The 276,718-nt window shown below is 51.3% G+C and overlaps 13 protein-coding genes across 31 annotated transcripts in view; 4 read left to right on the top strand and 9 right to left on the bottom strand.

Moving 5' to 3' along the window:
* EML2 (EMAP like 2) overlaps positions 1-32,645 on the bottom strand; it is a 37,317-nt gene extending 4,672 nt beyond the window's left edge. The window contains exons 1-19 of one of the 5 annotated variants that reach the window (XM_007532201.3): positions 32,295-32,645; positions 29,547-29,765; positions 29,309-29,432; positions 28,668-28,772; positions 25,484-25,512; positions 24,069-24,198; positions 21,531-21,680; positions 18,410-18,479; positions 18,200-18,310; positions 16,409-16,504; positions 13,002-13,136; positions 10,666-10,765; positions 8,569-8,723; positions 8,360-8,485; positions 7,013-7,144; positions 1,163-1,230; positions 915-1,003; positions 601-698; positions 1-53 (exon numbers count right to left, since the gene is read on the bottom strand). The exon at positions 1-53 is cut by the window's left edge and continues 35 nt beyond it. In XM_007532201.3, the coding sequence (XP_007532263.3) occupies positions 1-53; positions 601-698; positions 915-1,003; positions 1,163-1,230; positions 7,013-7,144; positions 8,360-8,485; positions 8,569-8,723; positions 10,666-10,765; positions 13,002-13,136; positions 16,409-16,504; positions 18,200-18,310; positions 18,410-18,479; positions 21,531-21,680; positions 24,069-24,198; positions 25,484-25,512; positions 28,668-28,772; positions 29,309-29,432; positions 29,547-29,765; positions 32,295-32,442 (2,138 nt within the window). In that variant the 5' untranslated portion in view covers positions 32,443-32,645. Of the gene's footprint in view, positions 54-600; positions 699-914; positions 1,004-1,162; positions 1,231-7,012; positions 7,145-8,359; positions 8,486-8,568; positions 8,724-10,665; positions 10,766-13,001; positions 13,137-16,408; positions 16,505-18,199; positions 18,311-18,409; positions 18,480-21,530; positions 21,681-24,068; positions 24,202-25,483; positions 25,513-25,603; positions 25,765-25,985; positions 26,084-28,667; positions 28,773-29,308; positions 29,433-29,546; positions 29,781-32,294 lie in introns of those variants that run through there. The other 4 variants (XM_060186148.1, XM_060186151.1, XM_060186149.1 and 1 more) reach the window with 4 other exon arrangements.
* A 15,262-nt stretch (positions 32,646-47,907) lies between these two features.
* Positions 47,908-57,718, top strand: GIPR (gastric inhibitory polypeptide receptor). Of its 2 annotated transcripts, XM_007532223.3 has the most exons (13): positions 47,908-48,039; positions 49,439-49,538; positions 49,962-50,069; positions 50,470-50,573; positions 51,701-51,804; positions 51,978-52,122; positions 53,269-53,428; positions 53,650-53,710; positions 53,949-54,018; positions 54,125-54,213; positions 54,600-54,738; positions 55,962-56,003; positions 56,074-57,718. In XM_007532223.3, exons 1-13 carry the CDS (start codon positions 47,962-47,964, stop codon positions 56,278-56,280), a joined length of 1,407 nt encoding a protein of 468 aa, XP_007532285.2. In that variant the 5' UTR covers positions 47,908-47,961; the 3' UTR covers positions 56,281-57,718. The 2 variants fall into 2 exon arrangements, with proteins under 2 accessions (XP_007532285.2, XP_060042129.1); XM_060186146.1 differs by lacking the exon at positions 55,962-56,003.
* Positions 57,719-60,316: 2,598 nt separating this feature from the next.
* Positions 60,317-65,030, bottom strand: SNRPD2 (small nuclear ribonucleoprotein D2 polypeptide). Its single transcript, XM_007532200.3, has 3 exons — positions 64,879-65,030; positions 62,235-62,414; positions 60,317-60,570 (listed from the first exon to the last, which is right to left on the bottom strand). Coding segments are annotated over exons 1-3 (357 nt in total). The 5' UTR covers positions 64,881-65,030; the 3' UTR covers positions 60,317-60,395.
* Positions 65,031-65,590: 560 nt separating this feature from the next.
* On the top strand, positions 65,591-76,331 carry QPCTL (glutaminyl-peptide cyclotransferase like). The gene is made up of 7 exons (XM_016192157.2): positions 65,591-65,852; positions 66,590-66,733; positions 68,170-68,451; positions 70,705-70,857; positions 70,954-71,053; positions 72,700-72,816; positions 75,116-76,331. The coding sequence occupies exons 1-7, from the start codon at positions 65,655-65,657 to the stop codon at positions 75,259-75,261; spliced, it is 1,140 nt and encodes a 379-aa protein (XP_016047643.2). The 5' UTR covers positions 65,591-65,654; the 3' UTR covers positions 75,262-76,331.
* A 4,020-nt stretch (positions 76,332-80,351) lies between these two features.
* FBXO46 (F-box protein 46) lies at positions 80,352-99,949 on the bottom strand. 3 transcript variants are annotated; one of them, XM_060186142.1, is made up of 2 exons: positions 99,857-99,949; positions 80,352-82,640 (listed from the first exon to the last, which is right to left on the bottom strand). In XM_060186142.1, the coding sequence occupies exon 2, from the start codon at positions 82,555-82,557 to the stop codon at positions 80,710-80,712; it is 1,848 nt and encodes a 615-aa protein (XP_060042125.1). In that variant the 5' UTR covers positions 82,558-82,640; positions 99,857-99,949; the 3' UTR covers positions 80,352-80,709. The 3 variants fall into 3 exon arrangements, with proteins under 3 accessions (XP_060042125.1, XP_060042128.1, XP_060042126.1); XM_060186145.1 differs by lacking the exon at positions 99,857-99,949 and adding an exon at positions 89,934-89,955; XM_060186143.1 differs by lacking the exon at positions 99,857-99,949 and adding an exon at positions 88,051-88,230.
* A 2,854-nt stretch (positions 99,950-102,803) lies between these two features.
* On the top strand, positions 102,804-139,995 carry MEIOSIN (meiosis initiator). The gene is made up of 15 exons (XM_060172339.1): positions 102,804-102,889; positions 102,982-103,183; positions 105,305-105,375; positions 115,089-115,179; positions 118,460-118,571; positions 121,939-122,073; positions 124,182-124,421; positions 127,309-127,417; positions 128,593-128,687; positions 131,857-132,012; positions 133,183-133,253; positions 135,464-135,637; positions 135,731-135,957; positions 138,261-138,350; positions 139,632-139,995. Exons 1-15 carry the CDS (start codon positions 102,804-102,806, stop codon positions 139,993-139,995), a joined length of 2,223 nt encoding a protein of 740 aa, XP_060028322.1.
* A 719-nt stretch (positions 139,996-140,714) lies between these two features.
* On the bottom strand, positions 140,715-146,569 carry SIX5 (SIX homeobox 5). 2 transcript variants are annotated; one of them, XM_060186135.1, is made up of 4 exons: positions 146,361-146,569; positions 145,381-145,629; positions 143,975-144,801; positions 140,715-141,944 (listed from the first exon to the last, which is right to left on the bottom strand). In XM_060186135.1, the coding sequence occupies exons 1-4, from the start codon at positions 146,552-146,554 to the stop codon at positions 141,337-141,339; spliced, it is 1,878 nt and encodes a 625-aa protein (XP_060042118.1). In that variant the 5' UTR covers positions 146,555-146,569; the 3' UTR covers positions 140,715-141,336. The 2 variants fall into 2 exon arrangements, with proteins under 2 accessions (XP_060042118.1, XP_007532284.2); XM_007532222.3 differs by lacking the exon at positions 146,361-146,569 and having other exon boundaries at positions 145,313-146,258.
* A 371-nt stretch (positions 146,570-146,940) lies between these two features.
* DMPK (DM1 protein kinase) lies at positions 146,941-161,166 on the bottom strand. 4 transcript variants are annotated; one of them, XM_060186136.1, is made up of 14 exons: positions 160,847-161,166; positions 159,053-159,144; positions 158,835-158,918; positions 158,662-158,757; positions 157,801-157,949; positions 154,878-154,971; positions 152,724-152,930; positions 152,380-152,643; positions 151,839-151,924; positions 149,167-149,290; positions 148,847-148,992; positions 148,485-148,770; positions 148,093-148,178; positions 146,941-147,799 (listed from the first exon to the last, which is right to left on the bottom strand). In XM_060186136.1, the coding sequence occupies exons 1-14, from the start codon at positions 161,004-161,006 to the stop codon at positions 147,640-147,642; spliced, it is 2,034 nt and encodes a 677-aa protein (XP_060042119.1). In that variant the 5' UTR covers positions 161,007-161,166; the 3' UTR covers positions 146,941-147,639. The 4 variants fall into 4 exon arrangements, with proteins under 4 accessions (XP_060042119.1, XP_060042122.1, XP_060042121.1 ...); XM_060186139.1 differs by having other exon boundaries at positions 148,093-148,182; positions 152,395-152,643; XM_060186138.1 differs by having other exon boundaries at positions 152,395-152,643.
* A 1,132-nt stretch (positions 161,167-162,298) lies between these two features.
* Positions 162,299-171,975, bottom strand: DMWD (DM1 locus, WD repeat containing). 2 transcript variants are annotated; one of them, XM_060186140.1, is made up of 5 exons: positions 171,446-171,975; positions 170,378-170,560; positions 164,353-165,621; positions 163,078-163,149; positions 162,299-162,832 (listed from the first exon to the last, which is right to left on the bottom strand). In XM_060186140.1, the coding sequence occupies exons 1-5, from the start codon at positions 171,884-171,886 to the stop codon at positions 162,785-162,787; spliced, it is 2,013 nt and encodes a 670-aa protein (XP_060042123.1). In that variant the 5' UTR covers positions 171,887-171,975; the 3' UTR covers positions 162,299-162,784. The 2 variants fall into 2 exon arrangements, with proteins under 2 accessions (XP_060042123.1, XP_060042124.1); XM_060186141.1 differs by lacking the exon at positions 163,078-163,149.
* Positions 171,976-174,235: 2,260 nt separating this feature from the next.
* RSPH6A (radial spoke head 6 homolog A) lies at positions 174,236-196,697 on the bottom strand. 3 transcript variants are annotated; one of them, XM_060186114.1, is made up of 7 exons: positions 196,457-196,697; positions 196,080-196,336; positions 188,869-189,103; positions 181,440-182,204; positions 178,346-178,490; positions 176,557-176,674; positions 174,236-174,660 (listed from the first exon to the last, which is right to left on the bottom strand). In XM_060186114.1, exons 1-7 carry the CDS (start codon positions 196,631-196,633, stop codon positions 174,423-174,425), a joined length of 1,935 nt encoding a protein of 644 aa, XP_060042097.1. In that variant the 5' UTR covers positions 196,634-196,697; the 3' UTR covers positions 174,236-174,422. The 3 variants fall into 3 exon arrangements, with proteins under 3 accessions (XP_060042097.1, XP_007532256.2, XP_060042096.1); XM_007532194.3 differs by having other exon boundaries at positions 196,080-196,697; XM_060186113.1 differs by having other exon boundaries at positions 181,440-182,153; positions 196,080-196,697.
* A 140-nt stretch (positions 196,698-196,837) lies between these two features.
* Positions 196,838-242,928, bottom strand: SYMPK (symplekin scaffold protein). Of its 4 annotated transcripts, none has more exons than XM_016192163.2 (27): positions 242,788-242,928; positions 237,149-237,272; positions 236,953-237,018; positions 235,033-235,086; positions 234,872-234,945; positions 228,693-228,819; positions 226,170-226,419; positions 224,933-225,103; positions 223,796-224,035; positions 220,544-220,698; positions 218,591-218,741; positions 216,891-217,095; positions 213,819-213,969; positions 209,743-209,978; positions 208,490-208,571; positions 208,238-208,351; positions 206,779-206,926; positions 206,067-206,227; positions 204,795-204,903; positions 204,289-204,389; positions 203,631-203,721; positions 202,216-202,317; positions 199,313-199,500; positions 197,960-198,136; positions 197,743-197,838; positions 197,199-197,540; positions 196,838-197,057 (listed from the first exon to the last, which is right to left on the bottom strand). In XM_016192163.2, the coding sequence occupies exons 2-27, from the start codon at positions 237,251-237,253 to the stop codon at positions 196,920-196,922; spliced, it is 3,834 nt and encodes a 1,277-aa protein (XP_016047649.2). In that variant the 5' UTR covers positions 237,254-237,272; positions 242,788-242,928; the 3' UTR covers positions 196,838-196,919. The 4 variants fall into 4 exon arrangements, with proteins under 4 accessions (XP_016047649.2, XP_060042085.1, XP_060042087.1 ...); XM_060186102.1 differs by lacking the exon at positions 242,788-242,928 and adding an exon at positions 242,287-242,638; XM_060186103.1 differs by lacking the exon at positions 196,838-197,057 and having other exon boundaries at positions 197,284-197,593.
* A 691-nt stretch (positions 242,929-243,619) lies between these two features.
* On the top strand, positions 243,620-257,488 carry FOXA3 (forkhead box A3). 2 transcript variants are annotated; one of them, XM_060186134.1, is made up of 3 exons: positions 243,620-243,885; positions 250,770-250,844; positions 255,696-257,488. In XM_060186134.1, exon 3 carries the CDS (start codon positions 255,726-255,728, stop codon positions 256,683-256,685), a length of 960 nt encoding a protein of 319 aa, XP_060042117.1. In that variant the 5' UTR covers positions 243,620-243,885; positions 250,770-250,844; positions 255,696-255,725; the 3' UTR covers positions 256,686-257,488. The 2 variants fall into 2 exon arrangements, with proteins under 2 accessions (XP_060042117.1, XP_060042116.1); XM_060186133.1 differs by lacking the exon at positions 250,770-250,844.
* An 11,025-nt stretch (positions 257,489-268,513) lies between these two features.
* Positions 268,514-271,006, bottom strand: IRF2BP1 (interferon regulatory factor 2 binding protein 1). Its single transcript, XM_060186101.1, has one exon. The coding sequence runs from the start codon at positions 270,661-270,663 to the stop codon at positions 268,912-268,914; it is 1,752 nt and encodes a 583-aa protein (XP_060042084.1). The 5' UTR covers positions 270,664-271,006; the 3' UTR covers positions 268,514-268,911.
* Positions 271,007-276,718: the final 5,712 nt, after the last annotated feature.

Below are 276,718 nucleotides of genomic sequence, written 5' to 3'. Positions count from 1 at the left end.
AAGCAGCTGCTGTCCTGGGCCCAATCCAGGTGAGTGATAAAACTAGAATGGCCCTGATGGTGGGGGGAAAATGAAGGGATGGAGTTAGAGCTGGAGGGGGTGGGATCAGGCCAAGTGATAGGAGGGGGGGCGCGAGGGAAGGTGTGGTGAGAACACAGAGGAGCTAAACCGAGAGGTACACGGGCCTCTGGAGGGTGGGGCGGGGCCAGACTGCTGGGGGCGGGGCCATACAGCGGTAGGCGGGGCTAGACAAAGGGATTCCAACAAGAGGGAGTTTAGAACATGTGGGCGGGGTCTGACGCATAGGGACTACGAGGGGCGGGGCCACACGGAAGGAGCACTAAGGCGCGAGGGGCGGAGCTAGACGAGGGGCGGGGCTACATGAGAGGTGGGTGTAGGCTGCAATGGGCGGGGCTAGACGAGGGGGCGGGCTCGGACCACAGGGTGGGGTCAAAGTGGGGGCGGGGCTAAGGCTCCTAGACGCATTCAGGGCAGAGTCGCCAGTAGAAGCTGTGCTCCCTTGAGGTAGAAAACCAGTTAATTCTGCACCCCCTGGATGGGGTGACGGCGCGGACTGACTGGGGGCCACTGCCCACTCACCGTGCACTTGCCCAGGCGGCTGACCTTGCGGCCACCCTGGTCCACCGTGTACACGTACACCAAGTTGTCGTGGGAGCCCACGGCCAGGTACGCCCCGTCTGGGGGAGGGGAGGGGGCTATGAGGAGGCACCCAGGCTCCTCCCCCTCCTCACTCGGATTCTGACCCCCACTCTCCCAGTCTCTTCTGCAGGCCCAGCCTCCATCCCTGCCATCCGCCCCTAGACCCACCCTCATGCTCGCACCCCTTCACCCCTGCCACTAATTCTGAGCCTGGGTTCCCAGGCCTGGCTGCAGCAGGCTTCCCGGCTGCTTACCTGGGGAGAAGCTGACCACTGAGATCTGTTCGTTGCCATCAGTGTGGATAGCCACCAGGTCGTGGGTCTCTGTGTCCAGCAGCAGCCATCTGTGAGGAGAAGGCACGGTGCAGGGAGAGAGGTGAGTTGCTAAGATTTGGCAGTGAGGCTGACTCAAAACTTGTGGGCTTCAGGGGAATAGGAATAGGTCAAGGGACAGGACCCCCTACCCCCAGCCCTCCCAGCAGAGAAACACTCCCCAGATTTACCTGCCTGTCACTGTGCCTACAGCCAGGACCCCACCACTGGGATGGAAGCCAGCAGAGCGGGCCGGGTCCTGAGGGTGAAAGGAGGCAGAGAGGAAGCCGGCTGAGAGGTGGGGGGCTTCCCTCCATCTGGCCATTCCCCTGCCTCAGAGCCAACTCCCAGCCTGGCATGAGGGCTCTCCACCGCCCTCTACTGAGACCACTCGGTCCCAGAAACATGGATACCATTGTCCTTAAACAGCACAGTGGGGGTCGGGCGGTAGCACAGAGGGCTAAGCACACGTGGCGCAAAGCTCAAGGACTGGAGTAAGGATCGTGGTTCGAGCCCCCGGCTCCCCACCTGCAGGGGAGTCGATTCACAGGCGGTGCAGCAGGTCTGCAGGTGACTATCTTTCTCTCCCCCTCTCTGTCTTCTCCTTCTCTCTCCATTTCTCTCTGTCCTATCCAACAACGAACAACAATAACAATAATTACAACAAGGGCAATAAAAGGGGAAAAAAATAGCCTCCAGGTGCAGTGGATTCATGGTGCAGGCACTGGGCCCCAGCAATAACCCTGGAGGCAAAACAAACAGACAAACAAAAAACATAGCACACTGGTTTATTCAAGACTCTCATGGCCAAGGCAGCAGACATCCCAGGTTCAACCTTAAGCTGGTGACATGGCCCATAGCAAGGAGTCTGTAAATGTTCGCTATGAAGGCTGGGGAGATAATCGAGCAATTTATACAGCAGACTTTTGAGCCTGAGACTCCGAGGTCCCAGGTTCAATGTCTAGCACCATCATCTGCCAGAACTGAGAAGGGGTCTGGATGATAATGGCACTATGATGATGGGCAAGTGGCTTTGCTTTTCAAAACCTGTTTCTTTTTCTTTTCTTTTCTCCAGAGTTATTGCTGGGGCTCAGTGCCTGCACTACAAATCCACTGCTCCTGGAGGCCATTTTTTCCCTATTTTTGTTGCCTTTGCTATTGTCATTATTGTTATTGCTGTTGTCATTGTTGGATAGGACAGAGAAATGGAGAGGGGAGGAGAAGACAGAGAGGAGGAGAGAAAGAGACACCTGCAGGCAGACTTGCTTGTGAAGCGACCCCCCCACACACACACACAGGTGGGGAGCTGGGGGCTCGAACCAGGATCCTTATGCAGGGCCTTGCACTTCACACAATGTGTGCTTAACCCGGTATGCTACTGCCCAGCCCCCTCAGAGCCTATTTCTAAGCAGATATCTGGGGATCCACCATCCCTGCTGCCTCCTGAAGATGGGAACAGCAGTGAAAAAATATGACACAGAAAAAGGGAAGAAATGAAAGGATATCCAGATATCCTGAGGGAAGTGCTGGGGTTAAGCAAATGCCTTGCCACATATTTGTTTGTCATCATAGGAGTTTTACCACTCTAGACTGACAATTTTTTTTTTTTTAACCAGAGCACTGCTCAGCTCTGGCTTATAGTGGTGAGGGGAATTGAACCTGGGACTTTGGAGCCTCAGGCATGACCACTATGCTATCTACCCCTGCCTGACAATTTTTTTTTTTCTGATAGAAAGAGATGAAGAAAAAAAAAAAAAAGAAAAAGAAAGAGATGAAGAGGCAAAGAGGGACCGTGAAAGAGACCACAGCAACAAAGCTTCACCAACACAGTGGAGGCTGGGCTCGAACCTGAGTTGCATATGACAAAGTAGTGCACTATCCCAGTGAGCTACTCTGCCAGCCCAATGCACTGCAGATGTGACAGTACTGGGGATGAGTTCCTACACTACACACACACACACACACACACACACACACACCACACACACAAACACTTCCAACACTACACTACACACACACACACACCCTTCCAGATGGAGACAATTTTTGGTTCCAAACTGAGACCTCTTGAGTCAGATTCTATGCATGGGGCTTAAGACTCTTGTATTTCTTTCCTTTTTATTTTTTTTAAGTTTTTATTTTATTGTATTGTATTTATTTTCCCCTTTTTTGCCCTTGTTGTTTTTATTGTTGCTGTTGTTATTGATGTTATTGTTGTTGGATGGGACAGAGAGAAATGGAGAGAGGAGGGGAAGACAGAGAGGGGGAGAGAAAGACAGACCTGCAGACCTGCTTCACTGCCTGTGAAGTGACTCTCCTGCAGGTAGGGAGCCGGGGGCTCGAACCAGGATCCTTATGCGGGTCCTTGTGCTGGGCACCATGTGCGCTTAACCTGCTGTGCTACCGCCTGACTCCTTTTTTTTTTTTTTTTTTTTAATATTTTTATTTATTTATGAGAAAGATAGGAGAGAGAGAACCAGACATCACTTTGGCACATGTGCTGCTGGGGATCAAACTCGGGACCTCATGCTTGAGAGTCCAAAGTCTTATCACTGTGCCACTTCCCGAACCATGACTCTTGTATTGCTAACAATTCCTGGACGACACTCATGCCCTGGTAAACTGAGGGACTGCTGTGCAGATATAGCCTATAGCAGGTGCTCAATTAAATTAAGAGAGTTTTATTACATTATGAGCATTATTACGCATGGCACTAATGATTTCCTGGGCATGGCAGAGCTCTGGATTTATACACATGAAATTCTGAGTTTGATTCCCAGCATTACATGAGTCAAAATGATGCTCTGGCTCTGGCTTTCTCTCCCTTCTTCTTCTTTTTTTTTTTTAATTAAAAAAATTATTATCTTTATTTACTAGATAGAGACAGCCAGAAATTGAGAGGGAAGGGGGTGATAGAAAGAGAGAGAGAAAGAGAGACATCTGCAGCACTGCTTCACCACTCGTGAAGCGTTTCCCCTGCAGGTGGGGACCGGGGGCTTAAACCCGGGTCCTTGCGCACTGTAACACATGCGCTTAACCAGGTGCGCCACCACCCGCCCCACCCTTTTAAAATATTTTATTTACTTGCGATGAAAAAGATAGGAGGAAAGAACCAGACATCACCCTGGCACATGTGCTGCCGAGGGCTGAAACCTCATGCTTGAGAGTCCAACACTTTATCTACTGCGCCACCTCCCAGACCACCCGTATCTTTTTTCTTTGCCAGCCAGAGTTATCAATGAGGCTTAGTGCCTCCACCATTCATGATGGTCATTTTTTCTTTATTTTTTTTTTCTTGACATAGAGTAAGAGATAGAAAAAAAAAAAAAAAAAAAGGAGAGACACCTGCAGCACTGCTCCATTGCTCGTGAAACTTCTCCCCTGCAGGTGAGGACTGGGGGCTTGAATCCAGGTCCTTGTGTGCAATAATGTGTACATACTATTGGGTGCACTACCACTTGCTCCCTCTCCTCTCTCATCAATAATCAGTCCATGAATATTTCCTTAAACAATATTTTAAATGCTGACTGGGGAGAAAGCATAATGTTTCTGCAAAAGACTTTCATGCCTAAGGCTCTCTGAGGCCCCAGGTTCATTTCCCAGCACCACTGTTATTCAGAGCTCAGCAGTGCTTTGGTCTTGGTGTCTCTCTTTCTCTTGTTAAATAATTAAATATGAGAAAACTAGTAAATACTTGTTTTTCCAGGGCAAATTCTCTCTAATTTGTGGGAGTTCAAAGTACAAGGCATATAACTGTCTGACCTGCAGAGACAGGGGAGTGTCAGAAACGACAATGCCCAGAATCCAATGTAGGGTCTGCTTCTGCCACTTCCTCAGACCAGAGGAAAGCAAAGGGTGGGGGGAGCTATGCCAGTCTGTCCCCACCTCCCTGACACACACTCCTGGGCAGTCAGAGCAGTGACTACTCTTGGTCAGTGCACACACAGGCAGCCTTGAGTTGCTAGAGTGAAACAGTCCAACAGAACCTTCCGTGATGCTGTTCTATTGCTGGGCATTCTAGTGTGGCAGCCAGTGGCCACTGAGCCCTTGAGATGTGGCCAATGTAACTGAAGATCTGAACATAAAATTCTGCCTAAGGACCAGGAGATAGCTCACCTGCTAGAGCACAGACTCTACTGTGTGCAGCAAGCCAGGTTCTAGCTCAGCACCACACAGTTCTTGATCTCTGGATCCTGACCTGGGCAGAGGCAGCAGCTCCCCTGGAAGCCTAGTTCTGTGATGTTCTTGGCTTCTTTCTGGTTGAGCACTTACTCTTCCAGCACCTCCCCACCCGAGGGAAAATTTTTATTTTTTTGTTTGTTTGTATACCAGGGCACTGCTCAGCTCTGCCTTATGGTGGTGCGGAGGGATAGCACCTGGGATGTTGCGGCCTCAGGCATGAGAGTCTCTCTGCATAACCATTATGCTATCTATCCCTGCCCTTCCCCACCACCGGCTCAGGGAATCTGTAGCCACTCAGTTCTCTCTTTTAAAAAGATTGGGGGGGGGGGCGGTCGGGTTAAGTGCATCTGGCGTGAAGCACAAAGAAGGGTATAAGGATCCTGGTTCAAGCCCCCGGCTCCCCACCTGCAGGGGAGTCGCTTCCCAGGTGGTGAAGCAGGTCTGTGGGTGTCTCTCTCTCTCCCCCTCTCTGCCTCCTCTCCTCTCTCTATTTCTCTGTCCTATCCAACAACAACTCCAACAACAACAAAAAAAAACCAAGGGCAACAAAAGGGAATATAAATAATTTTTTTTAATTAAAAAAAAAGGGAGCTGGGCGGTAGCGCAGTGGGTTAAGCAAATTTGGTGCAAAGCACAATGACCAGTCTTAAGGATCCTGGTTCGAGCTCCTGGCTCCCCACCTGCAGGAGGTCGCTTTGCAAGCGGTGAAGCAGGTCTGCAGGTGTCTGTCTTTCTCTCCTTCTCTCTGTCTTCCCCATCTCTCAATTTCTCTCTGTCCTATCCAACAACAACAATAGCTATGACAGCAATAACAACTACAACAAGCACAACAACAAGGGCAACAAAATGGGAAAAATGGCTTCCAGGAGCAGTGGGTTTGTAGTGCAGGCACCAAGCCCCAGCGATAACCCTGGAACCAAAAGACAAAAAAGGATTGGGTATGGGGGGGAAGCAGGTGGTTATGTACCCGGTTAAGCACACATATTACCATGTGCAAGGATCCAGGTTTGATTCCCCACTCCCCACCTGCAGGAGGAAGCTTCACAAGTAGTGAAGCCAGTACTGCAGTTGTCTTTCTCTCTATATCCTCCTTCTCCCTTCTCAGTTTCTGTCTTATCAAATAAAGAGAAAAAACGGGGAGGGGGAATGGCCATAGAGAGCAGTACATTCGTCATGCAGGCACCAAAAACCAGTGATAACCCTGGTGGGGGGAAAAAATGTGTATGATTTCCATTTAATCAGGTCAGCTGGTTCTATTAGAAGGGTGTGTCAAGTGGCTCATGAAGTAGTTTAATGGCTAGAATGCCAGACTTTAAAGCATGAGGTCCTGAGTTCAATCCCCAGCATCACATATGCCAGAGTGATGCTCTGGTTCTCTGTCATAAATAAATACATAAAGCAGAGGTAGATAGCATAATGGTTATGCAAATAGACTCTCATGCCTGAGGCTCCGAAATCCCATGTTCAATCCCCCACACCACCATAAATCAGAGCTGAGCAGTGCTCTGGTAAATAAGTAAATAAATATTTGTAAGAGGGAGTTGGGTGGTAGCGCAGCGGGTTAAGCGGATGTGGCACAAAGCACAAGGACCAGAGTAAGGATCCCAGTTTGAGCCCCCAACTCCCCACCTGCAGGGGAGTCACTTCACAAGCAGCGAAGCAGGTCTGCAGGTGTCTATCTTTCTCTCCCCCTCTCTGTCTTCCCCTCCTTTCTCCATTTCTCTCTGTCCTATCCAACAACAACGACATCAATAATAACTATAACAATAAAACAACAAGGGCAACAAAAGGGAATAAATAAATAAAAAAAAAATTGTAAGAGGGATGTCTGCTGTCCCCCGACCCTGACCAACCTTTACCTCAATACTCCTGCTCCACAGGGGCTGATGGGACTCTGCGCTCCACAGATGCACCTGCTTATCCTGCCCGCATGTCACAAACTGTGCCTGGCTGGGGTGCGTGGCCAGCCCCCACAGCTCTTCCATGTGGCCCTGGCAAAAGGGGGAGACAGCATCATGAGGTTCCCCCTCCCCAGTCCTGGTCACTTCCCTAACAAGCTGATGCCACAAAGCAGTCTTGGACTGGCTGCAGTGAGGCATCCTGCCCCACAGAGTGCCCAAGGGAAGACCCTTTACCTAATAAGTGATCAAGCAGATCCTTGCCCCAGGGTGTGGCTCCAGGCAGGGCTGGAGAGATAGCATAGCAGTTCTGCACAAGTCTTACACGGGACAGGTTCTGAGTTCAGTCTCCCCAGCAGTGTCAATAGCCAGAGCTTAGCAGTGACCCTGGAGTCCGATGGCTCCCAGAAGGCTGAAGAACCTGGGTAGGTGACTCTCCTTAGCCCCTCAGTTTAGTCTTGTTATTCTTTAACCACCGGGCTTATTGCCAGGCTCAGTGCTTGCATGGCTCCACTGTTGCTGGTGGGTGGTGATTGATTGATTGATTTATGTTTTACCAGAGTGTTGTTCAACTCTGGATTAAGGGTGGTACCGGGGATTGAACCTAGAACCTTAGAGTCTTTGGCATGAAAGTCTGTTGTGTTGTTGATGTCACTAACTCCCCAGCCCTGTTGCTCATGTTTAAAAAAAAATTCATTCTAGTGGCCTGGGAGGTAGAATAGTGGATAAGGAGTCAGACTCTTACACATGAGGTCCTTAGTTCAATCTCCGACGTCTTGTGTGTCAGAATGAGGCTTTGGTTCTCTCTCTTCTCTGTCATAACTACATAAATACATAGTTGCTAGAAGGGATGGTGCAGGGGAGATAGTATACTGAATGCCCGAGGCTCCAAAGTCCCAGGTTCATTCCCCCACACCAATAAAAAAAGGAGAAGAAGAATAGAAAAGAAAAAAGAACCGGTAGACTTAAGATGGGGTCGGGCCTTCCCAAAACCATGGATCTGGAAATCGCTTAGCTGTGCAGGCCAAGGTGTATCGCAAGATAGCTGCCAAAGTGCTCGCCAGAAGCAGAGCTGAAAGGCAGGTGCAGTACAGCCCGGGCAGAGACTGCTGCTGGCCCTTGGGGAGATTCTGGGGTGGATGAAGTTTCAGGCCTGCGGTGGGTCTACAGCCCAGGGGCTAGTAAGGGAAAGTAAGTGGTAAATGCCTGGCCCAAGAAGTGTGGGGCAGGACACAAGGAGAAACAGTGTTGCTCTTGGCCTAAAGCGAACAAGCCGGTAGGGATGGCAGGTGCAGAAGAACTGCTCACCTGGACAAGCAGTGAGAAGCCCATGTGCACTGAGCCCTGCAGGATGGAGTTGCGGGTGGTCCCCACATACAGCGTGTCTCCCCGGCCCTCTGCCACGGTACGCACGGGGCCAAAGTCCTCAGGGACCTGGGCGGGCAGAAGACAGATAGATGAGTTAGGGACACAAACGGGTGGGTTAAGTGGGATGGGGCAGGGTGGGGCCTCCTCACCTCTACTTCCTGCAGCTTGCTGTAGTCCGAACCCCAGAGGACCACCCTTCGGTCTCGGCCACCTCCGGACACCAGCGTCCCGTCCCGCAGGGCGCAGAGCCCGAACACGCCACCGTCATGGGCGCCTACCACGGCCTGTGTGATGCGGTTCCCACCTGCAAGGCGGCCAGAGGCAGGGGTCCTCAATCTTCCATCGACTCACCCACCTTGCCCCACCCACCCTTGCACTCACCCAGCTACTGACTCAAATGTTCACTCACCACATGCTAGACAGTCTCCCAGACGCCTAGGTACCCTAGCCACTCACCTACTTGTTAATCTGTCCATCCGTCCACCCAGTCATCTACTCACTCATCCATCACCCACCACTCACTCTTTCATCCAACTACTCTGCTTATTTACTTGTCCTATTTCTCTCTTTCTCTCTCTCTCTCTCTCTCTCTCCCAGAGCAATGCTCAGTTCTGGTTTATGGTGGTGTGGGGGATTGAACCTGGGAGTTTGGAGCCTCAGGCATGAGAGTCTCTTCGCATAAACATTATGCTATCTTCTCCACTCTCTCTCTATTTCATAGAGACAGGAAAATTGAGAGGGAAGGTAGAGAGAAAGTGAAACACTTACTACTACAGAGAGAAAGATAAAAAGAACCAGAGCCCCACTCAGGATCAGCTCTGGCTTATGCTGATGCTGGGGAATGAACCTGAGACTGCAGAACTTCAGGCATGAAAGCCTTCTTCATGGCCATTATGCTGTCTTCCCTAGCTCTTAAAATATTTATTTTAGGGGGTCGGGTGGTAGCTCAAAGGGTTAAGCGCACATGGCTCAAAGCGCAAGGACCAGAGCAAGGATCCCGGTTTGAGCCCCCGGCTCTCCACCTGCAGGTCTGCAGGTGTCTTTCTTTCTCTCCCCCTCTCTGTCTTCCCCTCCTCTCTCCATTTCTCTGTCTTATCCAACAATGACGACATTAACAACAACAACAATAATAACTACATTAAAAAAAAAAACCAACAAGCGCAACAAAAGGGAATAAATAAATAAATAAATAAATATTTTTTTAAAAGAAGTGAATTATGGGGCCAGGAGGTGGTACACCAAGGTGAAAACTCACTATGGGCAAGGACCCAGGCTCAAGCCCCTGGTTCACACCTATAGGGGAAAGCTTCATGAGTGGTGAAGAATGCTACAGGTCTCTCTGTCTCTCTCCATCTCTATCTCTCCTCCCCTCATAGTTTCTCTCAGTCTCTATCCACTAATAAATAAAAATCAGAAAATAAAAAAGAAAATTTTAATTTATTTAAAAGCTCTTTAACATTTAAAAAATTTTAATTATTTTTATTTATTTATTGAATAGAGACAGCCAGAAATTGAGAGGGAAAGGGTGATAGAGAGGGAGAGAAACAGAGAGACACCTGCAGCCTGGCTTCACTACTTGCAAAGCTTTCCCTGGCAGGTGGGGGCTGGGGGCTTGAACCTAGGTCCTTGCTGTAACATGTGCACTGTAACATGTGTGCTTATCCAAGTGCGCCATACCTAGCTCCAATAAAAAAAGAATTAAAAACAATAAAAAGTGAATCAACAAGCAGACAAATGAATTCATTCAATGAGTCATTTGCTGCTTTTTTTTTTTTTTTTTAACTTGATTACCATCTGCTGCCTGGGAAAAAGTCCTATTAATTAGTGACAGTTATCCCTTCTGGGGTGGACAATCATTCATTTATTTCACTGTCCATTCACCTAACTACCCACCCATCAGGGAGGACAGTACTCCTACCCACTCATCCTTTTGTCCACCGAGTTGGACGTCCCTTCCACTCATTCACTGGCTTATTCACACTGTCAGTACTCTGAGACAGACCCTTTCTCCATCCATCCACACAACTGAGTTCACCCAATTCTTTAGAGTTCAAGCTTAATCCTCACAAGGAGACTTGAAGGAGAGGGAATGAGGTGTTAGGATTTTGGGGGTTACTGGGACTGAGCTTCAGTGGGTAGGTGAGGGGATGGCACCAGCCTGTGTTGATATGTGTCCCATACAAGCAGGTGCCAGGGAGGGAAACGCAGTCAAAGGGGGGAGGGTAAGCAAGTGGGGTGACACTGACCTTTGCCCCAGACATAGAGGTTCCCCCCAGAGTCCCCAGTGACCACATCGCCACCCTCCAGGAAGGCCACACACAGCACGTACTTCGGCTTCTCATGTTTCTAAAGGGAAGGGAAAGAAGCGGGGGGGGGGTTTAGTGTCAGCCAGTCGCTGAAACAGGGTTCTACCCCACTGCCCCAGTGTACCCAGACTGTGGCTGGAAGATCAGATTCATGCATTGGGGTGACTTCTATATGAAGCATCCCAAGCTCCAGCCAGCCTCTGCAGAGTCACAGTGTCAGCAGCCTGTGGTCACCCTATCTGTCTCCCACACCAGGCTCTGCTTCCTGCTTCCTCTTCTCTGCACCCTGACATCCAGCCCCCCTCTGTTCTCAATTTTACTCTGCTCTCTTCTCTTGGGCTTATCTTCCCTCTGCCCTAAGCTTCCCTCTTCTCTGCCTCTTCCCCTCAGTATGATTCATCTCTGTGACTGGAATGCTCTGGGCTTCTTCCCCTTGTGGGGCAGGAACCCCACCTGACACCAGAAGTCAGAAGAGCCCTGCATCACCTCTGTGAGACTCTCGTTTTCTGCTCTCTCTCTCTCTCTCTCTCTCTCTCTCTGTGTGCCTCTTGCAGCTAGCTGGTCTCTGAGTGCTGTTTGTCCAAAGAACGACAGCTTTGGCTCCATTTATGAGACATCTACTCTCCTCTAGGAGCTGCTGCCTCCTTCTCAGTGTTAAAAAGTGTCTCTCAGTGCCTGGGAGCTAGCTCAGCCTGATAAAACACAGGACTTGCATGCCTTAAGCCCCAAAGGCTGCAGGTTCAATTTCTAGTACCACCTTATACTAGAGCCGAGCTGTGCTCCTCTCTCTCTCTCTCTTTACCTCCTTTCCTTCTCTCATAATAAAAATAAGTATTTTGGGGACCGGGTGGTGGCGCACCTGGTTGAGCGCACATGTTACAATGCACAAGGACCTGGGTTCGAGCTCCCAGTCCCCACCTGCCGGGGGAAAGCTTCACAAGTGGTGAAGCAGTGCTGCAGGTATGTCTCTGTCTCTCACCTTCTCTATTCCTCCCTTCCCTCTCGATTTCTGACTGTCTCTCTCCAATAAAGATAATAAAAATTTTTTTTAAAAAATAATAAGTATTTTGGGCTGGGGAAACAGCATGATGGTTATGCAAAAGGACTTTCATGCCTGAGGCTCCAAGATCCCAGGTTCAGTCCCTAGCACCACCATAAGCTGGAGCTGAGCAGTAGTCTGTTCTAAAAAATAAAAAGAAAGAAAAGGAAGTATTTTTAAATTTATTTTTTTATTTTAAAATTATTATTATTTTGCCACCAAAGTTATCACTGAGACTTGGTATTTACAAATGAACCAGCCATTCCTAGTGGCCATTTCCCCCTTTTTCTTTGATAGGAGAGAGAGAAACTGAAGCAGGAGGAGAGAGAGAGAGAGAAAGAGAGAGACCTGCATCACTGCTTATGAAGCTTCCCTCCTGCAGCTGGGTACTGGGGGCTTGTACTCTGGTCCTCAGAAATGGTGATGTATGTGCTCAGCCAGATGCACCACCACCCAGTCCTCGATTGTTTTTTTTTAATTTAATTTATTTATTCCCTTTTGTTGCCCTTGTTGTTTAACAGTGTTGTAGTTATTATTGTTGTCGTCATTGTTGGATAGGACAGAGAGAAATAGAGAGAGGAGGGGGAAGACAGAAAAGGGGAGAGAAAGACAGACACCTGCAGACCTGCTTCACCGCCTGTGAAGCGACGCCTCTGCAGGTGGGGAGCCAGGGGCTCGAACCGGAATCCTTACATCGGTCCCTGTGCTTTGCGCCACCTGCGCTTAACCGCTGCCTTGACAGTTTTTTTTTTAAAGGATTTCATGTCTATTTTTTTTTAAATTATCTTTATTTATTTATTGGATAGAGACAGGTAGAAATCAAGAGGGAACGGGATGATAGGGAGGGTGAGAGACAGAGAGACACCTGCAGCCCTGCTTCACCACTTGTGAAGCTTTCCCCCTGCAGGTGGGAACCAGGGGATCGAACCTGGGTCCTTGAGACTGTAACATGTGCGCTCAACCAGGTGCGCCTCCACCTGGCCCCGCCTTGATTGTTTTTTAACCAGAACACTGCTCAGTTCTGGCTAGTTTTGAACCTGGGATCTTGGAGCCTCAGGCATGAAAGCCTGTTACAGAACCACTGTGATATCTCCCTGACCCACAAATAATTTTCCAAATAAAGATATAGCATCACTCCCATGGTGGCTGAGGAATGAAACTCCACAGGCAGCACCTCAGCACTGCACACTGCACCCTTGTCCTTGTCTTCCAGGGGCCCCACCCTCTTGGTACTCACCTCAAAGAGGCCCTGCCTCTTACTCAAGCTGCCTCCCTCCAGGATCCAGAAGTAGATATGGGATTTGCCACACGTGATGAGCACAGAGGGGTCTGTGGGGTGGAAGGTGGCTACCAGCACAGCCTCGTTGGAGCACTTAGGGAGAAGAGGAGATTCTGGATGAAGAACTGCGCCACCACACCCACCCCGTGTAGGATCCCCCTAGGCTGTTGCATGGATTATATATTGCATATCCTGTCTGCCTGTATCTTTCCCGTGAGGCAAATTCAAAGTATTAGTGGCTTCTTCATCAGCATAACACTGAACCTGTTCCCACCGTGCTAAGCACTGTACACAATACTTTAGATTATTTATTTACTTATTTATTTATTTATTTATCCCCAGCACTGCTCAGTTCTGATTCATGGTAGTGCAGGGGTGGGTGGGGGAATTGAACCTGGGATTTTGGAGCCTCAGACATGAGAGTCTCTTTGCATAACCATTAATGCTGTTCCTCCCCCTGCCCCATTTTAGATCATTTAATCCTCACAATACACACATTGTAAATGAAGATGTGAAACTGGGAACTACGACACCTGGTAGAGCACACCCCTTGCCCCACATGATACCCCAGCACCACATGGGAGCATCAGGAAGAGCTCATGGATGGTGTCCCAGTTCTGGTATCTCTCCTCCCACTGTCTTCCTCTCTCTCTCTCAAAGAAAAGTGAAAAAGTTGGGGTGATGCACCTGATAAAGCATACACTTTGTCATGATTGAAGACCAGTTCAAGCCTCCAGTTCCTACCTACAGAGCAGTGAAGCAGGCTGCAGATGTCTCTCTTTCTATCTCCCCCCTTCCCTCTCAACTTCTGTCTCTATCAAAAAGTGAACGTCTATCTTTCTCTCCCCCTCTCCATCTTCCCCTCCTCTCTCCATTTCTCTCTGTCCTATCCAACAATGACGACATCAATAATAACAACAATAATAACTACAACAACAGTAAAAAGCCACAAGGGAAACCAAAAAAAGGGAATAAATAAATATTTTAAAAAGTGAAAAGGAAGTGTGGTCACTGGAAGCAGTAAGTCCATCATGCAGGGGGCAGGGGGTGGTACCCCTGGTGGATCGCACATGTTGCAAAGTGCGAGGACCTCAGTTTGAGTCCCTGGTCCCCACTTGCAAGGGGGAAGCTTTACAAGTGGTGAAGCAGTGTGGCAGGTGTCTCTCTATTTTTCTTCTCTCTCTCTTTTAAAATTTTTTTAATTATCATTGTTTTGTTTGATAGAGACAGCCAGAAATCAAGAGGGAAGGGGGTTATAGAAAAGGAGAGAGAGGGAACCCGGCGGTGGCGCAGCGGGTTAAGCGCAGGTGGTGCAGAGCGCAAGGACCGGCCTAAGGATCCCGGTTCAAGCCCCCGGCTCTCCACCTGCAGGGGAGTCGCTTCACAAGTGGGGAAGCAGGTCTGCAGGTGTCTGTCTTTCTCTCCCCCCTCTGTCTTCCCGTCTTCTCTCCATTTCTCTCTGTCCTATCTAACAAATACAACAATAAAACAAGGGCAACAAAAGGGAATAAATAAATAAATAGAAATAGAAAAAAGAAAAAGAAAAGGAGAGACAGACACCTGCCACACTGCTTCACCACTTGGAAAGCTTTCCCCCTGCAGGTGGGGGCCAGGGGCTTGAACCCAGATCCTTGCACACTGTAAAGTGTGTGCTTAACCAGGTGCGCCACCACCCAGCCCCTCTCTGTCTCTTCTCTCTGTCTCTTTTAAAACAGACTTTTATTTACTTAGTATTCTTTTTTTTGCTTCCAGGGTTATGTTGGGACTCAGTGCCTGCACTAAGAATCCACTGCTCCTAGAGGCCATTTCCTCCCCATTTTTGTTGCCCTGGTAGTTGTTACTATTGTTATTGTTGTTGTTGGATAGGACAGAGAGAAATCAAGAGAGGAGGGGAAGACAGAGAGAGGGAGAGCTGGGGGTTCCAACCGGGTCTTTTTCATGTCGGGCCATGTGTGTTTAACCCGCGCACTACAGCACGACCCTCCTCTCTTTCCCTTCACTATCACCTCATTCCCTATCGATGTCTTGCTATCTCTATCCAATAAATAAAGATTTTTAAAAAATCTATCATGAAGGCACTGAGCCTCATTGGAGAGATAGCACAGTAGTTACACAGAAAGACTCCCATGCCAGGCTTTAAAGGCTCAGGCTCAATCCCCAGCACCATCACAAACTAGAGCTGAGCAGTGAATTGATGAGGAATACAAAAAAAACAAAAAAAAAGCTGTGGTGCACCCTGGTTGAATGTACGTATGCTAGTTCAAGCCCCGGGTCCCCACCTGCAGGGGGAAAGCTTCATGAGTAGTGAAGCAGTGATGTAGGTGTCTCTCTGTCTCTCTCCTTCTCTACATCTCCACTCTCCTCTTGGTTTCTGTCTCAAGCCTACAAAATAAATAAATTTTAAAAATTGGGGCACCAGATAGTAGCGCAGCAGGTTGAGTGCACATGACACTAAGCACAAGGACTGGCATAAGGATCCTTGTTTGAGCCCCCAGTTCGAGCCTGCATCTGCAGGGGGGTCACGTCACAGGCAATGAAACAGGTAGGTCTGCAGGTATCTTTCTCTCCCCCTCTGTCTTCCCCATCTCTCTCCATTTCTCTCTGTCCTATCCAACAATGACAACATCAATAACAACAACAGTAGTAACTACAACAATAAGACAACAAGGGCAACAGAAGGGAATAAATATTTTAAAATTTTTTAAAAATAATAACAAGGGCAACAAAAAATGGCCTCCAGGAGCAGTGGATTCATAGTGCAGGCACTGAGCTCCAGCGATAACCTTGGAGGCAAAATAATAATAATAATTTTTTAAAAACTTAAGTGAAGAAAAAGTATGAGACTCAGAGAGGGGAAGCCATTTGCCTTGGACCACACAGCCAAGTAAGAACCCAAAATCAGCTCACCCAGGCCTGCCCCCAGAGCTCAGCCTTCCTCTACTTCTCCTTCCCCAAATGGTGGACCTCCATCCAGCCTCCAGCCTAGTGTGACCTTGGGTAAGTATCTCTTCCATTTTGTCAAGCCTCAGTTTCCTCATTTGTAAAACAGGCCCCTGCTCAGAGATACCCATTAAGGTGGGTTTCTGACATCATAGGACTATAGAAACAGTATCCACTTCTCACCAACCCTTCTGCAGGGCCTGAAGGCAAGGCCCAACTGGAAAGATGCTGCCATGATTCTTTGTTAACAGAGGAATTAATCAAGGCTCAGAGAGGGCAGGCCACTTGCCCAAAGTCACACAGCCACCAAATGGTAAAGCCAGGACTTGAACATGGGTGTATCTGATTTCAGACTCCTGGTTACTGAGATCTGGCCCGTCCCATGGGCCACCCTAATGAAAAGGGGGTGAGAAGAGTCACCCTACCTTGCTGTCCACCAGCTTGGACTCCTTGGCCCAGTCCCACACGGAGAGCATGTGGTCATTGGAGTCATCCACCGCACAGAGCAGGTTGCCCCCATTCTAAGCAGAGAGAAGAGGGGGAGGGTCAAAGGTCAGGATCATACCCCTTACCCATGCACACACCTCACTCACAGGGACATCCGCCACTCAGGCCGTGTTAGTGCTTTCAAAGGGCATAGCTCTGGAGGTGGTGCAGTGGTGGAGCTCTGGACTCTCAAGCATGAGGTCCTAAGTTCTATCCCTGGCATCACATGTGCCAGAGTGATGCTCTGTTTCTCTTTCTCTTGCTCTCTACCTGTCACTTATGAAATAATTGTGTTTGGGGGAAAAAAAGGCTTTCAGAAGGCCTTGGATCACATCATATGAAGCATATGAAAATAGATTCCTCCATGTAGGGGAGCATATAGACGTTTAGAAGGGTGTTTTATAATTGCATCTTAAAGTGACCTGCCCCCTAGAAATCCATCCAATTTACCCTCAACCACACTTTCTCTGGAAGTGACCAGAGTCAAGAAATCTTGCCACTAGGCTGATGGCTCAGCTGCTTGAGTGCAGGACTTGCATGCACTTGGCTCCAGGTTCAACTCCACACTGGCATATGCCCTTCCCCTGAATGCCCTGGAGCAAAGTTCTAGCTTCTCTCTTGCTTATGGAGCTCTCTCTGTATACCATATTAAATAAATAAGGCTTCTAAGAAAAAAGGGAATTCTTGCCAAGGCCACCTAATCTGCATTGATAAATGGAGTGACTTTTATGTACATGATTAGACAGAGTAAAGTTGATAAAATTTTCTACCTTTAGTTAAACACAAGCTAATTTTGATTTTGCAGCCTCTCTCTCTCCATCTCTCTCTCTCTCTCTCTCACACACACACACACACACACACACACACATACACACATACACACACACACACACACACCCTTGGTAGCAACAAAGTTTCTTGCCTTCCAAATTCTCAGATGTCTGTTTAGGCTTTCTGAAGGCAGTGAACTCTTATCCTGTACTTGATTTTTTTTTTTTTTATCAGAACACTGGTCAGCTCTGGCATATGGTGTTGCCAGAGATTGAACCTGGGACCTCAGAGTTGCAGGCATGATAGTCTGCTACTCTTTTACCCTCACCTTTCATTCAGTGCTTTTTCAACTATCTGTGGGACAACTACTTGTTTTATACTCTCCAATCCATTGTAGGTGAGTACTTAGGTAAAGTACGATAAAAATGTAAACTATGATTAGAAAAAAAAAAAAAAACAGAGAAGTCCACCAATCAAATGGGAAGTTATAGGGGGAATGCCAAGTCTCTTTAGAGATTCCAAAAGGTTTAAGGTGGATTTCTATATTTATCTGCCTCAGACCTGCCAACTCCCATGCAGGGTGGTACCAGGGTCTACAGGCGCCCAGATTCTGAGAATCTTTTCTAAAGCCTTAGGAATAAGGATGCTTAGTGGGAAATGGTGAGAAAAATAAATGCGTCAGGCGCAAATGGGTCTACGGGACAAGGGGATATTGAGGAATTTGGGGGCAAATCAGGACATGTATTCCCACTCCAGATGGCTAACAAAGCAGGTCTGTGACATCCCAAGGACTCTCTGGAATCCCAGCCCCAGGGCCTGGAATTCAGCAGGGAGGAGGCGGGACCTCCCATGTGACGTAACTGCAAGGGCGTGGTCCCCAGCCCAGGGGCTAGAGGGAGGAGGTGCAGGCTCCCTCCAACTTTGGGGAGAGGGTAGGTGAGGGCAGCATGAGGACTTACAGATTTGGAAAAGCCCACACAGCACACGGCTCTGTCAAACACCCCCAGGCCTAGCACGTGTAAGGTCGAGAGGGAAACTGAGTCCCAGACGCGCACGTGGGGTGGCAGAAGCTGTGGGAAAGAGAAGCTTGTTAACTGGGCGGCCCCCCACCTGTCCCCCCATTGTCCCATTTTAGCTTTCTGGCCCCGCCCTTCCTCCCGCCAAGTTACCTTCCCCTCCTTGGTGGTGCCGGCCACCTGTCCCGTGGCGATGGTGACCATATCTGGGTGGACCGCCAGGCTGAGGAGGGGGACAGATGGCTGGGCTCAGTGGGAGGGCGGGGGCTCCTACAGGCCCAGGGCCCTGGGCCCCGGGCCCCGAACTCAGCACACCCCAGTCACTATGCCTGCAAAGAGGTGACTCAAGCAAGACACACTTACTTCCTCCTTGAGTAGCAATGAGTGGGTGGTCCCCTCTGGGTACCCCAACTCAGAAGCAAGACTCAGGCCTGGGGGCTCTAATGCAAATGCCTGCAGGGCTCAGGCCTGCACCTGAAAAAGGTGGGACTGCCTGGCCTGTGAGCTCAGGGCTTGCAGAAAGAGAGTGTCTCCATTGGGAGAGCATTAAGCTTTCTGCTTGAGGTTCCCAATCGGAGCCTTGGAAGCACATTTGCTGCAGTGGCGCTCTGGCATATATATTTGTTTGTTTATGAATGAGAGGGGTAGAAAGAGAGAAAGAACCAGGCCTCACTCTGGTACATGTGCTGCTGGGGATTGAACTTAGGACCTTATGCTTAGAGTCCAATGTTTTATCCACTGTGCCACCTCCCGGACCGATGGCTTGTCTTTTTTTTTTTTTCCACCAGAGCACTGCTCTGGCTTACAGTGGTGCAGGGGATTGAACATGGGACTTCAGTGCCTCAGGCATCAGAGTCTGTTTGCATAACCATTATGCTATTTATCCCTGCCCTTGTCTTTCTCCTCGCTGCCTCATGTAAAACTGTCTATAATACTTTTTTTAATCCCAACACAGTATTTTTCAAAAAGTTAAAGAACCTAGTAGTCATGGATGCAACTCAGCACTATCTGAATGCTTGAGTCCCTGGGTTCAAGCTGCAGCACCACAGGAAAAAATTAACTGGGTGGTAGGGGAGGTGGTCTCAGCAACAGAGCTCAGGTCTAATAAAATGCAGGATCCCTACTTTCATTTTTGGTGCAAAGTTCCAGGTTCAGTTACCTACAGCACTGTAAGCCAGAGCTGAGCCCTGCTCTGATAAATAATAATAAGGGGGCTGCACTGTTATTATTGTAAATAATAATAAGGGAACTGCACTGTTAAATGCATACATTACCATGCACAAGGACCCAGGTTCAAGCTCTCACTCCCCACCTGGAGGGGGATGTTTCATAAGCAGTGAAGCAAATCTGAAGTTATCTATCTTTCTCTCTCTCTATCTCCCCTCCCCCTCTCAATTTCTCTCTGTCCTATCTAATAAAATGAAAGGAAAAAATGGCTCCTAGGAGCGGTGGATTTGTAGTGCTGGCACTGAACCTCACTGATAACCCTGGAGGCAACAAATAAATATATAAAAGTAACTGATTAAGACTAAGCAAATGGAAGTCAAGTGGTGGCGCAGCGGGTTAAGCGCACGTGGCACAAAGCACCGGTGTAAGAATCCTGGTTCGAGTTGTGGGCTCCCCACCTGCAGGGGCGTCCCTTCACAGGCGGTGAAGCAGGTCTGCTGGTGTCTATCTTTCTCTCCCCCTCTCTGTCTTCCCCTCCTCTATTTCTCTCTGTCCTGTCCAACAATGATGACATCAATAACAACAATAATAACTATAACAATAAGAAAAAAAAGCTAACAAAAGGGAAAATGAAAAAAAGAATAAGTAAATAAGTACATATATAAATAAATGTAATTTTTAAGTGACAAATCCAGGGAGCATGCCATGGCTCACTTGGAAGGGTACCTACATTACCATGCATGAGGACTTGGGTTCAAGTCCCTGGTGAAGTGGTGAAGCAGTGCTGCAGGTATCTCTTTCTCTCACTCTCTATCTCCCCCTTCCCTCTCAATTTCTCTCCATCCTATTGTTAGATGCAGTAGTTTTAAAGTTTTAAGTATAGTTGCTTTTCTGCTTAGTGTGAGATGGAAAATTCCTTGCCCTTTCCTCTAGAAATGGGACCTAATCTTTAAGCCACCAGTTGTTTACCAAGACCCTGCAAACAGGCAAGGCTTATCAGGACCTTTGCACAAGGAAATTATTTTCTAGGAAGGGGCAGCTGATGGTGGGAGGATGTGGCGACCCTACCTGGCTAGATTCTATTGGTTGTGTGATTTTGCAATGTTTGAAACTAGTCCGCGCTTTGCTTTGAATGGATCATGGTTTTGCTAAGTTTGAAATGATTGGATTTTGCTTTTTCTATACCCTGTTATTGGATATAGGTTGATAAGGTGATGTGTTCCCCCTCCCTGAGTGTATTCAGAAATCCTATAAATTGTGTGGTTTGAGCCCTGTTCAGGGTCAAGCTGGTGGACTGCTGTCAGTCACCACTCGGCCCGGATTCGAATTCGTGAATAAACATCTTTTGCTTCCTTGCAGTGGATGGTGGTTTGATTTTGCTCGCTAACACCTATCAAATGAAAAAGAGAAAAATATTTTTTAAAATATTTGTTCCCTTTTGTTGCCCTTTTTTTTCTTATTGTTATAGTTATTATTGTTGTTATTGATGTCATCATTGTTGGATAGGACAGAGAGAAATGGAGAGAGGAGGGGAGACAGAGAGAGGGGAGAGAAAGACAGACACCTGCAGACCTGCTTCACCGCCTGTGAAGTGACTACCCTGCAGGTGGGGAACCCGGGGCTCGAACCTGGATCCTTACGCTGGTCCTTGTGCTTTGCGCCACCTGCGCTTAACCCGCTGCGCTACCGCCTGACTCACAAGAGAAAAATAATTTTAAAGGAAGAAAATGGCTGCTAGGAGTGATAGATTTGTTATGCAGGCATCAAGCCCTCAAATAAGCCTGATGGCATTAAGGAAAAAAGTGATCAAAAGAGAGACACTTAGTGTCCTGCCTCACTGCTCCTGAAGCTTCCCTCTCTGCAGCTGGGAACCAGGGGCTTGAACCCAGATTCTCACGCATGGTAACGTGTGTATTCAACCAGGTGCACCACTACCTGGCCCTTCTCTCCCCACCCCCCATCTATCTGTCTTGCTCTTTCATTAAAATAAAACAAAGTGTTTTTTTTTTAAGTGACAAAACCATGCCTTTGAGTGAATTAACTGACAGTGGAAATATGCTCAGTCTCCATTTTCCCCTGAATTCAGGCTGCAGTTCTGACCCCTCACCATTTGATGTCATCGTTGTGTCCCAGGTAGTGGCGCTGCCTCTGCTCCTCGACGCTGTACAGCACGGCCACGGAGGCCGAGAAGTACACGATCTCCCCGGTGGGCAGCAGGTAAAGGTTGGCCCGGCAGTCTCGCCCGCGGTAGCCATAGCTGGACAATTCCCGACCAGTTAAGGAGCCTGGTTAGCAGAGTGCTGGCAGACCAAACACTTGTCTAGTTCACCAGGCAGACTTTGACTTTCAGACAAAAAACTTTCATGCCTGAGCCTCTGAGGTCTCAGGTTCAATCCCCAGCACCACCACAAGATAGAGTTGAGCAGTGCTCTGGTATTTATGTACTTCTCTCATTAAAATAAAACAAATACTGGGAGTCGGGCGGTAGCACGGTGGGTTAAGTGCAGGTGGCACAAAGCGCAAGGACCCACGTAAGGATCCCTGGCTCCCTACCTGCAGGGGAGTCACTTCACAAGCGGTGAAGCAGGTCTGCAGGTGTCTATCTTTCTCTCCCCCTCTCTGTCTTCCCCTTGAAGTGGCCTCCTGCAGATACAGAACAGGGACTTGTCTCTGTGTATAGTAAAGTATGTACTCAACCTGGTGCGCCACCACCCAGCCCCCAGGTTGACTACAAAAGAAACCGCAGCACTGAAACTTCTTCCGGTGCCATGGGGATCAGGTTTGAACCTGGGTTGTACACGTGACAAAGCAGTGCACTATCCAAGTGAGTTAATTTGCCACTCCAGCCCTTTATATTTTCTCTCCCAGAAGAGGCAGCTGAGAGAGCTGTAAGGTGACTTACTCAGGGCCCAGGGCCACACAGCTAGTCAGAGGCCCAGCTGGGGTTTTCACCCATTGCTGTCAGGCTCTCAAGACTAGTTTGAGCCCCTATCTAAGGCATCTGTTTCTCAACTCCACTGGGTTCACTCTGGCCCATGTGCCCTTGCTCCTGCCTGTGGAGAACATCCTTCTAGGTCTCTCTATGCTGCTGGTTCAAATCTTGGCTCACATTGCCTCTCCTAGAGAAACACAGTGACAGCCCCCTTCCTGAACTTAGGTTCCTGTGCCACCAGCCTTTATGACTTAGCTGACACTGTCTTTTTTTTTCTTCTCCCTTTTCGTTTCTATTTTATTGGATAGAACAGAGGGAAATTACGAGGGGAAGGGAGAGAGGGAGAAAGACATCTGCAGAACAGCTTCACTTGTGAAGCGTCCTTACTGCAGGTGGGGACTGGGGACTCGAACCCCAGTCCTTTAACATAGTGGTGCTATGTGCACTTAACTTGGACTTTATATATGCATTATTGGATAGAGACAGAGAAATTGAGAGAGGAGGGGAGATAATGAGGGAGAGAGACAGAGAGACACCTGCAGTCCTGCTTCACCACTCGTGAAGCTTTCCCCCTGCAGGTTGGGACCAGGGGCTTGAACATGTGTCCTTGTGCCCTATAGTGTGTACACTTAACCAGGTGCGCCACTGCCTGCTCCCCCTTTTTTTCTTAACTTTATTTATTTGCCACCAGAGCTATCACTGAGGCTTGTTACTTGGAGAGTTACTCCATCACTCTCATCAACCTTTTGTTTTTCTGATACAAAGAGGGAAGGAGAGGGGGTTGGGCAGTGGCACACCGGATTAAGTGCACATAGTACAAAGCGCAAGGATCTGCACAAGGATCCTAGTTTGAGGCCCCGACTCCCCCTGCAGGGTGGGAGGGTCAGCTTCAGAATCCGTGTAGCAGGTCAGCAGGTGCCTTTCTCTCCCTCTTTCTACCCTCCACTCTCAATTTCTCTGTCCTATCGAATAATAATAATAATAATAAAGACCACCAGGGTTAAGCAGCGGGTTAAGCGCACATGGCTCAAAGCGCCAGGACCTGCATAAGGATCCCGGTTCCAGCTCCCAGCTCCCCACCTGCAGGGGAATCGCTTCACAGGCGGAGAAGCAGGTCTGCAGGTGTCTGTCTTTCTCTCCCCCTCTCTGTCTTCTCCTCCTCTCTCCATTTCTCTCTGTCCTATCCAACAACAACAGCAATAACAACAACAACAACGATAAAAAACGAGGACAACAAAAGGAAAAAAAGAGTTTCCGGGAGCAGTGGATTCGTAGTTCAGGCACCGAGCCAGAGAGACTGAAGGCAAAGAGAGAAAGAGAGAGAGAGAGAGAGAGAGAGAGAGACCTGAAGCACTGCTTCACCACTTGTGAAGGTTCCCCTGGGCAGGTGGGGACCCAGGTCTTGAACCTAGGTCCTCAGGCACGGTTATGTATACACTGTAATGGGTGTGCCCCTGGCATTATTTTGTTTATTTAACCTCTGATTTCTGTCTCCTCTCATCTCGCCCCTCCCCTAGGAGCACAGCTGGCATATGGGAGGCTGGCATATGGTGGGCACTCAAAAGGTTTTTTCAGCCAGACTCTGATCCCTCAAGCCACAGAGGTCAGGAGAATGGAAACCGCCTCCCTCCTGCCTAGAAGCTCCTCCTCTGCCCTGCTAGTGACTTGGGGCTTGGGGGGCGCAGGAAGACAGGGACTAGAATGGAAGGATACACCCAGTCCAGCTTGAGGCGGGCTGCGGGAAGCTCAGAGCGCGTTTCCAGGCTATAGGTGGGCGTCAGCTCGTCCGGGATGAGCATGGGCACAGGGCGGCCCCTCAGGAACATTTTCACGGAGCCTTCCTCTGCTGGGACACACCCAGAGGTCAGGCACTTGCTGACACCACCCACCATCCCTGTATCCTCTCCACCTTTGACTTCACTTTAAAGAAATTAGGGAGGTAGGTAGGGAGTCGGGTGGTAGCGCAGCGGGTTAAGTGCATGTGGCGCAAAGCGCAAGGACAGGCATAAGGACGCCGGTTTGAGCCCCAGGTTTGAGCCCCCGGCTCCCCACCTGCAGGGGAGTCGCTTCACAGGCGGTAAAGCAGGTCTGCAGGTGTCTATCTTTTTCTTCCCTTCCTCTCTCCATTTCTCTCTGTCCTAACAACGACTACAACAACAACAACAAAAAAAAGGAGCAACAAAAAGGAGAAATAAATAAATAAATAAAATATTTAAAAAATTAAAAAGAAATTATGAAGGTAGCAGCAGGAGCTAGAATGTTGAATTTGGAAGCATAAGGTCTTGATTTCAAGCCCCAGCATTGCATGTGCCAGCACAATGTTGTAATTTTTTCCCTTGCCCCATTAATTAAAAAAAAAAAAAAGTGAGGCAGGCTAGAGAGATAACATAATGGGTATGCAAAAAGTCTTTCATGCCTGGGCAGCAAATGTCCCAGGTTCAATCCCCAGTACCACTATAAACCAAAGCTGAGCAGTGCTCTGATAAATAAAAAAATAATAGCATGAAGTCTTGAGTTCAAACATGGCATTATATGGTTCTGTCTCTTTTCTATGGTGGTGGGGAAAGGTGTGGAATTGTAATTAATTATTAATTATTATTATTACCAGAGCTCTACTCAGCTCTGGCTTTTGGTGGTGTGGGGGATTGAACCTTGCTTTGTAATTCTGTAAATCACTAAAAAAAAAAAGAAAAAGAAAGGGGGGGGGGAAGGCACCCAGGATGGTGGTTCAGTGGTAGTGTGCAGGATTTTCATGCACAAGATCCTGGTTTCAAATCCACTCCCATACCAAATAATCAGAACTGAGGGGTGCTGTTTTCTCTCTCTCCCCTCTTATAACTATAATACACCTGCAGCACTGCTTCACCACTCGTGAAGCTTCCCCCTGCAGGTGGGCACTAAAGGCTTGGACCCAGGTCCTTCTGCACTGTGCACTCAGCCGGGTACGTCACCGCTAGACCCTATAAGTAAATTCTTTATCTGAAAATCTAGGGGCGGGGGGTAGGGTGGGGTGGGTGATGGTGAGGAAATGGAGGCCAGCACCCAAAAACCCAATAGCCAGCTCTCCAGACCTTCTCGCTCTGGACCTCTTACCTCAATCAAGCGTACCCTCCCCCCTCCCCACTTACCCATGCTAAAGATAACTTCTTTGGTTTTGCTGTCAGGAAAAGGGGGGGAAAATCGCCCAGATTAGTAGGCAGGACAGATAAGGGAGGAATCCCCTCCCTCCAGCCACACCCCAGTCCCACCCGGGTAGAGGCTGAAGAACAATACGGCCGAGCAGGAGCGGAGCGCTGCCTCTCTGCAGGCCGTGTGCTTTGCTCGGTTGATCGTGCAGAGCCTAAGACACAGGCCCAGAGAGGCAGTGATCGCCAGAGATCACACAGCACGAAGTGGCAGGAACTCGATCCTGGAAGAAGGGAGTCGGATAAGCTCTTCCAAGGCCCCCACCCCAGGTCCCAAGACGCCCAAAACCCGAGCAGCAAGGGAAGGGGTGTGTCTCTGCATCCCCTTCGCCAAGGAAAAGGGGGTGGGGTTCTCGGGACTGGGTTCTGGGCGGGCAGGGGAGGCCTGGGGCCCGGGCCCTGGGAGCGCAGAGAGGAGGGGGGGAGGTCTGCCAGAGGGTCTCACCCAACTCCAAAGCTACTCATGGCGGCGACTGTCGGAGCTCCGGGCCGGGGGTGGAGCCGGGTCCAGCTCCGCCGCTTCCGGCCCGGGGACGCTCCGCGCCGCCGCGCCCTGCCCCGCCCTCCACGGGTAGCCAGGGCACCGGGGAGTCACTCTGGGACTCAAGTCCCCAGCTGTCGGCTCCCAAAGCCAGGCTCTTTTTTGGAGGGTTAGGGGAGCTTGCTGTCTGAGAACATGGGGTGTTGTGTGTGTCTGTCCCTCCCCGAGTTCAAACCTACTTCTCAGTCGTGTGGACCGTGTGTGTGTGTGTGTGTGTGTGTGTGTGTGTGTGTGTGTGTGTCCCCAACTAATGCCTTAGTTCCCTCATTTCAAAGAGAACCCCACTCGCCGCTGGGGAAGCAGCTCCACTGTCAGAGGGTTGAAGTTTCACACCTGAAGCTCCCACCAGTTCGATCCCCAGCACTATATATACCCAAGTGGCGCTCTGGCTCCTCTCTCTCTCCTATGTACAAATAAAGTAATGCTTAGAAGACAAGGAAAAAAAAAAAGTACTGCTGTCCAGTAGGTGGAGCAGTAATTGAGTTTTGAATTTCAAGTATGAGATCCAGAGTTCCATCCTGGTATCCCATATGCCAATGTGCTGCTCTGGTTTTCTCCTGTCTCTGTGTAGCTTATTAAATAAAAAAATAAATAAACAGGGAGCCGGGTGGTAGCGCAGCGGGTTAAGCGCAGGTGGCGCTAAGCGCAAGGACCTGCATGAGGATCCTGGTTCGAGCCTCCGGCTCCCCACCTGCAGGGGAGTCGCTTCACAGGCGGTGAAGCAGATCTGCAGGTGTCTGTCTTTCTCTCCTCCTCTCTGTCTTTCCCTCCTCTCTCCATTTCTCTCTGTCCTATCCAACAACGACGACATCAACTACAACAACAATAAAAAGACAACAAGGGCAACAAAAGGGAAGATAAATAAATAAAAATTACCAAAAAATAAGTAAATAAATAAACAAATTAATGCATTTAATAAAGACTACCCTGTAACCCAGGAGGTGGTGTGGTAAAGTGTTGGATTCTCAAGCATGAGAGTCTCCCAAGTTCGATGTTCAATCCCCAGCATCACATATGCCAGAATAATGCTTTGGTCCTCTCTCCCTCTCATTAGTGTTTTATATATATATATATATATATATATATATATATATATATGTAATCTTACCCAAAAAGGGGTTGGAGGAGATAGCATAATGATTATGCAAAAAATATCCTCATGCCTGAAGTTCCAAAGTCTTCCAAGTTCAATACCTGTCACCACCACAAGCTAGAGTTGAGCAGCACTCTGGAAATAAATTAGTAGTGACCTGGAAAGTGCTGCATTAGGTTGAATATTGGACTCACAAGCATGAGATTCTGAGTTCAGTCCCTGACATCACATGTGTCAGAGTGATGCTCTAGTTCTCTCTCTCTCTCCCCCCCTTTCTTTTTTTATTAACCAATAATAATTATAAAAAAAAAAAGGATGTGGACCCTGGACAGACAGAGGTGGCGCAGTGGATAAAGCATTGACTCTCAAGCGTGAGGTCCTAAGTTCAATCCCTGGCAACACATGTACTAGAGTGATGTCTGGCTCTTTCTCTCTCCTTCTATCTTTCTCATTAATAAATAAAATCTTTTTTAAAAAGGGGGGCTGGGACCAGGTGGTGACGCACCTGGTTGAGTGTACATGTTACAATGTGCAAGGACCCAGGTTGGAGCCTCCAGTTCCCACCTGCAGGGGGAAAGCTTTGCAAGTGGTGAAGCAGTGTTGCAGGTGTCTCTGTCTCTCCCTCTCGATCACCCTCTTCCCTCTTGATTTTTGGCTGTCTCTATCCAGTAAATAAAATAAAGATAGTAAAAAAAAAAAAAGGGGGGGTACCCACTCCCTGGGTAGTGGCCAGGATTAGATGGCTGATGTAAGTCAAGAACCTCAAGTAGTAGGGGCCTGGCACATGGCGTATGTAAGTGCTTGTTGCTGTTCATTAAGTGGAGCAGACACGTGTACGTTTTATTTGTCTTGATCCAACCTTCCTGACCACCTTGCATCAAGATTCCACATGCAGACCTGTAGTCCGCCCAGACCTAGAGTATGGCCCCGGGTCCAGGTTGGCCACGCCTCCTGGTGGCTGTCCGCCCCCATATAGGGCCCCGCCTCACCTCCTAGACCACGCATTTCCACCCGGCGTGGCCGTGGCCCCTGCTAGCTTTTGCTGTGTCCCACACCTGATCTTAACCCCAGACAGCCCTACCCTAGGTTCTTATTCTGCTCTCAAATTCCAATCAAGCCTCTCGGAGTCCCCACCCTTCTTGCCTAACTCATTCTCTTTACCTTAGTAGCCACGCCCACCAACCTGGCTCCTCCCAGATTTTCATGGAGGCCCGCCAAGCCCTGACCACGCCTCCCCCAGGTCCTTAAAGCTTGACCACGCCCCCTAGCGTTGGCCCCGCCTTTCCAAGCCTTCCTCTTCCAAGTGCTATAGTCAAGATGACCCCCACCCTCCCGCAGCATTCTGTATTAAGAAATTCCAGGTTATGGGAAAGGAAAGGAGTGTGATCGCCTCTTCCTCGTGACTTGAGTCATCATCATCACCTTAAATCTCTCATCCTTTTCCATGCCCGTCTGGGGTCTGGGTCCACTCTCTGGGACACGTGGTCACCTACCCTTCCTTTTTGGTGCTGCAGTTGCTGCTGGAGGAGGTGGTGCGGCTGCGGGGGTCCTCGCGACGCACAGAGGCCAGGCGCTCCGGTGACAGGTAGTGGCGGGCACTGGGAAGACAGGCACAATTAGGAAGGTGGTGCAGTGGATAGACAGAGCATTGCATTTTGAGGCATGAGCTCCTGAGTTTAGGACCCAGCATCGCATTTGCAATGCTGAAGCCGTTCCCTCCCCCTTTTCTAAATAAATTAATCTTGAGGGTCCAGGTGGTGGTGGTGCACCAGGTTGAGCGCACATATTACGACGTCCAAGGACTCAGGTTCAAGCCCCAGGTGCCCACTTGCAGAGCAGAGCTTCAAGAGCGGTGAAAGAATGCTGCAAGTCTTTCTCTTCCACTCTACTCCTCCCCCCTTATTTGTTTTGGATAGATTTCTTCTCTATCCAAAACAAATAAATAAAATGTAATAGAAATTAATCGTGAGAGAACAGTTAATGGTGGAACCTGCAAGGCTAGAGGAAGAGTGCAGGAAGTGGGTGACAAGCTGTCAGTCCCTCCTACTGCTGGAGCCCGGGCATAGGAGCCATCTCCCACAAACTGGGGGCGGGCGAGGGGGGAAGCACGGGGATCCCGGCCGCCCTGCCTTACCTGCGCCCAGAGTTCGCCTCTTTCTTGGGAGATGAAGGGGACGTGGCATAGCCGCCCATGCGTCGCGGGGGTCCCGAGCCATTGAGGGGCGTCCTGGTGGGAAGACCTTTCAAGAGCTGACACACTGGAGGAACCAGGGTTGGAGTACAGAAAGTGGGGTGGGGGTGTGGAGTGCTGAGTGCGAGGTCCAGCCTCGCCCCTGACTCCCCACCTCGCCCCAATATTCTAGAGGAGATACCTGAGGCGGTGGTGCCCAGACGCGGGGGGGCCCGGCCTTTGGGGGTGCTCCGCGCGCGCAGAGCTGCGCCCTGCTCCTCGCACGCCCGCAGGCGCCGCAGCGCGTCCGCCAGCGCCGCCTTTAGGACAGCCAGCTCGTCCTCCTGCAGCTGCAGCCGCTGCTCCAGCGCCGACACGCGGTCGTCCACCTCCATGCCGCTCGTGCCAGACAAATTGTCATCTGCAAGTCCGGGGAGCGCTGGCTGCTGGAGGGAGTGGCAACCCAGGCCCCTCCAAGGCCCTCGGGAGTCCCTTGGATCTTCCCGGGCCGAAAAAGGAATGGGGAAGGGGCGACCACAGACCCTTCCTCTCTCACTACTGGGGTTGGGATGCTCGCTCTGAGATGGGTACAGAAAATGATGTCCTAGGGGAAGGAAATCCCCATCACACTGGGCCCTTACCGCCCTCCCCCACCCCACCCCCCGCCTCAGCATCCTGGAGGTGTGACCTCAGGGAAGTCCCAGCCTCACATACTTTCTAAGATTCTACGAATCCAGAGAGCTTTCCCGCTCAGGTTTTAAGACACTGTGACTAAGATGCTAAACAGGTCTGATCGCAACATTTGGGTACTGACGACAATCTTCACCAGTGACACCCACACTCTAGAAAATGGTCCCCAATACTGTCCGACGAACGCCCGCATTTCCTCGCGGGTACTTGCACTCACTCTCTGGTTTCTATGTCTTTCCATGCCGAAAAGTTCTTCTCCAATCACCTCCCCCCACACACCCTTTACCCCGCCACCCTACCCATACTCTCTCTCACACACAGGGGTTCAACCCCAGAGCCTGCTGAAAGACAGGACATGTGCGGCCCCTAGCGGCAGACTTAGGTATTGCGGACAGCTCATCGGAGACCCAGGAGACTCAAGGAAAGAAGATAGATTCCAGTGGGAATACCACCCCCCATCCCTAAAAAAAAATTTCCCCCTAGACAATATAGCTCTCCTCTGTTCCCCCTTATTCTGTAGCCCACGCCCCATATTCGGTTCTCTCTCTTCCTTCTCGCCCCTAGATGTAGTCAAAATTATTCCTCCATAGCTGCCCTCTCAAGTTGGAAGTGGGAGGGATGGAAGACCCAGGTGGCTGTTCCCCTTCCCCTCCGTTCCCGCCAGACCACTCAGAGCCACGACAGACTGACAGCTGGCAACAACCGAGGTTCCCCTGGCTCCTAGCTTGGTGGAAGTAAAGGTGGTGGCATCACCAGGGCCCGGGGCCTGGAGGTCGCACCTGCCATCCCGAGTCCGTAGCCCGCCCCGCCCGTCCGCTGGGCTCCGCAGTGCAGCTGTCCGGCCCTTCCCCACCCCACACCCCTCCGCAGCCCAATCGCCAGCCGGGCCTGGCACGCCCTGCCCCCCACCCCAGCGCTGTGCCTGGGACCCGCAGAGGAGGGGGGGATAGGGACGACTCCAGAGCTCAGAAGGAGACAGCTGCCATGACTGACTTGGAAACTCGGGGTCCGGCAGGCATTACGTTTTGCAAAGGAGGAAACTAAGGTTTTAGTGTGTGTGTGTGTGTGTGTGTGTGTGTGTGTGTGTGTGTGTGTGTGTGCAAAGTTGCAAGGAAGGTGACACAGCCAATAGGTGTCAGACCAATCACCTTGCTGTGCCCTCTTAGCTATCTTTATAAATGCTGTCTCTTGCCCCTCAATTGATATCTGTTCTAGTGCTTACTTGTGCCATGTGCATGTTTCTGCAAAAACAAACACACACTTAGCACATTTCCTGACTCATGGTGTGGGCTGAGTAATTCCTGCATATAATTAACTACTCTGGTACCTAATCTGCCTTGATGCTATAGTAGTTGTAGTTTTATACCCATTTTAGGAGGGGGAGAGGAGGCGGGGAACTGAGGCCAAGAGAAGTGGCACTACTTGTGCTAGGACACACAGACTCCGTAGCAGAACAGGCACTGGGGTGCTTGCTCAGGGGAAATGAACCTTCACACTGGAAGAGTCTCTTCTCAGCCCCCCTCCCTGCAAAATGGAGTTTTCACCTTGACCATCCCTCTCACCCCCACCCCCCGTCCTGAGGCCTTGCTTGGTGTGTCCACACCAGCCCCCATGATTCAAGCCCCCTGTTCCCTCCCAGCCAGTCCCCACTCTCAGCCCTGCGTCCAGAGAACAGCCTCTTGCCCCCACCTCCTGTGTCTCCTACCCTCATCTGAGCCTGATGACCAGAGGCCCATGTGTCTACAGAGAACAGGGTGGCCCCAATAGATGAGAAGGATAAGATCTGAATATTTGGAGGCGAAGTCCCCTGGTCATCTCTGGTCCCACAGCCAGCCCACAAGCCCCAACCAAGTCCCACCCACCCTCATATCTGCCTGCTGCTCTGGAAGGGAGTAATGAGGAGGGTCCCAGAGGATTGAGAAGGGATAGGAAAGCAGAGGTCCAGCCCTGCTTAACACCCCCCCCCCCCCGTTCACACCCCAGGCCTTCTCGGAGTCCCCCAACCCAACCTCCTGGAGGTTTTGTCCCATCTATCCCACCACCTCAAAAGCAGGGGAGGGTCCAAAAAGGTGGGGGAACACCAGGGCTTTAGGGGTCAAGGATCTTTTTCTTGGGCATGACTCATGCTAGGGGAGAGGGGGGAATCTGAGGCAAGGGGTACAGATGGGACTTGGAGGGAGGAAGCTGGGGAGAAAGAGATAGGTCCAGCCCTGGGCGGGGCCAGGGTCGGAACTGAGGAAGGGGAGGGAGGGAGTCTCACCATTGCAGTACTGAAGCAGTGAAGAGGTGTCATAGAGGCCACAGAAGGCCGGGCCGCGCTCCGCCATCGCCCCGCCACAGCCACCACCGGCCCCCCCAGCCCCAGCCCGGGCCCGGTCCCCCCCCCAGGCCCTGCCTCCCGTTGCCATAGCAACGCCCTTGGTTCCAGCATCCCCGGCTGGGTCTGCTCGGCATCAGGCGGCCAGCGCCGGGCCTGGCACCGGGGTCATCCTCCAGGATGCCAGGAAAGGGGGGGAGGTCGGGACACCCCCACCAGGCGCCCCAACACAATCCTCGAGTCTGGATTGGCTGCGCTGAGATCCCCCTCGGAACCGTCTGGCCCCGCCCACAAGCCTTGCCTATTCTCTCTAGAGCCCCGCCTCGCTAATGTGCAGCCAATGAATGCCTGTCGCGCAGGCCCTTTCACCAATGGGATTGCAGAAATATTGGGCGGGGCGGGGCCTACCCAGCTTTTCGGCCTGAAGCGTAGCGCCTCCAGGTCTGAGAAGATGGGTGGATGCAGACACTCCCAGATTCCCCCGAGCTTTCTTCCCATCTTTTCACTGGATTTCCCAAAAGCACTTTCGCAAGACCTAGAGCCCCTGAGAAGCCAAAACCTCCCCCCACACACACCGTAACTACTATTCCCTGGCCGGTTGTTCGAGCCCTTGTTTACTGGGCTTAGACCTGCTCATAGCCTCCTAAGCTCCACCCTAGAACCTTATGCACCGCCCCTCTAAGCATCCAGGGTTCTACACCCAGAGTGAGGTCTTCATCCAGACCCCACCTGCTCATATGATTAGCTCCGCCCCTTCCATTAGACACCCCAACCCCATAGCTAGTAGGCCCTCCCTAACCTATCCTTCAGCTTACTTATTTAGCAGGTTAAGCACGTGGCCCACAGCACAGCTACGCTGTCCTACCCAACAACGACAACAACAATAAAACAACAAGGACAACAAAAGGGAATAAATAGATAAATAATTTATATTTATGTATTTATTTATTCCCTTTTGTTGTCCTTGTTTTATTGTAGTTATTACTGATGTCGTTGTTGTTGGATAGGACAGAAAGAAATGGAGAGAGGAGGGGAAGACAGAGAGGGGGAGAGAACGACAGACACCTGCAGACCTGCTTCACCACCTGTGAAGCGACTCCCCTGCAGGTGGGGAGCTGGGGGCTCGAACCAGGATCCTTATGCCAGTCCTTGTGCTTTGCGCCACGTGCACTTAACCCGCTGCGCTACCGCCCGACTCCCATAAATAAATTTAAAAAAAAAAAAAGGAGAGAGGGAGAGGAGAGGAGAGAAGAGGGAGAGAGAGCGAGAGAGCACAGCATTGAAGCTTCCTTTAATGCAGTGGGGCCAGGCTTGAATCAGAGTGGTGTACATGGCAAAGCAACACACTGTCCAAGCGAGCTATTTTGCTAGCACCCTCCACTTCTTTTTTTTTTAATTATCTTTATTTATGTATTGGATAGATACAGCCAAAAATCATGAGGGATGGGGGAGGAACAGAGGGAGAGAGACAGAAAGACACCTGCAACCATTCTTCAACACTCTCAAAGCTTTCCCCTTGCGGGTAGGGACTGGGGGCTTGAACCTGGGTCCTTGCACATTCTAACGTGTGTGTTCAACCAGGTGTGCCACCACCCAGCCCCCCCTCCACTGCTTTCTAATCCACAGGGGGAAGTTAGGGAGGGAGACTAGGGCACCTGTCCGTCATATCTCTGGAGCATGCTGCCTGCACCATGACTACTGCTCCTGGAGGTTATTTTCCCCCCTTTTGTTGTTTATCATTGCTGTTATCATTATTGTTGTGAGTAGTGTTGTTGTTATTGTTGTTGGATAAGACAGAGAGAAATGGAGAGAGATGGGGAAGACAGAGGGGGAGAAAAAGAAAGACACCTGCAGACCTGCTTCACAGCCTGTAAAGGGACCCCTCTGCAGGTGGGGAGCCGGGGGCTCCAACTGGGATCCTTAGGCTGGTCCCTGCACTTCCCTGGTGTGTCCCCCCCCCCCTTTCCCCTTTCCTTTCCTTCCCCAGTGCACTGTTCAGCTCTGGCTTATGTTGGTGGGGATTGAACATGGGACTCTGGTGCATCAGGTCTGAAAGTCTTTTCACAGAACCAGTATGCTGTCTCCCCATTTCCCCCATTCCCCTTCTGCTTCCTTAACAGTAGCCGCATGCCCTTAGTCCCTCTTTGACATCTCTCCTATCCCACTGCCTCATTATCCAGTCCAAGTTTTGACATAGACCCAGCTGTGCCTCCAGCCTGGCAGTGTCAGTCAGAGCTGGCTCCAGGGAAGCTAGGGGAAGATAGGAGGGTGACAAAGCTGACAATAGATTTGCAGAGCATTGGGCCACTTCCTCAAGTCATAACTGGAGGTCAGTACCTAGGCATGACCCAGTGCTTTTTTGTTTTTATGTGAATATATATATATATACATATATATATATATGTATGTATACATAATTATTAGCTAGAGACAGAGACAAATTGAGAGGGAAAGGGGAAATAGGGAGAGGGAGAGGGCCAGGTGGTGGTGCACCTGGTTAAGCACACATAATATTATGAACAAAGACCTGGGTTCTGGGGCCAGATGGTGGCACACCTGGTTGAGCGCACATAGTATAATCTGCAAGGACCCAAGTTCGAGCCCCCAGTCCCCACCTGCAGGGGGAAAGTTTCACAAGTGGTGAAGCAGGGCTGCAGGTGTCTTTTTTCTTATCACCCCTTCCCTCTCAATTTCTGGCTGTCTCTATCCAATAAATAAATAAAGACAATAAAAGTAAAAAAGAAGATAAATGCACTTATACATATATATTTAAAAAAGACCTGGGTTTTGGGTTCAAGTCACAGCTCTCCACTTGAGTCCTTGCACATTCAACTGGATTTGCCACCGCCTGGCCCTTCAAGGCATGTTTTATAGGTTGGTTGGAGAAGAGATTTACTTCCAGACATCTGTGCCTTGGACCCAAACTGACCTGGAGTTTGAATCCACCACTTGCTGATTACGACCTTGAGCCTCAGTTTCCACAGCTGGGAAATGGGGCAGGAAGGGAGAACTGTCATGGAGTGCCTAACTCTTTCATTCTTGCAAAGATGTGTGCTACAGTGATGCTCTAGTTTCAGGTCTCGCACACACACAAATCAATGAAGGTAAAGCTTGAAAAAACAACAGCAGCATTAAAAAAAAAAAAGTAGTAAGTGTGCCAACCTCTGTCCAAGGTACTAGAATTCCAATCATAACCAAATCAGTCTGAGTTTGCTCTCGTGGGTCTTGGGTTTGTTTGTTTTTAATACTTATTTCACTTATTTACTACACCTGAAACACAAAGATACTGTCACATGAGACAGAGGAAGAGAGAAGACAGAGTTTGTCTCTCATACATGCAGTACCAGAGATGAACCTGGGATTTTGATGCTCTATCCATTGAACCATTCCCCCAGCTGCTTAAAAATTTTTAAAAATTATTTATTTATTTATTCTCCCTCTTGTTGCCCTTGTTGTTTTTTATTGTTGTTGTAGTTATTATTGCTGCTGTTGTTGATATCGTCGTTGTTGGATAGGACAGAGAGAAAAGGAGAGAGGAGGGGAAGACAGAGAGGGCAAAAGAAAGACAGACACCTGCAGACGTGCTTCACCACCTGTGAAGCGACTCCCCTGCAGGTGGGGAGCCAGGGGCTTAAACCGGGGTCCTTACACCGGGTCCTTGCACTTCGGGCCACATGCGTTTAACCCGCTGCGCTACCGCCCGACCTCCTTATCTCAGATTTATAGCAGTGCAGGGAATTGAATCTGGAACTTCAGAGTCTCAGGCAGGAAAGACAGTTATACATAACCATGATGGTATTTATCCCCACCCTTTATTTACTTATGAGTGAGAAAAGTAGGAGGGGGGAATGAGATAGCTTACCTGGGACAATGTCTTTTTCTTTTTTCAGTTTAAAAAAATTTATTAATTATTTTATTAATTTGTTTGTTTTTTGGATATAGACAGAGAGATATGAAGGGGGGAGACAGAGAGGGAAAGAGACAGAGATACACCCGAAACCTTATTTCCCTGCTCCTGAAGCTTTGCCCTACAGGCGGAGACCAGGGGCTTGAACCTGGGTCCTTACATTCTGTAATGTGAGCACTTAACCAGGTAGGCCACTGCTTGGCCCCTTCTCCACCCCCCTTTTTTTTTAACTTTTGTTTTTATTTTTTAAATATTTTAAAATATAATTTTAATATTTTGTTTATTTTGGATAGAGACAGAGAAGTTGAGAGGAAAGAGGGAATTAGGAAGAGAGAACAGCTTCAGTATTGTCTCACCACTCATAAAGCTTTCCCCAGCAGGTAGGGGCTGGGGCTTGAACCCAGGTCTTTGTGCATCGCCATCTATGCGCTCAACCAGGTGAACCACTGCCTGGCTCTGTGAGGGTATCTGTTATGAAATGCATGTGACTCAGGCTGGAGCCCCACACACTCCATGATAGCACTATACCACTGGGGCGAACCACTTGCTTTTTAAATTTTAAATTAAGACTTATTTTGTTAGTTTCCAGAGGACTGTCTGGCTCAGGTGAATGGTGGTGCTGGCGACTGAACCTAAGGCCTCAGAGCATTCTACTCTGGGATGACTGACTTCCAGATAGAGACAGAGACAAAGGGGGCCGGGCAAAGGGGGGCGCAAACCCTTGGCCCTGAAGCTTCCTTCAACAAGATGGTGGCCAGGCTGGAATCTTGGTCACGCATAACAAAGCAGCACAGTATCCAACTCAGCTGTTTAGCCAGTTCAAGATGGATTTATTAATTGAAGCCGGTGAGAACCAGAGCACCATGCTGATACATTGATGCAGTGCTTGAACCTGGGACCTCACACTTGCAAGGCCTATACCACCTTCGGTCTACAGGATAAATAAATCGTAATATATATATATATTTATTATATGAATATACAAATTATAACATGTATGTTAGGACTGGAGAAACAGCATAATAGTTATGTAATAGAATTTCATGCCTGAGCCTCTAAGGCTTCAATCTCCAGCACCATCATAAGCCAGAGCTGAGCAGTGCTCTGGTCTCATTAAAATTCATCCAGTGGCAGCAGTCAGTCGGTAGCGCAGTGGGTTAAGCGCAGGTGGCACAAAACACAGGTGGCACAAAGGACTGGCGTAAAGATTCCGGTTCGAGCCCACGGCTCCCCACCTGCAGGGGAGTCGCATCACAAGCGGTGAAGCAGGTCTGCAGGTGTCTGTCTTTCTCTCCCCCTCCTCTCTCCATTTACCTCTGTCCTATCCAACAACGACGACATCAGTAACAACAACAATAATAACTACAACAATAAAAAAACAAGGGCAACAAAAATAAATAAATAATTTTTTTTTAAAAATTCACCCATAGCTTTCACCCCTCTATTCATTCATTAAATATTAATAAAGTTAACAAAAAATATTAATAAAGCAGCAATCCATCAGGTGGCACTACGGTTAAGGCTCTGACCGTAACAAGTATGTAGTCCCTAATATGACCGGAAAATGACCTGTATTAAAGTGATGTTCTGGTTTCCTCTTTCCTACCTCTCCTCTCATTAATAAACAAATATATAGGGAGTCGGGTGGTAGCGCAGCAGGTTAAGTGCAGGTGGCGCAAAGCGCAACGACTGGCATAAGGATCCCGGTTCGAGCCCCTGGCTCCCCACCTGCAGGGGAGTCGCTTCACAGGTGGTGAAGCAGGTCTGCAGGTGTCTGTCTTTCTCTCCCCTTCTCTGTCTTCCCCTCTTCTCTCCATTTCTCTCCTATCCAACAATGACAACAACAATAATAACTACAATAATAAAACAACAAGGGCAACAAAGGAGAATAAATAAATATTTAAAAAATAATAAACAAATATAATAGGTTGATGGCTCACATTACAGTGTGCAAGGACCCAAGTTCAAGCCCTGGTCCTCAACTTCCATGGGAGAAACCTCACCACTGTAAGTGTCTCTCTATCTCCTTCTTCCTTCTCCATTTCTGTCTCTATCAAAAAGTAAAAATAAAAAATAGCAGAAGCACAGATCTTCCTCTTCCAGAGCCCTGCTTGTCCTATTGCACACCCCATGAGCCCAGATTCTGTGAGGAAGTGTGCAGAGCTTCACGACGTGCCTTGGGGTGCTATTCACTGGGCCCAGATGACTGTGGGATCCAAGGAGAGTCCAGACCCTGGGGTCCATGCTTGGAGTTAGATGTGGAGTCAGGCTGTGGTACAGAAACTGAGGGCACAGGTGTTCAGGCTGTGTGTGTGTGTGTGTGTGTGTGTGTGTGTGTGTGTGTGTGTGTGTGTGTGTGTGTACACGCACGCAGATGTGACAGGGAAGTTAGTCTGGGCCTTTCAGGTGTCAGGATTCACATGAGCAAAGTGACCTTAGCAGCTGTAGATCCAGCACCCACTTCTCAGGGGAGAAGAGCAGTTTCTGGGAGCTCACAACTGTCAAGTGCTTTGGGTACAGTTAATGGGGCTCATTTTAGCACAAGTGCTTTTCACAGGGAGCTGTCATAATTCTGGGGAGCAGGACTGGGAAGGCGAGGGGGGAACACAGCTCCATATCTGACCGCTCTTTGTCCTGTATCCCTGCTTCTGGATTCTCCCTCCCCCTGTCACTCTTCTCTCTCATCTCAGTCTCTGTCTCTCTGTCTGAGAATTGGGTCCTGCCTGGATCCATCACTTGGGAGATCTGGCTCCTGAAACCAGTTACTTCCCCTCTCTGGGACTCAGTTTCTTCATCTGCAGGATGGAGGTGAAATTAGTAACCTTTGAGAAGATCAAGTGAGATTCTGTAGAATGTCCAGTAGGTGGCAGCTTCTCTCTGCTTTCTTTTGTCCCTTCGTCTTTTTTTAGATTTCTTTCTTCCTCTTTCTTTCTTTCTTTCTTACAGCTAGGGAGAGAGAAAACAGTGCACTATCCAAATGAGCTATTCTGCCAGTCCTTTTTAAAAAAATTTTCCCCCAGGGTTATTGCTGGGTTCAGTGCCTGCACCATTAATCCACCGCTCCTGGAGGCCATTTTTTCCCCACTTTTTGTTGCCCTTGTTGTTGTAGCCTCATTGTGGTTATTATTATTGCCATTGTTGATGTTGTTTGTTGTTGGATAGAACAGAGAGAAATGGAGAGAGGAGGGGAAGACAGAGAGGGGGAGAGAAAGATAGACACCTGCAGACCTGCTTCACCGGCTGTGAAGAGACACCCCCGCAGGTGGGGAGCCGGGGGCTTGAACCGGGATCCTTACTCCAGTCCTTGAGCTTTGCACCACGTGTGCTTAACCCACTGCACCACCACCCGACCCCCCTTTTTAAATTTTTTTAAAAGAGTATTTATTTATTTGAAAGTTAGGAGGAGAAAGAGGAAGAGAGAACCAGACATCCCTGGTACGTGTGCTGCTGGGGATCAAACTCAGGACCTCATGCTTGAGAGTCTAATGCTTTATCCACTATGTCACCTCCCAGACCACACCCTTTTTAAAATTTATTTATTTATTTATTTACTTACTTACTTATTGCCACCAGGGTTATTGCTGGGGCTTGACAAAGGTACTACAAATCCATTGCTCTTGGTGACCATTTTTTCCCTTTTTCCTTTCCTGTCCCTCCCCACCCTTCTCTTTTCTGTTTTATGGACAGAGAGAAGTGAGAGGGGGAGGGGAATTTAGAGTCAGAGAGGGAAAGACACCTGCAGACCTATTTCACCACTCGTGAAGAGTCGTACCCCCCCCCCCCAGATGGGGAACCCAGGTCCTTGTACATGGTTGTATGTGTGCTTAACCAGATGCGCTCTGCTCAGCCTCTCCTTTTTAATTTCTCCCATATAAGTGAGAGAGTTAGTTGCATATAAGAAAGAGAGAATTGTGGTCCAGGAGGTGGTGCAGTGTCTAAAGCATTGGACTCTCAAGCACGAGGTCCTGAGTTCGATCTCTGACAGCACATGTACCAGAGTGATGTCTGGTTCTTTCTTTCTCTCCTATCTTTCTCATGAATAAATAAATAAAATCTTTAAAAAAAAAAAGAAAGAAAGAAAGAGAGAATCAAAACCAGATAATTGCGATGCCCAGGACTGAGCTGGAGACTTTAAGCATGCGTGTTCAATGCTCTGCTAGTTGAGCAATTACCTCAGTCATTCCCTTTGACTTGTATTTTTAAAGTCACTCATTTTCTAAAAGGAGTGACTTGGGGGCTGTCAAGATAGCTCATCTGCTGCTCTGTCAGGAGCACAACCCAGGTTTGAGTCTGACCTCACACTGCACAGGAGAAAGCTTTAGTGCTGTGGTATCTTTCCCTACCTTCCCCTTGGTGGGGGGGATTGACTCAGAGTAGTGAGTCAAAATAAATCTTGGTGCTGCAGTAGCCAGAGCCCCAGAATTACAAGCAAGACATTCTGAGTTCGATACCTAACACTGCCTGTGCCAAAAGTGATGCTCTTGATATAGGCCTGGAGTCAGCACATTGTCTATCATGTATAAGGGCCTGGGTTCGAACCCTGGCACCACATAGAAGCATTTCCTCCCAATCTAGAATTTTCTTCCTCTCTGCCACCACCCCCAACCCTCTCTCTGGTCCAGGGCCCTTTTCTTTCTTTCTTCCTTTCTTTCTCTCTGTCTTTCTTTCTTCCTTTTGAATTTTATTTGTTTTCCCTTGTGTTGCTCTTGTTGTCTTTTTATTGTTGTTGTAGTTATTGTTGTTGTTATTGATGTCATCGTTGTTAGATGGGACAGAGAGAAATAGAGAGGGGGGGGGAAGACATCCAAGAAGGCTCCACAGGTGGTGGAGCAGCTCTGTGATGTCTTTCTTCCTCTCTCTCTATCTCTCTATCTCTCTTTCCCTCTCCCTTTCATTCTCCCTTTTCCCTCTCCCTCTCCTCCTTTTCCTCCTCCCTCCCCAAAGAAGGAGCCTGAGCCTACAGGTCTGTATTCTAGTGGGATGGAAGGGAAAGGGGAAGACTGGAGTAGGTAGGAGACCCCTTAGGAAAGGGTCCGGAGGGAGTCGGAGTTGGGCAGTAGCGCAGCGGGTTAAGCGCACGTGGTGCAAAGCACAAGGACTGACATAAGGATCCCCGTTTGGAGCCCCCAGCTCCCCACCTGCAGGGGAGTCGCTTCACAAGAGGTAAAAACAGGTCTACAGGTGTCTATCTTTCTCTCCCCTTCTGTCTTCCCCTCCTCTCTCGATTTTTCTGTCCTATCTAACAATGACGACATCAATAACAACAACAGGGGCCGGGCGGTGGCGCACCTGGTTGAGCGCACATGTTACAGTGCTCAAGGACCTGGGTTCCAGCCCCCGGTTCCCACCTGCAGGGGAAAAGTCTTGCAAGTGGTGAAGCAGTGCTGCAGGTGTCTCTCTTTCTCTCTCCCTCTCTATCTCCTCTACCCTCTCAATTTCTGGCTGTCTCTATCCAATAAAGATAATTTTAAAAAATTTGAAAATAACAACAACAATAACTACAACAACAATAAAAAGACAACAAGGGCAACAAAAGGGAAAATAAAATTAAGAAAGGAAGGACGGAAGGAAGAAAGAAGGAAGGAAGGAAAGGAAGGAAGGAAGGAAGGAAGGAAGGAAGGAAGGAAGGAAGGAAGGAAGGGAAGGAAGAAAGAAAAAGGGCCCTGGACCAGAGCGAGGGTTGGGGGTGGTGGCAGAGAGTGAGAAAATTCTAGACTGGGAGGAATGCTTAGACCCTCTCCTCGTGGGGGGGTCATCCACCGCCGCCTCCAGGGGGCAGCACGGGCTAGGGGTTTGAATCTCAGCTTGTCCACCTGAAGTGGGATTTTTGCACGCGGATTGGAGATGAGGGGAGGCTGGAACTCCTTGTAGGGCCCCAGTAGAGAGTCCCTGTTGCTGTTCTACCCCCGCCCCCCAATCCTGGCCTCTGGGGCCTTTGTAGCCCCCACCCCACCCCGCGCGGTATTAAGTCAACATAGTCAGGCCGCTTCTGGCCTGGACAATATTTGCCCTCGGGGAGCTGGGGAGGTTGCCATGGAGCCGCGCTAAGGTGGGGGCCAGGAGGGGCGGAGTGGGGGGGAGGGTTCCTTGAGGGGGGCGAGGGGGAAGGTTGAGGGGAGCCTGGCGTCTGTCTCATTGTGTGTTCCAGAGAATGCATTTCATTCCCATCTGTCTGCATTCCTCCCCTTTCTCTCTCTTCTTAATACATTATTATTATTTTTTAAAATTTATTTTGATGAGAAAAATACAGAGAGAAAGACAGAATGAGAGATCAGAGCACAGCTCAGCTCTGGTTGATGGTGGTGCTGAGGATTGAGCCTCATTCCTCCTCTCTCTCTCTCTTTTTAAATTTATTTACTCCCTTTTGTTGCCCTTGTTGTTTTAGTGTTGTAGTTACTGTTGTTGTTATTGATGTCGTTGTTGTCGTAGAGGATAGAGAGAAATGGAGAGAGAAGGGGAAGATAGAGTGGGGAGAGAAAGACACCTGCAGACCTGCTCCACCGCTTGTGAAGCAACGCCTCTACAGGTGGGGCGCGGGGGGCTCGAACCGGGATCCTTATGCCCGTCCTTGCACTTTGCACCACCTGCATTTAACCTGCTGCCCTACCGCCCAATTCCCCTCTCTCTCTCTTTCTTTCTCTTTCCCTCCTTTTTATCTCTATATCTCTTTCTATTGATAGTTGGCTCTTGGTCTCTGTCTCTCAGAACTCAACTAACATTTCTCTAGGTTTCCTACATTTTTCTCTTTCTTTGTCCCCATCTGTTTCTTCAGGCTGAGATTCAAGCCCAGAGCCCAGAACAGTGCTCAGCTCTGGCTGTTGGTGATGCTGAAGACTGAACCTGGAACCTTACAGTGCCAGGCATGAGTCTTTTTGCAGAATCACTGTGCTATCTCCCTAGCCCTTTTTTGTTTGTGTATATATCTCTGTTTGCTTTTGTGCTTATATTTCTGGACTACTATCTTCGGAGCCATCTATCACTTCCTAGCTTTCTCTTGATTCCCCACACCCCCACCTCTTGCACCCTGAATCCTCTGTCTCTAGAAAACTGTCTCTCATTTTCTTAGTCTCTGCCCCAGCATCACCTTCTCTCACTCTGCTCTTAGCTCCCCATCTCTCTCTGCCTCTCTCTCTGGATCTCCCTCACCTGTCTTTGTGAGGATTTCTCTCTCTCTTTCTCTCCCCCCCTTTCTCTGTCCATCTGCCTTTCAGACCTCATCTTTCTTGTCTTTCTGAGTCTCAGGGGGGCATCCCAGCTTCCTATTTTGGCCTCAGTCCCCATGGGGTGCCCTTCTCCCCATCTCTCTCTGCCTCATTTCTCCGACACCATCTGCCAGCTCTCCAGGCCTCCTGCGAGCTCCCCACAGGCTCTGCTTGGCCAGCCAACCCCATGGGGAAGGCAGGGGTGGGGGACAGAGCTTCCCTTTCCCCTCCACCACATCCTGAGACCACGGAGGGGAATGGGGACACAATCGCAGCTGGGGGGTCCCAGGACCAGGGGCAACAGAGAAAAAGACAGACAGATACTCAAAGGGCAAAAGGAAAAAAGGAGAAAGGAGAAAGCTCAGGCACTGCCTAGTTAGCCCCATCCTGACACAGACCTGAGCAGAAAGGCAGACTGAAAACCAGAGCACAGAAAAATTGTCATTTTCAGCCTGGGCGGTGACACAGCGGCTGCAGCACTGAACTCGCAGACAGGAAGTACTAAGTTCGATCACCCATTTCGCATGTGCCAGAGTGATGCTCTGGTTCTCACTCTTCCTTTCTTTCTTTCCCTTCCCTTGCCTTCTCACTCACTCAATTATAAATAAATAAATATTTTAGCAATATTAAACAAGAGAAGGAGAAAGACACAAAGTGAGATGGGCTTGGAAAGGGCTGATTAAATCACACACACACACACACACACACACACACTCACTCACTCACACACACTCACACACACACACACACACTCACACACACACACACACACACACACACACACACTCACACTCACACACACACACACTCACACACACTCACACACACACACACTCACGTTAGCTTAGAGAGATGAATAGGTACTTGAAAGAGAAGCGTTGGGGAAGAGGCTTCCAGGACCCTGACTGAGAGTAGGAGGTGGCCCTTGCATGGCCCCTGTGACATGGCTGGTCCTAGCCATACCCTGGGAGGACAAGGCCCAAGATGGGCAGATGGCCTCCCTCCAGGGACCCAACATGGCTTCTGCCCTCCACACCCGCACTCCCTCCCTCTGCCCCAGGGGCAGAGAACCACCGTCCTCATCTCCATCTCCGAGACTCGCCTATTATCTCTGTCTCTCTCTTGGTTCCCCTTTCTCCCTTTGTCTCTCCCTGTACACTCCTGTTTCTCTTTCTCTCCTTGGCCTGTCTCTGTCAGTCCCTCTCATGTCTCTGTCCCTTCCTGTCCTCTGACAAACTCTATCTTCCTGGGTCTTTCCTTTTCCTTCCTGTTTCTCTCACCACTTAAGTTCCTCCCACCATGCCCATCCCCTTTGCCTGCCTCTCTCCACCCCATCTTCCGCTGCAGCTCCGGCTGGGTACCCCCAGACACTCTTGGGGTCAAGGGCTCCACCTCTCCGAGGTGCCGGCCATCTCAGACCCTCTCCCCCTCCCCCGGGAGGAGCTTTTCCCAGGACCCAGAGGGCGCCAGGAATGTGGAGCAGAGAGCAGGGAGGCCCCCCCATCTCTCCCCTCCCTCAGACATGGCTCCTTCCTGCCTCCCCTGCAGGACTTCAATCCACCCCTCCTCCCAACTCCCGGCCCCTCTTGGAGCCTTGGGGCCTCAGTTTCTCCTCTGCAAGATGCACAGACCGGCCTCTGTCCCGCTTATCTAGCTGGACCCCAGGGAGCATGTTCTCATGAACGTAGACAGTGGGATGAATGCGGATGTGCATGTGATGGATCTGTGGTCTGGGCATGCTGAGAGCTGGGACTCAGTTTCTAAACCCCTCCAGCTCCTTTCCCAGACGTGGAAGCAGAGTGGGCAGGAGGGTGAGCCAGCTCGGACTGTGACCAGGAGACAGTGTGAGGCTCTGGCTTCTGTGTGATTGGGGAGGACTCCTCCCCCCACGGCATGCAGGCGGGGGCAAGGGGGGTGCTGTGGGACTGGCGGATGGTGGCATCTCAGCTGTGAACGTGGGACTTGTGGATGTGAGGCTGACAGTGTGGCAAGGTGAGGCGCTGGGGGGGTTAGACTGGCATGTGAGGGGACCCGCTCCCCTCCCCACCCCTGGTAGGTGGTTATGTGGTAGCACAAGCCACAGCCTGAGAGCGTTTCTGGATGCAAACTCGTGTCATCCAGGAAGTTTGCAACAGTGCCAGTCTGCAATCTTCTGAGCTTCTGCTCAAAACCAGGGGCACAGAGATGCCCGGTCCCTGTCCTCACAAGCCAGCCAGGGAAGGAGCACAGACCACTGAGTGATCTAGTGACTGTATGGTGACCCACCCACATCGTGGGAGCGGTGGGGAGCTGTGATCCTTTAAGTGGACCCTGCCAGGGGCGAGGGTCCCTGTGAATGACTGTTACCCTGTGGTCCAGGGGACTGACACTGTGGGTGTGACTGTGAAGGAAGTCTGTGTGGTGACCGGTTGGGGCGGTGAGAAACCCTGCACTCTACTTGGGGGTTGTCAATGGGATGGATGACTCCAGAGACAGCCAACTCACGTGATGTGAGTGATAGGCTCGGTCTGCTGCTCTCTGTGCCCCAGAGCCCCCCCCCCCACGGCCCCGCCCAGGCCCCGCCCCCTCCCACCCCTGAGCCGCAGAGGAGACAAGAGAGCCGGCAGGCGGCAGGCGGAGGGAGAAGATCCTGGACTCCAGCACTGAGGTCAGGTGAGAGCTCCCCGCCCGCCCAGGCCCCTGATCCCTCCCTCGCCCCTGCCCCTCACTCAGTTCTCTGGGTCTCTTTCTCCTTCCCTCCCGTCCTCTCCCCTCCCCTTCCTTTTTTAAAGCAGAGCACTGCTCAGCTCTGGCTTATTGGTAATGCGAGAACTTGAACCTAGGACCTCAAATCCTCAAATATTAGAGTCTCTTTGCATAACCATTATGCTATCTACGCCTACCTTCCTTCTCCTTCCCTTCCACTGCTCAGCTCTGGCTTATGGTGGTGCTGGGGATTGAACCTGAGACCTCAGAGCCTCAGGCATGAAATTCTTTTGCTTACTCATTATGCAATCTTCCTGGTACTATTAATGTTTTCTTTTCTTTTTTTTTTTTTTTTTTACAAATGAAAGAGATTGAACTCAGGAACTCATGTGTGCAAGTCTGACATTCTAGCCACTCTGCAACCTCTCAGGCTGCTTCTCTCATTATTTCTCTCAAATTTTATAAATATTTATTTATTTTTAATGTTCTTACACTTGACAGGACAGAGAGAAATTGGGAGGGCAGGGGAAGATGAAAGAGAGAGATGGAGCTGGGTGGTGGCACACCCGGTTGAGTGCACATATCACTGTGTGCAAAGACCCAGGTTCAAGCCCCCCAGCCCCCACCTGCAGGGAGAAAGCTTTGACAGTGGTGAAGCAGTGCTGTAGGTGTCTCTCCCTATCCCCCCACCATTCCCTCTCCATTTCTCTCCGTCTCTATCCAATAATAATAAATAAAATGTTTTAAAAATGAACAAAAAAGGAGATAAACAGATACTTGCAGCACTGTAGCACCAACCATGACAACTTCCTCCCCCTTGGTGGGAACTGGGGCTTGAACCTAGATCCTTGAGCAAATTTTCTCTTTTTAAACCAGAGCACTGCTCAGCTCTGATTTATGGTGATGCTGGGGGTTGAACCTGGGACCTCAGAGTCTCAGGCATGAAAGGTTTTTGCAGAACCACAATGCTGTCTTCTGAAGCTCTCTTTCTCAGTCTATGTCTCCCTTTCTCCCTGTGTGCCCAGTCTCTACCCTCCTGTGTATCTCTTGAGCTTTCATCTCCAGGTCTCTCAGTCTCGTCTACCCTCCAGATGGCTTTCCTTTGTACCTCTCTCATCCCTTTCTGTCTCTATCTCTTGGCTTCCTAGCCCACTCCCCTAGCCACCCCTCCTTTGTCTTGCTGTGTGTTTCAGTCTGTGTCCCTCAGTGTTTATATTTCTTATCTCCATGAATGTCTTTCCTGGGTTCCATCTGAGAGTTTCCCTAGCTCCCCTTCCCCCTCTGGGGTGCAGTGAGTAGAGTAGGGGACCAGGGTGGGGGTGTTAGGGCCGGGCACCTGGTCACATCCTAGGCTCTAAGGAGGTGGTAGCTGGCGGGGAGGTGTTTGTCTTCCTACTGACCCTAGTTGTGCCCACTAGGGAAAGCTTCACAAGGTTGGGTTTCTCTTTCCTCCTATCCAAGGTATAGTGTCTGGGTCTAGACTCCAGGTGACACTAGCCCTTCCACCCAGCTCAGCTCTAGGGCAACCCAGTCCTCAGCAAACACCCTTCTACCCTTTCACTACTGCTGAGTTGGGGGGAGGAACCCTGGGAATCACGACTTGAATCTAGGTCCCTCTCACTCCTCAGGCCTCTGCCTCAACCTCAGATCATTGCAATGGGGGACCAGGGCACTGCCTTGAAGTCCCCCCAGCATGAATCCCTGAGTGGGGGCAGGGGTGGAGGTTCAAGGTTCCTGACCTCTGCCCTTGAACCCTACAGGTCTCACTGCCTCCCTCTACCATCCATTGCCTCCCCAATGCCCCGCTGCCCCCAGGATGCCCGCTTTTGTGTCCTGGAGGCTGTTGCTGCTGCTGCTGTGGCTGTGGGCACCTCTGTTCCTGAGGGCGGCTGAGGTGAGGCGCGCAGGAGCTTTAGGACTGGCGCCAGGTCTGGGGACAGTTTTAAGTCTACCCTTATTGCAAAGAGAGTTTCAAGAGCACTCTGCTTATGTGGATCCCAGGTTTTGTTTTTCTTCTTTCTTTCTTTCTTCCTTTCTTTCTTTCTTTCTTTCTTTCTTTCTTTCTTTCTTTCTTTCTTTTTGTATTTTTTACCAGAGCACTGTTCAGCTCTGGTTTATGATGGAACAGGGGATTGAACCTGGGACTATGGAGCCACAAGCATGAGAGTCTCTTTGCATAACCATTATGCTATCTACCCCTGAGGATTTCAGGTTTTCAAAAAAAGATTTAGGGTAGTCTAGGGGATGCACATTGGATAAAGCACTGACTCTCAAGCATGAGTTCCTGAGTTCAATCCCTGGTAGTATATGTACCAGAGTGATACCTGGTTCTTTCTCTCCTCCTATCTTTCTCATTAATAAATAAACAAAATCTAAAAAAAAAAAATTAGGGGTTGGGTTGTGGCACACCCGATTGACTGTATATGTTACAATGCATGAGGACCTGGGTTCAAGCCCAGGTGGGGGGAAGCTTCAAAAGTGGTACTGCAGATGTCTCTCTTTCTCTCTCTCTTCCTCCCTCCATATCCCCCTTTCATCTCAATTTCTCTGTCTTTAAAAAAAAAATCAAGCAAGTGAACAAACAAGAAAGGAAGATGTTTATTTGTATGGGCAAAGTAGATTATTTGGATAGTGTGTTACTTTGCCATGTGTATGACCCAGATTCTAGCCTGGCCCCCACTGTGCTGTGGTCTTTTTCTCCTTTTACCTCTCTGTCTCTAAAATCTAATAACACTAATGTGGTCTGGGTGGTGGTGAGTGTATAAAGAATTCGACTTTGAAGCATGAGGTCCTGAGTTTGATCCCTGGCTTTACATGTGCCGGAGTGATACTCTGCTTCTTTCCTCCTTTCTCTCCCCTAAATAAATACACATGAAAGAAAAAAAAAAGATGTATTCCTTTGCATGAGAAAATGAATGAGAGTAGATAGATAAACAGACAGGCAGACCTAGAGAGATACCACAACATTGCTCAGCTTTGGCATATGATGGTGCCGGGGTTGAACTGACTTCTGGGCCCTCAGGCACGAGAGCCTCATGCTCTTACAGGTTAAACTATCTCCCCAGCTTCAGATGCAAGTTTTCACAGTTGTTTCCATTCTCTCTTCATCTCTCCTGGGTGGTTCTTGGGTGCCCCCTTCAACCCTTAGAAGAGCTTCTCAAAGGAGCTAAGATTACTAGGCAAAGCAGGACAGCCGTTGCCAGTCCTCAAGGGTGCTTCAGACGCGCAGGAGCCAAGCTGCCTGGGTACTGGGGGCAGCGGTGGTGGTGGGGTCCTCCCTACTCTCTCCATAGACAGGCTCTGAGGGGCAGACGGCCGGGGAGCTGTACCAGCGCTGGGAACGCTATGGCAGGGAATGCCAGGAAGCTCTGGAGGCCCAGGAGCCTCCCGCAGGTGTGGCTGGGGTTGGGGACCCGGGAGGGTTTAGGACTGAGGGGGGTGGGCCTGAAAAATGGAGATGCCTGGGTTCCTAGATGTGGGGTGGGTCACAGTGGCAGGGACTGGGGGTGCACACACATTAGAGGGTGAAGCCTAGGGAGAAGCTTGATATGGGAGGGGATAGAGACGGGGCTTGCGCTCGATGGGAGGGGCCTGAAGCGACCTGAAAGAGGGTGGAGCCTAGAAAGGATCTTTCAACTTGCAGCTGAAACCTGCTTGGTGGGAGGAGCCCAAGTAAGAGAGCAGGATGGGCGGGACCTTATCTGGTGGGAGGAGCTGGGAAAGGACCGCTTCAGGTGGGAGGGTCCTAGGGCAGGACTTGCGTGTGGAAGTTGTGCCCCAGGACCCCTCCACACCTGGCCCCCATCACATCCCCAGGTCTTGCCTGTAATGGGTCCTTCGACATGTACGCATGCTGGAACTACACTGCACCCAACACCACTGCCCATGCGTCCTGCCCTTGGTATCTGCCCTGGCATCACCTTGGTGAGCTGTCCCCTGGACCCCAGCCTCCCACACAAGCTGCTCCTAACCCTTGCCCACAGGTGCCACTTCCCTACAGCTCTCCTGCTTTATGTCATCCAGTGTGTCTCCCGTTGGAACCTGGCTGGGCCAACAGGCCTCTGTCACATAGTTCCCCTTCTCTGGTATTTTCTTTCTTTTATTTTCTTCTTTCCTTTCTTTCTTTTGACTCATAACATCATGGTCATCTTTACCTAACAGTTATGTGGTCTGGGGCAGTTTATTGAATATTTTTCTGCCTCAAGATCCACCACCACCATCATCATCACTTTGGTTTTCTCTTCCTTCATCTCACAATTTGTTGTCTCCACCTCTTTCTCTCACTTGCTTTCTCTGTCTTTGGTCCCCTCTTTTATTTTCCCAGTGGCTGCAGGCTTTGTCCTCCGTCAGTGTGGCAGCGATGGCCACTGGGGACCTTGGAGAGACCATTCCCAGTGTGAGAACCCAGAGAAGAATGGAGCTGTTCAGGTGAGAAGAGGTGAGGGTTTCAGCTTGGTTAGTCTGTCCAAGGAGACGTGAAAAGGCAGCAGCCTCAGGTTGAGCCTGACACCCCTTGTACAGTGCACATCCCAAGCAACAGAAACTTAACTGGGCAGGGTAGATAGCATAATGATTATGCAAAAAGACTCTCATGCCTGAGGCTTCAAAGTCCCAGGTTTAATCCCCTGCACTACCATAAACTAGAGCTGTGCTCTCGTTAAAAGAAAAGAAACTCAAACTTGCTTGGTAGGGGGAAAGAAAAATAAATGAATTGACTGACACATGTGCCTGCGAAGTACAAAGTTATGACTTCAGGCACAGCTGGACCGAGGTGCTCTGAAGATGTGGTCGAGAATCTATCTCTCACCATAGTGTGTCTCTATGCTTTACTGTGCATTAGTGGTGGAAAAAGTGGTCTCAGGCGGGGTACATAGCATAATGGTTATGCAAACAGACTCTCATGCCTGAGGCTCCAAAGTCCCAGGTTCAATCCCCTGCACCACCATAAGCCAGAGCTGAGCAGTGCTCTGCTAAAAAAGAAAGAAAGAAAGAAAGAAAGAAAGAAAGAAAGAAAGAAAGAAAGAAAAAGTAGCCTCCACTAGTACCAGGCTTACACATCATCAACAAAGCAACACAGGGGGGAGACTATGCTTTGTTCCTATTGGTTGATAGATTACTTTTTTCCCCCAGAGCACTGTTCAGCTCTGGCTGATGGTGGTGTTGGGGGCTGAACCTGGGACCTCAGAGTCTTAGACATGAAAGTCGTTTACATAGGATTATGCTGTCTCTCCAGCCTAACTGTGCTTTAGTTCTCAATAGCTCTGATATAATGTCCCAGGGTAATTCTTTGGCCTGGTTTTGGTCAGATGCTGGCCCTGAGTGTGTGTGTGTGTGTGTGTGTGTGTGTGTGTTGGATGGAGTGTGAGCTAGAATGATCAGATGGCTGGTCACATGCTCAACTCTGGAGCTAACGGGGTGGGGTCAGCCCTCCTTACATAAGGATAGCTGGATCCCCTAGAAAGCTGGGGTTCTGAGGAGGGACAACAGGCACCCTAACCTCCCCTTCCTGAGGGAAGTACTGAGCTCTGTCCCCATCTACTCCCTCCTTCCACCAGGACCAAAAGCTGATCTTGGAGCGGCTGCAGGTGGTGTACACTGTGGGTTACTCCCTGTCCCTGGCCACCCTGTTGCTCGCGCTGTTTGTCTTGAGTGTCTTCAGGTGGGATGCCAGGCTCTTTTCTCATCAGCCTTCTGGGACTCAGTTTACCTAGTACCATGGGGTGGACAGGCTCCTGCAGCAGCAAGCAACCCATGGTGGCTGGGTGGGTGAGTGGGGAGTTGGCTTTAAAGGACTGACTCTATGGGTCCCCCTGACTACTCCCAACCCTCCAGGCGTCTGCGCTGCACTCGTAACTACATCCATATCAACCTCTTTGCCTCATTCATGCTTCGGGCAGCGGCCATCCTCACTCGGGACCGCCTGCTGCGTCCTCCTGGACCCTACCCTGGGGACGAGGCCCCGGCCCTGTGGAACCACGTGAGCCACACACTGGGGATGTCCTCTCAGGAGGCCCGAAAGTACACATCCTATGACCATGTCTCACCCATGAACAGTTTCTCTCTATGAACCTCTCCCAGTGCAGCCTCCCCCACCATTGAGCTTCCTTGGCCATGACCATCTTTGTTGCAATGCTCTATTTCCTTTCTTCATTATCTTACCTATATCTGGACATTTCAAAGATGTCTATTTTTTTTTACAAGTTTTTTCTTAAATATTCATTTATTTATTCCCTTTTGTTGCCCTTGTTGTTTCATTGTTGTTGTCGTCGTTGTTGGATAGGACTGAGAGAAATGGAGACAGGAGGGGAAGACAGAGAGGGGGATAGAAAGATAGACACCTGCAGACCTGCTTCACCGCCTGTGAAGCGACTCCCCTGTAGGTGGGGAACCGGGGGCTCAAACTGGGGGCTTGAACTGGGATCCTTAGGCCAGCCCTTGCGCTTTGCGCCACGTGCGCTTAAGCCACTGCACTACCGCCCCACTCCCAAGATGTGTATATATATATATATATTTTTTTTTTTTTTTTTTGGATAGAGACAGAGTGAGATCAAGAGGGAATGTAGAGAGAGACTGACCTACAGTTCTGCTTCACTGCTTGTAAAGCTCTTCTCCAGCAGATAGAGAACAGGGGCTTGAACCTGGGTCTTTGTATACTGTAATGAATGGGCTCAACCAGGTGTGCCACCACTAGGCACATGTCACAACAAGGCTAGAATCTGATGCTTGAGAGATCCAACCTTTTGCCACAGCGCCACCTACTGGTTCAAAAAAACACCTTAGGTTTTAAAAGCTGAAGAAGACCTCTTCAAAATATCTTAAGAAGCCCTTGCTTAGGCGATCAGCTGCATGCAGTCCACAGAGACACCTGTTCAGATTCAAATCCTGGTTCCACTGCACTGCAGAAAACCTACCTTTTCAAGGAGAGGCGGGGTAGGGGACTCAATGGGAAAGAATTCATATCCGGGAGGAGAACCCCCAGCCTTTGGAGGTCTTCTTCAGAGAATATTGGATGGCAAGAGCTGGGAGTGTGTGTGTGTGTGTGTGTGTGTGTAAAATGACCAGCTGAGGAAGGCTTGGAGACACCTGACGGTCCCCTCCCCCTGTCACCCCCCCCCCCCCGCAGGCCCTCGCTGCCTGCCGCACCGCCCAGGTGGTGACCCAGTACTGCGTGGGCGCCAACTACACGTGGCTGCTGGTGGAGGGCGTGTACCTGCACAGCCTGCTGGTGCTCGTGGGAGGCTCCGAGGAGGGGCACTTCCGCTGCTACCTGCTCTTCGGCTGGGGTGAGCCCCGACCCCGGCCCAGCCCGGCGCCCCTCGGCTTCCCCGGACTGTCCCGCTGCTCCGCCTCGGGGCGGGGGGGGGGGGGCTCCTCCCCTCCCGGCCTCCTGTCGCCCCCCACTCCACACCGGCGGGACAGTTCCGTGGGTCTTGGGCCTTGGCGGGGCCCGTGCGCGCGCTGACAGCTGCGGCGGGGTGGGGGGCGGGGGGCGGGGTCTGCACAGGGGCCCCCGCGCTTTTCGTCATTCCCTGGGTGATCGTCAGGCACCTGTACGAGAACTCGCAGTGAGTGCCGGGCCCGGGGGCGGGGCCTCGAGGGGGCGGGATGGGCACCTGGGGAGGGTCTGGCGCCCCCTAGGGGCTCGGTGGTGAGATTGTGTCTGAGGGGTCCCGGGAGGGGCGACCTGGGGAGTTGTGGGCGTGGCTTAAGGGGGCATGTGGGCGGGGCCTGGACAGTGAAGGTTGTCAAACCGAGCGTCCAGGGGGTGCTTTCTGTCTCTTAACTCTAATGCCCCATCTCCAGGTGCTGGGAGAGGAATGAAATCAAAGCCATTTGGTGGATCATACGCACCCCTATCCTTATGACCATCCTGGTATGGCTCAGCCCCCTCAACCTCTTCCAGGCTGCCCTCCGAGATTTCCCACCTGCTGCCTTCCCTGGATGAGATCTGGGCTGGTTCAGCTTGTCTCTCCCCGCAGATTAATTTCCTCATCTTTATCCGCATTCTCGGCATCCTCCTGTCCAAACTGAGGACGCGACAGATGCGCTTCCCAGATTACCGGCTGAGGTGAGCTATGGTCGGTCGTGGGGTCTGAGGGGAAGGGAGGTGGGTATTGAGAGGGCTGACCTGGGTTCAACGGATCATGGATGATAAGGTTCCAATTTTAAAAAATGTTTTATTTAATTTAGTGAGAGAGAGGTATAGAAATACAGAGAGACAGAGAGACCAGAGCCCTGCTCAGCTCTGGCTTAAGGTGGTGCTATGGATTGAACCTGGGACCTTGGAGCTTTAGGCATAAAAGTCTTTTGCAAAACTATTATGCTTTCTCCCCAGCCTCCAAGGTCCTAATTGTTACAGAGGTTATGGTCAGGGAAGACAGCCAAGCAGTAGCGCCCAGGACTTGCATGCACGAGGTTCCAGTGTCCATCCCTGGTGCCACCTTCTGCCCCCAGGCTGGCCCGATCCACACTGACACTGGTGCCCCTGCTGGGGGTCCATGAGGTGGTGTTCGCTCCTGTGACAGAGGAACAGGCCCAGGGGACTCTGCGCTTTGCCAAGCTCGGCTTTGAGATCTTCCTCAGCTCCTTCCAGGTACGCAGGTAGGGTCAGGGGTCACGTCCCACAACCCAGGGCAACTGCTGCTGCCTAGGTCAAGGTGTAGATGTCACCTCCCAACTCTGTGGCTTTCTCATCAGGGTTGGACTGAAGGCAAGCAAGCCAGTTTACCCCATTAGATTAAAAACTTTTATTATCTTTATTTATAGACAGCCAGATATCAAGAGGGAAGGAGAGAGGGAAATAGAGAGGGGAGAGAGAGAGACACCTGCCAGCACTGCTTCACCACTGGCAAAGCTTTCCCCCTGCAGGTGGGGTCCAGAGGCTAATATCTGGGTCCTTGCACATTCTAACATGTGCGTTCAGCCAGCTGTGCCATCACCTAACCCCCATTAAACATTTATTTTATATTTATTTTTCCATTTTTGTTTTCTATTGTTGTTGTAGTTATTGTTGTTGTTGATGTCGTTGTTGGATAGGACAGAGAGAAATAGAGAGAGGAGGGGAAGACAGAGGGGGGAGAGCAACATAGACACCTGCAGACCTGCTTCACCGCCAATGAAGCGACTCCCCTGCAGGTGGGGAGTAAACATTTTTTTTTCCCCTTTTTGTTGCCCTAGTTATTGCAGCCTCATTGTGGTCATTATTGCCAATGTTGACGTTGCTTTGTTGTTGGATAGGACAGAGAGAAATGGAGAGAGGAGGGGAAGACAGAGGGGGAGAGAAAGATAGACACCTATAGACCTGCTTCACCGCCCGTGAAGCGACTCCCCTGCAGGTGGGGAGCCGGGGGCTTGAACCGGGATCCTTACGCCGGTCCCTGCGCTTTGCGCCACATGCGCTTAACCCACTGCGCCACCGCCTGACTCCCTAAACATTTTTTTTAAAAGAAGGAAATAGAGGTGAGGAGTGGACAAGGAAAGGTGGGTTTCCAGACCGGGAAATGGGACAGGTCTTCGGAGCACAGACTGGAAGGTGAGCGGACAAGCCAGATAGACAGGAGCAGACTCAGAAGGCAGCAGGGTCATGGAAAGTAACACTAATATCTTAACTCTGGGCCCCCGTTCTAAACCTGCCAATACTGACTCTCTAACTAGGAGGGTGAGGCGGGCAGTGGGAACCTGGGAAGTGACTGCGTCCATCTAGCACCAGGCTGGCAGCAGGTGACCTGGGACCAGGCTAGGGTCCGAGCCCACGGGGTGGGGGTGCTTGTGATGCTGCCCGCACCGCAGATTGAACCCGGCGCCTGGTCCTTGTAGGGCTTCCTGGTCAGCGTGCTCTACTGCTTCATCAACAAGGAGGTAGGGAGAGCCCCGCCGCGCCCCCTGGCGGCCGCGCGGGGAATGGCCGCTGAGCGCCGCTCCGTTGCAGGTGCGGTCGGAGATCCGCCGTGGCTGGCACCGCTGTCGCCTGCGTCGCCGCGTGGGCGAGGAGCAGCGCCGACCTTCGGAGCGTGCTTCCAGGACCCTACCCGAGTATACCGGCTCTGGCTGGGTCCACAGGGCCCGCGCCCAGTCGTCAGGGACCCTTCCAAGGCCCGGAGATGAGGCCAGCAGGGTCTTGGAAAGTTATTGCTAGGCAGCGAGGTCCCTGTGTTCATGCATTTAGCACGTTATTTATTGAGTGCTGGACGGTATGGAGGGCTTTTGGAGAGGGGAGGGCATGTTACAGGCCCTTCTGCCCTCTAAAGTGGGGGAAAACAGTTGAAGATCTTAAGAAAAAATATTAACAGGATGTAGTAGTTTATTATTTCTTGTCATCACTGGGGCTTCATTGCTCCAGGCTCTTACTCAGATTATAGACAGAGAAAAAAGATGACACAGCACTGAGGCTTTCTCCAGTGTGACAGGGTCTGAGCTTGAATCTGCGTCATGTAGATGACAAAGCAGACATCTCCCTCCTAAAGAGCAAGGCCCTGAGATAACTTTGGGAAGGACCAGAAGGTAAAGATCGCAGGTCAAAGGAGCAACAGGTACAAAGGTCCTGGGGCAGGGAGGAGCCTGGATGTCGAGGACCAGAGAAGTTGGGATTTTACACCAGGAGCAAGGAGTCTTAACAGGAGTATCTTCTGGGCTAACATTTAAACAGCTCGTTTGCTGCATGGGAAAAGTTTACTGGGGGTAGGGGAGTGGGGCCCCTATGACAGGCTGCAGATCAGGGGATGATAGATTGGATCAGGATGGTGGAGTTACAAGCACCCAAGTTCACCTGCTGTTGAATTCTGAAGCTGATTCAGAGTATAATCGAAGACCTGCTGGTGGGTCTCATAAGCCAAATTATCAGAGGGAAGAGCCCCAAGTTTGGGATCAGGAGAAAAGATGGGGAGATGTGCTCAGGGTAGGGAGAAGCAAGATGCTCTCTGGTCAGCTGGGAATCGGGCTGGAGCTCAAGGCGGAAGCTGGAAGTAGGAACGGAACTGACTCAGGGGTTCAGAGATGGACTTAATATGTAGACACCAACCTGGGTGGTTCAGGGCAGGTCTCAAAGCAGGGCTAAGCAGGGCTCTCATCTGGATGCTGGAACACATGCTCCTCTCCCTCCTGGCTGCCCCTGGGAACTGGGCTTCCTGGGGAGAGGCTCACAGCTCCACTGTGGTCCTGCCACCTCCACACATGTAATACACGCCCACCTAAACAAACCCTCCTGCAAAAGTACTGAGAATGTGTTGTTTTTCTTGGTGTCCCCATAGTAGCTGAACTCAAGTCCTTTTAAACCGTGTGGCCCTTGTCACCCCCCCCCCCCCCACACACACACTTCTCCCCTTCCCAATAGTGGGTACCAGAGGGCTTTTGTAAATAAATTGTGAGAAAGTGTTTTTTTCTTAATTTTTTGTTGTTGTCAGTTGGGAGAATCTTCTTGGGCAGGTAAGAAAGGCTTGAGGCCAGGAGAGCAGCCTGGCTTGGGTAGTGGCCTTGTGGACAACACGCCACTACCATCCTCTTGCCCAAAAGGAACCCCAACTAAGTGTTCATGAGCTCTCCTGCTGTAATGTAAACAAATAAACTTCTCTGTGTGTGCACATGCCCTGTCTTCTGAGGGCCGCTCTCTAGAAGGGCAGGGTAGCAATGGTGAAGCTGTGGGAACCAGCTTGGCCCAGATCTTGGTTCAGGCTATGTGACTTAGGGAGACCTCCCTAACCTCTGCCTCTGATTCCACTTCTGGAAAATGGGTTTCATGATGGTTGCTACAACCTAGGGTGACCTGAGATTCTAGTCAAGTACCTCTTAGTATATATTTCCTGGTACCCATGCAACACATTAAGCATCTGGTCACTCTGACAATGTCTTTCCTGATACTCTTATCTCCCTACTGAAGGGAGAGGCGATCAGAGCCAAACCACTTAGGCATCGAGGTGGGTAAAGAGGCGAGTCAAGTGGTGTCAGGTGGACACCCAAGCCTGGAGACTAGCTGTAGCGCAGGGAGACAGACAGATCTCTTTCCAGAAAGAGCTCATCAGCAATCAGAGGGAGGTGGCACTGATTCTAGGCTTGTGTTGTGGCAGCCCCAGCACAGAAACTGGGTGCCCAAGGGGCCCCAACTTCTGCCCTCTGGGAGATAGCATTATGATTATGCAAAACAAACTCTTATCCCTGAGGCTCTGAGGTGTCAAGTTCAGTTCCCAGCACCACTACAAGGCAGGGCTTAAGCAGTGTTCTGGTTTAAAAAAAAGGTGGGGTCGAGCAGTAGCGCCACGGGTTAAGCACAGGTGGCGCAAAGTGCAAAGACTGGCGAAAGGATCCCGGATCCCCATCTGCAGGGGAGTCACTTCACAGGTGGTGAAGCAGGTCTGCAGGTGTCTTTCTCTCCCCCTCTGCCTTCCCCTCCTCTCTCCATTTCTCTCTGTCCTATCCAACAACAACATCAATAATAACAATAACTTAAACAATAAAATAACAAGGGCAACAAAAGGGATAAATATTTTTTTAAAAAAAGGGGAGAGCTGGGCAGTAGCTCAGTGGGTTAAGCACACATGGCACAAAGCGCAAGGGCTGATGTAAGGATCCTGGTTCCAGCCCCCGGCTCCCCACCTGCAGGGGGTCACTTCACAAGCGGTGAAGCAGCTCTGGTGTCTCTTTCCCCCTCTGTCTTCCCCTCCTCTCTCCATTTCTCTTTGTCCTATCTAACAAGAACAGATATGACAACAATAACAATGATAACTACAAGTGCAACAACAAAGGCAACAAAAAATGGGAAAAATGCCTCCAGGAGCAGTGGATTCTTAGTGCAGACACCAAGCCCCAGCAATAATCCTGGTGGGAAAGAAAAAAAAAAAAAGAGAGAGAGGGGAACAGGAGTAGTACAGTGGGTTAAGTAAGTACACATGCCACAAAGTGCAAGGACCAGCTTAAGGATCCTGGTTTAGCCCCCGGCTCTCCACCTGTGGGGTTTTGCCTAACAAGTGTGAAGCAGGTCTGCAGTTGTCTATCTTTTTCTCTCCCACCTTCCCCTCATCTCTCAATTTCTATCCTGTCCAACAACAGCAGCAATAACAATAACAAGGGCAATAAAATGGGGAAAATGGCCTCCAGGAGCATTGGATTTTTAGTGCAGACGGCGAGCACCAGTGATAACCCTGGAGGCAAAAAAAGAAAAAGAAAGTTTGGACACCTATGAGACACCACTAACGCCAAGCTTACCAGATTTGAGGAGGAATGGGGTTAACGAGCTTAACCATTTGTAAGTGCTGATTTAAAAAACAAAAAACGGAGTCAGGCGGTAGCACAGCGGGTTAAGCACATGTGGCGCAAAGCACAAGGACCGGCATAAGGATCCCGGTTCGAGCCCCCGGCTTCCCACCTGCAGGGGAGTCACCTCACAGGCGGTGAAGCAGGTCTGCAGGTGTCTTTCTCTCCCCTTCTCTATCTTCCCCATCTCTCTGCATTTCTCTCTGTCCTATCCAGCAACGATGACATCAATAATAGCTACAACAATAAAAACAAGGGCAACAAAAGGGAATAAAAAAAAATAAAATAAAATAAAGCAGGCAAACTTTGAAAGGCTCCAAGTGTCCCTAGCAGCTGCTCTTGGCTAGCATGTGATGGGAATGTCCGCCTGGCTGTATGTCTTAGCATGCTGCCTTAGTCACTGGACACTTGTATAAGGCTGTGAATAAATGTTCTGAAGGGGGGAAAAGCTCAGGCTTTTTTTCTGCACATGCACGAAGCCCTAAGTGCATTCCCCAATGTTGCAAGAATCAATTTTGAGTGAGTTCAGTTTACTGAGACCCAGAATCAAGTGATATGGAGCCAATACAACAGCTCGCCTGGGAGAGCACCTGCTTTCCCGGGCGTGTGACCCAGGCTCCAGCCCCAGGCACCCCACACAGGGGTGTTATGCACCAGGGGAGGCGTCTGCCTTGATGATGTACTCTCTCTCCTCTCTGAAAAAGGACTGAGTTGTCCCGGAGTGCTGAGATCCTAGCAACAACCAAAAAAGAAAAAAGAAAATGAAAGGAAATCCCTCCATCCAACCTTCCAACCTGTTCCCTCAGAAGTGGGTACAGTGAGGCCTGCAAGGAACAGAGGTGTGGGTTCTTCAACTGCCTGTGGGGGCCCTGGTGCAGGCTGGCCTCTGCCCACTCACAGGAATAGGGACAGACAGACACCACTAGAAATAAAAAACACGAGGCTTTATTCTTCTCATGAGTGATGGCAGGTCTCCACATGGTGGGGTGGGAGTTGAGCAGGAGGCCGCTACTTGCCGGCGATGAGCGGGTTCCGCAGGACCACGATGACCGAGTCCCCGCGCAGGAACATCTTGGAGATGTAGCGGTCCTTGTTCACGGGCTTGGACTTCTTCTTGCCCTTGCCGCTCTTGGGGACCTCGGTCCACATCTCCTTCACGTTCTCCAGCACCATGTTGCAGTGCCTGGCGGGGAGGCATTGGGAGTTGGACGGGAGCCTTCTGAGCAACCCCCACCCCCATCAGTATCGCCCGGCGGTAGGGGGGCTGGGGGAAGGCACAGGCCCCAGGCAGGACCCGTGTCCTCCACATCCACCCCACCCCAGACACTAGGAACTCATGGCCCTTAGTTTCCTCCTCTCTGAAATGGAGGAACTCATATGCCACCTGCCCCACAAGACTGAATGAGTCAAAGGAGCGTTTCTGTAAAGTACTTGGAATGCAAGGTCAAGGGGAGACAGCATAATGGTTCTGCAAAAGACATTCCTGTCTGTGGCTCTTCTGTCTCAGGTTCGAATCCCCAACACTAATATAAGCTAAGGTTGAGCAGTGTCCTGGTTAAAACAAAACATCTGTTTCTCTGAGTCTTGACCTGGAATACACCGCAGCTTGTGAAGCTTGCCCGTTGTGTGTTGTTCCATGTGGTTCCGGGCTTAAACTGGGTCCTGGAACATGGTAAAGCCTGTCTTCTATGGGTGGGCCATCTTCAGGACCCCAAAACAAATTTATACAATAAGACTTTCATATTTAGGTCTAGAGGGTCCTGAGTTTTATAAGCCATATCTGAACAGTGTTCTGGCTGGAAATAGTCAAATCTTTGCACTGGCCACAATTACTTCTTCTTCTTTTTAAAGATTTTATTTATGATAGGAGGAGAGAGAAAGAACCAGACATCACTCTGGCACATGTACTGCCGGGGATCAAACTCAGGACCTTATGCTTGAGAGTCCAAAGCCTGGTTGCTGCACTACCTCCCAGACCACCACAATTACTTCTACTCAACATATAATTGCTTTTTAAAATATATATATATATATTTATTGGGTATACAGAGAAAAATTGAGCAGAGGGAGACACCTGCACCCCTGCTTCACCACTTGTGAAGCTTCTTCCCCTATGCAGGTGGGCACTGGGGGCTTGAACTTGGCTCCTTGTGCATAACCTGTGTGCTCAACCAGGCCCACCGCCACCTAGCTCTGAGATAATCTCTAGTCAGTGGTGTAAAGGCCACAGGGCTGCTGGAAGGCAGGGCAGAGCTGTGAACCCAGGAGGCCTGGCCTCTGAGGACCTGGCCATAACCCCTGCACCTCACAGCTGGAGGATTACTTCTGGAAATTTTTGTTTTAAAAAAGATTTTATTTATTTATTTATTAATGAGAAAGATAGGAGAAAGAACCAGCCATCACTCTGGTACATGTGCTACCGGGGACTGAACTCAGGACTTCACGCTCGAGAGTCCAACGCTTTATCCACTGCACCACCTCCCCGACCACTTTTTTTTTTTTTTTTTTAAATTGCCACCAAGGTTATCATTGGGGTTGGGTGCTGGCACTATGAATCCACTGCTCTCATGACCACTTTTTCTATTTTATTTGACAGGGCAGGGATAAACTGAGAGGGGCGGGAGAGAGAGGGAGAGAAAGAGAGACACCTACAGACCTGATTCATTGCTTTGTGAAGTGTCCTCCCTGCAGGTGGAGATCGGGGGCTAGAACCTGGCTCCTTGCACATGGTGATTTGTGTGCTTAAGCAGGTGCACCACTGCCCGGTCCCCGTGGAGGTTTTTCTTTTTTAGCTGGCAGGAGAGCATGAGAGAACCAGGTCTGCAGCCTGGGCTGGCGCCCACTCACCTATCAAAGGCCTTCACGCGGCCCAGCAGCTTCTTGTTGTTCCGGCAGTTGATGAGCACCTGCGTGTTGTTCTTGACCGACTGCGTGAGCACTGAGAGCGGGCCCGTGTTGAATTCTTCCTCCTCCCGCTTCTGCAGCTCCTCTGGGGTCATTTCGCTCTTGGGCTTGTTGAGGAGGCTCCTGAGCGGGCAAGTGTGGATTTCAGGGGTGAGGGGAGCTGAGCACTCAACCTCCCCCGCCTCCTGCTCTGCCTTCACTTGCCATCACCATACAGAAGCGTAACCATCAATTCTGACCTAGCATCCCTACGGTGAGTTCAGCTCTCCCAGCCTCAATAGCCAGTCTTCCTCCTCTCCAGCAAGACAACTTCATTATTCCAGTTCTTTAGGCAAGAAGTCTGATGTTGTGACCCAGGAGCCGACACAATGGCTAGAAGACTGTCAAGCACGAGGTCCCGAGTCCCAGAAACCATGTGCCAGAGTGATGCCTGGGTTCTCTTTCCTTCTGTCATTAATTAATAAATCTACTGGAACAAGGATTTCATTTACTTACTTATTGGATACAGAGAAATTGAGAGGGGAAAAAAAGAGACAGACATCTGCAGCCCTGCTTCACCACCACTGAAGTATTTCCCCAGTTGCTGGCTCTTATATTCAATCTCCCAGCAAATCAACAGCCCTCACCTCTCCCCCTACTCAGATCCTCTACCAAGAACCATGTCACACCATCAAAACCTCCTGGCTCCCATCTCAGTATAAAAAAAAAAAAAAAAAAAAAAAAAAAAAAAAAGACAAAAACCAAACAAACAAAATCACAGGGCAGGACTGTAGTGCACCTAGTAGAGCAAGGCCCCAGGTTCAAGCCCATGGGCCCCACCTGTAAGGGGGAAGCTTCACAAGCAGAGAAGCAGTGCTCTCATCCCTCACCAAAGAAAAACTTAGGGCTGGGAGATGGCGCAACAGCACACAGAACAAGTTCGATCCCAGCACCACCAATAGCCAGAGCTGGATGATGCTCTAGTGGAAACAAAACCACTTCACATGTTCACAGCACTCCGCACCTGTCTCCTCCTGTGTGCTCCAGCCACACCTGTCTCCATGGTGGTTGAGAAGACACAGAGCCTTCATTGGGGGCACCTGCAGTCACCTGCCTGGTCTGCTCCCCAGCAGCCAAGTTTTACTCTCTTGGGTTTTTGCTCCAGTGTTGCCACGTCAACAGTGTCCTCCGGTGCTAGTTATTAAGTTACTGCCTCTCAAAAACTCTCTCCCCTTTATTTGCTATCGGCCCCACTCTCTCTCTTCATGACTCTGGTCACCTCAGACAGAGGCTACTTACTGATCACCATCATCATTACCGCCCTGCCTGCTGCTCCGAAACACATCAGCTGCCCCAGAGGGTCCTATTTTGGAGGAGTCTCAGGCATGCAGTGAGTCCTGGCTGAGTATTTCCCCAGTTGCTGGCTCTTATATCCAGTCTCCCAGCCAATCAACTGCCCTCACCTCTCCCCCCTACTCAGATACTCTACCAAGAACCATGTCACACCATCTCTTCAAAACCTCCTGGCTCCCATCTCAGTGTGTAAAAAAAAAAAAAAAAGGCAAAAAACAAACAAACAAAATCACAGGGCAGGACTGTAGTAGAGCAAGGCCCCAGGTTCAAGCCCATGGCCCCCACCCGGAGGACAGTCACTGATGTATCCTGTTTATCTAACGCAAAGCCCCATAAAAAGGCCCCCTTCCCATATATAATATGTATGTTTGGGGAGTGAATGAATGAATGAATGACCTAGTTTAATCATTCTGATGACAAATCAGGCTGGATTGAATCTAATTAATTAATTGCACTTGGCTATCGTTCTTTCTTTCCCCAAGTCCGCAGTCCCCTCTCCCGGGGCTTCAAGCATCAAATCGCTTCCCCTTCAAGAACCATTTATCTCCGTGTGGCTTTCGCCATGCCGGCGACCCCGGTCCTTCGGTCTCCTCGATTCAAAGTGTCAGCAATGGAGAGGCCGGAGCTGAAGCCCGAGAACCGCACAAGCCAAGTGATACTCTGGCTCTCTCCCTCCCTCCCTCGTGTTCATCGATAAATCGCTTATTATTATTGTTATGTCTATTTCGTAGAGACAACCAGATATCATCGAGATGAAAGGCGGAGACAGAGAGGAGCCTGCAGCCCCGCTTCCCTGCCTATGAAGCTTCCCCCCCCCCCCCCACCCAACGCAGGTTCGGGAACCCGGGTCGTTGTGCGCGGTGACACGTGACCTCTGCCCGGTGCGCCACCGCCCCGCCCGGTCACCACTCAACCTTTAAAGGCGCTGGGCGGTCAAGCTTCAAGTCCCGAGTTCAGTCCCCCTCGGGCATGGCATGTGCCCGAGTGATGCTCTGCTTCTCCCCCTCCCCGTCAGTGAAATCTTTAAAACCAACAGCGAGATCGTTAAGTGGAGATGCGTCTCAACAAGACGACGGATCACGGGGCGGCGCGGTCCGGCCCGTTACTGCTCTGGTCCCCAAGCCCGTAGGCCAGTTCACCGCCCCCTCCCAGGCCTCTTCCTCTGCTTCCGGGACTCTGCTCATCCCGTTTCCACCGCAAACGGCCACCCTGACGCCCTCAGAGCCACTTCCTCCCGTTCCCGGTGCGGACTCACATGGTGGCGGCCGCGGCGCTCTCAGCTCAGCCAGCTCTCTCCGCCTTGTGCCGCCCCGGGAGTGAGAATGCGCGCGCGCGAGGCGGGACTTCCGCTTCCGGCGGGCCATTTCCGTTGACGCCTGCGTACACTCAACGTGAGGATGGTGGCGTGGCCTGTTGCCATAGCGACGCCCGCCTGTCTGGTTGGGCGGAACAGGGGTGGGATGGCTCTAGGCCTGACGTGGGCTGGTTCTTTGCGCTGCGGAACCCTCTGGGGCAGGCGCTCGCTGCCATGGAGGGAGAGGAGAGCGGGTTAGGTTTCATTGTCGAACCGCACAGGATGGGGGAGGAAAAGAGACACCCCATCCCCAAACACCTGATGGCCGCGCCGGACCAATCCACCCCTGACTTCCGGGGTGGGCTCGCCCCTTCTTCTACGTGTCTATAGGTCTAGGCCATTCCCTCGGCTGGCCCTTTGTCTACACCGCAGGCGCATGCATCAGCGCCCGGGAATGTCCCCCTCGAGCAAACACTCCGTTTTCCCCGAGGGGGCAGGTTCTGCGCCTTGGCGGCTCCCATGACAAGTAGTGCAACCCTGGGGGGGGGGGGGGGGGGGGGAAATAGCACACCCACTGGCCCCACCTCCAAGCCCGGCCTCGAGCTCCTATTGGCTGGGAGGCCCGCAGGAGGTGGACTCGGTGCAGCCGCTCTGGTTGCTCATTGGTCAGTTGGCTCCCCGGGGTGGGGCTTGCCTGGGCCTGAACTCTCCCTGCCGGGTTTCGGGGTGAAGTTGCCATGCGTTCCGGGGGCCGCGGGCGGCCCCGGTTGCGGCTTGGGGGGCCCGGCCTCCTGGAGCCCCCCTCGCCCCGCAAGCGCCTCCTGCTCCCACGGATGCACCTGTTGCCGCAGCTTCTGCTGACGCTGGCAGTGGCCGTGGCGCTCTACATCCTCTGGGGCGCCTGGCGCCGCGGGGCCGAGGACCTGCCGCCGCGGGTGAGGACCGTGGGGGCCCCCCGCGACCCGCCTGTTTCCCTTGGGGCGCAGGGGACTTTGCGGTGGGACCCTAGACACGACAGCCGCAGGTGCTCCCGGTCTCTGTCGTTGGAGCAGATGCTTCTGGCCCAGGGAACGAGGCTTGGGGCCCCTTAAGAAAAGGAGTTTGGGTGATAGAAAGATCTAGGTTCTGATCTTAAAGGATCTACTTTTTGTTTGTTCGTTTGTTTTGTTTTTTACCAGAGCACTGGTTCATGGTGGTGCGGGGGGTGGGGGGCTGAACCTGGGATTTTGCAGGCATCAGGCAGGAGAGTCTTTGCCTCTCTGTCTCTTTCTGGCATATGATGGTGGTGGGGATTGAACCTGGGATCTTTGATAGGGTCTTATAGGGTCTTTGTATAACCTTAGTGCTATCTCCTCAGCAAGTCCCTCCCTGCATCTCTCTCCTGCGATTCCTTCACCAGGATTGGAGTGAGCTGGGATGGGAGCTTTCCTGACTCAAGAATTTATCTTGGAAGGGCCAGGGAGACAGCTCAGAGTTAGCGCACAGCCTGGCATGCCAGTGGTCCCAAGTTGGAACCCCTGCACCTCCAGATTTGTCCTGGAAAGCTCTGACAATCAGTAGGCCGCCACTACGAAGAGAGGAACTGTGGCTTCTTAGGGGCGATGCAACCCAGAGAAAGGTGGGGGAAGCAGTTTACTCTCACTTCTGAAATCCTCTTCCCCATCTCCCCCAGGCCCCTCAGATCGGAAGCCTCCCCGAAGCCTCCCTGCGGAGGGTGGTGAGCCAGCTGGACCCACAGCGCCTCTGGAACACTTACTTACGCCCCCTGTTGATTGTGCGGACCCCTGGCAGCCCGGGAAATCTCCAAGTCAGGAAGGTAAAGGGCTCTCTGCCCCCCCACCCCCACCCGCCTGGGAACGGGAGGTGAACAACCTGCCACCATGGCAAAGCAGTAAAGGGGCAGAGCTGGGCCACTGGGTGGGGGGGAAGGGGGACTAGTTGGCAACAGTCTCACCGAGATGTACTGCTCCTAGCAACCCAGGAGGTGGCACAGTGGATAAAGCATTGGATTTCCCAGCATGAGATCCTGAGTTGCTCTAGAATCACATGTGCCAAAATGACACTCTGGTGTTCTCTCTTACCTTCATTTATAAATAAACTTTTTTTTTTAAAGTACTATTTACTATGTGCTAGGCACAAGCTACATAGCTCTAAGAAAAAAATTTGATCCTGGGGTTAAGCACACACATTAACAGTTGCACAAGAACCCAGGTTTAAGCTCAAAATCCTCACCTGAAGGGGGGAAGAGGTAGAGAGAGTGAGAGAAGTACTGCAGGTATCTCTCTCTCCCCCTCCCCCTCTATATGCTCCTCTCCCCTTGATTTCTCTGTCTTTATCCAATACACAGAGTGTGATCTTCATCATCTGGGTGGGGCTAGGTGTTATGACACATGTGCTTTACCAGGTGCGTCACCACCTAGCTCCTTTTTGACTTGTTTCTTCTCTCTGGGTCTCAGTTTCCTCATCTGCAAAATCACGCCATTCCTATAGAGTTCCAAGAACAAACAGAGCTCAGAACTCAGTATTCTTGAAGAGTGAACGGGGATTGGTCTTACTTTTTTATTTATATTTTTTCTACATTATTTATTTTGGATAGAGACAAGAGAAATTGAGAGGGAAGGGGAAGGTAGAGAGAGACACTTGCAGCACTCCTTCACCACTCCTGAAGCTTTCCCTCTGCAGGTAAGGACTGACAGCTTGAACCTAGGTCCTTCTGCATATAACGTGCACTCAACCAGGTGCACCACCTCCCAGCCTTGCTGGGATTAGTCTTTCTTTCTTTCTTTTTTTTTTTTTTAATTTTCCCTTTTGTTGCCCTTTTTTTTTTATTGTTGTTGTAGTTATTATTGTTGTTGTTGTTGATGTTGTTTTTGCTGGATAGGACAGAGAGAAATGGAGAGAGGAGGGGAAGACAGAGAGGGGGAGTGAAAGATAGACACCTGCAGACCTGCTTCACTGCTTGTGAAGCGACTCCCCTGCAGGTGGAGAGCCGGGGGCTTGAACCAGGATTCTTATGCTTTGCGCCACATGCACTTAGTCCACTGCGCTACCACCCAACTCCCTGGGATTAGTCTTGTTGGTGGCCAGAGGCAGGGTCACTCCAGACACTCAGGTGTTGCTCCCCAGAAGTGTGTTGATGAGGTGGCTGAAACCAAAGTGGGACCTGTGGGCCAACCCGAGACAGCCCTTCTCCCAACTTCCTCCCCCCCCCCCCCCAGCCCCCCCACCCTCGCACTTCTCTCTTGCCACCAGTTCCTGGAGGCCACACTTCGGACCTTGACGGCAGGCTGGCATGTGGAGCTGGACCCCTTCACAGCCTCGACACCCCTAGGGCCCCTGGACTTTGGCAATGTGGTGGCTACGCTGGACCCTGGGGCTGCCCGGCATCTCACCCTGGCCTGCCATTACGACTCCAAGCTCTTCCCCTCTGAGTTGACGCCCTTTGTGGGGGCCACAGATTCTGCTGTACCCTGCGCCCTGCTGCTGGAGTTGGCCCAGGCCCTTGACCTGGAACTGAGTCGAGCCAAGGAGCAGGTAAGGAAAACAGATTGGGGGAAGGAAACGGGTGCCTGGGGGGTGCAGGGGCCTTCTTGCCCCTGGTGTAAGCCACCATCCTTCCTTGCCAGGTCTTATCTTGTCGTTACTCCATACAGAGAACAGCAGAGATCTTGCCCCTTCTGAATGTCAGGTCCTGTCCGTCACTACTCTAAATCCTCCCATGGCTCCCATCTCCTTCAGGCATAAGCCAGAGTCCCTTTAGTGGCTGTGAGGTGTGGCTTGCTGTATCCAACCTCCCTCCCTTCCTTCTTTTTCCTTTCTCTCCCTCCCCTCTCTCTCATTTTATTTTTTTTCCCTTTTGTTGCCCTTGTTGTTTTATTGCTGTAATTATTATTGTTGTGGTTATTGCTGTTGTTATTGTTGGATAGGACAGAGAGAAATAGAGAGAGGAGGGGGAGACAGAGAGGGGGAAAGGAAGACAGACACTTGCAGACCTGCTTCACCGCCTGTGAAGCGACTCCCCTGCAGGTGGGGAGCCGGGGGTTGGAACCAGGATCCTTACACTGGTCCTCGAGCTTTGCCACGTGCGCTTAACCTGCTGCACTACTGCCCGACTCCCTTATTTTATTTTTAATTCAAAATTTATCTTTATTTATTGGATAGAGACAGTCAGGAATCAAGAGGGGAGGAAGAGATAGAGAGGAAGAGACAGAGAGACACCACAGCACTGCTTTACCACTCACAAAGCTCTCCCCCTGCAGGTGGGGACCAGGGGACTTGAACCTGGGTCATTGTGCATCATAATATGTGGGCTCAACCAGGTGCGCTACCACCCAGCCCCTAATTTTATTGAGAGATTGCCACCAAGAGAAAGACCAGAGCACTACACAGTTCTGGTTTATGGTGGTGTTGGGGAAGGAACCCAGGACCTCAGAGCCTTAGGCATGAAAGTCTTTTGTAGAACATTTTGCTTTCTCTCCAGCCTATTGTTTCCTTTCTTATCTCAATCCCCCTACACCTATTGTCCCTCACTTGCTCACTCTGCCCCCACCATCTCTGGGTTCCTCAAATCCACAAAGTTCACACCACCTCAGGGAACTTGCACTTGCTGCTTGCTCTGTCTAAAAAATGCCTCCCCACCCCCAACGACCTACTTGGTCTGCCTCTTGGCCATTCATTCAGGGCCATCCCACTGTCATATCCTCAAGTGGGTCTTCCCAGCCACCCTAAAATAGCTCACGTCACCTTCCTAAGCTTTAAAGTGTTTTGTGTTGACTGGTTTGTCGTGCTGGTTCCCCAGCTAGAGTGAGCCTGTTCCAGGCAGTCCTTGGCTGCTTTCATTCCCTGCTGTATTTGTTCTCTGGGCCTGGCATAAAGAGGGAGGCTAAGCCAGGGAGCTAGCATAGTGGTTCTGCAAAAGATTCTCATGTCTGAGGCTCCAAGGTCCCAGGTTCAATCCCCAGAATCACCAGAAGCCAGAGCTGAGCAGTGCTCTGAGAAGCAGACAAACAAAACAGTGGAAAGTTTACTTGGGTAGTTCACTGGTTTGCCACCGGCTCAACCCAGGTTCAAGCCCGCCCCCACCACACTGAAGGAAGCTTCAATGCTATGGTCTCTTTCACTCTCTGCCTCTCCTCTCTAATACAAAACAAAACAAAGAAAAAGAAAAGTGTGGACTGAATGAATGAAAACTAGGTTCCTACAGTGCCCCTGCCCACCCTCGGCCCCAGCCCTTTTTTGGTTCAGACTCCAGTGTCCTGTCTCAAAGGCCCGCCCCCCACACACACACACACACTCTGGCCGCCTCTGCTCCCCAAGGTTGGGTCCTCCACCCCTCCCTTTGCTCAAGCAGAGGCTGTAGTTCTTAGGAGCATTTATCTGAGCTGCGGTTCCCTGTGTGATTGTTCACTTCTGCATCACTTTTCTAAACGAGCTTGAGGAGTGACAATAGTCATCAGTGCTCGTCCTTTCTTTACTGCAGGTGGGACAGTGGTGCCAGGGATTGAACTTAGGATCTCAGAGCCTCAAACAGGAATCTTTTTTCACTTTCTCTGTTGCTGTCTCCCTGGACACCCCAACCCCATTTCTAGATGTGAAAACCAAAGCTTTGCGAAGCCAGTTGCTGTCTGTGACTGCTCGGCTTTGGGGCAGGCAGACAGACGGGCAGGCAGTCTGGCTCACAGCCTCTCCCTGTGCCATCTGAGCAGGAGACCTAGTTTCTCCTCTTGCACTGGGTGAACATGGGTGGGCTGGTGTGGAGTCCTGGCCCTGACCCCTGGACTCCCTCAGGCCGCCCCCGTGACCCTGCAGCTACTCTTCCTGGATGGTGAAGAGGCACTGAAGGAGTGGGGACCCAAGGATTCCCTGTATGGCTCCCGCCACCTGGCCCAGCTCATGGCGTCTGCACCTCACAGTCCCGGCCCGACCAGGATCCAGGCTATTGTAAGCCCAGGGCCCTGGCGAGGGGTAGAAAGACTGACGGATGGAAGGAGGGAGGGAAACCAGATCAGCAGCACCCCACCTGCCCTCTTTTCCCAGGAGCTCTTTCTGCTACTTGACCTTCTGGGCGCCCCCAACCCCACCTTCTACAGCCACTTCCCTCGCACGGCCCGCTGGTTCCATCGACTGCGCAGCATTGGTGAGTCTGGAGGGATGGGGGGGGGGGGGGCGGCGACATCTACCTGCTTGTCAAGGGGTCACCCCTTCTCTCTCTCTCTCTCTCCCTCCCTCGTCTCCCTAGAAAGAAATGAGGCAGAAACAAAAAGATTTTGCTTGAAGGGCTGGGGAGATAGCACAGTGGTTCTATCAATCATCTTCATGCCTGAGCCTCTGAGGTGTCAGGGTCACTCCCTGGCCCCACCATCCTAAGCCAGGGCTGAGCAATGCATTGGTTCAACAAAACAGAACCTCACTGAGGGAGGCTGAGAGGAATCGCATGGCAGTAGTGCACCAGACTTGCATGCCCGAGGTTCCACGGGTTCCGGCTTAAATATGGACACCAGCACGTACTACAGCTGAGCAGTGATTTGGTTTCTTTCTCACTCATGAAGTCGAAGAGAAAAAAAAATCATATATATATATATATATATATATATATATAATTTTTTAATAAATATTTATTCCCTTTTGTTGCCCTTGTTTTTTATTGTTGTAGTTATTATTGATGTCGTTGTTGTTGGATAGGACAGAGAGAAATGGAGAGAGGAGGGGAAGACAGAGGGGGAGAGAAAGACAGACACCTGCAGACCTGCTTCACCGCCTGTGAAGCGACTCTTCTGCAGGTGGGGAGCCAGGGGCTTGAACAGGGATCTTTATGCTGGTCCTTGCACTTCGCGCCATGTGTGCTTAACCCGCTGCGCCACCACCTGACTCCCAATTTTTTTTTTAACCGGTGCACTGCTCAGCTCTGATTTACAGTGGTGCGGGGGGTTAAACCTGGGACTTTGGAGCCTCAGACATGAGAGTCTCTTTGCATAACCATTATGCTATGCAACACATACATATTTAATATCCATATCTATCCACTACCATGGCTATCACTGGGGCCTATACAACTCTCCCACTTCTGATGGCCATTTTTCCCCCTTTTTTGATAGAGGCCAAGACCAAGAGAAATCAGGTGAAAGAGACAAAGACACTTGTTTCACTACTCATGAATCTTCCCCCCTGCAGTGGGGACCAGAGGCTTGAACTTCAGCCCTTGCACAGGGGAGGACCAGAGGGTTGAACCTCAGTCCTTGCACATTGTAATGTATATATTCTACTTGCCACCACCCAGCCCTAAATTAAAAAAAGAAAAGGTGGACCTGGGCTTGATGTCTACAATATGAACTCCACAATTCCTATTAAATAAATGAAAGAAAAAAAAAAAGGATCTTGCTGAGGTCAGGTACAGTGATTGTAGCAGGGGCTATGGAATCAGCCCTGGGTTCAAATCCTGGCTTTCCTTCATCTCAGCCAGGTGGATGTAGCCAGTGCCTTCATGCCTCTGAGCCTCAATTTCTGTTCTGCACAGTGGGCACAATGGTGACCGTGACAGAGGTTCAACCTCCCTGGCTTTTGATTCGTGATCCATGGGTTCCAGGTTAAACATCGGCACCAGCATACGCTACAGCTGAGCAGTGATTTGGTCTCTTTCTCACTTATGAAGAATGGAAAAAATTATATATATATGTATTTAAAACCAGTGTACTGCTCAGCTCTGACTTACGGTAGTATGGGTGATCCAGGGAACCTCTGACCCCTGAGGGGCTGACCTTTATTTTCTGGCCCCTCACCACACAGAGAAGCGCCTACACCAGTTGAAGCTGCTGCAGTCTCACCCCCAGGAAGTGATGTACTTCCAGCCCGGGGAGCCCATCGGCTCTGTGGAAGATGACCACATCCCCTTCCTTCGCAGAGGTGCCGGCTGGCGGTGGGGTGGTGGCCGGGTAGCAGGGTGTTGAGGGGGTCACAGATGAGACCTGGACCGGACCCTTCTGACAGCTGAAGGCTGGCGGTTGGTTATTAGCCATCATCTCAGAGTTATTGAGAAGACTGAGTGCATGAATTTATACAGAGACCCAGCACTGAGCAAGCATTCGAGAAAGATGAGCTGTTTATTTTTTCAGTTATTTTTAACTGTCTTACTAGATAGAGACAGAGAGAAATCAAGAGGGAGAGGGAGATCAGAGAGAGACAGAGACACCTACTCACAAAGCTTTCTCCCTGCAGGGACTTGAACCCCAATCCTTGCACACGATAACAGGTGCCCTACCAGGTGTGTCACCACCTGGTGCTAGCAGTCTACTTATTTCTTATTACTATTATTTTACCAGAGCACTGCTCAGCTCTGGCTTATGTAAGTATGGGGGATTGAACCTGGGACTTTGGAACCTCAGATATGAAAATATTTTTTGCATAACTATGATGCTGTCTCCCCTGCCTGCAATTTATTGCTTTTTATTATTATCTTTACTTATTTATTGGGTAGAGACAGCTGGAAATCAAGAGGGAAGGGGGGAGGGAGAAAGACAGAGACACCTGTAGCACTGCTTCACCACTTGCAAGTTTCCCTCTGCAGACAGGGACCAGGGGCTCGAACCCAGGTCCTTCTGCATTGTAACATGTGCGCTCAACCAGGTGCACCACCACCCGGCCCCTGCAGTTTATTGTTCGTGCCTCAATGGGAGCACAGTTTCTTCTCGCTCACGCCTTTTATCCATTAATTAGAGAACCAGAACATCACGTACTGAGAACTGAACTCGGAAACTCATGCTTGAGTAGCGTTTTATCTACTGTGCCACCTCCCAGGCCACATTGTGCCTTTCAAGCTCCTTGGAGCCTAACAGAATCACCCGAGACCTCCAAAAACTGCCTGCTGACTGAACAGTAAAATCAGATCTCTGTGTTACCACTTTCCTTCCTTCCTGTTGTTTTTTCACCATTGGGTTATTGCTGGGGCTCAGTGCCTATACAACTCCACCACCATTTTCCCGGTGGCCTTTTTTATCCCTTCTTTTTTTGGGTTACAGAGAAAGAGAGGAAGGGAGAGAAAGACAACTGCAACACTGCCCCACTGCTCATGAAGCTTCCCCTGCAGATGGGGACTGGGGAGTCGAACCTGGGTCCTTGCAAATGGTATTGTGTGCGCTCTACTGGCTGAGCTACCACTGATCCCCCCCGTGTCAGTTTGACAACATTCCCAGATGATTCTGATACACAGCAAGAGTTGAAGACATCTGCAAGCGGGGGTCAGAGCATAGGCTTTAGGACTGGTCAGGTGGCCAGGGAGATGGTTCAGCAGATAGCCATGCCTGGCTGAGGACCCAGGTTCAACCCCTGGCACTACATATGCTGGAACAGCGCTTTGCAACATAGCTTCTGGAAGATGATATATATAGATGTATACATAGATACATGTATCTATATATATACATATATATATATATAGATACATGTAGACCCCTAATTGTGGGGCTGGGAGGGCCAGATAAGTTGGAGTTAAAAAAAAAAAAAGCCATTAGTAGATTTTAACCAATGGCTTTAAGGGCCAGGGAGCTAGGCCAGCCTGTTAGAGCAACATCTTGCAACCCTCGAGGCTGCAGATTCAATGTTGGGCACCACTGCACTGAAGCTTTGTGCTGTGTTCTGTCTCCCTCTCTGGAAATTTAGCGCTTCGTGCTTGAGAGCACAACTCTCTATCTAGCCATTGTGTCACTTTCCAGGTTGCTGGGGCTCAGTGCCTAAGATAATGTCACTGCTCCTGGTGGCCTTCTCTTCTTTTTCTTTGATAGATGATGAGAGAGAGCAGGAGAGAGGGAAGGAAAGAGAGGAGGAGAGACACCTGCTGTACTTCAAATTTGCCCCCAGCATGTGGGGACCAGTGGTTTGAACCCAGTCCTTAAGCTTGGTAATGTGTGTGCTCCGCTGAATGCGACCACTCTGGTCATTTTCTGTGGTGCCAGGGATCAAATCCAGGGCCTCACACACACAAAGCGTGTGCTGTCCCAGTGAGCCACTTCCCTGGACCCCTGCACTGTTTGGAATTTCTCTGTGTGGCTTAAGACAACGGCTGTGCACATGCCATCACTCACTTAAAACCCCTGAACAGAGCCCTTCAAGTGTCACACCAGCATGATCTTCAGCACTAGGGGGCCAGGCAGGTGACCCCAGCCTGGGTCTGGGCCCCCACCAAGCGCCCTCTCCCTTCCCCACCCAGGGGTCCCGGTGCTCCATCTCATCGCCACACCTTTCCCCTCCGTCTGGCACACGCCCGAGGACCGTGAGGCCAACCTCCACCCCCCCACGGTGCACAACCTGAGCCGCATCCTGGCCGTGTTCCTGGCAGAATACCTGGGGCTGTGACCTGCCCGGCTGCCTCCCAGGAGGACGTTCCCAGCAGACACACCATCGGCTCCAGAATCCAGCTCATCCCCGATCAGGTCTTCAGCCCTGCCGGTGCTCTGCTTTCCTGTCTCAAGCTGTGGAGAGAGCATCTGTCTGTCCCTTCCCCGAGGGACCCAACTGGGGTGAAGACCTGCAGGAGCCAGGCGCTCTTGTCTTTTTTTTTCCTCAGCAAACCATCTCGACAAACACCACCATCTAAGCAGGATGGAGTCTCCATGGCTCAGGTTTCTCTGGCAGCTTCTTTTCCAGAGGGGCAGCCTGGCTGCTGCCTCAGCTCAAACCTGACTCCCACCCCAGAGTGCCAGGTGGAAGCCACACATGAGCTTACAAGAAGGAACAGGAAGGCCCTGAAGTCCCAGGTTCTATCCCTGACACCACCATAAGCCAGAGCTGAGCAGGGCTTTAAATGAATAAAAATAAATGAATAAAAATAAAAGAGGAGGAACAGAAGTCTAGATCCTCACGGATCTGATGGGCAGTAAAGCACCACTGTCACCGAACCTCGTGCAGGACGAGTACAGAGACCGTGTCTGAAAAAAGGGGGCAGAGATGAAAAGTGCAGGATGAGTCTTGCACTTATCTGGACTTTCAGAAGTGACAGTGGGCAGGGAGATAGCCCAATGGGCAAAGCACGGGCCTTACTGTGCGTAGGGTCCTGGGGTCAGCGCTAGCCAGAATGGGGATCACACTAAGGGAACGCTCATGTGACTAAATCAGTCTCAGCTGGAGAGACATCAGATGCCAAATCTCACATAGCTGGACACCTTCATGGCAGCTTGTCTACATGTTGTTCATCTATTTATTCCTCTTTATGACTCACTGGTGTCTTTTACAGTCTGGGATTCAGAATCATGTCTGCAAATTTTATCTCTGTACCATTTTCTCTACTGATTCCAGAGCATAAATGAAACATCTCAGGCTTCCTTACACACCACCCTTCACAACTCCTTTCATGTTGTCTTGGATTCTTGTTTATCTCTGTGCTACTTTTAAAACCTAGTTGTTCAATAAATCTTTCTTCATCTGTGTTCAGTTTGCTATTTAACCCAGCTACAGAGCTTTTACTTTGTGTGTGTGTATTATTTGATAGAACAGAGAAATTGGGAGTTGGGCGGTGGTGCAGCGGGTTAAGTGCACGTGGCACAAAGCGCAAGGACCGGCTTAAGGACCCCGGTTCAAGCCTCCGGCTCCCCACCTGCAGGGGAGTCACTTCACAAGCGGTGAAGCAGGTCTCCAAGTGTCTGTCTTTCTCTCCCCCTCTCTCCATTTCTTTCTGTCCTATCCAATAACACTGACAGCAATAATAACAACAATAATAACTACAACAATAAGACAGGGGCAACAAAAGGGAATAAATATTTTAAAAATCTTAAAAAAAAAAAAAAAAAAAAAGACACCCGTAGCACTGCTTCACTGCTTAGAAAGACAGGGACCTAAACCCAGGTCCTCACACACTATAATGTGTGCACTCTACCAGGCTTGCCACCTCCGACCCTCAGTATTTCAACATTTTTTTTGACTCGAGTATAACTCAGCTTGATTCTGAGGATCAGGGATCTTGAGAGGCAAGCCCTATGCACTAGCTCCTTGGCCCTTGTGGAGCTTTTCTAGATGGTTATTTACACCAGAGGGCTCGTGTTTTTGTTATTGTTTTTTGCTGTGCAGCTCTGCCGGACGTAAGCTGGTGCACACAGGAACCTGAGCCAAGGTGCAGCCTCTGCCCACAGATGCTCAGCGCCTGCTCTTTGCCTCCTCTGGCGCTGTGGTCCCTTCAGCAAGCAGAACCTCTTCCCTGCAGGCTTCTCAGACATCCTTACCTGAGTCTGCTGTTCAGTGCTCCAGGCACCTAGGAGACTTTCCATGATACACAGTCTGTGCTCTTGCCTGCCTGGTCTGATGACAAGGTCACAAGTGGAAAATAAGCCCCGTGTATTTTTCCCTTAAATATTTAGTTTCAGGGGGCTGGGCGGTAACGCAGCGGGTTAAGCACACATGGCGCAAAGCGCAAGGACCGGTGTAAGGATCCCCGTTAGAGTCCCAGGCTCCCCACCTGCAGGGGAGTCGCTTCACAGGCGGTGAAACAGGTCTGCAGGTGTCTGTCTTTCTCTCCCCCTCTGTCTTCCCCTCCTCTCTCTATTTCTCTCTGTCCTAACCAACAACAACAGCACTAACAATAACAATATAATAACAACAACGATAAACAACAAGGGCAATGAAAGAAGAAAAAAAAGTTGGTTTCAATGGTCCGGGAGGTGGCGCAGTGGCTAAAAAAGTTGGTTTCAGAGCCAGTAATATAGTTCACCTGGATGACCCACCCAGGTTCACTTCCCACAGCACAGGGGAAAGCGTGAATGCTCTGGTTTCTTTCTTTCTCTGTTGACTCTGTCCTCTGAGAAAAATGCTCCCATGATGACATAACATTTTTCTGTGGTCTCATATGTCCTTATTTATATATATATTTTTGGATTTTGATGCTTTCAGATTTTTTTTTTTTTTAATTTCTATTTTCAGGAGAGCCTAAACAGTTGCCTCTCCTCCCACTTATATGAAATTGACGTTCCACCAAATCAACTCTGATTCCAAAATCTAAGCATTAATGCCTGTGAGGCTCAGGAGACGGCATAACAGTTCTGGAGAAGACTTTCCTGCCTGAGGCAAGAAGGTCTAAGGTTCAATCCCCAGCACCACCATAAATCAGAGCTGAGCAGTGCTCTGTCCTTTCTCTCTTTCTCCCTCATTAAAAAATGACGGCAGTCAGGGCAGTGGTGTAGTGAGTTAAGCGCACGTGGCATTCTGTCTTCCCCTCTTCTCTCAATTTCTCTCTGTGCGATCCAACAATGACAGCAATGACAATAATAACACAAACAATGATAAACAACAAGGGCAACAAAAGGCGGAGGAATGGCCTCCAGGAGCAGTGGATTCATAGTGCAGGCACCAAGTCCCAGCAATAACCTTGGAAGCAAAATACACATACATACATACATATACATATATGAATGGGTATGAGCAAGAGAGATTTTATCCCATGAGCAACCAGTGTCGAAGCAGCCCTGAAGTTACTGGATCCCAACTACCCCTTCAAGTTAACTAGTCTATTGTTCTTTGGCTGTGGTCTGCCTCCTCTTGGAACAAAATGGCTGCTAGAGCTCCAGCCTTCACCATTTTGCAGGAAGGGAACCCCACCCCCCAAAAAAAGTATTCCACTATACTTCTAGTATATCCCTTTGATCAGAATTTCGTTGTACAGAAGGGCTGCAAGTGAGGCTAGAAAATATAGTCTTTGAGCTTGATGCAGTATTCCCAGCAAAAAAAAAAAAAAAATATATATATATATATATATATATATATATATATATATATATAAAACCACAGATTCTTGCAAAGTTTAAAGATATTCACTTAGTTCCTAAAGGGAATGAAAACTTTATCTATTTAGTATAAGAGGATAAGTGGGTGCTGAGGTATATATATCCACCTTCCCCAAATGGCTATAGAGCTATAACTAAGTCTCTGGGGATCAAATTTACAGACTTAAGATATATCTCACTTTTTAAAGTTTTTTAAAATTTATTTACTTATTCCCTTTTGTTGCCCTTGCTGTTTTATTATTCTAGTCATTATTGTTGTTATTGATGTTGTTGCTGGATAGGACAGAGAGAAATGGAGAGAAGAGGGGAAGACAGAGAGGGGGAGAGAAAGATAGACACCTGCAGACCTGCTTCACCACCTGTGAAGCGACTCCCCTGCAGGTGGGGAGCTGGGGGCTCGAACCGGGATCCTTCTGCCAGGCCTTGCACTTTACGCCACCTGCGCTTAACTTGCTGTGCTACTGCCCGACTCCCTATTTATTTATTTTCCCTTTTGTTGTCCTTTTTTTTGTTGTTGTAGTTATTGTTATTGATGTTGTTGTTGTTAGATAGGACAGAGAAATGGAGAGAGGAGGGGAAGACAGAGAGGGAGAGAGATAGACACCTGCAGACCAGCTTCACCACCTTTGAAGTGACTCTCCTGCAGGTGGGGAGCCGGGGGCTTGAACTCGGATCCTTACGCTGGTCCTTGAGCTTTGCGCCACCTGCACTTAACCCACTGCGCTACCGCCCGACTCCCCACACTGCTATACTTTTAAGTTTTTCAAATCCAAACTGACACAGATGAAAAGAATCCCAAGTAATCTTAGACTAAGAGTCCTTCTGTCTTTTCCACTCCAGCACAACTACCTTCTCTCTGAAACCTCCTTCCCTGAATAACACACACACCAGTCTGGGCCCAGCTTTATAAATATTGATTTTATAGAAAGGACCAGTGCAAAATTGGTCAGATGCCACACGCTAGAAGCTTCCAGAACCACAAAGATGAAAGAAAAAATCCCCAAACAGCACTAACAAAACACCCCCAACCAAGTTGGCTAAAAATCAAAGTCTTTGTTGAACAAAGGATTCTTAAGAAAGGTATGTGGCTGGGGGCGAAGAGACACGACCCCCCGCCCCCACCCCAATGCCTGAACAAGTACCCAGAGTGGAAGGAAAACCACCCAGAAGTTCAAACCCACAGTTCCTGCCCACCAGCACCCCCATGCTGTCCAAAGAGGAAGGGGTGGGGTGTGGCACTAAGGGGCTTCACAGCTTTTTTTTTTTATTATTTCCTTTTTTTTTTTTTAATATATATAGTAGGGGTTATTGATAGCTTAAATAACAGGGAAGAAGGGAATTTCTAAGCTTCCACTTTTTTTTCTTCCTTTCTCTTTCTCTTCTCCTTAAGGGAAGTGGAGAGACTGGGAGTTTGAGGAAAGGGAGAAAACAGTGACTTTTTATTTCCTCAATGGGGGTAACATCTAGAAAGAGCAGGCTGCCATGAACTATGTCCAGTGCACGGCCCCTGACTCCTACAGAGGTGAGCCCTGGCGGGGGAGGCTGGTGTACCTGTTACCGACTTTGGGTGGGTGGTGGGGCTGCCGCCTCTTGGAAGAAGTGGGGGGGGGGGATGCAGAGGTCGAGGGAGCAGGAAGGGGGTCAGAATGGGGGAAGTTCTTAAGTAGTACTAAAATTAGCTGCCATCTGCTCCCTGCTGGTAGGTCCTTGGGGTGTAGAGAATGGCCAGGAAGATCGCTGGGGATAAGAGAGGGGCAAGGAATGGGTTTAAATGGAGAAGAAATTGAGATGCTGATTAAAAACCAAAACAAAAGCCTCCACAAGTTGAGGGTTCATGGCCCTGGGTCCAAAGAGTAAGAAAACCAACGTGGGGTGTGGTGGTGGTGGGTTGGCTGATCTGAGTGCTAATCTGGGATGCCCCCCACCCCCACCCCAAGAACCTCACCTCAGTTCTGGGAATGGGGGGGAGGGGGTCCAGGGCACCAGGGAGAGGGTGGAGGTGGGAATGCTGGGTTCCCCCCACCCTTCCCCGGCTTCACCTCCCCTCCTCGCGGCCCACCCGGCCCCCACCTCCTCCGCTGCCACCTCCTCCGTTGCCGCAGCCAGGCCCCCCATGGCAGGGCTGCACCCAGTTATTGTCGTGCAGCCCCAGGCGGCAGCCGGGGGTCTCGCGGTCGGCGCGGCGGCAGCACATCCAGTAGGAGCGTCCGTAAGGCAGGTCGTGGTGGTAGGGCTTGGGGTGCCAGCGGCACAGCGACACGTCGCCCTTCTCGTAGCGCTTGCGGCACTGCTTGCACGGGTCGTCGCGGTAGAGCGGGTCGCGGCTCCAGCGCGAGTCGGTGGCGCGCACCCCGAAGGCCTCGATGACGCCCTTGAAGTGGTGGCAGGTGCACTTGAGCGCGGCCAGCGCGCGTGTAGGCAGGAAGCTGAAGATCTTCACCAGCACGTGCTCGGGCAGCAGCAGCATGTACTGTCGCGGCTCCAGCAGCCGCTGGATCTTGAAACGGATCTCCAGGAAGTCGTGTGACACGTGGCGGTACAGGCGACACAGGGACGTGTCCGCGGGGCCCTCGCCATCCTCCGGGCCCGGTGCTGCAGATGGGGAGGTGGCCGGGGGAGGCTCGGGGGGCCCATCGGGACCCCGGGGCTGCAGGAAGAAGAGCTGGCCGGGCGGAGGAGGCTCCTCTGGGCTGACCGTCAGACACACCGTCTCCTCCTTTACGTTCTTGGTGCCGTCCTTGCCAAAGAAGATGCACTCATCCACCACTCCTGTCACCACCACGTCCACGTGGAAGCCTGAAGCTCCGCAGTCCCGGGCTGGGGGTGGTGGGGGGGCTGGGGGTGCATCCTCTGGCCTGGTGGGCGCTCCCGGGGCATCCCCCTCGCTGCTGGCCTCATCAGCCCTAGCCAGCAGGAACTCCACGTTGCTGGGGAGGGCATCCCGGGACGGGCTGATAAGCTGGTACAGGTCGCAGGTGATCTTGTCCTTGGCTCGGGCCCCGGGGCCTGGACTGCCCGGATAGGCACAGCCCGGCCGGCCCCCACTCCCATTGGGCAAGCTTCCGTCAGGGGCCCTGGACTCCCGGCCATTGGAGATTCGGAAGGCTATTCGCACCTCCCCGGGGCCAGGCCCGGGCCGTTCCTCCTTGCGGAGACCCTTGGCCGGCGGGTTGTCCCTCTGGGCCTCAAAGTGGGCCACCGCCTCGGCCACTCGGCTGCAGTCCCCACCACCAGACCTCCGTTCAGACCCTTTGGCAGGGCCCCCCTGTTCAGCTGACACAAAGACCACGGGCGCTGGGGTGCCAGTACGTGGGTAGCCCTGCAGGGCCAGGGCAGCCCGCTGCTCCACCAGAGCCACCATCTCGGCCACGGAGAGCAGGTCCACATCCTCATCGGCTGAGGCTGGAGTCCCCCCTGCAGCAGGGGCTCTCTCGCGGCCCCCGGGGTCAGGTGGAGCCTTGGTAGACTCAAGACAGCGCCTCCTCCGCTTGGCCTTGGAGCTGTCGCTGCCCCAGTGACCCTTGACCTTCATGGAGCTGGCCCGGCTGCCCCCACCACACTGGTGGGCCACAAAGAAGGCCACTTTCTCCTTCGTATTTCCTGGCTTGATGACATACCAGGTGTCCAGGAGGACCCGGCCTTCATCACCTGCAGATGCTGCTGAGAGCAAGGGAGGGGGCTGGGAGGCAGGGGCCTCAGCGGCCAAGGCGGGAGGTGTGTTCTCTGAGAGGGCAGGCCCGAGGTCGGCTTCAGTCCCGCTGCCCAGCTCAGGGCAGGCTGGTGGCTTGAGGGTTGTGGAGGGTGGGTGAGGTTGGTTCTGTGAGTAGGTGCCAAAAGGCCGGGGGCACCAGAGCTGGAAGGGCAGGAGGCTGCCACGGTCCATTCTGGGGAACGACGCCAGAGAGGTGTGTGTGTCACTGCATCTCAAGGCTTTGTTGTTGGTGGTGGTGGGGCTCCAAAGGCCACCTAGAGACAGGGAACAAGGATGGGTGGGGGCTGAGGGAACCGTGATCTCAACCTCTCCCAGGGAACCAATTGATTAAATGCGTTCACTCTATTCCTACAGCCAGGAGGACATAGCTTAGTGGCAGGCACTGGATTTGTGTGCATGAGGTCCTGAATTCAGTCCTCAGAGCTGCATATGCCAGAGTGATGCTCTGGTTCTCTTTCTCTTGTTAATTTTTTTTTTTTTTAAATCCAGAGCACTGCTCAACTCTGGCTTATGGTGGTGCAGGCAAGACCTTTCAAGCCTCAGGCATAACCATTATGTTATCTCCCTCATTCTTTAAAAAAAAAAAATTCAATTTTAATAGGAGATACAGAGAAAAAGTCCAGAGCACTGTTCAGCTCTGTTTGATGGTGGTGCTGGGACTGAACCTGGGACCTCAGAGTCTCAGGCATGAAAAGTTTTGTAGAACCATGATGCGGCCTCCTTGCTCTAACACCTAGTCTTTTAACTCCCAGAGCTTATGGCTTCCTCCAACCCTACAGATTATCCTGCTCTGTCTAGCTGCCTCCTGCTGTCAGAAACTTTAAAGTACCAAATCCACACACAACTCTTCCTTTTTCTATCTGCTCTCCCACTGGTCAGTTCCTGAAAAGACAAGAATTCCCAGCTCTGCCCACGGCTATGCTGCTTGAGCCCACAGAGGAAGGAATGTGGTGGGCTGGGCAGGGGAAGAAAATCTGAGACCACAGCCAGGCTGGGACTTAAGGATTTGGCTTTCTGGTTTATAGGCTGAGAATCTCTTAAAATAGTGTGTTCTTGGGGCCAGGAGATGGCACACCTGGTTGAGTGCACATGTTAGAATATGCAAGGACCCAGGCTCAACCCCCTGGTCCCCACCTGCAGGGGGAAAGCTTTGCGAGTGGTGAAGCAGGGCTGCAGGTGTCTGTCTCTCTCCCTCTCTATCACCCCCTTCCCTCTTGATTTCTGTCTCTATCCAATAAATAAATAAATATAATACAAAACTTAAAAAAGAAATAGTGTGTTCTCGGGGAGCCGGGAGGCAGCACAGCGAGTTAAGCGTACATGGCGCAAAGCGCAAGGACTGGCAGAAGGATCCTGGTTCGAGCCCCCAGGTCCCCACCTGCAGGGGAGTCGCTTCACAGGCGGTGAAGCAGGTCTGCAGGTGTCTATCTTTCTCCCCCTCTCTTGTGTTCCCCTCCTCTCCCCATTTATCTCTGTCCTATCTAACAACAACAACATCAATAACAACAACAATAAAAAACAACAAGGGCAACAAAAGGGAAAATAAATAGTGTGTTCTCTTCCTAGGAGAATGTACACACTTGCACAATGGTGTACAGGCACAGATCCATATGGAAAAAAGGTCTGTTCTAATCCAGTTTCTTCCTCAAGTTGCATGTAAGTAGACTGAGGTTCACAGTGGGGAAGGCATACATAACGCAGAATCATGCACCCCATTTATGTATGTATTTACCAACAGAGAGTGGGGGTGGGGGGAAGAGAATGAAGAGTAGAGAGAAGTGCCAAGGATTCGACAAACTCAAGACATGACTTACACATGCAAGTGCTATGTTCTACCACTGTATCACCTCTTTGCTGTTCAAATTTGGTTCAGAAACTTCTCAATTCAGGGCTTTCTGAATAAACAGCTTTTTGGGAGTCAGGTGGTAGCTCAGCAGGTTAAGCGCACGTGGTGCAAAGCGCAAGGACCAGCCTAAGGATCCCGGTTTGAGCCCCTGGCTCCCCACTTGCAGGGGGGTCACTTCACAGGCAGCGAGGCAGGTCTGCAGGTGTCTGTCTTTCTCTCTCCCTGTTTTCCCTCCTCTCTCCATTTCTCTCTGTCATATCCAACAACGATGACAACAATAATAGTAACAACAACAACGATAAACAACAAGGGCAACAAAAGGGAAAAAATGGCCTCCAGGAGCAGTGGATTCGTAGTGCAGGCACCGAGGCCCAGCAATAACCCTGGAGGCGCAAAAAAAAAAGGAAAATAAATAAATATTAAAAAAATAAAAATAAACCCACCTTTTCATTTTACAATGATTTTGTGTGTAGAGTCTGACTGGGAGGCAGTCTTGTGAGTCTTTTTTTTTTTTGACCAGAGCACCGCTCAGCTCTGGTTTATGGCGGTGTGGGGGATTGAACCTGGGACTGGAAAGCCTCAGGCATGAAAGTCTCTTGGCATAACCATTATGCTATGCCCCCACCGGTCTTGTGAGTCTTTAGCTCCAAATGGTTATATTCCTTCTCCTCCTCCTCCACTGCAGGGCCAGGAGGTAACATGTCCCTCAATTTCCATCGTTCCCTGGCCCATCTCCCTTCAGACACTGCAGATCTAAAGTGTTCTCCAAACCCTGGGCCTTCCACATGCTTATGAGCCAGCACACAGTGGCTCATGAGTCAAATCTGGCCCACTGCTTGTCTCTGTCAATAAAGTTTTACTGAGACATGTTCATGTGTTTATGGTTGCTTTCATATTATGTTGACAAACTTGAGTAGCAGCAATACGCAGATGGAAATACCCTCTGTTTTGCTGACTATTAGCCTGAATCAGGCAGTTCCACAAACACCCATTAAATCCCCCACTTCAAACCTGCTGACCTCTAAACACTCACAGACATTAGTAACAAAGAAAATTCTAGATTCTTTTGGCCACCCCCCCTTTAATTTGGTAGAGACAGAAATTGTGGGAAAGGGGTCACAGAGATAAGAGAGTGAGAGCTTCCTGCAGTACTGCTTCACTGCTCATGGAATTTACCCCATGCAGGTAGGGACTGGGGACTTGAACCCTGGTCCTTGCACAGGGTAACCTATTTGTTCAATTAGGTGTGTCATTCCCCAACAGAGAAAATTCTAATCTTATAAATTCACACCCCCCCATGATCTCTAGTGCCACCCGTTCCTCGAATACTTACAGCCCCTGCTGAAATTCTAGTTCCTTGCTAAAAAAACTGAAATCACAGTCCCTAAGATTTACCCACCATCAATTCAGAAACCCTAAACACCCAGAATCAGAAGCTAACACAGTAAAACCCATTCTCTGTGGGTGCTACCCCTCACACTATACCCTGCCCCCATGGGTTTCTACCCTTATCTACACATTCTCAATTCAATACTCTCCTTGAATATTTATACTCTCTCAGACAATACTTGAAATGTCCAAATCTGAAGATATCCCCTCCAACACACAGCACACCACTCTCAAGCAACTCTTCGTTACCAAGGCCAAGGACTCCAAAGGCACAACACAACTTTCTAATCTTACAGATACCCCCCAAGAAATCAGTTTCCTGAAATCCTATCAAATTCTTTCTTTTTTCTATTATTTATTTATTATTGGTTAGAGACAGAGAGAAATTGAGAGGAGGGGAGACAGAGAGGAAAGAGGCATAGACACCTGCAGTACTGTTTCACTACTTGTGAAACTTTCCCCCTGCAGGTGGGGACCCAGGCTTGAATCTGGGTCCTTGTGCATTGGAACATGTGTGTTCAACCAGGTGAGCCACCAGCCAGCCCCCTCAAATTCTTTTTAAAGACCCATAGATACTCCTTAATTGCACAGAAGCACCCAATGGCAAAAGAACTCACTATAACATAAAAGTTCCCTAGGACAGAAGATAAATCCCAAACTGGAGTTCTTGTTACAGTCAAAAGAACCCTTAAAATATCCCCAAATTGGGGGTTGGTCAGTAGCGTAGTGGGTTAAGCGCACGTGGCACAAAGCGCAAGAACTGGCCTAAGGATCCCTGTTCCAGCCCCCGGCTCCCCACCTGCAGGGGAGTCGCTTCACAGGCAGTGAAGCAGGTCTGCAGGTGTCTTTCTCTCCCCCTCTGTCTTCTCCTCCTCTCTCCATTTCTCTGTCCTATCCAACAACGAACGATATCAACAACAACAACAATAACCACAACGAGGCTACAACAACAAGGGCAACAAATGGGGGGAAAAAGTGGCCTCCAGGGGCAGTGGATTCATGGTGCAGGCACTGGGCCCCAGCAATAACCCTGGAGGCCAAAAAAAATATATTCCCAAATTGTGGCTGGGGAGGTGGCACAGCTGGAAATGGCAGGATTCGCAGGCCTGAAATCTTGAGTTCATCTTAGTCATTGCATATGCCAGACTGATGCTCTCCATGTCTCTCACTGTTAAGTAATAAATAAGTCATCGAAGTAAAGAGTGTAAAAGGCAAATAAAATACTCCCAAAGGAACCTCACACTGTTATAACTGCAAACATATGCTCACTGGGACAGAACTGCGTGCTCACTGGTGTTTCCCAGGGACTGTTGTAACACTTGACTGGAGCATTTCCAAGAAGGCAAAGGGTGAATCCTGTATGGAATCAGACAGCCAGGAAGTTAAAGCAGATCAAAATACAGGCAGGCTGGCTCCAGGATGGATACTTTTGAATTCTTTACCTTGTTTCCAAATTCTCTCCGTGAGGCCCCCAAATCCTGTACCCACCAAACACCCCAACCACGATGCAGAACTTAAATGCACAACCCAAACCTTCCACATTACAAGAGAATGCAGATCTGAACCCAGAGGGAGCCGCACCTATTAAAAAATACCCCGCCCCGCCATATCACGCAAATGCAAAGGGAACCCACAATTTTTTTTTTTTTTCCTCCAGGGTTATTGCTGGGCTCGGTGCCTGCACCATGAATCCACCGCTCCTGGAGGCCATTTTTCCCCCTTTTTGTTGCCCTAGTTGTTGCAGCCTCTTTGCGGTTATTATTGCCATTGTTGACGTTGCTTTGTTGTTGGATAGGACAGAGAGAAATGGAGAGAGGAGGGGAAGACACTGGGGGAGAGAAAGACACCTGCAGACCTGCTTCACCCTACAGGTGGGGAGCCAGGGGTTCGAACACGGATTCTTACGCCTATCCTTGCGCTTTGTGCCACCTGCGTTTAACCCGAGGTGCCACGGCCCGACTCCTGAACCCACAATCTTTTAAGCCATCTCGTCCCTACGTCCCGCGCTCCACAATCAGCGGATTCAAGCGCCCCGGGAAGTCTGGCCCCGCCCACTATCGCCCACGCACGCGACCTCGCCCCTTGGTGGTTGCGGAACACACGCATGCGCAACAGGAGGGAGCGGATCCGCCTCCTTGTTCTTTGGCTCCCGCTGGCGGCTACTTCTCCCCCGCCCCTTTGTTGACAGACGCGCGCATGCCGCCCCCAGCCAATGAACGACCGTCATTCGGGGCCGTGCCCATATAAGGAAGGTCTTGGCGAATGTGCCGCTAGGAAAGAGGGAGGAGTAGGCTGGAGTAGGCAAGAGGTGATGAAGGGGGTGTGGCGACAGCTGGGTTTAAGAGAGCATGTAACAATTCCTAACTCCCTGCTAAACGGAGGAACCTGGCCAAGATAAGACGCTGCGGCAGAGGTTTAAAACAACTAACCTTCCGACCATGAAGTGATTGACAGCTGGGATTTAAAGGGCCAAGCAGCTCCTGGGGCGGAGGGAAGCTGGCAAAGATTTGAGAGTGCCCAACTTTGGTTGACAACTCCGGGGTCCTGAGAGATTTCCTGCAAGAGAGACTCAGCAGGGAGGTCCACCTCATTCGGGGAAAGGCAAATAAACGGGTAGCCCAATGAGTCCTCTGGCACTGAGTCGAAATCTCAGGGCTTGGCATTCAAAGCTCAGGCCATGTAGCCAAAGGGACCGCTTCATTCAGCCTTTCCAGCCAGAAGCCTCAAGTCTGACTAAGGATGAACACAGAACAAAGCTATGAAGTACCTTAATAAGGACTATTTAATGTTGATCACCTGTTACAATGGTATTATGTAGGGTATAATGCAAAACAACAAATGAAGGGGTCGGGCGGTGGCGCAGTGGGTTAAGCGCACGTGGTGAAAAGCCCAAGGACCCGCGTAAGGATCGCGGTTCGAGCCCCCGGCTCCCCACCTGCAGGGGAGGCGGTGAAGCAGGTCTGCAGGTGTCTTTCTCTCCCCCTCTCTGTCTTCCCCTCCTCTCTCCATTTCTCTCTGTCCTATCCAACAACGAACAACATCAACAATGGTAATAATAATAGACACAACGAGGCTACAACAACAAGGGCAACAAAAGGGGGGGGAAATGGCCTCCAGGAGCTGTGGATTCATGGTGCAGGCACCGAGCCCAGCAATAACCCTGGAGGAAAGGGAAAAAAAAAAAAACAAATGAAAACAAAACACCACACTTTTAAGTAACTTCAACCCAGCCAGGGAAGTAGCTCAACTGCTAAAGCACAGGATTTATACATGCCTGATTCTCCTGGTTCAATCCCAAACATAGCATGTACCAGAGTGGCATGTTCCACCACTCCTGGGAACCGTACTTCCTTCTTTTTTTAATTTAATGTATTTATTATTGGATAGAGACATAAATTGAGAGGAGAGGGGGAATATAGAGAGGGAGAGAGACAGAGAGACACCTGCAGCTCTACTTCACCACTCATGAAGCTTTCCCCTTGCAGGTAGGGACCAGGAGCTTGAACCTGGGTCCTTGTGCCCTGCAGTGTGTGTGCTTAACCAGGTGCGCCACCACCTGGCCCCCCCCCCCTTCCTTCCTTTTCTTTCCTGTCTCTTTTCTGACAGAGGATGAGAGGAAAGAAAAGGAGACACCACTGTACTGCTCTACCACTTGTATTGTGGTCCCCTTTCCAGGGTGCTCCCAGGTAGTGGCTCAAACCCAGGTTCTCAAACATGGTAGAGTGTGTGCTCTCCTGGGTGGCCCATCCCACAGTCCCACTTCTTTTTTAATGCAGCTACTAGAAGATGTTAAATGACACACATGGCTGGTATTCTATTTCCACTGATTACCTGGTCTCCATCCTTTCAATGCCAGACTGAAGCAAAAGACACCAAGAAGTGGCTCCACTGTACGCACCTGCTTGGGCATCATTGCTAACCCTCACCAGCCTGCCAGAGCTTTGTCTGCTTCTAATAGCACTGCATATCACAACCAGAAAGGGTCTTATGGAAGCACAAATCTGACCCATAACTCCCTCCTGACAGAATCAGATACAGCTCCCCAGTGCCCTTGAGAAATCCTGCTCTCCTCTGTGCCCTCAGAGAGCCCAGGAGGGTATCTGAGCTGGTATCCACAGTTATTAGAGTGCTCAGACTTCGATCTTCAGCTAGGTCTCTACTGTAGGAAGCAACTGAGGAAGGGGGCTGGATGTTGACTCACCCAGTAGAGCACACATCAACCATGAGCAAGAACCCAGGTTCAAACCCTTGTCCCCACCTGTAGGTGGGGAAGCTTCATGAGAGGTGAAGCAGTGTTGCAGGTGTCTCTTACCCTCTATGAGAAAGAAAAGAAGGCCACTGGGAACAGTGGAGCCATACCGGCACTGAGTCCCAGTGATAAATCTGGAAGCAGAAAACAAAAACAAAAACACAGGCTGAACAGATTTTCTAACCAATCCAAGTTCACACACAGATGGTGTGAGCTGGAACAGGAATTTGAACCCCAGGAATGTGATTCTCCAGATCACTGTGTTGTACAGTTTTACTGGGGTCTCAACTTAGTCGTCTGTTTTTCCAAGAAGCTAACTCCACCCCCCCACCCCCATCCAGACTCCATCTCTGGGCTCTATGCTTTCCCCTTAGAGATCACCACGTAGCTCACTACTACCTCAATGCATCCAGGTCTTTTGTTCAAATGTTATTTGTTTATTTAAACCAGAACATTGCTCAATTCTGGTTTATTGTGGTGCTGGGGATTGAACCTAAGACCTTTGGTGACTCAGGCATGAAAGTCTTTTTTTTTTTTTTTTTTAATTTTTTATTTTTATTTTATTTTATTTTATTTTTTATTTTATTTATTCCCTTTTGTGGCCCTTGTTGTTTTATTGTTGTAGTTATTATTATTGTTGCTGTCATCGTTGTTGGATAGGACAGAGAGAAATGGAGAGAGGAGGGGAAGGCAGAGAGGAGGAGAGAAAGACAGACACCTGCAGACCTGCTTCACCGCCTGTGAAGCGACTCCCCTGCAGGTGGGGAGCCGGGGCTCGAACCGGGATCCTTATGCCGGTCCTTGTGCTTTGCGCCACCTGCGCTTAACCCGCTGCGCTACAGCCCGACTCCCCTTTTTTTTTTTTTTTAACCAAAGCACTGCTCAGCTCTGGCTTATGGCTCAACTCTAGTTTATGGTGGTGTGGAGGATTGAACCTGGGACTTGAGAGCCTCAGGCATGAAAGTCTCTTTGCATAACCATTATGCTATACCCCCACCTGGCATGAAAGTCTTTCTGCATAACCACCATTCTATCTCCCCAGCCTGCTCAAATATAACTTTAACAATGAAGACTTCAGGAGTTCTCACCTGTCCAAAGGGAGAGACTTTGAGTTCCCTGGCTCTAGCCCAGCCCACTCTGAGTCATCACTGTTTCCTCCAACGAACTTTGATCCTGGGGGGGGGGGGGGGAGGCCTTGTAGAAAGGCCAGAGCTTTCCTGATCATACTAGCAGCCCTGCTATAGAGGGCTGCAGTGGACTGGGTGAATAACAGCTCCATGTCCTAAACCCCAGGGGCCACAGGGGCAGACACAGGGGCAGAATTTCCCACCCACTGAGCCCAGCACCAGTCTCTCTACACTAGGTCAGATCTTAGAGAAGACTCCCTCAAGATCCATTTATTGTGGGCAGGGGAGACCACATAATAGTTATGCAAACAGACTCTCATGCCTGAGGCTTCAATCCCTCGCACCACCAGAAGCCAGAGCTGAGCAGTGCTCTGGTGTTTTTCTTTGTGTGTCTCTCTCTGCATCTCTCTCAAAAATAAATTAAAAAAAAAATCCATTTATTGTAAAACCTCATTACCCAGAAAGATCGAGTAGAGCTGGGAACACAGGGCAGTGACAGTATTCCTGAGGCCCCATAGGCTAAAGCTGAGCAGTGTGTTCTTGTGTGTTCTCCCTCTTTCTCTCCACCCGGCTTTTGCTGTGGATCAGCGTTCTACTGAACAGCATTAATGTTCCCAGCAGACTGAGAAGAGACACTTGTGGCACTGCTCCACTGCTTGTGAATCTTCTCCCTTAGGGGGGTGGGAGCCACATAACACACCAGGGTCTTGAACCTGTATGGTAACATGCACTCTACTGGGTGAGCCACCACTCGGCATTCTTGTTCTCTCTTGAAAATTAAAAAAAAAAAAAAATTGAGGAAAAAACAGACAAAAAAAAAAAAGACTGAAAATACAGAGACAGAAAAAGACTGATCAGACACATATAAAACAAGGGACAGGAAGAGAAGCAGCATGACTACTTAATAACTCACACAAGCAAAAGCTATTTCAGGAGCCGAGATGGTGACAAAACCAACTGACACCTTTATATGCAAGTGTTTGACATCATAAGTCTCAAAATGTAGGAAGCAGGCAAGCAAACAAATTCTCGGAATGACAGGGTGGCAAGTGTCCCATTGTGATGGGGAGCCTCAATCTCTCTCTCTTTTAAGAGGCTGGTTGGAAAGGTGAAAGTAGTAAAGACTGCACCGTGCAATCAAAATCCTTAATGGAAAGCCCAGACAGACAGTCTCCAACAGAACACTCGCCGCTGCCACTCTGAGGCCCTTCCGAGGAGCAGGCTCTGGACTGGGCGCTGGGGACGCAGAGATGACACTGAGCTCACCAGGAAGAGCTCATGGGAAGCAGGGGAGGCAGACACCCAAATAAACAGCCATGAGCAGCATGAATCTATTAGGGGGCAAGTGGCAACACAATAGCAGTTAACACTTGAGCCAGCCTTTGTTCTAAGCACTACTCTGGCACTGGCTCCCTCTTTTCCATTTTGGGTTTTTGCACATTGTAACATGTGTTCTACTGGGTGCACCGCTGCCCAGCCCCTCTTTTCCAGTTTACCTCAAAGATTACCTGACCAAGGCATCAAATGGCTAAGGCACTGGCCCCAGACACAGCTTAAAGGGAGAGCCCTGAATCAAAACACATAGCGAGGAGTTCACAGAGCAACAAACAGCTTGATTTGCAGAGCAATGCTAGCACTTGGTGTGCACTCCTCTACTCTGTCTTCAGGGTCTTTGCACACTGCTCCTTCTGCAGAGAATGCCCTTCCCCACGTGACCCCAGAGATAGCCTCTTAGTGCCTCCTCTGGGTTTGCTCAGAAGCCACCTCCATGAGATCGTCCTTGATGTTACACTGTAGCCCCTGCCCCCAGAGAGACAGCTATGCTTTCGTCCTTCCTTCCTGAATTCTCTCTCTCTTTAGCACGCACTACTGTCTAATATACTATAAGATCTATGTATAAGCTTCTTTTTTTAAAAAAAAAAATGATTAACATGAGAGAGAGCTAGAGAGAACCAGAGTATCACTTTGGCACAAGCGTTGCCAGGGACTGAACACAGGACTCATACTTTTAAGTCTAAATCTGTTGCCACTGCCACCTTTATGCTACCTCCTGGGCCACATAAAGCAGCAGTGAGGAAGGAACCAAGCACATGTGCAAGACCGTCTGGAGGCCTCCCCAACCAAACCTTCTCATTCTGACTACCCAGACCGGGAGAGACCCTACACCATTGCATTACCAGCCATGGAGGTGCCTTTGGTGCTGTCCATGGTGCTATCATGTGCTTCCAGGAATGAACTCCACATATAAGGAAGGGCTCCCACATAGAAGGCACCTCTCTGCCCTTTGGAATATAACTAAAATATGCCTACTAGCTATCTACAAAATGGAGGAACCCCCCCCCCCCCGCCCCAACACTTCATCTGCACTATTCCAGCCTTTAGGTCCATGATTGTTCAACAACTTGTTTGGCTTTGTATATTAACTCTTTTTTTAGCCACCAGGTTCCAGATGCTAGCAGGATGCGACCAGACTTCTTCCCTGGATAGACAACCCCACCAATGTGCCTTGGAGCTCCGCTTCCCCAGAGCCCTTCCCCACTAGGGAGAGAGAGACAGGCTGGGAGTATGGATCAACCTGTCAACACCCATGTTCAGTGGGGAAGCAATTACAGAAGCCAGGCCTTCCACCTTCTGCATCCCACAATGATCTTGGGTCCATACTCACAGAGGGTTAAAGAATAGGAAAGCTATCAGTGGAGGGGATGGGATACGGAGGTCTGGTGGTGGGAATTGTGCAAGCTGTACCCCTCTTATCCTATGGTTTTGTCAATGTTTCCTTTTTATAAATAAAAAATTTTTTTTAAAAAAGGCACCTCTCTGGTTTCATATTCCCCTCCACTTTGAGAACTGCATCAAGCACATGACTACTCTGAATGTGACTCCCAACATCAGAATCCAGGAGTGTGAAGAAATGCCAGGTTCTGCCCTACACCCACTGAATCAGAATGTGTACCACACCAAGATCTGGAGGGGGCTCGAGTGCACATTTCAGGTCAAGCACAACACCCGAGCCCGTCATCAGGTGTGTGACGTGTGTTTGCTGGAATGAATGAACCAGCACTACCCTGTGGGCGGGGTTCTGCCAAGCTACTCAGGATGTCCTCCTCCTGACATGTTCCTGCAGTATCTGTCACCTGTCACAGCAGAATGATCATGACCTGGGCGAGGGTCTCACTTCCCGGTGCCCTGTGGGGATCTAGAAAGTGGGGATCTTCCCTCAAAGGCACAGTTTCTTCCATGTCCACCCCTAGGCTCACTAGGCTGGGTTAGTTCTTCACCCGAGAGAGATCCATGCAAACACAAATCACACCACATCACCCCCTGCTTAAGCCCTTCCTGAGAAATACATATATATATGCCCATGAATCCTTTCTCTGAAAACTACCAGAGAAGAAACTATTTTCTCAATAAAATGAAGGAATAGGGAAGGGCTGGGTGGTGGCACACCTGATTGAGTGTACATGTTACAATGCAAAAGGACCCTGGTTCAAGCCCCAAGTCCCCACCGCAGGGGGAAAGCTTTGCAAGTGGTGAAGCAGTGCTGCAGGTGTCTCTCTCTCTCTCTCCCCTATCCCTCTCAATTTCTGGCTGTCTCTATCCAATAAATAAAGATAAAAAATTTTTTTTTCATAGGACAGAGAGAAATGGAGAGAGGAGGGGAAGACAGAGAGGGGGAAAGAAAGACAGACACCTGCAGACCTGCTTCACCGCCTGTGAAGCGACTCCCCTGCAGGTCAAATAAATTTTAATGAAGGAATAAAATAAGAAAAGGGAAAAGTTATCCCTCTGGGGACTACAATCTCCCCTGGGAAAGAGGCAAAAGAGAGAAGGTGTTGTGCCTCCCTCCCACAATGTACAAAGCTGACCTGGGAGCTGGCACAGTGGAAAAGTACTGGTCTTGCACACATGAGGTCCTGAGTTCAATCCCTGGTACCACAGGCACCAGAAGGATGTTCTTGCTCTCATCTCTCATTAACCATCTTAAACAAACAAGCAAACAACTCTGCAGCCTGGGAAGTGGCACAGTAAAGAATGAAGTCCTGAGTTCAACCCCCAGCGTCACATGTACCAGAGTGTACTCTGTCTCTCTCTCCTAAATAAATAAGTATGGAAAATACTTTGCAGCCTAGGAGGTGACACAGTGGATAAAACACTGGATTCTCAAGTCTAAGGTCCTAACTTTAGGATTCAGATACAGACTGGAGGGAACAATAAGCATACAGTAATTATCAAGGTGGCAAGTGTAATGGGGAAGAAAATTAGAAAGTAGGGGGGTGAACATAGCGCAATGGGTTAAGTGCACATGGCACAAAGCGCAAGGATGGGCATAAGGGTCCTGGCTCCAGCCCCCTGCCCTGTCTTCCCCTCCTCTCTCCATTTCACTCTGTCCTATCCAACAACAACAACAGCAATAACAACAACAATAACAACAACGACAAGCAACAAGGGCAACAAAAGGGAAAAAATAGCCTCCAGGAGCAGTGGATTCATACTGCAGGCACCGAGCCCCTAGCAATAACCCTGGAAGCAAAAGTGAAGAGATAGGGTGTGAAAGTAGGAAATTTTCACCTTTAATCTTAATATCTTCAATATTAAATATCTTAATTAAATTAAATCTTAATTTAACCTTAATATATATATATATATAAAGGTTAAATATATGTATGTGAGAGCGAGAGAGAACTAGGGCATCACTCTGGCACCTGCAATACCAAGGACTGAAGTCAGGACCTCAGACATGAGAGACCAACACGTTATCTACCTACAGGGCTGCTGGCTTTCAATCTTAATCAGGGGGTATGGACCAGTGAAACAGCTCACTTAGGTAGCACACTGCTCTGTTAGTCTGTGACCCACATTCAAGCATCCCCCACTCCTCTCCCCCTTAGTCTGGGGAGGGCATCAGAGAGCAGGTGTAGCATCACGCTCTTTAGACAACCTGTTCTTTCAGGAATAATAGTTTTTACCTCAGCTGCTAGAAATACACCATTGAAAATGATAAAAATATCATCGTGAATGAGTAAGCTTCAAAAAGCATAGGCTGCAAACACCCTGCAGATGTTAAGAAAAGGCCGAATAACTTGAAAAGCAGACCCGTTTTCTAAGACAAGTCAAGGGCAGGGGGGGAGTTGGGGGTGGCACATAGCTGGGGGTGCCTGGATGCAGAGACTAGTAAGAGGTTGGCAGTTCTCCCTCAGACCTGGAGGTTCTCAGAGAATTCATCAACAGGTGGAAACAAAGTGTGAAAAATCCCTGAAATTGAGAGCCAAGAGGTGGTCCAGTGACTAGAGCTCTGGATGAAAATAGGAGGTCCCAAGTTGGATCCCTGGTATCATACACCAGTCCTTGTGCTTTGGGCCACCTACATTGCACTAGCACCCAGCTCCCATAGGACATCTTTCTAACAATTGCAGAGTCCTCCCCACACTACCACCACAAACACACACACACCTTTTGGTCTCTTCAGTCTTCACTGGGCAGTTTGGTGACTTTGTAATTGATGTGAACTAGTTTCATTTGTTGTGAGGCTTCTGGAGTCTAGCTAAATTCTTGGATTCTAAGAGGAAGGTTAACCAAAGGTCTGTAGGTGTCTGTCTTTCTCTCCCCCTCTCTATCTTTCCCATCTCTCTTCATTTCTCTCTGTCCTATCCAAAAACGAATGACAATAATAACTACAACAATAAAACAACTAGGGCCAACAAAAGGGAATAAATAAATATTAAAAAAAAAAAAAAGATGTCCTATTCACTAAAATACTTGGAGTTGGGCCAGGCTGGGCATCAACAAGTGAATTATTTATCTTTGGCTGGGGAGAGGGATGGGAATGAGGACAAACTGAGTTTCTGAGCAGGAGTCATACTTGGACTTGGAAGCCCAAGGCTAGCAGGGAAGGACTGGAAGAGTCCCCAGAGGGCTGGGGAGCGATCACAGTAATTATACAGAAGACTTTCATGCCTGAGGCTTAGAGGTCCCAGCTTCAATTGCCAGCACCATCATCAGCCAGAGGTGAGCACAGCTCTGGTCTTTCTTTATCTCTCATATTCATCAAAATAAAATAAATAAAATATTACTCCCAAGTTGGATTCCAGGCATTGCATGTGCCAGACTGACACTCTGGTTCTTTCTCTCTCCACCACTAATAAATTAATAACAAATTTAAAACAAAAAGAACACCATACTTAGTGTTAAAGAAAGAAATAACAACATCAGCCGGCAGATGAGCTCATGTGGATCGTGCACCAGTCTTTTTTTTTTTTTAATTATTTATTCATTCCCTTTTGTTGCCCTTGTTTTATTGCTGTGATTATTGTTGTTGTTACTGATGTCGTCGTTGTTGGATAGGACAGAGAGAAATGGAGAGAGGAGGGGAAGACAGAGACAGGGAGAGAAAGACGGACACCTGCAGACCTGCTTCACCGCCTGTGAAGCGACTCCCCTGCAGGTGGGGAGCCCGGGGCTCGAACCGGGATCCTCAAGCCAGTCCTTGTGCTTTGCGCCACATGCGCTTAACCCACTGTGCTACCGCCTGACTCCCAGTGCACCAGTTCTGTCATGTGCACAACCCAGGTTTAAGTCTGGTCCCCACCATACTGAAGGTAGTTGGGAGTCTTTTCTCTCTCTCTCTCTCTCTGAATAAAGTTGTCCGAGAGCAGTGGAGCCCAAGGGACAAGAGTAAGACGACAATTCAAGGGCAGGGAATTCAAGGGCAGTCTTTTTCTTTTTTTTGGAGGGGGGACACACTTATTCTAAGTACTTTATTTGAGTTACTCCCCTGAGCCCTATAACCTTTAGGCTGCTAATCTCATCTGCTTCTTAGCAGAGGCTAAAAGACCCAAACAGGGTAAAGTAGTCCCAGTGATCAAACTCAGAGCCTCATGCTTGAGAGTCCAATGCTTTTTCCACTGTGCCACCTCCCAGGTTGCCAAGACACAGATCTGGAAGCTGGCTAGACTCCTGAAGTTGGCCACTGAATGCTGAGTGACCTCAGGAAAGGTGCTTAACATCTCTGTGCCTATCCTGTAGAATGGAGACAATGGCAGCCCAGCTGGTAACACAGTGGATATAAGGCACTGGATTCTCAAGTATGAATTCAATCCCTGACATTACACGTGCCAGAGGGATGTTCTGGTTCTCTCTCACTGATAAATGTCAATAAATAAATAAATCAGTTTTTTAAAAAAATGGAGACAACATGTGCATTGGACTCTCAAGCATGAGGTCCCAAATTCAACCCCCTGCAGCACATGTACAATGATATCTGGTTCTTTCTCTCTTTTTCTTCCTTTCTCCTTATTTATTATTTTAGTAGAGCACTGCTCAGCTCTGGCCTATGTTGATTTGGGGAATTGAACCTGGGACTTAGGAGCCTCAGGGATGAGAGTCTCTTTGCATAACCATTATGCTCTATCTATCCCCACCCTCTTTCTCTTTTTCTTCCTAAATTTATCACTAAAAAATAAGTAAAATCTTTTTTAAAAAATGGAGGCAACAGTGGTCCAGGAGATAGCACAGTGGATAATAAAGTGCTGGCCTCTCAAGCATGAGGTCCTGAGTTCAATCCCTGGCAGCACATGTACCAGAGTGATGTCTGGCTCTTTCTATCCTCCCATCCTTCTCATTAATAAAAAATAAAATATTTTTTAAAAAATGGAGACAACAGCACCGACTACACCTTCTGGGTGTTGTCAGAATTAAATGAGTTACTTCTGCAGCAAGAGCTAACAACAAGGCCAGACAATTCCTAAACAATACAATGTTTGCTATAATTGACTCTGGGGAACCCCAGCACGCTTCAGAGTTGGGGTGTGCCCAGATCCCTGGCCAGGTTTTGAGAAAAACACCCCTGGGCTAGACCAAAAAAAAAAAAAAAAAAAAAGATGGGAATCCAGCAGCACCTCTCGTCACCCAGTCACATTCCTGGGTTTGGGGAACTTTCCCACCAACAGCTCTGCCACTGAGGACTTGTTGCCAGTCAGGGTTCATGCACTAACCATCACCCTCCTAGGGAGCCTCCCGTCTTCTCAAGTGGCGCCGTGTTCCCACAACACAGATAAGGGCGCTGGGTTTCGGAGCGGGGAGTCTTGCCCAGGTCACAGAGAAGTGGCTGGCAGCACAAGAGATCTGAATGCTGGACTGATAAACCGGTACACTTTTCTAAATCCCACAGGAGAACGGTCCGAGCAAAAGGCTGTGCTGTGGCCCCTGGTGGCCGACAGACACTGTCCTACAGTTCGGTGCCCGTCTTATAGTCTACCCGGAACCTCAAAGTCGACTAGGTAGATGATGGCTACATCCAGCTGCTCCCCAAATCTCATTCTCTCCACCCCAACCCCAGTTTGGAGCCTAAACCACACACTACCCGACCACTGATTTCTCTTGCCACCATCTCGACCGAATGCCTTCCTGCCTCCGGGTCCATCCGGAGGCCCCAGCCCATTGCACCCACCGCTGGCCTCTCCCTCAAAGCCTCCGCCAGACCCCCCCTCATTCATCTAGCCCCGACCTCCCCAAGCCTTTTCACACCTCCAGGCTAACCCTCTGTCTCTTCGGGGCCTCTGCCAGGACGCCCAGCCCCTTCTCCAACTTGGGAACCCGCCCCCCCCCCATCTCCGAGCTCCCTTGCAACTGACCCCAAAACTCCACTCCCTCTGCACCTCCAAGACCCCTCCCCAGCCCCCCATTCTTCTACTACTCCCTCCGGGTCCCATTTCTCCCCCCCCTGCCCCTCCCCCCCACCAAGCGATCTTCCCCCTCGTCCATCTCCTTCTAGAACCCCTACCTCGTCCCTCCTGCCAGCTGGTCCCGAACCCCCGCCCCAGCTCTCAAGCGCCCCCCGGGGCCCCAGCTCCGGGTTCTCACCATCTCCCCGCGCTGCAGCTCCCTCTTGCTACGCGGGTTTCCCCCACTCGCTCCTCTCCAAGCCTCCCCTTCCGGGTTCCCGCCCCGAGGTCCACTGGGAATTGGAGTCCGAGTTGCCACGGACTACACTTCCCAGAAGGCAGCGCAGCCAGGCTTGGAGGTGGGGAAAGGAAAGCGAACTGGGGCGAGCAGAGATCGAAGGTTCTCACTCCCGAGAGGCAGCGAAGGCGTGTAGCGGCGCAGACGCAGAGAGCGCCCCCGCTAGGCGCGTGGAGAAAGTCCAGGGTCCTCCATTTTGGCCAGAGGCGCTTGGAAGGGGAACTGAGAGAATTGCAAAAGCTCCTGGGTGGAAAGTCCTAAAGGACGGTTTATCGATTTGCTTATGCTGATTAACATAATAATTAACAATGCGTGGTACTTACACACTTTATCATCCCAAGTATCCACCATTTCTTAGCGCTACCCACCTAATTTGCAACATGAGAAAATTAAGGTTTAGGGGGAAGGTGGCTTGAAAGGTAGCCCAGTGGATGACGCTTTGAATTCTCGAGCATGAAGTAACAAGTTTGACCCCTGGCACCTTATATGCTAGAGAGATGCTCTGATATTACCCCCCTCTGTCTCTGTCTCTGTCTCTCTCTCTCATAAGTAGATAATAAGCCTGAAAAAAAATACAAAGAAAAAAAAAAAACAGCTTTAGGAAACCTCCCATGCTCTAGGAACTAGTCCATATGCTAATTGCAAGAGCTAACTTCATGTGGTCAGAGATCTTTGTATATCTTGTCCAAACACCTAAAGCAGAGTAAATCAGTGTTGCACAAACACTTATTGCATGTCTACTACATGCCGGATACACTGCAGATAACCCTGGAAAGAGTTAGCACTCAACATCCCAGGAGGTAAGCCAATGGATAAAGCCCTAGATTCTCAAGCATGGAATCTTCAGTTGAATCCTTGGTATTGCATCGGAGTGGTGCTCTAGTTTTCTCTTCCCACAGTCTCTTAAATATATTATATTCCCACCAATGTGTCCTGGAGCCCCGCTTCCCCAGAGACCCACCCTACTAGGGAAAGAGAGAGTCAGACTGGGAGTATGGACCGACCTGTCAACGCCCATGTTCAGCGGGGAAGCAATTACAGAAGCCAGACCTTCCACCTTCTGCAACCCACAATGACCCTGGGTCCATGCTCCCAGAGGGATAGAGAATGGAAAAGCTATCAGGGGAGGGGATGGGATATGGAGATCGGGTGGTGGGAATTGTGTGGAGTTGTACCCCTCCTATCCTATGGTTTTGTTAATGTCTCCTTTCTTAAATAAAAAAATCAAATATATATTATATATAGTATATGTATATTATAATATATATTAAATTGCCACCCTATATTTATCAACGTTAGGGCAGAAAGAGAGTAGACCTTTTCTCCATGGCTACACAGAAAGTTATTGCACTGAAATGTTGTGTGCACACTGTCCCATTAGGTCTCAAGACAGCCTCCCCTTAAGTTCTGCTTTCCATCTTCCTCTAGGATCTTGAGAATGAACTTTCTAAATTGTATAGTATGGAAGATGGGAGAATGCTCTACCCACAGAAAACTAACCTCAGTATGACTGGGGTCCTGGGTTACAGTCCCTGGGAGCACCATGAGTGACACTGGGGAGGTCACGGATGGTGAAGAAGCACTGTCGTGTGGTGTCTCTCCCTCTCTTTCAAATAAAGAGTGAACAAAGGGGGTTGGGCGGTAGCCTAGCGGGTTAAGCGCACGTGGTGCAAAGCACAAGGACCCGCGTAAAGATCCTGGTTCGAGCGCCCTCGGCTCCCCACCTGCGGGAGAGTCGCTTCACAGGAGGTGAAGCAGGTCTGCAGGTGTCTTTCTCTCCCCCTCTCTGTCTTCCCTCTTCTCTCCATTTCTCTCTGTCCTATCCAACAACGAACGACATCAACAACAACAGTAATAGCCACAACAAGGCTACAACAACAAGGGCAACAAAAGGGGAGAAAATGGTCTCCAGGAGCAGTGGATTCATGGTGCAGGCACTGAGCCACAGCTATAACCCTGAAGGCAAAAAAAAAAAAAAAAGAGTGAACAAAATGGGGGGCCAGGCGGTGGTGCACCTGGTTAAGGGCTCATGTTACAGTGCACAAGAATGAGGGTTCAAGCCTCTGGTCCCCACCTGCAAGGGGAAAGCTTCAGGAGTGTTGAAGCAATGCTGCAGGTATCTTTCTGTCTCTCTCCCTCTCCATGTTTCCCCTCCCCTCTCAATTTCTCTCTGTCTCTAGCTATGTTCATTCCCCCACACCACCATAAGCTAGAGCTGAACAGTGCTCTGGCAAAATATAATATATATATATAATGTTTTGATTTATTTATAAGAGTGAGAAAAAGAGAGAGCATCAGAGCATCACTCTCATACATGTGATGCGAGGGCTTAAACTCAGGTCCTCATGTTTGGGAACCCAGAGCTTTATCTTACCGCCTCTTGTCCACCTGCCTTTTTCTTTTTTATCTCAGAGACAGAGAACAGAGAGATAAAAAGCAGAGCACTATACAGTCGGTTCTGGTAGTATCAGGTACTGAACCTGGGTGCTCAGGCATGCAAACCTGGTGCACAACCGCAGTCTCCCCTGCCCCTCTTTTCTCCTTGTCTTGCTCTCTGCCTCATTAGATTATTGTGGGTCTTGTCTACCCTATGAAGCCCTGGGCAAACCATCACCTCCACCTCCCAAACTTCTAGGCTGATGCTTGGCACGCAGTAGACCCACATTAGACAACTGGAAGACGGAAATGAACACAGGGCACTGGAAAGGGCAGCTGGAACCAAGACCCTTCCTCCTGGGAGTTGTAGATGGAGAGACTACTTCTCTGTGGAAACCATCAAGCCCTTGACAACTCGGGTTGCAGGGTCTTTTTGTAGAGGACGAACTTGGGGGCGGGGCCTGGTGCGCACATGGGCGTGGCCCTGTGGCCCAGGCGAGCGCTGATTGGTCGGTGTTTTGACGCCTTGAGGGCGAAGGCCCTGTCTGCTGGTTGCAGGTTCGCTGTCTCCAAGCGAGAAGCTGGAGGGGCGCGCGTGCGCAAGGCGACTGTCACCTGCCCTTTCCCCTCAGCTGCCTCGTGCCCTGCAGGTCACCTAGGCCCGGGCTGGAGGGGCGTGGTCTGGCCGCTGGAGCGCCCCCCTCAGCGCACCCCACCTCAGGCTTCAAGCCTCAGCCTCGCTCCACAGAGCTGAGAGGCCTGACGCCCGGGGCGGACAAGGCTTGCGCGGCCACCCAGCCCCTCCCGGGACCCGAACCGATGACCGACGGCGGTGGCACCAGGCTTCCCAGTGTGGGCACTGCAGCGGGGGCCACACACCATTTTGCACAAGCGGAGGCCGGTGTTGAAAACCTGAGGGGACTGGGCCGGGGTTGGGGGGGGGGCTTCCTCCGGGAGGACTCGCCCTGAGGATTTTCGGGGTGCAAAGCAGAGAGAGGGTGAGGCCGGGTGGGGCAGCAGAGCTCGAGTCTGGGGGTGCAGGCAGGGCCTGGCGTGGGGGGCGTCGGGGGGCGTCCTGGGGCCGGGGGCCCCGCCGTGAAGAGATGTGAGGGCGCAGCAGCCAGATCTGGGGCCTGGGGGCGTGTCTAGACAGAAGTGGGTTTGGATCTGAAAATCCTTGGGTTTTGTGACAGGAAACCTGTAGAATCCAGAGACGCTAACTGTGGGCTCCAGACGTCTGGGTGTGGAATCTGGGGGGGTGGGGGGTGGAGGTGGGGGGCTCCGACCGCGGTGACCCCTCAGGACGGGTTTCCAGCGCCGGGCCTCACTCACTGCAGGGTGCGGGGTCTGAGGAGTGACATTCGGGGTCAGGAGGCACAGTGCGGGGCTCTGAAAATCAGATTTTAGGGCCTGGAGCCCCCTATGGAGTGTGGAGCCGCAGCTTTTAGAATCTGCGCGGCTTAGGCGCAGGTGGCCCGACGCACAAGGACCGGCGTGAAGGATCCCGGTTCGAACCCCGGCTCCCCACCTGCAGGGGAGTCGCTTCACGGGCGGTGAAGCAGGTCTGCAGGTGTCTGTCTTTCTCTCCCTCTCTCTGTCTTCCCCTCCTCTCTCCATTTCTCTCTGTCCTATCCAACAATGACAACATCAATTAACAGCTACAACAATGAAACAAGGGCAACCAAAGGGAATTTAAAAAAAAAAAAAAGGGAGTCAGGCGGTGGCGCAGCGGGTTAAGCGCACCTGGCGCAAAGCGCAAGGACCGGCATAAGGATCCCGGTTCGAACCCCGGCTCCCCACCTGCAGGGGAGTCGCTTCACAGGCGGTGAAGCAGGTCTGCAGGTGTCTGTCTTTCTCTCCTCCTCTCTGTCTTCCCCTCCTCTCTCCATTTCTCTCTGTCCTATCCAACAATGACGACATTAATAATCACAACAATGTTAAACAACAAGGGCAGCAAAAAGGAAAATAAATAAATATAAACTTAATTAAAAAAAAAAAAAAGAATCTGCTAACCCCACCCCCACCCCGGGTAAGAGGGCGTTTAAAGAGTTATTGTTATTACTATTATTATTTAGGAATTAAGGTCAGTCAGTTGGCGGAGGTTGTGCTTAGTGTTGGGTGAAGTTTGGGTTTCTTAGTTTGGGATATGGGTTGTATTTGTGGATCCAAAGTGAACGAGTTGGGGGTGTAGAATCTCTCTCAGTATAAGAGTTATAACATTTTTAGGTTTGAGGGGGAGCCTCCTCTGGGGGGCGGTTCTAGGTCTTCACTAAGAGAGTTTGTCACCTTTAGTATCTTGATGTTGCACTTCTGAGACTCAAGGCGCAGTGGTCTCCATTTCAGGGTTTGACTTCTCACTATGAAGACCAAAGCTGTAGGGGCCAGGAGGTGGCGCACCGGGTTAAGCGCACAAAGTACCTGCTCAAGCATCCCGGTTCGAGCCGCCCACACTGCCCACCTGCAAGGGGGGGGGGGGGGGGCGTTGCTTTATAAATGGTGAAGCAAGTTTGCAAGTATCTGTCTTTCTCTCTCCCTTTCTCTCTCCCCCTCCTCTCTATCCTATCCAAAAAAAAAAAAAAAAAAAGGCCTCTAGGAGCAGTGAACTGGTAATGCTGGCACGGAGCCCCAGCAATAACCTTGGAGGCAAAAATAAATAAATAAATAAATAAATAAATAAATAAATAAATAAATAACGGTTTAGAATCTAAGCTCTGGAACTTGTTGCCTTTGGCTTAGGTCTGAATCGTGATTTAAGGATCCACATTTGCAATTTGGAATTCATGGATTTCACTTTAGAGTTTAGGGGATTAATATGGTCTCTGAGCTCAAAATGGAACTGGGGGGAGGAACGCCATTTTGTCACCTCTGAGTGCCTAGAGGAGTATGGTGGCAAAAACAGAGGTAGCCACCCTGCTCTCTGCTCCTTATGACATGGGAGGGCTCACTAGTGATTTGCTTTTTCCCTCTTTTCAGATGTGGGGTTCTAGTAGACTCTTAGATTCCAATGAACAGCCCAGAACCAGCTTCCTGAATCTAGATGACAGGTAAGGTCTCCACCCAGCCCATTTCTCTTCTAGCTTCAGCTACCCTGGATGAAGAATAATAGTGTTTACTGAACACTTACTATCTGCTAAGCCTTTTGCTTGGATGATATCCTTCAATCATCACAACTCCTTGAGAAAATAAGTGCTATCACCAACATCCCCCCACTTTTTTTTTTGCCTGAGCCCTGAACTTACAAGAGTCCATCACTCCTGGGCCAACTTTTTTTATTCAGAGAGACTGAAGGGGAGGGAGTGAATCTACCTCAGCTGAACTTCATCGTGTATGGTTAATGCCTCTGCGTGGTGCTGGGATTTGAACCTGGCTGCACACATGGCAAGGTAGACACTATAGTATCTACACTTCTGAGCTATTTTTGGACAATATCACAACCCTTTTTAAGATGAGAAAATTCTGAGGTGACTAGCAAAGATCATCTCTAAGTCTTGTAGACTTTGATTTTCAGAGTCTCCTCTTTTTATTTATTTATTTTTTTATTATTGTTGGTACTTCACTGCCCTGGGCTAACTTTATTTTTATTTATTTTTTATTTTTTGCACTGGGCTAACTTTAAAAACAGAGAGACAGAAAAAGGGAAAGATAGTGCAACACTGGACTTTAAAATTTAATTTAGTTTAATTTTTTTTTTTTTTACCAGAGTACTGCTCAACACTGGCTTATGGTGGTGCAGGGGATTGAATTTTGGAGCCTTAGTCTAAAAGATTAAAAAGACTAAAAGTTGGGAGTTGGGCAGTAGCACAGCAGGTTAAGCGCAAGCAGCATGAAGTGCAAGGACCGTCATGAGGATCCCGGTTCGAGCCCCTGCTCCCCACCTGCAGGGGAGTCGCTTCACAGGTGGTGAAGCAGGTCTGCAGGTGTCTGTCTCTCTCTCCCTCTCTCTGTCTTCCCCGCCACTCTCCATTTCTCTCTGTCCTATCCAACAACAATGACATCAATAACCACCACAATAATAATAACTACAACAAGAACAAAACAACAAGGGCAACAAAAGGGGGAAAAATCAAATTAAAAAAAAAAAAAGTATTGAAGAATTGTAGCCAGCCCAGATTCTAGGTGGGATCCCTGGCACGCATGTACTGGACTGGTGCGTTAGCTCCTCTTTCTCTCTCTCTGCCTCATGTGAAACTCTCTCTCTCTCTCTCTCTCTCTCATAGGTAATAAATAAAATAGATCTTTAAAAAAAAATTGTGGGGCTGGGTGGTGGCACACCTGGTTGAGCGCACATGTTGCAATGCTCAGGGATGTGGGTTCAAGTCTCTGGTGCCCACCTGCAGGGGGAAAGCTTTGCAAGTGGTGAAGCAGGGATGCAGGTGTCTCTCTGTCTCTTTCCCTCTCTGTCTCCCTCTTTCTCTGGCTATCTATATCCAATAAATAAAGAAAAAAATTTTAAAAACTAAGGGAAAAAGTTTGTGGCCAGGGAGGTGGACTAGTGAGTGGAGTGCAGGACTTGAATGCCTAGGGTCTTGAGTTCTATCCCTGATCCAGTGCTCTCTGGTCTCTTAATTAGTAAACGAATCTTTAAACATTGGTATAAAGACAGACATCCCATGTTGGATTAGATCCCTCCCTCGCCTGTTTATTATTATTATTATTTAAAGATTTTATTTATTTATGAGAAAGACAGGAGGAGAGAAAGGACCAGACATCACTCTGGTACATGTGCTGCCAGGGACTGAACTCAGGACCTCATGCTTGAGAGTCCAGTGCCTTAGCCACAGCACCACTTCCCGGACTACCCTCACCCGGTTTTTAAAGGAAATTGCTTTTCACGAGTCTCATGGGCCATTTACACTGTGCCTTATATACCTAATACGTCAGCCCGAGATAGAGCAAAAAATACATTATCAAAAGTTTCTCCCTGGGGCTTATGATTAAATAAGTTTTAAGTGCTGATAAACAATTTGATGACGTGATAGTCAAATGATGTGGGGGGCAGTCTGGTATATAGCTCAGCTATTAGAGCACAGGATTTGTGTTTCTGAGGCTCTTGGCTTAATCCCTGGCACTATGTGTGTTGGCGTGGTGCTCTGTCTTCTCTTTTTTTATTAGTGATTTAATATTGATTTACTACCAGATAATGGCGACAACTCCACGCCATTCTTACCACCAGAGTCTGGATCCCCAGTCCCTCCACTGGAAGCTACAGCAGTTCTCCCAAGATTGCAGATGTGGGTTCACTATTGTTTCTATAACTGTCTATAGTTGTATATATTTGGTCCTTTTTTTTTTATAGGTCCCATCTTCTCTTCCTTTCCAAGTCACAGATACATCTATTCTTACATCCAAATGTCCCTCTTTTTTCCCCTCCTGTCTCTCCAGTTCCTGATAGAGTTGGAGTTCAGATACTCTGTCTTCTCTCATGTGAAACTAACTACCTCATATGAAATAAATAAAGTTTTTAAATAATTTTTTTTTTAACCAGAGCACTGCTCAGCTCTGGCTTATGGTGTGGCAGAGGATTGAAACGGGGACTTTGGAATCTCAGGCATGAGAGTCTCTTTGCATAACCATTATGCTATCTACCTCTGCCCTAGAAATAAAAAAAAAAAATTAAGAATTTATTTATTTATTTATTTATTTATTCATGAGAAAAGAGAGAAAGAACCAGACATCACTCTGGTACATGTGCTGCCAGGAATTGAACTCAAGACCTCATGGTTGATATAATCCAATGCTATGCCACCTCCGGACCACAGAAATTTTAAAAAATACCTAAGAACCTACCATGGGGAAATGAAAGGTTATATATTTTTAATATTTTGTTTATTTACTATTGATAGAGACAGAGAGAAATTGAGAGGGAAGTGGGGAGATAGAGGAGAGAGACAGAGAGCCACCTGCAACCCTGCTTCACCACTTGTGAAATTATTCCCCTGGAGGTAGGGACTGGGGCTTGAACCCAGGTCCTTGGGCACTGTAGCTTGTGCACTCAACCAGGTGCACCACCACCCAGCCCCCCCCAAGAGGTTATATCTATGTGCCAACAGCTATACTGTAAATCATTGATGCCCCCCAATACATATGAAAATAAATAAATACATAAAGTTGGGAACCAACAGAAAATTTCACCTGGGAGGGAGCCTGCTTTGCAATGGGCATGGATTCACATTTAAATCCCAGCCCCCATAGTACCAGGAGAAGTTTCAGTGCTGTGGTGTTTCTCTCCTTCTCTGTTCCTCTCTGAAAGAAGAAACTAGCTAGCGTAGTAACACTTCAGTGGTGATTTAAAAAAAAAAAAAAAAAAGGTCAGGAAGGGCCTCTCTCTGCGGTTTCACTTAAGCTAAGCACTGAGCGGCCAAGGAGAAACTGGTCATGCAAAAATCCAGGCAAAAGAACATTTCCAGGCAGAGAGACTAGTAAAGTCCCTAGGGCAGAAATGAACTTGGCAGTTTAGAGAAACAGAAAATGTACCCTTGTAGCTGGCACCGACCAGCTCTCTGCCAAGCCCAGAGGGCATCAGCGGGTGAAAGTTATAGAGGCTATGAGGAAAGAGCTTGACTAACACTAAAACCAGCCAGCCACCTCCAGAGGGAGGACCCAGCTCCTGGGCCTCATGTTTGAGAGTCCTATGCTTATACACTGTGCCATCTCCCAGGCCACTCACGGTGACTTTAAGGCGGTAAACTATCATCTCCTGTAGTCTGAGCTGATGACACCCTATGCCATCTGACTCCTGTCTCCAGCCTCATCTTACCTCCAAGGACTCTGTTTTCTTGATTCAATCCCTCCAATTTAATTACCTTTGAAATTTCCTTCCTCCCTCATGGCACTGAACCTTTGCACATGTTCTCTCTCTCTGATGTGGTTCCATCTTCCCAGTACATTCCCACTCTCCATTCAGAACAGGTGCTGGTGACTTGGGAGGTGACTCAATCAAGTGCCTTCCTTGCATGTGTGAGGTCCTGGGTTTGATTCCTGATAGTACACATGACACAACAATGCTATCTCTCTCTCTCGTTCTCAAGTTACCTCCTAAAGCAAGTGGCTCAGATAAAGAAGGAAGGGAAGAAAGGAGGGAAGGAAGAAGGAAGGAAGGGAGGAAGGAAGGAAGGAAGGGAAGAAGGAAGGAAGGGAAGAAAAAAGGAAGGAAGGAAGGAAGGAAGGAAGGAAGGAAGGAAGGAAGGGGAGGGAGACTTGGGGGTCAGGTTAAGTCTGACATGTGCACAGTGGGTTAAGTGCACATGGCACAAAGCACAAGGACCAGCATAAGGATCACGGTTTGAGCCCCCAGCTCCCCACCTGCGGGGGGGGGGGTCACAAGCGGTGAAGCAGGTCTGCAGGTGTCCATTTTTCTCTTCCCCTCTGTGTCTTCCCGTCCTCTCTCGATTTCTCTCTGCCCTATCCAACAAAGACATCAATAACAACAATAATAATAACCACAAAAGATAAAACTATCGGGGCAACAAAAGGGGGAAAATATATAGCCTCCAGGAGCAGTGGATTCATGGTGCAGGCACCGAGCCCCAGCAATAACCCTGGGGGCAAAAAAGAAAAAAAAAAAGGAAAGGAAGGAAGGGAGGAAGGGAGATTCTAACCAAGTTTACTTCTTCAGGGAAGGCCTCATTGATAAGTTCAAAGTCTCCTATTAGATACTTCCCCCAAACCAAGCAGGTTTGTCTCCATCAGGGCCATGCGACCCATGTGGTCACAAGCTGCTGTGTTTAGAATAGCCAGATACATGGTTTAGTGCTCTGCTTTCACTATCTTGAGTTTTTTTTTTTTTTTTATGTATTTGGGTCTCCAAAAATAGCTCACCTGGTTGATGCCCCTTCTTTGCCATGTTGATGACACAGGTCTAAGCTTGGCTCTGATATGCTGAAGGAAGTGGTGTCTTTTCTTCTCTTCCCTCTCACTTTCTAGTTTCAATTTTATGTTTGTGTGACAATGTGATTAATTCCTTTATCCCTGACTATGCAGTGAACTCTAGAAATGGATGCATCTAGTTTTTTTTGATTCATTAATTAATTTTATTACTGGATAAAGATAGAGAGACATTGAGAATGGAGGGAGAGGTAGAGAGGGAGAGAGACAGAGAGACACTTGCAGACCTGCTTCACCACTCACAACGCTTTCCCCCTACAGGTGTGGACCAGGGGCTTGAACCTGGGTCCTTGTGCAGTATAATGTGAGTGCTTAACTAGGTACACCTGTCTATCTTTCTCTCCTCCTCTCTGTCTTCCCCTCCCTCTCTCCATTTCTCTCTGTCCTATCCAACAACGACAAAAACAATAATAACTACAACAATAAAACAACAAGGGCAACAAAAGGGAATAAATAAAATAAAATAAAATAAATTAAAATAAAATAAAATGGAGTCAGGCTGTAGTGCAGCGGGCTAAGTGCAGGTGGCGCAAAGCACAAGGACCGGCATAAGGATCCCAGTTTGAACCCCAGCTCCCCACCTGCAGGGGAGTCGCTTCACAGGCAGTGAAGCAGGTCTGCAGGTGTCTATCTTTCTCTCCTCCTCTCTGTCTTCCCCTCCTCTCTCCATTTCTCTCTGTCCTCTCCAACAACGACAACAACAATAATAACTACAACAATAAAACAACAAGGGCAACAAAAGGGAATAAATTAAAAAAAAAACTAGGTACACCACCACCTGGCCCCTGCATCTAGTTGTGTTTTTTTTTAATATTTATTTATTCATTTTCCCTTTGTTTTTGCCCTTGTTGTTTTATTGTTGTAGTTATTATTGTTGTTGTTATTGATGTCTTCGTTGTAGGATAGGACAGAGAGAAATGGAGAGAGGAGGGGGAGATAGAGAGGGAAAAGAAAGACAGACACCTGCAGACCTGCTTCACCGCTTGTGAAACGACTCCCCTGCAGGTGGGGAGCCGGGGGCTTGAACCGGGATCCTCTCGCCGGTCCTTGTGCTTTGTGCCACCTACGCTTAACTGCTGTGCTACCGCCCGAGTCCCCTAGTTGTGTTTTTTTAATATTTATTTATTTATTTATTTCCTTTTTGTTGCCCTTGTTGGTTTTGTTGTTGTTGTTGTTGTTGTTTGCATCTAGTTTTAATACTTATTTTTGCTGTTGTCACTGGGTCTTCACGCTCTGGGCAGACTTTTTCGGAGAAGAGAGACACCACAGTACTGAAGCCTCCTTAGACTTGTGGGGGCTGGGCTCGAACTTGGGTCACACACAGCAAAGCAAGTGCACTATCCAAGTGAGCTATTTTACCAGCCCTGGTTTTTATGCTTTTTTTTTTTTCCTCCCCATGAGGATTATCACTAGGACTAGATGCCAGCTGGAACCCAAAGCTCCTAATAGCTATTTTCCTTCCTCCCTCCCTCCTTCCTTTTTTCCTTCCTTTATCATTTTTATATAGAGGGTGACAGTGAGAAATAGGGAAAGAGACAGAGCGAAGGAGAGAGAGACATGTGCAGCACTCAAGAAGCTTCCCTCTGAGCTGGGGACTGGGGGCTTGAATCTGAGTCCTTGCACATGTGACCTCTACCAGGTGAGCCACCACCTGATCCCCAGCTTTATACTTTTCTTTATTATTATACTTATTTTCCCTTTTGTTGTTGTTGTTGTTATTACTGTTGTTATTGATGTAGTTGTTTTAGGACAGAGAGAAATGGAGAGAGGAGGGGAAGACAGAGGGGAGAGAAAGACTGACACCTGCAGACCTGCTTCACCGCCTGTGATCAACTCTCCTGCAGGTGGGGAGCCAGGGGCTCAAACCGGGACCCTTAAGCCAGTCCTTGCGCTTTGTGCCACCTGCACGTAACCTGCTGCGCTACTGCCTGACTCCCCCCAGCTTTTGTACTTTTACCCCTACCACCTGCCAGAGTTCCTGGAACATACAGGTTCCCAATAAATATCTGCTGGATAAATGAGAGAGAATGAGAGATACAGAGAGAAACACACAGAGAGAAACATCAGATCACTGCTGATGGTGGTGCTGGGGATTGACCTGGGACTTTTGAGCCTCAAGCAGGAAAGTCTTTTGCAATTAAACCCCTGTTACTTTATACTTTTGTAAATCAGTATTAAATCATTAATAAATTTTTTAAGGCAAGTCTTTTGCAGAACGATTGTGCTGTCTCCCCAGCTGTCTTTTTGTGAAATATTTTCTTTCTTTCTTTTTTTTAAGGTACTGTGAGTTATGACAGTGGCATGTAATTTAGGAAAGAGGCTCTGTCTTTGTGTCTCCATCTGTTAGGAGAGGTGGGTGGAGGTGTATTTGCATGGGCAGAGTGTAAATTATGAATTTGAGGATTAGGTCCTAGAAGTTCACCTGTAAAAGAGTTCATCTTTCTTTCTTTCTTTCTTTCTTTCTTTCTTTCTTTCTTTCTTTCTTTCTTTCTTTCTTTCTTTCTTTTTTTTGCCAGAGCACTGTTTAGCTCTGGCTTATAGTGGTGCTGGACTTCACAGCCTCAGGCATGAGGGTCTGTTTGCGTAGTCAGCCATTATGCTACCTCCACCACTCCCTCCTTCTCTCCTCTCCTCTCCTCTCCTCTCCTCTCCTCTCCTCTCCTCTCCTCTCCTCTCCTCTCCTCTCCTCTCCTCTCCTCTCCTCTCTTCTCCTCTCCTCCTCCTCTCCTCTCTCCTCCTCTCCCCTCCCCTTCCCTCTTTTGTTGGTGCCTGCATTATGAATCCACTACTCTGGTTGGCCATCCCCCCCCCCCCCCCGCTTTTTTGATAGAACAGAGAGAAACTGAGAGTGGATGGAGAGATAGGGAGAGAAAGAACGACAACCACAATACAGTTTCACCCTTTGTGAAACTTCCCTCCTATAGATGGGGACCCAGAGCTTGAATCTAGGTCCTTGTGCACAGGGTAACGTGTTTGTTCAACCAGGTTCTTTCTTGTCCTTATTTATTAATCATTCAGCCAATGTTCAGCGAGCTCCCTAAATGTGCCAGAGTCTCGTGTAGGAGCTAGAAATGCAAAAGATGCCTCAACCAGTCAACTGCCAGCCCAGTGCAGGGATTAGGGAAAAATGCAAGTATAGAGACTAGGGGACCTTAGTGTTGCTCCTGTCCTAAGGGAGGGTCCACTGATAGGAGAGAACCAAAGGAAGGAAGAGATGACTGGAATGGTCAGCTGGGCCAGGCCCTGGGATAATATAAGCCACGTCAACAATTTAAATTTAAATCCTTTTGGTCCTGACTTCCAAGGTGACCAATGGAAAGAAGTAACAATGACTGTGCCCAAAGGGGTCAGGGACACAGGTAGCCTCTGCCCACCCAAAGGACAAGGCCACTGGGTTATTAATATCAAGTAAATAAATAAAGTCTAAGAATTTCTTAAAAAAAAAAAAAAAAAGAAAAGACCCCAATAAAGAAAAAAAAATTTAAGTGAAAAATAAAAATGAAAAGGGTAAGAGGCTTGGTGTTGGCACACCTGGTAGAGTGTATATGTTACCATGAACAAGGACCCAGGTTCAAGTCCTCAGTTCCCATATGCAGGGGCAATGTATCAGAAGTGGTGGGGCAGTGCTACAGCTGTCTCTCTTTCTTCCTCTCTATCTCCCCTTTCCCTCTTATTTTCTCTCTGCCTCTATCCAAAAATTATGGGCTAAGGAGATAGCATAATAATTATGCAAAAAAGCCTTCCATGCCTGAGGCATCAAAGGTCCAGGTTCAATCCCAGCACCACCATAAGCCAGACTGAGCAGTGTTCTTGGCTGTAAAAAAAAAGAAAAAGACAAAAGACAGTGAAATATTTATTTATATATAAGTATTTATTTATTAATTAAATATTTATTTATATATAAGTATTTATTTTTGATAGGATAGAGAAAATTTGAGATGGAAAGAGGAGATAAGGGAAAAAAGAGAGATTCCTACGACCTGTTTCACTGCTCATGAAGCGTTCCCCTGGAGGTGGGGAGTGGAGACTTGAACCTAGGTCCTTGCATGTGCTCAACCAGGTGCCCTAAAATGAGACACTTAAAAAAGAAGATAAAAGGGAGTCAGCCGTAGCACAGTGGGTTAAGTGCAGGTGGCACAAAGCACAAGGACCTGTGTAAGGATTCTCGCTCGAGCCCCCAGCTCCCCACCTGCAGAGGAGTCACTTCACAAGCGGTGAAGCAGGTATGCAGGTGTGTCTTTCTCTCCCCCTCTCTGTCTTCCCCTGCTCTCTCCATTTCTCTCTGTCCTATCCAACAACGACATCAACAACAACAACAATAATAACGACGACAATATAACAACAAGGGCAACAAAAGGGAATAAATAAATATTTTTTAAAAAAAGATAAAAGTAGGGAGTCAGGCGGTAGTGCAGTAGGTTAAGCGCAGGTAACGCAAAGTGCAAAAACCGGCATAAGGATCTCAGTTCGAGCCCCCGGCTCCCCACCTGCAGGGGAGTTGCTTCACAAGTGGTGAAGCAGGTCTGCAGGTGTCTATCTTTCTCTCCCCCTCTCTGTCTTCTCCTCCTCTCTCCATTTCTCTCTGTCCTATCCAACAACAACAACAACATCATTAACAACAACAATAATATCTACAACAATAAAACAAGGGCAACAAAAGGGAATAGATAATTAAAATTTAAAAGATAAAAATAAATGTATATCAAAATATTAAAAAGAGCACTGAGCCCAGTTGATGCCTGAGATTGTCTCAGACGTCATGATGGGGAGTAAGAATCCCTGTGATGGGGTCACTGAGACTGGAGGTTTGGAAGTCAGGTGCTAGGCTCCATTTTAGATATCCCACCTAAAAACAGCTCTTGTTCCCAAACAGGAAGCAGAGAAAAAATCACACCAACAAACTGCAAGAGCTGGCAATGATGCTACCGATAACTGCAAAGATGGGTGCCAAGAAAGCCACCAAGGTATGGAGGCCACAGGGAAGGTGGTAGCCTCAGAGGTTATGGGCAACATACCAAATAGGGGCCACCACTTTAGGAGTCAAACAGTTGTGAGTTTGGGTCCCCCAACTCCACAACTTCAAAGTTCCAGGCAGTTCACTCTTTGGCTACTCAAACTCTCTAGCTCCAAGTTTCTCAGCTTGAAAATAAGGAGAAAGAAGGAGGCTAGGAGATAGCTGATCTGGTGGAGTGCGTGACCTACCAAGGACAGCGTCCCGAGTTTGAGGTCCAACAGCACATGAAAGGCACCAAGGAGACTGGGGACTTCGTGGATGGTGGGGTGATGCTATATCCTCCAGCTCCCCCTCTCTGAGTCTCTGCATCTTTCTCAAATAAAAAAGGGTGAGGATGGGGCAGAAGCTTACACAGTTGAGCGCCCACTACCCCATGCTTAAGGACCCAAGTTGGAACCCCCAGGACCACATGGAAGCTCCATGCACAGTACTAAGGAAGCATAGTGAGTGGTGGGCTAGTACTGTGGTGTCTTAAATTAAATAAACAGAAAAGTCCACCTGGAGCAGTGGAATCACACAAGCACAAAGCCTGGCACTCACCCCTCCAAAATATGTTGCAAATGTTGTTCCAGGAGCAGTAGTATCATGTATGTGCAAGACCTCAGCATCACAATGAAAAAATTTTAAGAAAGTCACCTGGGAAGACAGTGCAATGACTATGCAAAAAAAAATTCATTCTCTCTCTCCTCTCTCTCCCATTAAAATAAAATATTTAAAAATTAATAAGGTGAAGGGGCCAGGTGGTGGCACACCTGGTTGAGCGCACATGTTACAATGCGTAAGGACCCAGGTTCGAGTCTCCACTCCCCACCTGCAGGGGGAGAGCTTTGCAAGTGGTGACACAGTGCTGCAGGTGTCTCTCTGTCTCTCTCCCTCTCTATCACCCCCTTCCTCCTTGATTTCTGGCTGTCTCTAGCCAATAAATAAAGATTTTTTAAAAAAAATTAATAAGGTGAAATATCTTTCACTACCCAGAAAAATTGTGAAGCCAAAATGACATAATAGTCATGACTTGTCCTAAATAAAATGTCATTTCTCTTAGGTCTGGGTAGTGGCACACATGGATAATGCCTTCACTTTGCCATGCCCATGACCCAGATTTGAACCTGACTCCCACCACACTGCAGGGAAGTTTTGGTGCTTCCATATCTCTCTCCCTCTCTCTTTTTCTTAGTGATTTTACAAAATTACAAAATAGCAGGGGTCCATTTCCACACAGTCTGTGTCTCCATTCCCTCCATTGGAAACTGCAGTGGTTCTCCCAAGATCACAGATATAGGCTGACTATTTTTTCTTCTCTCTCTCTCTTTTTAGTTTCATGAATTTTTAAAATTTATTTTGTACCTTCTTCCTCTTCTCCTTCTTCTCCTTCTCCTTCTCCTTCTCCTCCTTCTTCTTTTGCCTCCAGGATTATTGTTGGGGCTTGGTGTAGGCACTATGAATCCACTGCTCCTGGAGGCCATTTTTCCATTTTATTAAATAGGACAGAGAGAAATTGAGAGTGGAGAGGAAGATGGGGGAGGAGAGAGAAAAATAGACACCTGCAGACCTGCTTTGCCGATTGTGATGCCTGTTCTTGTGCTTTGTACTATATGCACTTAATCCGGTGTACTACCACCTGGCCACGCTCCTCCTTTTCTTTCTTTCTTTCTTTCTTTAAGTGTTTTATTCTCTTTATTTAGTGGCTAGAGACAGCCAGAAATCAAGAGGGATGGGGAGATAAAGAGGGAGAGAGAGGGGAGCCAGGCGGTGGAGCAGTGGGTTAAGCACAGGTGGCAAAAGCGCAAGGACCGGCATAAGGATCCCAGTTTGAGCTCCTGGCTCCCCACCTGCAGGGGGAGTCGCTTCACAGGCGGTGAAGCAGGTCTGCAGGTGTCTGTCTTTCTCTCCCCTCTCTGTCTTTCCCTCCTCTCTCGGTTTCTCTCTGTCCTATCCAACAACAACAACAATAATAACAACGACAATAAACAACAAGGGCAACAAAAAAGGAAAAAATAAAAATTAAAAAAAAGAGGGAGAGAGAAAAAGAGACACCTGCAGCACCGCTTCACCACAAAGCTTTCCCTCTGCAGGTGGGACGGGGGCTCGAACCCATGTCCTTGAACACTGTAACATGTGCTCTCAACCAGGTGTGCCACCACCCAGTCCCCCTTCTTCCTTTTTAAGTCACAGCTACACCTACTACTACTTCAGAATGTCTTTCATTTTTTCTTCTTCTCTCTCAGACATTTGAGTATTTGTGTGATAGGTGCTGTTTTTAACCTCCTTCAGATGAAAATTTCTGCTATGACAAGGACCACATGACTAATCCCTTTTCCTCACATCCAAAGGACCAGACCCAGTGCAGAAATAAATAAATAAATTAGGAAAAAATGGCCACCAAGAGCAGTAAATTTGTTATACAGGCATTGAGCCCCAATTATAACTCTGGTGGTCCAGAAGGAAAAAAAGAAAGGAAGGGTGGAAGGAAGGAAGGAAGGAAGAGGGGGGAGGAGGGAGGAAAGAAGAAAGGAAGGGAGAAAAAGGAAGGAAGAAAGAGAGGGGCATAGAAAAATGCTAGCCATCAGGAATGGTGGAGTCGTCATGCAGACACCAAGCCCCAACAATATCCCTGGTGGAAAAAACAAAATGTGTGGCAAATGCTTTGGCGGAACAGGCCCAGCCTGTCACAGAAATGCTGAGAAGGGGGTACGGGCACAGTAATTCATCCGGAGGTGCCTGCTTTGCCACGCACACAACCCAGGCTCGAGCCAGACCCCCACACTGTGGGAGGAAGCCTCGGTGCTGTGGTGTTTGTTTGCTTTGGCGTCCTTTTCTTTCTGAAAAAGCCTAGAGCAGAGATGTCCCAGCAAACAACAGCAGGAAACAACAAAAACAATGCTGAGGGGTCTGGTGGTGGCACACCTGGTTAAGTGCACACATTACTGCAGCAAGGACCCCTGGCTTCACCCGTGGGGTAGGGGGTGCTGGGGGCGGTTCACAAGTGGTGAAGCAGTGCTGCAGTGTCTTTTTCTGTCTCCCCTTTCCCTCTTGAGTTCTCTCTGTCCCTATCCAAAAACAACAACAACAAAACCCTGCCAAGATGGAATTCTTATTCACCCTGGGGAGAAGGGTCCCAGAAAACTCTCAAGGTGGGAAGGGGTGTCTGGAGTCTTGCAGACCCTGGTCTCCAGCAGCCTCCCTTCTGGACTGCACCCCTGTACTCAACCTTACCTTTCTTTTGGGAGAAGAAGGAGATTCTGCTACACATCCTGCACTACATTCAGTTCCTGCAAAGAAGCATCGATGTGGCCAGGTCCTTGATCTCAATCTACACCACTGAGGTGGGAGGTGTGCTTGGCGGTAAGTGACTTCAGCTGGTGCTTTCCAGGATCTGCTCTGGGCCATTTACCTATTTGTTTATTGTTTTTGTCATCATCATCATTTTTATGTCCCTGTTTGATCCCACTGCTCCTGCTAGATTGCTTTTTTTAAAAAAATATCTATATTTTCGTTTTAATGAGAGAGGGACAGAGCTACAGAAAGATACAGAGAAGGAGACCAGAGCACTGCTCAGCTCTGGCTTATGGTGAAGCTGGGGATTGAACCTGGGACCTTGGGGCCTCAGGCATGAGAGTCGTTTGCAGAAGCATTATGTTGTCTCTCCAGCCCCCTGTTTTTTGTTTTTTTCCTTTCATTATCAGATAAAAGACAGAGGGAGAGGGCTGGAGAGATAGCATAATGGTGATACAAAAAGACTTTCATGACCAAAAGACACCAAAGATCCCATAGCAATCCCATAAACCAGAGCTGAGCAGTACTCTGGCGGAAGTAAAAATAATAACAACAACAACAACAGAGAGGAGAGACACCATAGAACTCATGAAGCTCCTCTTTGTACAGTGCAGGGTCCTGGCTTATGGCAAAGTGCTTCCTCCCAGGCCTGCTCTGTGCCCTTTTTACCTTGGCTGTCAGGTGCACAGACAGGTAAGACTCTCCCAGACCTCACAACCTGTGAGAGGAAACAACATCAGAGAGAAAAATGTGCAAATGCCGTGAACTCAGGAGGGAGAGACTTGAAGCTGGGCCTGCAAGGATAGCAGGTGGGTGGGGACCAAGTGCCAAACAGAAGAAACCATCTGCACCACATCCTGCAGGTGTGAGGACACAGGACAGGTGTGGGATGCACTAGGGGTCACGTGAGTGGTGCCGACTTGGTCATGTCTTATGACCTAACCTTCTTGTGCCTTAGTTTCCTCACCTGCAAAACCTGACCGATACTAGTACTTCCCTAGTGTGTAAGGATTGAAATTTTGTTCATTCTTCTTCTCTTTCTTCTCCTTCTCCTTCATCTTCATCTTATTCTTCCTGTCACCAGGATTATCTCTGGGGCTCAGCGCTAGCACAATGAATCCACCACTCCTGGTGGCCACTTTTTCCTTTCTAATTTTTATTAGATAGACTAGAGAGAAATTGAGAGAGAAGGGGGAGATAGAAAGGAAGAGAAAGATAGACACCAGCACACCTGCTTCACCACTTGTGAAGCATCCCCACTGCAGGTGGGGAGCAGGGGCACAAACCTGGGTCCTTGCGCTTGGTAATATGTGCACTTAACCACTGTACCACTGCCTGCCCCCCCCCTTTTTTTTTACTTTTTTATTTTTATTTCAGACAGGCGATGATGAGACCCTGTCTACGCACTGGAGCTGAGAATGCTCACAGAATTGGGTGGGCTTGGGAGACCCGAGCCCAGGGGTGCGTGGGAGAGCCCTCGCTGTCTTGAGAAAGAGGAGGAGGAACCAGTGTGGCAGTGGGAAGCATGAGGCCTGCACTGCCTCATAGCCAAGCCCCTGAATGACCCTGGAGGAGCCTGAATATTTGCCCTTTGCCTCTGCCATTTGGCTTTGTGGCCTCAGGTCGATAAGAGAGCTCACCGGATAGTGCGCCCACTTTGCCATGTGCAGATCCAGTTTCAAGTCTGATCCCCACTACCCGGGGAAACTTCAGTGCTGTCTCCCTATCTCTCTGTCTGAAGCAGTCCTGGCAACAAACAAGCACCAAACAGCTGGGGGATGGCTTTGCTGATAGAGCTTGTAAGTTATAGTGTCATATCCATGCTTGGGTTTCCTGATTCAGTCTTCGGTACCACACGTGCTAGAGTGAAGCTCTATTCTTTCTCTCTCTTTAAAATTTTAAATTTTGGGAGTCGGGCTGTAGCGCAGCGGGTTAAGCGCAGGTGGCGCAAAGCACAAGGACCCGCATAAGGATCCTGGTTCAAGCCCTGGCTCCCCACCTGCAGGGGTGTCGCTTCACAAGCGGTGAAACAGGTCTTGCAGGTGTCTATCTTTCTCTCCCTCTCTCTGTCTTCCCCCTCCCCTCTCCATTTCTCTCTGTCCTATCCAACAACCATGACAACAATAATAACTACAACAATAAAACAACAAGGGCAACAAAAGGGAATAAAAAAAATAAATATAAAAAATATTTTTAAAAATTTAAATTTTTTTAAAGATTTGATTTATTTATGAGAAAGATAGGAGGAGAGAGAAAGAACCAGACATCACTCTGGCACATGTGCTGCCAGGGATCGAACTTGGGACCTCATGCTTGAGAGACCAAAGCTTTACCACTGCGCCACCTCCCAGACCACTTAACTTATTTTATTTTTTTTTTTTTATATTTTATTTTATTTATTTATTCCCTTTTGTTGACCTTGTTGTTTTATTGTTGTAGTTATTATTGTTGTTGTCGTCGTTGTTGGATAGGACAGAGAGAAACGGAGAGAGGAGGGGAAGACAGAGAGGGGAGAGAAAGATAGACACCTGCAGACCTGCTTCACCGCCTGTGAAGCGACTCCCCTGCAGGTGGGGAGCCGGGGTTCGAACCGGGATCCTTATGCCGGTCCTTGTGCTTTGCGCCACCTGCGCTGAACCCGCTGCACTACAGCCCGACTCCCACCACTTAACTTTTTTATTATCTTTATTTCTTTATTGGATAGAGGCAGTCAGAAATCGAAGGGGGTGATAGAGAGGATAAGAGACAGAGAGACACCTGCAGCATTGTTTCACCACTTGCAAAGCTTTCCCCCTGCAGGTGGGGACCAGAGACTTGAACCCAGATCCTTGTGCATTGTATCATGTTCACTCAATCAGGTGTGCCATCACCCAGCCCCCCCTTTAAAAAAACTATATATACATATATATATATATATATATATATATATATATATATATATATATATATTAGAAACAGAGAGAAATTGACATGGAATGGGGAGATAGAGAAGAAGAGAGAAAAAGAGACACCTGTAGCACTACTTCACTGCTTGTAAAGCTTTTTCCCCGCAGGTGGGGACTGGGGGCTGGAATCCTTGCTGTTAATGCATGGTGACATGTGCACTCAACCAAGTGTGTCATCACTTGGCCTCCAACGTTCCATTTATTTATTTTCAGACGTATTTATTTGTTAGCACAAGATAGAGAGTGAGAGGATCAGTGTATCATTCTGGCACATATGATGCCAGGGATCGAACCTGGGACCTCATGCTCCCAAGTGCAAGCTCTAACTAACCACTGTGCCACCTCTAGGATCCCGATCTCTCTCTCTCCCTTTTGTAAAGTCACTCTGGGGGCTGGGGCCATCCTCACAGTCAGTACAGGAGGGGGTGCCCTAGTGAGATGGGACTGAGGCAGAGAACTATAGGCTGACCTATCTGCTCCTTTGCACACAGGGCTGGGGCAGAACCTAGTTGGTGGCCCAGTAAGCTGGAGACACTCCACTCCGTCGAGCTCCCCACATTCTCTGAAGCCCCATCTGCAGGGGACATTCCAGAAACCTCGGAAGAAGAAGACATCTCTGGCATCAGGTACAAACCAGGGGGACAAGTGGGAGCGGGGCCCCTTCCCTGGGACCCTCTCCATTCCCAGGAGGCCATGAGAGCAATGCTGGGCCCCTGGCCAGGCTCCACAGTGAGAGACTCTGGCTTTCCCTCCAGGCTTCTCTCCCATCACTGAGGCCTAAGTTAGTCACCATCCTCTGAGCCTCAGCTTTCCTCTTCTGGGAATGAAGTACCTGCTACCAGATGGGTCCTTTTTTTTAAATTTTTCTATTTTATTTTATTTGATAGGATTGAGAGGGAAAGGGAAGGGAGGAGAGAGAGTATGTGAGAGAGAGATAGAGACCTGCAGACCTGCTTCCTCGCTCATGAAGATGGAGAGTGAGAGGATCAGTGTATCGTTCTGGTATAGATGATGCCAGGGATTGAACCTAGGACCTCATGCTCACAAGTGCAAAGCCCTAACTAACCACTGTGCCACCTCTAGGATTCCCCTCCCCACAGGTAAAGAACAGGGACTCCAACCCGGAACCTTATGAATCATACATGTGCACTCAACGGGGTGTGCACCCAGTAATTATTTTAGACACCTGCAGACCTGCTTCACTGCTTGTGAGGTGACTCCCCTGCAGGTGGGGAGCTGGGGGCTCGAACCAGGATCCTTATGCCAGTCCTTGCACTTTGTGCCACCTGCGCTTTACCTGCTGTGCTACCACCTGACTCCAGTAATTTTTAATTAATTATTTATTTCCTTTAGTTGTTTTATTGTTGTAGTTATTATTATTGTTGTTATTGATATCGTCGTTGTTGGATAGGACAGAGAGAAATGGAGAGAGGAGCGGAAGACAGCGGGGGAGAGAAAGATAGACACCTGCAGACCTGCTTCACCGCCTGTGAAGTGCAGGTGGGGAGCCAGGGGCTCAAACCGGGATCCTGACGACGGTCCTTGCGCTTTTTGCCATATGCACTTAACCTACTGTGCTATTGCTGGACTCCCGTAATTTTTTTTTTTTTTTTTTTTTTTAGAGATGACAAGTACAGAGAGGGAAAGACACGACAGCACCAGAACTCCTCTGGTGCCATAGCACTTCCCTATGTGGCGTCAGGGTTCAAACCTAGACCAAGGTGCTTAGCAAAACTGGCATTCTACCTGGGAAGCTGTCTATATCTCTGACCTCCCAGGTGGTCTTAAGACTTTAGAACGGACTTGAAATTAGCTCAGTAAGCAGAGAGAATGGATACTTTACCAAGCCTGAACTCTGTTTTATTTTTGTTTGTTTGTTTGTTTTGTTTTGTACCAAAGCCCTGCTCAGCTCTGGTTTAAAGTGGTGCAACAGACTGAACCTGAGACCTCAAAGCCTCAGGCATGAGAGTCTTTTTGTATAACCATTAGGCTATCTCCCGAGCCCAGAGGTCCTGGGTTCTATTCCTGTCACCACATAGGATCATCATGCATGGCACTGAGGAGAATTTTTATGAGTAGTGGAAGGATACTACGGTATCTGTCTATCTGAAAATAAAATGAGAGGGGGAGTTTACTGGCCTTGGCAAAAAAAAAAAAAAAAATCAATCAATCAAAATAAAGAGGCTGTGCACACATTATCACGCGCTCAAATCCTATACCCCACCTGCAGGAGGAGAGCTTCTCGAGTGGTAAAGCAAGTCTGCAGGTGTCTCTCTCTCTCTTCCTTTCTACCTCCCCCTCCCCCAATTTCTCTCTAGCTTATCAAATAAAAGGGAAAAAGGGAGAATGGCTGCCAAGAACAGTGGATTCGTTTGTTGTGCTGCCACCGAGCCCCAGCCCAGCCCAGGGATAACCCTGAACCTTGGTGACAAAACAAACAAACAAACCTGTATTTGTTCCAAATACTAAGAAGTCAGGTTTTGTATGTCTGGGGTAGTACCTGGTAATCAGCATCTTTTCAGAGCTCACCAAGTGATTCTAATGTGAGCATTCCACTAGGTGATCCCTACTAGAGGAGGATCTGGGCTTCGCTGGAAGGGTTGGTGAGGGATCAGGTCACACAAAGATCTGAGCCAGGTCACAGGTCCCAGAGCAAAGTCTCCCCCAACCAGAGCCTCTTCTAGTGACAGCCACCCACCCAGCCCCATGTGACTCAGTCTCTGCCCTCCTATAGAACACCAGAGCCGGGCCCAGAACTCTCGTCGCTGCCTGTCCCTGGACAAGCTCAAGAGGCAAGGAAGTCCGGGTCCAGATCTGCAAGGAGCAAAGCTTGTGGAAACCAACAACCCCCCTAGGAACCCCGACTCTAGCACTCTCAAGATCGAGTCACTGCCACCGCCTCAAGGCGAGGTGAAGGAAGAAGAACTCTGGCTGACAATGATGGACATGCCCAAGACCCCGTGTGAAAATTCCAGTGGGTCTCTTTCACGTCTTACTGGTTTTTGTTTTGGGGGAGAGTCTGTTGTGTTTGTTATTACTCCATAGCCTGGAGTCCTTTTTTACTTTTTTCTCTACAATAATTTATTTTATTTATTCACTTATTAGGTAAAGGTAGAGAGAAGCTGAGGTAGAATGAGGAGATATAGAGGGAGAGGGACAGAGTTGCCTGCAGTCCTGCTTCATTGCTTGTGAAGCTTTCTTCCTGCAAGTGGGGAGCAGGGGCTTGAATATAGGACCTTGCATATGGTATCCTGTACTTAACTGAGTGTGCCACCACCCAGCCCACATTTTTTTATAAATAGAGAGAGAAATTTTGGGGGTGGTAGATAGCATACTGGTTATGCAAAAAGACTCTCATGCCTGGGGCTCCAAAGTCCCAGGTTCATTCCTGTACCACCATAAGCCAGAGCTGAGCAGTGCTCTGGTAAAAAAAAAAAAAAAAAGAAAAAGTTTTAATTAATTAATTAATAATAAAATTAAAAAGAGAGAGGCTGAGAGAGAAGGGGGAGATAGAGAGAATACCAGGGACTTGAACCCAGAGTCTTTGCACACAGTAACTTGTGCACTTAACTGGGTGCTCCACTGTCTGGCTGCTCAGGTTGGTTCCTTTCTTCAGCACTCATTTCATTTTGGTTTTTTTTAACCAAGGCATCACTCTGGCATATGCGGTGCCAGGGCTTGACCCTGGGACCCCCAAGCTTGTAAGTACTCCACTCATTTGGCCACCTCTGGCTCAGTCTTCCTTGAGAGCTTGTTTGGAGGTTTTAGCAGGAGAGCACAGTGACTCATAAACCCTCAACCGAAGACTGTCTCTGTTCGGGGAAGGCAGCACAGCTTCAGGAGGGACGCACATGGAGCGGTGAGGGAGGAAGGGGACACCCGCCTAGCCAGTCAGATCAGCCGAATCAACCCTGACAATCAATGGGGTGACAGATGTCGCAGCCAGATCGCCTTCACATCTTGGCCCAGTCTTCCAGTCTTCCTAACGAGGGATTCTACAACTCTCACTCACAGTCTCTTTCCCTGTTTTCTTTCACCTCCAGGCTCTGTTGTGGCGTGGGGGTGGGTGGTTCAGATCAGTGCTGCCTTTGTGGCTGCAGGAAGTAAATCTGGGGGGTGGGGTGGGCCATTCTCTTGAGATTCTTGCAAAATCTGTCATGACTCTCCATCCACAAACCATCTTGAAAGACACAATGGGCAAAGCGCAAGTAAGGATCATGGTTCGAGGCCCGGCTCCCCACCTGCAGGGGCGTCACTTCACAAGCGGTGAAGCAGGTCTGCAGGTGTCTGTCTTTCACTACCCCTCTGTCTTCCCCTCCTCTCTCCATTTCTCTCTGTCCTATCTAACAATGACGACATTAATAATAACTACTACAAGAGCAACAAAAGGGAATAAATAAATAAATAAATAAATATTAAAAAAAAAAAAGACACGGGAGTCAGGCGCTAGTGCAGCGGGTTAAGCGCATGTGGCGCAAAACGCAAGGACCGGCATAAGGATCCCGGTTCCAGCCCCCGGCTCTCCACCTGCAGGGGAGTCGCTTCACAAGTGGTGAAGCAGGTCTGCAGGTGTCTGTCTTTCTCTCCCTCTCTGTCTTCCCCTCTCTCCATTTCTCTCTGTCCTATCCAACAATGACGAAATCAATAACAATAATAACTACAACAATAATGAAAAACAACAAGGGCAACAAAAGGGAAGATAAATAAATAAATATAAATTTTTTTTTTAAAAAAGACACAATGGGAGGCCAGAAAATGGTTTTCCGGGTGGAACACACACTTCAACATGTACAAGGACCACCTGGTAATGCCATGCACAGGGGAAGATTCTGAAGCAGTGGAGCAGTGCTGTGGTGTCACTCTTTCTGTCTTCCTCACTGTTTGTCTCTTACACCTTATTTAAGAAAGAGAGAGAGAGAAAGAAAGAAAGAAAGGGAGAGAGAGAGAAAGAAGAAAGAATGAACCAGTAGTCTAAGGCTCGGGAGACAGCCAAAAGACTCTCATACCTGAGGCACCAAAGGACCCGGGGTTCAGAGTCCAGAGTGCTAACCATTACACCATGGAACCACATAAGGTCCCAGGTTCAATCTCTAACATCACTATGAGCCAGAGCTGAGTAGTGCTCTGGAGAAAACAAACAAGCAAACAGTTCATCCCTGGTGGTAAAAGAAAAGGCACAAGTGAGCCAGTGAGGAAGGGAGGAGTTTGAAGGCAAGATCCTGAGTTATCCTGATAATCCACCTAGCCACCCAGCCCTTGAGCCGGGTGTGTTTTTCTCATGCTGGCCCGTGGGCTTTGAACAGAAAGCTGGTGACACAGTTCCACCAAACCCTGGTAGTGCAGAATGATCCAGACTTCCTGAGGGCCTAGGAGGCACCTGGCCTAGTCTTTGCAGGCAAAGGGTTCCCATTGTGACCTTGTAAGCTTGTCCCAGTGTGAGACTTGATCTGTCATCAATAACATCAATAACAACAATAGCTACAACAACAATAAAAAAAAAAAAGGGCAACAAGAGGGAAAATAAATAAATAAATAAATACAAAAAAATAAAAGAAAGAAAGAAGTATAGTAGTATTGCAAAGAGTTAAATAGGATGTAAGATGCTTCAAACCACACTGGCCATGATAAGAACTGGTACTGCTTTGGTGTCATTTTCACTGTTATTTAATATAAGGATTATAGCTCCTTCATAGCTTGTCCTAGAGGTGCGGGACTCCAAAACTTAGGGGTGATTTGGGATACCTCTCAGCCAGAGGTTTCATCTTGGGGAGGGGAGGAGAGGGTGAGGCAGAGGCAGACCCAGACACCTCTGACCCTGCCTCTCTGAATCTGAAATGTCCCATCTCTGCCTTGTTTCCTAGGCTGCATTTGCAGAAACAGTGAACAGCCTGATGGACTTTACTGTGCTTCACAGGCCCTGCAAGGGCCTGAGAATATCCACTTTCTCAAAAGAAAGCAACACTGTCCCAGGTACGGGAACCCCAAAGGCTTTGGGCAGGGGATGTGTGTACTGGGGGAGGGGGCAGTGGCTAAAGTATCTGGTCTGGAGTGGATGAGGGGGTGAAAACTGAGATTGATTTACTTCTTTTTTATTATTATCTTTATTTATTGGATAGAAAAAGCCAGAAATTGAGAGGAAAGGGGCTTGAACCTGGGTCCTTGCACAATGAAACATGCACTCAACTAGGTGCCCCATTTAATTTATTTATCTAATATTGGATAGAGACAGAGAGAAACTGAGAGAGGAGGGAGAGATAGAAAAGGAAAGAGAGGGGCTGGGTGGTGGCGCACATGGTTGAGTACAGATGTTACAGTGCACAAGGACCCAGGTTCGAGCCCCCAGTCCCCACCTGAAGGGGGAAAGCTTTGCAAGTGGTGAAGCAGGGCTGCAGGTATCTGTCATTTCCCCTCACTATTTCCCCCTTCCCTCTCAATTTCTGGCTATCTCTATCCAATAAATAAATAAAGATAATAATAATAAATTTTTTTTTAAAAAAAAAGGAAAGAGAGACACCTGCAGGCCTGTTTCACCACTCATGAAGCTTCCCCCTAGAGGTGAAGACCAGGGGCTTGAACCGGAGTCCTTGTGCACTGTAATGTGAGCACTTAATCAGGTGCACCACTGCCTGGCCCCTGTTTTTGTTTTTGTTTTTGTTTTTTACAATTTCTTATTGCCACGAGGGCTGTCATTGGGACTCAGTGACTGCATGATGAATCTGCTATTCCAGGCAGCCATTTCCCCCGCCCATTTATTTATTTATTTTTATAGAGACAGAGAAACTGAAAGGGGTGGGGGGAAAGAGAAAGCGAGACACCTGCAGACCTGCTCCATCACTGGTGAAGCTTCCCTTGAAGCCTAGTCTTTGCTTTGCGGTGTGTGTGCCACTACCTGGCCTCCAAGAATTATTTATCTATGAGAGAGAACCAGTGCTCTGGCACATATGATGCCAGGGACCAAACTCAGGACCTTGTGCTTGAGAGCATAATGCTTATCCACTGTGCCACCTCCCAGACCACCAGTTCCTAATCTTACCTCACAGTGGAAAGCACTGAGGCACCCACCCGAGGGGGAAGCCGTTTGCCCCTGGGGAACAAGACCACTCCCAGACCAGGGCTCCCTACCTCTCTCTTTCCACTTCTTACAGGCAGAAGTTGGCATTCGAGTCTGGCGAGGAGGTGGACAATTCCCTAGATGCTGACCCTTGGCTTCCTGTCTGGACCCCAGAGGGAAGCCCCCATGGTGATTACAATGGTCTCTCTTTGTGGGCTGGGGTAAGGTCTTCTTGGTAGCATCCTTCTGAGGATCCCTCTGGGGGAATGGCAGATACACATGCCCTGTGTTTACCATGACAGACATTGCTAGTCAAGCATCAAACATCATTCTTTTTTTTCTTTTTTTGCTTCCAGGGTTATTGCTGGGGCTCAGTGCCTGCACCATGAATCCACTGCTCCTAGAGGCCATTTTCCCCCCCTTGTTGTTGTAGCCTTGTTGCAGTTATTATTGTTGTTGATGATGTCGTCGTTGTTGGATAGGACAGAGAGAAATGGAGAGAGGAGGAGAAGACAGAGAGGGGAAGAGAAAGATAGACACCTGCAGACCTGCTTCATCGCCTATGAAGCAACTCCCCTGCAGGTGGGGAGCCGGGGGCTCGAACCGGGATCCTTACACCAATCCTTGTGCTTTACGCCACGTGCGCTTAACCTGCTGCGCTATCGCCCAACCCCTGTTATTCTTTTTTTTAATGGGAGAGATACAGAAAGACCAGAACACTGCTTATATCTGGCTTATGGTGGTTCTGGGGACTGAACTTGGGACCTCAGAGCCTCAGGCATGAAGTTCCTTTGCAGAACCCTTATGCTGTCTCACCAGCCCCTTGAGCACCGTTCTTTCTGTTGAGCCCAGACACTTCCTCAGAATCTTTCTTTTATCTTCTTTTCCTTTTTTTTGGCTAGGACTCTACATGATGAATCCACTGCTCCTAATGACGATTTTCCCCTTTACTTTTTTTTTTTGTTGTTTGATAGGACAGATAGAAATTAAGAGGGGAGGGGAAACAGAGAAGGAGAGATAGAAAGAGAGATACCTGCAGACCTGTTTCACCGCTCATGAAGCTTCCCCCTGCAGGAGGGGACTGGAGATTTGAACCGGCGTCCTCATGCATGGTAATATGTGTGATTAAAAAGTGTCACCGCCTGCCACCCCTACCCCAAAATCTTTCTTAATACAGAGCTCCAGGTAGCTCTAGTCAGTCCCTCAAATATAAATCTTTTGATTTTTGAAAATACTTATTTGTTTGTAAAAGAGAGAGAGAGAGAAGCAGAGCATCAGTCTGGTACATGCAGAGCCAGAGATTGAACTCAGGACCTCATGCTGAGAATCCAACACTTTATCCACTGAGTCACCTCTAGAACCAAAACTTTTGAGTTTTAAAAATGATTTACTTGTGGTCTGGGAGGTGGCGCAGTGATAGAGCATTGGACTCTCAAGCACGAGGTCCTGAGTTCAATCCCTGGCAGCACATGTGCCAGAGTGAAGTCTGGTTCTTTCTCTCTCCTCCTATCTTTCTCATTAATAAATAAATAAAATCTTTAAAAAAATATTTATGGGAGTCAGGCAGTAGCGCAGTGGGTTAAGCGCAGGTGGCACAGAGTGCAAGGACCGGCAGAAGGATCCCGGTTCGAGCCCTCAGCTCCCTACCTGTGGGGGAGTCGCTTCACAGGTGGTGAAGCAAGTCTGCAGGTGTCTGTCTTTCTCTACCCCTTTCTGTCTTCCCCTCTTCTCTCCATTTCTCTCTGTCCTATCTAACAACAAACAACATCATCAACAACAATAATAAACTATAACAACGAAAAACAACAAGGGCAAGAAAAGGGAAAATAAATAAATAAATATTTAAAACATTATTTACTTTAGGGACCAGGCGATGGCACACCCAGTTGAGTGCCCATGTTACCAAGTGCAAGGACTGGTGTTCAAACCCCAGCCCCCACCTGCAGATGGGAAGCTTGCATGCATGAGATTCTGAGTTCTATCCCTAGTATCACTTATACCAGAGTGATGCCTGGGTTCTAGCTCTCACTAATAAATAAACCTTTTTTAAAAGTAAGATGGTTCACCATCAGACGGGGGAAATACATAATTTGGTTCTGCAAAGAGACTCGAATGCCTGAGACTCTTCAGCCAGAGCTGAGCAGTGCTGCGGTAAGAAGACAGAAGGGGAGGGAAGGGGAGGAGAGGGAAGAAGGGATGGGTGGTGGTGCACCTGGTTAAGCGCACATACAGAGTACTACGCACAAGGCTGCACTCAAGGACCTGAGTTCAAGCCCCTCTTCCCCATGTGTAGTGGAGAAATTTCACAAGCGATGAAGTAGGTCTTCAAGTGTCTCTCTTTCTCCCCCTCACTATCTCCCCCTCCTTTCTCAATTTCTCTCTATCCTATTGAATGAAAAGAAAAGAAATGCCACCAGAAGTGGTGGATTCGTAGGGCCAGCACTGAACCCCAGAAACTAGAGGCAAATAAAGAAATAAAGAAAGAGAGAAAGTGAAAAGAGTGAGGGAGGAAAGAAAATATAGTGTACCTTTCCAAGCATGAGTATCTGAGAACCAGCCTCTAGCGATGGCGGAGGGGTCTGTGATGCTTCTACCTCTCTCTCTCTCTCTATCTTCATCCGAAGGAAGGAAGGAAGGAAGGAAGGAAGGAAGGAAGGAAGGAAGGAAGGAAGGAAGGAAGGAAGTAAGGGAGAGGGAGAGAGAAAGAAAGGAAGAACAGGGGAGTCGGGCAGTAGCACAGCGGGTTAAGCGCACGTGGCACGAAGTGCAAGGACTTGTGTTAAGGATCCCGGTTCGACACCTCCCCCCCCCCCCCCCCCCCGGGCTTCCCACCTGCAGGGGAGTCGCTTCACAAGCTGTGAAGCAGGTCTGCAGGTGTCTGTCTTTCTCTCCCCCTCTCTATCTTCCCCCCCTCCATTTCTCTCTGTCCTATCCAACAATGACAATATCAATGACAACAATAACTACAACAACAAGGGCAACAAAAGGCAATATATATATAAAAGAAAGTAAGGACAGAAGGAAGGGAGAATATGAAAGAATGGATTGGCCTAGGAGTAAGTGGTGGAATCACACATGTCCGAGGTCTGAAGAGCGCCATAGTACTGCCCTGACATAGCTGGCTCTTGGGATTGATGCCAGTGCTTCAGTCCTGTGCCTCCCTGGCTGAGCCATTTCCCTGGCCACACACTGGGCTTCTTCACTCCCTCCACCAAGTGATCAACAGGAGGCCTGACCACAGTGAGGAGTCACCCAGTGTGTGGCCCCTTCTCCTTAAAGCTGCCGCTGTGCTGGGGGTGTGGTGTCGGGGACGAGGTCCACCCTGACCACACCCCTGAGTCTCTGGTGTCCTTTTCAGGGAGTGCACTGGCCTTGGGCCCACCTCAGATTAACCACTGGGATATGACAGGCCACCCAAGCGAGATCCTGGGCCTCAGCCCTTCCCTCTTCAGCTCCCCGGGGAAGCTGCTGCCGGAACAAATCCTGGAGGACAGCAACGAATGCCTGACCCAAGGTGAGCCCCAGGCCGGGCTGGACACTCGTTCTTCCAGAGAGCATTCTGGGTGACACCCACCAAGTGTCCCCCCCAGGGGTCAGCCCAGGAACCCAGTCTGGTCGGGGAGACAAGAGGGTTCAGGATCTGAGTTAGAGTCATTCCAGAGGTGCTGGACTCAGACACAGGACAGGACATCCAAAAACAGTCAGAAGAGACCAGAGAGATAACTCAGCAGACAGAGCATGTGCCTTACCATAATGTGTGGCTTAGCATCAAGCCCTGGCACTACAGGGGAGTTTGACTATACTGAGGAAGCTGTGATGCTGTGACATCTCAGATCTTCTCTCTGTAAATTATGAAGGACAAAAAAAAAAAAGTCAGTCTGGGAGCAGGGAAATGTGCAAGGCTATGGTCTAAAGAAAAATAAAAGGCCAGAGGAATGTACTCAGCTAACAGGGAGACTGGGGGCGGTTGAGTGCACCCATTACCATGCTCAAGGACTCAGGTTCGGGCCCCCGCTTCCCATCTGCAGTGGGGCCACTCCACAAGTCGTGAAGCAGGTCTGCAGGTGTCTATCTTTCTCTCTCCCTCTTTATTTTCCCCTCCCCTCTCAGTTTCTCTCTGTCTTATCCAATAAAATAGAAAGGAAAAAATGGCAGCTGGATTTGTAGTGACTGCACCAAATCCTAGTGAAAATCCTGGTAGCAAATAAATAGATAAATAGAAATAAAGAAATGGGGGGGGGGCAGGTGGAAATGCACCTGGTTGAATGCATGTGTTATAATGTGCAGGGACCTAGGCTCAAGAACCCAGTCCCCACCAGTAAGGGGAAATTTTTGCGAGTGGTGAAGCAGTGTTACTGGTATCTCTCTGTCTCTCTCCTCTATATCCCCCTCCCCTCCCCTCTCAACTTCTGGCTGTGTCTAGCCAAAGTAAATAAGTAGATAAGTATAAAAAAAAGGGGCAGAGGTAGATAGCATAATGGTTATGCAAAGAGACTCTAATGCCTGAGGCTCCACATTCAATCCCCTAGCACCACCATAAGCCAGAGCTGAGCAGTGTACTGGTAAAAAACAAACAAACAAACAAACAAACAAAAAACACGGAAAGGCTGGTCAGAGTCTTGTCCCATGGGGGGTAGAGTGGGAGGTATTTCCATGCTAGTCACTCATGTCTCCCCACTGACAGCTTTCTTTGAAGAAGTGTTCTTAGACCCTGTGGCTTCACCTTTGACCTGCATGCTAGAGGTGCCAAAGCAGGTAAGTGTCCTAGTTGCCTCCTTCCCACACACAACACACAGCTTCTGACTCGATCAACCCGCCTTCACCCCACACTCACCCGTCTGCCTGTGTGAGCATCTCCTCAGTTTTTTAAAAAAAATATTTTCTTTAAAAATGTTTTTATATTAGCTTAATTTATTTATTGGATATAGACAGCCAAAAATTTAGAGAGGAGGGTAAGATACAGAGGGAGAGAGACAGAGAGACACCTGCAGCCCTGCTTCCCCACTCATGAAGCTTTCCCCCTGCAGGTAGGGACCAGGGGCTTGAACCTGGGTCCTTTCGCACTGTAACATGTGCATTCAATCAGGTGCGCCACCACCCGGCCCCTCCCTCCTCAGCTTTTAAAAGACCTTTTTTAAAACTTTTATCTATCTATTTATTTTACCTCCAGGGTTATCTCTGGGCCTGCACAAAGACACTACTCCCGGAGGCTATTTTTTTTTCTTTTTTCTTTTTCATCTTCTTTCTAGTTGTTTTGATAGGACAGCGGCAAACGCTAGAAGAAGAAGATAGGACAGAAAGAAATTGAGAGAAGAGATGGGGGGGCAGGCGGTGACACACCTGGTTAGCACACATGTTACAATGTCCAAGGACCCAGTTTTGAGCCCCCATCCCCACTTGCAGGGGAAAAGCTTTGCGAGTTTGTGAAACGGTGTTGTAAATCTCTCTCTCTCTCTCTCTGTCCTCCTCCTCCTCCTTCCCTCTTGATTTCTGGCTGTCTCTACCCAATAAACAAATGAAGATAATTAAAAAGATAAGAGGGAGAGAGAAAGACAGACACCTGCAGATCTGCTTCACCACTCATTAAGCTTCACAGCTGCAGGTGAGAAGCGGAGGCTCAAATCTGGGTCCCTGCACATAGTTCTTTGTGTGCTTAATGGATTGTGCCACCAACCAGCTCCCTGTTGTTTTTTTATATTTATTTGTTTGTTGTTTGTTTGTTTTACTGCTACCAGGGCTACCACTGGGGCTTGGTGCCTGAATGATGAACCCACTGCTCCAGGCAGCCATTCTTTTTCTTTCTAGTTTGTTTTGACCTATCAAAATAATTGAGAGGGAGGAGGAGGTAGGAAGATAGAAAGACACCTGCAGACCTGCTTGATCACTAGTGAGGCATCCCTGCTGCTGGTGGGGGAGTGGCAGCAGCCCCCCAAAGGCCATTTCCATCCTTTATCTGCTCACCCCTGGCTGCCGGGCCCCCCTACTCTGTGCTGCACCCTTGGAGTGAACTAGACACAGGCTGAAAGTGAAAAGGTGCCTGAGTAATGTTCAGGTTTTCATGTGACCCTCCCCTCAACTGTTTTTTTTTTTTTTTTTCCTGACCAGGATTGTGAAAACAGCCTAGTGACTCAGGCTTCTCAGGTGCAAACCTCCCTCCCAGGCCCCTGGCTGGTCTCCACACCTGCAGGGTAGTCGCTTCACAGGCGGTGAAGCAGGTCTGCAGGTGTCTGTCTTTCTCTTCCCTTCCTCTCTCCATTACTCTCTGTCCTATCCAACAACAGCGATATCAACTACAATAATAAAACTACAACAATAAAAGAAAAAAACAAGAACAATAAAAGGGAAAAATAAATATTAAAAAAAGTCTTTAAAAAAAAAAAAGAGGTGGTCCAGGAGGTGGTGCAGTGGATAAAGCATTGGACTCTCAAGCATGAGGTCCTGAGTTCTATCCCCAGCAGCACATGTACCAGAAAGATGTCTGGTTCTTTCCCTCTCCTCCTATCTTTCTCATTAATAAACAAATAAAATGTTTATAAAGAAAAAGACTGTCATGCCTGAAGCTCTAAAGTCCCACATTTGATCCCCTGTACCACCATCAGCCAGAGCTGAACAATGCTCTGTTTAGCAATAATAATAGTAGAACTAGACAGGACAGCCATGCATGGGCTCCCGTGTGGTCAGCAGGGGCTCAAACCTTAGTCTTTGTACCTGGTGAACTGTGCATGCTACCACGTGAACTGGCCCCAGCCCCTTATTTACTTAATAAAGAGAAAAACAGCATCTCTGGCACATGCAGTGCTGGGAATCCAAGCTGACTCACTCACTGTGGGAAGTGACAACACACGTCTGGGTATCAGGGTGTGCAGATGGGACTGTCTGGAATCCTAGCTGTTTCCCCAGAAAGCTGTGAGTGTGGACTTTAAGGGACACTGCTGCACCCCCCCCCCACCTCTCTGCCTCCTTAGGAACCACCCTCTGAGGTCACTGAAGACCTTCCGGACGCATACAGTCTCCAGCAGTCCTCAGTGTCACTGGACCACTGCTACCTGCCGCTGAGTGACAGCAGCAAGGTGGCCGGGAGCCCCAGCTCCCAGGACACTGACAGCACTGACAGCTCCCAGGACACAGGACAGCAGGAGGTTTGAGGATGCAGCTGCGGGGGGCGGGGGAGGGGGGAAGGGGAGGGGAGCTCCTGTACCCCTGCCCATTCTCACTCCTCTGTCCCTGCCCAGATCGCTGGAGTTCCTGAAGGTCTGCTGTCCTCCAGCGAAGACGGAGACTACACATGGACCCCCACATTGAGGCCCACTGGGAGGAAGGCCAAGAAGGGGCGTCGGGCAGACAAGGGCCCCACCAAGCCCAAGGAAAACCAAAAAGGCCCCTGCACCACCCAGCCAAAGAAAAAGTGTGTCAATGGATTCATCATGTTCTGTAGGATGAACCGGAAGCAGTACATTCGGTGGGTTCTGGTCCTTTTGGGCCCTGTTAGGGGCTCTGCCTTCATTGTCTATCCCCCCCGCCCCCGCCCCCCCCCACACACAGCATTATCACTGGGGTTTAGTCCCTCCATTGCTCCTGGCAGCCATTTTCCCCCCACTTTATTTGGATAGGACAGAGAGAACTTGAGAGAGGAGTGGGAGGCAGAGAGGGAGAGAGAAAGATAGACATCTGCAGACCTGCTTCACTGCTTGTGAAGCGACTCACCCCCCCCACACAGGTGGGGAGCAGGAGGGGGCTCAATCTCGGGTCTTTGTGAGGGTCCTTGCATTTCGTACCATGTGCTTTTACCTGGGTGCCTCTCTGTTCACCGCCCCCCCCAGAATGTTGGTTGTCGTTCCCCACCCCACTCCCAACTTATCCCTTGCTGGTCTTAGTTTTTCCCCTTTTGTTTTTGGATAGAGACAGAGAAGGAGAGAGTGAAAGAGACCACAGCACCAAGGCTCCCTTCAGTGTAGCGGGAGCCAGGCACGACCCTGGGTCACACACATGGGAAAGCAACACACTGTCCAAGTGAGCTGTTTTGCCAGGCCCCCTGCTATCCTAAGCCCAGTAAGTTAGGTCACCTGCATAGTGTGCCTGCTCTGTCAGGTCATAAACCAGCTTCAAGTCCTGACTCCGCCCCATTAGAGGAAGCTTCGGTGCTGTGGTGTCTTAGTCTCTTTCTGAAAAAGTCAAGCAGAATGTTGACACACACAGACACACACACGTACACACACATACATACATACACACGTACACACACATACACACATGCACACACACATACACACACACACACACACACACATACACACGTACACACACATACACACATGCACACACACACACACACACACACACACACACACACACACATACACACGAGTACAGAGCACCACTCGGCTCCCACATGTGGTACTGCCAGGGATTGAGCCAGGTCCTCAGCCATGCAAGCTGGGTGGCTGTTGTGCACTCTCTCTGTGGTCTTTCTTCAAGCACACTCTCCTCCAGCATCTGTCCTGGCCCCACTGTTTTGGTCCAAGTCTGTGGACTGCAAGCAGTGAAACTTGGTAAGGACTGTAGGAAAAGATAATGGAGGCAGGAAGTGGTTCAACCAATAGAGCACTCATCCTGCCCCAAGTGAGGCCTGGGTTTGGGCCCTGGCGCTGCATGGGGATGTGATGGTCACCGTGGAACTCCTTGAATGGTGGATCTCCTCCGTGGTGTTTCTCTTCTTGCTTTCTTTCAATATTAATGAACAGAAATCTGTGAGCTGGGGAGACAGCATAATCACGATGCAAGCAATTTTCAAACCTGACATGCTGAGGTCCCATGTTCAATCCTCAGAACCACCATAAACCAGAGCCGAGCAATGCTCTGGCAGGGGATGGGGTGAGGGAGGACAGAAATTTGGGTCTTGGGAGGCCTCTCAATTGTATGGCACATTCAAAAGGACCTGGGTTCAAGCCCCTGCTCCTACCTGCAGTGTAGGTAGAGGCTTTATGAGCGGTGAAGCAGGTCTGTGTCGCTCTTTCTTGCTACCTCTCTGTCTTCCCCTCCTCTCAATTTCTCTGTCCAATCCAATAAAATAGAAAACAAAGTGGAGACCCAGGAAATTAATTCATTTCTAAGTATAAAGGTGTGGTGCTGGCAGCTTGCCCTCAGTGTGGCTGCTCTGGGATCCCCAGCCGGCCACGTGCACTCTTTGTCCCCCTCTCCCCCTCCAGGGGGTCTTCACTCCAACTGCTGCGTGTAGGGCAGGGCCACCTCCAGGAGCAGCTTTCTGGGGCAAACTGGAGTCAGATGCTCAGACCTGAATCAGTCACTGCCAGGCCTGAAGCCCTCAAAACCACAGCAGAGTGGTCCAGGCGGTGGCGCAATGGATAAAGCATCGGATTCTCAAGCATGAGGTCCCGAGAGTTCAGTCCCCAGCAGCACATGTACCGGAGTGATGTCTGTTGTTTTTTTTTCTCTCTGCCTATCTTTCTCATTCATAAATAAATAAAATCTTTAAAAAAATATTAAAAGACACAGCAGAGAAGAGTGGGTGCCCTTGTGGGGAGACTCAAGTGCTAGTCCCCTGCCTGGCTGTGGGGTGCCCTGCTCCCAACAGCTGGTTCAGTCCAGTGCTTCGTGACTGTCCACTCTGGGGCTTATGCCTTGGCGACCAGCACTGACAGTACCATCAGCGCTCAAATGGTGGAGTCGAGGCCATGAGGGTTGATGGGGGTGGGGGTCCTTCTCCCAGGCCTCGCCTGACCCCTCCCCTTCACCCTGGCACAGAGCCTGCCCTGGGACGGCGTCCACAGCTGCCACCAAGGAGCTGGCCCAGCTCTGGCGGGTGATGACCCAGCAGGAGCGGAGACCATACTGGTGAGAATCCGTGGGCAGGGTTGGGGCTGGGGTGCAGCACCCCTGCATTTTGTTCCCTCAGAGCATTAAGCTGGAGGTGGGAGGAGGCTGGGACTTCACCAGAAGGGTGCTCTAGGTGTCACTTTGCTCTTATCCCCCCTGGGGGGCCTCACACATGCACAGTCTCACCACCCCCAGGCCAAATCTTTCATTCAGGTCGAGAGAGACAGAGGGAGGACAACATAGCACCTGAGTTTCTCCTGTGGGGTTTGAACCTGGACCATGAGCCCTACCCAATCAGCTCTCCCTCAGTTCCAGGTGTTACCATTTAAAAAAAATATATTTATTTATTTTCCCTGTTGTTGCCCTTGTTGGTTTTATTATTATTATTGCTATTGTTGATGTTGTCATTGTTGGATAGGACAGAGAGAAATGGAGAGAGGAGAGGAAGACAGAGAAGGGGAGAGAAAGACAGACACCTGCAGACCTGCTTCACCACCTGGGAAGTGACTCCCCTGCAGGTGGGGAGCCGGGGGCTCGAATTGTGCGCCTTACACCGCACTTTGCGCCACGTGCGCGTAACCTGCTGCGCCCGACTCCCCGTCACCATTATTTTTTTAATGTTTAATGAGAGATGCAGAAAGATAGACACAAAGAGAGAAGAGAGCACTATTCAGCTCTGGCTTATGGTGGTACTGGAGACTGAATCTGGGAACTCAGAGCCTCAGCAGTAAAGTATTTTACAGAACCTTCCTGCTGTCTGCCCAGTCCCCTTGTCACACATTTTGATGAGAGAACTGGGAGATAGAGGTTAAAAAAATACACTTGACCTATAGCTTAAAAGGACCCTGCTCTCTTAATTAGAAGGGCCCTCCTCTCTTAATTTCTTTCTTTTAAAAATATTTTTTATTATTGCATGGAGAAAGAGAAATTGAGAGGGGTGAGGGGATAGACAGGGAAAGAGACAGAGACACATGCAGCCCTGCTTCACCACTCGTGATGCTTCATTCCTGCAGGTGGGGACCAGGGGCTTGAACCCAGGTCTTGGCACTGTAATGTGAGTGCTTAACCAGGTGTACCTTAATTTCTTTAGCCTGCTTCACCACGGGAAATCCTCAGGGCCCCCCTCCCTCTGTACTCAAGTCAAGTTCATAGAGATGCCACCTGCTTGGGTCTGTATCAGCCCCTAAAAGGCACACTGCACCGTGTGAGCCCCTCAAAGCCCTGCTGGGCACAGAGGACTAGGAGGGGACAGAGGCCCGGGAGTGGGGACCCCAGCCCTTCTGTCCCCTTTCCCCCCAGCATCAAAGCCCGAAGGTTCAGCCGCCAGCACAACAGGAATGTGAAGCAGGAGAGCGCCAGCAGCGAGGATGAGGAGTGGGGCCACCCTAAGCCCTTCTACCAGCTGCTGGCGGAGAAAGCCCGACGCTCAGCAGAGGAGAAGGTCCGATGCTCAGCAGAGGAGAAGGCCCGCTCAACAGAGGAGAAGGCCCGATGCTCCCAGGCTCAGACCCCAGGGCCCCCGGGGCTGGCTCTGTGGCTGCCCACCCCCGTCCACAGGCCTCCTCACCACCTTACAGCTCTGCATGGGCTAGAACCAGGTGCCGGTGGTGAAGAGGTTGCCTTTCCTGGCCGCATTCCTGCTGCCGGAGCTGGTGAGAATTGATTCCTGATGCTGCCTTGTCTGTGGGCCTGGGGGGTGGGTGTAGGAGGAAGCCCCAATGAAATGCGGGCAGGGAAGTTTATGAGAAAAGGGTTCCCCTCATTCCCATCCCATAATCAAATGTTTCATTTTCACCCAGAGCCCTGCTCAGCTCTAGTTTATGTTGGTACTGGGGATTGAGCCTGGGCCCTGAGCCTCAGGCTCAGGAGTCTAGGCATAACCACTGTGCTATCTTTACGGCTTGTTAGATGGTTTTTAACCTTGTTTGTTTGCACCTCGCCTCACCCTCCTCCCGCCCTGTTCTATTTATAGATTATTTATTGTTTTCAGCAAAATAAAGCAAGTGGAACCCTTGTGGTCAGCAAGGGCAATGAAATCAGGCTCCTTTGTCCCCTCAGCCCTGGAGGTTCCTTCCACTAGGAAATGGCCCCGTCCAGCGGCCCCAGAGACCTGGCTGCCCACACCTTCCCCACCCTACCGCTGGAGGAGCAATCAGAAGCCTGGATCTCAAGTTGGGGCTTTTGCGGTTCCCCCCCCCCCTTTTTTTTTTTCCCCACCAGTCTCATACTTGCACAATCCCATAGTTCCCTGTGGATCTTTTTTCCCCCTGTGAATTTCAGAGAGACAGACCAGACACCACAGCACTGCTCCACTGTTCTTGGAGCTTCCCTGGGTGCCAGCAGGGCACTCTGGGGGTTTTTTCTATGCAACATGCCTTTGGCCAGTAGTTTGGAAGGGAGCCCACACCTCCAGCACTTCCTAGTTTTTAATTTTATTTTCGCTGAAATGGAGGCATAACATGTCCTAGAAAAATAAAGATTTAGGATACAAACTCTACTGGGGGCGGGGGTGTCAGGGGCACTCCCAGTCCCCCCACCCCTGGGGGTGAGGATCTTTGGTTTGGGGCCGGGCGTGGTTAAGGAAGGCAACCCACACCTGCACCCTTTCTGGCAGGCAGGGCCCAGCTGGGGGTCATCAATCCCCCCACCCTCAGATTCAACGAGTCCACACCAGGTTGGGTGTTAGTGGCACTGTCTGTAGTGTTTCGGGGGCATGGGGGGGTGGGGGCACTTGAGGGGGCATCCAGCCATCTATCTGGCAGGGTTTTTAGCTCACAGCTAGTACCAGGTCAAGGGGGGCAGAGCCCCCGAGTCAAGGCCTCCTAAACTCCTTACGTACATGGGGGGCAGAGGGAGGGGTGGGCTCCGGGACTGGGAAGCAGCCCCCCTGCTCCTTCCGTGCAGCTTTTTCTGCGGGGGAGGGGTGTAACGGGGGGGGGGTTCCCACTCTGAGTCCCAGAGCTCAAGCACCATTGTCTCAAGGGACCATGGGGGACTGCTGGGGTCACAGTTCCAAAGGCTCCTCTACGGGCACCGACTGCAGCTGGGTCAGGACCTTGGTCTCAGCCTCTAGCCCCTCATCCACTTCGCTCCCCGGTGCTGTGGTCCCCAGGAGCAGCGCCTCAGGGTCTGGCAGCCTCAGCACGGCTTGGGGGGCCGGTGCCCCCATCGCCTTCTCGGCTTCCAGCAGCCCCTCCGTGGCCGTGCCCAGTTCCAGCCCCGCCGGCCAGATGGGCACAGCGGCAGGTGACAGCATGAGCCCCTCGGGCGGGGGCACCGGGAAGCTAGGCAGGAGGCCCGCGGGGTCTGGGGAGAAGGTCAGGCTGGCAGTGGCAGCAGGGGTGGGCGGTGCAGCAGGCTGTTGCTGCTGCTGTGGGCCCAGGGCACGGGCCTCTGGGAGTGTGGGGCTGGGGGCCACTGGGAGCGTGCCCTCGGGCGCCGAGATGGCAGTGTCTGGCTTCAGGGGCAGCGCCAGGCTAGGCGTGGGGGGCAGGACCTGGGACAGCAGCACGCTGGTGGGGAAGGTGGCAGCCAGGATGATCTTGCCCTGCTGCACGGCCACACCCGTCACAATGGGGCTGCCAGGCACCGGGTTGGCCAGGAGGAAGTTTCCTGAGGAGAGAAGGGGCACAGGGTCAGAGGGCAAGGCCTGAGCCAAGAGAGGTGGAGGTGCAGCCCTGCTCCCATCACTTAAAAAACCAGAAAAAAGCACCTGACGCAGGTGCACCTGGGAGAGCGCACACCCTACCACATGGCAGGACACGGTCTGAGCTCCTGCCATCACGTGGGAGCACCTACAAGGAGAAGCCGCACAAGTGGTAGGGCGATGCTAGGGTGTCTCACTTCTCTTTTTCTAATTTTTAAAAAATATTTATTTTGTTTATTCCCTTTTTTTTTTTGCCCTTGTTTTATTGTTGTAGTCATTGTTGTTGTCGTTGCACAGAGAGAAATGGAGAGAGGAGGGGAAGATAGAGGGGAGAGAAAGACAGATACCTGCAGACCTGCTTCACCACCTGGGAAGCGACTCTCCTGCAGGTGGGGAGCCGGGGGCTCGAACCGGGATCCTTATGCTGGTCCTTGTGCTTTGGGCCACATACGCTTAACCCGCTGCGCTACCACCTGACTCCCTCGCCTCTTTTTCCACTAAGCCACCTCCCAGATCACTGCCTCTCTTTTTCTAATTATTATTGGGGAGACAGAGGCAGAGTGACAACTGTAACACTGCTTCCCTGCTCATGAAGCTTCCCACATGCAGGTGGAGGCTGGGGGGCTTGAACCCTGGGCCTTGTGCATTTTAATAAGTGTGCTCTACCAAGTGTGTCGTCATCTGGCCCTTCTCCTCTCTCTATTGAGTTCTTTTTTTTTTTTTTAAGATTTTTATTCATTTACTATTTGATAGACAGAGAAATTGAGAGGGGGAGGGGAGAGGGAGAGAGACAGAGACACCTGCAGACCTGCTTCACTCATGAAACTTTCCCCCTGCAGGCGGGGGCCACGGGCTTGAACCCAGGTCCTTGCACACCGCAATGTGAGCACTTAGCCAGATGTGCCACCCCCTGGCCCCCGAATTTCCTCTCTTTCTTTCTGATAGAGACAGAGAGGCAGCAAGTAAGAGTGTGTGAAAAGGACCACAGCACCAAAGCTTCCTTCACTGTGGTGGGGGCTGGGCTTGAACCTGGGTGGCACACGTGGCAAAACAGCTCATTGTCCAAGTGAGCTGAGAACCCTGTTTTAGATTATTTTTTTTAAACTGTCTTATGGTGGTACCAGGGATAGAACCTAGGACCTTGGAGCCTCAGATATCAAAGTCCGCAGTGTAAACCACTGTGCTGCCTCCCTCCCTAGCTTGTCTCACTCTCCAACTTTAATGAAAAAAAAAAGTCTGCCCAAGCAGGGGAATTGTGCAGGCTCCAAGCCCTGGTGAAAACCCTGGTTGCAAAAATAAATAAGGAGCTGGGTGGTGGCGCACCTGGTTGAGCGCACATGTTATAGTGCACAAGGTCCTAGGTTCAAACCCCTGGTTCCCACCTGCATGGGGAAAACTTCACAAGCAATGAAGCAGTGCTGCAGGTGTCTCTCTGTCTCTGTTTCCCCGGCCCTCTTGATTTCTGGCTGTCTCTATCCAATAAATAAAGATAATAAATTAAAATAAATAAGAAAAGCAAATTAGGGAGTCGGCAGTAGCGCAGTGGGTTAAGCGCACGTGGTGTAAAGCGCAAAGACGGGTGTAAGGATCCCTGTTGGAGCCCCCCCCCCAGCTCCCCACCTGCAGGGGAGTCGCTTCCCAGGCGGTGAAGCGGGTCTGCAGGTGTCTGTCTTTCTCTCCCCCTCTGTCTTCCCCTCTTCTTTCCATTTCTCTCTGTCCTATCTCACAGTGAAGACAGATAACAGTAATAACTACAATAAAAACAAGGGCAACAAATAGGAAATAAATAAATAAATATAAAAAAAAGAGAAAAAAAAGAAAATTAGCCAAGGTCAAAGGGAGTCCTGTGAGGTGAGGCCAAGGCCCAGTGCAGCTCCAGCCTGGGGCAAGGAGGTTCTGGGGAAATGCCAGGAAGGACTCGAACTGCTCCCATGCCCCCCAACATCCTTCCGGCCCCTTGGCCGCCCCCCAGCCCTCACCCAGGGAGATGGGGTACCTGGGGCAGTGGCAGGAGGCAGCTGGAGGGCCGTCACGCCCACCCCGGAGTTGATCAGGTGCACGTTGGCGGTACCCGTCGCGGCCGCCACCTTCACGGGGCTGCCCGGTCCAGCTGCCAACAGCTGCAGCGGCCCCACCGCCTGTGGCAGGGTCACCACCTGGGAGGTGGGCACCACCTGAGGCAGGCTGAGCAGCGGGGAAGTAGGGCCCAGGCCGGCAGGGCACCCCGGGGGTGGGGAGATGGGCACCACCTGTGGAGCCGCCACGGGGGGCACAGGTCCGGGGGGCAGAGGGAAACTGGCAGCCGGAGGGGGGCCAGGCACCACCTGGGGCAAAGGCCCGGGTGCCTCATCTGCGGCTGGTCCGGCAGCGGCCACCGCCGGGGTCCCCTTAGTCTCGGGGGCCTCGGGCTGAGCCTCCTCCAGTCGCACCTCCCCGGTGTGAGGGTCCAGGACCAAGGACGTCTTGCCCTCGCCGGGCCCCTGGGGGCTGGGCTGCGCCGGAGCGGGAGCCGGAGCCGGAGCGGTGCCCCCCGCCCCGGTGAGCAGCAGGGGCCCCAGGCCCGAGGCCTCGCCCAGAGCCAGGCTGTTGATGATGACCGGGCTGCCCGCGTTGAGCAGCACAGCCGGGGAGCCGCCGGCCGCCAGGAAGCTGCCGTTCACCAGGAGGGAGGACGAGGCGGGGCAGGGCGCGGGCGGGGCGGCCCCTGCCAGGAATATGGAGCCCTGGGCCGGGGGCTCTGCGGCCGCCGAAGCCGAGCCCCTCTCCAGGTCCTCGGGGCTGCGGCTGGACTCGTCCTCGGTCGCCGGGGTCCCATCAGACTCGCTGGCGGGAGAAAAGGCCGTTGAGTTGCCGCCGGCCGGGATGCTCGGCCCCCGCTGCCCGCAGAGGGGAGAGGCCGGCCGGGCCTCCCGCCCCCAAACCCCCGGGGTGGACACAGTGGGGCGGGCGGGGGGAGGCAACAGCTTCTAGGACTCGGCGCCGGGACCCCGGGGGCGGCCGGTGCACGGAAGCCAGAGGCCCAGTACGTCCCCCCTTGGCCTCCCGCTCCAGGCGGCGGCCCAGGTCCTCCCTCCCCGTGACAGAGGCGGGAGCGAGAGGCCGCGGGCGCGGGGTGGGAGGGGAAGGGCTTGGGTTACAGGGAAACCGGAGCCGGGGAAGGTTCACGTTTCACAACAAAGACAGACGACACACCACGCCGCCCGGGCCCCGGAGGGGGTGTGAGGCCGAGCAGCGGCCAGGGGAGGTCCCCGCACATCGACGGCAACCTGGGCCGGAGCCTCGGCGGGGAGCCGGGGCTGGGGGCGGGGGGCCGGCGCCGCCCGGGGCCCCTCACCTCTTGCAGGGCGCGCCGCCGCCCCCGGTCCGGTCGCGCTGCCGCCGGTTCTTGAACCAGTTGCTGACCTGCGTGAGCGAGAGGCCGGTGAGCGCGGCCAGGCGGCGCTTCTCGTCCGGCGTGGGGTAGCGGTTGCCGCGGTAGCAGGCTTTGAGCGCGGCGCGGGAGCGCTCCTTGAAGCAGTACACGGTCTCCTCGCCGTCCCAGATGGTCTTGGGCAGCGGGAACTTCTTGCGCAGCCGGTACTTGTCCACGGCGCCCAGCGCCCGGCCCCGGGCCCGCTCGGCCTCGTGGTAGCGCGCGCGCAGGTACAGGTCCTGCAGGAAGGCGTGGTGGGCGGCGGGGAACGGGCGGCTCTCCAGCAGCCGGTACAGCTCGGCGTACTCGCCCCGCTGGAAGGCCACCAGGGCCCGGGCGCGCAGCACCGGGTCGCTGCCACGTAGGCGCTCGGCCGGGGGCAGCGCGCCCAGGAAGCGGCTCAGGCGGCCGGCGTGGCCCGCCTGCAGCAGCGCCTCGCACACGCACGCCACCTGCTCGGCCGAGAAGCGCAGGCCGGAGGGCGGCTCGGAGGCGGCGGCCTCGGGGGGCGACGCCGGGGCGGCCGGGGATCCGGGGCCCTCCGCTCCCGCCGCCGCGTCGCCCGCCCTGGCCCCGGCCCCGGCCGCCGCCGCCTCACCCTCCGCCGCCTGCAGGGTCTGCAGCAGCTGACGCGCCTCCTCCTCCTCCTCCTCGGCCGCCGCCTCCCCCCCGGCCGCGGGGCCCGCGCTCGGCTCCGCCGGCGAGGTAGCCATGTTTTTGCAACTTTGGGAAGTTCCTCCCTCTCTCCCTCCTTCTCCTCCTCCCTTGGGCTTTCCCCAGCCCCCTCCCGCCCCGCCGCTCCCCCCCCCCTGCGCTCCGGGGCTGAGCCCGGCGTTCCCCGCCCCCGGCCCCCCCTGCACTCGGGTCTCCCCCCGTCCGTGTGCGGCCGTCCCCCGCCCCGTCTGTCCGTGCTTGCTTCTCCCTTTGTTTTCCCTCCGCCTCAGGCCGCGCTTTTTGCACACACACACACCCCCGCGTGTGCCTCCCTGGCTCAGGGCCTCGGTTTCCCCATCGGGACGGCGGTGCAGGGACGGGCCGCCCGGAGGGTCCGGGGCGCGAAGCCACCTCCGCCCCAAGTCCGCGTCTCTGCGGGCCTCCCTCCGTCCCCGCGGCCCGCGGGAAGCCCCCCCCCACGGTCCCATAGCGGCCAGTGCTCCGCCCCATGGAATTCCCGGCTCCGCAGGGGGCGGGCCGGGAGAAGGGGGCGGGGGAACGCCGCTACAAAGTTTGCTGCAACTTTTCAGGGGCCGCCGTCCCGGGGCGGATGCGCGTGGCTTGCGCAGGCGCAGCGGCGGCAGGACCGCGCCGGCCCAGCCTCCGACTCACCGCCGCCGGGCGGCACAGCTGGGCCACAGCTGGGCGGGGGGCAGGCCTCCTCCCCGGCGTTCTCGCTCTCTCCCATTGGCCCGGCGTCTAAGCCACGTCCCCTCCCGTCCCCCGGTCTTGATTGGTCCCCAACATGCCTCCGCTCGCCTCCCAATTGGCCCGCCGGGCAGCCGCCTACCCGCTGCGCAGACGGCGCGGACCTGGCGCCAGTCACAGCTCGGGGCTGACGAACACGAGGGCGCTTTATTCGCGGGGGTCGGGGGTGGAGTACCAGGTGGGGGGAGACAATAAATACCGAGGAATGTCGGGATCTCAGTGCATCCAAAACGTGGATGGGAGTGCTGGGGTCTTGGAGCCTGTCAGCGGGTCGCAGGACAGGTCAATAAATACCCAAACCGGAGAAGCAAAGCAGCGCGCGAGCCAAGGCGCGGGGCTTCCCGGAAAAGCGGGGTGGTGGAAGCAAGGGGACCGAGCGCAGGACGTTCCCGGGGGAGCAGGCCTCGTGCACAGGGAGGAATCGTGGCCCGCAAGCTGGTGTTGGCGGGGGGGGGGTGGTGGTGGTGGTGGTGGTGTGTGTGTGCATGGAGGGTGAACACCCGATGGCCAAGCCCTGGCCCTCTGACTTCTCCAGATCGCGGGCTGTCCGTGCCCGTCGGGTGGTCTTTGCCCAGCCGGGTTTCCCCGGCGGCAGCGGCAGCATTCCCGTCCTGTTTCCCAGCCTCGTCGAACCCCACTCTCCGGCTGCGGGCCCGGCTTCCCTCCCCGGCCGCCAGGGGGCGGGCCCGGATCACAGGGCTGGAACTGGGGCGGGGACCGCACGCTTGGAGTGAGGTTAACCGGGAGGCGCTGGGAGTAGGTTCTGGAACGTGCCTCGATCACCCAGCCCTCCAGGGAGGAGCCCGAGTCAAACACAAGCTGGGGTTCTAGGGCTCAGGAGGCGGAGGCGGCTCCCGAGTGGCGCCAGGCCGGGTTGAGCTGGCGGGCGCAGGCCACCAGCCCAGCGCAGCCCAGGGCGGCGGCACCAGCCAGAGCAGCGGTGAACAGGAGCAGGGGACGCGCCTCCGGTAAGCCAGGCTTAGGGACCTGCGGACAGAGGGCGGGGTCAGCGCCCGGCCACGCCGTCCCTATTGGCTACTGCGGCCAGCCCCGCCTGAGCCCATACCCACCACTCCCTCCCCGCGGGCAGCCGCTGTTGGCCCGCTCGCGAGCCTCAACCAGGTCCGGACTCGCCATTGGCTGTTCCCTAGCAGATTGACGGCCCTCGCGCCCCGCCCCCTCCGCAGCCAGCCCCGCCCCGCAGAGGCGCAGCTAAGCGGGGCGCTCTGGGCGCGTGGAGCCAGGCGGGGGGCGCGGCGGGCGTGAGCAGCCGGACGTACCCTGGCAGGGAGCAGCAGGTGGCGGCGGTGCAGGGGGCCTGGCCCCACCAGCGGGCACTGGCCCAGAGCCACGGCCGGGGGGCCATCTAGCTGGAGAGAGAAGGGACAGGTGACCCGATCGGAGCCCTGCGCGGCCCGGCCGCCCTCGGCGGGAGGAGAGAGACAGCGAGGGGCATGGGGCTGGGGCGGGGGGGCTCCCGGGCGGGGCAGGGCGGGGCGGGACGAGAGGCCTGAATGGAGGCGGAGCTGGCAGCTGTGGGCGAGTGGAGGGCGTCTGGCGTCCAGAACCCGAAAGGGAACTAGGGAGAGCACAGGGTCTGGGCGGAGAGGCTGGGGGTGGGGTCTGCAGGATGGGGAGCAGGCTTAGCCCAGGGGAGCAGGAGGGGTCTTACATGGGAAGGTGCATCCGTGGCCCGGGGTGCAGGGGCCCCCGTGGCGGCTGGAAGGAGAAGAAAGAGGCGTAGGGCGTGTGGAGGGGCGCAGGAGGGCGGTGGCGCGGCGTGCCCCAGCCCGGGCCCCTCGCCCGCCCCCGGTGTCCGCCCGCCGCGGCCTCCCGCCCGCCCGCGGCCGCGGGACTCGCCTGCCGCCTCCTCGGCCTGCAGCAGCTCCACGCGCTCCTGCAGCTGTCGGACGTGCGCCTCCAGGTCCCGGTTCCGGGCCTCGGCCTCCCGCAGCCGGCTGTAGGGAGGGAGGGCGTCAGCCGCTCGCTGCCGGGGCTGGTGACAGGCCCCGCGCCCTACCGCCCCCGCAGGACCTGACGAAGTTCTGGTTGGCAGTGCGGATGGCCTCCAGCTCCTGGCTCAGGCTCTGCCGGGTAAACACCTCCTCCTCCAGGGCCTCCCGGAGCTCCCGCAGTGTCACCTCCGCCTCCCGTGTGGCCTCCGGCACTGCCACTTCAGCCTGTGTCCAGGGACGCGGTTAGGGCTGCAGGGGGCTCCCCCACTCCAGGCTGGGGTTAGGTTGCAGGCCAGGCTCCCTTGCTTGCCCTGACCCTCCAGCCCCACACCAGTCTCTGCCCATAGCGCACTCCCCTCCAGGGCCCCTCCCAGCCCAGCCTTTCCTCCCAGAACTCACTGTCTCCTCCCGGCGGGATGCCAGGGGCTCCAGGCAGGGTGCCTGCGTGGGTGGCTCAGGCAAGGGCCCTGGCAAGGCCTGGGCCTCCAGTTCCATGGGCATGGGGCTGTGGACCTTGTCGTCCCTGGAGGAGGAGAGGGATGGAGAGTCTGCCCCACCCAGGAGGTTGTGCATCCCTGGGCTTAGACCAGAGCCCCTTCCCTGGACCGGGCAGTGGGCAGCCAGCCCTTAAGAGGGAGGAGACAGAGCGAAGGGAAGCTACTGCCGGCTGGTGTGCCAACCCGCCCCTGTCGGGAAAAGGCCCATCCTTCAGGCCCCAAGGGCTGCCTTTTAGAGGCTGGGTTTGCCAGTCTTCCTTTTGTGGGACTTCTGCAGAGCCCCCTCCAAGGGAAACTCCCAATGAGGAGGGCCCCCAGCACTGGCCACCCCCAAAGACACTGGGTGTGCCATTGGCATGCCTCACACGCAGGCCAAGTGCTGGCAGGGAGCCATACCCTCCTGGAATATGAAATTGCAATAGTGGAACTGATGCCTCCTCCCAACCAGCAGCCCCTGGGTGGGACTGTCTTGAAGACCAGATGATCCTGGGCACATACTGAGCCCACCTGGGATCTAGCAGGGGAATGAGCCCTGAGTGAGGAGGGTACCTCACAGCCGGGCAGCACAGGACAGTTCCTTCATGAGAAATGGAGAGTATGACCCTGTGGCCAGTACAGGAGAAGACTCCTGAGTGTCTCCAAGGTGCGCACTCCTGCCTGTGTGTGTGTGTGTGTGTGTGTGTGTGTGTGTGTGTGTGTGTGTGACAGAGAGAGTGCACCAGGGCCCTGGCTGCCCAAGGGCTCCCTGTTCTTGCCATTTTTCTAACCCACTTCGACAAGCCATGTAGGCTCTGTATAATCAATGACATTGCAAGGCTTTACAGTTATATTTATGTAAGTGACTCAATGCTTATGTTCTTTTGAGATTGATTTTTAAAAATATTTATTTCCTTTTGTTGCCCTTGTTTTATTGTTGTTGTTATTATTGATGTCGTCATTGTTGGATAGGACAGAGAGAAATGGAGAGAGGAGGGGAAGACAGAGAGGGGGAGAGAAAGACAGACACTTGCAGACCTGCTTCACTGCCTGTGAAGCGACTCCCCTGCAGGTGGGGAGCCAGGGTCTCAAACCGGGATCCTTACACCAGTCCTTGCGCTTTGCGCCATCTGCGCTTAACCCACTGCGCGACCGCCCAACTCCCTTGAGATTGATTTTAAAAGTCCTAAAGATCCTGGGGGGTCAGGCAGTGGCTTGGTACATATTACCATGTACAAAGACCTAGATTCGAGCCCCCAGTCCACACCTGCAAGGGGGAAGTTTCACAAGTGGTGAAGAATTGTAGGTGTTTCTCTGTCTCTCTCTTTTTTTTTTATCGGATTGCTGCTCGGCTCTGGCTTATGGTGGTGCAGGGGATTGAACCTAGGACTTTGGAGCCTCAGGCATGAGAGTTTGCATAGCCATTTTGCTATCTAACCCTGCCCTCTTTCATTCTTTATCTCCTTTTTTTTCTGTCCCATCAAGTAAAGGGGGGAAAATGGCCGCCAAACCCCAGCAATAACCCTGGTTACAATAAATAAGTAAATCCTGAGGTCTTGGGACTCCGCTGTAGACTAAGAGTAGAACTCTGAGGGAGTCTGTAAGACCACATGTGTGACTCCGAGATTATACACTGAGTCTAAAATTTAAAAAGCCCCCTTCTGGCCCAAGTTCTGGGTGGTTTTTGTTTGCTCGTGTTTAAGGGCCGGGTGATGAACTCTTGGTCTTGTGCTTATGCAATGCCACTGAGTGGTCTGTCCAGCACAGTCTTTTAATTTTTAAATTTTTAAAAATTTTTATTTATTTTCCCTTTTTGTTGCCCTTGTTTTTTTTTTATAATTGTTGTAGTAGTTATTGTTATTGATGTCATCATTGTTAGATAGGACAGAGAGAAATGGAGAGAGGAGGGGGAGAGAAAGAGAAAGACAGACGCCTGCAGACCTGCTTCACGGCCTGGGAAGCGACTCCCCTGCAGGTGGGGAGCCGGGGGCTTGAAACCAAGTCCTTGTGCTTTGCACCACATGCCTTAACCCTCTGTGCTACCGTCCGACTCCCAATCTTTTCTTTTTTATTTAGAGAAAAAGAGGGTAGGAGACACAGGAGAGAGGAAGAGACACCACAACACTGCTCTACCATCGTGCGTGGAGCTCCCCTGTTGCCCTCCGGTGTCCCATGTAGTGTCAGGACTCAAATCTAGATGTTCCTGCTTGCTAAGGCATGCACTCTGTTGGCTGAGCGTCTCCTGAGATTTCTCTCTCCCCCAGAGCACTGCCCAGCTGTGGCTAATGTCGGCGCTACGGTCACACCTGAGTCAGATCCCCTCCCCTTTAGTCATTCTGATAGAGAGACACCTGCAGTGCTGCCCCACCGCTCATGAAGCCTCCCGAATTCAGGTAGTGACCAGGGGCTTGAACCCAGGTCATTATGCGTGGTGACTCGTGTGCTCTGCCAGCAGCACCACTCACTGAGTGAGATTTTCAAGGTCGTGTAACTCCAGGCTCCTAACCGTCTTTGGACCCAAGACAACACAGTTCCAGGACTGGACATGGATGGGCCACCGTGCTTCTCGATGGCTGGAAGGCACAGGGTGGCGCTTACCTGAGGGCCATGCAGGAGTAGGAGTAGCCCACGAAGGGCAGGTGGACGCCCAGAGGCATGCCTTCCTGCATATCCGACAGCGTCTCCTGTCAGGGAAGCAGGGCTGTGAGGCCAGCCCACCCCTCTCCCTCGTCTTGGTGGATATGCCCCCCCTTTATTTTGTTGTATTCACTTGCTCTGGGAGCGCTTGCCCCCAAGGCATTTGGAAGCTAGCAGTGCCAGCACAGGGAGACTGAGGTTAGCCAGCTTTGGACTTGCTTGTACTACAAGGGGGGCAGGGTGTGAGGAAGGGCGCTTCCTTTGTGGTGGTCTCCTGCCTCTCATCTTTCCAGGTTTCCATTCACTGTTCTCTCCTCCAGGAAGCCCTCCTGGACCTTCCACTCTGGGGCACCATTGTCTGAGGGTGAGCTCGCAGGTGCTCTAGGCAAGGGCCGAAGGGCTGCGTTCAGGCCCCAGGAAGTCGGCACAACCCCAAGCGCAACTTTACCGAGGGAGGAGGTAGGGGGAGGTATCCCGGACCGCAGAAATCGCAGGTACCTACCCCGCCCCCGCTCACCATGGCAGTGAGCCCGTCCTCCACCAAATCAAAGTTGCATGTGTCGGTGGCCCCCTCGAAATCGGGTGTGAAGGGGGGCACGCTGTCCCGGAGGCTGTCCCAGTTAAGGCCAAAGAAAAAGGGGTGCTTCCGGAAGTCGGCCGCCCCATCCCGGCCCAGCCGCGTCTCCGGGGGACACAGGAGCCGCTGGATGAGGTCGCGAGCCTCCTCGGGGACACCCGCGTCCGTCAGTGGCAGCGACAGGTGCTCCTGCCCGAGGGGGAGGGAGAGAGGGCGGTGGTGGGCCGGGAGCGCCCGGGGAAGGGCCGCCGTGCACGGGCCCCGCTCACCTTGTAGTGCACGATCTTGCCGTAGGTCTCCGCGGTGGAGTCGGCGTAGAAGGGCGTCTGTCCGTAGAACATCTCGTAGGCGAACACGCCCAGCGCCCACCAGTCACACTCCGGCCCGTAGCTGCCCGCCCCGGGCCCGCCGCCCACGGCCTGCAGGATCTCGGGGGACAGGTAGTCCGGGGTGCCCACAGCCACCAGCGATCTCACCTGAGTCGAGGGGACCAGGTTCAGGCTGCACCCCGCCCCCGACTCTTAGCCCCGCCCCCCCGTTCTAACCGGGAAGCGTAGATATATTGGGTTTTTATTTTTAAATATTTATGTGTTTATTTGTTGCCCTTGTTGTTTTTAATTGTTGTAGTTATTATTGTTGTCTTCGTTGTTGGGTAGGACAGAAAGAAATGCAGAGAAGAGGGGAAGACAGAGAGGGGGAGAGAAAGATAAGACACCTGCAGACCTGCTATTTTAATTTTTTTTTTTGCGGGGGGGAGCAGGGCCAGGGTGGGTGCTGGCGCATCTGGTTGAATACACAAATTACCATGCGCAATGACCTGTGTTCAAAAGCTCCTGGTCTCCACCTGCAGGTGGAAAGATTCACCAGTGGTGAAGCAGTGCTGTGAGTTTCTTTCTCTCTTCCTTTGTCTCCCCCTTACCTCTTGCTTTCTGGCTACTTTTATCCAACAAGTAAATAAATAAATATAATAAAAAACTTTTTTTAAAGATGTATTTGTCAGTGAGAGAAGGGAGAGGGAGCCAGAGCATCACTCTGGTACATGCAATGCTGGGAATCAAACTTGGGACCTAGTAGATAGCATAATGGTTATGCAAAGAAACTGTAATGCTTGAGGCTTCAAAGTCCCAGGTTCAGTCCCCTGCATCACCATAAGCCAGAGCTGAGCAGTGCTCTGGTAAAACAAAAATAAAAATGCCTGAGGTTTCAAACTTGGGGCCTCATGCTTGAGTGTTCGATGCTTTATCCTCTGTACTGCTGGTATCCTGGACTGCTATTTTATTTTATTTTATTTTATTTTACCAGAGCACTACTCAGCTCTGGCTTATGGTGGTTCAAGGGATTGAACCTGGGACTTTGGAGCCTCAGGTATGAGAGTCTGTTTGCATAATTATTATGCTATCTACCCCTGCCCTTTTATTTTTTAAGATTTATTTGTGAGAGCAAGGAGAGAGAGAATCAGAACATCATTCTGGCACATGCAGCACCATGGACTGGACCAAGGCTGAGATGCAACACCTTATCCACTATACCAACTCCTGGGCTGCTATTTATTTGTCTATTTTTTTATTTTTAAAAATATTTTATTACTGGGAGTCGGGCTGTAGTGCAGCGGGTTAAGCGCAGGTGGTGCTAAGCTCAAGGACCGGCATCAGGATCCCGGTTCGAGCCCCCGGCTCCCCACCTGCAGGCAGGTCCCTTCACAGGCGGTGAAGCAGGTCTGCAGGTGTCTGTCTTTCTCTCCCCCTCTCTGTCTTCCCCTCCTCTCTCCATTTCTCTGTCCTATCCCACAACAATGACATCAATAATAACTACAACAATAAAACAACATGGGCAACAAAAAGGAATGAATAAAATTAAAATAAAATTTAAAAAAAATTTATTACTTTAATGAAAGATATATAGAGAGAGACACCAGAGTCCTGTTCAGCTCTGGCTGATGGTAGTGCTGGGGATTGAAACTGGGACCTTGGAGTCTCAGGCATGAGAATCTTTTACATAGCCATTATGTTGTCTGTCTCCCCAGCCTTACTTAATTTTTGCATAGAGACAGAAATTGAGTGGGGAGAAGATAGAAGGGGGACAGAAAAAGACAAGACACCCACAGCACTGCTTCACTGGTCATGAAGCTTACCACCTCTGAAGATGGAGACCTACTTGAACCCAGGTCCTTGCTCACGGTGATGTGTGCACTCTACTGGGTGCACCACCGCCCACCCCTTGTTTATTTCAAGCCAGAGCTATAGCATGTGGCGGTGCTGGGAGCTGAACCTGGGGTTTCCTGGTCCTCAGGAAAGTCTGTTGTTCTATTAATGGCACTTCCTTTCTGGCCGTAGCAACAGCTGACAGCAGGGACCCCTCCAAGGTGCTCCTGCAGACTAAAGCTCCCACCCCCTTTATCTCCACGCCCTCTGCCCTCTGCTCACCGTCCCATCAGCGCGCAACTTGAGGCAGGACCCGAAGTCAGCCAAGCGAATGTGGCCGCAGCGGTCCAGGAGGATGTTGTCTGGCTTGATGTCCCTGCCCAGTGGAGAAGAAAAGCGCGTGGCTCAGGGAGCTGCTGCCCAGCGCCTCCACCTGGCTGCCCTGCACCTCACATCCTCAGGGACCTTCTTCCCCAAGCCCCTACCTGCAGGCCCCTGAGCTCAGGCCTTAATTTCCTCCACCTTGCCCAGGCCTCCTGGGTTCTGCTATTCTTGTTTAAACCTTTACTCCAGGGTGTGTGTATGTGTGTGTGTGTGTGTTTCCACCAGGGTTATTGCCGAGGCTCTGTGCCTACACACTAAATCCACTGCTCTCAATGGCCAATTTTTCCTTTTTTTTTTTTCCTCCAGGGTTACTGCTGGGGCTTAGTGCTGCACTATAAATCTAGTGCTCCTGGAAGCCATTTTTTCTACTTTACTGGATAGGACAAAGAGAAACTGAGAGGGGAGACAGGGAGAGAAACACGGCTGGTGGGGGGCAGTGGTACACCAGGTTAAGTGCACATAGTAAGAAGCATAAGGATCCGGGTTGGAGCCCACAGCTCCCCACCCGCTGGGGGAGGCTTCGCAAGTGGTGAAGCAGGTCTGCAGGTGGCTATCATTCTCTCCCCCCTCTATCCCCCCATTTCTCTCAATTTCTCTTCTTTGTCCTGTCCAATAAAATGGGGGGGGGGAGAAAAGGCCATCAGGAGGCGTGGATGCGTAGTGCTAGCACTGAGCCCCAGCGATAGATAACCTTGGAGGCAAAAAAAAAAAAAGTGGGGGGAGAGAAATATAGACATCTACAGATCTGTTTCACTAGTGAAGTGTCCCCCTGCAGGTGAGGAGCCGGGGGCTGGAACTCAGAGCCTTGCTTGGGACCTTGTGTTCAGCACTGTGTGCACTTAACTGGGTACACCACTGCCCATCCCCAACCCCTTTTATCTTTTTTTTTTTTTTTTAAACAGAGCTTCACCTCTGGCCTATGAAGGTGCAGGGGATTGAACCTGGGACTTTGGAGCCTCAGGCAAGAGAGTCTGTTTGCATAACCATTATGCTATCTACTCTCTGCCCTTTTTTCTTCTATTTCATTAGCTAGGACAGTGAGAAATGAGAGGGGAGGAGGAGGTAGAGAGGAAGAATGAGCCACACCTGCAGACCTCTTTCACTGCTGCGAAAGTATCCCCTCTGCAGGTGTGGAGCAGGGCTTCCTCACTGCCCTGCGCATGGTGATGTTTGTGCTCGACTGTGTGTGCATCACTTCCTGGCCTCAAAAATACTTATTAGTGGGAGAGAGAGGCAGAACCAGAGCATCACCCTGACATTGTGACACCAGGGATTGGACTGAGGCCTTAAGTTTGAGAGTCCATGCTTATCCACTGCACCACCTCTCACCTATGTGAGATTTCATAGCTCTAGGGCTAATTCTTTTTTTTTTTTTTCCTCCAGGGTTATTGCTGGGGCTTGGTGCCTGCACCACGATTCCACTGCTCCTGTAGGCTATATATATTTTCCCCCTTTTATTGCCCTTGTTTTATCATTGTTGTAGTTATTATTGTTGTTGTTATTGATGTCAACATTGTTGGATAGGACAGAAAGAAATGGAGAGAAGAGGGGAAGACAGAGAGGGGGAGAGAAAGATAGACACCTGCAGACCTGCTTCACCACCTGTGAAGCGACTCCCTTGCAGGTGGAGAGCCAGGGGCTCGAACCGGGATCCTTAGGTTGGTCCTTGCACTTCGAGCCATGTGCGCTTAACCCGCTGCGCTACCGCCTGACTCCAATTCTTTCAATCAGAGACAGAGTGAGAGAGAATGGGGAGAGACACCACAGCACTGGAGCTGTGACACTTCTGTGTGGTGCCACAGAACAAAACCTGGCCTTGCACATGGCAATACACATGCCTTGTCCAGTGAGATAGCTCTCCTGTTTTGTGTATTTTTAAGTATTTTTTTCTACCAGTTCTTGCTTATGGTGGTGCCAATGATTAAACCTGGTTCAATCCTGGGACCTTGGAACCTCAGGCATGAAAGTTTTTAGGTCATGCTTGAGAATCTGAGGCCCCAGGTTCAATTCCTACGACCACCATAAGCCAGCTCTGAGCAGTGTTCTTGCCCCCCCCCCCGTGTGTGTGTGTCTGTGTGTACTCCTGTGTGTCTGTCTGTGTGTGTGTCTGTCTGTGTGTGTGTGTGTGTGTACTCCTGTGTGATTTTTCCCCCAGCATCAGGGTTATCACTGGGGCATGCACAAGGAATTCACCAGCCCTGGTGGCCATTTTTCCTTTTTTTCATTTTTTTTTTTTTTAATAAAACAAATTTAGAAGAGAGGAAGAGATAGGGAGAAAGCTAGAGGCACCTGCAGTCCTTTCTTCATCACTCTTAAAGCTTCCCCCCTTGCAGGTGGGGAGGGGTGTAGTGAGGGGCTCAGACCTGGATCCTTGCTCATGGAAATAAGTACTCTTAACCAGGTGCACCACTGCCAAGTCCCCTTAAAAAGTTGTTTGCATGGTCCGGGAGGTGGCGCAGTGGATAAAGCACTGGGTTCTCAAGCATGGGGTTCTGAGTTCAATCCCCGGCAGGACATGTACCAGAGTGATGTCTGGTTCTTCCTCTCTCTGCCTATCTTTCTCATAAAAAAAATAATAAATTCTTAAAAAAAAATTTGTTTGCATAGCCACTATGCTATCTCCCCCAGCCCTACATTAAAAAGAGAGAGAGAGAGAGAGAAATGATTTGTTTTTATCAGAGAGAGAGAGAGAGAGAGAGAGACTGAGCTCAGCTCTGACATGGCGGGACTAAACCTGGAGCTTCCGGTGTGCAAGTCCGGTGCTGCAGCACAGAGCTGTCTCCCTTCCCCAGAGCCCTGGTCTCAGGCCCCGCTGGCCCACCTGTGCACATAGCCCAGCTGGTGCACCGAGTCTATGGCCATGACGATCTCTGCCAGGTAGAAGCGGGCCATCTCCGCCGGGATCCGCTCCCCGAACTTGCTCAGCAGTGTCAGCAGGTCCCCGCCCACGTAGTACTCCATCACCAGGTACTGGGAGGGGCGGGCAAGGGGGAGAGTCGGTAGCCTCCCCCTCTACGCGCCAGTAGTTGATGGATGCAGGTACAGGGGACCCACAGATGGGGGGGGGGGGGGCTCCAGGCCCTGGAAAGCTCAAGAGATTTCCCAAGCCAACTCAGAGACTTCGCCCTTTTAAGTCCCATTTTCTTTTTGCTTTTTAAAAATCCCCCCCCCCCCAGATATACTGAGAGGAAGGGGAGATAGAGACAACTGCAGACTTGCTTCACTGATAGTGAAACATACCCCCCCCCCCCGCAGTTGGGATGCGGGGGCTTGAACCCGGGTCCTTGCATATGGTGATAATGTGCGCTTATGCGGTTGCGCCACCTACCGGGCCCCCAAGCCCCACTTCGTCCAGTATGGACGGAGAGCCACTCTCCAGGAAACAGATTGGAGAAACAGGGGAGCCAGAGACCTCCAGTGCCTAGAACAGAGATCCTGGGGAGCCCCAGCCTAGTGCCCACCAGCGGGGTCTTTGCAGCCCTCTCCCCCATAGCCAGGAAAGGGGGTAAGGGCTGCCAGCCCCTGCAAGAGAGGTCTGTTCCTGGCCCCCAGCCACGTCAGCGGGGACATCGCGTCGGCCCCAGACCCTAGAGCTTCCTCTCCCAGCCTCTGCCTCGTTAAAGGACGGCGGGGGGCGAGGGGCTATGAGGACCCCCGTGGTCTGCCCGGACGTGGGGCTCACCAGGTAGTTCTCGTCCTGGAAGGCGAAGTGTAGCTGTGTGATCCAGCGCCGGTCCCCATTCACCAACACGTCCCTCTCTTCTCGAAAGCACGACACCTGAGGGGCAGGGGACGGGGCTCAGGGGGGGAGGGGCAGGCCCCCAGCAACCCCCGCACTCCCAGCGCCGCCCTCACCTCGCCCCTCTTCAGCATGTCCCACTTATTCATAATCTTCATGGCAAACACCTGCCCCGTCTGCTTCATTTTCACCACGGCAACCTGAAGGCCGAAACTGGGGTGACTGGCGCAGGGGCGGAGACCCCGCCCACAACACCCAGGCCACGCCTCCGGCCGGGACTCATTCATCAATCCCTCAGGCCACGCCCCCGGGGCGCCCGCGGCTCGCGCCTCACCTCGCTGAACGCCCCGCGTCCGATCACCTTCAGGATCTCAAAGTCATCCCTCCGCAGCCGGGCCTCCTTAAGCCTCGCCGCGATGGGCTCCACTGGGGGCGGGGCGGGTGAGAGCCGAGGGTCACCGGCAAGCCTCGCCCTCCAAGCCGGGTGGCCCCTTAGCCCTGTCTGCCGCCCCCACCAGCGGGGCCCCCAGAACTCGCCGACTGGAAAACGAGGTGGCATGCCCGGGAGACCCTTAGGGCGTCGGATGGAGGCGGGGTAACCAGTTTGCAGGACGCAGACCCTGACGCTCGAGCGGGCAGGATCCCAGGGCTTGTTCCTAGCGCTCCCTGGGCCTCGACACCCCTACCCCGGCCTGCCGCTGGGGTTGTTTAGTGTGTCTGCAGGGGGTGTCCCAGAACCCGCGGCTTTGTCCCGCATCCTGGGGAACTGTGGGTTCTGGGGTGGGAAGTGAACAAGGGTCAGCGCTGTCTGTCCAACGTTCAAGTGCACTCAGTGCCCGGCTTCACACACCCCATCCAGCAGGGAAATAGAGGTTGACAGGCATAGGAATCACCCCAGGCCCCGTTTAGGGCTGTTAGAGGGCAGGAGCAGGCCCCGGGGGTGCAGGAACCCGGGACCTTGGAGGGAGCCCAGAGAGAAGGATCGGTGCGCCCAGCAATAAGGGGAGACTCAGTGGGTCATGGAGCAGAGAGCGGAGCCCCCACGGGGTTCGGGGAGAGTGGGCCGGCAGGGACGAACCAGCCGGGACCTGGGATGGGGGAGGGAGGAGAGAGCCAAGACATTGAGCCCTTTTAAGGCAGCGGGAACCGGGGCCCCCCTCCCCCGCCTGGGCGGGCTGGCAAGGGAGGGGCCGCAGGATGCTGCTAGGGCCACAAAAGGAGTGCTCCTTCTGGGGGGACCCCTGCCCCCACTGCAGGCCTCAGTTTACCTGCCGGCCAATCTCACCCTTTGTGAGGAGGAGGCGGAGGGTTACTAAGGGATGGGGGAGGTGGGGAGCACGTCCTTCCAGAGGCTGAGAGGCCTGGGCCTCCACTTTCCCATCTGTGAGATGGCCGGGGGGAGGGCAGCAGGGCTGGCACCTGAAAGCAGGGAAGAGGGAGTGGGGAGACAGCCAACTTGGGGTGGACGAGGGATGCAAGGGCAAATCACCGGGGACAGATGGTGGGAAGGCAGGCTGGCAGGGTGTCAGGACAGACCCTAGGGCTGAGAGGGTGTCAGATAGGGCGGAGGCAGAGTCACCTTCCCTCTGGACCACCTCCAGGGCCAGGCCCAGCAGGCCGGACTTTATGGTTGGCAGGGGCTCCCACAAGGGATGCAGCAGGGGACCTGGGGCCTTGAAGGGGTGGGGAGAGGGCTTGGACACTACAGAGAAGGGGCCCTGACTCGCCCCCTCTGTTGGCAGGCAGGAGGTGCCGGTGGCGCCTGTCCTGGGGCAGCTGTGGAGACTGGCGGCCAACACCTGCTTGTGGGCCTCGCCTGGATGCTGCTCCTCCCTCCTGCCCCCCCAGCTCTGGGAGTCAGGCTGGAGTGACCTAGCATGCAGAATAGGGGTGCAGAGGGATAGGAGCTAGGGTTCCCAGTCTACCTTTGGGCCCAGACTCAGGAAGGGTCTGAGGCCCTTCAGTCTAAGATGATGGGGGCCATACCATCATCCCATGGCCCCTAAGCTGTGGTTTGGGGTAATGGCTGCCCCAGGACCTCAGCCCCTAATTGGAGGCGCTTCTCACCCCTCAATGTCCCTTTTGCTCCCACCCCATCCCGAGGGAGCCCGTGCTGGCAGCCACTCACCCCACTTCAAGAAGTCGGCCACATACTTGTCCTGGGCCAGCTCGGAGGTGCCCAGCTCCTGGTGGACGCCCAGGAGAAGGTCGAGCAGGGGCTCCAGCCCCAGGAAGCCGGGGTCCAGGACCAGCTGCTGGAGCCGCTGAAGCCGCACCTCGGCTGACATGGCGGGCAGGCAGCACCATGGCCCCTCCCCGTGCCCGGGGCTCGGGGTCCTCCTGTCACTGGGCCTGGTTGCCCCTGCCCACACCCCAGGGCCCCTGCAGCATGTCTGCTGTCCCCAGCTGTCCCCCAGGCCTGTCTGGCCACTTCTCTGAGGGCTGCTCAGGCCTCCTCCCCTCCCCTTCTCCCCACCCCTTGGGCCGGCCCCCTCCCTGCCTCTCAGTGTTAACCCTTTGCAAGCCAGGGGCCCCCCAACTCCCTCCTTCTGGTGGGGGGTGGTGGCCCTCTGACTGATTTAGTGTGAGATGGGAGTGGAGAATCTCACCCCCCCAAAAAAAAAGCGACCCTCCCATTCCCCAGAGGGGGCCAATCAAGGCTCAGTGATGTGGGTAACAGCCATCTCCAGCCCAGTTAGGGGGAGGGAGGGGAAAGGCCTGTGTTGGGGCAGGCCGGCAGTTTACGGGTGACTCAGCCTTGGGGTCAGGCTTCAGGGCAGGTTAAATTTAGCCTGTAGGGCCTCAGTTTTACACAGACTTGTTTTTGGCAGGAGGTGGGGAAGAGGTGCTGAGAGAACCAGGAAGAGAGGCCCTCGGCAGCCAGGACCAGGGGTGACTGACTCGCCAAAGCCTGGGGGAGGCAGGGGAGCCCCCAAAATAGCTCTTTGGCTCCTGGCGGCAACAGCACATTCCTGCTCAGGCTAGGATTAGAAACAAACACTTCAGAGGGGGAGGGCGTGGCTCTGAGGCCTGCCCACTCCTCTCTCTACAGTGTGTGTGTGTGGGGGGGGGACGGGACAGGGGTCCTCCAGGGGACCCCTCTTAATGTCTGATTTGGACAGTTTGGGCACCTTCCAACAACTCTGGAAACTCCAATCTCGGGACTTTGGAAGAGGTGTGTGTGTGTGTGTGTGTGGTGGGAGGGCTCTTCTCCATCCAAAGGGCCCCTTCATTTCTGGGGTACAGAGCCCCCAAGACACAGACCTTCCTCTTTGGGCTTCCCTTGCAATTATGGGGGGTAGTGGGACTGGAGAGAGAACTTGCTGAATAGGGCAAGTGCTTCACTAATGGGCATGGACCAAACCCAGGCCCTGGTACCACATGGGAGGTGTGATGGCACCATGGGAAGCTCTGGTGCAGTGTATCTCTCGCCTTCTTCCCTCCCTGTCTGTCTGAGTGGAAAAGCTGGTTGGCCCCAGACTAGGTAAAGGAGAGAAGGGGCAGTGCCTGGGACCTATTTGGTTACCACACCTGACAAAAGCACACACACCCCTCTATAGCTCGCAGAGGGAACAGAGCCACTGTGAAAACAGGAAACTTTAGTATAAATAAGAGGGTCTGGGGGACAGGGAGGGCCCCTGAGGGGCTTCCATAATTTAACACTCTTCAAAAGCACAAATAGCAGGGGTGGAGAGTTGGGGGGGTGGCCAGGAGTGGGCATGCCACCCCTGCCCCACCCAGGCTTGAGAGGGGTACTGCAGGGGGGAGCTCCCCCCAGGAATGACCAGTCACATGCTGGGGACAGGGACTGGACTAACACTGATGCTTCCGGGAGGGGCCAGCTGGCCATCCTTGGCAGTGGGTGGGGACAAGGTGGAGGCCAGGCAGCCCACTACAGTCTCGGGGACCCTGTCCCCCCAATTTGTGCAGGTCAGGGGACCGGAGCAGTCCATCCGTCAGGGTTAGTCTTGTTAATATGTAGATCGGTGAGGTCAGCGGGCAGGGTTCTGGTTAGGAGGCTGGGGCGGGGGTGGGGTGGGGGGTGGGAGCCCCGACATCCGCGACTTCATACCACTGTGCCACTGGGGGAGTTGCCTGGCTGGGAGGAGATGCCCTGGGGGAGACAGAGGGGACAGGAGGAGGTTAGAGACCCCCAGGGCTCCTGCCCTTCCGTCCTAAGGCACTCCACTCCACCCCACCCCTCACAGCAAGGGTCGCTGCTCTAGGCTCAGGGACCCCAGTTCAGCTAGCCCCCCCAGCCCCCGGGTGGCATGGCCCCGTGACCCTTAGCAGGTGGTGGGGCAGGTTGGCGGGGAGGGAATGGGACTGAGGATTGATTGGGGAAGGGGACAGTCCTACCTCTACCACTGACTTGCTGGGTGACCTGGGCCAACTTCCTTCCCCTGCCTGGGCCTCGGACTCATCTGTGAACTAGGGAGACAGAGGGGTCTCTTGCAGAACTTGCCTGACTCCCCAAGTCTGCCCCACCCCGGCCTCGGAGGTGCTCAAGTTCTTAAAGATGCAGGGCTCCTCGGAGGAACCCTGCCATAGCGTCAGACTGGGAAGCCGGAGCATCTGAACCCAAGACCTGAGAAACTAAGACATGGCCCCAGAGTTACAAGGAGCTGGGCCTGTGCTGACTGCTCCCAAACCCCCACTCCCCCAAAGCAGTCACCAGCCACCCAGCTTAGAGCCTCCTTGTGCTAAGATGTGAAGGAGGTTGGAGAGGGGCAGTGACCTGTCTGGGTGTCACAGAGCCCAGGGCTGGCTTCCAGCCTGGACTCTACGGCCTGGCCTCCGGAAGTAGGCTCAGGGCCAAGTCTGGCAGGAAGGCGAGTCCACTCTCACCCAGAGCCTGGTCAGCCGCACTCAAAACATGTCACCATTTAAGAGGTGTGTGTGTGTGTGTGTGTGTGTGTGTGTGTGAGTGTGTGTGTGTTGGGGGGGGGGGTGCAGCTCAGTGGGAGAGTGCTGGCCTGGGTTCTACCTCTGGCAGCTTCCCAACTCTCCCTCCCCACCCCCATGTAATCTCTTCCCCCTTAGCAGAAGAACACAGGGCAGGGGGCTCGCACTGACCAGGCTCTAAATCTCATCCCCAGCGCCATATAAGCCAGAAGGCTGCTCTGGTTCTCTACCAAATAAGCACGTCTTAAAAAATACAGGTTTGGGGAGTCGGGCGGTAGCACAGTGGGTTAAGCGCAGGTGACGCAAAGCCCAAGGACCAGCGTTCGGATCCCGGTTTGGGCTCCCGGCTCCCCACCTGCAGGGGAGTCGCTTCACAGGTGGTGAAGCAGGTCTGCAGGTGTCTGTCTTTCTCTCCTCCTCTCTTGTCTTCCCCTCCTCTCTCCATTTCTCTCTGTCCTATCCAACGACGACAATAGTAATAATTACAACAATAAAACAAGGGCAACAAAAGAGAATAAATAAATATTAAAAAAAAAAAAAAATGCAGGTTTGACTTCAAGTGACAAGTGGTTTGACCTGGCCATGCTGGGCCCACTGGCTGTCCCGCACCCCTCCTAGGGGTCTCTCTCTCTGGTCCCCTCTCGTTTATGCCACCAGTGGCCCTAGAAGCCTGCTGCCCTAAGTCTTGATGGGTCCTGTGCACTTGGGTTGGGGTGCCAGGGGACTCACCGCCTTGCCCGGCCGGGCCCAGGTGCAGATGAGGCCCTCCTGGCAGGCGGTGATGATGCAGTCCTCCAGGAAGAGGAGGACGGTGAGGCGCTCCTGGGCGATCTTCTTGCACACCAGGGGCTCCAGCAGCGGCACCTCGTGGATGCGAGGGCACAGGGCCGTGCCCAGCACCTTGGCTGGGTCCAGACGGCTGCGGGGCGCAGGGCCGCTGGGCTTCTCCCCGCTGCTGCCTCCACTGCTCCCGCCGCCCCCGCGGCTGATGTTACCCAGGCTGTGGTAGCGTTTGTGCTCTTTCTCAGCCCCGCGTTCCCGCCGCTCTTGCGGCGTGAGGGTGGCGAAGCGCCCGATGCTGAACGGGGTGCCAGGCTCGGTGGCAGTGCCTGGGCCTCCGGTCTTGCCGCTGCCCGCCGGGTGCGGGAGGCTGTTGGAGCGAGACAGTGAGCGTGGCAGGGGCCCAGGGGCCGGCTCTGCAGCACGGGAGTTGCTGGCGGGCGGCGTGGTGCCTGGGGTGCTGGGGAGGGTGCGGGTTCGGGCCAGGGGTGGGTGCGGGTAGAGCACATCTTCTGTGAGGTCCCACAGGCAGAACTGCGTGTCCTGGCCCGCTGAGCCGAAGCGGTAGGTGATGGAGCCGGCCTTGGGCAGCGGGGACAGCGGGGCGCCCACACCCAGGCCAGGGGCCTCGGCCTCCTCCTCTTCCTCCTCCTCGCAACTCAGGTCCCCGTCCTTGGTTGATGCGGCCTCCTCGGCCCTTGTAGTGTAGGGGTCAAAGGCCACAGCGTTGACCCAGGACTTGTGGCCATGGCCTCGGGCCACCACACGGCCCTCGGTGAAGGACCACACGGTGACCAGGTCGTCCTCGCCACCCGTCACCACGTAGCGCCCGTCGGGGCTCCAGCACACACACAGCAGGCCCCCAAAGTAGCTCTTCATGAGCCCCCGCAGGAGCATGGAGTCAAAGTGGAAGACACGCAGGCAGCCATCCTGGCTGACACAGGCCAGGTGCCGGCCGTCGGGCGAGAAGGCGAACTCGTTGAGGGGCCCTTCGCCCACTGCCCACTTGGCCAGTGGGTTGCGGGGCGCCTTGCTCTTGGCAGCGTAGACAGCGAAGCCCTCCCCCTGCTTGAGCAGGCTGTACTGCGGCGGGGCGGAGGCGCACGGGTGGCTCACGTTGTACAGGTACAGGTGGCCGCTGGCGTGGGATGCCAGGAACAGGCTCTCTGACTCTGGCAGCCACTTCAGGTATGTCACCTTGGTCTTGTCGATCAGGCGCTGTGGTGGAAGTGGGGGACGGGGCGTGTGTGTGGTGTGAGAGCAGACAAGGCACTCCTGGATGACTTCCTCCCCAATTTAAGTCCCCGAGAAGGCCCTTAGGTACACACCAGGCTCCTTGGGGAGAAGCTCCCAAAAGGAGAAAAAAGGAGGGTGTCAGGAAGTGCTGCCTGAGAGGTGGCTGTAGGGAGCCCTGTGTCCCATCCTGCCCGGCTCTACCATTCTCCCCATGTCAGGCTCAAGACCAGAGCTGGGGCTACGGAGACAGTCTTTGGCTATGGATGGGAGACAGCATGACGGTGATGCAAAAGGTCATGCCTGAGGCTCTGCGGTCCTAGGTTCAATCCCCAGCATCACCATAAGGCAGAGCTGAGCAGTGCTCTGGTAGCTATCTATCACTCACTAAAATAAATAATATATAAAATATTAATGAAACAAGGCCTGCCAGCCTCAGGGCCCAGGTTTGACCCCCAGCACTGCCACATGCCTGAGCTGAGCAGTGCTCTGATCTCTCTCTCAAAAACACGTTATCACCCACGAGGATCTGGGTTAAAGTCCCAGCCACCACATGGGAGCACCATGTACTTGGGAAGCTCCAGAAGTGGTAAAGCTGTGCTATGCTGACTCTCCTCTTTGTCTTTTTTTCCTGTCTTTTATTCTCTAAGGGAAAAAAATTTTTTTTTGGCTGAGAGTAATGAAATTGTCACAGCACAAAATCCCAGTGAAGTCCTGGCAACAAAATGATAAATAAGGGGGTCAGGCGGTAGCACAACGGGTTAAGTGCATATGGCGCAAAGCGCAAGGACGGGCATAAGGATCCCGGTTCAAGCCCCCGGCTCCCCACCTGCAGGGGAGTCGCTTCACAGGCGGTGAAGCAGGTCTGCAGGTGTCTACCTTTCTCTCCCCCTCTCTGTCTTCCCCTCCTCTCTCCATTTCTCTCTGTCCTATCCAACAACAACAGCAATGGCAACAATAACAAGGGCAACAAAATGGGAAAAATGGCCTCCATGAGCAGTGGATTTGTAGTGCAGGCACCCAGCCCCAGCAAGGGGCAAAAATCCCTGGAGGCAAAAAAAAGAAAAAAAAAAAAAAGAAAGAAAAGAAAGGATAAAAGAAAAAAGAGAAAGGGTGGGGAGACACGATAACAGTTACGCAAAAGGATCTCATGGCTCACGTTCTGAGGTCCCAGGTTCAATCCCCAGCACCACCATCAGTCAAAGATAAGCAGGGTTCTGTTATCTCTCTGGATACCTCACATTAAAAACCAAACAAAAAAAGTTTAAGAGCTGGACTCAGTGGCCTGGAAGGTTGCACAGTAAATGGAGAACTGGATACGCAAGTATGAGGTCCTGAGTTCAATCCCTGGCATCACAGATATCAGAGTGTGATGCTCTGTTTCTCTCACCTCTATAAATCAATGTTTTAAAAACCACTGGGTTAAGCGCACATGGTGCAAAGTGCAAGGACCGGTGCAAGGATCCTGGTTGGAGGCCCTGGCTCCCCACCTGCAGGGGGTTGCTTTACAAGTGGTGAAGCAGATCTACAGGTGTCTTTTTCTCCCCATCTTCCCCTCCTCTCTCAATTTCTCTCTGTCCTATCCAACAACATCAACAACAACAATACAATAATGACAATAACAATAACAAAATGGAAAAAATGGCTTCTAGCAGCAGTGGATTAGTAGTGCAGGCACCAAGCCCCAGCAATAACCCAGGAGGCAAAAAAAAAAAAAAAGGGGGGGGGGGAGTCAGGTGGTAGCGCAGCAGGTTAAGCGCACGTAGCGCAAAGCGCAAGAACCGGTATAAGGATCCCGGTTCAAGCCCCTGGCTCCCTACCTGCAGGGGAGTCGCTTCACAGGCGGTGAAGCAGGTCTGCAGGTGTCTTTCTCTCCCCCTCTGTCCATTTTTCTGTCCTATCCAACAACAACGACATCAATAACAACAATAACTACAACAATAAAACAAGGACAACAAAAGGGAGTCTCAATTTCTGTCTCTGTCAAAACGCACACCAGGGTGTATAGACTAACAGCTCCCCTAAGGGAGGGGTCTTTGGGACTTGGTTCCCTGTCCTAGGCCAGGCAGAAAGCTGTTCACAGAGGATTAAGGCCAACCCCACCTTTGCTCCCTTCCTCTCATGACTCCCACCCTCCCAGGAGTCCCACAGGCCTGTTCATCCCAGCAGGCCCAGAACCTGGCGCCCTCTCACTACCCTTCATGCTCTAGCCAGCTAGCCAGCAGACCACAGCCACCCTGTGGCATTCTCCTTGGGGCTGAAGACAGTACCCCTCCATCAGAGCCTTCAGAGAACTCAGCCCAAGGGCCCTGAAGACCAGCTGTACACAATGAAGCCACTTCCTTCCAAGGCATCTAAGGTGTCTCTCATTCTCAGCAGAGCTAAGAACTCAATCGAATTATTTCTGAGTTCTCTGGCTCTGATGAACCCTGAAGGAGAATGGTGCTTGCCTCCTGGGCCTTACATGACTCTCTGGTTATTTCTGGGGGGATACTTCTCATCTGATGATTCCCCTCAATAACTAACAGCTCTGGACACTCGGCTGTTATGCGGTCCCATTTGGGGCTTTTGTCCCCTGTGCCCTTTCTATTCAGAATGTGCCTGACTGCTTTTTCTTGCTGCCTTCATTTGAATGTCACCTCCTCCTGAGGACACTCCTGACCACACTGTTTCAGCCTCGCCTAGCCCTCTCCTCCTGGCTTGGCCTGGCCCACTGGCTTCCTCACACTTAGCACCTGCTGACGCACAGCACACTTAGCTCCTCTGATAACCCGTGCCCCAGCTGGCTGAGAGCACCACACAGGCAGGGCCGCAAGTCTCTCCTGCCCACCCAGAGGGGACATTCCTAGTGCCAGGACAATGCCCAGCACGCTAGGAATATTCATAAAGACTTAGTGAAAAGGAAAGCAGGTCCAGTTTTGATCCATTCCCTCTTTCCTTAAAAAACATTGATATTATCTTGAGGGAGAGAGAGACATCTGCAACATTGCTTCACCACTCGCAAAGCTTCTCCCCTGCAGGTAGGGGCTGGGGCTCGAACCCCGGTGCTTGCGCACTGTAACATGGGTGCTCAGCCAGGTGCAAGACCACCAGGCCCCTCCATTCACTCTTCTTCCTAATGGCCCCTTTAGTCACTCAGCGCTCTGTGCTGGTTGGGGAGCTGCGCAGTGGAAGCGCAGACTTGCAGCACAAGGTCCCAGGTTTGCTCCTCGGCAAACCAAACTCGGCAAAAGCCAGTTCTCTGACCCCTTGTGAAAACAAATGATTTAGTGTCTCTTCTCTCTCTCTCTGAAGTCACAGCACCAAAGCTTCTTTCAATGCAGTGGGGCCAAGCTCAAGCCTGAGCTGCATACTTGGCAAAGCAATGCACTACCCAAGTGAGCTGTTTCACTGGACCAAAGTAAGTTGTTTAAGATTCTGGGGAGTCGGGCAGTAGCACAGCGGGTTAAGTGCAGGATCCCAGTTCCTACCTGCAGGGGGTTCGCTTCACAGGTGAAGCAGGTCTGCAGGTGTCTCTCTTTCTCTCTCTTGTCTTCCCCTCCTCTCCATTTCTCTCTGTCCTATCCAACAATGACGACATCAACAACAATAATAACTAAAACAACAAGGGCAACAAAAGGGAAAATAAATAAATAATAAAAAAAGGGAGTCGGGCGGTGGCACAGTGGGTTAAACACACGTGGCTCAAAGCACAAGGACTGGCGTAAGGATCCCGGTTCGAGTCCTCCGCTCCACACCTGCAGGGGAGTCACTTCACAGGAGGTGAAGCAGGTCTGCAGGTGTCTTTCTCTCCCCTTCTCTGTCTTGCCCTCCTCTCTCCATTTCTCTCTGTCCTATCCAACAACAACGACATCAATAACCACAAGGGCAGCAAAAGGGAAAATAAATATTTTTTAAAAAATGAGAAAAAAGTAAAAAAAAATTAAAAGAAGATTCTGTACTGCAGCTGAGGAAATAGCTCGGCTGGTGGAGTCCAAGACTTGTGTGTCTGAGGCTCCTGGTTTGCTCAATGCACTAGAGTGGGGCTCTAGCTTCTCTCGCTCTTCCTCAAATGAAATCAGTCATATTATTAAAAAAAAAAATTCTGAGGTGGCTCTGTGGCGCAATGGATACCGCACTGACTTCTAGTGATGATAAAAAAAAAATTGTCTGGGAGATCTATGTTGAACAGAGAGACACAGGAAGAGAAGTGGCCCTCCCTGCAGGTAAGGTCTCTTGCTGGCATCTCCTCTAGCGCCAAGTCCCACCCCTGGATCCTGGCCTCAATACTCCACAGGTGCCTGGCAACAGTGGTCCCTGCAAGGCAGGGCTGAGAACCCCACTGTGCAGAGGAGGACAACAGAGGTTCAAAGGGGCCCCAGGACTCTCCCAGGGTCAGTGTCTGTAAACAGTATGGCAAAGCTTTGACTCTCATGCCTGCCCAGCCCAGCACTGGAAGAGTGAGGGCTCTGGCCTCAAACAAGGCCTGCGAGTGACCAGCCACGATTTTCTAGTCTGCTTAATAGGGCACCACAACCCCCCTGCCGCAGGCTGATCATGATTCTAGGAGAGGAGTGAGGTGTTCAGCATGAGCCTGGGCACAGCAAATGCAAACACTATGCAAACTCTTTTCAACCCACAGACCCGTCTCTCTCTCTGCTCTCCGGTGTGACCTGCACTGTCCCCCTGAGGCTGCAGTCTTGCCGTCACTAGTGGATGGGGAGGGCAGTTCTGGGCTGGGCTGCGGGATGTCCCCAATCACCTCTTCATTGAACAGCTTGCTGGTGTCCTTCTTGATGAGATCCAAGTACTGCACCTGGCCAGCCGAGAACCCCACCAGCAGGGAGATGGTCTCCGTGGCAGCAGTGAACTGGTTGAAGTCGTGGCAGGTGGGCTGGGTGCCCTTGTAGATCCGCTTGTCGATTGGCTTGTTGAGGTCAATGGACTTGAGTGGTGGGAGAAAAGGAGTTAATAAGGCCGTGCAGAGCGGAGAGGAAGGAAGAGGGTGTTGAGGTTGGGGGGAAACCACCCAGAGGAAGCTCGGTTAAATCCCTCAGGGAAGCTGGGCGGTGGGAGGAGGGTGGGGATGGGGACATGTGGGGGGCTGAAACCACAGACAGGAAGGAAAACCCCAATCAGAAAAGTCAAACCCAGCCGGGAGGGCCTCCCTTTGCAGGCAAGGACTCCAGCCCAGCCGCAGGGACGCCCTTCCCCGCAGAACCAGGCCTCAGGGGCCCCCTTCCTCCTCAGCTAATCCCCCTCCAAGCCCAGGAAGCCCCCTCACAGCCCGGGGGACCTTCTAGAGCTCACGGTCCCCCAACATTTCCGGACCTCTGTCACCTGGGGGCTCCTCAGGAGCGCCCCCCCTTCGGTTCTGGAAAAGCACCGCAAAGACCAGAGGTCTGGGTCCTTCTGGCACCTGACACCCATCACCGCAACACCTCCGGACGCCCCCTCCCCTCCGCATTCTCATTCCCTCCAGAAAGCCGCCTCCCGCCCACCCCCCCCCATTTCTCTGGGACCCCCGTTTCACCTTGAGAAGCCCCTATCCCCGCCAATCCCTGCCATCACCGCCAGAATCCCCCTCATGACCTCGGACACCCCGGGGCCTGCAGACCGCCCCCCGCCCCCACCTCCGGAAGCATCTCCGCCGTCCCGTCAAGCCCGAGGCCCCACCCGGCCGGCCTCCTGGTCTCCCCGCGGCCCCGCGGTCCAATGACCTCCGGGAGGCCCTCGCCCTCACCGCCCCGGAGGCCGGGCCGAGGGCCCTGCACGCACGCGGGCACCGACCCCGCAGCGCCCGGGCACCGCGCCGCGCCGCGCCGCTCACCCGCTGGCTCCCGCGGCGGCAGCAGCCGGGGTAGAAGTAGAGCTCGCGGCCCAGGTTGAAGCAGACGCGGTCGCCCCCGGCGCCCAGGCCGGCGGGCGTGGCGGGCGGCTCCCCGGGGCCCGCGCCGTCGGGCTCCCCGAGGCGCACGAGGCTGAGGCGCACGGCGGGCAGCGCGGGCCCGGGCCCGGGGCCTGCGGGCGGCGGGGACGGCGCCGAGCCCGCGGCGCCCGCGCCGGAGGCGGAGGCCGGGCCGGGCGGGGGCTGCGGCGGCTGGGGCGGCGCCGGGGTCTGGGTGGAAGCCGGCCCCGACCTGCGAGCTGAGCCGTCGCCGGGCAGCAGCTTGTAGAAGCCCTCGCGGGTGCGGAACTGCGACTTGATCTCCGCGCAGTCCCCCATGGCGGCGCCGGGTCCCGAGCCGCCCTCCGCGCCGCCCGCCGCCATCTTGGGCGCCCCCCCCACCCAATCGCGCCCCCGGCCCCGCGGCTGCCGGACCGCCGCCCGCCGCCCGGCTCCCCGCCGGAAGCCACGGACCCGTGCCGGAACAGGCGGGGGCGTTGCCTAGGCGACGCCTCTTCGATTGGCAACAAGGTCAAGAGGCGGGACGAACCCGGGCCGTCGCCCTGGTAACGGTGTCGGTTCTGTGGGCGTGGCTACATGGAGGGTGTGGTCTTTGTACCCGATATTGAAGCTTGATTGGCTATGGGGTGGGTCCCTCACTGGAAAGGGCGTGGTTAACTGAAAGGACTGGTCCATAGCAACGCTGCCCTGGGAGCCCGCGTTTGCATAGCAACGGGGGGGACCCTCCAGAGGTTGCATTTATTATCCTGGCCATCCCATGACATCACAGATGAACCCAGGTGCTCCTTGCGCTTTCTCAGACTTACAACACACACACTCTCGTCCCTCAGTGTTTCCTACTAATACCTTTGTCTACAATTTCCTGTAATTATTCCCCACCCTCTAAGAGCCCCCAAATCACATTGAGCCTCAGGGACTCAACACTCCAAGGACTAAATCTGACTGATAAATGCTAATCACAAACATTCCCCTATTTCTCAGCAACACTGCTTTGGGAGACATAGTGTGAGGCGGTGGTGAGAGATCAGTCTGCACCCTGAAGAGCACACATGCTACCATGCAAAAGGACCCAGGTTCAAGCCCTGGGTTCCCAACTTCTGGGGGCGGGGGGGGGGGGGGGTGAGGCCTCATGAGCAGCAAAGCAATGCTGCGGGTCTCTATCTCATCCTCCCTCTCTCAGTTGCTGTCTCTACCCAAAATAAGTAAATAAATATTTAAAAGAAAAACAAAAAAGAGGTTGGAGGAAGCAAACCCACTCAGGATTTAACTTTGGCCTGAGAAGGCAAAACAAGGGAGGCTCCACATCTTATCTGAGCTCTAGAAAGACTTCTGTGATGACCAGGGTGATGACCAAGCCTTGCATGCATAAGGCCCTAGGTTTGCTCCATGGGTGGCACATGGAAGCATCACGAACAGAGGCAACTGGACCTCCACAGATGCTGGAGCAGTGTTTTGTTAAGCACAGGTGGCACGAAGTGCAAGGACCAGCTTAAGGATCCTGGTTCAAGCCCCGGCTCCCCACCAGCAGGGGAGTTGCTTCACAAGTGGTGAAGCAGGTCTGCAGGTGTCTGTCTTTCTCTCTCCCTCTCTGTCTTCCCCTCCTCTCTCCATTTCTCTCTGTCCTATCCAACAACAACATCAATACCAACAATAAAACAACAAGGGCAACAAAAGAGAATAAATAAATAAATATTTTTTTAAAGTGGTCCAGGAGGTAGTACAGTGCACAGAGTGTTAGATCCTCAAATGTGAAGTCCTGAATTTTGCTTTTTTTTTTTTTTTAATAATTTTATTTACTTGTTCACAAAGAATGAAACACGAAGAGAAAGAAAGAACCAGATATCACTCTGGTACATGTACTGCTGAGGATTGAACTCAAGACCTCATACTTCAGAGTCCAATGCTTTATCCACTGTGCTACCTCCCAGACCACAGGTCCTGAATTCCATCTCTGACATCAAATGTGCCAGAGTCATGTTCTGGTTTTCTCTTCCTCTCTTTCTGATTAATAAGTAAATACACCATTAAGTGTTTGTTTTTTTTTAATAGGATGCAAAACCTGTTAGAGCACCAACTTGCATGCCTGAGGCCCCAAACTCAATTCCCAACATCACTTTATGCCAGAGCTGAACAATGCTCTGGACCCTCAGCCCCCTCTCAGAGTACATACATACAAGAGAGAGAATACATACAGACAGACATAATATACTTTTTAAAAATACAGGGTCAGAGAGATTTCATAATGGTAGTGCATAGAATTTGCATACAAGAGGCCCCAACTTTGATCCCCAACACCAGCATAGGCCAGAGCTGAGCAGTGCACTGGTGAAAACAATCAAAATCAAAAACTGAGAGAGAAAGAGAGAGAGAGAACCAGAGCAGCACTCTAGCACATGTGTTACTTGGGACTGAACTCCAGACTTCATTCTTCTAAACCCAGAGCTCTACTACTCTGCTCTGCCTCCTGGTCTGGGATAATCTTTAATAGACCACTGTCATGGGGAAATGTTGATTAACAAGACTCTTGCTGTCTCCTTTTTATTTCAGACAGGAGAGACTCCACAACACTAGAGCTTCCCCTGGTGCTGTAGCAATCCCAGGTAGTACTAGGGCTTGAAATAGCACAGCACACGGAGGAAGGCCCCACAGCCCTGACTTGGAGGTCAGGCCAGCTAACTAGGTGCACAAATGAGTGACTGACTCACCAGAAGGTAGGTCAATGGGTATATTTTATTAAGAGAATCTGCCTCCATCCTCCTACCCCTGCCCTCCAGGGGCAGAAAACAAACCCACAGGGAAACAAAAAGCCATCGCTGACTCTGTCCAGGAGAGGCTACACCTGGAACTGACTGCTGAGGGGTGTGTGTGTGTGTGTGTGTGTGGGGGGTGCGCTAGTTCCTCAGTCTTCCAGGTCCTCCTCTTCCTCTTCCTCCTCATCCTCCTCCTCTTCCTCTGCCGCCGCCAGGGCTTGCTCCTGGGCAGCCTTGAGGGCCTGCTCTTCCTCCACCGTGGGGTCGCTCATCTCCATGACGTCGGGGCCGCTGGGGTATTCTTGTTGAATGGGGGCCGGCAAGGGTGGGTTGAAGTTGTCAGGACTGTACTTGTGGCCCCAGCCGATGTAGATGTTCTCGAACTTCCTGGAGGGGCAGAGAGACACTGGGAGACCTTCCTTCCAAGGCTCCCACCTGAACTCTAACAAAGGTGGGCTGTCTCCTGGAGTCAAGCTATGTGGGTGGGAAGGTGGAGGGTGGGAGAAGCTCCACAGGCTTTTCAGCTCATTGGTTCCCATTCAGTAGCTGTTGAGCACTTGAAATATGGCTGGTTGCATATCAAGACTGAGCTTCTTCTCTTCCTCCTCCTGCTCTTTCTTTTTCCTCTTCCTCCTTCTCTTCTTTTCTTCTTTTTTCTTTCTTCAGCCAGAGCACGGCTCAGCTCTGGCTTATGGTGGAGTCAGGTTTTGAACCTGGGACCTCAGAGCCTCAGACATGAAGAAAGCCTTTTGCAGTGGCACCCAGGAGAGCATACCATGTGCAAGGACCCAGGTGGGTTCAAGTCTCCAGTCTATGGCGGGGCAGAGGGCAGTGATGAAGCTTTCTCTTTCTCTCTCTCCCTCTTCTCTCAACTTCTCTATCTCTATCAAAAATAATTAAATAAATGGAGAAAGATGATATCTTCCATTATCTAAAAAAAAAAAATGTCTTTTGCATAACCACTGATGTTATGCAGGCCCTGACATTAAATACACACACACACACACACACACACACACACACACACACAGAGTATATTTCTCCTTTCTTTAAAAATATTTATTTACTTACTTACTTTGGATAGAGATAGAGAGAAGGTGAGAGGGAAGGGGGAGGTAGAGAGAGTGAGACACTGGGGGCTGGAGGTGGTGGCACACCTGGTTTAGCACACATAACACCTTCCACAAGGATCCAGGCTCCATCCTCCACTCCCCACCTGCAGGGAGGATGCTTCACACTTCACAAGTGGTCAAGTAGAGGAAGAGTTAGTAAAATGATTATGTAAAAAGACTCATGCCTGAGTCCTATGTTCAATCTCCCCGTAGCCACCACCAACCAGAGCCCAGCAGTGCTTTGGTAATACAAAAACCAACCAACAAATAGAAGAAAAAAAAAAAGTGATGAAGCAGGTCTGCAGGTGTCTTTCTCTCTCCCTCTCTATCTCCGCTTCCCTCTCAATTTCTCTTCATTTAATCAAATAAAAATTAAAATTAAAAAAAAGAAGAGTAAAAAAAAATGGAAACGATGGCCTCCAGGAGCCGTGGATTTGTAGTGCTGGCACAAGCCCCAGCAATAACCCTGGTGGCAATAAAAAAGATGGGGTGCGGGGTGCAGGGTGCGGGGGAGACACCTCCAGCACATCAAGCATCAAGGTGCGGGCTGGGGAAATATCACAGTAGTTATGACAAAGACTTTCATGCCTAAATCTTCTAAATGCCAGGTTCAGTCCCTGTCACCAACAGAAACCAGAGCTGAGCAGTGCACGCTGGAAAAAAAAATACCGCCACCCGATGACCATTGATGGTAGTGCAGCCGCCCCATGACGACAGCTGGCGCCCTCCAGCGGCTGTGCTTCCAGCCGGAGACTGAGGGATCTGCATGGGATCCAGGTGTGGGGTACCGAGCCAGCAAGGATGCATGTGTGGCTTCTTATTGCCAATCTTTTGAAAGCAACGGAGAGGTAGGTTGACGAGGAAACATTCAACCTCATAGGGAGAGGACCCTTCACATGGGAAGAACTGTTGGGGTGGGGGGGTCCAGGGAATAGGTTAGCTCTCCCCTCCAACCCCCAAGCCCAGATTAGATTCTGCCCATCAGGGTCACCCCAGAGGGGTCTCCTGTCCTGACCCATGCGGCAGGAAAGCCTGGGCCCTGGGGATGAAATCCTGCCCCTGTGCTGGTGACCCTGGATCATTGCTTCCCCTCTCTGACCCTCCATGCTGTCACTCTGGGGAAGCTGAAGGGATTTCGGGGGGGCTGGGAGGGGCTGGACCCACCACCTACTTGCCGGTGGCATAGGTGTAGGCCCCCGGCCAGAGGTTGGAGCGAACGACTGCCACGGAGTACTGCGGGCAGAGGCTGCAGGACAACCGCGCCGTCCAGGGGGACATGTGCAGAATCTCTGTGGGGGGAGCCGGGGGTCAGAGGCTGGGCTTCAGGGGAGACACACACACACACACACACACACACACACACGCCCCAGAGTGGGGAGAGGAAAAGAAGGAGGGAGGCAGGGTGAGGACTAGCTGCTTGGATGTTGTAGTTTCTGCTCTGGACCGGCATAGCCATGTGACCCCGCTCCTGTGCCAGGTGGCAGTGAGCCCTGGGTCCCCAGACAGAGCAGCTTTGTGAGTCTGGACCAATGGGCAGGAAGGCAAAGTAAGAACTCCGGGCTCCTCATGGGAATCGGGTCAAGTCTGGGTTCTTCCCACCAGCACCCAGGCCTCAGGGTCCAAGCTCAGGAAGTGACTATCCTCTAGGTAGGCCTCCCTCCCTAGTTCTCTCCCTCTCTCCCCAAATCCATGTGGCAGGTTTGTTTGTTTGTTTGGTCTTTGAACGCCACTCACAGTGCGGTCTAGAGTTCGTTATTTTATTAAGTAGAGGGTGAGAGACAGGGAGAGAAAGACAGAGCAGCCATCACAGAGACACTCATGAAGCTTCCCCTTTGCGTGGTTTGCCTAATGGGGTGGCCAGAGGCTCAAACCTGGGTTCTCATATATGGTGAAGTGTGATCTCTACCAGCTGAACTGTCTTCCAGCCCCTGGAACTTTTTTTTTTATTATTAAAAAATTTTTTTATTATCACCACCAGAGTTACGCTGGGTCAGAGAGAGTGCCTGTATAACTAATCCATTGCTCCTGGCAGCCTTTATTATTATTTTTATAGACAGAAAGAAATTAAAAGGTAAGAGGGAAAGAGAAAGACAGACATTTGCAAGACTGCTTCACCAATAGCAAAGCTTCCCGCCCCCTTCAGAAAGGGACCCAAGTCTCCGGGCATGGTGATGTGTGACTCTACCAGGTGCATCACTGCCCAGACCTAATATTTCTCTCTCTCTCTTTCTTTCTTAGAGATCCAGGGCTAGGGAGATAGCATGGTGGTATGTAAAAAGACTTTCATGCCTGAGGCTCCAAGGTCCCACGTTCAATTATTAGAATCACTATAAGCCAAAGCTGAGTGCTGTTCTAGTAATAAATAAATGAGAGAAAAGAGAGAGAGAGAGATACCATAACATTGCTCTAGCCCATGCAACACTGGGGATGAACTCAGGACCTCGTGCTTTTTATTTATTAATAAGGAGGAAAAGGGGAGGAGAGGGGGAAGGGAGAAAGAGAGAGAGAGAGAGAACGAGAACCAGAGTATCACTCTGGCACATGTGATGTCAGGATAGAATTTGGGACCTCAAGCTTGAGTTTAAGACTTTATCCAATAATCCATGTCCCAGGCCACAAAGATCTATTAACAAGCAAGGGAAAAAAGAGGTGGGGGAGAGAGAACTGGAGCATCATTGTTCTGGCATGTGCGATGCCAAGGATTGAACTCAGGACCTCATGCCTGCATGTCCACTGCTCTAGCTGCTGTACTGCCTCCCAGGTCACTGCATGTGGATATTGAAAAACCAGCTCACACCATCCAGACCACTGACATGTGCCAGACATGGCACTGTGAGAGAAAGACTGTGTCCTGGAGCCCAGTTTCCACATGGAAGACGCCAGGCTGCAGCCCCCGCCCACACACAGAGTCCTGCTTCCCTTCCCCAGGCCACCATGTGCCAGGGGGGCGGGGCCATCACCTGCGTCTTCAGAAAGTGGTGTCAGCAGCGGGGGCCCTATCTCCTGCTCCACTTCCTCTATGCCTTCATCTGCCTTCTCTTCCTCCTCCCCCAGCTCCTCCTCCTCCTCCATCTTCTGCATGGGATTCACCCAAGAGCAGCGGCCCTGCAGGTGGAAGGAAGGGTGGATGAACGAACGGATGGTTGGATAGGCAGATGGATGGGTGAGTGGATGAATAGATGGATGGGAGCAGAGGGGACAGCATTACAGTTCTGCAGACAACTTTCATGCCTGAGGCTCTGAGATCCCAGGTTCAACCCCCAGCACCATCATTTACCAAATAGTGCTTAGTAAAAAAAAAAAAGAAAATTGAGGTTGCTGGTTTGATTCCCAGTGCCACATATACCACCACAGTGGTAGCGTTCTGGCCGCTCTCTCTGCTGTCTCATGTGAAACTCGGGCCAGGTGGTGGTGCACCTGGTTGAGAACATGTCTTCCAGTGCTCAAGGACCTGGGTTCAAGTTCCCAGACCCTACCTGCAGGGGGAAAGCTTTCAAAGGGGTGAAGCAGGGCTGCAGGTGTCTCTCTGCCTCTCTCCCTCTCTATCTCTCCCATCCCTCTCGATTTCTTTTATATATATATATATATATATTTTAAATATTTATTTTATTTATTTATTCCCTTTTGTTGCCCTTGTTGTTTTATTGCTGTAGTTATTATTGTTGTTGTCATTGTTGTTGGATAGGACAGAGAGAAATGGAGAGAGATGGGAGAGAAAGATAGACACCTGCAGACCTGCTTCACTGCCTGTGAAGCGACTCCCCTGCAGGTGGGGAGCCGGGGTTCGAACCGGGATCCTTATGCCGGTCCTTGTGCTTTGAGCCACCTGCGCTGAACCCGCTGCGCTACAGCCCGACTCCCCTCGATTTCTTTTTGTCTCTATCCAATGAATAAATAAAATGTTTTAAACAAAAATGAAAGCTCTCTCTCATAAGTCTTTTTTTTCTTATTTTTTATTTAACCAGAGAACTGCTCAGCTCTGGCTTATGGTGGTGCTGGGGACTGAACCTGGGACATTTGGTGCCTTAGGCATGAAAGGTTTGTGCATAAGCATTATGGTATCTCCCCAGCCCTCTCTCTTAACTGTAATAAACTATATGTACATATATATCTCGTAGATAAATATATAATATATATTTATATATAAATATATATATATTTTTTTTTACCAGAGAACTACTCAGTTTTGGCTTATGGTGGTGTTGGGGAATGAATCTGTGACCTCAGAGCCTTAGACATGAGAGTCTCTTTGCAAAACCACTGTGCTATTTCCCCAAACCCAAAATAAATCTTAAAAATGGATGAGTGAACAACAACAATAATAATAAGTACAACAATAAAACAACAATGGAATGAATAAATAAATAAACAAAAGGGAATGAATAAATAAATAAATAAATAAATAATGGATGAGTGAGGGCAACAAAAGGGAATAAATAAGTAAAAATTTAAAAAAATGGATGAGTGAGTAGCTAGATAGATGAATGGATGGAAAGACAGATGAATAAATAAATGATGGATTGATGAGTGAACAAAGGAGTTTTAGGGAGACAGTATAATGGTTCTGCAAAAGATTCTCATGCCTGAGGCTCAGAGGCCCCAGGTTCAACCCCCCCACACACTATCAGCCAGACATGAGCCTTTCTTTTTGTGTTTCTCTTTAAGAGAGAGCAAAATAAGATAAAAATAAATAATGTTTTTTGATTTGTTTTATGAGAACACTGCTCAGCTCTGGCTTATGGTGGTGCTGTGGACTGGACCTGGGACTTTGGAGCCTCAGGCATAAAGCTTTTTTCATAACCACTAAGCTACCTCCCCTGCCCTTATAAATATAGACATGTTCTAAATACATATTGCATTATGTATTTTTCAAAGTATTATCTTTTTAAATTTTTATTTATTTTATTTTTTTGAGAGAGATGGAGAGAGAGAGAGAGAGACCAGAGCACAGCTCAGCTCTGGTTTATGGAGGTGCGGGGGAATTGAACCTGGGACTTTGGAGCCTCAGGCATGAGAATCTGTTTGCATAACCATTACACTGTCTCCCCCGCCCAATTATCTTTTTTTTTAAAAAAGATTTTATACATCACTCTGGTACATATGCTGCCGGGGATCAAACTCAGGACCTCATGCTTGAGAGTTTAGTGCTTTAGCCACTGCGCCACCTCCCGGACCACCAAAGTACTATTATCTTGATTTAGTGGATAGAGACAGAAATCAACAGAGAAGGGGGAGCTAGAGAGGAAGAGACAGAGAGGCCCCTGCAACCCTGCTTCACCACTTTCAAAGCTTTCCCGCTGCAGGTGGGACCAGGGACTCCAATCTGGATCCCTGTGCATTGTAACCAAGTACACCACCACCCTGCACATATATATAGTATGACATATATATTTATACATTTTTTAAAGTTTTTTTTAAACTCTTAATCTTTATTTTTTAAATATTTATTTTCCCTTTTGTTGCCCTTGTTTATTGTTGTTGTAGTTATTATTGTTGTTATTGATTTTGTCATTGTTGGATAGGACAGAGAGAAATGGAGAGAGGAGGGGAAGACAGAGAGGGGGAGAGAAAGACCAGGATCCTTACTCTAGTCCTTGCGCTTTGCGCCACCTGCGCTTAACCCACTGCACTACCACCTGACCCCCATATATTTATATTTAAAAGAATGTAATTTAGGGGAGTCAGACAATAGCACAGCGGGTAAAGCGCAGGTGGCACGCAAATCGTGAGGACGTGCATAAGCATCCCGGTTCGAGCCCCCGGCTCCCTACCTGCAGGGGAGTCACTTCACAAGCCCTGAAGCAGGTCTGCAGGTGTCTATCTTTCCCCCTCTCTGTCTCCCCCTCCTCTCTCCATTTCTCTCTGTCCTGTCCAACAACAACGACATCAATAACTACAATAACAGCTACAACAATAAAACAACAAGGGCAACAAAAGGGCATACATAAATAAATATTAAAAAATAAGTAAATAAAAAATTTAAAAAAATAATTTGGTACTGTGCCCAGCAGAGCCTCCTAACCCCCTGGTGGGGGTACCCCAGGCCCCCTTCACCTGGGGCAGGATGTGCTGCACGTGGTGCACCCAGTTGGCCATGGAGTCCACCAGCTCCAGCACCGGGATGCCCTCGAAGTCGGGGTTCTCCTCGAAGGACTCGCGGCCGGCGCCCCCCTCTTCCTCCTCGTCGCCCTCCTCCTCCCCGAACTGGTAGAAGCCCAGGGGGCTGATGTGCGTGGCGGCTGAGATGCGGGCGATCTGGGCCCGCAGGTAGTTGGCCTCGTTGCCCGGGAAGGGCGGGAAGCTGACGACGGGCGCGTCCAGGTAGCCGGTGAAGAACTTCTTGATCTTGCGGGCCTGCACGATCTGCAGCGGCGTGACGTGGGGCAGCCGCGTCCAGGCCCGGCCCGGCTCGTTGCACACGAAGTACAGGTACTTGTTGGTGCCGCTGCGGCTCTCCTCGCGGGGGATGACCGGGGGCGGCTTCCAGGTGGGCTTGGGGATGGCGTCGGCCGCCTTCTCCTCGTCCTCCTCGCCCTCCTCCTCGTCCCGGGGCTCCAGGGGTTCCCCGCCCTCCACCACCTCCTCCACCTCTTCCTCCTCGCCCTCCTCCTCGCCCTCGCGGAACTCCACCTCGGCCACCAGGTAGCTGCGGCTCAGGCCCAGGATCTTGCCCCAGAAGCGGCAGGTGTGGATGGGCTGCTGCTCCACCAGCTGCTTCAGCGCCATGAAGATGCGGAAGCTCTCGTCCGAGCTCAGCCCCACGCCCGCCTGCTCGAAGTAGAAGGCCATCTCCATCACGTTGGGCACGGCGGTGTCGCCCTGCGGGACACGGGCAGCTCAAGGAAGCAAGCCCTGCCGCCAGGCCTGAGACCTGGGGAATAAGGGACCCCCCCCCCCCCACACACACACACACACACATACCCACACACACTGCTCAGGTGGCCTGGGGGAAACAGCTCAGTCCGAGAGTACAGGACTTGCAGGCCTGGGGTCCCAAAGCTCTCAGGTTCAATCACTGCCAACCCTTGTCAGAGCAAAGCAGTGACCTGGCTCTCCTCTCCCTCTCCCTCTCCCTCTCCCTCTCCCTCTCCCTCCCCCTCTTCCTCTCTCTCTCATAAATACAGGGTCAGAACTGGCAAGACAGCAGAACAGTGATGCAAAAATACTTTTGTGCCTAAGGATCTGAGCTCCAGCACCACCACAAGCCACAGCTGAGCAGGTTCTGGTCTCTCTCCTAAAAAAATTTTATATATATATTTTTAATATTTATTTCTTCCCTTTTGTTATCCTTGTTGTTTTATTGTTGTAGTGGCAAACGCTAGAAGAAGAAGAATTGTTGTAGTTATTATTGTTGTTATTGACGTTGTCATTGTTGGATAGGACAGAAAGAAATGGAGAGAGGAGAGGAAGACAGAGAGGGGGAGAGAAAGATAGACACCTGCAGACCTGCTTCACTACCTGTGGAGCGACTCCCCCTGCAGGTGGGGAGCCGGGGGATCAAACTGGGATCCTTTTATTGGTCCTTGCACTTTGTGCCAAGTGCGCTTAATCCGCTGTGCAACCTCATGATCCCCTATTATTGTTCTTACTGATGTCATTGTCGTTGGCTAGGACAGAGTGAAATGGAGAGAGGAGGGGAAGACAGAGAGGGGGGAGAGAAAGACAGACACCTGCAGACCTGCTTCACCGCTTGTGAAGTGACTCCCCCGCAGGTAGGGAGCTGGGGGCTCGAACCGGGATTCTTACGCTGGTCCTTGCGCTTTGCACCATGTGCACGTAACCCACTGTGATACTGCCCAACTCCCAAATTTTTTAAAATCTTTATTTATTTGGATAGAGACAGCCAGAAATCAAGAGGGAAGGGGGAGAGGGAGAGAGACAGAGAGACACGGTAGCCCTGCTTCACCACTTGTGATGTTTTCCCCCTGCAGGTGGGGGCTGGGGGCTCAAACCCAGATCCTTGAACACTATAACATGTGTGCTCAACAGGTGCACCATCACCCCCACTCTCTTTAAAATTATATATATATATATATATATTAAATACAAGACCAGCAAAATAGCTCACTTGGATAGCACATTGCTTTGCTATGTGTGTGACCCAGACTCAAACCCTGGCCTCCACTGCATTAAGGAAACCTTGGTGCTGTGGTCTCTCTCTCTCTATTTTCTTTCTTTCTTCTTTTTTTGCTTTCAGGGTTATCACTGGGGCTCAGAACCTGCACTATGAATGCACTGCTTCTGATGGCCTTTTTTGTTATTGATAGGACAGAGAGAAATTGAGAGAGGAGGGGGAGATAAAGAGGGAGAGAGAAAGACAGACACCTGCAGACCTGCTTGTGAAGCTTCCCCTGCAGGTGGTGGTGGGGGCCAGGGGCTTGAACCCGATCCTTGTGCTCAGCTGGGTACAGCACCACCCAGCCCATCTCTTTCATTTTTTTTCTCTTGCTCTCTCTCTCTTTCTCTGCTTGTCTTTGTCTAAAAATATATAAGATAAATGCACAAATCCTTTTTAAAAGAGGGGGCCAGGCAGTGGCACACTGGTTAAGTGTACATAGTATGAAAAGCAAGAACCAGCACAAGGATCCCGGTTCCCCACCTGCAGGGGAGTCGCTTCATAAGCAGTGAAGCAGGTCTGCAGGCATCTGTCTTTCTCTCTCCTGCTCTATCTTCCCCTCCCTTCTCAATTACTCTCTGTCCTAGCCAAATAAAAAGCAGCAGGATCAGTGGATTTGTAGTGTGATAACCCTGGAAGGAAAAAAAAGGGAAAAAAAAAAAAAGGAACTAGGAGGAGCCCAAGAGATTACATGCTTACCAGGTATGAGACCCTGGGTCCTATCTCTAGTACCTGCTGAAAATGAGAAGGTTGCCTGGGAGGTGGTGCAGTGGATAAAGCACTGGACTCCCAAGCCTGAGGTCCTGAGATTGATCCTTGATCTGTGGTTCTCTCTCTTCCTCATAAATAAATCTTGAAATGGGAGGAAAGGAAAAAAGAAGGCTACGACTCTGGAGGTAGCACAGTAGGTAGAGTGCTGGACTTGCAAGTTTGAGGTCCTGAGTTCACTCCCTGGCATTGCATGTGCCAGAGCGATGCACTCGTGCTCTCTCTCATTAATAAGTAAATAATTTTTATTGCCCTGGTCTCATTATCTAATACACATAATAAAGAAAAAAAAAACATACACACCCACTAGAGGGCTGGGGAGACAGCAGAATGGTTCTACAAAAAGACTTTCATGTCTGAGGCACCAAAAGGTCCCAGCTTCAGTCCCCAGCACCACCATCAGCCAGTGCTCTGGGAAAAAGAAAATCAAATCACTGGGGCCAGGCAGTGGTGCAGCTGGTTAAGTGCACACACTACAGTGCAAAAGGATCCAGGTTCTCAAGTCCCTGGTCCCCACCTGCAGGTGGGTATGGGTCTCGAACCAGGATCCTTGCTCATTGCAACATGTGCGCTCAACCAGGTGCACCACCACCACCCGGGTATTGCTCAGTATGATGGTGCAGGGGGAGAGAACCTGGGACTTCGGAGCCTCAGACATGAGTCTCTTTGCATATCCATTACGCTATGTACCCCTGCAGGGGGAAAGCTTCATGAGTGTTGAAGCAGGGCTGTAGGTGTCTCTCTGTCTCCCTCCCTCTCTATCTCCTCCACCCCCTCAATTTCTCTCTGCCTCTATCCAATAATAAATAAATTAAAAAAAATTTTAATCACATCTGGTTGGGGAATGTTATGCATGTACAAACTATTGTATTTACTGTTGAATGTAAAACATTAATTCCCCAATAAAGAAATAAATTTAAAAAATTAAAAATAAATAAATAATAAAAAAATTAAAGAAAAAAAATCACATCTGGTTAAACACACACATTACAGTGTGCAGGGACCCAGATTCAAGGCCCTGGTCACCACCTGCAGGGGGAAAGCTCTCCCTCTCCCTCTCCATCACCCTCTTCCCTCTCGATTTCTGGTTGTTTCTAGCCAATAAATAAATAAAGATAAAGGTTTTTAAAAATGAATTTGAGAGAGAGAGGGAGAGAGGGAGAGAGAGGGAGAGAGGGAGGGAGAGGGAGGGAGAGAGAGAGAGAGGGAGGGAGGGAATGGCTCTGGGGGAGCAGCTCAACTGTTATGACCACAGGTCAGAGCTCCCGGCTGCCACCCCTGCTCTCCGCTGCCACCCCTGCTCCCCGCTGCCACCCCTGCTCCCCGCTGCCACCCCTGCTCTCCGCTGCCACCCCTGCTCCCCGCTGCCACCCCTGCTCCCTGCTGCCACCACATGTGCCTGAGTGGTGCTCTGGCTTTTTTGTTCCTCTCATGTGAAACTCTCCCTTCTTAGTGACCCAGGAGGTGGTGATATAGTGGATAAAGCCTTGAATTCTCAAGCCTGAGGTCCTGAGTTCAGTCTCCAGCATTGCATGTGTCAGAGCAATGCTCTGATTTCCTCTGTAAATAAATAAGAAACTCTCCCTCTCACATGTATTTCTCAAAGTGAAGGACAGGAGCCAGTTGGTGATGCATCTGGTTGAGTGCACGTATTGCAGTAAGCAAGGACCCAGGTTCAAGCCCCTGGTCCCCACCTGAGGGAAACAGTGCTACAGGTCACTTTCTCCACTCTCCCCCTCCACCCCTCCTTCCATCTTTCTCTCCCTCACTGTTTCACCTTTCCGACTCTGTCTCTACCCAGTAAAAATAAAACAAAAAGCAAGGGAGTGAAGAATCATGCTTAGATTGTACAGTCGCTACAGAAATATTTGACAATAAGCTTCCTGAGTTTTTTCCTAAAAGTATATTCTGTATTATTTTCCATCTGTTTCTTTGTTTCTCCTTGTCGTTTCTTTTCTTCTAGAACACTGCTCAGCTCTGGCTGATAGTATTGCTGGGGATTGATCCTGCGACCTTGGAGCGTCAGGCAGGTTATACAAGTCTATTGTATAACCAGTATGCTATCTTTCCAGGCCCCCGTTTTAAAAATTTTATCACATTATTAAAATTATTATTATTATTATTATTATTATTATTATTATTACTGTTTTGCAGAGTGAGGGCCCCAGATATGCACATTTTCACTACTCTAGGCTGTTCCTTCATTCTGATAGGGAGACAGGGAGAGGGAGAGATACCACAGAACTGTAGTCTCCCTCATGCAGGAAACCAAACATGCTACTCTGGGGGCCAAAACTCAAGGGGGCGGGGCCTCAGACTTGCTGACAACCTGTGGGAGTCTCAAAGCCTGAGGTTCTGAACCGGTGGAGGCTCCTAAGGCAAGAATGGTGCTTTGTCAGAGGCCAGTGATGGCACACTTGTTGCCATGCACAAGGAATTGTGTTCAAGCCCCTGGTCCCCACCTGCAGCGGGGGACACTTAAGAAACAGTGAAGCAGGGCTGTAGGTGTTTCTCTTTCTCCTTCTCTATCTCCCCCTTCCCTCTTGATTTCTGTCTCTAGCTAATAAATAATTTTTTAAAAAATATTTATTTACAGATGGCGCAAAGCACAAGGACCGGCATAAGGATCCGGGTTTGAACCCCGGCTCCCCACCTGCAGGGGAGTCGCTTCACAGGCGGTGAAGCAGGTCTGCAGGTGTCTGTCTTTCTCTCCTCCTCTCTGTCTTCCCCTCCTCTCTCCATTTCTCTCTGTTCTATCCAACAATGACAACAACAATAATAACTACAACAATAAAAAACAACAAGGGCAACAAAAGGGAATAAATAAATAAATAAAAATTATTTATACCCTTTTGTTGTCCTTGTTGTTTTATTGTTGTAGTTATTATTGTTGTTGTTGATGTCGTCGTTGTTGGATAGAACAGAGAGAAATGGAGAGAGGAGAGGAAGACAGAGAGGGGGAGAGAAAGACACCTGCAGACCTGCTTCACCGCCTGTGAAGCGACTCCCCTGCAGGTGGGGAGCTGGGGGCTTGAACTGGGATCCTTAAGCCGGTCCTTGTGCTTTGTGCCACCTGCGCTTTACCCACTACGCTACCGCCCGACTCCCATAAATAATTTTTTAACAGGGAGAGAATGGTGCCTTTTTTTTTTTTTTTTTGTCATCACTGGAACTTCACCACTAGGAGTTGAAGTTTTCAGATAGAGACAAAGAGAGAGAGGGACACACACCCCAGCAACGCTCAATGAAGTTGGCAGTGGCTGACCAAATCTGGGTGAGGCCCAAGGCAAAGCAGGCGCACCGTCCAGGTGAGCTAGCTTGCTGGCCTGAAGGAGAAAACGGCGACTGGAACTTAAAAGCTCTTTTCTCAGGTGAAACTCTGCTTGGTGCTCACCTGTGCCCTGCTGTCCTGAGGGCTCGTTCACTTTGTCAGTCTGTCCTTGCTGTCCTCTCCCACTGCCCCTGGATCCTAGCCTCTCTGAAGCAGAGGAGTGAGCACAGGCCCACAGCATCTGCAGGCCAGGTGGGTGAGAATGCGGACTCTGGAGGGCATAGTCCTGCCTGCAGCACTCTGGGGTTTCTTTTTTTTATTATTAAATATATTTTTTAAAGATTTTATTTATTTATGAGGAAGCTAGGAGGAGAGAGAAAGAACCAGACATCACTCTGGTATATGTGCTGCCAGGGATCTAACTCGGGACCTCATGCTTGAGAGTCCAAAGCTTTATATGCTACACCACCTCCCGGACCACTATTATTAATATATATTACATATTATCATATATATTAATATATAATAATATATATTAATTATATATATATATATATTGCCTCCAGGGTTGTCGCTGGGGCTCAGTGCCTGCACCATGAATCCACGGCTCCTGAAGGCCATTTTTTCCCCCTTTTGTTGCCCTTGTTGTTGTTCCCCTCCTCTCTCCATTTCTCTCTGTCGTATCCAACAACGACGATGACATCAGTAACAACAACAATAATAACTACAACAATAAAACAAGGGCAACAAAAGGGAATAAAAAATAACTACTTAAAAAAATTCAATTCATCTACTATTTATTACATAGAGACAGAAAGAAATTGAGAGGGAGAATGGAGACAAAAGGGAAGAGAGAGAAAAAAAAAAACTTGTAGCCCTGCTTCACTGTTTGTGAAGCTTCCCCCTGCAGGTGAGGACCGGGGGCTTGAAACTGGACCCTTGCACACTGTTAACATGTGCGCTCAACCTGGGCACCCTTGCTTGCTCGCTTATTTATCCATTTGCAAGAGGGAGGGAGGGAGGGAGAGGGAGAGGGAGAGGGAGAGGGAGAGAGAGAGGAAACAGAGCATCACTCCCACAAACACGATCTTGGGGATTGAACTCAGAACCTCAGGCTGCAGAGTCAGGGACTCCCCTCCCTGGCTGCAGAGTCAACCTTCTGTGAAGAGGCTGACTTGCCTTTTCTTTGCTTCAGTCCTTTCAGGACTCCCCAGTGCCATCCCCCAGGGAGAGGCCGAACCCATTGGCCTAAGTGAGCCGGTGGAGCCCCCTGCCCGCACGGCCTCCCACCGCCAGGGGGCGCACTCCTCCCCTGTCCCTTGACTCACCACCTCTTCCTCCATCTCCTGCTCGCCCTCGCCCTGGCCGCCGCGGACGAACAGCGCCCTCTGCCGCTCGGCCATCTCGTAGGTGGGCTGCATCTCGGGGTCGTCCCGCAGGGTGTCCAGCTTGGGGTGGAACCACTCGGCCTGCGCGGTGCGGTTCAGCCACTCCAGCATGGACAGGGGGTTCTCGGGCCGCTGGTTGAGGATCTTGGTCAGCACGTTCACCAGGTGTTCGTACCTGCCGCCCCGGGAGGGGGTGGGGGCTCAGCGGGCTCAGCCTCCCCGCGCTGTGGCCCCGCACTGCCACTGTGTGTCCCGGCTGGGCAGGTGGGGAGCACAGAGCGCCCTGCCCTGCACCATAGAGTAAAAGAGGCTCTTTGAAGGCTGCAGTGAAGATCCCGCATACAGAATTTCCTTCTTTTTTTCTTCTTCTTCTTCACTGTCATGGTTATTCCTGTGGCTCAGTGCCCACATGATTCCACCAGCCTTTCCTGGTAGCCACTTCTCTCTCTGTCTTTTGCCTTTTAAAAATATTTATTTATTTTGAATATTTATTTAAGGGCCCAGGTCCTTTACACATTACAATGTATGTGCTCAAACAGGTACACCACCACCACCGGGTCCCAACGTCACTTTAGATATAAATTGAGAGGGAAGGGGAAGATAGACACCCGCAGTACAGCTTCACCCTTCATGAAACTCCCCCCACACCCCACCCCCGCGCAGGTGCGGGCGGGGGGCTTGAACCTTGGTCCTTGAGCATTGTACCTACCAAGCTCTCTCTACTAGGCGCACCACCGCCCGGTCCTCCTTTCTCTCTTTTTAAGTATTTGTTAATGTGAGAGAGCAAGAGAACCAGAGCATATCTCTTGTCACGTGTGCTGCCAGGGATCGAACCCAAGACCTCATGCTTGATGGTCCAACATTATCTTCTGTAACACCTCCCTGACTGCACTTTTATTTTTATTTATTTTTAATTCTTTTATTATTTTCCCTTTTGTGGCCCATGTTTTTTTTTTTTATTGTTGTTGTAGTTATTATTGTTGTTGTTGATGTCGTCATTGTTAGATAGGACAGAGAGAAATGGAGAGAGGAGGGGAAGACAGAGAGGGGGAGAGAAAGACAGACACCTGCAGACCTGCTTCACCGCCTGTGAAGCGACTCCCCTGCAGGTGGGGAGCCGAGCCGGGGGCTCGAACCGGGATCTTTATGCCGCTCCTTGCGCTTTGTACCACGTGCGCTTATCCCGCTGCGCTACCGCCGGACCCCCTGAACTTTTATTTTTATTGATGGCTTAATGGTGGCGAGGGGAAACTTTAGTTTTTTTTTTCCAATAGAGGATTAAAGACAGAGAGATACAGAGGAGAGACACCCACAGCACTGCTCCACCACTGAGCAGCTGCCCCGCTGCAGGTGGGATCAGGGGTTAGAACCCAGATCCTTGCGCACAATGTGCCTGTTTTACCAGGTGCAGGGAATCTCCCTTACGCCCTTCAGCCCTCAGTTTGCAGCTGTGAGCCGACAAGACGCAGCTCCCCAAATCTAGTTTTACTCAAACACAAAGGAACAGTGGGGAGAAACAGCATAGTGGTTATGCAAAAGACTTCCATACCTGGAAGGTCTGAGGTTCAATCCCTCACACCACTATAAGCAGTGCTCTGGAAAAAATAAGGAACCACTGGTTTTAAAAAGCCTGGGGAATAGAAAAACTAGGTATTCCCCAACCCCAAGTAGATTGCTATTATTTAGTACCAGAGCACTGCTCAGCTCTGGCTTATTAGTGGTGCAAGGTATTGAACCTGGGACGTCAGAGCTTCAGGCATGAAACATCCACAGAACCAGTGTGTTATCTCCCCAGGCCCACACAAATCTTTTTTTTTTTTTTTGGATTTAAAAATTTTTTATTTTCCCTTTTGTTGCCCTTGTTTTTAATTGTTGTAGTTATTATTGTTGTTGGATAGGACAGAGAGAAATGGAGAGAGGAGAGGAAGACAGAGGGGGAGAGAAAGATAGACACCTGCAGACCTGCTTCACTGCCTGTGAAGCGACTCCCCTGCAGGTGGGGAGCCGGGGGCTCAAACCAGGATCCTTATGCTGGTCCTTGTGCTTTGCACCACTTGTGCTTAACCCGCTGTGCTACTGCAAGTCTTTATACATAACTACTAAGCTGTCACCCGGATCACTATGTAGATGTTTTGCCACTCTTTGTGACATGCCCATTTTTTAAATTTTTATTTATTTATTTTCCCTTTTGTTGCCCTTGTAGTAGTTATTATGCTTGTTACTAATGTCGTTGTCGTTAGATAGGACAGAGAGAAATGGAGAGAGGAGGGGAAGACAGAGAGGGGGAGAGAAAGACAGACACCTGCAGACCTGCTTCACCACCTGTGAAGTGACTCCCCTGCAGGTGGGGAGCCAGGGGCTTGAACCGGGATCCTTACGCGGGTCCTTGCGCTTTGCGCCACATGAGCTTAAACCGCTGTGCTGCCGCCCGACTCCCGACATGCGCATTTTAAGGGTTAGCTGGGGATGAGAGTTCAAAGGAATTTCAAGTATTTAAAAAAATTCATGTAAATTCACCTAACAATGCGGGCAAGCTGCTGTTTACATTATTTTTTCTTTTCTTATTCATTTTATTTATTGATTAGATATAGACAGAGAAATTTAGAGGGGAGGGGGAAGCTAGGAAGGGAAGAGACAGAAACACCTGCAGCCCTGCTTCATCACTCGTGAAGCTTTCCCCCTGCAGGCGAGACCAGGGGCTTAAACATGGGTCCTTGTGCATTGTGATGTGTGTGCTTAACCAGGTGAGCCACTTCCTGGCTTCTATTCAACCTTTTATTTTAAATTAATTACTTATTATTTATTCCCTTTTGTTGCCCTTGTTTTTTACTGTTGTAGTTATTGTTGTTGTTGCTGGATAGGACAGAGAAAAATGGAGACAGGAGGGGAAGACAAGAGAGGAGGAGAGAAAGACAGACACCTGCAGACCTGCTTCACCACCTGTGAAGTGAGTCCCCTGCAGGTGGGGAGCCCGAGGCTCGAACTGGGATCCTTATGCTGGTCCTTGCACTTTGCACCAACTGCACTTAACCCGCTGCGCTACCACCCGACTCCCCTATTCTTTTTTTTTTGCCTCCAGGGTTATTGCTGGGGCTCAGTGCCTGCACCATGAATCCGCTGCTCCTGGAGGACATTTCCCCCCTTTTGTTGCCCTTGTTGTAGCCTTGTTGTGGTTATTATTGTTGTCGTTCGTTGTTGGATAGGACAGAGAGAAATGGAGAGAGGAGGGGAAGACAGGGGGGAGAGAAAGACAGACAGCCACCTGCAGACCTGCTTCACCACCTGTGAAGTGACTCCCTGCAGGTGGGGAGCTGCGGGCTCAAACCAGGATCCTTACACCGGTCCTTGTAACTTGCTGTGCCACCGCCCAACCCCCCCCACCACTCCCCTATTCTACCTTTCTTATAATACTCTTCATATCTTTTATCTGGAGACTTTTTATGAAATTAGCGGATGGAGACAGAGTAAAGTTGAAGGGGAGGAGGAGATAGAGGAAGAGAGGCAGAGAGGTAGAGAGGTACTTGCAGCCCTGCTTCACCACTCATGAAGCTTTCCCCCTGCAGGTGGGATCCAGAGGCTTGAACCTGGTTCCTTCTGCTCTGTAATGTGAACACTTAACCAGATGCGCCACCACCTGGCCCTGCATTTGGAAACTCTTGTTCCAATTTTATAGAAAGAACTTACAGCTAAGTTGATTACAGTCTGATCCCCCCCCCCCCCCTTAGGGCTTTGTGCAAGTGAGAGTTCATTGCTCCTGGGAAGACTTTTTCCTTCAATTTTATTTTAAAATTTTCATTATATTTTGATAAGACAGAGAAAAATTGGGAGAGGAGGAGAAACAGGGAAAGAGAATGAGACACCTGCAGCACGGCACCACTGCTTGTGAAGTTTCTTCCCTACAGTTGGGGGCTGGGGGCTTGAACCTGGGTCCTTAAGCATGGTAACACGACCGTGGTAAGGATCCCAGTTCAAGCCCCTGGTTCTCCAGCTGAAGGGGGGTTGCTTTGCAGGTGGTGAAGCAGGTCTGCAGGTGTCTGTCTCTCCCCGTCTCTGTCTTCCCCTCCTCTCTCCATTTCTCTCTATCCTATCTAACAACGATGACAGCAACAATAAAACAAGGGCAACAAAAGGGAAAAAAAAAAAAATATATATATATATATATATATAAAAAGTCTCCAGAGGCAGACTGGGAGTATGGACCGACTAGTCAACGCCCATGTTCAGCGAGGAAGCAATTACAGAAGCCAGACCTTCTACCTTCTGCAACCCTCAATGACCCTGGGTCCATGCTCCCAGAGGGATAGAGAATGGGAAAGCTACTGGGGAGGGGGTAGGATATGGAGATTGGGCGGTGGGAATTGTGTGTTGTACCCCTCCTACCCTATGGTTTTGTTAATTAATCCTTTCTTAAATTAAAAAAAAAATTTAAAAAAGCCTCCAGAAGTAGTGGATTTGTGGTGCAGGCACCAAGCCCCAGCAATAATCCTGAAGGCAAAAAAATAAAATAAAAAATAAAACTCAAGGAGACTTATCTGTCTCAGAAAAGAAAGGATGGCTATAGACACCTATGACATCAAGATGAGAAACTAACCATGTACTGTAAACAATTAACCCTACTTTAAAAAAAAGGGGGGGGGAGTCGGGTAGTAGTGCAGCAGGTTAAGTACAGGTGGTGCAAAGCGCAAGCACTGGCCTAAGGATCTCGGTTCAAGTCCCCGGCTCCCCACCTGCAGGGGAGTTGCTTCACAAGCAGTGAAGCAGGCCTGCAGGTGTCTAGCTTTCTCTCCCCCTCACTGTCTTTCCCTCCTCTCTCCATTTCTCTCTGTCCTATCCAAACACGACGACGACATCAATAACAACAACAATAAATCAAGGGCAAACAAAAGGGAATAAATAAATATTTTTTAAAAAAATTATGATGATGATGAAGTCATCTTCTTGCCTCAGTGTTGGGGACATTGGCCAGAGCAACACTGTACAGGTCCTTCAAGGAAGGCCTGTATAGTTTTTGCTGACAAGGTCCAAGAACCTCTTGCCCTTTCCCATGGACTCTATCACACAGGTTCTGTAGGTATCAATGGCAGACAGACCGAGGTTACTCTGACCTCGAGTGCAGGCTGCAGCTGGACGACGGGAAAGTCAACAAAAGTTCCTGTTATGTCTTAACTGCTTCACTGAGTTGGAACTTTGGAGACACTGTGCTAACATGTTTTGCTGTCTAAGCTGAGAACTAAAGTCATTGTTAATACTTCATGATATAAGCTAAGCATTGCTAAGAATAAAGCATCAGGTGGTCTAGGAGGTGGTGCAGTGGCTAAGGCACTGGACTCTGAGGCATGAGGTCCTGAGTTCAATCCCAGGCAGCACATGTACCAGAGTGATATCTGGTTCCTTCTCTCTACTCCTATCTTTCTCATTAATAAATCTTTAAAGAACCAAAGGGGAAAATGTACAAAGTAAAACTTGGATGGGGTCTGGTGTACTGAAGCAAAGCAGTGGACTCTGGGGGGGGGGAAGGCTGGGGGGGTATTGGGGTCCTGTGCACGATAATGGAAGAAAACCCAGGCTGGGGGTAAGAGTGTTCTGCAGACAGCCATCATGGTGAGATGAGAAGTTGTACCTATGTGTTACCACCTGTACTATTACCCCCATAAAATGATTAAAAAAGAAAAAGGAGTCGGAGGAGTCGGGTGGTAGCGCAGTGGGTTAAGCGTATGTAGTGCAAAGCACAAGGACCGGAGTAAGGATCCTGGTTCGAGGCCCTGGCTCCCCACCTGCAGGGGAGTCGCTTCACAGGTGATGAAGCAGGTCTGCAGGTGTCTGTCTTTCTCTCCTCCTCTCTGTCTTCCCCTCCTCTCTCCATTTCTCTGTCCTATCCAACAACAATAATAACTACAACAATAAAAAAACAAAGGCAACAAAAGGGAATTAATAAATATATATATAAAAAAGGCTACTGGGAATAGTGGAGTTGTCATGTAGACACTGAGTCCCAGAGATAACCCTGGTGGCAAAAATAAAAAAAATAAATAAATAAAATTCAAGGAAACCAGAATGACAACCTGTCAATGTTACTTAGAAGCACAAACCGCATTTAGAAGCCAGGGTCCAGGTGGTGGTACACACAGTACAAAGGGCATGCAACCTTGCATAAGGACCCAGATTCAAGCCAACAAAACAAACAAATAACAACCTCATAGATGCTAAAATCCAAAGGAAAATATTAATGGCATCAAGACATTTCTGAAAAGCATGAGCGCCATATGCCAGAACTGAGCAGTGATCTGGTTACAAAGAAATGTTTTTGTTTTTTTTTTAACTAATGAAATAAAAATACACTCCCTGTCTTTCTCTTGCTTCTGTTTCACCTTAGCTCTGACCATCACTTTATCTTTCCTTATATCCAGTGTCCACCCCTCTCCCGTAGAATGGCAGCTTCATGAGGCTGTAATGGTTATGGAGAGAAGAGGTGCGCCGTGACTGCAGCTTAAATGTCCCTGCAAAGTTTTCTTTCTTTTCTTTAAATCTTTTTATTTTACTTATTATTGGATAGAGTCAGAGACAAACTGAGAAGAGAGAGGGAAATAGGGAAAGACACAGAAAGACACCTGCAGACCTGCTTCACCACTTGTGAAATGATCCCTCTGCAGGTGGGGAGTGGGGGGGGCTCAAGTCAGGACCCCTAAGCTGGTCCTTGAGCTTTGCGCCATGTGCACTTAACCTGCTGCGCTACTGCCAGACCCTCACCCCCCCCCTTTTTTTTTTTTTTTAACCAGAGCTCTGCTCAGCTCTGGCTTATGATTGAAGATTGAACCTGGGGGATTGAACCTGGGAGCTCAAGGGCCTTAGGGGTGAAAAAACATTATGTAAACTAGAGCCCTGGCTCTGGGCACCCCTTAGTCCTGTTCTCCCGGATAAGGGCCCTGACTTCTCTGTTCCCCACTTTTGCTGGTGTGGGATGCACTAGTCTCAGCGGGGAGCCCCAGGGGTCTGCTGGGCGCAGGCCTGTCTGCTTAGGGAAAGGGGCCTCCACTCAGTCTCTTCCTGGTTAGATGCTCCCAGAGCAGATTCCCCGTGGGGGGCTGGTTCTCCCCAGGCCCTGTGCCCTCCCCGCCCCGCCCCGCCCCGCCCCGCCCCGCCCCGCAGCTCACAGGCTGAGGTGGCTGTTGATGCTGGTCTGCAGTAGGTAGGCCTTGGCGTTCTGCACCGCCAGTTCCCGCGGCTCGGGCTCGGGCAAGTCCATGTTGAAAGGCACGTAGCCCATGTCGCCGGACAAAAACGGGTAGGCCGGATCCTCCTGCATGTAGGGCCCTTGCTGGGCACCCTCGAAGCGCGCTTCTTCTCCAGAGTACAGGGCACTGGAGCTGGGGAAGCCCTGCCGGGGGTCCTGGTAGGTCGAGTCCAGGTGCTGGAAGAAGGTGCCTTGGCCCTGCTGGAGCTGCTGCATCATGAGGTTGGTGCTGAGGGGCAGCTGCGCATCGCCCTCCTCCTGGAAGGGCTGGGGCTGGTACCCGGCGGGGAAGCTCACGTTGGGGCTCAGGTACTGCGGGGTGCCCAGCTGGGCCTCCTCAGGCTGGTACATCTCCTGGTTTTCAGCCGCTTGGGGCCAGCCCATGAGGTTGGACCGCATCGCCTGGACGTCCAGGGTGTCCTGATCCTCCTGGGAACCCAGGGGCTCCTGGGGAGGGAACTCAGGGTCCCCCATGTCTCAGGAGGCTTGCAAGCTTCCCGGAGGTAGACAAGGCCAGAGCCAGGCCTCAGGTTTCTAGGGAGGGGGCGGGCCGTTACCAGGGTAGGGGGCGCGGGGCAGCCCCCCAGGAGGTTTCTGCGCAGGCGTGGGCCCGGCACTGGCAAGAGGGCAGCGCAGCCCGCCCCCTCCGGATACCGAGAAGAGAGGCTGCACCCAGGCCCCAGACATGCCATCTTTTCTTTAATTTTTTTTTTAAAGACAAAGCCCTGCCCCGCCCCCCATCCCCGCCCCTCCAGCCTTGTCAGCTGTTCCCCTTGGGCTCGGGGTCCCCTGTTTCCTCGGCTGCGGGACTGGGGGTCTTCATGGTGTCTTCCCCGGGCGGGGCGAGGGTCTGGGGGCTTCGCTCCTCCTTTGAGGTCACCCCGCCTGCTGCTGCCTCCTGGTGACAGAAGGGGGGGGCCATGGTCACCTTGAACTCTTCTTGGGGCGGCACCTCCCCGCCCCCCACCCCACCCCCGCCCAGCACCGGGGACCCCTGACCTTCCCCTCCCTCTGCTGCTCTGAGGCGGTCACCCTCTACCTTGGGGAGGGGGCCCTCGAGGCTGGAGTCCAGCATGGTGGCGTCGGGCAGCCCCGAGTCCTCATCCATGCTGATGAAGATGGCCGGGGTCTCGCACTCCGGCCCCTCCTCCCGGAAGTCCATGGGCTCCTCGGGCAGCGAAGGTGCGGGCCTTGCGGGGGCCGGGGTGGAGGAGGATGCAGCGGCCGCCCCCAGCGGCTTCAGCTTCTGCTCCTCCTCCAGCTGCCGCTTCAGGGCCTTCTCCTGGGCCAGCCGCAGGCCGATGAGGTCCTGGGGGGGCCGGGAGGGTGGGGGCGCGGGCGCCACCGCGGGGGCCACAGGTGCCAGGGGCTCCAGGTCGTCCTGGGGGTGGGGAGGGGCACACGGGGGCTCAGAGCTGGGCGGGGGCTGCTCTCCTAGGACACTGGGAAAGAGGGGCCCCCCTCCTCTATACACAGTGGGTGGGCACAGGACCTGGAGCAAGGGGTCCCTGCCCCCCGCATCCAGCATGGGAGGGGCGTGGAGAACTGGGCTGGCCTCGCTGACTTGGGGAGCGGGCCCTCACCTCTTCCTGGGGCCTCACGGGCACCTCCTTGGGCTCCGGCTCCTGCTTGCCGCTGGCCTCCAGGATGGCCATGATGGAGTTGGGGATATGCGCTTGCTGGGGGCACAAGGGGACAGAGCAGGCGCTGTCACCCGATTCCAGGGCTCCTGCCCCCACCCCCTATGGCCAGCGTGGGGTCTCCCCTCTGCCCACCCAGCCCCCCTACCCCAGCCCGTACCTGGTGGGGGGTGAAGGAGCGGACATGAGCCAGCAGCGGCTCCCGGAGCTCGGGGCACTTGTCAAAGACTGCGGCCAGCTGCTGGGGTGGGAGCTGCAGGATGACCTGGAAGCTCTGGGGCTTGGTGCGCTGGCAGCACTTGATGAAGCCCTCCCAGACTTTGGGGTACTTCCACACCTGGGCGGGCAGGGGTGGAGCGGAAGTGAGGGTGTAGGCACCCCAGGAACTGAACCCTGCCCTGATCCCCACCATCAGTGGAGCCGTGGGGTCCTGCCTCTCCCAACCCCAACTCAGGCTGCCAGGTCTACTTGGGAAAAGTGAAGCAGTTTGGGGCCTCTGCCTGGGGAAGCACCAAGCCCCTGCATTCTCAAAGCAGCCCGAAGAGGGCAGCACTCGCCCAGCTTACCAGAGGCCCGAGGAGAGGTGGGGGTGTGGGTGTGTGCAAGGTCTCCAGGAATAGGTGTTGGGGTGAGATAACTGGGTCCCTGTGAATCTCCACTTAACCTCCAGGCTTGTTGTAAACTGGGTGGAGGTGAGCCGAATCCCATCTGAGGGCTTATGGCTGGGGTTGGCTTAATGTCACATGCCATTTCAACAAAAAACCCAGGGGCCAGCAAAACAGCTCACTTGGATGGTGCACTGCTTTGCCATGTGGGCACCCAGGCTTGAGCCTGAAAGGAAGCCGCCCTGCTGGGGTGTCTTTCCCTCACTGTCTTTGTCTCTGTCTGAACAAGTCAGCCTGGTGCTACGATATCCTGGAGATGACTAAAGAGGAAAATTAAAATAGTAACTGGTGAAAATATGACAATCCAAATCACTTTTGTTGCTCGGGAGTTGGCATAGTGGTTAAGGTGTTGCACTGTCAATCTTGAGGTCCTGAGTTAGATTCCTGGCACTGGATGTGCCACTCTGATACTGTTTTTTTTTCTTCTTCTCCCTTGTTTATTTGTAAATCTTTTTTTAAAAAGCCAAACTTCTACCTTTTCATGAAAATAATAATGAGACCAGGCTAGGGAGATGGCACCAATGTAGTGCATCAGACTCATGCCTGATGTTCTCAGGTCCGAGGTTCAATCCCTGGCACCCCCATAAGCCAGAGGTCTAGAAAACTGTGTGAAGCAAGAACAAGATGAGGACCAACTTTCAGTTCCAGTGGGCATCCTGGCCAGCTGAGTTGGGGGGTGGGATGGAGCCAAACCTTTTTCTGGGATAAGCACCTGTCTGCTGCCCTGTGTCTGGTTAAGCGGCAGGACAGGGTTCAGTCAAGGCTGTGCCGCTCTGTGCCTCTTGCCCCAGCTCCCTAGGGTGGAGGCGTGGAGAAGCCTGGGCTCCTCTCTGGTGGGGGCCCGTTACCTGCTTCATGATGAGGCGGGACAGGATGTTCATGACGAAGCCCCCCAGGCGGGGGTACATGGTCAGGGACTGGATGACGGTCCTCATGAGCAGCATGGGCAGGGGGCTCTGCTCCATCAGCTGCTGCATCACCACGGCCAGCACCTCTGACGTGTACACGTTCCGCTCCGCAAAGCACAGGTTGGTGGCTGTGAGGAGGCGGAGAGCAGGCCTGTCCTCCTGGTCCAGCTGCCACCCCCATCCCCCACCATCTAGAAAGCGGGAGCTCCAGCCCCTCTGAGAGCCTCAGTCCCACTTGCCCCAAGACCCTCCCCATCGCCCAGCGGAGGGTGTCTGAGAGAACACGTTGGTCTGCTTTTTGGTCCAGGGGAGAAGATACAGCCAGCTTCCAGAACCCCCACCCACACCGGGCAGAGTGGGAAAGCCACAGCCCTTTCTCTGGGGACACCCTCACGATGGCTGAGGTAAGAAAGACATAGTGCCGTAGTCCGGGAGGTGGCGCAGTGGTAAAGCTTTGGACTCAAGCATGAGGTCCCGAGTTCAACCCCCGGCAGCACATGTGCCATAGTGATATCTGGTTCTTTCTCTCTCCTCCTATCTTATCCTTCTCATAAATAAATAAAATCTTTAAAAAAAAAAAAAAAAGACATAGTGCCACCCTCCGGGGACCTTTTTGGCTTGACAGGGACTTCCATGAGCCTCCTTGTAGGGGACAGGAAAGGGCCCTCTACTAGCTGGGCCACTTCAATCCTGTGGGGCAGAAGGAAATGCACTGGAGCTGGAAGAGGGCAGAAGGCCAGGGTTACATGGGGGGGGGGGGCAGCCAATGGAGCAAGAAGGGGAAGGAGGCCAACTCAGCAGCTGGTGCCAGGAAGGGCCCAGGGCTGGCACGCCATGAACCCCCAGGAAAGCAGGTCTACGGGCGTCTTCCCTTAGGAGTGGGGTGCGGTGACCTGAAACCAGTGGGTTTGGTGGTGTACCCAGTCCACCTGCCTCTGGGCCCATTTCTCCCCAAACACCACTTGCCAAGTGAGTCTGTCAACCAGGAAGTCTTTATTGAGCCAGAAGAGAGGCCCCAGCCCTGGAGATGTTAGTGGGGAGTAGGGGCGGTGTCCCCAGGAACAGGCAGGGTTCCTCCAAGGAGGAAAGGGCTAGAGGATGGGGAAGGAGCTGCCAAAGTGCTGCCACAGACCCAGGAAGCAGGCAGGTGCTTCCTCCTCCTCCTCCTCACTTCCGGAAGTCGCTAGCTTGCCTGCTTTGCATGAAGGCCCCCCAGGACCCACCTCAACCCCCCCCCTCTCCTAGGGCCATCAGCCTCCTCCAGGGCCCCCCACCTGAACCGCTAACCCACCCTCCATTCAATACCAACTATGGGGGGCTCTGACAGCTCAAGCCTGTCCCCTGCCCCCACCAGGTCCCAAGGCCTCTGCAAACGCTCTTCCTTTGTCCTACTCTCAGCTGCTGCCTCAGCCCTATGTTTCTGTGGTCTTGGGCCATCTCCTCCAGGAAGTCCTCCCAGGAAGTCCATCCCGCAGAAGTTGCCTGGTCCCTGCCCCAGCCCAGAGAGCAAGGCGGTGTGAGAGGGCGTGGCCGTCAGGCGTGATCAGCCCGACCGGACTGTCAGGCACACAGCTGGGCAGGACCCTGAACCGGGAGCTTCCAGGCGAGTGGACTCACTGCTGCTGCCCAACTTGTGATCTGGGAACGGGTCTTGTCCTTGTCCTCAGGAGCCAGGTCACCAGACTGGGGACCTTGGCCTAGAAGACCTTTCCTCCCAAGGCCTTGGTGCCACCCCAGCCCTGAGACTAAATCTGGGTCAACGAATGGTTCCAGCGAGATGGGAGGACCCATCAGGGAGGTGCCTCAGCTTGCCTGTCTAACTGTTGTGTGAGCACAGCGTCCTTAAGAGCAATCCCGGGTGGGGGGAATACAGGTCCATGAAGGATGACAGAGGACCTAGTGGGGGTTGTATTGTTATATGGAAAACTGGGAAATGGTATGCATGTCCAAACTATTGTGTTTACTGTCGAATGTAAAACATTAACTCCCCAATAAAGAAATTAAAAAAGAGCAATCCCACAACTTCCCTGAGATGCCAGTCCTCGCTCCCCCCCGCCTCCCCCCCCCCCCCCCGCCCCCAAAGGAGATTGAGCTGGTTGAGCTGCATCCCTGGAGCCTCCGCCCCCTGCCGCCCTTATATGCCATGCAGCTCACTGCCAGCAGGGACCCCTCTCCCCAGTCCTGGAGAGAAGACAGCTGGCTCTCTGAGTAGAGGTGTGACCGGAAGGGCTGACACCTCAAAGGTGTGGACTTCCAGAAGGCTCCCTCAGGAGGGTGTGTGGGGCGATGCCTGCCAGGGTAGGTGGCCCCAAGGCAAGGTGCCATGTGCTGGGGTTCTGCCTCTAGGCACTGTCTCCGGGTTATTTCCTACAGCACAGCGGCATTTCTGCTGCCCCCACTGCTTCCCCTTCTCACCTGTGGGAAGCCAGCACACTGGGGCGGGGGGGGGGGGGGCGCGGTGCTGGAATGTGCACAGGAGGGACAGGGTGGTGACAGTGGCTGCGGAGAATTCTGACTGAGCTGGTTAGGCTGTCACCACCACGCCTTCCCACACTCTCCTGCCTCCACCTGGTCGTGGCGGGACTTAAGGACTCAACACCTCCTCTCGAGGGGCCGGCAAGGACCCCTCTGTGCTCCCCTGCTCTGTCCCCTGAGCCTGACACCCTCCCACCCACCCCCCCCACCCAGCTTCCCTACATTCCTGGAGTGAGAGGAGGGATGAGCAGGGCTGCAGGAGGCAGTCTCCGACTGGGCCCACCCCAGCAGGATGTGGGTGATGGGGTTCTTCCTTGGTCCAAAGCAACTTAAGGGGGTTGTGGGGTAGGGGGCGGGGGGCACCTCACCTTTGATAATGGACTTCATGTCGCACTTCACTGAGTCGATGTTATGCAAAGCAATCAGCAGCTCGCCAGGGTTGAGGGGGGACAGGGCCGAGTTCCCTTCACCTACAGAGGGTGCGGGTGGAAGGCAGAGGAGACAGCAGGCATGGGGGAGGTGGGGGAGGGAGTGGAGAGATGGGTCTGAGTGTCCTGGTGGTAAGTGAGGACAAAATGTCCTCTGGCGTGTTGGGGGAGGGGGCTGGGGCGGGGCACAAAGGACAAGTGCAGGGGAAGCGAGAGGGGACTGGATGGGGCAGAGGCTAGACGGCCACCTTCTCTGGGTAGCCAGGCTAGGCTTCCACCTTGTCCGGCAGTATCTGAGTCTGGTCCTGACATGGTCCCAATACTGCTGTCCCCTGCCCACTAGGCTGTGTCCCCATGAGGATGGGACTAGGACAAGCTTAGTGCAGGTTCCCAGTACAAAAGTCACACACACACACACACACACACATACACGCACGCATGCACGCACGCACGCACGCGTGCGCGCGCGCGCATCTGGTACCCAGGCAACACACTTGCAGACAATACTGTGACTAAGTGCTATGGCAAAGACTGAACTCCCAGAAACCCTTGTGTGTGTTTGTTTACTGAAGGACAGCCATCCTCCCTGCCTCCCTAGCTCCAGCAGTGGGAAGGGGGTGAGAGGGTGGCAGAAGAGTACAGGGATTGAACCTTCAGCCTCAGGTGTCCAAGCTGGTCCTCTCATAGGCGGAGCTGGCTCTTGCCCACTTGGTGGTTTTTCTTTTTCTTTTTTTTTTTTTTTTTTTTACCAGAGCACTGCTCAGCTCTGGCTTATGGTGGTACTTGGGATTGAACCTGGGACCTTTAGTACCTCAGGCTTGAGAATCTATTTGCGTAACCATTATGCTAGCTCCCCAGCTTACCCACCTGATGATAGTTTTTCTAAGTGGAAGGTCTTTCTTTCTCTTTGATCAAGCCAAACAAAAACACCCCTGACCCACAATTTGAGGGATGCAAGTAAGAGACTAGAAAGGGGCCAGGAAGATGACAAAAGTGGTGAGTCACCAGACTTTTATGCCCAAGGCTCTAAGGTCCCAGGTTCAATCCTTGGTACCACTGGATGCCACAGCTGAGGTGACAAACAAGTGGGTGGGGACTGGCAAACAGTTGGTGCCAGAGGGAAGATGCTCAGAGTCAGACCCAGCCCACTGTCCCCACTGTGAATGAACTGCCATCCACATGTCACCTGGGGGTGTCTTGGGAACTTCATGTTCAGGTACTGCACGGCTCCCTCCTCATGTTATCCCTGCAGCCCAACCTGAGGTGGGGGACCCTGGGGGAGCTGGGGTACAGGGCGCCCTGGCGGCTCCTGGGGTAGAAGTGAGCTCTGGTGGGGAAGGGGGCACAGCACCTACCGTGCTGGGTGCCCAGCAGGCGGTTGAAGACCTCCTTTACCACGATGGGGTTGAGTTTGATGAGTTTGGGCAGGGCCTGGATCACCTCTTTCTGGGGGGTGGAGGTGGGTAGGGAAGCTGGTCAGGTGCAGCCCCCCCTCCCTCTAGGACCCCTCCCATCCTCTCCTCTGCCCTGTCCAGACTCTGAGTTTTCTCCTTCCTCCTCAGCTCAGTTCTGTGTCCTGATTCTGTCACCACTCTCCCCTCACTCTGACCTGGTACTGGGCCAGGGGCACAAGTCCCTCAGATGCTCCTGCCACGAGGGCAGGGCTGGTGCCCTTTAGACCCCCATCCTCCTTACAGATAAGGATGCAGAAGCCTGGCTCAGGCCCGACTCATCAGGAATCAGACACAGTGGGGGGGAGCAGCTCATGCTGGGGGGAGGTGTTCCCTCCAGGCTGTCCCCACCCCAACAGTCTTGTGTGGGGTCCTCATTTGACAGAGGGGGAAACTGAGGCAGAGAGCCTGGAAGCAGCTGGTTGGAGGTCTGGGGAGAGGACCAGGCAGAGTCGACTGACCGGGTGGCAGTGCCCTGAGCACCTACTTGGGTCCTGAGGTGCTGCCTCCTCCCCGTCCCTCACTCGTCAGAGGGGGAAGCCAGCCGCACCCCATACTCTACCTTCTCCAGCCCGTTGAGCACAGGGATGAGGAAGCGGACGTCCGGCAGTCGCTTGTGGTAGAGGTCCCGGACCCGCTTCACCAGCTCCGGGGAGGGTGGGACTGCAGGCACAAGGAGGGGCAGGCATAGGAGATTAGGGTGGGACTGCAGGCATGAGGGGCAGGCATAGGAGATGAGGGTGGGACTGCAGGCATGAGGAGGGGCAGGCATAGGAGATGAGGGTGGGACTGCAGGCATGAGGAGGGGCAGGCATAGGAGATGAGGGTGGGGTCGGTGTGACGGGGAGGGGCATTGTCAGTGGGATAGTGGAGGGAAGGGGCAGCTGATTTCAGAGCAAGCCTCACTGGAACCCCACCCCCACCCCCAATTAGATGAGCAACACACTGTTCTGATGTGGCCCAAGACTGGGGTGGCTCCCACAGCAGTTCAGCTGCCTGGACCCCAGCAGGGCTGAGGCCTGGGTTGTGGAGTTGGAGGGAAAGGAAGAGGGGGGACCCCAGGGGCACCTTTGTCCGTGAGGCTGTGCAGACACCTCGTGACCAGCGTCTCTGCCCCCTTGGGGCAGTTTTCCACCAGCAGGAGCAGCTCTGGCGAGTTCATGCCCATTCCGCGGATCTGGAGGCAGAGACAGGGGTGATGGGGAAGGCCCGGGGCAGGGCGTGAGCGAATGGGGAGGACAAGCCCCAGGTGAGAGCTCTCGAGGGGATCAAGTGGGGGGATGCTGTGGCTCTGGGGACAAAAACTGGATTTCCCACATCTTCCACATAATACGAATTACAACTATGTGAGATGATGAATGTTAACTCAACTTGTCACCATTCCGTGATAAAGTGGGGTGTGTATGTGTATGTTCTGCTGGGGAGTCATATGATTCGACCACTTCTGGACCAATTTTCCTACATTTTTCTCATTTTAGACAGACAGACAGACAGACCAAGACAAATCAGTGGGCTGGGTCGAGTTGCACCTGGTTGAGCACATATATTACCATGCAAAAGGATCTGGGTTCAAGCCCCCAGCCCCCACCTGCAGTGGGGAAGCTTCACAAGTGGTGAAGCAGGTCGGCAGGTGTCTCTCCCTATCTCCTCTTGATGTCTATACCCAAGATGTAAACACAAATATTAACTACAAACAAAAAATAGAGGAGACACAGTCCAACACTGTCCCACTGTCCACGGAGCTTCCTCTGGTGCCATATCATTCCTTGCGGGGTTGTGAGCACGATGTGAGCAGGGGCAGAGGGGCCGGGTTATGGTCCACAACAACACTGCTAATTGTGGGGCCAGGGAGGTGGTTCAGTGGTAGAGCACAAGCCTTCCACCTGAGCTTGGAGCGGGGACCAGGGGCGGCATTAGGAGAGCTCCTATGGATGGAGGGTTGGTCTGAGGTGTGTCTTCTCTTCTCTCTCCACCCCTCCCCGCTCATTCTCTTCAAGTCTCTTTCTCTCAAAAAAAATTGTCCAGGAGTATCATGCAAGTTTGAGACCCTGGGCTCCTTTCCTGGTGCCACATTAATAGAAAAAAGGGAAGGGGGAGACAGCATAATGGTTTTACAAACACTCATGTCCGAGGCTCCAAGGTCCTCGGTTCAATCCCCCGCACCGTCATCAGCCAGAGCTGAGTCGTGCTGGGAGACGGAACGTGAACTCAGGTCTGTCCAACCTCAGATTCCTAACTGTGAGGTCACTCTGGCCTTCTGGACGGGGGGGATGTGTACATGCAGAACAGCTGAGGCCCCTAGCCAGGAGGACACCTCTTGCTGAGGCCTGGGGGCCTCACCGGCTGCTCGATGACCCTCAGCACCGTGCGTTTGATGTCGGCGATGGCCTCAGTGTAGACGGCAGCCAGCTCATGGATCAGCTTGTGGTTCTGAGGCAGGAGGGCCAGGTAGAGGTAGAGACACTGCTTGACGGTCTCCTCTGTCCAGGGTGCTGCCACCTCTGAGAGAAAGGGAGTGGGGGGCATAGGGTCAGGGGGGCCCAACTCTACCCCTCCTGGGGCTCAGGCAGAGAAGGAAGCCTGGCCTGGGATACAGGTAGTTGAGGTAGGGAGTCAATCTTCCAGGAAATGGGGTGGGACTAAGATGGCTCCCCTTGCAGAGAGCTCTATGCTGAGCCCACCCTTTCCTGCTTGGGGCTCCCAAGCAGGATACTGCCTGTATCCTCAGGAGGAAGCCTTGCTCCCTGCCCTGCTTGACCTGCCAGGCCTGGCCTGGCGCTGCCCGCTCCTGACTCTGACCCCCGTCAGTCCAGTACCTGGGCTGGCCGGGACTGTGTGAGCAGAGGCTCCTGTACTTTCCTGCCACAGCTTCAACCTGCCAGCTTGGTGGCCTGTCCTCTCGGGGCTTGGGTCTCTGCAATTCTGGAGGGCCTGCCCATGACCCTGCCTGACCACTCCGGGGGCCCTGACACTGGGTGCTCTCCTCCTGTCACTGCCCGTCCATCCAGGTGGGCTGGGTGGGGCCCAGGATTCAGGTGAACCCGCACCAAACCTGTGTCCTTGTCAGCTCCGAACAGCACGGATGGCGGATTGGGGTGGACCAAGAGCTGCAGGTAGTTGAGGGCAAACTTCTCCACATACTCTCGCAGCTGCTCCTTCTCGTACATGCGCTTGATGAAGAGCAAGGCCTGGGAGCGCACCTGAGGCGACAGGGGACAGTTGTGGAGGGGCAGGAGCACAGCCCGGGGTGAGGGTGGGGGGTCAGGCCGTATAACTCCTCACCATCGACCTGTTCAGCCCTACTTTCTGTGCTCTAGCCAGAATGGTTTTTTTTTGTTTGTTTGTTTGTTTGTTTTAAGTATTTTGACACATTTTCTCTTTTTCTTTCTTTCCTTCCTCTTACCAGAACCCTGCTCAACTCTGGCTTATGGTGGTGCTAGGGACTGAACCTGGGACCTCAGAGTCTCAGTCCTAGAAGTCTCTTTGCAGAACCATTATGCTCTCTCCCCTGCCCCAGAATGCATTTCCTACAGAAGTGGAACACAAGACAATGGCTTTGAGACCTGTCACAAAAGGCACCCACAGGGCTGGTGAGACAACTCAATGGGTAGGACACCTGCCTGGCACCACATGGGAGGGATCTATGGTCTATGGGGAAGGTCTAGTGCTGTGGTATTCTTTCCTTTCTCTACGTGAATGAGAAAGTGGCCCAGGAGGAGTGAAAACATGCATGCATGAGGCTTGGGGGGGGGGTGGTGGATGGAGTTCACATCACTGCATCACTGGCCAAACCCAGACCGGACAGTGTGTCAAAGGAGCAGACACATCATGTCAAGAAAGGAGCTGATGAGAGGCTGGAGGAGGCGGGGTTGGGCCAAGTACTTCACCTCCTTATGACCCACCCAGGTCTTGACTGAAACATGGGGCCCTACTGTATTCCTGACCCCACCCACCTTCCTTGTCAGATCCCCGCCAGACAGGGCCAGGGAGCCTGTGGGGACACCAACTTCCTGGCACTGAGTGTCCACACTGCTGTCTGCTCTCCAGGCCCTGGCACAGCACCAAGCTTTAAGAGGGGTGCACCATCATGTTAGCATGCACAAGGACTCAGGTTCAAGCCCCTGGCCCTCACCTGTAAGGGGAAAGCTCACAGGAATTGAAGCAGAGCTGCAGGTCTGCAGGTATCTCTCCCTTCTCTTTCAACTTATCAAATGAAAAGTTAAATGAAAATATTAAAAAAAAAAAAGAGGGGGGGGTGCTGTCACAGGTGAAATGAGAAGGGGACGGCTCTTCCTTGGGAGGGGGTGTCTGTGTGTGTGTCCTGCATAGCCTGATACCATCAGACATGGCAAAACCACGACCACCAACCAGTGACTGCAGGAGGGCACTGAACATGTGTGTCCCTCTGGCCCCCGCAAGAACCTTTGGGGAGAGCCTGGAAGAGACCTGGCTGGTTACTCAGGACAGACAGAGGACTCTGGACCGCTGGCCAGGTAGGGACAGGACATCACCTTGTCCTTCTCGTGGGAGCTGAGGTCGAGCAGGACGTGCAGGTACTGGAATTGACGGGACGGGCGCTTGAAGATGAGGTCTCGGAGTGTGGACATGCCCAGGTAGGTGCGGCTCTGCAGCAGAGGGTGGGGAAGCAGGGCTCACGCAGGCTGCCTGTGGGATGCCTCCTCAGCCCCCCAGGGCAGGGCCCTGCCCCCCTGCACCAGCATGCTGGGGAGGGAGGGGAGCTGCTGGTCCTTCCTCATTCTTACCTCATCCTCACAGTACTTGCGGATCACCTCCAGGGCGCTCTCCGTGATGAGGGGTGCCTCGAGCACAACTTTAGTGAAGATCCTGCATGAGGAGGGGGGACAGGCAAGTGAGGGGAGGGGCTGTCTGGCTTCTGTCCAGGGAGCTGGGGGGCTTGCAGGGGCTTTCTCTAAAACCGGTGCCTTTCAGTCCCGGCTGCAGTGGAATGACTTGAGCAGACTTCACCAACCCAGGACTCAGTTTTTTCCCTCTGTCTAATGGAAAGCCGTAATTCTACTCACTTTAAAAAAAAAAAACCAGTGTACTGCTCAGCTCTGGCTTATGGTGTACGGGGGAAATGAACCCAGGAATCTGAAGCCTTAGGCATAAGAGTCTCTTTTCTCTTTGCATAAACATTATGCTACCTACCCCTCACTAATTTTTTACATATATAGTTTTTTTCCCTACCAGAGCAGCACTGCTCAGCTCTGGCTTATGGTGGTGTTGGGGACTGAATCTGAGATTTCAAAGCCTCAGCATGAGGTTTTTTTTTTGTATAATCATTATGCTATCTCCCCCCCATCCAGTAATCTTTATTCTTTCCACACCCTGGGGAAATGGGGAGAGTACAGGATTTGCACGGGTAAGGTCCTGAGCTCAAACCTGGCACTGCTTGTGCTGAAAAGCAGAGAGAGCACAGCACTGCTCTACCATCTGTGGAGCTTCTCCCTGCTGCTGTCTATGGTGCTCCTATGTGGTGCTCAGGGCTTGAACCCTGGTCCTTGTATGTGCGCTCCACAGGTCTGTTATTGCCCCACCCCTCAACGAATATATCTAGCACGTTTTGCTACTTCATGTGGTACTGGGGTCAAATCCAGGACCTCACACATGCAGGGTGAGTGCTGCACTGCTAAGTCCCCTCCCCAGCTCCCACTTTACCACTTATACCAGAGTGACGTCTAGTTTTTTCTCTCTTTCCTATCTTTCTCATGAATAAATAAATAAAATAAATATTTTTTAAAAAGAAAAGAAAAGAAAAAGCAAATAGAGAAGATAGTGAAAGGCCAATCTCCCCCACATCACTCCAAGGGCACTCAGCAGAGCTGGGAGCTGGGGACAGGCCCAGGGAGCCCAACAGAGAGGCCACGCCAAAACTTGCCATTTGTGCCTGTTTCTGAGAGAGTGGAGGGGGGAAGAGTGAGATTTGAGATGTGGAGGAAACTCAAAACCTAGGGTGTGGACTCTGGGACAGCATTGTGCAGAGCTGTCCCCTCACCCGTCCTTCTGGTCGGGCTTCTCCTGCAGGCCAGACAGCAGGCGGATGAGGCAGTCCTCATACTTGTCCAAGGAGCCCGTGGTGCCGGCAGCCAGGTAGGCATTGTACTCTTGGTAGAGCCAGGCGAAGGCCAAGTCCAGGCGTGCCCGCACATCCTCCAGGATGAAGGACAGAACCTCGGCCTTAAGGACCGGGTCAAACTGCGTCACCAGGGTGGCTAGGATCTTGATGCGTACCTGATGGGGGGACAGAGAGTGAGTGAGTGTTGGCGAGGGCATGAGCAAGCCTGGCAGCCCGTGACTGTGTCCTGAGACTCCTGCTGTCCAGGACTAGAGCCAGTGCAAGGTGAGCATGGGGAACTAACTGAAGGCCATCAGCCCCATGTGTGTGGAAGGGAAACAGAGGGAGAAAATAAAGCATCCGTCAGAATAGTTTCTAGGAGAGGAAGTTACCTGTTTAAATACAAAGAAAAGACCTAGAGTGGTGGGGACATGGCCCAGTGGATATAAGGTTGGATTTGCAAGCATGTGGTCCTGAGTTTTTTCGTTTTTTTTTTTTTTCTTTTTTCTTTTTTTAACCAGAGCACTGTTCAGCTCTGGCTTATGGTGGTGTGGGGACTTTGGAGCCTCAGGCAAATCTGTTTGCATAACCATTATGCTGTCTACACTCCACCCGTGGTCCTGAGTTCTATCCCTGGCCTGTGATGAGCTAGAGTGCTGCTTTTACTATTCTCTCTCTCTCTCTAGCTCCCTTCATTTATATACTGATCATCCTGAAGACAGGGAGGGAACTGAGGTGTGAATCAAGTACTATTTCTGGTGCCTCTATGGCTATACTGTGTGAATATGTTTTAAAAAACAAATAAAAACCTAAGTCTACATACTACTTGACTAGCCAAAAATAACCTTTAAGGTGCCGGGGAGATAACACAGTGGTTTATGTAGCAGATTCTCATGCCTGAAGCTCCAAAGTCCTAGGTTCAATTACAGTCACCAGCATAATCCAGAACTGAGTAGTATGCTGGCCAAAAAGAAAAAGGTTAAAAACATTTATCTTTAAGGGGCTGGTGAGACATCTTACCTAGGAGTGCACTTTGCTACGTGCACAAGGAAGGTTTGAGCCCCAGTACAGCACATGGGGGTGTTCCAGCACTGTGGGAAACTTCGGTGCTGCGATGTCTAGGTGTCTATATGAAAACCTTGGTCTGGTGGTCTGGGAGGTATGGATAAGGCACTGGACTGTCAAGCATGAGGTCCTGAGTTCAACCCCCAGCAGCACATGTACCCGAGTGGTGTCTGGTTCTTTCTCATGAATAAATAACTAAAATCTTTAAAATAAATAATAAACCTTGGCCTGCACTGACAAGACAGCAGCGATGAATACCCCCTTACCCTCCCACCTAAAAATAGGGTCTGGTGGCTCAGAGGCAAAGCACATATTTTAGGTGTGAGGCCCTGGGTTTGACTCCCCAGCACCACATAAAAACGAGAAAGACAAAAATAAACGAAGATTGTGGCCTGGAAGGTGGTGCAGTGGATAAGGCTCAGGCTCTGAACTCTCAAACATGAGATCTTGAGTCTGATCCCCAGCAGCACATGTACCAGAGTGATGTCTGGTTCTTTCTCCTCCTTTCTCATGAATAAATAGATCAAAATAACGGGCAAAAACTGCTTGACTGCGGTTACAGTGCCAGCAAATGAATGATTTTAGCTTTAACACAGGCAGGCCTGAATCCAAATATTACCACCAACGTGGATGTGGCCAGGGAGGGGAGCTCAGTGGGCAGAGTGCAGGACCTGCAAATGCAAGATTCTGAGTTCAGTCCTTGGCACTGCAATTTGCAGTCATGTTCTGGTTCTCCCTCCCTCTCTCTTATAAATAAATACATTTTTATCAATTCATAGTGTTAATCACAAACAGGAACATAAGCTGGGGAGGCAGACTGTATGCCTTGCACATGTGAAGCTCTGGGTTCATTAAAACAAAGCAGAGACCCCAGAGATGGTGTAGAGGCTAGAGGGTCAGACTCAACAACATGAGGTCTCAAGTTTGAACCCTGGTATTGCATGAGTCCGTGATGCTCTGGGTTCTCTTCTCTCTTTTGTGTTAACTAAATAAAAACAATTTCCTTTTCTTTTTTCTGCTTTTTTAAATATCTATTTAAAAAAATTTTTTTTGCTAATATTTATTTAATCCTTTTTGTTGCCCTTGTTATTTTATTGTTGGAGTTATTATTGTTGTTATTAATGTCATTGTAGTTGGATAGGACAGAGAGAAATCGAAAGAGGAGGGGAAGACAGAGGGGGAGATTAAGACAGACAACTACAGACCTGCCTTACCACCTGTGAAGCAACTCCCCTGTAGGTGGAGAGCCAGGGACTTGAACCGGGATCCTTAGCCAGGGCTTGCACTTTGCGCCACGTGCGCTTAACCCACTGCGCTACCACCCGACTCCCTTAAATATCTACTTTTATTTTCCCTTTTATTGCTGTTTTATTTTTGTAGTTATTGTTGTTCTTGATGTCATCATTGTGGGATAGGACAGACAGAAATGGAGAGAAAAGGGAAAGACAGAGAGGGGGAGAGAAAGACAGACACCTGCAGACCTGCTTCACCACCTGTGAAGCAACTCCCCTGCAGGTGGGGAGCCGGGGGCTCAAACCGGGATCTTTATGCCAGTCCTTGTGCTTTGTGCCACCTGCACTTATCCTGCTGCACTACCGCCCAACTCCCTTTTTGTTTTTTATTATTTTAAAGATTTTATTTATTTATTAATGAGAAACAGGAGGAGAGAGAAAGAGCCAGACATCACTCTGGCACATGTGCTACCGGGGAATGAACTCAGGACCTCATGCTTGAGAGTCCAATGCTTTATCCACTGTGCCACCTCCCGGACCACCCCTTTTTATTTTTTTAATTTAATTTTTTTTTTTTTTTACCAGAGCACTGCTCATCTTTGGCTTATGGTGGTACAGGGCATTGAACCTGGGACTTTGGAGCCTCAGGCATGAGAGTCTCTTTGCATAACCATTATGCTATCTACCCCTGCCCCCCATTTTGCCTCCAGGGTTATTGCCGGGGCTCGGTGCACCACAAACCCACTGCTCCTGGAGGCCATCTTTTCCCTTTTGTTACCCTGGTTGTTCTACCATTGTTGTGGTTATTATTATTGTTGTCACTGATGTCACTGTTGCTGGATAGAACAGAAAGAAATGGAGAGATCAGGGGGAGAGAAAGACACCTATTAAAAAAAGCGGGTCAGCCAGGAAGCAATTACAGAAGCCAGACCTTCCACCTTCTGCAACCCACAGTGACCCTGGGTCCATGCTCCCAGAGGGATAGAGAATGGGAAAGCTATCAGGGGAGGGGGTGGGATATGGAGATTGGGTGGCGGGAATTGTGTGCAACTGGACCCCTCCTATCCTATGGTTTTGTTAATGTCTTCGTTCTTAAATAATTAAAAAAAAAAAAGTGGGAGTCGAGCGGTAGCGCAGTGGGTTAAGCGCACGTGGCGCAAAGCCCAAGGACTGATGTAAGGAACCCAGTTCGAGCCCCCGTATCCCACCTGCAGGGGGTTTATTTCCCAGGCAGTGAAGCAGGTCTGCAGGTGTCTGTCTTTCTCTCCCCCTCTGTCTTCCTCTCCTCTCTCCATTTCTCTCTGTCCTATCCAACAACAATAACTACAACAATAAAACAATAAGAGCAACAAAAGGGAATAAATATTTTTAAAAAATGCTCAACATACATACTCCTATTGGCCCTTTATGAAAAAAAATTTAAAAAAAAATAGCAAGATGGAGACTGCTGTGGAGCAGTCTCCATCTCGAGGCCCCTCTTCTCACGGCCCTGTGCTCAGTGACAAGCCTTTAGGCACCGAGCACTGTCTCCTCCTCACTGCTGCAGAGCTGGGTTCACGCCCACCGCTCCGTGGAGGATGGCAGAGGTGGGCCTAGAGCCCTGTGGCTGCTGAACGCAGAGCTGGTGGGGAAGGAGCTCTTTCTCACTGGTGAAACCCCAGAGCAGGGACCTGATGTCACTCCTGGCAGGGAGCGACTAGAAGATGGGCTGGGGCACACCTGGGCCGCCCCGCTGCAGGCCACGGCCTTCTCCGCCCGCAAGATCCGCTTCACGGCTCCCAGCTTCATGGCCTCCACCTGGGCTTCTGTCAGAGGCTTTAACACGTCACTCAGCCGGAAGATTTTCTTGCGCCCACCTGCGCCCGCCAGCCTGCGAGGGAGAGTGGGGACAGGAACAAGGGATACGGTGACTGGAAGCATACTACTGGGTTCCATGCCCACAGAGTGACTCTCCCCATCCAGGCTATTAAGAACTGCCCCCCTACTCCCTCAGTGGTCCAGGAGATGGTGCAATATATAAAACGTCGAATCCTCAAGCATGAGGTCCCGAGTTCAATCCCCGGCAGCACATGTACCAGAGGGATGTCTGGTTCTTCATCTCTATCTCCTATCTTCCTCGTTAATTAATGAAAATAAAATAAAATACTGGTAGTTTCTTATCACACCACAATCTCTGACTCTTTCCCTTAAAAAAAAAAAAAGAACTAGCCCCACCACTCTCTCTAACTCTTGTGCTGGTTGCTGAAACACAGTAGAGTCCAGGACTATGGGAAGAGGAGGTGATTTTGGTTTTGTCTCAGGAAGGGTTCTCAGAGAGGGCTTCTCGGAGACTCATGGGGCATAGATCTAAATGACGTGAAGTGACGAGACACTAAGTCTCTGAGGGGTGAGTTTTCTGGGCAGAGACCAAAGAAGTGCAAAGGCGGATCCTCTTCTTGGTTGTTCAAAAAGGAATATCAAGATAAGAGGTGGGGGAATGCTGTGGATGAAGTGTTGGACTCTCAAGCATGATGGTCATGTGCCAGAGTGCTACTCTGGTTCTCTCTCCCTCTTTCTCATAAAGGGATGTCTTTAAGAAAAAAAAAAAAAAAAAGGGAGTCAGGTGGTAGTGCAGTGGGTTAAGCACAGGTGGTACAAAGGCGCCAAGGACTGGTCTAAGGATCCTGGTTCAAGCCGCCGGCTCCCCACCTGCAGGTGAGTCGCTTCACAAGCGGTGAAGCAGGTCTGCAAGTGTCTGTCTTTTTCTCCCCCTCTCTGTCTTCCCCTCCTCTCTCCATTTCTGTCTTATCGAATAACAATGACATCAACCATAACTACAACAATAAAACAGCAAGGGCAACAAAAGGGCGTAAAAAATAAATATTATAATAAAAAAGTTAAAAAAAAAAAGAAGGGGCAGGGCAAATAGCATAATGGCCATGCAAGCAGACTCTCATGCCTGAAGCTCTTAAAGTTCCAGGTTCAATCCCCCGCACCACCATAAACCAGAGCTGAGCAGTGCTCTGGTGTTTCGCTCTCTCTCCATCTCTGTCAAAAATAAATAAAATATTAGTAATTGAAGAAAAAGAAGGGAGTCGGGCTGTAGCACAGCGAGTTAAGCACAGGTGGTGCAAAGCACAAGGACTGGCATAGGGATCACGGTTCGAGCCCTGGCTCCCCACCTGCAGGGGAGTTGCTTCACAAGTGCTGAAGCAGGTCTGCAGGTGTCTATCTTTCTCTCCCCCTCTGTCTTCCCCTCCTCTCTCCATTTCTCTCTGTCCTATCCAACATCGACGACATCAATAACAACAACTACAACAATAATAAAAGATAAGGGCAACAAAAAGGAAAATAAATAGGCTAGTGGGATAGAGGAGGGGATGAGGCAACTGAGTGTGTGCATTCGGTGGCCGTGGGGGTGGGGGCTTAAGTTGTGGCCCTATTACAAGCCCACGCTGGACACAGGCAGGAGCTGTCAGGGAGCTAAGAATCAGGACCATGATGGTGACAACCCGTTAGCACTTATGGCAAGGTAGAGATTGTGCTAAATATTTTACACTGAGGTCACCTTCAACCTAACAGTTACCTATTGATAGTATAATTATCTAACCATCACTGTGAACGAGTTTAATTCTCCCTTGATCCTCAGAGAGACACCCTCATCCATCCCAGTTTTAAACATAAGGGGTGTTTTTTAGGTACCATAAACTAGTGGGGGGGGCATTCAGCCTGTTTGTTACAGGGCAGGAACTTACCACTGTATAACAGAGCTGAGCAGTGCTCTGGTATTTCTCTCTCATAATAATTCATGAAGAAGGGTGGGGAGGGAGGGGAGGGGAGGAAGGGAGCTAGCTCAGCCTGTTAAAGTAACAATCTGAGGCTGCAGGTTCAGTCCCCAGCATCATCTTATGGCATATCTGATCAGTCTGAGGCTGCAGGTTCAGTCCCCAGCATCATCTTATGGCATATCTGATCAGTCTGAGGCTGCAGGTTCAATCCCCAGCATCATCTTATGGCATATCTGATCAGTCTGAGGCTGCAGGTTCAGTCCCCAGCATCATCTTATGGCATATCTGATCAGTCTGAGGCTGCAGGTTCAGTCCCCAGCATCATCTTATGGCATATCTGATCAGTATTCTGGTCCTCTCCCCACCCCTTCTCACTCTTTTTTTTTTGTTTGCCTCCAGGGTTATTGCTGGGGCTCGGTGCCTGCACTACGAACTCACTGCTCCTGGAGGCTATTTTCCCCATTTTGTTGCCCTTGTTGTTGTGCTTGTTGTTGTTATTGTTGTCATAGCTGCTGCTGTTGTTGGATAGGACAGAGAGAAATGGAGAGAAGAGAGGAAGAAAGAGAGGAGGAGAGACAGAACCTGCAGACCTGCTCTACCGCTTGCGAATTGACCTCCTGCAGGTGGGGAGCCGGGGGCTTGAACCAGGATCCTTACACCAGCCTTTGCGCTTTGTGCGCCATGTGTGCTTAACCTGCTGCGCTACTGCCCGACTCCCCTCATTCTCTCTTTTAATTAATGATTCTAGGAAGGAAGGAAGGAAGGAAGGAAAGGTGGGGCCAGGGACGGAGCAAGGTTAGGCAGACAGTGGGTCTACCCTCCCTCTTAAAGCGCAAAAATATAAATTAAATCCAACAAATGAGGCTTAGTGGTTATAGTACTAACTCTAGACTCAAACTGCAGAGTGCCATCCAGGCCTATCTCTCTCTCTCTCTCTCTCTCTCTCTCACACACACACACACACACACACACACACACACACACCCAGGCCCCAGTCCAACCCCAGCACCTGCCAGGGCCTCACCGGGGCTGAGTGACGGGTATGATGGGCTCAGGCCTCCTCTTGGCCTGGGGGGCCTCCTCCTCCAGGGTGGACATGGAGCTCAGCGAGCCCACCACCGAGATGGCCTGGCCCTGGGCTGACAGGCGGCGCTTGATCAGCACGCTCTCGGGCTTCACCACCTTCTCCTCCTTGGGCTCCTCCTTGCACTGCTTGGTCTGTTCCACACCTGAGAGGGAGGCAGCAAGCGGCACAATCAGACCTACATGCTCTCATCTGAGCACATGTGCAGAGCTCTTCTCTGTGTTGTGAAGCCGGTGATCAAATGTACACAATGCCTTTCCGGGGCACTCGTGTAGCTAAGGGCACCCCCACTTATTTATTGCCACCAGAGTTATCACTGGAGCTTGGTGCCTGCACGACTGATTTGGCTACTCCTGGTGGCATTTTTTTCGCCCTTTATTCCACAGGGCTGAGAGAGATTGATGAGGATGAGGGAGACCGGGAGGGAGGGAGACAGAGAGACACCTGCAGTACTTGCTGGGCCGCTCATGAAGCCTACCCCTGGCTCCAACCCTGGTCCTTGCACATGGCAGCACATGTGCTTAACCAGTGGCGTCACTGCCGGGTTCCCTAAATCCTACTTTATGACACAACATGAAATATAAACTAGAAATGTCACTCACTGCTAATGGGAGTGTTACATCGAATAGCCACTTTGAAAACATGAAGAACGTCTTCTAATTAAACACTGAATATATTCTACCCCAGAGTCCAGCAATGCCACTCCTTGGGCATAACCTCAAATGAAGGCACAAAATGCCTGTTGACAGATGTGCACAGCTGCTTTATTCACAGTGGTCAAAAACTGGGGACGGTATCGCAACAAAGTAAAGACTCTGGGGTGGATATACAAGTCCATAAGGATGACAGAGGGCCTAGTGGGGGTTGTATTGTTATATGGGAAACTGGGGAATGTTATGCGTATACAAACTATTGTATTTACTGTTGAATGTAAAACATTAATTCCCCAATAAATTAAAAAAAAAAAAAACTGAGGATGGGGAGTCAGGCGGTAGCACAGTGGATTAAGCGCACGTGGCACAAAGTGCAAACACCTGTAAGGATCCCGGTTCGAGCCCCGGCTCCCCACCTGCAGGGGAGTCACTTCACAGGCGGTGAAGCAGGTCTGCAGGTGTCTATTTTTCTCTCCCCCTGTCCTTCCCTCCTCTCTCTATTTCTCTCTGTCCTATCCAACAACAACATCAATAATAACAACAATAAAACAACAAGGACAACAAAAGGGAATAATAAATATTAAAAAAAAAACTGGGGACAACCCACAGGTCTGACAACAGGACCATGGATAAACAAATGGTGGTGGTATTCATATGAGGGAATGTTCCTGAGCAATGAAGAACAGTAACTGGTTCGTAAGACAGTAGAGATGGTGAGTTTTGAAGGTGTCTGCTAAGAAAAGAAACCAGGCTCTCCTAGAGCTCATTTAGGTGATGATGTTCAAGATGAGCCAAAATGAACCTCTGGAGACAGAAAGCCAAACTGTGATCCTTTCTGGAGAAAGGCTACAGCAGGTGCTGACTAGTAAGGGAAGAGAAGGGACGCTCTAGAACATTCTGTAGAGGGGCCAATAGCTCCATCTGTGTGGTGGTTACATGCTGTGTTCACTGTCTGAAAATTCACCAAAGTGTACACATGACACTCACCTGGGCCCAGTCCGGCGGCCGTCATCTGTGTGGCCATGAGCCGAGCCAGGTGCTTGATCTGAGCCTCAGTGCCAGCTGATTCCACTGGGGTGTAGATGGCTTGGAAGGAGGCGGGCATGGTCTCAGGCAGGTACACCATGCTGATGAGGACCTGTGGACGCCCAGATTCAATGCCAGGGAAATGGCAGTGACTAAGACAAGACCAGGGTAAGATCTCTCGAGCGCCACCTCCCAAGGGAGTAATGATATGAGGGGTGCATGAAGGAGGGTGATGTGGGTGCTCTGGTTCCTTGGGAAAGTGGCACCTGGCTTGAGAACTAAAAGGCAGCAACGTTCTCTTCGTCCAATCTAATAAAATACGGGGGAAAAAGGCCATCACCCAGCCCCATTTGTTTGTTTTCATTTTTTGTGAGAACCTTTTTTTCTCTATTTTTATTTGATAGAACACAGAGAGAGGGGAGATAGGAAGAGAAAAAGACAGACACCTGCTGACCTGCTTGACTGCTCGTGATGTGTTCCCCTTGCAGATGGGGAAGGGAAGCTCACACCCCAGTCCATGTGCATGGTGATGTGTGCCTTCAACCAGGGGCACCAGAAACCAGCAACCCCCCCCCCACTTTTTTTAATGGTTTATTTATTAACATCAGAGTCTGATGGAGGTTGAGACATAAGCTCCATGGAATTAACACAAGGCCAATGAGAGAGCCTCTAAGACAAACTGAATTGAATTTTTTTTTCTAAGGCAAACAAGCCAAGGCAGATTTGAGCAGCGGAGCATCACAACTTGCACTCTAGAAAGATTCCTCTGGGGATCCGGGGAGGAGTGGGCATCGTCCAGGTGAACAGGCGGAGACTGAGTGGGGTCTGTCTGGATGAAGAAGAGTCTAGCACGGGGTCTGGAGGGCTGGAGTGCCCCTAGAACATAAGGGGGCCAAGGGGCTGTACAGAAACATGTGGGACATCCAGAGGGCAGAGACGCAGGAGGAGGCCTAGAGCTCACCAGATGGATATGAGTTGGGGTGGGGGGAATTCATTGCCCTTGAGACCAAAAAAAAACAAAACAAAACAAAACAAATAGATCCACTTCAGTCATGCAACAACCGAGCTCCCTGGAGCCTCTGGGTAAAGAGGGTAACTGCTGTTGGGGTTGGGAGGGGAACACTCCCCATCGGGAAGGTCTGGGTGCTTCTGTACAGTTGGGGCTCAAGTGACGCTCTCCATCCAACCACAGATTCAACTCAAGCCAGGAGTTCTTTCCTCTGAAGTAGGAGAGCTCTAAAAATGTTTTTTTTTTTTAAATTTATTTATTCCCTTTTGTTGCCCTTGTTTTAATGTTGTTGTTATTGATGTCGTTGTTGTAGTATAGGACAGAGAGAAACAGACAGAGAAGAGGAAGACAGAGGGGGGAGAGAAAGCTAGACACCTGCAGACCTACTTTACCACTTGTGAAGCAGGTCTGCAGGTGTCTATCTTTCTCTGTCCCCCGTCTTCCCCATCTCTCTCCATTTCTCTCCGTCCTATCTAACAACAATAACTACAAGAATGAAAAACAGCAAGGACAACAAAAGGGAAAATAAATCTTAAGAATATGCTGACCATCTTGCCTCCTGCACCCCTATACCCAATCCCAACCATTTAGCAAAGGATTCGCAGGGTTCACTCTTCAGTTAAGAGACACACCCTCCTGGCCGCTGGTTCTTTCAAAGAGGAGTAGATTTAACTACGAACTCAGACCACCCTCAAAGGTACTATTGAGGGGCAGGGAGGGAGAATGACAAGTGACCTGAAGGTGTAACAAGATCAAAGAAGGGGCCCATCCAAGATATCCAGGGCCCACTAGCCCACACCTCCCAGCACTGAGACCAGAAGGATTTTGGACAGGAGAGTTTAGGAGGAAAAGGATGAACGATTCCTCCTTCCACCACGTGGCAAGTGGCCCTCTGTCCTCCTCACCAGATTAGCCACATTGTCTGGTGTCAGCAGAGGCTGCAGGAACTCGGCTGTGATGTCTGTGTCCGACTGGCCTGACATCTGGGCCGAGGCCTTGGAAGTCCCTGATGGGCCTGGTTCCAGGTCTTTGTCCTCATCATCTTCCCCCAGGTTGGGCTCTAGCACAAAGGAAGAGACAAGATGCTGGCTGGAGAGAAAGCAGCAGGCCTGCCCACCCTCCTCCTGGCAAAGCTCAGCAAACAGGAGCAGCACGGTGGGCACAGATCTGCACCATCGTCTTCCTGGACAACTACCTGCCCGTCTCTGGTCTCCGTCCCACTGCTCTGGGAAATGGAAACAGTCCTTACCAGCCTGGCCGATCACACTCAGCTCAGCTCCAAGAGGCAAAACAGGTTAAGTGATAATCTCACAGAACTGTTGTTTCAAAAACTCTGCCTCTGGCAACCCAGGAGATAAAGCGTAGGACACTCAAGCATGCGGTCTGGAGTGCAATCCTTGGCATGTGCCAGAGTGATGCGCTGGTTCTCCCCACACCCCAACACCCCATAAAAATACACAGAAATATACGGGGGAAAGACACCATTAGAAAATCCTCTATCTGGAGCAGGGGAAATAGCTTAATTGTAGAGGGCAGAGCATGCTGGAGGGTTGGGGAGATAGCATACACAGTGGTTATACAAAGAGGAGGAGGAGGAGGAGAAGAGGGAGGGAGGGAGGGAGGAAGACTTTCATGCTTGAGACACCAAAGTTCCCAAGTTCAATTACTAGTATGACCATAAAGCAGAGCTGAGCAGTGCTCTGGTTAAAATAACAACAACTGAGGAGGTCATTCAATGGCAGCACGCAGAAGAGCCCCGCTGTGAGCCCTGGCACTGCGTATAGCCTGGCTGACACTGATAAGTAATATGGCCCCTGAAAAAACCACTTCAGTGGCCAGAGATCTGGGTGCACGGCAGAGTCCTGTACTTGTGAGGCCCTAGATTTAATCCCTGACACTGCATAGAACAGAACGGTGTTCTAGTCTATTCCTTTCACACTGAAAAAAAGTCATGCCCGAGACATCAAAGGTCCAAGGTTTAATACTCAGCATCACCGCACAACTGAGAAGTACTCAGGTTAAAAATTAATAATCATTGTGGTCCGAGAGGTTACGCAGTGATAAGAGCTTTGGACTCTCAAGCATGAGGTCCTGAGTACGGTCCCCGACAGCATGTGCCAGAGTGATGTCTGGTTCTTTATCTCTCCTATCTTTCTCATTAATAAATAAATAAAATCTTTAAAAAAAAAAAATCGCATGGCGCAAAGCACAGTGACCAGCATAAGGATTCTGGTTCCAGCCCTTGGCTCCCCACCTGCAGGGGAGTCGCTTCACAGGCAATGAAGCAGGTCTGCAGGTGTCTATTTTTGTCTCTCCTTCTCTGTCTTCCCCTCCTGTCTCCATTTCTCTCTGTCCTATCTAACAACGATGACCAGTAACAATAACAATACTAACTACAACAATAAAACAACGAGGGCAACAAAAGGGAAAAACAAAAATAAAAAAATAAAAATAAAGGAAATCCAGGGGGCTGGGTGGTAGCACAGCAGGTTAAGTGCACATGGCACAAAGCACAAGGACCAGTTTAAGGATCCCAGTTCGAGCCCCCAGCTCCCCACCTGCGGGGGGTAGGTGGGGGGAGGGTGGTTGCTTCACAAGGGGTGAAGCAGGTCTGCAAGTGTCTATCTTTCTCTCCTGTCTTTCCCTTTCTCTCTCAATTTCTCTCTGTCCTACCCAACAACAGCTATAATAATAACTACAACAAGGGAAACAAAATGGGGAAAAAATGTTAAAATGCCCTCCAGGAGCAGTGGATTCAGAGTGCAGGCACTGAGCCCCAGCAATAACCCTGGAGGCAAAGCAAAGAAAATCCAGGGACCAGAGAGAGTTTACTACCCAGGCGTGAGACTGGTTCAAGTCCCAGTACTACATGGCAGGTCCTTTGGTTCAAGTCCCAGTACTACATGGCAGGTCCTTCGGTCCTGAAAGGAGCTCCAGTACTTTGGCCCATCTTTCTTTCTCTCTCTCTCCCGCTCTCTATCTCTCCACATAAACGTATGTGTGTATTTATCTGAATGAAAAGGTTCACAGCCTGGTGCAGTGAACCTTGGTAAGAAAGGAAGGCAGGCAGGCAGGGAGGGGCGGAAAGAAGAAAGTTCTCTCAGTCTGGGAGATGGTATAGTGGACCCGAGTTCAATCCCTGGCTTATGTCTGCTTCTCTCTTTCTCTCTTCCTCCTCTCCCTCATTAATTAAAAAATACTGAAAATATGTAAAGAGAGAAAACTCATTCACAAATGTAACAAAGTAAGAACTCTAGGTATACAAGACATTTCTGAAAATAGTTGTTTATATCTGGAGAGCTGTTACTTTTGGGGAGAGGGATAAGAAAGAGATTATTTATTTTATTCCATTCAGTATAATTTAAACAATAAATAAGAATTTTAGACTATATACCAGTAGTTTTATTTATTTAAAAATATTTTTTTAAATATTTCATTTATTAGGGGCAGAGTGGTGACACATCTGGTTGAGTGCACATGTTACAGTCCACAAGGATCCAAGTTCGAGCTCCAGGTCCACACTTGTAGGGGGAAAGCTTGTGAGTGGTGAAGCAGGGCTGCAGAGATCTCTCTATGTCCCCATTCCGTCTTGATTTCTGACTGTCTTTAGCCAATAAATAAAGATAATTCATATTATTTATTTATTTATTTAATAGAGAAATTGAGAGATAAGGGGAAGATGCAGAGGAAGAAAGACATCTACAACATTGCTTTGTCACTTAAAAGCTTTCTCCCTGCAGGTGGGAACCAGGGGCTTGAATCCAGCTCCTTGGGCAGTATAACATGTGCACTCAACCAGGTGCGCCCCATCCCAGCCCCTATTTTTAAATAACATTTTCTTATTCATTAATGAGAGAGAGAGAGGAGGGAACCAGAATATCACTCTGGCATATGCAATACTGGGGCTTGAATTTGGGACCTTGTACTTAAGAATAACACTTCCCCCACTGGCGCCATCTTCCGGGCTGCCAGTAATTTTATCAGGATATCACTTACCACACGCTTGCATTTATAAAATGCCACTTATATAATTATACTGATACTAGTGTAGACTTCTGGTTCAACTAAGCAATGCAAGTATCGTGGCGCATGATCACACAGAGAAGGAACAAGATCAAAAGGTCCATTTCTGCTACCACCTCCTGGAGCTCACTCACCTAGCTTCATCTTCTTGAGTGTGGAGTCAGCGTCGTCTCGGGGCCGCTTACGGGCATCCTTGGCGCTGGGCATGTTGCGGGCGATCTCAGCCTGGGGAGTGCCCAGGTCCACCAGCAGGGTGGTGATCTGGGCCTGGAACTCCAAAGAGGCTGGGTGCTTCAGCACGCTCAGCAGGTGCAACTTGAGATTCTTGCGCACGCTGCTCACCTGAGATTTGCCCAGCGTCGGGGGAAGGTTGGCTGCGGGGCGGGAAAGAGGTTAGAGCTTCGTGGACAGATCAACCTTGGGGGCTCTGCTAGTTTCATTCTCCAACCTCCAGCTCGGCAATCTCCTGGAAAAGTTCCTTCACTCTCAGATCTAATATAGGGCCTTTCTCCGGAGGCATCAGTGTCAGCTGATGTTTAAGCCCCTCAACAAGTCGCCACTGCTGTTAATCAACTTTCACATGAGGCAAAAGGCTCTCTCTTTTCTTAAACATCAAGCCTCCTTCCCTTTCATCTCTGGTCTAGGAATTGCAATATGCCTCCCCCAGGGGGAAGGTTATAAACACCAACTTCATCTTCAGAATGTCCCAACTGAACCACGGCAACAGCTCACCACCAGAATGCCTTAGTAGTCTCCTTGACGAGCAAGCCTCCCCTGGGCCAGAGGGTAAGAGGATGCCTGTAATTTTGCCTGCCAGGTATCCTTCCCCCCTTCTTCAGCCTGTAACAACACTCCCATTCTCTGAGGGAACAATCGAGGCTCCATGCTCAGCCCAAGTGGGTGAGTGACTCAGGGCCAGAGAGAACACTCAACACCTTGGCAACTGTGATTGGTTCAGAGGCAGGCTTGTCATCTCCTCTCAGCCAATCAGAAACAATGAGCACTAGCCCTCAGACTGTGGCAGGAATGACTGGGAAGGGAGCCCCTCTCCCCTGGTTGCCAAGTGAAGCTATCTCTCAGGGCCATCAGTCCCAGGGGCCGATTCATGATCCACACACACTTATGCCTCAACCCCAGACTTTTCAGTTTTCTCATGTGCAGGAAAGTAGAGATAAAACAATGTAATCACCTAGTGTTCATCAACACACATCGGTCCACTATATTTTGTTGGGGGAGAAGAGAAGTGGAATAGCTTGAAGTATTTCGCCTACCGTGCAGGGTTTCGTAGGCTTGGATGACCTCGGACATGAACATGGGCCGCTGGCGGGCGATGTTGGCGAGGGAGCCGAGCGCCGTGGTCAGGTTGATGGAGGAGATGGCAGGATGCACCATGAACTTGAGTAGCTGCTCCAAGGCCGTCTTGCCCTCTTCCCACAGCACATCTAGCAAGAGAAAGAGCCAGTTGCCAAGGGCCTGACTCCCAGGTCTCTGGAGCCCAAAGGAGAGAGACCCCTACTACATTTCACCACACACAAAAGTAAACCCTAAATGGATCAAGGACTTGGATGCTGCTAGACCAGAAACCATCAAATACTTAGGGAAAAAAAAAAAAGTATATATATATATATATATATATATTGGCAGAACTCTTTTCCATCTAAATTTTATAGGCATCTTCAATGATACAAATCTAACTGCAAGGATGACTAAAACAAAAATAAACCAATGAAACTACATCAAATTGAAAAGCTTCAGCACAGCAAAAGAAGCCATCCCCCAAAGAGGCCCCTTACAGAATGAGAGAACTTGGGAGTCGGATGGTAGCGCAGCAGGTTAAGCGCATGTGGTGCAAAGCACAAGGACCGGCCTAAGAATCCCGGTTCAAGCCCCCAGCTCCCCACCTGCAGGGGAGTCACTTCACAAGTGGTGAAACAGGTCTGCAGGTGTCTGTCTTTCTCTCCCCCTCTCTGTCTTCCCCTCCTCTCTCCATTTCTCTCTGTCCTATCCAACAATGACATCAATAACAATAACTACAACAATAAAACAACAAAAGGGAATAAATATTAAAAAAAAGAGTGAAATTTATATGCCATACATCAGACAAAAGGCTAATAACCAAAATATATAAAGAGCTCATGAAACTCAGCAACAACAAAAAAATGACCCCAATCAGAAATGGGGAAAGAATATGAACAGAATATTCACCCAAGAAGAGATCCAAAAGGGCAACAAACATATGAAAAATGTTCCAAGTCATTGATTGTCAGAGAAATGCAAAGACAACAATGAGATACCACTTCACTCCTGTGAGAATTCTTTCATCAGAAACAATAGGAACAACAAATGCTGCAGAGGTTGTGGGGACAAAGGAACCCCCCCACACTATAGGTGGGAATGTAAATGGATCCAACCCCTGTGTAGAGCAGTCTGGAGAACTCTCAGAAGGCTAGAAATGGGGAGCAGGAGAAGTGAGGGGGTGAGCAGGAGAAGTGAGGGGGTGGCACTCACTGTGCTGGATATAAGGGTGGTCCCGTGGGACCCGGTCCAGGCTGATGTCATGTTCCTGCCGACGGGGCACGTCTGAGTCAGCCATGCGGGGTGACAGAGTGACAATGAGGCCCTCCACAAACTTGATGGCGTGAGTGCGGATGCCATCGTTGTCAGAGTCCAGCAGCAGGATGATGTCTCCCGCCATGGCAGACACCATGTCCCAGCAGGCCTCCTGGAGTTCGCTGATGACCCGGGACTTCACCATCCACTATAGGGGGAAGGAGGGAGGGAGCATCAGAAAGGATGAGGACAGACCCAAGTGCACCACAACCCAGAAATAATGATGCTGGTTAATGACATATAGCTGAGTCTTGTCCTGTGTGATTCTGGGAACAGGACCCAGTGGTGACCAAGAAAGGTCTCATCCTGCCCTCATGAAAATCACAACAGTGACAGCCCAGAGTGACCAAGGCAAAATATTTTTTTCCTTTTTTTTCTCCCCATTTTGTTGCCCTTGTTGTTGTTATTATTGTCATTGCTGTTGTTGTTGGATAGGACAGAGAAAAATCAAGAGAGGAGGGGAAGACAGAGAAGGGGAGAGAAAGATAGACACCTGCAGACCTGCTTCACAGCTTGTGAAGCAACTTCCCTGCAGGTGGGGAGCCGGGGGCTTCAACTCAGATCCTTATGCTGGTCCTTGCGCTTTGCACCATGTGCGCTTAACTCACTGTGCTACTGCCTGGCCCATATTTTTTCCTTTTAATGTTTATTTACCAGAACACTGCTCAGTATTGGCTTATGGTGGTATAGGGAGATTGAACCTGGGACCTCAAATTCTCAGGCATGAAAGACTTTTTCATAACCATTATGCTGTCTCCCCTGCCCTAAAGTTTATTTATGATAGAGAATGAACCAGAACGTTACAGGCATATGTGGTAACAGGACCTCGGGCTTGCCAGTCCTTCATTCTACCGTTGTGTCACTTCCCTGGCCACAAATTTCTGATTTGGTTTAATTGCTTGTTTGCTTTTTGACAGGAGGACCACTGAACTCTGATTGATGGTGGTGCAGGGGATGAAATTTAAGAACTTTTATTCCATGTGACTTCTGTGAAAAACCACTACTACTCTGCAATCTCCCTGGCCCGAAGATGCAGATCTCTCTGTGCGTGGAGCTGGGGTCTTGTGCCTGAGCTCCTGGGCTGATGTTTTTGTTGACTCAGCAAGTGAGAGAAAGGAGAGAGACAGACAGACAGAAAGAAGAGACACCAGAATACCAGAGCTCCCCTCATTACCAAGGCTCTTCCCATGTGGTACTAGGACTCTAGCCTAAGCCATGGACAAGGCAATACATGCAACCTACCTGATGAACTACCTCTGCCACCTCGCCCCCCAACACTCAGACTCAAATCTTAAGGGAGATAAAGAATTAATACTGGGAGTCGGGCGGTAGCACAACAGGTTAAGCGCAGGTGGCGCAAAGCGCAAGGACCAGCATAGGGATCCTGGTTCGAGCCCCCGGCTCCCCACATGCAGAGGAGTTGCTTCACAGGCAGTGAAGCAGGTCTGCAGGTGTCTGTCTTCCCCTTCTCTCTCCATTTCTCTCTGTCCTATCCAACAATGACATCAATAATAACTACAACAATAAAACATAAAGGGCAACAAAAAAGGGAATAAATAAAGAATTAATACTGCTGACTTCACTAGTGGTGGTTGAAATGAAAGATTCATTTATTTCACAAATGGCCCATGAACATCACACCATACTCTGCTCATCTCCCTGTAGCACTTACTACAGTCCACAAACATTATCTCTGCACTTCTTGGACAAGGGCCTGTCTCCCTCACTCAGCAGTGAGGACCATCAAGGCAGCATGCGCCCTGTCTGCATCACAGAGGAGATACTGGGGGAAATGTTTGCTGACTGCAATTGATGAGCAGGTGGAGGGATGGGTTGATGGCAATTCCCAGACTCACGGCACCACATTCTACTCTGCTCCCAAAGACCAACAGCAGCCCACCGTGCCCATAGGATTCTGGCATGGCACCAGAAGACAGCTCACTCAGTAGGAAGCAGGCTTTGTGATGCCCTTGGTTTGAGCCTGGCAACACACGAGAGCACCAGAGCACCAGAGCAAGCCTCATGGACAGTGGAGCAGTGCTGCGGTGTTCCCTGCCTAGCCCCCCCCCCCATCTGGACAGAAAGAATAAAGCGGGGGACTGGGGCGGGGCTGGGAGGTGGCAGAGCAGAGTGCTGGACTCAAATATGTGGGCTTCCAAGTATGATTCCTAGCAACAAGCATGCCTGAGTGATGTTCTTGCCTCTCTCAGTGAATCTCTCGTGAACAAAATGAAAAAAGAAAAGTCTTAAAAAAGAAAGACAAAGGTTCTTTGGGAGCCATGGTGTCATGCATATGCAAGGCCCCAGCACCACCACCATTAGCAAAAAACAGGTTTTGCTGCGGAGCTCCGGCAGGTGGGTCTAGCAAGGAGACCTGCCCAGTGGGTGCGGTGTCCCCGGGAAGGGCAAGGCAGCGCTCACCTGCAGGGCCACTTTGTAGAGCTGCGTCATGGTGAGGATGGCCTTCTTCACCACATTCACATTTTCGTCCCGTAAGAGCATGTTGAGGTTGGCGATCAGTTTCAGCAGTAGCTCGATGTCTCGCTTACTGGGAGGTGGAGAGAAAGAGCAGGGTCAAGGTGGGACTCTGGGCAGATGGGGGTCTGGGCGCAGGGGAAAAGGGGCGTCAGGGTTGGCCTGTCAGGCTGGAAGAGAGATGGGCAGGGTCAGGGGTGGCACCGGCTTTCCTTGCCAGCACACCCAGAGGCAAAGAGCAATGCCTGGCACCTTGCTATTATTTTGCTCCAGGGTTTGCACTGAGGTTTCATGCCGGCATAATCTCACCATTTCCACCTGGGTTTGGATTTTCTGCTTTACTTTTTAAGTTTTTTACTTTATTTAGTTTTCTTTTTTTTTAATTTTTTAAAAGTATTTTATTTATTTTATTTTTGAGAGACAGACACAGAGAGGAACACCAGAGCACTGCACAGCTCTGGCTTATTGTAGTGCAGGGGATTGAACCTGGGACTTCGGAGCCTCAGGCATGAGTCTCTTTGCAGAACCACTATGCTATCTAGCCCCACCCTTTATTTAGTTTTCTTTGATAGGACAGGTTGATATTGACAGGGAATGGAGAGACACCTGCCGCCATGCTCACTGCTCATGAAGCTTGCCCCCTGCAGATGGGGTAGTGGAGACTCAAATCCAGATCCTCACGCGTTTGCCACTGCCCAGCCCCCTCGCTAGCTATTGCTTTATTTTTCGAGACAGAGGGTGATAAACAGAAAAGGAGAGACACCACCACACTGCTTCACTGCTATGTGAAGCTTTCCCTGTGCACGGTGCTCCCAAGCAGTGAACGGTCGACTCGAACTTGGGTCCACAGACATGACAAAGGGTGTGCTCCACAGGGTGAACTATCTCTCGGCCTCTGCCTGGGCACCTAAACCCCCTGACCTGGGTGAGCCTTGCAACCTTATACTGTGTGGCTGAAGGGAAGTGAGGGACCACAGGTGGCAGTGTGGAGAATTTGCTTTGAGTTGGACCAGGATCACTGATTTCCATTTTAGCAAACTTACTCTAACAGCTGAGTGTAAGAGAAGAAGTGGCAGGGTGGATGGAGTGTTTACTTTTGGAGGAATGAAATGTTTACTTTTTTGGTTTTGTTGCTACTGCTGCTGCTGCCTGGGTTTCACCACTTCCGGTCAACTTTTTCAGGTAGAAAAAGAGAGAGAAAGAGATGTCCAAGAAGTGATGCAGTGGCTAGAGGTGGACTTTTAAAAGCATGGGTCCGGTGGTCCTGGAGGTGGCACAGTGGTTAAAGCATTGGACTCTCAAGCATGAGGTCCTGAGTTCAATCTCCGGCAGCACATGTACCAGAGTGATGTCTGGTTCTTTCTTTCTCTCCTCCTATCTTTCTCATGAATAAATAAATAAAATATTTAAAAAAAAAAAAAAAAAAGCATGGGTCCGGGGGCCGGGTGGTAGTGCAGCGGGTTAAGCCCAGGTGGCACAAAGCACAAGGACAGGCATAAGGATCCTGGATCGAGCCCCGGGCTCTCCACCTGCAGGGGGAGTCCGATTCACAGGCGATGAAGCAGGTCTGCAGGTGTCTATTTTTCTCTCCCCCTCTCCATTTCTCTGTCCTATCCAACATCAACGACAGCAGTAACAACAATAATAATAACAACAACGATAAAACAACAAAAGCAACAAAAGGGAAAAAAAACAGCCTCCAGGAGCAGTGGATTCCCAGTGCAGGCACCGAGCACCAGCGATAACCCTGGAGGTAAAAAAAAAAAAAAAAAAAATAAGCATAGGTCCAACTTCAATCCCCAGCACCAGATGTACCAAAGTGACACTGGCTTTACTTTCTTTCTGTGTCAATAAATAAATTATTCTGGGGTCGTGCAGTAGCACAGAGGGTTAAGCGCACATGGCACAAAGCACAAGGACCGGTGTAAGGATCCCAGTTCAAACCCCTGGCTACCCACACACCTGAAGCAGGTCTGCAGGTGTGTCTCTTTCTCTCCCCCTACGTGTCCCATCTCTCTCAATGTCTTTCTGTCCTATCCAACAACATGGGCAACAACAACAACAAAAAAAGGTGGGGCGGGAACTGGCCTCCAGGAGCAGTGGATTCATAGTGTAGGCACTGAGCTCCAGCGATAACCCTGGAGGCAAGAAAAATAAACTATTTGAGAGAGAGAGATTAAAAAAAAATAGCATGTGGTTCAGGAGGTGGCGCAATGGATAATGCATTGGAGTCTTCAAGCATGAGGTCCTGAGTCTGACCCCTGGCAGCACATGTACACAGTGATATCTGGTTCTTTCTCCTATCTTTCTCATTAATAAATAAATAAAATCTTTAAAATACCATTAACAGTGGGGCAGGACTCTGGTCTCATTAAAAATAAATAAAAAAGTGAAGGGGCCGGGTGGTGGTACACCTGGCTGAATGCACATTACAGTGCACAATGACCCAGGTTGGAATCCCCAGTACCCTCTTGCAGGGGAAAGCTTTGCAAGTGGTGAAGCAGGTCTGCAGGTGTCTCTCTGTCTCTTCCTCTCTATCTCCCCCTTCCCTTTTGATTTCTGACTGTCTCTAACCAATAATGATAATTTAGTGGCTAGATCTTTAGACTTAAAAAAAGTGTCTCTCACCTCCCCCATCTCCCTCTTCCATCTCAATTTTTGTCTTGATCAAAAGGAGTAAAGAAAAAGTAGATTTAGGGAGTCGGGCAGCAGCGCTGCGAGTTAAGCGCATGTGGCACAAAGCACAAGGACCGGTTAGGATCCCGGTTCGAGCCCCCAGCTCTCTACCTGCAGGGGAGTTGCTTCACAGGCAGTGAAGCAGGTCTGCAGGAGTCTCTCTTCCTCTCTATCTCCTCCTCTCTCAATTTCTGTCTCTATCTAAAAACAAATAAATAAATTTTAAAAAAAGTAGATAAAAAAAAAACATATAGAAGGGGCCATGCGGTGGTGCACCTGGGTAAGTGCACATCTTACAGTGCACAAGGACACAGGTTCAAGCCTCTCATCCCCACCTGCAGTGGGGAAGTTTCATGAGTGGTGATACAGGCCTGCAGGTATCTCTCCCCCTCTCCTCTGAATTTCTGTCTCTACCTAATACAGCAAAGCAGTGGCACAGTTGGTAGAGCAGACATGTTATAATATGCAGGGACTCAGGTTCAAGCTCCTGGTCCCCCCCTGCAGGGGGAAATTTCATGAATGGTGAAGGAGCGCTGCAGGTGTCTCTCCTCTTCATTCCCTCTCAATGTATGTCTTTATACAATAAATATTTACATACATAAATATTAAAGAAAATTGTTTGTATCATGTATATTTGGAATGTCCTAACAGAAACTACAGAACTATTGGCACAGGAAGTAGACAGATTTGGACTCTTAAAGAGACTGAATGAGGTCCAGAATCTGATCCTTGGCGCTGCATGTACTAGAGTGATGCTCTGGTTCTCTCTTCATAAATAAAATCTTTATTTTTAAACAAATTTATTATTTTTAATCTTTATTTTTATTTATTATTGAACAGAAACTAAAAGGGGAGGTGTCTCTCTCCCTATCTCCTCTTCCTCTCAGTTTCTCACTCTCTATCGAGTAATAAATTAAAAATATGTATTTTAAATATTTTTGTTTACTTATTAGAAAGGTAGGAGGAGAGAGAAAGAATCAGGCATCACTCTGATACATGTGCTGCCAGGACTGAACTCAGGACCTCATACTTGAGAGTTCAGTGCTTTAGCCACTGTGCCACCTCCTGCACTACAATAAAAATATTTTTTAAAAAAACATAGAAATAAAAAAATACAGTGGCTGAACTAAAATATATAGCAGAAAGACAGAAATCAAGGTCAGATCACTGAGCTTAAGATTAGGGCAGACGAACTGCAGCCCAGGAGGCAGCATAGCAGCGAACACAGAACTTGGATGTGTCAGCTCAAATGAAAACAAATTTTTTCCTTTGTGCCAAGGAGATAGCACAGTGGTTAAGAAATAAGATTTTTGTGGTCCGGGACGTGGCGCAGTGGCTAAGGCACTAGACTCTCAAGCATGAGGTCCTGAGTTCAATCCCTGGCAGCACATGTACCAGCGTGATATCTGGTTCTTTCTCTCTTTCCTTCTATCTTTCTCATAAATAAATAAATAAATAAATCTTTAAAAAAAAAAAAAAAAAAAAAGAAAGAAAGATTTTTCCGGCGTAAGGATCCTGGTTTGAGCCCTTGGCTCCCCACCTGCAGGGGAGTCACTTCACAAGTGGTGAAGCAGGTCTGCAGGTGTCTATCTTTCTCTCCCCCTCTTGTCTTCCCCTCCTCTCTCCATTTCTCTCTGTCCTATCCAACAATGAAGACAGACAGCAATAATAACTACAACAATAAAACAACAAGGGCAACAAAAAGGGAATAGATATTAAAAAAAATAATAATAAGATTTTCATGCCTGAGACTCCAAAGTCTCAGGTTCAATTTCTGGTACCACTATAAGCCAGAGAAGAGCAGTGATCTGATTAAAAATATATTAATAGTGGTCCAGGAGATGGACACTCAAGCAGGAGGTCCTGAGTTCAAACCCTAGCAGCACATGTACCAAAGTGGTGCCTGGTTCTTTTTCTCTCTCCTCCTATCTTCCTCATTTATAAAAAGCATATTAATAATATTAAAATAAAGAAAGGCAGGAAGGAAGAAAGAAAGAAAAGAAATTCTTGAATCACACTAAAGAACTGAATCATGAGTAACGGCAAAACAGATGACATGCAGTGAGCTGCTTTGTCACACAGGCAACCTAGGTTCAAGTCTGGTTCCTACCACCTTGGTTGGTACTGTGGTGTCTATTTCTTTATTTGAAAAAGTTGGCTTAGAGAGGATCCCACTGGATGGGATCCCCAAAGCAGAAGATAGGAGTGGGTTGAGTGGGTGGAGTAGCACTAGCTCTTTGGTGTTGGTTGTGGAAAACATTTTGAAAAGGTGTGGAGTTACACTCCTGAGACATCTGTAGTCTTTGTGGCCTGGCTGGTGGTAGAACACTGAACTTATAAGCGTAAAGATCTGAGTTTGATCCCCAGGCTTACACATGCCAAGTGGTGCTCTGGATCTTTCACTCTCTCTTTTCCTTAAAAAATAAGAATAGGGAGTTGGGTGGTGGCGCAGCGGGTTAAGTGCACGTGGCACAAAGCGCAAGGATTGGCATAAGGATCCCAGTTCGAGCCCCCAGCTCCCCACCTGCAGGGGAGTCACTTCACAGGCGGTGAAGCAAGTCTGCAGGTGTCTGTCTTTCTCTCCCGATTTCTGTCTTCCCGTCCTCTCTCCATGTCTCTCTGTCCTATCTAACAACGACAGTAATAACTACAACAATAAAAACAAGGGCAACAAAAGGGAAAGTAAATAAATAAAATTAAAAAAAAAAAAAAAAGAATAGAGGGGCCAGGCAGTGGTATACCTGGTTAAGCGTACACGTTACAGTGTGTGAGAACCCAGGTTCAATACCCTGGTCCCCATCTGCAGGAGGAAAGTTTCACAAGTGGTGAAGCAGTACTACAGGTCTCTCTCTCTCCTCTCAATTTCTCTATCTCTATCCAACTATTCTCTATCTCTATCCAATTATTTATTTATTATTATAAATTAATATAATAAACAAGAATAGAAAACTGAGCCAGAGAGGTCATTCAGTTGTTCAGTTGTATGACGCATGCATGAGGTCCCGGGTTCATTCCCCAGTGCCGTGAAACCAAAAAGAAGAGGAGGAGGAGGAGGCAAGAAGATAAAAGATAAAAGTCAATTTTATGTTATGCAAATTCAATGAAACCAAAAAGAGAGCAGAAGTAGGGAGGAGCCAGAGCAGCTCACTCAGTCACCGAGGCTGGAGGGACAGGTGGCCCAAGCCAGCGAACAGCCGGGCAGTGTCTGCAAAGTGGCCACTTGTTGAGGGTAGAGTGGAGGGTGAAGCTGTGGCATGTGGGAGAGGTAGAGGAGCCACACTGACGCCAAGATCTCCGTCTGACTCAAACTCGCTGGGCAGGCTGTGCATGGTAGGGGACAGAGGAGTCTAGGAAGCAGAGTGGGGTGCTCAGGGCAGGGCCGGGCCAGGGATGAAGAGGTGAGTAGGCCAAGGGCGCTCCCAGGGGGTGTCCTTTGCACCGTCCCATACCATGCTTCCTCGATGAAGCCGATGACAAATTTCCGCACTTCGATGGACTTGTCGGCTTGGAAGGCGATGATCTCCTGCCAGTATCAGGAAGAAGGTGGGTCGGGACTGCAGCAGGACCTACCCCCACACCCAGACCCCTTCTTTGCCCCACAGCCACTCACGTCCAGGAAGTTGTCTAGCAACGTGGGGTCTTTGTTGATGATCAGTTCCTGAACCTGGAAGGACACATACATATTCCATCCTTTTTATTTTGTGGAGGGGGGGGGGGAGAGGGAGAAACGGCACTGTTTCATCAATGAAACTTTCCCTGGTGCCAACATACTGGGGACTGAGCCTGGTACAGACCCTCTCGAGTGAGCTCTCTCTTGGTCCTCGAAGGAGAGTGGGATAGCGAGGAGGAGTCCACACATAAAAGGAGGATCTAATCATCTAACTGATGAAGATGGGGACACACGGGAAAGCAGCCTGGGGGGCAGGCAGCACATACACCCAATCCTGACTCTGTCACTCCCTCTAAGGCCTCGGCGAGCTGCCTTCCCTCAGAGTGTTTACTCTTCTATAAAAATGGGAATTGTTTTTTTTTGGGGGGAGGGAGTAGGGAGTGGGGCTGGAGGAAGTGACCTTCACTGGAGAAGAGGAGGAGGAAAAACACCACAGCACAAAAGCATCCCTCAGTGCAGTGAGGGCCAGGCTTGAACCTGAGTCCTGCATCTGGTAGACCAGTCACCTTTCCCGGCGAGCTAGCTTGCTAGCCCTGTAAAGCAGGCATCTGAACATTGACCCCCAGAGCTACCACAAGGCTTCAGGAAGACCCCAAGCCGCAGGGCCTGGTGGCTGGTGAGCACGTGACCTACAAGGGGGCTAGCAAGAAGAGGGTCCTGCCGTGACTTCCAGTACTTCTCTTTCAGTGGCACTGCCACCATTCTGCAGGCATTTGATGATGGCGAGGGCCTGCTCCTTAAGGCCCTGGGACCTGCCGGACTCTTCAAATAAATCCTTCTCCCGGACAAGCTCATGTCAGAGCTCACACAGGCCTGGTGCCGGCCGGCATACCCCATTCTATCACTGAAGGGAAGTTGCCTGGCCAAGGCCACCCAACCCAACCCCTGAATTCCACCTACCTGCCACCACTTCTGAACCACATCCAGCGCCCTCAGACCCCTACATCCACCTTTGCCTTTGCACAAGTTCTTCTGTCTCTTCCTTCTTTCTTTGTTTCAGACCAGAGCACTGCTCAGCTCTGACTGCTGCTGGTGCGGGGAGTCAAACCCGCCACTTCTCTCGTACAACTCCTGCACGCTACCACCTCATTCTTGAGATGCTCTCCCCCACCTCCCTTACCTGGCCTGGTTCTCTCCTTACCCTCCAGGTTTCAGTTCAGATGTCCCCTCTTCCAGAAAGCCCGCCCCGACTCCTTACCCTAGTTGGGGAGTCACTCACTGCACCCTCTGTGGACCACCCACTCTGAATTCTGACTGCCCCCCCCACACACACACAGGGTAGAACCCTGGCAGAGCAGAAACACGGGGGGAGAAGGGGTGAAGAGCTTAGGATTTGGAGTCGGAATCCAGCATTCAAGTCCTAGCTCAGTCGGTTCCTTGCAGAGGGACCCTGGGCTCGTTACTTCAGCTCTGAGACTCTGCTTCTCAGTGGGAAGCAGGCAGGAAAGCATCCTCTTTCAGAGCTTTGGGGAGAAACCAAATGAGAGCAGAGCCAGACAGAACAGAGCAAGTGTACCTCAGTGCTTAGATGTGTGACCAGAATCTTTCTAACTGGGCAGCTGAGAATGAACAGAGACCCTCATGCATGCTTGATGTTGCTGAGTGGACTCCCTGGCCCAAATTATTATTGTTTGTTTTCTATAAAATACCAAGAGGAGATAGAGAGGAACTGAAAGAGACAGAAACATCAAAGCACCACGTCACCATTCACAGTTCCCCGGGGCTGTCCACAGGGCTCCCATGAGGCACCAGGAGCATATGGCAATCCGTCTCTGCCCCCACACCAGGGTCTTCCTTTCACATGCCCCACGCCGGCCGGCTCTCTTATCCAGCTCAGCCTGGCACCACCCCACCCCTCACCTGCTTGAGCACTGTGATCTTCGAGTCATTGGTGATGAGAGCGGCCTGGTTCAAAAGATCCACCACCTGGGGGAGGGGGGGGAGGCAGGTGACGATGCCAGTCTTGCCTACTCTGGCCTCTTGGCATTCACAGGGTTCCTCTATATGGAGGGTATCCGTCTATCCCCACTCCCCAGGGCCTTCCCTTCAAGCTCACCCTCTCTGAGGTGGTCATGACGTCAATGACCGGCCCCTCCTCTTGTGTGAAGAACTGTGAGGCCACACTGCGGCGAGTGACGCTGTCGCCAGTGCTGCCTGCCATGGCTGCTGCCTGCTGCACCCTGGAGGAGAGGTGGGTCAAGCTCTGGGGCCCCGGGGGTGGGCCAGGTCAATCCTTCCTCCCACTGACTGTGGGAGGAGGTGCTAGCAGTGCTCTCCAGCCCGTCCTGTCCCTGTGGAGTCCTCTGAAGACTCGGTCCACTCAGGGTCTGTATCCAGGGAGTGTAACTTGGGAGAGGTGAATGTCTCCCCCTCCCCCTCTTTGCTTACCAGTGGAGTGACTGAACAAGTGAACACAGCAGCTGCCACGCCAGCCCGAGGGCCTCCTGTCCCCCTGCCGGCACAGCAGAACGTGCTTCCTGCGACACGGCTCTGAGGAGCAGCTGCCGTGAGGCCTGCACGAAGGAGGCACTCAGCACGTCAGGAAAGGTCTTGTGGAATAAAATTATGTGCCAGCTACTTTCCTGGAACGTTGTGGGGTCCCTAGTTTTTGTTTTGGTTTTTTAATTGCCGCCAGGGTTATCACTGGGACTCAGCACTAGCACCATGAATCTACCACTCAGTGACCTTTTTTTTTTTTTTCCTCCTTTCTCTATTTTATTTGACAGAACAATGAGAAATTGAGAGGGGAGGAAGAGACAGACACACCTGCAGACCTGCTTCACTGCTTGTAAAGCTGCTTTCTCCCTTGCAGTTGGGGAGCAGGGGCTCGAACCTGGATCCTCACTTACAGTAACAGTGCACTCAACCAGTCTACCACTGCCTGCTTTTTCTTTTTTTTTTTTTTTTAAACCAGAGCACTGCTCAGCTATGTTCATGCAGGGGACTGAACCTGTAACTCTGGAGCCTCAGACATGAAGATCTTTTTACATAACCATTATACTGTCTCTCTGCCCTCCTTAATTTTTATTTACATTGTCTGCTCCACCAATCGTGGAGGTTCCTTTGGCGCTATGCAGGTCCTCCTATGTGCTGCCGGGAACTCAAATCTGGGCCCTGAAGCATAGAAATGCATAGGCTCAACCAGGTGAGCTATCTTCCCTGATTTTTTTTCTTGGGAGGGGGAGGGGGTCATCTCCGGGACTTCAAGGCTCAAATCAAACTCATTAAAAGGAAACACACAGCAGTGCTGGAGCTTCCCCAGTGCTATGGTTCTCCCATGTGGTGTGCCAGAGGCTTGAACTAGGTTGTGGGCAAAGCAGTCACCCTCCTAGGTGAGCTATCTCACTGGCTCCAGGATGGTTTTGGTTTTTAATTTTTATTTTTTTTATTGGAGAGAGACAGAGAGGAATTGAAAGGGGAGGAGACAGAAAAACCCCTGAAGCCCTGCTCCACCATTCATGAAGCTTTCCCCCCTGTATGTGGGGACCAGGGGCTCAAACCTGCAACCTTAAGCACTGCAGTATGTGTGCTTTACTAGGTGTGCCACCGCCTGGCCCTTTATTTATTTTTTTCTAAAGAATTTATTTATTTATTCATGAGAAAGACAGGAGGAGAGAAAGAACCAGACATCACTCTGGTACATGTGCTGCCGGGGATCAAACTAAGGACCTTATGATTAAGAGTCCAATGCTTTATTCACTGCACCACCTCCTGGACCACTATTTATTTTATTTTTACCAGAGCACTGATTAGCTCTGGTTTATGGTGGTGCAGGGGATTGAACCTGGGACTTTGAAGCCTCAGGTATGACAGTCTGTTTGCATAACCATTATGCTATCTACCCCTGCCCTGTTTTTTTATTTTTAAAATTTAGTACAGGGGCGTGACCAGGGTTTAGTCCCCAAAACTAGTCTGAGAGGATGAGTTAGTACACACAGCAAAGTTTCTCTTTTTATGTACATAACAAAAGATCTAGAAAATAGTGCATGAGCTGTTAACACCAACTAAAGAGTTTTTTTTTTTTTTTTTTAGAGAGATGCTGAGAAAGACAGAGAAATACCAACAACTCTGGCTTATAGTAATGTGGGAGATTGAACCTGGGACTTTGGAGCCTCAGGCATGAGAGTCTCTTTGCATAACCATTATGCTGTCTACCCCTGCCCCAAGAGTTTTTTTCTTTTTTCTTTTTTTTAAGCTGCATCTTCTGATAAAAGATTTATTGATTAGTGAGAGAACCAGGGCAGTATCACTCTGGAATCTGTAGTGCCAGATGTATGGGATCAAACTTGGAACGTCCTGCTTGCACGTCCTGCTCCCCACCGCTGTTCCAACCCCCACCTCACCCCCCAGCTCAAGGTGCATCTAAAAGGTTCAGGGGCCAGGAGTCAGCTCCCCCAGTAGACTGCACACATTTTAAAAAGATTTTTTTTGTAATATTTATTTCCTTTTGTTGCCCTTGTTTTATTGTTGTAGTTATTATTGTTGTTGGACAGGACAGAGGAAAATGGAGAAAGGAGGGGAAGACAGAGAGGGACAGAGAAAGATAAGACACCTGCAGACCTGCTTCACCGCCTGTGAAGTGATTCCAGGACCTTACGCTGGTCCTTGCGCTTCGTGCCACATGCATGCACTTAACCCACTGCTCTACCGCCAGACTCCCAGAGTGCACACTTTACCACCGTGCTTGAGGACCTGGGTTTGAGCTTCCAGCCACCACACAGCGGGGCGGGGGGGGGGGGGGGGATGCGGGAGCACTACGCAAAGTAGAAATTCTAAGTGGTTGAACAGTGCTATGGTAGCTCTCCTTTTCTCTCCTCAAAAAAAAAAAAAGTCCACCAGGAGCAGGGAAATTGAGTGTGTGTGGCCCATGCAGGCAACACAGCTAACCTACTGCCTCCTTCTTACCCTCCCATCATCCTGCCAGCCCTGCCTCTTATTTAAAGTCAAAGTCAATGTCCTTATAGGCTCTGACTTCTCCTGCCTGTGCCTTCATCTCCCTCTTGGCCTGCTCTAGACCCCCTGGTCCCTGGAGAATGTCAAGCACCTTCTCCCCCCCCCCCCCCCAAAGGTTCCAAAGGTTCCGTGCTCCTCTCCTCAGACTCACACAGCAGCTCATTTCCTACAGGTCTCCACAGAACCATCTTGTAGCGAGGCGGCCTTCTCTGACCACCCATTTCAAAGGTGAAGTTCCTGTCCCCTTTCACCCATACTGCTTTCTTGTCCGCGGGATTTGCATGTCTATATAAGATCTGTGGGGGCAGGGATGTATCTGAAAGTGCTCACTTCCCACATCCCCAGCCCTACAAGGTGCCTGGCACTGAGCAAGCACCTGCCAGAGAGCTTCCCCAGTCTCTGGGCTCGGTATCCTTGCCACTTTTTGTCTGATGAATAACAATTTTATTGAATGTGTAATAGGTGCTAGGCACAACTTTATACATAAGACACATTTCACCCTCCTAACAACAACTTTGTGAGGAAAGTTTCTTTCTTTTTTTTTTTTTCTTTCAAAGATTTATGAGTAGGAAAGATAGACCAGAGCACTGCCCAGGATTGAACCTGGAGCCTCAGGCTTCCAAATTCTGCACTCTTATCTACTGAGCCACCTCCCAGGCCTCAAGGTGAGTGAGTAGTGGTTTTAATCCTTACTTCACAGTCCTGCAGTTAGCAGTGTGCTGGCAGCAGTGCCAGTTTTGCCAGTCTCGGCAGCCCTTCTCCACCCCTCGGTCTGGTCACTTGCAAAAGCTGGGGCCAAGGCCACAAGGCCACCAGCACAGTCTGGCCCAGCAGAATCTAAGGAACCTTTTCACAGTAAATCTGCTTTTTGCAGGGAGATTTTTTTTTTTTGTTCCCCCCCTCCAGTTATTGCTGGGGTTCAGTGCCTGAATTACGAATCGAATCCACTGCTCCTGGAGGTCATTGTTATGATTTCTTTTCTTTTCTTTTTACTGTCTCCTTCCTCTTCTACTTTGAGACTTAACCATTTAGTCTTCTTCCATTTCCCCTTTTGTTTTCTCTTCAATACAGGTTGGCATCTATGCTCCGTATCAATGTACGGATTGGCCTCACCCTTTGCCCCAGCCTTGTCCCTTTTTACAGTTGTGTGGGGCATTTTATTTTCCCCACCAGGGTTATCACTTGGGGCTCTGGTGCCTCCACTGTTCCCAGTGGTCATTTTTTTTTTTCACTTCTCTTTTTTTATGCGATAGAGAGGGAAAGCCAAAGAGGAAGAACATGGGCAGCACTGCTCCACCACTGGTGAAGATCAGCTTTTTTCTTTAGAGTGAAAACTGTGGTTTCTCCTTCCTGATCTCTCTCTCTCCTTTGATTCTCTCTCTCTAAAGAAAAAAGTCTTCTAGGAGAGGTAGAATCGTGCAGAGGTGGACAACACTGGCGGCATAATAACAATAAAAATAATAATAAAATTCAAAAGTCTGGTTCTGGATGGCGACTCACCCTCACCTGGCAGGTAGAATACACATAGTGTGTGAGAGGTTCAAGCCCTTAGTCCCCACCACAGTTCTGCTAGTGACACTCCCCCCTTTGAATGGTGCTTCCAAAGGGAGTGTAAAGTGTTTGGCCAGCCACCCTAATAATGACTTTCTTAGGCAGGGGTAGATAGCATGATGGTTATGCAAACAGACTTCTCATGCCTGAGGCTCCGAAGTCCAGGTTCAATTCCTTGCACCACCATAAGCCAGAGCTGAGCAGTGCTCTGGTAAAAAAGAAAAAAAAAAAAAAAAAAAGACTTGCTTTCATGCCTGAGGCTCAGAGGTCCTAGGATCAATCTCCAGAGCTGAATAATACTCTGGGAAAAAAAAATTAATGTTATTGTTATTAATTTAATTAAATAAGGGAACATCAAACTTAGCACAGCAGCAGCACCCAAGATTTGCCTGTGAAAGATCCCATGCCTGGCACCACCCACAAGAGCTGAGCTATACACACACACACCCCAGATGCATATATGTTATTTGCGGTAAGCTCAGTCTTCTGCCATCCTGAGCAGCTTCTCCTCCCCTCCTGGCGGACCCCCATCATGTACCAGGCCTCTCCTATGCACACAGTAGCTCTAAGAGGTGGCTTTCACTCATTCAGTGGACATTAGCTGGGTGTCTTCGGGGGTCTTGCGCTGTGCTGGGGGTGGGGTGACCACCACACAGGAGCCCCTGCCCCGCGCGGCGCCCCGACACTCACCACCCGGCCGCTCCCCAGCACCTGCCGCACGTGACAGTGACGGAAGGGCGCGGGGACCTATGAGCGGGTCCAACAGGAGCGGAGGGCGGGAAAGGAGGGCTGGGCAGCGGAAGTGACGTCGGCACCGAGCCCCGCAAGATGAATGGGAGGGAGCCGGCCGGGCACCTGGGGGAAGCGGGTGCTGCGGGGCCGGCGGGGTGGCAGCCTCGCAGGAGAGGGCGCGGGGCGAGTGTGCGGCGCCGAGAGGACCGAGCAGCTCCGCCGGCGGGGGCCAGACGCGTTTCGGGGGCCGCGTTGGAACTCAGCCCCCAGGGCAGCGGGGAGCCACGGAGAGTCCAGAGCAGCAAGAGAAAAGGGGGTTTCCAACGTCACTGCTCCCCTGCGCACTCAGCGACCCCAGGCCGCCCCAACCCTGGCCAGCGGCCCCGCTCCTTCAGGGGGCTTCTCCTCCCTCCGACCCCAGAGGGCCCACGCTGCGCCCTCCCCCCACCCCTTGCTCACCGCGGCTCCGGCCTCCGTCCCCCTCGCGCCCCCTCAGCAGCGCCTCTTCATGGCCGCCGCCGCCGCCATCTTCGGTCCCCTGCCGTGACACTACGCACACGCCGCTCGCAAGGTGCTGCCGGGAAATGGAGTCCACACTGCCGCCCGACCCCGCCCCTCCCCTCGCTAACCCCCGGGCGATGCTGATTGCCACTCTTCATTTCCGCCAGGCCTTCTGGGAATTGTAGTCCTTCGCTAGAAGCCCGCGCGAGAGTGCCAAGGTGGCAGAGACTTCTGGGAAATGGAGTCTCTGGTTAAAAGCCGCGGACAGCTGCGGGAGAGGGGAAGCGAGGGCTTCTGGGAAATGGAGTTCCCGCCGCTCTGAATCCCTGGACGGCTGGCATTAGGGCTAGCGGACACTCCCAGCCGCGAAGCTCCTGGATTTTGGAAGTGATCTTTCGCCCTAATGAGATCCTGACAGAATCCCCGAGCCCCCTTCCATGTTTGATCTTGACCGTTTACACAGTCTGGAGCATTTCCAGCTGTCGGAAGCTGCATTCTCGCGCCCCGTGCCCGGGGGATGCGCTTTCGAGGGTCTGCAATGGCACGTCCGGAGGCCGCCTGGCTACGAGCCCCCCCGCCCCGGCGCGGGCTCACCGGGCTCTGGCTGCTCTCCCGGGGCTGCCGAGATGCTGACCCATCTCGGGGTGCAGGCAGGGGGCCCCTCGGTTCGGGTTCCAGCGCCCGCGGCCCCGGGCTGCGGCTCCGGGCGCCTGAGGTCTGTCTCCCCGCGATCCCGCAGGGGGCGCCCCCGCCGCTGCGGCCGCCCTCGAGGAGGCGGGAGGGGAGGAGAGGGGAGCGGGGCGGGGGAGGCCGGCGGGAGGGGTGTCCCGGCTATAAAGCGTGGCCTCCTCCCGCGGCGCCCGGGACAGCTGGGACCCCGGGGCGGGCGGACGTGCGGGCGCCGCTCGGTGCGGGCTGCGAGGTCCGGAGCGCTGGGTTCCCGCCCCCGGGCCGCAGCGGGGGCCACCGGGGGCGCAGGCCCCGGGGATGCTGGGCTCGGTGAAGATGGAGGCCCATGACCTTGCCGAATGGAGCTACTACCCGGAGGCGGGCGAGGTGTGTCCTGGGGGGTCGCGGATCGAGAAGTGGGGCGGGGGGGGGGGGCAGGAATCAGGGTGTGAGCTTAAATGGGGACAAGGGTCGGGGTGTGGGCTCAGATGGGGTCCCGGGTCCCCTCACTGGAGTCTGGGAGGCCGAGGTGTGGGAGATGGGGCGCCGGGCATGGCTCGCCCGAGGTGGTGGTGTTGAGTCAAAAAGCAGGTCGTGGCGGAAAATGGAGGTTTGGGTGTCCCCCAAATCCGTGGGACTCACACTAATAAAACCAAAAATAGGAACGGAGTGAGAGTAGGTAGCGTAATGGTTTTGCAAAGATTGACCTGCCTTAGGCTCCAAAGTCCCAGGTTCAATCCCCCAGTACCACTATAAACCAGAGCTGAGCGGTGCTCTGGTTCAAGTTAAAAGAAAAAGAAATAAATGAAAAGATAAGAATGGAAGAACCTGAACGGAGGGGGTGGCCAAACTGGGCAGTTGGTGTGTAGGGTTCAAAAACTGGGAGAGGAAATAGAGACTAAGACAGGGGAGAGATGCTTAACCAAGGGACGTTGGAGTTGGGAGCTCAGAATTAGAACTCGGATAAAGTGGGGAGCGGCCCCCGCGGGGCCCAAATACGCTGGAAGAAGCTTCAGTGCTGTGATGTCTTTTTTTTTTTTTAAGTGGTTAGAGACAGAGAGGGGCTGGGGAGACGGATATGGGGGGGGGGGGAGACAGAGACACCTGCAGCCCTGCTCCACCGCTTGTAAAACTTTCCCCCCCTGCAGGAGGGGATCAGGGGCTTGAACCTACAACCTTGCACACTGAGCCACCACCTGACCTTTTTCTTTGATGTCTTTACTTTTGCCTCTATGTGAGGGGGGGGAAAGTCACAACCAAAAAATAGGGGTGGAGAAGGATCCGGGGTAGAATCAAAAATAAGGATTCGATTCCTGCTGTGGGGTAAGAGGTGGAATTTACTTAGGGAGTCTGAAATAACAGGTGAGTAAGAGCTGGGGCACAGATAGATGGGGGGTGGGGGGTGCCGGGTGGGGTCAGAGTTAGGAGCGGGATAGCTTTCCTTGTCGGCAGTGGCTTTGCATTAGCAGAAGGGGGTCCATCTCTGCCCCCACCCCCATCCTTAGTCTTGACCCTCACTCCTTCCAACCAAAACCCCAGGGGTTTAATTGTTATTAGAGACCCTCAGCAGGGATCTTCCTTGTGTAAGGCTGGGAGGTTTCAGATTTCTCCCCTCTTTCAGCAATCTACAGTAATTGCTAATGACCAACTAGGTGGTCCTGGAGTAAGGAAGGTGGGGAGGGGTCTCTTCTCTCCCTGAAGCTGGCTTAGAAGCCCTCATCCACATCCAACTCTTGCTGCAAGGACTTCTCAGCTCCATCCCTCTCCAGTCAGCCTTGCGAGAGGTGGAGGGGAGGCACAGGGGGTTCTGAGTCTGAGGGCTGGAGGGGGTGGTGGCTAGCTATCAGGGTTCAGAAACTGGAAGAGGGTTGGGGCCATGAGACTGTAAGGGTTGAGTTCCCCCCAAAGACCCAAAGAGACTTGGGAGTGGGGAGGGGGGTGCCACGAAGCCCTGGCCTGTGTGAGTCTGGAGCTGGAAGCCATAGGGTGGGACTCCTGAATCCTGGCCCTGTGGGGCTTGGCAGGGTGCCCGGGAGGGGCCAGTCCCGGGGCTGGGGAGGTGTGAGGTGCAGGTGGGGGCCGAATTGGAAAGAGGTCGCCTGTGTGGAGGGGTGGAGGCATGGAGACTGGCGGGAGGCTCAGGCTGAGGCCAGTGGGGGGGGAGGGGACTCGCAGCTGGACCCCTAGAGAGACCTGGGACACGGTTCGGGTTTAAGCTTAAGGTGACCGACTGCCAACCAGCGTGGGGAGAGGGGGGCAGCACTTCTCAAGAGGTGAATTGTGGGGGTGGTGGGTCTAGAATGAGGAGAGTTGTGATTTGGGACGCAGCCTGGAGTTTATGAGGAGAGTTTGTGTGGAAAGAAGTCATGTCAGCAATTAAGGGACAGATCAGTGTTTGGGGGGGGCATGGGACTGTTGTCTGAGGGGCTCTCCTAGCCTTCCCATCTGCTCAGCCACCTCTGTCCTTGGATCAGAACAACGGGCAGAAAACCCCCTCATTCCCTCCAAGGGACCCCTGCCTGCTCCTAGTGCTCCCCCCAACATCCTCCTCCTAGGGGGATGTTAACACCCACAAGTTGCCTTTCTGTAAGGACATGAGAACCTGCCCAGCTGCTTCCCCATTTTAGAGATAGGAAACCTTCAGGAAGTTTTTATTTTTGTTTTTGGAGGGGGCACTGCCTGGGGTCCGAGGGGGGGGAGGCTGCGACAAGAAACCAGGTTCCTGACTTCACTCTGCTCCCTGGCGCACCCTCCTATAGAGACAATAAGGAAATGAAAGGGGAGAAATTCCAGCCTCATGGGGTGGGGGTGCAGGTCCCCTGCGGGCTTCCCCCCAATCTCAGCCCCGCCCTGGTTGGGGAGATCCGGCTCCGACCCGGACACTGGGGGTTCATCCCAGCCTCGGGGCGTGGGAAAGCCTTCCGTGGATTAGGGCAGCTGGAGTGCCTGCATCAGACCTCCAGTAGGACTTCCGGGTGGGTGGGGACCCAGAAAATGACGGGGTCCCCATCTGTCCACCTGGGTAAGGCAAGAGCCTGCCCTTGTGGGAGAATGTGGAGAACTCTGGATCCCCTGAGCTCATTCCTTTCTCTCTGCAGCAGCCTTCTGGGGTGCAGGTAGAACCCCAGCAGGTAGTCAGTCAGCTGGGGGAAGGGAGTAACAGTGGCTCTGATTTCAATGCAAGAATCTGGGAAGGGGGGGGGTGCACTTAGAAGAGACAAATAAAGAGATTGCTGGGGAAGGAGGGATTGTGCCAAGGAGAGGAAGGAGGGGTGATGAGAGAGAAGGTCTGACAGAGGTGGAATGGAGCCAGAGAGACAGTTCAGTGGGGGAGCATCAGACGTCCAATCCCTGGAGCTACCACACTTGTGACGAGATAGACAGGTGCCAGGGCTGGGGAGACAGCATCATGGTTCTGCGGAAGGCTTTCTTGCCTGAGGTTCTGAAGTCCCACATTCAATCCCCAGCACCACCATCAGCCGGAGCTGAACAGGGCTCTGGTCTCTATCTTTTCATCTGTATCTCTCATTAAAATAACATAGAGGTCGTGTGGTGGTGTACATGGTTGAATGTACCATGTTAAAATGAGCAAGGACCCAGGTTCAAGCCCCCAGTCCCCACCTGCAAGGGAAAAGCTTCAGGAGTGGTGAAGCGGTGTTGCATGTGTTTCCCTCTATATATCTCCCCCTTCCCTCTTGATTTCTGGCTGTTTCTGTTCAGTAATAAATTTTTAAAAGATAGTTAACAAAATTTTAAATAAAGTATTTCTTTTAAATAGAGAGAGTTGGGAGTCGAGCAGTAGTGCAGCGGGTTAAGCACATGTGGTGCAGAGCATAAGCATCCCGGTTCGAGCCCCCGGCTCCCCACCTGCAGAGTGGTTGTTTCACAGGCAGTGAAGCAGGTCTGCAGGTGTCTCTCTTTCTCTCCCCCTCTCTGTCTTCCCCTCCTCTCTCCATTTCTCTCTGTCCTATCCAGCAACGACAGCAATGACAACAATAATGACAACGGGCAACAAAATGGGAAAAATGGCCTCCAGGAGCAGTGGATTCGTGGTGCAGGCACCGAGCCCTAGCGATAACCCTGGAGGCTAAATAAATAGAGAGAGAGATAGACAGGTACCCCCAAAGCCAGCAGAGGGATTCTGAGAGAGGAAAAGAGTTACCTGGAGATACCAGAGAAAGAGCGAGGGGAAGAGTCCCTGGCTGAACATCTGCAAGTTCTGGCAGTACCTGGAACAGCAGCACCCCCAGAGCTCAGAGACCCTGTGGGTAGAGGGAGGAGCATAGACCCGGCAACTGGAGAACTGGAGGAAGGAAAGCTGTGGGCTGGGGAGAGAGGGGATGGTTCTGCAAAAGATTTTCTTTCATGCCTGCAGCTCCAAAGTCTCAGGTTTAGTCCCTAGCACCACCATAAGCTAGAGCTGAGCAGGGCTCTCATCTCTGTCTCATTAAATAAACTATTTTTTTGCCTCCAGGGTTATCGCTAGGGCTCAGTGCCTGCACCATGAATCCACTGCTCCTGGAGGCCATTTTTCTCCCTTTTATTGCCCTTGTTGTTGTAGCCTTGTTGTGGTTATTGTTGTTGTTGATGTCGTTTGTTGTTGGATAGGACAGAGAAATGGAGAGAGGAGGGAAAGACAGAGAGGGGGAGAGAAAGACAGACACCTGCAGACCTGCTTCACCGCCTGTGAAGCGACTCACAGGTGGGGAGCCGGGGCTTGAACTGGGATCCTTATGCCAGTCTTTGGGCTTTGTGCCACGTGCACTACTGCCCGACCCCCCAATTTTTTTTTAAATGAAAGGAAGGTGGGGTAGATAGCATGATATTTATGCAAAAGACTCTCATACCTGAGGCTCTAAAGTTCCAGGTTCAATTCCTTGCACCACCAGAAGCCAGAGCTGAACAGTATCTTGGTTAATAATAATGTAAAGGGTGTGGGAGGGGGCCGGGTGGTGGTGCATCTGGTTAAGTACTCATGCTACAATGCTCAAGGACCTGGGTTCAAATCCCCAGTCCCCACCTGCAGGGGGAAGAATTTGTGGGTGGTGAAGTAGGGCTGCAGGTGTCTCTCTCACTCCCTCTCTATTATCCCCTTCCTTCTTGATTTCTGGATATCTCTATCCAATAAATAAATGATAACTTCAAAAAAAATTTTTTTAATAGATAGAGGGTGTAGGAGCAGGTAGTGGTGCACCCAGTAGAGTGTACATCTTACCATGTGCAAGCCTCCAGACTCCCTCCACATACACCTGCAGGGAACTTCATGAGCAGTGGAGCAGTGCTGTAGGTATCTCTCAATCTCTCTGTCTCTCTCAAGGGACTGACTCAGGCAAAGAGAACTCACCTTTCTACCTGACTCCCCCCTCCTTTATATTTATTTATTTATTTTCTGAGAGTGAAAGAGACCACAGCACTGAATCTTTCTTCAATGTCAAGGGGATTCCAGGCTCGAACCTGGGTCATGCGATGGCAACCTATTTTGCATCTTGTCCACTTCCTGCTAGGCTGTCGGCCCCCTGAGGGCAGGGGAATCAGCCTGTCCTGGTCACTGCTTCCAAAGCATGTCCCAGAAAGACAGCCTGGATTGAGAACCCCAGCTCTGCCCCTTCATTGCCAGATGACTCCGGCCACTCCTGAGGGGTGAGGGAGGGAGCTCAGTTTATTTGGCTGTGCAGTGGGCACTGTGTGTGGTGTGGTCCTGAGGATTAAAGAAACCCTTTCCCATGAAGTGCCTGGACCAACGCCTGGCACCAAGGAGGTGGCCCATAAATATTTGTTGAAGATTTGAAAAAATATATTGAGGGCTATTTAGGGAGCCGGCAGTGGCTGCTGTATTTCACTGACTGAAGACGCATGGTAGGGGCCCAGATGAGTCTTGTGAAAGAGATTTTATAGGCAGTGGTGTCTGGGGCTGTAATTGACTGTGGGTTTTAGGTTGTTTTGTTTTGTTTTTTTGCCCCAGGATTATGGGGGGAGCGCTCTCTGCCTCCATGACTTCACTGTTCCTAAAAATTTTTTTGATAGAAGGGGCCGGGTGGTGGCACACCTGGTTGATTGTATATGTTATTATGTGCAATGACCCATGTTCAAACCCTCTTCCCCACCTACAAGGTGAGGAGAAGCTTCTTGAGCAGTGAAGCAGTACTGCAAGTGTCTCTATCTCCCCCTCCGTCTCGATTTCTCTGTCTATAAAATATAATTTAAATAAATGAAGAGAAAACTGGAGGGCTGGGCAGTGGCATACTTAGTTAAGCACACATGTTACCATGCACAGGACCTGGGTTCAAGCCCCCTCTTCCCCAGCTGCAGGGAGGGCATCTTCATGAGCAGTGAAGCAGGTCTGCAGGTGTCTCTCTCTCTCTCTTTCCCCCTCCCTCTCCCTCTCTCTACCTGCCCCTTCCCTCTCAATCTCTGTCCTATCAAATAACAAATAGAAAGGAAAGAAAGAAAGAAAGAAAACTGCAGGATTAGGGAAATAACATAACAGTTATGCAAAAAGCCTGTCATGCTGGAGGCACCAAAGGTCCCAGGTTCAGTCCCACTAGAAGTCAGAGCTAAGCAGTGCTCTGAATTAAAAAACAAACAAAAAATAGTCATTAAAATTTTCAGATCAAGGAGTCTGAGAGGTGGCACAGTGAATGAATAAGGCTCTCGATTTGGAAGCATGAAGTCTTGAGTTCAATCCCCTGCATCCCATGTGCCAGAGTTCTCTCTCCCCACCCCCCACCATTTTGTGCTAATAAATAAATCTTGAAAGTTTTCTCTCTCTCTCTCTCTCTCTTTTTTTTTTTTTTTTTTTTTGATAGAGGAAGAGATAGATAGAGGGATACCAGAACATTGCTCTGCTTCTTGTGAAACTTCCCCTGAGCAGGTGTTTCCATGTGGTGGCTGGGGGCTCAAACCCAGGTGGTAAAGTGCATTCATCTAGCCCTCAGTTGACTGTTTTCTCCCACTCTTATTTCATTGACAAATTGGTTGATTGATTTTTGTGGAACCAGTGCCTCCTGCATGTGATGCTTTTTCATTCAAATACACACACACACACACACACACACACACACGGAGATATCACAGCACCAGAGCTTCCCCCAGGACTTTGGCACCTCCCATGTGGTATTGGGGTTCCTACCTGGGCTTCTCACTTAGCCAGGCACATGCTTTGTCCAATGAGCTATCTTGCCAGCCCCTATTCTTTAAAAGACTTACAGGGATGTCTTAGATTTGAAGATATATTGTCAATATGAGGTTGAAATGTGATTTCTGAATTACAGATATTTGTGGCCTAGAAAAACAGCAATTTTACAACTTGTAAGACTGATAGTGACACAATGGGATTAGATTATTAGGTAATTCATCAATTCTTGACTTCTTTCTTTATTTGTTGTTGTTATTATTTTAATCTCAAGACCTCTTTACATCCTTAAAAATTATGGAAATCCCCAGAGAATTTTTGTTGTTATGTCTATCCACAGTTGCCACATTGGAAATTAAAGCTGTGACATTTAAGAATACATATTGTTTTATTTTATATTTATTGATGTGTTTTGAATAGGGACGGGGGAGACAGAGAGAGAGGAAGAGACCTGTGGCGTTATTCCACTGTTTGTGACCCTTTCCCACTGTTGGTGGGGATGAGGGAGGTCTTAAACCCAGATCCTTGCACATTGTATATAGTGTGTGTGCTCAACCAGGCGAGACACACCATTCCCTTGGATAAGTTTATTTTAAAATCACAGAAACTTTTTGTTAATGCACTCTGCAGGGCCAGGTGGTGGCACAACTGGTTGAGCACACATGTCCCCAGTCCCCACCGGCAGGAGAAAGCTTCCCAAGTGGTAACACAGCACAGCAGGTGTCTCTCTGACTCACCCTCTCTCTTTTTTTTTTTTTAAGATTTTTTTATTTATTTATGAGAAATACAGGAAGAGAGAGAAAGAAGCTTAACTCTGCCTTATGGTAGTACAGGGGACTGGAACTTCGGGGCCTCAAGCCTGAGATTCTCTTTGTATAACCATTTTGCTATCTACCCTTCTACCCATTTTTAAATAATAACCTTTTTACAAGGATTTCTTCCAGGCTGGGGAGACAGCATAATGGTTATGCAAAAGACTTTCATGCCCGAGGCTCTGAGGTCCTAGGTTCAATCCCCAGCACCACCCATAAACCAGAGCTGAGCAGTGCTCTAGTATCTTTAAAAAAAAAAATTCTTCCCCACTTATAGGAGTGGGGTCACTTTACAAGCGGTGAAGTGGGTCTGCAGATATCTATCTTTCTCCCTCTCTATATTCCCCTTCTCTCAATTTTTCTCTGTCCTATCCAAAATCAAAAAAATGATCATAGGAGTAGTGGATTCATAGTGCAGGAACCAAGCCCCAGCAAGAACCCTGGAGGGGAAAATAAATAAATAAATAAATTTCTGGCGAGAGAACCAGAGAATTACTGTAGCACATCTCACACCAGGGATTGAACCTCGGACCTTGTGCTTTAGAGTCCAAGGCTCTGTCCACTGCTCCCTACCCCAAGCCACTAGATAATGAATTTTATTACAACAAGGTGGTCATATTTTATAGTCCAGGAGGTATGTAATGGCTATAGTACCTCCAACATTGAATTGCCAGAGTGATGCTCTGATTCCCCCCCCCCACCCCCGTCCATCTGTCCCATAAATAGATTGGTGTTTGTTTGTTTTAATTAAGCGGTATTTCAAAGCACTTAATGAGAGGAGCGGTGCTGTCTCGTTTTTTGCAAATCTCTAGCTTCTGGTTGCAAGGCAAGATAGCTGGATTCTCAAAGCTGCTTCCTGGTTGGCTCTGGGGTAGCATCACATGCCAGGCAGCTTCTGGAAAACTCCACTGGACACTCACTCTCTGGAGAAAAAGTGTGAGCCAATCATGGTGTGCAAATACCCTGACCTCCGGGACACTAGGCTTTGAGAACTGCTTGGCCTATGAGCTTCAATATATGGAAGGACTTCAGGGGGATGAGGGCTTCGTAAGGGGGAAGACGAGGGGAAGATAGAACGGGCTAGAATAGAAGCTTGGGAGATAGTTCAGGGCGGGGAGCACAGGACTAGCATGCCTGCGTCCTGGATTCAGTGGATCCTTAGCATTGCATGAGCAGTGCTGTGGCCTGTCTCACAGAAATAAATAAAGCAGGGCCAGGTGGTGACACACCTGGTTGAGTGCACGTGTTACAATGCACAAGGACCCAGGTTTTAGCCTCTGCTCCACCTTGAGTGGGGAAGCAGTGATGCAGGTATATCTTTGTCTTTTTCCCTCTCTGTCTGCCCCTTCCCTTTCAATGTCTGTCTATCCGATAAATAACATAAAAATTTTAAATTAAAAGAAAAAAAACAATAAATCTTTTTTTTTTTTGCCTCCAGGGTTATCACTGGGGCTCAGTGCCTGCACTATGAATCCACTGCTCCTGGAGGCCATTTTCCCCATTTCTGTTGCCCTTGTTGTAGTTGTTATTGTTGCTATAGCTGTTGTTGTTGTTGGGTAGAACAGAGAGAAATCAAGAAGGGGAGAAAAAGAGAGACACCTGCAGACCTGCTTCACTGCTTGTGAAGCAACCCCCATGCAGATGGGGAGCCAGGGACTCAAACTGGGATCCTTATGCCTGTCCTTGCGCTTCACACCATGTGTGCTTAACCCGCTGCATTACCACTCTGCCCCCTCAATGAATCTTTTTAAAAATTAGTGGGGGCAGGGGACTGGGAGACAGCATAATGATTCTGCAAAAAAGTTTTTCTTGCCTGAGGCTAAGTAAGTATGGGTGGGGTGCTGGGAGATAGCTCACCTGGTAGAGAACACACATATACACACACACATATACATATATATACACATATATATAATTTTATTGTCTTTATTTACTGAATAGAGATAGCAAGAAATTGAGAGGGAAGGGGGTGATAGAGAGGGAGAGAGACAGAGAGACACCTGCAGCCCTGCTTCACCACTCTCAAAGCTTCCCTCCTGCAGGTGAGGAGCTGGGACTCGACTCGAACCACACAAACAAGAAGCTTCACATGCAGTGGAGTGAAGCCAGGTGTCTCTCCTCTCCTCTCCTCTCCTCTCCTCTCCTCTCCTCTCCTCTCCTCTCCTCTCCTCTCCTCTCCTCTCCTCTCCTCTCCTCTTCTCTCCTCTCCTCTCCTCCTCTACTCTTCTCTCCTCCTCTCCTCTCCTCTCCTCTCCTCTCCTCTCCTCTCCTCTCCTCTCCTCTCTGTCTTTCTCTCGCTCCCTGCTTCTCTGTATCTGAGATGGGGTGGCAGAAGAGTCTGCAGGGAGTGGTGAAATCCATGGGTGTGACACCCTGCTGAAGCTCTAGCAGCAAAAAGGGAAGAAAAAGGATAAGGACAGGCCAGCAAGATAGCTCACTTGAGGGGGTCGGGCGGTAGTGCAGTGGGTTAAGCACACGTGGCAAAAAGCTCAAGGACCGGCATAAGGATCCGGGTTCAAGCCCCTGGCTCCCCACCTGCAGGGGAGTCACTTCACAAGCGGTGAAGCAGGTCTGCAGGTGTCTGTCTTTCTCTTCCCCTCCTCTCTCCATTTCTCTCTGTCCTATCCAACAACAAAACAACAAGGGTGACAAAAGGGAATAAATAAATAAATATATTTTTTTAAATGACAGCTCGCTTGAACAGTGTGTTTGCTTTGCTACATGTGCAGCCCAGGCTTGAGAGGAGGCCTTCAAGTTCTGAAGGAATCTTTGGCGCTTCTTTTGGTGGTCTCTTTCTCTCTTCTAATTTATTGGATAGAGATAGCCGGAAATGGAGAAGGAAGGAAGAGATAGAGAGGGAAAGTGACAGGGAGACCCCTTCAGTGATGCTTCAAACTCACAAAGCTTTCCCCCTGCAGGCGGGGACCAGGGGCTTGAACCCAAGTCCTTGCGCATTGTGATATGTGCGCTCAACTAGATGTGCCACCACCTGGCACCCTGTCTTTTACCTCCAGGGTTATTGCTGGGGCTCGGTATCCACTGCTCCTGGAGGCTAATTCTTCCTTTTTGTTTTCATTGTTGTTATTATTGTTGTTGTTGTTGTTACTGTCATTGTTATTGGATAAGACAGAGAGAAATTGAGGGAGGACGGTAAGACAGAGAGGAGCAGAGAAAGACAGACACCTGCAGACCTGCTTCACCACTTGTGACGTGACTCCCCTGCAGGCAGGGGGCTGGGGGCTCAAACTGGGATCTTTACGCTTGCGCTTTGTGCCATGTGCACTTAACCCGCTACACTACTGCCCAGCCCCCATAAAGTGTAATTCTATAACATAAATAAATAAATACGGGAGTCAGGCAGTAGCATAAGGATCCCGGTTCAAGCCCCCAGCTCCCCACCTGCAGGGGAGCCGCTTCACAAGCGGTGAAGCAGGTCTGCAGGTGTCTGTCTTTCTCTCCCCCTCTTTCTTCCCCTCCCCTCCTCTCTCCATTTCTCTGTCCTATCCAACAACAACGGCATCAATAACAATAAAAATAAATAAATAAATAAATGTAAATAAAATAAATAAATAAAACAAAATTGCAGAAGAAACATAAAGACGGACCTGGCAGAGCACACACGTTTTCTTGTGAGAGGATCTGGGTTCAAGCTTCATGAGTGTTGAAACAGGTCTACAGGTGTCTCTGTCTTCCCCCCCTTTTTATAATTTTTTTATTATCTCTGTATTGGATAGAGACAGCCAGAAATTGAAAAGGGATGGGGAAATAGAGAGGGAGAGAGACAGCACTGCTTCACCATTGGCAGAGCTTTTCCCTTACAGGTGTGAACCAGGGCCTTAAATCTGGGTCCTTGTTCATTGGAGCATGTGCACTCAACAAAGGTGTGCCACTAGCCGGCCCCTCTGTCTCTCTCTTTCTATGTCCCCTTTACTCTCTCATTTTCTCTCTGTCAAATAAATAAATGAATGAATCGATTTTTTTAAAAGATTTATTTATTTATTTATTTATTTATGAGAGAGAGAAAGAACCAGCCATCACTCTGGTACATGTGCTGCTGGGAATTGAACTCAGGACCTCATGCTTGAGAGTCTAGTGCCTTAGCCACTGCACCACCTCCCAGACCACATGAACAGATATTTTTTTTTAAAAAAAGAAGAAATGCAAAGAGAATGACAGACACCGGGATTCTGTCAGAGTGGAAACCCATTGACCCCATTGCATCTCTCCCTTTGTCTCTGTCTCTTCCCCTGCAGGTCTACTCTCCAGTGACCCCAGTGCCCACCATGGCCCCCCTCAACTCCTACATGACCCTGAACCCTCTGAGCTCCCCCTACCCCCCAGGGGGCCTCCCAGCCTCCCCTCTGCCCACCGGACCCCTGGTGCCCCCAGCCACCACCACACCCCTGGGGCCCACCTTCTCAGGCCTGGGCGCTGGCGGCGGGGGAAACAGCTCCGGATACGGGGCACCTGGAGCCGTGCTGGGGCCCGGGAAGGACGTGCCGAAGGGGTACCGGAGGCCGCTGGCGCACGCCAAGCCACCCTACTCATACATATCGCTCATCACCATGGCCATCCAGCAGGCCCCGGGCAAGATGCTGACTCTGAGCGAGATCTACCAGTGGATCATGGACCTCTTCCCCTACTACCGGGAGAACCAGCAGCGCTGGCAGAACTCCATCCGCCACTCGCTGTCCTTCAACGACTGCTTCGTCAAGGTGGCCCGCTCCCCGGACAAGCCGGGCAAGGGCTCCTACTGGGCCCTGCACCCCAGCTCAGGGAACATGTTCGAGAACGGCTGCTACCTACGTCGCCAGAAGCGATTCAAGCTGGAGGAGAAGGTGAAGAAAGGGGGCACCTCCAGGAACAGTGCTGGGGGGACCGGCCAGGCCACGGCCACTGTCCCAGCTGCCACCATCACCTCCCAGCCCCAGCCCCAGCCCCAGCCTCCTCCTTCTGCGGAGCCAGAGGCTCAAGGTGGGGACGACGTGGGGGCTCTGGACTGTGGGTCCCCCGCTGCCTCTACCCCCTATTTCACAGGCCTGGAGCTCCCTGGGGAGCTGAAGTTGGATGCACCCTACAACTTCAACCACCCCTTCTCCATCAACAACCTGATGTCAGAACAGACGCCCGTAGCACCAACCCCCAAACTGGACGTGGGCTTTGGGGGTTACGGGGTTGAGGGTGGGGAGCCTGGGGTCTACTACCAGGGCCTCTACTCCCGTTCTCTGCTGAATGCATCCTAGCAGGGTGAGGAGGGGCGGGTGGGAGCCTGGTGGGTGGGGTTCAGGCCTTAGCTCTGTCACACCCTCAGCACCCTGGAGCTTGACCCTGTTGTGACACTTCTCTTGTCCCACCAGTTGACATTTTGGCTGGTGTGTCCCTCACTGTGGTGGCTGCATCATGCCTGTCCTCCAGGTACTGTGATAAATTACCACTGGTGTCTTGGTGGGCCCTTTGGAGACTGGAAAGGCTGCCATATTGGTTGGTGTTACTGGTTGATCCATTAGGTGCTCTGATGGCCTCCATCTTGATTGACATCTGGGTTCATAATTCGGCATGGTGAGGAACATTCGCTTGGTCCGTACCTGGAGTGCGATGGTGACTGTATTTCCTCCCATCTTCTTTGGCCCATTGAGGATGCTTGGATGACTCTTTTCATGGAATCCTTGGCACAGTTCATGTTCAGCTGATTGCTATCCTTGATAGCTTCTCTTTCTGGCAGTTGGCTAGCACAGGGGCCACCATCTTGGCTGGTAGATATGTCCAGGTCTCCTTGCATGCCACAGCGGCCCTTACAGCCACTTACAGCAACATGGTGTTGGCTGTATTGTCACTGTCTCTTTGATGTGCGCTGACTGAGGGATGAAGATGAGAGTCCTCCTTCGTGCCCTGTGGACCCCATCTCCTCCCCCCCCCCCAACTCTGGTCCCAGAGAAACCAGAAAGGACTGGTCAGGGTGTGGGGAATATCTTTGGACGTCTGGTTCTTGGCTGGGAAGTGGGATACTGGCTGTGTATGACTATTAAAGGCACCATTTCTGCCTCTTACCAAATGTCTCCTTTCCTTAGTGAGTGGGCCCTGAGGTGGGGGTGGGGTGGGGTGTGGGCTGAACTCCTGACTGTTCTGCTATCCCCTCTCCTTCTGCTGCTTCTGGGGGAGGGGTCAGGGGAGGCGTCGACCTGACCTTCGGCCCTCTGCCGTCCCTGACCCCAGGGACAGTTTGCTCACAGATAGTAGCCCCCGCAGCAGTGGGGCCAGGGCAGCTGGAGGAGGTGGCAGTGCAGTGACCAAGGCCATCTCCCACCCCCGCTTCCCAGGTACATACTTCCGGGGCTCAGAGAGACCAGAGGCCGCAGTAAACTTGGAGAGAAGAAAGGACAACGGTGGTGTTAATTGAAGGGGTCAGTGTGTAGCACAGGAAGGGTGCATGCATGTGATAGGGTAGCACTCAGCCCACCGGGGTTTCCATGCTGTTAGCTATTGTGTGGGTCTGTCTGTATGTCCCTGTTTGGGGTTTCTTGGGTCAGCAGACTCCTGTGCGCATGTCTGGTCTTGTAGATGTGGTTCTCTGATGCATTTATTTACTTACTTTTGTCATCACCAGAACTTTACCACTCTGGACCAGTTTTTTTTTTTTTTTTTTTTTTAGATAGAGATGAGGTCATGAGGGAAAGACACCACAATACTGTATATGTATTATTTTATGTGAGCTATGTCCTGGCCCCTGTCTTGTATTAATGCTGCACCAGGAGTCAGACCCAGAGCCTCACAGATGCTCTAATGCTAAACCATCTCCCCAGAAGCACTTCCTGCTTTGTCTTTTTTCTTTTCTTTTTTTTTTTTTTAACCAGAGCACTGCTCAGCTCTGGCTTATGGTGGTATGGGGGATTGAACCTGGGACCTTTGCATAACCCATTATGCTATCTATCCCTGTTCTGCTTTTGTCTTTCTTGATCATTAATTCTCTCTCTCCCTCTGCCTCCAGGCTTATCGCTGGGGCTCAGTGCTGGCACTATGAATCCACTGCTCCTAGTGGCCACCCCCCCCATATAATTGGATAGGACAGAGAAAATTTTGAGAGAGGAGGGGAAGATAGGGAGGAAGAGAGAGACAGACACTTGCAGACCTGCTTTGCCACTAGTGAAGCGTCCCCCCTGAAAGTGGGGAGCCAGGTGCTTCATCTGGTCCCCCCTTGATCATTAATTCTCAAAACGCTAGTTCACTGATTCCGTCCGTCACTCACTCAAAAACAAAAGGCTGTCACTGAACCCATCACTGCAAGTGCCATGTCTCTCCCATTTTCTCTGTCCTTCTGTCCCTCACCCTCTCTCTTTCTCTGCCTTTGTCTCTGTCCATAAGTCTTCTGGAATGTGCCTATTTATTCTCTGTGCAGCTGTCTCTCACCTGACCTGCCTTATACTCTCTTTTCTTCACTGCTCTGACTCCATCTCTCCCCCCCCCCCCCCCGCCACTGTTGGCTTCCCACTTTGTCTTGGGTGTCTTTCTCTCTCTCTTTTTTTAACCAGAGCACTGCTCAGCTCTGGCTTATGGGGGTGCAGGGGATTGAACCCGGGACTTTGAAGCCTCAGGCATGAGAGTCCATTTGCATGACCGTTATGCTGTCTACCCTTTACCCCCTCTCTTCTTTTTTTCCAGTAGGGAATTTTTGCTTGGGCTTCATGCCTGCACAATTCCACCACTCCTAGCAGATTTTCTTTATTCCTTTTTTTTTTTTTAATTCATTTGTTCATTCGTTCATTCATTCATTGGGTAGTGACAGAAAAATTGAGAAGGAAAGGGTGAAACAGAGAGAAAGAGACACCTGCAGCACTGCTTCACAGCTTGTGAAGCTTTCACCCTGCAGATGAGGAAGAGGGTGGGGGTCTGGGAGGGAGCTTGAACCCAGGTCCTTGTGCATGGTAATGTGTACTTAACCAGATGTAGCACGGCCCAGTCCCTTTTTCTTCTTTAGAGAGGAGAGGTACCACATCACCACTCTACCATTCATGAATTTTCCTCTTTGTGTGGTAGTGCCTGTGGGGATACAGGGCATGAGCCCAGGGACGGGGGTGTGTGTGTGTGTGTGTGTTGGGGTGTGGGGGGAGGCATCTCCTGGCCCCTTTCTCTGGAGCCCCACTTTCTCTGTAGAATCTCCCCTACACTCCTCCCTTGACTCCCTAGCCCCTCTCTTCCTCCACCTACAGCTCTCCCAGCCTCTACCTGCCACCTCACACAGTCCACCCGGGGCCCTCTATTTCTGTCGCTGTGCCCGCCCTGCCGGCTGCGTGTCACCCTCCCCCTGCCATGCTGGCTGTCCTGGGCAGGCTGGGGAATTCCTCCTGGTTCCTGGAAAAAACAACCGGGGCTGAGAGAAAGGCCCTCAGTCTCCCCGGGTGCCCGCCCCCCTCCCTCAGGCCTGGGGGTCTCTCCCTGAGCCGGCCAGCCTGAGGCAGGAAGCCCTGTGGTTTCTGGCTGCTCCCTGGCGGCCTCCGGATTTGGCCCCCGCCCCCCCAGCCAACAGCCCAAATATTATTCCTCAGGAGGAGTCGGTGATGGTAGGGTAGGAGGAGGAGGCCAAGCTGAAAGAGGCTTTCAGGGCACCAGGCCTGGGGCTTCCTGTCCCCGGGCTCAGGCCTCAGGCCGCCCCAGTGGGGACCTCAGGTGGCCAGAGGGGCGGGGTGTTGTTGTAGGGTCCTGGGGGAGGGTGGGGCCATCCGCTGGGGTGTCTGCTGGCCTCTGGCTCTGATGGAATGGGCAGGTGTGACTCCCACCCCAGGGACAGTCCAGTCGGCTGATGTCCAGCATGGAAAAATACCATGGTCAGACGTGGGACGCATGGACAGACATGAGGACGCCATGGAGCAAGGTGGAGGGGGTAACTGGGGACACCAGGACCTGGGTTCAGCCTGTGGGCCTGAGGTGACATGGCCCTAGGGTCTGATGCTACTACACCTGGTTTCTTAGGGCCTAGGTCTGTCCACATCATTAGGCAGGTGAGAGACAGAGACGGAGAAGAGAGATGCTGCAGCACTGTTCCACTGTTCATGAAGCTGCTCCTGGGCATGGTGCTCCCATATGGCTCAAACCCAGATCCTCACGCATATGGCAAAGTGTCTACCTAGTGAGTCATCTCCCAGCCCCCAAAATTCTTGTTTTAAGGATTTGTTTTTTGGGTGGGGGAGACAGTATAATAGTTCTGCAAAAGACTTTCATGCCTGAGGCTCCAAAATCTCAGATTCAGTCTCCACACCACTGTGAGCCAGAGCTGAGCTGTGCTCTGGTAAAATAAATAAATAAATAAATAAATACATAAGATTTATTTTGTGGTCCATGGAATAGCACAGTGGGTAAATCAACTCTGGGGCTTAGAGTCATGAGTTTGATCCTTGGCATCACAAGTGCTAGAGTGATGCTCTGGTCCTCTCTCTTGCTCCTTCTCTCATTAATGAGTAAGTAAATATTTAAAGGATTTTAAAAATTTTATTAACATGGCAAAGAAAGAGTTCACAAGCAGTGAAGCTGATCTACAGGTGTCTGTCTTTCTCTTTCAGTATCTTCCTTTCCCAAGTTCTGTCTGCCCTAGCAAATAAAATAGGAAGGAAAAGAAAAGAAAAGACAATGCTCACTAGGGTTATTGCTAGGGCTTGTAGTGCTAGCACTGAGCCCCAGCAATAACCCTGCTGGCAATAAATAAAATGAAAGAAAGAAAGAAAGCGGGGGTGAACAACGAAGCACTGTGGCACATTGGATATCAAACTCAAGACTTCACACTTTTTATTTATTCCCTTTTGTTGCAGTTTTATTGATGTTGGTGGATAGTACAGAGAGGAGGGAAAAAGAGAGGGCGAGAGAAAGATAGACACGTGTAGACCTGCTTCACCGTCTGTGAAGCGACTCCTCTGCAGGAGGGTTTTTTTTAAGATTTTATTTATTTATTAATGAGGAAGATAGGAGGAGAGAGAAAGAACCAGACATCACTCTGGCACATATATTGCCGGGGATCGAACTCAGGACCTCATGCTTGAGAGTCCAAAGCTTTATCACTGTGCCACCTCCTGGACCACAGTCCTAGGATTGAACCTAGGACTTTGGAGCCATAGGCATAAAAATCTCTTTGCAAAACCAGTATGCTATCTCCCCCACACATCAATTTATTGGATAGAGACAGGGAAAATGAGGCAGAAGGGGGGGAAGATGGAGAGATAAAGACACTAACAGCACTGCTTCACTGCTTGTGAAGCTCCCCCATGCAGGTGAGGGCTGGGTGCTTGAATCTGGGTCCTTGCACAATGTAACGTGTCTGTTCTACCAAGTACACCACTGCATGGCCCCCAGTAAAGATCTTTTTAAATAAAAAGATTATGGGGGTCGGGCAGTAGCGCAGCGGGTTAAGTGCACATAGCCCGAAGCACAAGGACCGGCATAAGGATCCCGGTTTGAGCCCCCGGCTCTCCACCTGCAGGAGGGTCGCCTTACAGGCGGTGAAGCAGGTCTGCAGGTGTCTATCTTTCTCTCCCCCTCTTTCTTCCCCTCCTCTCTCCATTTCTTTCTGTTCTAGCCAACAACATCAATAACAACAATAATAAAAAAAAGTTTATTTTGGGGGCTGGGTGGTAGCACATGCTACAGTGCAGAGGACCTGGTGGTCAAGCCCCTGGTCCCCACTTGCAGGGGAAAGCTGTGAAGCAGTGCTGCAGGGGTCTCACTCTCCTCACTCTCAATCTCTCTGTCTCTATCCAAAACACAATAAATCAAAAAAAATTATTTTATTTTTAATAAAATGAGCCTGGGACTTTGGAGCCTCAGGCATGGGAGTCTTTTTGTATAACCATTATGCTATCTACTCCCCCACCCTATTTTACTTATTTCACATGACAGAGAGGACCAGAGCATCACTGATAAATATGGTCTGGAGACAGAAATTGCTGGGCTCATGCTAGCAAGTCTGGTATTCTACCATGACACTGTCTCCCAGTTTCTTAACATTACTTCTGACCCAGTCAGTCAACTCCAGTTCACTTCCCACCCCTGCTGAGCTTTCGTTATTGGGGAAACTGAGGCTAGTGAAGGAGAAGTGACTGGCCCAAGGTCTCATGGGAGAGCAAGTTGGGGAGCCCTTGACTCCTGGGCTGTTCTAGCATGTAGGAGGGAAAACTGCTGAGCAGCTTGGTACTGTGTCAGTCAACCCATTTCCCACCATCTGCAACCTGCTGCAACAGGGGGAGGAGGCACCCCCCTCAGAAGCCAGCCAACAGTGTGTGGTTAATGAGTGTGTGTGTGAGTCAGGGTGGGTGTCACTAGGTGCTGGGACACCGTGTCCTCCCTGTGACATGTCTCTGGTCGGTGTTGCTGTGTGTTTGTGTCCATGTTCCATGGTTTATAGAGGAGGTGGGTGTCTGTGTCAGTGTGTGTGCGTGTGTGTGTGTGTCAGTGTTCAGTCTCTGTCGTCTTGTGTGTCTGTCACTGCAGCCCAGTGTCCTTATCCCTGGCTTCTAGGGAGTGCCTGTGTCTCTGTCACTCTGGGTCTCCCTATCTCCATCCCTGTGTGTCACCATATCCCCAGGTGCCACCGTGTGTCACTCACCACCCAGGCCACAGGTGGGCATGGCGGGCCCACTGGTGCCAGCCCTTGGGCACAGTCCGTCACACCCTCCCTGCCATGGGCCTGGCTGTACGCTGTTTGCATGTCTGCCCCAGGTAAACACCCAGATCCGGAACTCAGGGCCGCCTCCCTCACCTCTGCCCCCCTTCTCCCACAACTGGACCAGGGCCCTGACCCTCCCTGAACGCACTGTGGTCACCAGCCTTCTCCGGGGCCCCATCCACCGCCCGGATATGTCTGTGTCTGCTGCTTTCTCTGTCCCCTGGCTGGTGTCTGTCACTTTCTGCCCTGATTTCCTCCCGTCATTTGAGGTTCTGAGGTGGGGTGTGTGGGTGGGGGTGGTGGCCGGGAGATGGGGAAGAGACCCCTGCTTTTCTCCAGAGTGACCCCTGCCTGCCTGCCTGCCTTCCTTGGGTCTCTGTCCTACTCTTCTCCCACTGGCCTCTCTCTCTCTCTCTCTCCCTTGGCTCCTTCTGCCTCTATCTGCAAGTTTCCCTCACCTCCTCACCGCACCCCACTCAGGCTGGGTCCCTTGGACTTGGTCGCTCTCTCTATGGGTCTCTGAGCTCCTTACCCTGGAGGAAGCATGTGGCCCCCACCCCCAGCCTGCTACCGGGATATATATAAAAGGTGTATGTACTTATTATTCATATCTGCGCCGGGGCAGGCGGGCAGACACTGGGGCCTTTGTGCGGTTGCTGCCTGCCCGCCTGCTGCCCGCCCGCCACTCCTCTCGCCTCGTCCCTGCTGCCACCCCCCCACCCCCAAGCAAGGTTCCTGTAGGGCCTGCCAGCTTCCTCTGCCTGAGGTGTGATTGCCACACCACAGGCGGTGGCAAGGGGCCTGAGGAGCTTTCCGTGGGGAGAGCTCACCAAGGGACTGGGCTTCACTGCTCAGCTGCTGTCTGGATGTCTGTCTGCTGTCCCTAGGCCTGTCCAGGGCCTCACCCGGATCCTCCCTGGGAGTTTTCTGCCCTTCTTCACCTTTCTGTCCCCTGGGCTCCTGCCCCTCATCTAGTGCTGAAAACGTGCCACCCTTGGCCACCAGGGGCCACGAAGGTGACTCAGTGGGTAGAACACCGGGCCCATATATGTGAGGCGCTGGTTCCGTCTCTAGCACTGAATTAAAATAATAAATATTAGGGGGCCAGGTGGTAATTTACCTAATAGAACCCATACTTCACCATGAGTAAGGACCTGGGTTCAATCCCCAGCACTGCATTAAAAACATAAAAATGACATGGTCCGGGAGATGGCACAGTGGATAAAGCACTGGATTCTCAACCATGAGGTCCTGAGTTCAATCCCCAGCAGCACATGTACCAGCGTGATCTCTGGTTCTTTCTCTTTCTGTCTATCTTTCTCATGAATAAATAAATTTAAAAAATTATCATTTATTAAAAAAAAGTAACTAAATAAATAAGTAAAAATGAGGGGGTCAGGCTGTAGCACAGCGGGTTAAGTGCACATGCTGCAAAGTGCAGGGACCAGCGCAAGGATCCCAGTTGGAGCCCCTGGCTTCCCACCTGCAAGGGGGGGTTGCTTCATAAATGGTGAAGCAGGTCTGCGGGTGTCTATTGTCTATCTTTCTCTCCCCCCTCTGTCTTCCGTCCTCTCTCCATTTCTATCTGTCTTATCCAACAACAACAGCAATAACAACAATAATAATAACAAGGATAAACAACAAGGGTAACAAAAGGGAAAAATGGCCTCTAGGAGCAGTGGATTCGAGTGCAGGCACTGAGCCTCAGCAATAACCCTGGTGACAAAAATAAATAAATAAATACATATGAAATAAAATTAAAAAATAAAAATGAGCTGGGGAGATAGCATAATGGTGATGCAAAAAATGCCTTTTATGCTTGAGGCTATGAAGTTTCAGGTTCAATCCCCAAAACCACCCCACCATCAGCCAGAGCTGCGTAGTGCTCTGGAGGAAAAAAAAAACTATAAGTAGATAAATATAAATTAAATTAAAATGAGGGCTAGGGAGACAGCATAATGGTTCTGCAAAAGGCTTTCATACCTGAGGCTCTGAGATCACAGGTTCAACCCCCAGCACCACCATGAACCACAGCTGAGCAGGGCTCTGGTATCTCTCTCTGTACTTTCTCTCATTGAAATAAAATGATTAATAAAGTATTAAATAATAATTCACGGAGTCGGGTGAGCGCAGCAGGTTCAGCACAGGTGGCGAGAAGCGCAAGGACTGGCATAAGGATCCTGGTTCAAGATCGGCTCCCCACCTGCAGGGGAGTCGCTTCACAGACGGTGAAGCAGGTCTGCAGGTGTCTATCTTTCTCTTCCCCTCTCTGTCTTCCCCTCCTCTCTCCATTTCTTTCTGTCCTATCTAACAACGACAACATCAATAACAACAACTATAATAACTATAACAATAAAAAACAACAAGGGCAACAAAAGGGAAAATAAATAAATATAAAAAACAATTTAAAAAATAATAATAATTCAAAGGCCAGGAGAGGCCTACCCACTAGAGCCCACACTTTCCCATGAGTAAGAACTGGGGTTCAAGCCCCTGATTGCCCTATGAGAGCACCTGCATGAGGTGCTTCATGTGCTGTGGAGCAGGGATGGGCCTCCAGGACCCCCCCCCCAAGGCTCCTGCAGATTTCTCTGACCTCATGTTCCCTGGTTCTCTCCCTTGCCGGAGCTGTACTAGCTACCTGGCTGCTTCTGGGACAAAGCAAGCAGGCAGCCATCTTAAGACCTTTGCTTGTGCTCTCCCTGCCCTTTCTGCTTAGTATCCTCTCTAGATGGAGCCCTGCCCTCCTTCTCTCTTTGAAACAGTAGTCACCACATGTCTGAGACTCCAAGGTCCCATGTTCAATCCCCAGCACCACCATAAGCCAGAGTTGAGCAGCGTTGTGGTCTGCCTCTCTCTGAATCATTCTCTGTATCTCTCGCATTAAAATAAATAAAATATGGGAGTCAGGTGGATCCTGGTTAGAGCCCCCGGCTCCCCACCTGCAGGGGAGTCACTTCACAGGTGGTAAAGCAGGTCTGCAGGTGTCTTTCTCTCCCCCTCTCTATCTTCCCCTCCTCTCTCCATTTCTGTCATATCTAACAATAATGACAACAACAATAACTACAACAATAAAACAAGAAGGACAACAAAAGGGAATAAATAAATAAATATTTAAAAAAATAGTAATTGCAGTTTGGCAGTTCAGTGACCAGAACACTGAACTTATAAGCATGAGGTCCTGAGTTTGATCACTAGCAGCACATGTGCAAGAGTGATGCTCTAGTTCTCTCTCTCTCTCTCTCCTCTTGCCCGAAAATTAATAAATAAGAATTTTAATGGCAGTCTTGACCTGGGAGGTGTTTCAGTGGGTTGAGTGTCTGCCTTGCTTTTGGGGAGCCCCTGTTTCAACTACAGCAGCACAGGGAGCAACAGCTGGACCTCAACGAATGGTGGAGTGGTGTTTTCTGCACTCTCTCCTTATCCTCCCAACCTCTCAGTAAAAAGAGAAAGACTGGGCCTGGGAGACAGCATAATGTTTAGCAGACAACCTTCATGCATGAGGCTCTGAGGTGCCAGGTTTAATCTGCTACACCACCATAAACCAGAGCCAAACAGGGCTCAGCTTAAAGAAAACTATTCAGAATTGGCGGGAGGTGGGTCAGCAGCAGAGAACAGGGTCTACCTGCCTGAGGCCCGGGTTCAATCCCCAGCACTGAATATGCTAGACTGAGTGGTGCTCTGGTCACTCTAGCTTAAAAAGATGTGTGTATGTGTGTGTGTGTGGGGGGGGGGGGGGTGCTGACAGGGGAGGTGGCTCACTGGTACAACATATGTGTGAAACTCCAGTCATGGACCAGAATGTACAGGACTGGGACAGGGGAGGTCAGGTTCTGTGAGAGCCCAGAACTGGCATTTGCCACAGGCTAGCAAAGGGGTCAAAGAGGGCTTCCTGAAGGAATTGTTTGATGAACCTGGAAGAGCGGGGAGAAATGAGCCGTCACTGTCCTCATCATTGGGGACCAATTAACCGAGATAGAGCCAGACTCGGCCTCCTTCATGGAGCTCCGATCTCAGAGTTCATCTGAACACGGCCATTTATTTAGTTCTCTCATCTCACTTTGTCACCTTCTCTCTCTCTCTCTGCTTTCATTCTTCTTTCAGTGTCTTGGTCTTTTCATATCCACCTCCCCACCCCTGTAGCCTTCTCCATTTCTCCCTGGGGCCCTGTCTGCCTCTCTCTGGCCTTCCCTAAAGCACACAGATCCCCCCAAGTACCCAGCACCCCTCCATCAGGCCCTACCTGGTGCTGGGGGGAGGGGGACGGAGCCAGCCCCTCACACCCCACACAGGCCAAGCTGACTGCTGGGTTAATGGTTAACCCACCTCTATCTAGAATACACACGGGCCAGCCTGTGGGGGCCCGGGGGGAGGCTCCCCTGCCCCCCCCTCCCGCCAGCTGTTCTTAAAGGACCAGGTGTCCTCCACTGCTCCCTCTGGATAAAGTGTTGTTGGGGGGAGGGGGGTGACCTGCCGTCTGTCTGCAGGCCTCCAGGCCCGGGTGGGGGAGGGGAGACGCGGGGAGGCCAGGAGATTGTCGCGGTGGCAGCCCCGGCCCGGGCTCCCTAGCGCCGGCCTTATCACCTGGCGTATTTAATCAGGGCTGCTTTTCCCAGCCCTGCCCAGAGCCCCGGCTGGCACTGCCAGGGTGACCAAACACCTGAGGCCTGACGCCCGGGGGGAGGGGTCCGGACCCTCAGTCCCAGAACCGGCGGGCTGGGGGTGGGGAATGGGAGTAGAGCTCTGGGAGTTGGGGCACCTGGGTGCTGGGAGATCACCGGTGGTCCCCCGCCCCGCCTCCCCAGTCTCCCTCCCAGGCTGGGGGTGGGGGGCGGGTGTTGGGGGGCTCGGGCTCCGGGGCCGCCCCCTCGCCTTAACCCCCGCGGGGCCGCAACGCCCGACAGGCCCGCCCCGTGACGCCAGCCCGCAGGAAATCCTGGTTAATCATCAGCGCCCCGACAGGTGCGGGGCAAGGCCGCTCACATCAGAGGCGGCAGCGGGGGGAGCGCCGTCCACCCCGTGGGGTCCCCCGAGCCCGGGTCAGGTCCACTCCGTGCGCTCTCTCAGCAGAGACCAGCTTGTGGCCAGGGCCCGCGGCGAGCGTGACCCCACCTGCGGAGGGAAAACCGCCACACACGCTCCTCCCTTCTAGCCTCGGCTCCCCCAGCCCGCCCCCTCGAGGGCACTGGGTCGCCCCTCCAGGTAGATACGGGACCTGGAGCTTGGCGGCGGCTCCCGGGCCACCCCCCTGCCCCCCCCCCCCACAGGCCGGCCAATGGCCGCAGGGCTGACCCGCAGACTGCGCTCCCCCGATCGCGGGGGGCCCCCGGGCCGAGGGCGCCACCTGGAGGCCACACGGGCTCCCCTGCAGGACCAGTTCCGGTCCCAAGGGGGCGCGGCAGCTCGCACAACCAAGGGACCAAGAAGGGGGGGGGACCCATCTTTCCATTTATTGAAGGACAAGGGGAGGGGCGGGACAATAAAATGCTTTTGCTTCATTTATAAAGAGCGAGATTCCAGGAGACCCCTCCTCGAGGAAGAGTGGGGGGCGCTTCTCCCCCAACTACAAGCAGCAGCCAAGCCAAGCCAGGGAGGGAGGGGGGAGGGAAACCGGAGGGGCTAAGGGATCCCCAGATACCCCCTCGGACAGAAACCACAAGCTTTCTCCCCCCACCACCCTCAATACTTCTACCTCCGGGGACCCATCTCGGATGAGGAAGGGGGTATGTACACAGGTGGGCAGGGGGCACTGGGCTGGGCAGGGAATAATTTATCCACAGCGGCGGTGGTGGCAAGGGGGGCAGTAGACTGGTGGCAGTGGCGGCCTAGGGGTCCCGTTCTTTCTTAACCTTGATGTCTCCCGCCAGGATGGTGGCGATCTCGCCCTGCATGAAGGCCCAGGGGACAGAGGAGCCCACCAGCGGGCACTTGTCCCCACTGGGGCAGTACACCTCCCCCGCCGGGCCCTGCGCCTTGATGAACTCGCGAGAACAGGGGAAGCAGAACTTGTGTCCCGGCACCGAGGGGCACTGGACGAAGTGGGTGTCTTCCAGCCGCTCCCGGCAGAGGGTGCAGCACAGGGGGGCTCCCGGGGTGGCCCCGGTGGCGCCGCCACCCCCGCTGACCGCTTCCGCCCCCGCCGTGGGGCTGACTTCGGCCTCCCCGTTGCGGGCCACCAGGCGATGCTGGGCCGGGGGCTGCGCGGTGGACGAGGCGGCGGGGCTGGTGCCCCCGGTGCGCCCGGCGGCGCCGGGGTCCTTGGGAGAGTGGCCCAGGGCCTCGGCCACGTTCTTCAGCGCTGCGATGGGCGACGGCACGCCGGGGGTCTCGGCCGAGTAGGGGCCGCCGGGGGCCACCCAGTGGCGCTGCTGCTGCTCCTCGCTGGTCATCTTCCCGGTCGCCTCGCCGTCGGGCTCCGGGGACGCCTTGCGGCGGCGCGGGGTGGGCGCCAGGTTGCGGGACGGGGCGCGGGGGGGCGGTCCGCACAGCGCGGCGGGCGCGGGCTCCGGGTACTGCTGCGGCAGCGCCTCGGCCGGCGCGGGCTCCCGGAAGCTGCGGACGCCGTCGGTGAGCAGCTCGCCCAGCTGGCGCCACTCCCCGGAGCCGTGCCGCCGCTCGTATTCGAGGTACTTGAAGCCCGAGGAGGCCAGGGCCTTGCCGGGCTCCCGCAGGGCGTCGTGAAACATCTGGCGGGCCACGGCCAGCACGCCGGCGTACACGTTGCCCGAGCCGCAGGGGTACTCGGTGAAGAGCTTGAGCTCGAACTCGTAGCCCGGGGGCCGGGCGGCGGCGTCGAAGGCGAACACGCGCCCCACCAGCCCGTGATCCTTCTTGAAGCGCACGTTGAACGGGGCGCAGGCCGACAGCGCCAGCAGCTGCTCCCGCACCGCCTTGGGGCGCCCGTGCCACTCCTCCGCCCGGCCCCGCATGGCCTCGTTCAGTTCCGCCAGGCAGTCCGCGTTCCTCTGCTGCTTCTCCTTCTCGAAATCCGAGCCGAACACCGGCCGGGCCGGGCTCAGACCCGGGGCCAGCGCCAGGCCGCGGCCGCCCAGCCCCGTCACCGCGGCCGCCAGCAGCCCTGGGGGCACCAGGCCCGGCATGGAGCCCAGCAGCGCCCTGCGCGCGCCCTCGGCCACCACGTCGTCGCGGCCCAGCCCGTTGGCCAGGCGGGAGCCCAGCGTGTACTCGAGGGCGGGCGACGGCAGCGGCAGGCGGCCCGACGACGTGGCCCTGTCATAGCGGTCCTGGCCCGAGACGCCGCCGCCCGCGCCCGCCGCCGGGGGCTGGGTCTGGGGGGGCGGCAGCGGGGCCCCCTGCGCGGCGGCGGCGGCGGCCGCCAGGTCCTTGGCGGCCGGGTGCTTGAGCGCGGGCGGCCCCGGGGAGCGGCCCTCCGGCAGCACGTGGCTGCGCTTGAGCTGCCGGGCGGCGTCGATGAGCAGCTCGATGCGGTCGGCGCCCTCGAAGTTCACGCAGCCGCGGCACACGGCCTCGCTGAAGTCCCACACCATGGCCCACGGCATCTTGGGCAGGTCGCACAGGTAGCACCACTGGCGGCGGGACGCCTGCACGGACGCCATGGCCCCCGCGCTCCCCCGCCGCCGCCGCCGCCGCCGCCGCCGCTGGATGCGTGTCCCCGGGGCCGCGCGAGCCGCGCTCCGGCCTCCCCGCCGGATCCAGGCCCGCCCCCCCCTTCCCCGCCCCCTGGGCCCGAAGCCTTTTTCCTCACTCCCGCCTCCTCAGCAACGGCAGGCGGGGAGGCGCGTCGGCGCCCCCGCCCGGACCGGGCTCCGGGCCCAGGCGCACAGTTCCGGCCCCGAGATGGGCCGCGGGCGCCGCCGCCTTGGGCTCCCGCCGCCTTGGGCTCCTGCCGCTGCAACGGCCGCCGCCGCCGCCGCCGCCGCCGCCGCCTCCTCCTCCGCCTCCTTCTGCCCCAGAGGCCGCTTCGTAGGGAAAGTTACATAACGCCGCGGCAAAGCCTTCTGGGAAATGTAGTCCCGCCGGGGCCGCGTCTTAAAGGGGACTGGTCAGCAGCGGTGGCCGCGACCGCTGAGCCCCCCCCACCCCCACCCCCGGTAGTGGTGGGGGAGGCAGGGCAGGGAGATGGCGCCCTCCTGGGAGCTCGTGCACGGGGGCTGGGGGTGGGTCGCAAAAGGATCAGCGCTACCGAGGACTCAGAAATGACAGGGTGTCTGGGGCTCCAACTTGCTGTGCAGCTCTGGGCAGCAGTCTGGCCCTCTCTGAGACTCGGTTTTCCTCCGCCCATCCACAAAATGGGCCAATGGCTGCCTGGGAAAGCTGCAGCTCGCTGGGGCGGGGCGGAGGCACCCTGATTGGATAATGTGGTAGGGCTGCCCAGTTGTCCGACTTGGCATTTCTTTACCCCCAGAATCAAGCTCAGCCAGGAGCTGGCGGCAAAGTCGGAAATAAAGGCGGAGGCCCCGGGGCCGGAGCCCCCAGCCTCGTCTGCCGAAGGCTGTCCCGCACCGCAGTGCCAGCTCTGCGGTCTGCAAAGGGTTACAGGGCTGCCCTCCCCCCGCCCTCCCCACTTCACTACATTTCCCAAAATGCTCTGCCTCCCGTTCGAAATGACGCACTTCCGTTGTCTGGGAGGTGGGGGGGGCTTCTTCACTCCCGCAACCCCCCCCCCCCCAATTTGGGGGAATCTTTGCATGTTTTCAGGGTACGGATTTGGGGGGGGGGAGGTGGTCCTCGACTCTTATCGCACCCTGATTTGGGGCAAGGAGAGGTGGCGAGGATGGGCCCCCGGTGGTGGGGGGAGCAGTTTGGAGGGTGCGGTGAGCAGATGCGGGACCACTTTTTCTCTAACCTTGAGAGCGTTTGCTACCTGGTAGCTCTCTCCAGGTTTGGGGGTTCCCCCATCCCCTGGACCCTGTTTTCTGAATCCGGGGCGTGGCGGACAGTGCGAGACAGGGTGGGGTCGGGGAGGAGAGTCAGGTGTCCGGGTTGTGACCCGTATCAGCCTCCCTCTGCCTGGAGACCTGTGTTTAGGGCTCAGAAATGTGGGGGTGAATTGCTGCATCCGAGTCCGGGTCTCTGCAGCTTATGGGGGCTGCCTGCGCCTCTCTTGCTCTCACGACCCTTTAATAGCTCTGGATGTAAGCGGCCCAGTCTGCGTCCTCAGCTTCACGATTTTACTTTCCACCTGCCTCATGTACTTACCCTGTTCTTGAAATCACGGTGAAAAAGAATTCACACTAAACAAAATAAATGGCACAGTCACAGAAGCCCTGAAAAAGACCATCCATAGATCCGTCTAAAATTGACCCTGCAAAGCCACCCCCCCCCCCTTTTTTTTTTGTTTTTTGGTTCGTGGCTAGGGCTGAATTCACTACGCAGACACTTTGCACCTAAGGTTCAGGGAGCCCAGGAGATGGGACAATGGCTGGAGTGTTGCACTTAGAATACAAGGTCTCAGATTTGATCCCTGGCATTGCACGTTCCAGAGTGATACTGTTTCTCTCACGTTAATATTTATTTTTTAGTGGTCCGAGAGAAATGGAGAGAGGAGGGGAAGACAGAGAGGGGGAGAGAAAGACAGACACCTGCAGACCTGCTTCACCGCCTGTGAAGCGACTCCCCTGCAGGTGGGGAGCCGGGGGCTCGAACTGGGATCCTTGTGCTGGTCCTTGTGCTTCTTACCTTGTGCACTTAAGCGGCTGAGCTACTGCTCGCCCCTGAGGCTGTTTTTCTTTAAAACAACTGTGTGAGCAAGCTGACCGGAAGCCCTAGGACTGACCCTGAGCTAACCTAGCCGGGCAGTGGTTAGATAACTCCCCAAAAGCAAGTCAACCTTAGTCCCATACTCTCAGGGAACTGTCAGAACAATGCTAAAAATCTGGATGTTGGGCTGCCAGGTAGCTCACCTCAACAGTCAGCCCCGTACTCACACCACTGGAGGAAACTCCTGTGCTGTGGTATCTGTCTGTCTCACCCTGTTGCAAAAAGTCACTGCCTGGGGCAGGTGGCAAAGTGGCGACAACATTGGGATTAAAGGCACATTGTCAAGAGCTTCATCCCTTTGTATTATGTATCAGAGTGATGCTCTGGTTCTCTCTCTTATAAACACATCTTTTAAGAAATATATTTGGGGGTGGTCCGGGAGGTGGCACAGTGGATAAAGCACTGGATTCTCAACCATGAGGTCCTGAGTTCAATCCCCGGCAGCACACGTACCAGAGTGATGTTTGGTTCTTTCTCTCGTGCCTTTCTCATGAATACATAAATTATTAAAAATATTTAATTGCCACTAGGGTTATTGCTGGGCCTCCATGCCTGCACTATGAACCCACCCCTCCAGGCAGCCATTATATCCGTGTTTTTTTTTTTTTTTTCCCCTATAGTATTTGTTAGGACAGAGAGAAACTGAGAGGGGGAGGGGAAGATAGGGAGAGAGAGAGAGAAAGACACCTGCAGACCTTGCTGGTGAAGCATCCCCCCAAACAGGTAAGGAGTGGGAGCTTGAACCCAGGTCCTTGCACATGGGTATGTGTGAACTCAACCAGGTGCACCACTCCCGAACAAATAAATGTTAATTTATTTATAGGGGGGTACTATTCAGCTCTGGCTTTTGATGGTGCTGGGGATAGAACCTGCGACCTCAGAGCCTAAGGGATGTCTATTTGCATAACCACTGTACTGTCTTCCCCACTCTATAAATAAATCTCAAATAAAAAGAAGAAAAAAAAAAAGACAAGGACAGAGGCAAACATACCACAACACCAAAGCCTCCCTCTCACCCACCCAGTGCATTAGGGACCTACCTGGCTTGGACCTGAGTTTTGTACATGGCAAGAGGGCACCTTCCCAGGTGAGCTATTTCACTGTCTTCAGCCTTTGTGCCACTCTAGGATAAATGCTGGTGGGAGTCCAGGGTTCTAGCCAGAAGCTGGCTTCAAGGTGATTGGCCTGAGGGCAAGTCCCTGAACATCTCAAGAAAAAGTGGAGATCCTTAGAATGCTTTTCTCCAGGTCCCTTCAGGTTACAATGCAAATAGGCAAATAAGTGTTCAGCTTGGTGCCAGGGCCAGGAAAGAAGTGCCAAACGTAGTTATTGTTTTCCAAGCTGCCTGTTAATGAAAAGATCCAGCCTGTGTTCTGTGCTGGGCAAAACAGTATTTGTGCCCTGTCCTGCTCAGATTCAGCCTGGCCAGAGGCAGTTTACTTTAATTTACTAAAATGAGGCAGGGGAGCTAGCACAAGTTTCATAGAAGATTTTCATGCCCCAGGTTCAATTCCCAGGACAGTCATAAGCCAGATCTGAGCAGTGTTCTGGTTAAAGCAAACAAAAGTAATTAAAAATTATTATTAAAGATTTACAAATGATAAAGGGAAAGAGGGAAGCAGCACATTATTCTGATGGGGATCAAAATTGGGACCTTGGGAGTCAGGCGGTAGCACAGAGGGTTAAGTGCAGGTGGCACAAAGCATAAGGATCCCAGTTTGAGCCCCTGGCTGGCTCCCCACCTGCAGGGGAGTCGCTTCTCAAGCGGTGAAGCAGGTCTACAGGTGTCTATTTTTCTCTCCCCCTCTGTCTTCCCCTCCTCTCTCCATTTCTCTCTGTCCTATCCAACAACAATGACATCAATAATAACTACAACAATAAAACAAGGGCAACCAATAAATATTTATAAAAAAAAAATTGGGACCTTGGCTTTATCCACTGTGCCACTGAAAGGCTTATTTAACTGCACCCCCCCCCCCAATTTCTAGGAACGAGGGGCTACCAAGAGTGAGGTCCCAAGTTCTCAGATACCTGTCACAGGGACATGTTATAGTATGTGAAGGTCAAGTGGTGGAACCTGGTTGAATGCACGTTATAATGTACAAGGACTTACGCTGAAGCCCCTCGTTCCCACCAGCATGGGGAAAACCTCACAAGTGGTGAAGCAGAGCTGCAGGTCTCTCTCCCCTCCCCCTCTCAATTTCCTTCTATTCAATAAAATTCCAGTATTAAACAATTGTATTATGTGATACTTGTTTTATAAATCATTATTTCCTCTAATAAAGTGACTTTAATATAAAAAGGGGGTGGTGTGTGGGGGGAACTATTTTTCAAGTATATTAGAGCTGAGACCTGAAAAATAAAATAGGAAGTGCCAGAAATTGAATCCAGGGCTTCATACAAGGGTGTACAGCCTCCCACCGAGTTACAATCCCAGCCCCCACACTCTAGAAATTCTGTGCCCACTTAGCAGATGAGGAATGCACACTTCCCCCCATCCCCAGCATGACTGGCAGGGCCAAACCAGGGAGTGAGTGAGGTCTGAGTCCAGGTGGTGGTGGTGAACCAGGTACTACAGCAGGGTTGGGAGCAAAAGAAGAAAGCAGAGGGCTGGAAGACAGCTTACCCCATACACAGGGTACACCTTACCATGAGTTGGAGCCCTGGTACCACACAAGAACAGCATGGATGGCACCAGGGGAAGCCCCGAGGACAGTGAAACACAGCTGACATCTTTTTCACATATGTGAAAATATATGTATCTTTTTTTGCTATATATTCTTTTTAAAAACTTCTTCGCCTCCAGGGTTATTGCTGGGGGCTCGGTGCCTGCACGATGAATCCACTGCTCCTGGAGATTTTTCTCATTTTGTTGCCCTTGTTGTTGCCATTGCTGTTGTTGTTGTCGGACAGGACAGAGAGAAATGGAGAGAGGGAAAGACAGAGAGGGGGAGAGAAAGACAGACACCTGCAGACCTGCTTCACCGCCTGTGAAGTGACTGCCCTGCAAGTGGGGAGCCAGGGGCTCGAACCAGGATCTTTGCATGGGTCCTTGCGCTTGGCGCTTTGTGTGCTTATTAACCCGCTGCGGTACCACCCAGCCCCCAAAACTTTTCTTTAAAATACATTCATTTAGTGGTCCAGGAGATGTTGCAGTGGATAAAGCATTGGACTCTCAAACATGAGGTCCTGAGTTCAATCCCTGGCAGCACATGTACCAGAGTGACGTCTGGTTCTGGTTCTGTCTCTCTCTCTCTCCTCCTGTCTTTTTCATTAATAAACAAATAAAATCTTAAAAAAACAATAAGTAAAATAAAAAATAAAAAACAATTTATTAGATAGAAATTGAGAGGGAAAGGAGGGAGAAAGAGGGAGAAAAATAAAGACACTTGCAGTAATGTTTTCAACACTTGTGAAGGCTCCTTCCTGCAGGTGGAAACTAGGGCCTTGAGACACATCCTTGTACAGGGTAACATGAGTGAACCACTACCTGAAATATCCACTATTCCTCAAACAGTGGGATCCTGCAAGCATGTCCGAGGACTCAGCACTATTAAAAAGGTGAAATTTTTGCCTTCATCTATCTATACCTTAGATAACTGAAGACTCCTGTTTGTTTGTTTGTTTGTTTTGTTTTTTGTTTTCCCAGAGCATTGTTCAGCTCCGGCTTGTGGTGGTTCAGGGGATTTAACCTAAGTCTTCAAAGCCTCAGCCTTCAAAGTCTATTGCATAACCACTGTACTATCTGCCCCTGCCCAAGCCTCCCGTTCTTTCAGGGACACTATGAAAATAATTACAGGACACACAGAAAAGCAGGCTCGCCCTGGTGTAGGGAGTGAGGAGTTCTAGAAAGGACTTCTCTTTTCTTTTCCCACTAGAGCACCACCTGAG

The sequence above is a fragment of the Erinaceus europaeus genome, chromosome 2 (assembly GCF_950295315.1).
Source record: "Erinaceus europaeus chromosome 2, mEriEur2.1, whole genome shotgun sequence".
NCBI lineage: Eukaryota > Metazoa > Chordata > Mammalia > Eulipotyphla > Erinaceidae > Erinaceus > Erinaceus europaeus.
Note: the sequence above shows the minus strand (reverse complement) of the source record. Positions and strands in the feature narration are given on the sequence as shown.

Excerpts from the sequence above, each read along its gene's own strand:
- GIPR (XM_007532223.3), top strand. The coding sequence starts at position 47,962 with ATGCCCGCTTTTGTGTCCTGGAGGCTGTTGCTGCTGCTGCTGTGGCTG. Across the intron at positions 52,123-53,268 it reads CCCCGGCCCTGTGGAACCAC|GCCCTCGCTGCCTGCCGCAC; the intron begins GTGAGCCACACA and ends CCCCCCCCGCAG. Across the intron at positions 54,214-54,599 it reads TTCCCAGATTACCGGCTGAG|GCTGGCCCGATCCACACTGA; the intron begins GTGAGCTATGGT and ends TTCTGCCCCCAG.
- SNRPD2 (XM_007532200.3), bottom strand. Across the intron at positions 60,571-62,234 it reads CGCGTGAAGGCCTTTGATAG|GCACTGCAACATGGTGCTGG; the intron begins GTGAGTGGGCGC and ends CCTCCCCGCCAG.
- QPCTL (XM_016192157.2), top strand. The coding sequence starts at position 65,655 with ATGCGTTCCGGGGGCCGCGGGCGGCCCCGGTTGCGGCTTGGGGGGCCC. Across the intron at positions 68,452-70,704 it reads TGAGTCGAGCCAAGGAGCAG|GCCGCCCCCGTGACCCTGCA; the intron begins GTAAGGAAAACA and ends GGACTCCCTCAG. Across the intron at positions 70,858-70,953 it reads CGACCAGGATCCAGGCTATT|GAGCTCTTTCTGCTACTTGA; the intron begins GTAAGCCCAGGG and ends CTCTTTTCCCAG.
- FBXO46 (XM_060186142.1), bottom strand. The coding sequence starts at position 82,557 with ATGGACCGTGGCAGCCTCCTGCCCTTCCAGCTCTGGTGCCCCCGGCCT.
- MEIOSIN (XM_060172339.1), top strand. The coding sequence starts at position 102,804 with ATGGGCGTGGCCCTGTGGCCCAGGCGAGCGCTGATTGGTCGGTGTTTT. Across the intron at positions 102,890-102,981 it reads GCCCTGTCTGCTGGTTGCAG|GTCACCTAGGCCCGGGCTGG; the intron begins GTTCGCTGTCTC and ends CGTGCCCTGCAG. Across the intron at positions 128,688-131,856 it reads CCCAGAGGGAAGCCCCCATG|GGAGTGCACTGGCCTTGGGC; the intron begins GTGATTACAATG and ends TGTCCTTTTCAG.
- SIX5 (XM_007532222.3), bottom strand. The coding sequence starts at position 146,103 with ATGGCTACCTCGCCGGCGGAGCCGAGCGCGGGCCCCGCGGCCGGGGGG. Across the intron at positions 144,802-145,312 it reads GGCGGCGCGCCCTGCAAGAG|CGAGTCTGATGGGACCCCGG; the intron begins GTGAGGGGCCCC and ends TTCTCCCGCCAG. Across the intron at positions 141,945-143,974 it reads GCCTCCTGCCACTGCCCCAG|GAAACTTCCTCCTGGCCAAC; the intron begins GTACCCCATCTC and ends TTCTCTCCTCAG.
- DMPK (XM_060186136.1), bottom strand. The coding sequence starts at position 161,006 with ATGTCAGCCGAGGTGCGGCTTCAGCGGCTCCAGCAGCTGGTCCTGGAC. Across the intron at positions 151,925-152,379 it reads CCATGGTGAGCGGGGGCGGG|GAGACGCTGTCGGATATGCA; the intron begins GTAGGTACCTGC and ends CTTCCCTGACAG. Across the intron at positions 148,771-148,846 it reads GCCAACCAGAACTTCGTCAG|CCGGCTGCGGGAGGCCGAGG; the intron begins GTCCTGCGGGGG and ends CCCTCCCTACAG.
- DMWD (XM_060186140.1), bottom strand. The coding sequence starts at position 171,886 with ATGGCGGCGGGCGGCGCGGAGGGCGGCTCGGGACCCGGCGCCGCCATG. Across the intron at positions 163,150-164,352 it reads GGGCCCGGCCGGGCAAGGCG|TTCACAGATGAGTCCGAGGC; the intron begins GTGAGTCCCCTG and ends CTGTCTCCCTAG. Across the intron at positions 162,833-163,077 it reads CCAGCAAGTCAGTGGTAGAG|GGCATCTCCTCCCAGCCAGG; the intron begins GTAGGACTGTCC and ends TGTCTCCCCCAG.
- RSPH6A (XM_007532194.3), bottom strand. The coding sequence starts at position 196,633 with ATGGGGGACCCTGAGTTCCCTCCCCAGGAGCCCCTGGGTTCCCAGGAG. Across the intron at positions 182,205-188,868 it reads AGGAGATGGAGGAAGAGGTG|GGCGACACCGCCGTGCCCAA; the intron begins GTGAGTCAAGGG and ends CGTGTCCCGCAG. Across the intron at positions 178,491-181,439 it reads TGCAGCACATCCTGCCCCAG|GGCCGCTGCTCTTGGGTGAA; the intron begins GTGAAGGGGGCC and ends TTCCACCTGCAG.
- SYMPK (XM_016192163.2), bottom strand. The coding sequence starts at position 237,253 with ATGGCAGGCAGCACTGGCGACAGCGTCACTCGCCGCAGTGTGGCCTCA. Across the intron at positions 237,019-237,148 it reads TCATGACCACCTCAGAGAGG|GTGGTGGATCTTTTGAACCA; the intron begins GTGAGCTTGAAG and ends CCCCTCCCCCAG. Across the intron at positions 202,318-203,630 it reads CCTGCTGGGCACCCAGCACG|GTGAAGGGAACTCGGCCCTG; the intron begins GTAGGTGCTGTG and ends CACCCTCTGTAG.
- FOXA3 (XM_060186133.1), top strand. The coding sequence starts at position 243,817 with ATGCTGGGCTCGGTGAAGATGGAGGCCCATGACCTTGCCGAATGGAGC. Across the intron at positions 243,886-255,695 it reads ACTACCCGGAGGCGGGCGAG|GTCTACTCTCCAGTGACCCC; the intron begins GTGTGTCCTGGG and ends CTTCCCCTGCAG.
- IRF2BP1 (XM_060186101.1), bottom strand. The coding sequence starts at position 270,663 with ATGGCGTCCGTGCAGGCGTCCCGCCGCCAGTGGTGCTACCTGTGCGAC.